This window comes from Podarcis erhardii (assembly GCF_964252035.2).
Source record: "Podarcis erhardii genome assembly, chromosome: 1".
Classification (NCBI taxonomy): Eukaryota; Metazoa; Chordata; class Lepidosauria; order Squamata; family Lacertidae; genus Podarcis; species Podarcis erhardii.
In genome coordinates this window covers 108,493,201-108,742,686 of record NC_138497.1, presented here as the reverse complement: position 1 = coordinate 108,742,686, position 249,486 = coordinate 108,493,201, and the positions used below count along the sequence as shown (strand labels likewise).

The 249,486-nt window shown below is 40.8% G+C and overlaps 5 protein-coding genes across 12 annotated transcripts; 4 read left to right on the top strand and 1 right to left on the bottom strand.

The window, feature by feature from the left end:
- The first annotated feature begins 9,882 nt into the window (after positions 1 to 9,882).
- ITGB6 (integrin subunit beta 6) lies at positions 9,883 to 77,039 on the top strand. The gene is made up of 18 exons (XM_081871551.1): positions 9,883 to 10,046; positions 11,971 to 12,109; positions 38,350 to 38,421; positions 38,901 to 38,977; positions 39,679 to 39,758; positions 45,042 to 45,246; positions 47,655 to 47,901; positions 50,574 to 50,739; positions 51,733 to 51,894; positions 52,615 to 52,710; positions 59,873 to 59,962; positions 64,017 to 64,151; positions 65,349 to 65,769; positions 66,647 to 66,869; positions 69,335 to 69,432; positions 72,578 to 72,697; positions 73,685 to 73,851; positions 75,437 to 77,039. Exons 4-18 carry the CDS (start codon positions 38,917 to 38,919, stop codon positions 75,533 to 75,535), a joined length of 2,370 nt encoding a protein of 789 aa, XP_081727677.1. The 5' UTR covers positions 9,883 to 10,046; positions 11,971 to 12,109; positions 38,350 to 38,421; positions 38,901 to 38,916; the 3' UTR covers positions 75,536 to 77,039.
- A 5,815-nt stretch (positions 77,040 to 82,854) lies between these two features.
- PLA2R1 (phospholipase A2 receptor 1) lies at positions 82,855 to 144,157 on the top strand. Its single transcript, XM_081874267.1, has 30 exons — positions 82,855 to 83,704; positions 86,345 to 86,728; positions 88,386 to 88,559; positions 90,114 to 90,287; positions 91,868 to 91,981; positions 92,898 to 93,041; positions 95,980 to 96,168; positions 97,789 to 97,946; positions 98,978 to 99,085; positions 105,379 to 105,488; positions 109,018 to 109,187; positions 111,203 to 111,420; positions 112,465 to 112,610; positions 113,381 to 113,465; positions 114,969 to 115,101; positions 116,099 to 116,134; positions 116,581 to 116,738; positions 118,490 to 118,554; positions 119,317 to 119,420; positions 121,856 to 121,998; positions 124,720 to 124,837; positions 130,585 to 130,709; positions 133,109 to 133,253; positions 136,105 to 136,343; positions 136,922 to 137,090; positions 137,692 to 137,832; positions 139,455 to 139,571; positions 142,186 to 142,362; positions 143,470 to 143,499; positions 143,633 to 144,157. Exons 1-30 carry the CDS (start codon positions 83,584 to 83,586, stop codon positions 143,851 to 143,853), a joined length of 4,416 nt encoding a protein of 1,471 aa, XP_081730393.1. The 5' UTR covers positions 82,855 to 83,583; the 3' UTR covers positions 143,854 to 144,157.
- An 11,372-nt stretch (positions 144,158 to 155,529) lies between these two features.
- On the top strand, positions 155,530 to 200,655 carry LY75 (lymphocyte antigen 75). 2 transcript variants are annotated; one of them, XM_081870532.1, is made up of 35 exons: positions 155,530 to 156,156; positions 163,544 to 163,915; positions 170,292 to 170,465; positions 170,783 to 170,947; positions 171,521 to 171,631; positions 171,860 to 172,003; positions 172,472 to 172,657; positions 173,280 to 173,437; positions 176,192 to 176,299; positions 176,602 to 176,687; positions 177,221 to 177,390; positions 177,503 to 177,699; positions 179,017 to 179,159; positions 179,904 to 179,985; positions 180,904 to 180,972; positions 181,890 to 182,013; positions 183,183 to 183,218; positions 184,414 to 184,589; positions 185,275 to 185,339; positions 185,706 to 185,782; positions 186,294 to 186,430; positions 186,721 to 186,826; positions 187,622 to 187,782; positions 188,341 to 188,470; positions 189,266 to 189,492; positions 190,240 to 190,408; positions 191,920 to 192,084; positions 194,190 to 194,312; positions 196,039 to 196,233; positions 196,356 to 196,576; positions 196,824 to 196,998; positions 197,546 to 197,710; positions 197,902 to 198,018; positions 199,041 to 199,208; positions 199,718 to 200,655. In XM_081870532.1, the coding sequence occupies exons 1-35, from the start codon at positions 156,036 to 156,038 to the stop codon at positions 199,900 to 199,902; spliced, it is 5,208 nt and encodes a 1,735-aa protein (XP_081726658.1). In that variant the 5' UTR covers positions 155,530 to 156,035; the 3' UTR covers positions 199,903 to 200,655. The 2 variants fall into 2 exon arrangements, with proteins under 2 accessions (XP_081726658.1, XP_081726657.1); XM_081870531.1 differs by having other exon boundaries at positions 172,469 to 172,657.
- Positions 200,656 to 207,142: 6,487 nt separating this feature from the next.
- Positions 207,143 to 218,659, top strand: CD302 (CD302 molecule). 2 transcript variants are annotated; one of them, XM_081873514.1, is made up of 7 exons: positions 207,514 to 207,582; positions 210,339 to 210,477; positions 213,690 to 213,797; positions 215,065 to 215,187; positions 216,095 to 216,268; positions 216,945 to 216,971; positions 217,696 to 218,659. In XM_081873514.1, exons 1-7 carry the CDS (start codon positions 207,529 to 207,531, stop codon positions 217,887 to 217,889), a joined length of 819 nt encoding a protein of 272 aa, XP_081729640.1. In that variant the 5' UTR covers positions 207,514 to 207,528; the 3' UTR covers positions 217,890 to 218,659. The 2 variants fall into 2 exon arrangements, with proteins under 2 accessions (XP_081729641.1, XP_081729640.1); XM_081873515.1 differs by lacking the exons at positions 207,514 to 207,582; positions 210,339 to 210,477 and adding an exon at positions 207,143 to 207,314.
- A 2,090-nt stretch (positions 218,660 to 220,749) lies between these two features.
- MARCHF7 (membrane associated ring-CH-type finger 7) lies at positions 220,750 to 246,778 on the bottom strand. 6 transcript variants are annotated; one of them, XM_081871659.1, is made up of 12 exons: positions 246,561 to 246,778; positions 245,837 to 245,916; positions 239,960 to 240,115; positions 235,790 to 235,948; positions 233,286 to 233,460; positions 232,664 to 232,828; positions 230,405 to 231,512; positions 229,724 to 229,893; positions 228,243 to 228,352; positions 226,467 to 226,580; positions 224,087 to 224,135; positions 220,750 to 221,620 (listed from the first exon to the last, which is right to left on the bottom strand). In XM_081871659.1, the coding sequence occupies exons 3-12, from the start codon at positions 240,110 to 240,112 to the stop codon at positions 221,559 to 221,561; spliced, it is 2,265 nt and encodes a 754-aa protein (XP_081727785.1). In that variant the 5' UTR covers positions 240,113 to 240,115; positions 245,837 to 245,916; positions 246,561 to 246,778; the 3' UTR covers positions 220,750 to 221,558. The 6 variants fall into 6 exon arrangements, 4 of the variants coding, with proteins under 4 accessions (XP_081727785.1, XP_081727786.1, XP_081727784.1 ...); XM_081871660.1 differs by having other exon boundaries at positions 245,837 to 245,890; XR_014158889.1 differs by lacking the exon at positions 245,837 to 245,916 and having other exon boundaries at positions 228,220 to 228,352.
- Between the last annotated feature and the right edge of the window lie 2,708 nt (positions 246,779 to 249,486).

Below are 249,486 nucleotides of genomic sequence, written 5' to 3'. Positions count from 1 at the left end.
CAACATCAGGATATCTAATATAATACAAAACTCGGCTGCCGCGTGAAGTGTGAGTTGTCCATTAGAGGGGAAGGGAATTTATTTTGTATATTCTCAGTGGCTCTCCCAACCGTTAAGTGTTCATATTTGTGCTTTGTTGAAATCTTTGACTCCAACACTGATTATTCACATTGCATTCTTAAGGGCAACGTTAGAAGTGAGGGATTTGCTGGTGGGAGGATATTGCTTCAGTCTGAAAGGGTGTGGGGGAAGGAGCTTCTGATCAGTTCCAGTCAATTCCCTTCCTGAAAATATTTTGCTGATGAAATAATCCACCAGTTATCTCTGGGAAAACAGTTCAGGACAAAAAGAACACACCACCGCCTGTATTTCAGCCAGTGAATGGGATCCTCATTGATTCCAGATGGCAGTCACATGACCAGCACTAGTTATGCACAAAGAGAAAGATCCTTTATGAAAGCTGCTCTGAATTCCTGAACGTAAAAATGGGGGAGTTGAGGGCAAATGTACAAATGCTCTGCTCTAAAGGTCCTCTTTGCCTTTAGGGCTGCTTATCCCAGAAGTGTCTTCATTTTAGTAGCAGCCACAGAATTTTCCTCTGAGCTATTTTGGGACCAGGGTTGGGGAGGGGGAAGGGGGAACAGACATGGAACAAATCCATTATCTTTCCCAGAAGGGAATGGGATTTCAATGGCTTTACTCTCATTAGCCACTAGAGGGCAACTTCATTTCGTTAATATGCAAACAATATGTTACTTGTCCATTTATATGTCTGGAATATATATTTCAAGACCTGTTGGGGAGGAGACTAAAATGTAGTTTTTATACAGAACATTGTTACCTTCCACTGCCTTCAGAAGCTTGAGGCATCCATCCTTAATTGGAGGGAAAAGGTTGCCTTGGTGACATATATTTAGAACAATTTTTGAAACAGCTTAACTAATTTAAAGGACATATTTTTTCTGACTTGATCCTGAAATAATAAATAACACAGGATTGTCATCAAATTATATCATATACTGCAAAGTGGACTGCTTCAATAAAAATAGTAATTAGATTATTACATTACATTATATCTCAAATGCCAAATAACTGAGGGTCTCTGGGCACCAAAGCAGAACAAAATAATGGTTCCCGTAAAACTAGCTTAACACCACAAGAAACTTCAGCAGAAATCACACTACAGCAGACCATAAAATTCTCCTAAAGGCAAAAAGCACCATCACAAAATGGAGATGTTAGGATGTTAGCAATAAAGCTGGTTTAAAGATTTAAATCTTTAAAAGGCCCAAGAAAATAAAAAGTATGAAGTATGTGCCAGGAAAAGCTTCCTGGGAAAGGCATTCTGCAACCAGGGGGCTGCCATTGAGAAGGCCCTTCTCTTTCTCCTACACAGCCTCTGTATCTTGGGCTTCAGCCCATTATCAACGCACACAAATGCTCTATTAATTTACCATTAAACATGATATTAATAAAATTGTTAATCCTTGCCCTTCCCTCGCTGAACCTGTGAAGAGATTACCGTATTTTTTGCCCCATAGGACGCACTGGCCCATAGGACGCACCAAGTTTTTTGGGGGGAAAATAAAGAAAATAAATTATTTCCCCCCCAGGCGCTTGTGGGGCCAGCAGCGGGGAGAAGCGCTCTTCTCCCCGCCGCCCGCCTGCAGACCAGGTCCGGGCGGCGTTCCGCCTCCCCGCTGTCCCCCGACCTTGTGGGGCTGGCACTGCAGCTCTCCTGAAGCCTGGAGAGTGAGAGGGTTCGGTGCGCACCGACCCCTCTCGCTCTCCAGGCTTCAGCGAAAGCCTGCGTTCACCCCATAGGACGCACACACATTTCCCCCTCATTTTTGGAGGGGAAAAAGTGCGTCCTATAGGGCGAAAAATATGGTACCTGAAATCTTCAAAATGTTTTGATTTATAATATTTTCATGTAGGTATGGAGGAATGGTATTTTACACCTGTTAAGGTCATATGTCCAGATGATGATATACAGGCTGTTAAAATCAATTATTTAATTCACTAGACTCACAATAGCATTCACAATATGAAAACCATTACAACACTTCTATGCAATAAAAGAACAACATACCCCACTGCTACCCAGGAATAATACCGGTATCTAGAAAATAAAAATCATCTTATAAAATAATGGAAATATATCAAATCTCTAAAAGTTGGCTTGTCTTATGTTTCTGCTATCATGACATCCCTTTGTACATATGGCTATCATTGTGGCTACATCCAGAGCAATATATAAAATTCCAGAATTGCACCCATAACTACCCAGAATGCTCAGATATAATATGAATCAAGCATCATTTTAAGTTGTTTTCTGGTTCAGAATGCATAAAGCAAGATTCCTCACACAAGCAATAGCATTTAAGGCTAAAGGCCAGGCTGCTCTGAATATTACCTCCCTCCTCACAAGGAAGCTCTCGCTGATTACTGTGATGCTCTGTAAACTACAAAGCCAACAGCAAGTTGGCTATGAAGTTCTTAACTGTTTAGTCCCTTACTTTCACAGTGATCAACCATCCACTCAAATAGCCTTTGCACAGTGAGTATCTCTGTTTTGAGCAACTCCTCCAATTACTTCTTTTAAAGAAATGTATGTGGTTGCTATGCCCCCACTCCAGATCTTTACACACACACACACACACACACACACACACACACACACACACACAGACTGTATTGCTCTCAGGATATTTGTTTTGGCAAAGGATACTGGTGAATTCCTAAGCAGTTCTCAACTCCGGCTGTTGCTGGGAACAACTCCCAGAGAACAATGTAATAAGGCACACATGCAAAGCGCCAGCAATCTGCATGCACCAAACCAGGAGAGAACTCTTAGAAATAGATGGGATGCTCAGAAGAACATAGGCTCTGATCCTAACCAGGGCTTCTTCCGTTCATGGATGGGACTAAGATCTGGTGGAGGAACTTGCTGGCAGAAGAAAGGCTAGGCATTTTTTGCCGGTAAGAGGAGGGGAGAATGCGTGAACATTGCCTCCTCCCTTTCTCCTGATAGGAATGTACCATGACTGAACATAAGGAGAGCCTGCTGAATCAGGCCAATACTGATTCTAGCATCCTGGTCTCACAGTGGCCAACCAGATGCCTACTGGAAGACCCAAAGCAGGACCTGAGCAAAATAGCACTCTGCCCACTTGCTATTCCCAGTAATTGGCATTCAGAGGCATGCTGCCACCAACAGTGGAGGTAGAACATAGCCATAATGGTCTGTAGCCACTGGTGTAAAACCTCATTCAGGGGATGGCCCCATCAGTAAAAGCCTAGTTGTAAGCCATGGGAAGAAACATAGCAAGCTACCTGTATACCAAATCAATCTAATTCACTATTGCCTACAGTAGGTTGGCAACCTAAGGCCCATGGACCTCCACCGCCCACTCGGGGACTGCCGTAGCCTGCTCGGTCGGCTCCCGTGCGCCGTGCTAAACCAGCGCAAAGCAGAGCGGAGGCCGCCTTCCGAGATGCTGGCCGGCTTTCCATTGGCTGCAGGAAGCTCCTGCAGCCAATGGGAAGCTGAACACTCCTACTCTGCACTGGAAAGAGCACCGGAAGTAGTGTTCGTGCATGCGTGTGTGCGTGCACACTCCTGCCTGCCACGGCGTCTGCAGGACCATGAACCAGCCCAAGCCACAAAAACTTTGCCAACCCCTGGCCTACACTGACTGGCAGAGCCTCTCCAGAATACTTTCCCAACACTTCCTGGAGATGCTAGCAACTCAACTTAGGACCTTTGGCATGTGCTTTAACCACTGAGCTACAGCCCATACTTCACAAGCTAGTAAATATCAAGCCAATTCTGAACTGACTCAAGGAGAGTCATCAGTATCCCAGGCTTTCTCTTAGCGGAAACATACACAAAAGCAACAGATATTGTGTTCTCTGATTCAGGATACTTTTGGAACACTCATACTAGATATTTTGCACTGATTTTGGAATACAGCAACCTTTAACAGTTCTGCATTTTGAAAGTCTAGCTTTCAGTGATATCTTTTAAAAAGCTGGTGAAACCTCTTGATGAATTTTCAGGCAATAGTGATAATTATCAACTCCTCAGAGTTAATAATTCTATTTCTTTTATAACTCGGAATATGGAGGAGAGGGTCACTTCTAATTAGATGTTCTCTTTGAATGGTTTTTTAAAACATTTTTAAACATCAGACTTTTTTTTACTGTATCTAAAACTTAGCTGGTTTTGTATTATGCTTGTAAATTGCTTTGACACATATGTAAAGGGTGATTAATTAATTGAGGAAGAGGAATTAGAACTGTAGTAAGGAAATGCAAATTTGGATAATGTTAGCAGCCCCCACTCCCCAAATCATTTCAGCTCTAGTGCATTGTGAGTGTAAAATTAAAACCAGGCAAGTTGGCAAGGTATTTTGTCCTTGTGTAACTTAAATCCCACACTTCTCAGACTGATAAAAATAAAAGGCAAAAATGGCCCTCTAGTGGTTATGATAAATAAGCTTTCACATTCTTCTCTTACTATTTAATGCTGGGCTGTCAAATGCAAATAGGTTGGAGAGCTGAATTAACTGATGCCCAAAAGTTACAAATATCCCACCCTCCCACCCCGCCACCACCAAAATATGTCAGCTCCGTATGACACCAAAGTATCAATTCCTTTCAAGGAGATGCTAAAAGTGGAGTGGAAATTAACATTTTTCCTGGAGCTTGGGTGATTTATCTGTTCTTAAACACTGATTACATGGATGGACTGACAAAAATGGTATTGTGTATGCATATGTAACACAATGCTGAGAGATGCAATAATGGCCACGCATGAATTAACATTTTTGACTGCAACTCTATACAGATATCCCTGGGAGTAATTCCTATTGAACTCAGCGGGGCTTACTTCTGAATGCACACGCAGAGAATTGGAGAGGACACCCATGCAGAGAAGAGTCTTTAGCTGGCACACACAAAAAATAACCAAAGTTAGGATCAGCTGAAATTTGGGGGAGATAGCTGAGAAGGACCCCTGGTGAGTTACCCATCTCCTAGGCTCCTGCAATGATGGCACTGCCAGGCCCTTCCCAAAAGACAACAACCCCAACCTACAAAGTTTAAAAAACACGAACCTTCATTATGAGCCAGCAAAACTGGATTTTCTTATTATGGTATTTATGCTGAGGTACACATACCAATTTGGCTTTGAGGATTATTATTCTGACCTCAGTTATGATACCCTCCCACAGTGCTTCATCATTTATCATTTAACATACTGTCTAGTATGACCCTTAGTATTGGCCTGCAAACAAATCCAAACCTTCATTAAAAGGCATACTTTTGAAACTGTCCTCTTGTCTTGTACAATCTCTTGCACCCATCAAGATCTGCACAGTATATTAGTCATATGATTCTTGAAACTGATCAATATATAATTCCTATGAAATGCAATATATAATTCCTATGAAATGCAATATATAATTCTAGATAAAATTGTAAATAATTTCCCAGCATTTCAATGCATTTATTTTCCATCAATTAAAAAAAAAGGACTGCTACCATTCTAAAGTCAGCTGCATCTGAAGAAAGCCACAAAAATAAAATATCTGTGGGATGGTTTTAAGCTTGACACCATTTAGATGTTTTGTAAAATAAAAACAAAACAAAACAAAACCACTGAGAACTTTCCTTTCTTGGTAACACTATATCCATTGGACTCAATAATGTGAAGCATTAAACTAACAAGAGTCATGTTTTGGGGTTTCTTCGGCCTCATATTTTTTAAGATCATAAAGCAACATATTGTTCCATTATATAAACAGTTAAAACCTTGCATAACAATGCAATGGTCATGATTGGGAATTACCTATGAGAATAAATTTCATAAAATTTGCAACCATAGAACATGCTGCTTATGCACCATAATGCACATCTACTACGTTTCACAACTTTGGGAGTTGGACAGACAAAACAGTTGCACAAAGGGCACGATTGCAGCAATGGTCTTTTCTTGCACTACACACACATTCACCGGTGGATGAAGGAGGGCTCCAAGTATGTTGCGTTGCCTGCTCTGCACCTTGGAGGCAGGAAAACGCCACAAACTTATATGCTTGCATTCAAATATTACTTATTGGTGTAGCCAAAGACATTACGAAAACAAGATAAGACAAGATAAGGCAAAATAAAGCACATTGCACCATTAAAACAAGTACAGTGGTACCTCGGGTTACATACGCTTCAGGTTACATACGCTTCAGGTTACAGACTCCGCTAACCCAGAAATAGTACCTCGGGTTAAGAACTTTGCTTCAGGATGAGAACAGAAATCGTGCTCCGGCGGCATGGCGGCAGCAGGAGGCCCCATTAGCTAAAGTGGTGCTTCAGGTTAAGAACAGTTTCAGGTTAAGAACGGACCTCCAGAATGAATTAAGTACTTAACCTGAGGTACCACTGTAAAGTTAAGCCACAAACTTCTCCAGAAGACTTTTCTGCTCTCTTCCTGTTGAGGCTCTGCCCGTTTCCTGTCTCATCTCATAGCAACATCCCATTTGGATTTTATCTCCTTCAATCTGCTCCCTACCCTACCTCAGGGCTTTTTTTCAGCCGGAACTTGCCAGAACCTTTCAGGTAGGCGCCATTGTCATTCTAAGAGATCAAGGGAGGCATTTGTAGTAAGATCCGGAACCTCTTTTTCTAGAAAAATAGCACTGCCCTACCAGTTGTTGTTTTTCTCCTTTTTTATTTCAAGTCTTTTGTCCTTATTTGTTGTCTCCAGTAGCTGTTTATCTGTTTTCTCTTACTGTGTTTTTTTTTAAAAAAAAAAAAACGCCCTCAGTTTTCCTCACACTTTCCTGCCTTTTTTATTCCTGTTCCTTTCTTACCTCTGTTCTGATCTGTGAAGTGAGGGTTTTTGACTGCCCCACTATGGGGAAGACAGACAAAGCCCTACAAGTCAGGGTTACTTCTTTGAAGAAGAAGAAACCCACAATTTGAACTTGGGGCAATGCTTGGCAGTAGCTGCAGTAAGCACCCAATGGACCCCCATTTCTGAAGATCCCAGAGAGGGCCCTTCTCTTGAAAGTGTGGCCTCTTCTTTTGAGTTTTACACAAGGGATATCACCCTCTGCCACCTCCTTAAGCCCCAAATTCTCTACCAATTTCATGGATGCCTCTCTCAATGTCCCAGGCGAGTTGGCCATGTCCCTAGACTCATCCCAAGGCTTGATCAACTTTATGCCTAGGTCTCCATAGAGGAAATACCTTTTAGGATGTTCACACCATTGTGAGTTGTTTAGTTTCCAAACAGGATGGGCAATTTAATAGGCAATAACCACTATATTGGTGTGTGTTTGTGAGAGATATTTTTTAATATTTACTATATGATTCTCAGATAACTTTCTCCTACAGGGCAGCATACAAATGTTAAATGATTTTAGAATTGCAGCTACGTATTCATTTAATAACATTTGTTTACCTCTTGATTGTATTTAAAAAACCCAACAACCGCCCTCCAAGTTACAAGTAGAGTGAAACAATAAAATCATCAGCTGGAACAGATAGTTAAAAACAGCTATTTAAAACATTAGTGATAAGTCAAACACAGATTAAAGCACATGTAAACTTTCTACATATCTGGATAGGCTTGTCTAAAGAAAAATGTTTTTAGCAGGCACAGAAAAGAGTGCAGTGAAGGCAACTGCCTGGTGCCAATAGGCAGGGAGTTCCAAAGTGTGTGTCGCCATACTAAAAGATTGACTTCTTATAAATGTGGATTGAGTATTATATACCACCTGTAAGAGTGCAAATTCCACTGACTGAAGTGGTCGAAAGAGCACATGTGAGGTAAGGTGATCTTGCAGGTAAACTGGTCCTAAGTTGTTAAGGGTTTCATATGCTAATCGTAACACCTTTAACTTGGTCCAGTAGCAAAGAAGCAATCAGGTCTAAGCACAGGTGTTATATAAGGTCACACACCTATCTGCAATCATGCTGCACCAACTGCAACTTCTGGATCAAGCACAAGGGAAGCCCCACTTGGAGTGCGCTGCAGGAATGCAGTCTTGAATTAACCAATGCATTAGCTATCATAGCCGGTCTTTCCAAGTCCAGGAATAGCCATCGCTGTCGTGTAAATTAAAGCTGCTAAATGCACTGCTAGCCACTGAAGCTATCTGGGCCTCCAGTGATGAAAGGTGGACCCAGAAGTGCACCCAACTGCAAACTTTCTCCTTCAAGGTGAGTGCAGCCTAACTCAGGGTAGACAACGGACCAAGTTCTCAGACAATTTTTTTATCTGCAGCCTCTGATTCAGCATACTGATGGCACCTTGCCCCAGCATTCCTAATGACTGCCTCCAACAGCTTTATGTAGATAGTAAATAGCACTAGAGATAAGATAGTGCCTCGTGGCACACCATAACGTAGCTGCCAGTGAAGCCAAAAGCACTCTCCTAATGCTGCTGTCTGAATTCGGTCCCAGAGGTAGAATTGGAATTGTTGTTGTTGTTGTTGTTTAGTTGTTTAGTCGTGTCCGACTCTTCGTGACCCCATGGACCAGAGCACGCCAGGCACTCCTGTCTTCCACTGCCTCCCGCAGTTTGGTCAGACTCATGTTTGTAGCTTCGAGAACACTGTCCAACCATCTCATCCTCTGTCGTCCCCTTCTCCTTGTGCCCTCCATTTTTCCCAACATCAGGGTCTTTTCCAGGGAGTCTTCTCTTCTCATGAGGTGGCCAAAGTATTGGAGCCTCAGCTTCACGATCTGTCCTTCCAGTGAGCACTCAGGGCTGATTTCCTTAAGAATGGATACGTTTGATCTTCTTGCAGTCCATGGGACTCTCAAGAGTCTCCTCCAGCACCATAATTCACTGTAACACAATTCCTATTACCCAGAGCAGGTCCAGGAAAAGGCCATGGTCAGTGGGAACAAAAGCAGGCAAGAGATCAAGAAGCAGGAGGAAGGCCATGCTCCACTTGTCCTGCTTTATGCAAAGGTCATCCATCAAGGTGACCAAGACCAACTCAGCCCCATGGCCAGGACTGCACCCTGATTGGTATGGATTTATATAATCTGTGGTATGAAAGTATCCAAAGTGCTAAGTTAATGTTCACAAGGGCTATAGAACTCTGTGATGTCATACAACTGAGGCAGTTATTTCAGTTAGTACAGTTATGGCAGTTATTAACAGTTAGAGCAGCCAGTACGTTCTGTTATGCTAGGGCTGCCATACGTTCAGAATTTCCTGGACATAGCCAGGATTCATCCATCAAAAATGGCGTCCAAGAGGAATTTTCAAGAACTGGCTAAAGACATCCGGGAAAACCTGGGCGTATGGCAGCCCATTTTGGAAGTGTTGGGGGGGGGAATAGTTTAAAAACTTAATTTTAAAAAAGATTTAAAGCTCAACAACTTTTGTATCTGGATTTTCACTTCTTAAAATATTGCAGCCCTATGTTATGCTGCTGTCTGCCTCAGAGTTAGTCCGTATTTATCTTAGATACAATTTATGTAAGATGTATTAGCAACATAAGTAACACCTATCTGCATCGTATATACAGTGGTACCTCAGATTACATATGCTTCAGGTTATATACGCTTCAGGTTACAGACTCTGCTAACCCAGAAATAGTGCTTCAGGTTAAGAACTTTGCTTCAGGATGAGAACAGAAATCATGCTCCGGTGGCGCAGTGGCAGCAGGAGGCCCCATTAGCTAAAGTGGTGCTTCAGGTTAAGAACAGTTTCAGGTTAAGAACAGACCTCCGGAATGAATTAAGTACTTAACCTGAGGTACCACTGTATTTTAATCGGCAAGTGCATGTACACTAAGCAAAAGTTATATGTTATTTAAACTTTAAAAGAGAGTGTCTTGTGTAGTTCTTACAGGAAGGGAAAGGGAAATAATTCAAGGGTCAAACGACCCAGGTTCTCTTCCAAATAGCTCTGTAATTGGGAACTAAAGTTTAATTCCAACATGATCTGTGTAAGAATGCTTGCAGCTGCCCCACCACAATGCTCTCCAGCATCTTCCCTAAAAAGGGGGTATGTGATGTATCTGGTGATTATCTGGCCACTGGTGCTTATGCCAACCTTCCCTATCCAGATGTTTTGGGCTGCCACTACCATCAGCCCTAGCCAAAAAATATAATAATCCATATCTTCTGGCCTGGATTTTGCATTCCAGGACAGCTATATTTTAATGCATTGAACAAAGAAGAATTCACTGTCCTTCCCAAGTGGGACTAGCAGCTTCAGGCTTTATTTTTTGGCAGGATTGTGGCACCTGAGGAAAGATTGAACCCAACACATCACACTCCTGATCAAGAGGAGGCATGGTGGCTGGTGTGTGTGTGTGAGAGAGAGGGGGGGTATTATGCATTCATTGTTGAAATATGACTTAGTTTGGCAGTTGTGAGTCACAACACTTCAAGAACGAAGCACTGTAAATCAATGGGTCTTACTGCATAAGCCAGCTCCTCGATTTATATCTGCTGTGTCAAGAGTGTTTGTGAATGGTGCCACAGCACAGTGTCATGGAAAGCAATAGTACTTTCACCTACATAGAAGGATAATGTCAGCCATTTATACCGGCATGTGGGACAGGAGAATTGCTTGGTGTTCAGGACATTACCAGGAATAATGGCATTGATTCTGCAGTGGTGAGTAACTAAGGCAGTTTAATGTTCTTGGGGGGGCGGGTGTCCAACTCTCCTTCTCTTCAAGGAGATGATTAACATGGTTGTTTGATCAGCCCTTCTGCTTTATAAGCACACCATAACCTATGCATTAAGCAGCACATTTTTAAACTATGGAATTTGTTCCTGCAAGCTGTAGTGATGGCCACCACCTTGGGTGACTTTAAAAATTCATAGAAGATAAGGCTATCAATGACCTTACTATATCTCTACTGTCAGAAGCAATATGCCTCTAAATACTAGTTGCTGAAGAGAAACGGTAGGAGTGCTGTTGCGCTATTGTGTTCATGTCCAGTTAATGGGCTTCCCATAGGCAACTGGTTAGCCACCATGAGAAAATGATGGTGGACTAGATGGGCCTTCAGCCTAAAGAAGCAAGGCTCTTCTGATTTTCTTTGGCACATAACTAAGAAGTGGGCTCTTACATTCTCACTCCTTCAGGGCAAAGATTGTGCCATTTCTATATTCTGGACACTTTCCTGGTGTGAAATAGTGATAGCAGGTAGCCTTGATCATGCAAACTGATTGAACTGCAAGTAGACCTACAGATTCTATTTAGTAAAATAGCACACAGAATATTCTGTGTTTGTTCTTATGTTGTTGTAGTAGTGTGTGTGTGTGTGTGTGTGTGTGTGTGTACACGCTGAAAGCACAAACACATGGAATATGCCAGACCCTGGTCAGTCTATATGTGTTCTGTGTCCCTTTAACCTGGGATTCTCTAAGGACTATTAATCAGCGGTTCAGTGGAAGTGGTTTATCTGCAAGCTGCTGGGAAATTCATCCAAGGAGAATTTTGCCATTGATAGGATAACAAAGCCATCCTTCTTCACTTGTCCACAAAACATGAGTAATCTTTCTGTCCAGTTCAACTCATCTAGTTACTCATTGCTGTTAAATAAAACCCAACAGAATACATCTCCAATAGACGTCTGTTGTGCCCGCCCAAACATTCTATGTTTACAGTGGGTTTGTATGCATTTGACTAATGCACCGATATGATCCTCCTGCATACTTCCGCTACATCTCTTGCATAAGTAATACATTGGCATAGCTCTGCCATTTGTCAGCCAGCAGTCTGCGAACACATTTGCTTGTCAATCTAATTTTAACCTTTTCTCACACAAGCACTTGTAAATCAACCAGGCATTCTGTCGTTCCCTACTCCCTGCTCTTTGTGGTAGTCTCCTTTATTTATTTTTATTTTTCATTTAATGTGCTTTATAAAACATTTTCCTTCTAGCCGGCAGGAAGAAAATTAAATGGGGCCTTTCTCTTTACTTCTAGAATGCTGATATGAGAATGCTGGGAACCTGTTCATTCCTAGGCCAAGGATAAATGATATGTCTGCTGAAAACGATTGATAATGGACCCGGCTAATGTAATTCGGCACTTTCCAAAATGAAAGACCTGCCCACCTTGAAAGGTAAGTCCTTTGATAAATGCATGGCTAATAAACTCACAGTACAGATGCCTAGATCCATTCTTGTCCTGTTGATCCCCCTCCCCTCCGGGGTCACTGGGGCTGAATCCATCAATGTATTTATAAATAATCCCTTTTTTGGTTTATTTTAGTCCAGAGCACATTCTTGGCATAACTGAAATGAAAGGGAACTTGGCTCATATATTTTGGTGAAACAAAAGTCTCTGTTAATATAGTTTTCTTCATGTGTGCTTTTAATGCCAGTTTCCCAAGAATGTTACAGTCTGGTATATGTAGAACTGCATTTGGCTTCTGTGAATGGTTTTCTTCAGCTGCTCCTGGTCTTGGATATTGGTATGCTTTTTAAATCAGAGAGTAGGGTGTTTGAAAGTTTAAAATACCAAAGTGGTGGTGTCTTGAGTCTATAATTCCATTCTGTTTTGTGGCACCTTAAAGACTAACAAATTTATTATGGCATACATTTTGTGAGCTAGAATCTGCTTCATCAGATTCTGTGTACCTGGTGAAGCATACTCTAGTAAAAAAAAAAAAAAAGCTTATACCTTTAAAAGGTGTTAGTCATTAATGTAACTCAATATTTTGTTGTTTTTCCTCTATCAAAAAAACAGAACTTTGACTCTGATAAATCATTTGATTTGTTTCTCCAAGATTGATGTAATCAAATTATTTTGTTTTGATTAATGAAATGTCAGGGGAAATTTGGGTACAATCCTAAAACATCTTAAATGCACCTAAGTCCTATAAAATTCAGTGCAAATTATGCACATAGTTAAAACACTTCATTCTCAGATTTCAGTGTACCAAACTTTCTCTAGATTTCACCGTTATAAAGCTACATTCAAACCAACTACATTCAAACCAATAATTTATTGCTTGAAAAGTATCTTAAAACAACACTCAAATTCTCAACAGATTCAGTCCCACTCAATATTTTCCTTTTCCTTTTAACCTGCACCTTTGGAGCACTCAGCACCAACTTACAATTCGTCAAAACAAAATGCTTACACTGACGTATTCAGATCCAACAAACAAGTTGAAAATTATGGTGCCTGACAAACCTTTAGTAAACATTTTAGTTAGCCTTACATAACAAAGAGCTCAAGCAGTACTCTTCTTAGAATATGGTCTTGTTTAAAATCACTGTTCCCAGCAAATGAGGTTGGGAAGTTTCCTCAACCAACCTAGTTCATCTTCTGCATCACTGACACAATCTAACCATACCAATAAGCATTCTAAACTCCATACATATGTACCTACACCATACACACACACGCAAACCCTTCAGAAGCAGCTTGTTGTTGTTTAGTCGTTTAGTCGTGTCCGACTCTTCGTGACCCCATGGACCAGAGCACGCCAGGCACTTCTTTCTTCCACTGTCTCTCGCAGTTTGGTCAGACTCATGTTTGTAGCTTCGAGAACACTAGCCAACCATCTCGTCCTCTGTCGTCCCCTTCTCCTTGTGCCCTCAATCTTTCCCAACATCAGGGTCTTTTCCAGGGAGTCTTCTCTTCTCATGAGGTGGCCAAAGTATTGGAGCCTCAGCTTCACGATCTGTCCTTCCAGTGAGCACTCAGGGCTAATATCCTTAAGAATGGATGCGTTTGATCTTCTTGCAGTCCATGGGACTCTCAAGAGTCTCCTCCAGCACCATAATTCAAATGCATCAATTCTTCGGCAATCAGCCTTCTTTATGGTCCAGCTCTCACTTCCATACATCACTACTGGGAAAACCATGGCTTTAACTATGCGGACCTTTGTTGGCAAGGTGATGTCTCTGCTTTTTAAGATGCTGTCTAGGTATGCCATCGCCTTTCTCCCAAGGAGCAGGCGTCTTTCAATTTCGTGACTGCTGTCACCATCTGCAGTGATCATGGTGCCCAAGAAAGTAAAATCTCTCACTGCCTCCATTTCTTCCCCTTCTATTTGCCAGGAGGGGATGGGCCCAGTGGCCATGATCTTCGTTTTTTTGATGTTGAGCTTCAGACCATATTTTGCACTCTCCTCTTTCACCCTCATTAAAAGGTTCTTTAATTCCTCCTCACTTTCTGCCATCAAGGTTGTGTCATCTGCATATCTGAGGTTGTTGATATTTCTTCTGGCAATCTTAATTCTGGCTTGGGATTCATCCAGCCCAGCCTTTCGCATGATGAATTCTGCATATAAGTTAAATAAGCAGGGAGACAATATACAGCCTTGCCGTACTCCTTTCCCAATTTTGAACCAATCAGTTGTTCCATATCCAGTTCTAACTGTAGCTTCTTGTCCCACATAGAGATTTCTCAGGAGACAGATGAGATGATCAGGCACTCCCATTTCTTTAAGAACTTGCCATAGTTTGCTGTGGTCGACACAGTCAAAGGCTTTTGCATAGTCAATGAAGCAAAAGTAGATGTCTTTCTGGAACTCTCTAGCTTTCTCTGTAATCCAGCACATGTTTGCAATTTGGTCTCTGGTTTCTCTGCCTCTTCTAAATCCAGCTTGCACTTCTGGGAGTTCTCGGTCCATATACTGCTTGAGCCTTCCTTGTAGAATTTTAAGCATAACCTTGCTAGCGTGTGAAATGAGTGCAATTGTGCGGTAGTTGGAGCATTCTTTGGCACTGCCCTTCTTTGGGACTGGGATGTAGACTGATCTTCTCCAATCCTCTGGCCACTGCTGAGTTTTCCAAACTTGTTGGCATATTGAGTGTAGCACCTTAACAGCATCATCTTTTAAAATTTTAAGTAGTTCAGCTGGAATACCATCACTTCCACTGGCCTTGTTATTTGCAGTGCTTTCTAAGGCCCATTTGACTTCACTCTCCAGGATGTCTGGCTCAACGTCAGCAACCTGGGGTGTACGAGCCATCCATATCTTTCTGGTATAATTCCTCTGTGTATTCTTGCCACCTCTTCTTGATGTCTTCTGCTTCTGTTAGGTCCTTTCCACTTTTGTCCTTTATTATGGTAGTCTTTGTACGAAATGTCCCTTTCATATCTCCAATTTTCTTAAACAGATCTCTGGTACTTCCCATTCTGTTGTTTTCCTCTATTTCTTTGCACTGCTCGTTTAAGAAGGCCTTCTTGTCTCTCCTTGCTATTTTTTGGAAATCTGCATTCAATTTCCTGTATCTTTCACTATCTCCCTCGCATTTTGCTTGCCTTCTCTCCTCCTCTATTTGTAAGGCCTCGTTGGACAGCCACTTTGCTTTCTTGCATTTCCTTTTCATTGGGATGGTTTTCGTTGCTGCCTCCTGTATAATGTTGCGAGCCTCCATCCATAGTTCTTCAGGCACTCTGTCCACCAAATCTAAATCCTTAAACCTGTTCCTCACTTCCACTGTGTATTCATAAGGGATTTGACTTAGATTGTATCTTACCGGCCCAGTGGTTTTTCCTACTTTCTTCAGTTTAAGCTTGAATTTTGCTATAAGAAGCTGATGGTCTGAGCCACAGTCCGCTCCAGGTCTTGTTTTTGCTGACTGTATAGAGCTTCTCCATCTTTGGCTGCAGAGAATATAATCAATCTGATTTCGATGCTGCCCATCTGGTGATGTCCATGTGTAGAGTCATCTCTTGTGTTGTTGGAAAAGAGTGTTTGTGATGACCAGCTTGTTCTCTTGGCAGAACTCTATTAGCCTTTGCCCTGCTTCATTTTGAACTCCAAGGCCAAACTTGCCAGTTGTTCCTTTTATCTCTTGACTCCCTACTTTAGCATTCCAATCCCCTATAATGAGAAGAACATCCTTCTTTGGTGTCAGTTCTATAAGGTGTTGTAAGTCTTCATAGAACTGGTCAATTTCAGTTTCTTCAGCACCAGTGGTTGGTGCATAAACTTGGATTACTGTGATATTAAAAGGTCTGCCTTGGATTCGTATCGAGATCATTCTATCATTTTTGAGATTGCACCCCAATACAGCTTTTGCCACTCTTTTGTTGACTATGAGGGCCACTCCATTTCTTTTACGGGATTCTTGCCCACAGTAGTAGATATGATGGTCATCCGAACTGAATTCGCCCATTCCCATCCATTTTAGTTCACCGATGCCCAGGATGTCAATATTTATTCTTGCCATCTCATTTTTGACCACCTCCAACTCACCCAGGTTCATGGTTCTTACATTCCAGGTTGCTATTCAATATTTTTCTTTACAGCATTGGACTTTCCTTTCGCTTCCATGCATATCCGCAACTGAGCGTCCTTTCGGCTTTGGCCCAGCCGCTTCATCAGCTCTGAATCTACTTGTACTTGTCCTCCGCTCTTCCTCAGTAGCATGTTGGACGCCTTCCAACCTGAGGGGCTCATCTTCCAGCGTCATAACTTTTATATGCCTGTTGTCTTTGTCCATGGAGTTTTCTTGGCAGGGATACTGGAGTGGCTTGCCAGTTCCTGCTCCAGGTGGATCACGTTTGGTCAAAACTCTCCACTATGACCTGTCCATCTTGGGTGGCCCTGCACAGCATAGCTCATAGCTTCTCCGACCCCTTCATGGATCACTGCCTTGCCGTGGCGAAGGGGCTTGAATAACTCAGAAGCAGCAGTCACACATTAAATCAATGTGAGAGCAGGGATGTCTCCCTAGCCTTGCCTGCTAAGTTGCTGGTTCTATCTTGCTCTGTCCCTGGAAATAAATTCAAGTGTGCCGCACAAATGCAGGCAGCAAGGAAGCCTTCATGCATGATTAAGATAAGGTTACCAGACGTCCCCGTTTCCCAGAGACAGTCCCTGGATTTACAAATCAGTCCCCTGACAAAATCCACCTACTTAGTAGGAACTTGAAAAGTGTCCCCGGCTTCATTGAAAAAAATCTGGTAACCTTAAGTTAAAATGCTTAAGATTTTAACATGTAGATCATAATGTGTAATGAGATCACATTTCCTTTTTTATGCATACACATGTCCACTCGCTACATGTGGTTATCTACATAGCATGTTACACATTTTCTCATGATAAAGTGCTTTCAGTCTAGGGAGATGTTGTCTAAGATGGTCCACAGACTCCAGAAAGAAATCCACACTCGAGAAACACAAGTTCTATACACAGATGTGCTACCTGAAAATATTCTTTGCCTCCACAAAATGTTACCTCTGCTGCTGCTTCCACACACATTGAAGTAGCACTTCATTCACACACACACACACACTACGCAAATTATCTCACTAAGATGGTTTTGATAATATATATGATAAGGAACTGGTCTCGCTACCCTGATCTTTTTATACAGAGTGTGATATAAATCTAAATAACCAAATAAGAATAATCTACTTGGTATGTGAACTTTCAGCTTGTGATATGGATGTATTTGAGGCCTATAGGATCCATGGCACTGGTCAGATTCAGCATCTGACAACAGCTGGACTAAAATGTTTTGGCCTGTATTTTGAATGACACTTATGAAATCCAGCCAACTTTGATAGCGTTTACTAGGCAATATGAATAGAACTGCCTAGTTTTCTGACTTCCACCTGGGGAGTTGAATATTTTGGTTCTGGCTTTTCTCTCTCTGATTCAAATTGCCCCATATAAGCCTCTAAGTAGAAAAGGGAAATGTTTGTATATAATTTAGGTTTTCCGATTTTGAAAATAATTACCTGTTATTTCCCCCCACCCCAATTACGACGTATGTCAGAAATCCTTAAACTTACACAATATGCTTGGAAGACTATACAAAGCTATACAATCATGAAGGGGAAACTTTGGCCCTCCATATGTTGATGGACTCCAACTCCCACCACCCCTGACCATTGACCATGCTGGCCAGGGCTGATGGGAGTTGAAATGACATCTGAAGAGCCAAAGGTTTCCCACCACTGCTATACCAAAATGAACTATTTTGTAGACTCGTTAGAATATTAGGCTTCAGCGTTGCATTAGGATCTATGAGGCCCGTGTATAGAACTGAAAGCAGTAGGCAATCATGTGCCCAGAAAGGAGCAATATTGGGAAAGGAAAATCACCCCCTTGTTTGTGTACTGCTTACATTTGCGTAATACTGAGATACTTCTCACAGCAGGGTGTTGAGGCTCAGTCAGGACAGCTTTCATTGCCTCTGAATGCTTGTTTGTCCACTGGCTTTTTGGATACTTTATACAAGGAAGGCACTAAGATACCCCTTTTTAAAAAAATTAAAATATACTAAATATATACTAAAATATAGTACATCTTTGTATTTCATAAGCATTCTTGAGCATACTCACTTGTCATTTTGTATTGCACACTAAGAAGAAATGGCTCTAGATTTATGTATTAAAAAACATAAGCATGGTCTCATGAGACCAGACTCTTATCTAGAAATAGTACTCCACTTCAATGTGTGATCAGCCCAGTGTCTCTGCACCAGACTTTACAAAACCCAAAAACAAATTCCATAAAACTTGGCAATATTTTCTTATGTACTCTATTGGCAATCACCATTAACAAATGGACTTTTATGGAAAAACACTGTGGGATGGCATGGCAAATGGATGGGATGGACATGATTTGCAATGCCATGCCCCATATGGATTTGATAATATAGTCCCATAATTCTGGTTTGTTATAACTGGGGAAAACTCTTGTGCATATTATGTTGTCCTCTTTCTTCTTTTTCTTCCTTCTCTCTTGATTAATGCATTGTACATAATTTTCTATAAAGGGAAAGTCCCACTGGATGTATGTACCTCCAAGCAAAGATTTTTTAGGAGTGGGCTGCACTGACAATAAATGCTTAATCTGAGAGACAGTGACATATACTACTTTCTTGAAGATACTTCCACTACAATTTCAGATTAGAATTTGCGTTAGGTAAAAGCCCACAAACACAATTTTGTTGTGTTCAGTATGTGCTCCTGCTTCACTGTATCTCAAGAGAGAACTTAAAGATATGAGGAAATCCTGCACTTTGCAAACTGCCTTGTATTTGAGATAGCAATGAGATTGTGAGTGGAGGGTGTGAGTTCCATTCCACAGATAATGGGAAAGGAGGCTCCTTTGAAACTATTTGGCTTGGAAATAGAAATGTGCCTAACTTCAATGCTGCTGTATTTATTATTTTTGCTGCTCCAGTTTTTCAAACCATTTAATCTGAGGATTATAGAAGATAACTGCAAGCTAAACTATCTGGGCAGGCCAAATAAACTGATTACATATTAACTCTTTTGTCCTACAATCATCCTAGCAGACCGATATAGAAGCACTGGTTTCATCATATAATATGTGTATGGGACAGGAAAACAGTTATGTTTAGACATTGAGGATATTTTTTTTTTTAATACTTGGCATTTTCAGTTGGAGGGCTGTGCCCCAGTAGCTCCAGAGGACCAGCCCAAATTGCTGATGAACAAACATGAAGGCCAAAGGCTTTTAAGCCATTTTCACAGGAGAGATTTAAGCACCCTCTTACTTCTTCCATTAAAATAAATGGGCTTCAGTGGGCTTAACTTTGATTTTCTTCTGAGGGTATATTCCCACCAATAGTGAGTTGCTTGATAAGGGGGAGATATAAGTATGTGTTTAACTGTTCCATCCTGCCTGGATTTTGCCTTGTGATTGATCGTATATGTATCAGCCAGTCCTTTCTGTTTAATTATAGTATACCTACAACCCCACTGACATTTGTACAACCTAAATATCATGGCATACTATCATGACATGAATATAATCTCATACACACAGCATGAGTCATGAAGTGAAACTGCCAAAAGCTTTTTCCTGGAGACGCTTGAGCCCTTGTCAGATTTCAATTTCAATTAATGGCATCACATGCCAAGCAGTGCTTCATTTCTAAAATAAGAGGTGCCAGGAGGATCTCTAATGCCAGGAAACCATCCCTGAACCTGGAAAAGTTCTGAGTCCTAGGTATGTGGGTGTTGGCTGTGGTTAGTCATACATGAGAAATGGGATCAGCGTCACACTCTTCAATTTTATTTCTTCCCATATTCCAGAGCTAAGTTATAGCATTAAAAAGCCTCCCCAGATATACAGGATGCAGGTGTGCCTTTAGTTTATTGCTGGTTTTATTTTTTTAAAAGCTTTGTTTTTATTAATAACTTTATTGTTTTATTCTTTTTGCAAACCGCTTTGCTTTTTTGGTTTTTACAATCAAGCGGTATATAAATTTTATGAAAATAAATCAATAGCTGAAACAAAGCCTAAAATCAACTTGAGCAACCATTTTGTCTCAGAAACGCCACTAGAATCACACAAGTAGAATGTTTACTGTCATGCCTAGCCCCACTGTTTCAGAACAGCTCAAAAACTTTGCTTTGCCCTGGCATTCCGCTGTTCGCCTGGCATTCCCTATAATAAGCTGTGTGTGGTCACACCCATAGCTTAACATCTATGCAGAAGCATCTCTTTAATGCTTCATCATGTTACAGGCTTCACCTTGGGTCAGCTTGATCTAGACTGAGGCAACTGCACTTAGCAATGGCTTCTGATGACTAAAAAGAGAGAGAATAAATAGGGTTCAGGCTGATGTACCCACTGTCACCCACCTACCCCATCAAGACCGTGCAGAGCTTGTCTGAGGCCCATGGCATGAATATTGTTACAATAAAGTTATAAACTCAACAGCGTAAGTCCAGCAGGCCCCTGGCAAGGCCCCCTGCCCAGCTTAGCCTCTGAGGCCCGGAGCAAGTGTACCCTGCTGCCTCATGGGCCTGCACACCATGACTTTTGGCAACAAGTGCATTCCAGCCCAGCATTCACCACCATAACATAGGTTGTGCATGTTGGCCTCTATTTTTGCATTACCATCAAAGTACTCAAGTTGCTGGGCAAGCACAATCAGACCTTTTAAACTTGTTTCTTCTCTTCTTTTTCTGTTCTTAAACTGCTTTGCATTTCTTTGCTCGCCTTTGCTTCTTTGTTGCATTTCCCTGGTCATTCATTTTTTTGCTTTGTTTTCCCACTCCTCAGTAGCCTGGGGGGGGGGAGTGCAATTTAATATGAAGCATGTCCAAAACAGGGTTCTTAACGCTTGCCACAGGAAAGGATCAGAGGTAGAGCATCTGCTTTGCTTGCAGAAAATCCCAGGTTCAATCCCCGACATCTCCAGGTATGAATGGGAATGTTCCCTATTCGAAACTCAGGAGAGTCACTGCCAGACAATGTGGAAAATACTGGGACAGATGAACAAATTATCTGACTTTGTATAAGGCAGCTTCCTATATTCCTAAAGCTCCCTACCTCCCAAAAAGAATTCCTCTTTGCTACCTCGATCAGCTGCCATGGCTATTACAAATATGTTCACCCCTTTCCCCAGCCTCCCTGGGCCCTGAACTAAGAGGTACAAAGAGCACATGGCAGCCTTTTGAACACATAAATAACATTGTCAGATCTGGCCTGCATGCTGTTTTGAACAATAACTATGCCCCTACAGATGGCGTAAGGGAAGGTCCAATAGACACAGGGACCTGAGAGTGAATATTAATGTGTGTGAGCACATCTGTGAAAACAGAGATGAAGGAACCCCTAGCATTGCACTGCACTCAGAGAATGTTGATGGAGTAGCCTGGGGATAGTCATAGAATGCACATCTGCATAAACTGCCCAAGCATAACATCCAATATTCAAAGGTTCATAACTTTAGAAAACTTAACAGATGCTCACGCATTTTCCCACCTCAACGATGTATTTGTTTTTCTATGCAATAACTTTCTTCCAACTGTTTCCTGTGTTGGAGAACAGGGAACAGGGTGCAGAAGAGATCATTTGTCTTTAATACAAGAGGAAGGAACTGTTATGGCACTCCCTTCTTATGTCTAATATATCAGAAAAAAATATCCCCAAATTTCTAGACAGCATGATAAGTTTGGGATGTGGAATGCCAACCATGTAAAGTCAGAACATTTTACTGCTACAAAAAATGGAGTTCAAGTTGAATTTATTGCCCTATGTTACAATAGAGGGCACTCCTCCAAACACACTAATGTAGATCTTCTAGCAGTTGTGTCACCTTTTGTTATCTCTTTGGGAAACCCATCATATAAAATAAATGTATGTTGATATAGACAAGAGTTAGTAAAGTTTAACAGGCTGTCTGTTGTATTATAGCTTGGCTAGCATTATAGCCAGAGGTGGTGAACCTGCTGCCTCCCAGATATTGATGGACTCCAGTTCCCATCAGCCACAGGTGGCAGTAGGAGGGTTATAGTCCACCAACACCTGGTGAGCTTGAGGTTCCCCAACCTGCCTTAGAAAATAATTAAAGGCAGTACCAAACATGTCCAATGTTTGGAAATTACCTGTTAACTAGAAAACATATGGCAAGTTATTTATCCAGGATACCTATCAGATTTCATTGGTAGGTACTTGAATTATTTCCAGTCTGTCAAACTATATTTTGGCCAACCTACAAATGGCAGCTATACCTCAACTTCATCCCCGTTCCATTTAAATGAGCTATGCATGCATGAAAAAGTTGGGATATTAGAATTTTCCACAATTTTATATCGTTTCATATAGATGGAGCGATATATTGGAAGCTGTTTCTCCAGCAGACGCTGGGCAGGAAGTGGAAGCATATCCCAAGCAGTATTAGAACCCATATTAGATACATAGAATTCCATCCATCCACTGCCGCTGTGCTGGTTGGCTTGCCCAAGTATGAGTGGAAGGTATTTAGGCCCATGATATCGGTAGTGATGAGTTACATAGCTTCTTGTGTATAGCCAAGCAACCCTCTGTGCCTTAGCTGTTAACTGTTATTCAAGGATGCATTGAGCATATCCTATCGTCCTTCCCGTAACTCTTTAGAAGCAGCAAATAGTAACAACATCGCCTCTCCCCATACCCAATCTCTTCCTAGATCTTTTCCTTTCCACTTTTATTTGATATTTGGATTATCTTTCCCCCCCTTCTTGATACAACAGTCTCCCAGGCATATAGAACAAGGCTTATCAGTTTCACCTTAGACAGAAGATGTGAACTGATAAAGCATCACAGCAAGGTATCTTTCCTCTGGCCTGTTTCTTGCTCCATGGAGATTTGATATGGTATTTTATGAGATGAAGACAGGAACACAAAGGAGCAAAAATGCAGCTCATGTATACTCTGTGGGATTGTGTGGATAAAGCCTTAGAAAAATTATTGCATTGTAAGTGGTATGTACTAGTCACAATCCAATGCAGAGGTGTGAAATCCAGTGAAATCCATTCTCAGAACAGCTTTTGATCAAATGGAAGCATCTGCAGACATTAGAGAAGAGGAACTGGTTTTCCCTGATTTTCCCTGCAAACCTTTCCACACAGTTCTGGATGGTGCTCCAGCCCTCTGGAGCAGTTTTTAAGTGGCTGTTATTTTTATGCTATGTATAAAGTATATTGGTGCTTAAAACACACTTTAAAAAAACTCTTTGTGCAATACATTGTTATCTGAATGCACCAATACATACAGCAGCAGAAAGTGCGAAATAAGAGAAAATCTCACCCCCTTCTCTTAAGTTAACAGACACATCTGCTGGATCAAAAGCCATTCCACAAGCAGAACAGCAGTGGTGGGTTTCACCCAGAGTCAAGCAAACTTATATCAACGTATTCCAATACAATATGTATGTTAACCTAGTTTTTAAAACATTAGACCATGAAATTAGCACTTTTAGCTGCTTGACCTCAGGGACCTAAAAGGTGCCTCTTCAGCACAGATATTATAGTAAATCATTAGTCCACAAAAGAATATTCTGAAAAATAGCAATTGCGGAGGGTACTGAAAACATCATGACAGTCATTTATGTATTTATAAAATGGTCTCATGTCTGAACCTTTTCTATGCAAACAAAAGTACAAAAATCACATTTGTCTTCCATAGAAACTGACTCAGATGTCTAATATTCTTTCCTGAACATAAATAAAAGGAAAACTCATTATATTTTATCTATGTTGGCTATTCAGACATTTATTTCCTATTAATCAGGCTGAACATTAACTCTAGTTGACTGACTCTTTTTATAACAGACAGAATGTTGTTAAGTAGGAATGATTCAGCAGCTATGTTGACGTAGGAAATCAGTGTAAGAAGCAAGACAGCATAACCCAGACTGCCTTCTAGTGCTGACAGCATTCAAAATGCCTGCAACCTGGCAGTCCATGAATTTGGCACATGGTGCCAGATCACTGAAGTGCCTAAGTAATGAAATTTTGCTGATGTGTGTGTAGCAAAAGGGGGGGGGGACTTCCACAATAGGTATTTCCATTTTTACTTTGCAAAAGCAATGAGTATCTTGGCATCAACATCTTCAAAATTTGGGGGCAGTGTGAGCTGCTCTGTCAGGTCTTGCTAGTCGCACTATGGGAATTCAACAGAATTACTGGTATGTAATATATGACATCAGGTGTACTCATCAAGTGTACATTTTGCTGGGCATGGCTTGGTCAAAATGGCCTCCTGGTCCAAATGGAAAGGCCTGGTTGGACTTATTAGCAGGGGGAGCTCTCCACCCCTGCTTTATGGCTACTAGCAACCACAGCCAGCCACCCCGAGACATCCAGGTACGTCCTCTACCACTGCAGCACCACCCAAGAATTTCAGGTGTAATCTGGAGTAAAAGTTCAGGATCCTGGAAAATCAGCCAAATGAACAGACAACGGCATGTGCAATAGTGCCTGTTGCCCCACCCCTCTGTAAACGACACAGAAAAGATTGATTTCTTTCTTTGAGAGTGAAAAAGAAACAAACGTTAAAAACTATGAAATATCTTGATGCCTGGAAGTATGCTGCTTCCCAAAGAAAGAATATCAGCTGACAGAGGGCGGGTACTCAAGTGGTCTTCACATATGCACTGAACATGTTAATGCAACTTAAGGTTTTTAAAAATATCTTCAACATTCCCAGGAGCAGTGGCGTAGCGTGGGGGGTGCAGGGGGGGCCGGCCGCACCGGGCGCAACATCTGGGGTTAGGGCAAATCCACAGGTTAGGGGGCGCAAATCCACGGGTTAGGGGGCGCAAATCCACAGGTTAGGGGGCGCAAATTACTTGCCTTGCCCCGGGTGCTGACAACCCACGCTACGCCACTGCCCAGGAGTGACCAAACTGCAGTTGGGACCTGAGCAGTTCCAGTGCAGCTTTGCAGCCTTTTCTCCCTGTCATCTCCTAGGGAATCATGGTCAAGTTGGTAGGAAATGAGAAACTGGATTATCCAGGTAGAAGTGACAGAGTTGGCTGAGTCCAATGAGGAGTATGGTTGTGGCAGTGAAGTGGCATAAGCCACAATGAGAATGCTGTGAGGTAGAAAAGGAAGCAATGGGAGCCAGAAAGCACCTGGGGTTTTATCAGATTCTATATATTTTAGATTATAAATGCAAACAAATGAGTTGCATGCAATTAAATTGTACAGTGGTACCTCAGGTTAAGTACTTAATTCATTCCGGAGGTCCGTTCTTAACCTGAAACTGTTCTTAACCTGAAGCACCACTTTAGCTAATGGGGCCTCCCGCTGCTGCTGCTGCTGCTGCTGCTGCTGCCGTGCCGCTGAAGCCCGATTTCTGTTCTTATCCTGAAGCAAAGTTCTTAACCTGAAGCACTATTTCTGGGTTAGCGGAGTGTGTAACCTGAAGCGTATGTAACCTGAAGCGTATGTAACCCGAGGTACCACTGTATGAGTCTAGGACAGCAACAACATCCCAAACCATTGCATCATATTTGTGAAATGTTAAACCAAAAGTTATGATTGACTCAACTGGCTGCCTTTATTCTATGTCTTATCTTAAAAACAACAGTGTGCTGGTTTTGTATTGATTTTGTATCGTATCAGCTAATCATTAACCAGAAGTGCCTTAAATACTTTCAACAATTGAACAATAATTGTTGAAAACAATTTCAATATTTGTTGAAAACAATCAAGTTGAAAAAGGACCATATTTTTACCATAGCTTTTCACTTGTTATTTTTTTCTATTGATACCTCTTCTGTTTAAAACTTGTTCCATGTAATAATAATAATAATAATAATAATAATAATAATAATAATAATTTATTATTCATACCCCACCCATCTGGCAGGGCTTCCCCAGCCACTCTGGGCGGCTTCCAACAAAATATTAAAATACTGTAATACATCAAACATTAAAGGCTCCCCTAAACAGGGCTTCAGATGTCTTCTAAAAGTCTGGTAGGTGTTGTTCTTTTTGACATCTGGTGGGAGGGCATTCCACAGGGAGGGCGCCACTACCGAGAAGGCCCTCTGCCTGGTTCCCTGTAACTTGGCTTCTCGCAGTGAGGGAACCGCCAGAAGGCCCTCGGCACTGGACCTCAGTGTCTGGGTAGAATGATGGGGGTGGAGACACTCCTTCAGATATACTGGACCGAGGTTATTATAAAATCCAAAGTCATTATCCTTATTTGTGTGTATAAATTAGCAGTCTTAGTGATCATTATAAAGGCGTATATCTTGAGACAGAAGCCTGGCCACAAAAATGCAACCATGTACTGTAAGTCAGTCAAGACTTCAAGTTCTTTATTCAGATTGTTATCATTTTGGTGATTAAGCCTATTATTGCTTTAAAAACAAATGAACACCAAAAACAGAATTATCTTCAGACTTGCAGAAAGTTCCAATGATAAAATTCCTGATCTCTTTTACATAGAAAACAGGTGGATAAAGGCTTTAGCTTTTTGTGCCTTGCTGAGTCAGAAACCTAGGAAAGAATTAATCGGTCAAAGGTTTTTGTTCTTGAAGAAACTGCAGCTGTTGTGGGGTGTAACTGTTCACCCACATAGTGGTTTGGGCTGAATTGCTTTCCATTGACTGAACTGGAAGTGCACTAGACCAGAACATCGGGGGCCAGAAATGATCAAACTAGACTATTTCACTCTTATGGCACTGACCCATCCTTTGAGCTCCTCTCTCCTTCCATTCCCACCCACCAGCCTCTACCCCATGCCATGCTTTGCATGTCTCCACTTTATCCCTTATGAATTCTGCAAAGTCAATTTGTACAATGTTGGTGTCACAGAGGAATTCACTTAAAAAGCTTCTCTGTGCCAGGGATGATAGGCAGCATTCCATACGGCATCTACCCAGGCCAGATCAGGAGGGTGGGGGCGGTAAAAGAGGGGCACATGCTGCAGGCAGGAGATCCTCCAAGTCTCCCTATTTTCCAGGGACAGTCATGGATTTACAGAAGCCATCCCAGTTTCTAATTTGATCCTGGAGTGTTTTCCTTAGGACGTCCCTATTTTCATTGGAGAAATACTGGAGGGTATGGTGGCAGCAAGTGAGGGGTGGCAGCAGACAGCAAACTACCTCCTCCCTTTTTCATACCTGTAGCAATGCAGAAGTGAGTCCTTTTGAAATGGGCTTCTTTAGAGGGTTTGTACTCTGCTCAGGGGTTGGGGAGGAAAGGAACAGCTAGCTAGGACAGGAAGGTGCGCAGGGAGGAGCAGAGTTGCCAAAGAAAGCAGCAGCAGGAAAAAAAATCAGCCAGCAAGGTGACACAGGTATTTATGGAAATCCCCAACTTGTGATTCCCAGCAACTAGTATACTGATGCATACTGCCGTCAACAGTGGAGATAGAATACAGTGGTCACTGAAGGTCTTAAACTCCCTGAATTTATCCAATTCTCTTTTGAAAGCCACATGGAAGCTTTTCCAGAGGCTTCCACTGGGCACCCTGAACATGCAAACAATACACTTATTATAGCCACTTTCCTGCTACCACACTGGATACTTCCGCTCTGTTTACAGGTAGGTAGCCGTGTTGGTCTACCATAGTCGAAACAAAATGAACAAATTCCTTCTAGTAGCAGCTTAGAGACCAACTAAGTTTGTTATTGGTATGAGCTTTCGTGTGCATGTATCTGAAGAAGTGTGCATGCACACGAAAGCTCATAACAATAAGAAACTTAGTTGGTCTCTAAGCTGCTACTAGAAGGAATTTGTTTATTTTGTTCTGCTCTGTGTTTGTGTACTTGCTGCAGCTCTCGTTTTTGGGAGCAGTGAACTACTACACTGTCAGCTACTTTCCAGTAGCTGACCAGTATTTCCCATCAAGTCTTATATCACTTCCTTCGGCCTCAGAGAGAAATAATCAGTTGTGCACTTTTTCTTATAACAACCAGCTTTCAACTTTTTTTTAGTGCAGCTAATTCTCAACAATTGAGAAAAGACAGCAGCCAAAAAGGGAGCAGCCAAATAGCATTATTTTAAGTACCAAACAATGCAAAACACAACGTTGTTACATTCTGGTATGGCAAAGGCCCTTTTTGTCAAGCCATTAATTTGTACTTGATCTTTGGACAAGCAGGGGAAGGCAGCTATTAAGGCAAGAATGATTTCAGCTACCTAAGGAATTTTTTAAAAGACAACAATAAACGAAACCTAGGAAATCCCCTGGCTAGACCTACCAGCTTTAGGAATGTTCGTCACATTGCCTGGAGCACACAAAGTAGCACGAAGAACATGCCAGACAAAGATAATATTGTCTGTGCTTTCCATTGCATTAAGAGATGTGTCATAAACACCCAGGTGACCTACCTAGCCATGTGCTTGAGCATATTTGTCCAAAGAGCAAACCAAAGAACTTTAAAAACAGCAACATTTTGCTTCATACAAGAGGAAAAGATATTGAGTTAATATGCTGTTGTTTATAACTGGAAGCTTTACAAAGCAAAGAAACCAGCACCTGTAGTGGTGGAGTAGCTGAAAATGAAATAAGAGGTTGAAAATAAAAGATCCGTCATAGTTTCTTCATGATAGACAACCCCAGCATGTAATGTAATGCTTTGCTGTGGTCCTGATTATATATATATATATACATATATATGAGAGAGAGAATAAATAACTTCACTGACAGCACATCAAGGACTTTCCTTTTAAAACTGGGACTTGCAAAAACAGGGGATCAGTCTTGGTGAGTTATAGTATTATTGTCACCCTACATGAATGTGGTTACCAGTGCTGATTCCTGATCATTGGTACCGGTTTGGACATCACCCTTGAAGAAAAGAGTTCTTTTCAGATGCTGTAGGGATGTGCTACAGGACACAATAGCCATCGTTTGGCACTGTGGGGACAACAAGACCCAAAGGGAATTGGTCCTCTTCCTACCTCCCTTCACATATTGTGATCCAAGAGTCAGCAGAAGCCTGGGGCTTCCTCCCTCTCCTCCCCACATATGACCTCTTCACACACACCCAAAATTTGGCCCTGAGTGGGTCAGGAACCCCCCCCCCTCCCGGGACAATGCATGGTGGTTTAGGGGGGTTGTAATATACAGTTACTGATTGCCATGATTGCCATGACAGCACAAAGGGGAGGAGAAAGAGGATCCCATTGAGGGGTGTAGCTGGGACAGGGACACACTGAGGCAAGGTGGGGATGGGGAAGGAGAGGTTGGTGTAGGAAGTACTCGTGATATGTTAATGTGTGTGTGTACAGAAATTCAGCACTCATGCTATCTATCTAACCAAATAATCAAGGCTCAAGAACTAATTTCTCCCTTCACCCCATTATTTTAGTCACTGTGCAAACCTAAAGAGTCTATCCTGACATTTACACATTGTATAATGAAGATAATATATTATTTCTTAAACCCTTTCCAATTTTTAGGATTCTTTCACTAACAAAAAATAAAAAATGAAAGCCCGCAGGAGAGAGTTTATTTGTACCCTTCTTTCTTTTAGAATTGGATTCACCATTCCTGTCTCCATTACTTCCTTTAGCAATGCTTGAAAAGCCATTCCAAGGTCGTGAAGTCTTAGTCAAGCATAATGTATAAAAGGTGCTTGAACATCACAAGATTGTGTAAGTCATGTCTGTAAAATCCAAAGTTTGAATTTCTAAAACTTCAAAGGCCACAGTGTAATATTTTTGCCTGCCAAATAGTTATGTTACCAGGAGATGGCAGCACTTTATATAAACACAACCTGTATATCAAGCTGTTTTCTAAAACAGCTAAGAAGGACTCTTCTCTGCCGTTCATCCAGCAGTGCTTCAGTGTCCCAGGTGTCCAGGATGGAGCAGTGTGTTGGGTGGCCAAAAGAAACAGTGCATCAGATCACTGGAAAAGACGACAGCAACTATAATTATAAGGGCAAACTCCCCAAGCTCTACACCAGGAGTGAGGAACTTTTTACTTAATCTAGCCTTGCTGGCCACCTGTCAATCACCTGGCATCACAATGACATCAGCAGAAAAGGGGGGGAAACAATGACATCAGCAGATAGGGCACTTTGATGTTCCAAAATTAACTGATGTGCTGTGGAGCCAAAGCCTGGTTTTTGCAGGCATCATTTGCATGAGCAGTTTAACCATGGAGAACTCACTAGCACAGCTGATCTAGTAGACTTTTGTTCTACTCTCCATCAGCACTTTAAGACTCCTGATTGTGCACCTCTCCCTGCTCCCCACATATGACCATCAGGTGTGGGGTGGGCATACATGGCTTGACAGAAATGGCCTTGTGGGCCAAATTTGGCCTGGAAGCCTGAGATTCACCACCCGTACCCTAAACTGCTGCTAAATATGAGTCTTTCTGCCACTTGGAGAAGTTGTACTGTCGGCAATCCTTTTCTTTAACAGTAAGCCCATGCATGGCAATTTAATCTCCTCATTTTCCCATGAAACAATTCTTGTACAAAAACCTGCCATTTACCACAATAGAGTAAATCCTTTAAAAATCTATCATTTATGTGGTAGGTACTGAGATTTCTGTATGATGACTGTTTCACACATGCAAATATATGTGAAATATAATTTTTATTTTATTAGAGTTGAAAGGCAGGATATAAATATTTTAAAATACATGATTCAGTTGCTTAAGTTCTTTACTAGCTTGAAATTCATATACTGTAATTCTTAGGTGTATGCACACATTAAGAAATAATAATAATACAATAGAAACAAACACTGGAACACAGTATTCTCACAGGCAGGAGAGTCATTTTCCTCTCTACCCTTTATGAGTGAGTCCCATGCCTTTCATATGTGGGCACAAATGGCCCCTGAAGGGTTAGGTGGAACTAACAGCACCCACAGGTCAGTGAAGTAGTCCTTGGGACTGCACATGACAAGCACATGTCTGCCTGTGGTTTAGTGAGTCTACACTTTGCACTGGCAGGTTTGCTATACGCTGATAACATTCAATAATTCCTCCCCTCTTTGTCTTTACCAAGCCTTGTAATCTCCTGTCCAGTGATCTAGCTACCCACAACTCATGCACTAATATGTGCTACTTGATTAAATCTGAATCCAACCAAAAGTGCTGGTGGCTTTCAGCTCTTGTCATGCTTAAGGAGTATTGCTGAATGGAATTGTATTACCTTTAAGCCCCAAGATGAACCTTAAGGAGCCACTTCCTAGTCCTGAAATCCTGTGAATTACATTGCCACTCTAGGGAGGCTTACTCAATAGGACTTATTTCTGAGTAAGCATGTATCTTATTACACTGCACATCATATGATACATACATTCAAACAGTCATTATTTTCTCATCCCTGACCCTGGTCACCCACTGCCCTGTTTCTCCTTATTTGTGCAATTGAAGAATGTCATATTCACATTTTAGGGCAAGTTGTCAGGAGTTGACATTATCCTAGGTATAAGCTCCCTCCCATCTAGAGAACCCAACTGGGATCTGGGAAGAGAATAACTGGCAGGTAATGGATGCCTCTCGCCTCCCTTGATGTATTTATTTATTTATCTAGCTCCCTTCCTCCCAAAGGAGCTCAAGATGATATACAACATAGTTCATTAACAAACATCAACAACACTTCCATGCTGACCCACAAACACCCACCTACAGTTCTTTGCTCTCCTATGGTTGCTCCTCTTTATTGTTAAGGGTGCATAGTAGTGTGTACGGGGTAAAGGGAAGTAAATTGGTACAGGCTTCTGATTTGGATTGGGGCACTATGACTTCCTTTTCTTCAGAACTGATGTGGACAGATTAAGCATGCATATAACATAAAATGTAAGTAGTGCACAGCCTGTCATTCCACACACCGTAGCTTCTGAGGAATATTTTTGAACTGTTGATAACCTGCTGCAGAACAGTTACCGGTATACACACACACACACACACACACACACACACACACACACACACAAAACACCCTAATATATTATTTCTCTAAGCAAAATAGCAAATACCCTTCTGACTTTTAAATCAGTAGAAGACAAGCTGGCATTTCCTGCCAAGGTCGTGGGTTTGATCGCCATTCAGGCCACCTGCATATTCCTGCATTGCAGAGGGTTCAACTTCAACTACAGAAACCTCTGGGTCCAACTCTATGATTCCATGATTTTGAAGCCATTGTACTGTGACTCATAAATGTAAACTAAAAACGCTCTTCAGTTTGCTTACTTTCTTGCTCCCCCCCCACCCCCTGCTTCTTTCCCCGTATGATTACTCGGCTTGTGTTTACCGAGGGTGAGGACGTGATTTTTCAATCTGAATATGGCATGTCACTGCACCTCACTACAAGCAGCCTAGGGAACCATTTGAGAGATGTTGTGAGTCATATTTCCTCCAATAGTCATCTTTAGGACTTGTGAAGTAAACTCCCTTGCATATAAAGCTATTAACTCTTGAAATCAAAACTATGTTGGTAACTGAACGGGGGCAGAGTTCAGAGGGAGCTGCAACTGGGGTCAACCTTAAGGGTAGGTGAATCCGTCAATGTGAGTTTCTCGTTTTTCCAGTCTTCCACATTTCCACATCAGTTTGTGATTTTATTTTTAGTCCTTATGGAAATTCAGCAACATTTTTGTTCACCATTTCAACATATAGGCACATTTTATCTTATTTTGGTACCCATTAGTTGGCTGGGAACCTGCACTTCAAAATTCAGAGAGATGCCAGTTTTGAAGGATGTATGTATTTCAGTTCTCTTATTGTTTTGGAATGTGCAAACTAGTTAAGTTTGCCTTTCACTTGTAAATGAATCAGATTTCTCTCTTCTCCCGAGTCAGCACCCAGTTGTCTGTGGTGGGTCTGTATTATAGCCAGCCTAAGACTCTTTGCTGCCTGAGGAGGAGTAAATAGCACTCCATCCCCTCCAGTCAAGGCACAGAGCACCAGAGCCTAACCAAGTCTGAACCAGTAAATTCCACATGCATCACTCCATCACCCTGGCAGCACAAAGACAACAATAATATATTAAATAACTAACTATCTTCTGCCCTTTCATGACATCCAGCTCAGGGCTGCCTTAGGTAGGCTTAGCTCTGTGCCACAACAGAAAAGTTGCCTCTACACATAATATATTCAGCTATTCAAAAATTAGCCACTTATTTACCTTCCTGGCCTGAAAGCTTTGCTGTTGTTTTTTAACAGACCATTTCTTTCTTTCTTTCTTTCTTTCTTTCTTTCTTTCTTTCTTTCTTTCTTTCTTTCCTGGTCAGATGTCAATCCCATTTGCATGTCTGGCTATTTTCTTTCACCAGTGAAGAGCGATGTGAAATTTGTCCCCCTTTCTGCTCCATTTCTTCTCTTCTATACTCCCTGCCACTTCATCTCAGGGAATCAAAAGAACCCATAGTATTCGCAGCAGTGGAACGTATTTATTTCTTCGTTTGATTATTTTTGAACTGTCCCTTCACCGAAAACATTCACAGGGCACTTAATTTTTTTTAAAAGCAAGAAAGTAATTGTAAAGATATAGCCCACATTTAAGAAAAACATTGAAGCAATTCTCATAAATTACACAAATGGCATAATTAAAAACACGGTGGCCAAGTAGATGCCTGAGGAAAAACCACAAGCATGACCCTGAGTACAAGAGCACTCTCCCCTCCTGTGGTTTCCAGCAAATGGTATTCAGAAACATTACTGCCTCCAACTGTGGAGGCAGAGCATAGCCATCATGACTAGTAGCCTTCAAAAGCTCTTTCCACCATGAATTTGTCTAATCCTCCTTTAACTCCATCTAGGTATATGGCCACCTCTGTTTCCTGTGAGTACAAATTCCATTGTTAAACAATGTGCTTCACGATGGAGAACTTTCCTTTATCTGTCTGGAATCTTCTGATATTCCGCTTCATTGGATGCCCATGAGTTCTAGTGTTGGGAGGGAGGGGGTTTCTCTATCCACGTTCTCCATGCCATGAATAATTTTAATTGCAAATTGGTTTGTTTGTTTTTTATGGTAAAGTGCATTGCGAGTCATTAGTTGGGTATAAATATAGCCAGTGATGAAAGCATGAGTGAGTGAATGAATGCTTAGCAGGAATACCATAGAAAGGAAATGGCTTGCAGTGAAAGGGGTTTTCCTCCCAAATGATCCACTGAGTGTCCTGACTTCACCATGACTCCTACTCATGCCTAATCAGATAAATTCAGGCTCTTAATGCAGGGAACAGTAGTTATCATCTGAAGGGCATAGCTCTCACCATTCAGGTAACAGGTGAGTCAAGGCCTCTAGCCTGGGAAAGGGTCATAAATAGCATTGTAATAAAGCAGCTGACTGGAGCTTAATGTTGGGCGGGGGTGAGCTAAAATAGCAGGGATATTGTTTCAGATGTCAATTGGGGATGAGACAAAAGTTTTCAGGAAGTTGTGCTTCAGCAAAATCTAAAATCCTGCTCTTTGATTCATTCAGGGATATATTTAAAGTGTGTGAGAGTGAAAGAGAGCACATTTTTCTTTCATATAGTCAGTGCTTTTTTTCTTAAAAAAAATGTTTAGGGGTACCCTCATTTTCTTACTCATATTGAAATCCTGCCCCTCAATGAGGCCAAACTTAAATTCACAAAATGTTTAGGGGTGTGCGTACCCCCAGGGGAAAAGCACTGCATATAGTTGGCTGGGACTTGTGCCTTTGATGTGCTTAGCACACCAAACAGGCCCCAAAATCCCCATAATGTGAGGAATATGCTAGTCTGCCACACACAAAAATATCTTGTGTGACCCAATAGTACTGCTCCCACAGAGGGTGCCTTGCCCTTTCCTCACCAGTGTATCTGCACGATGTACTGCTCAGGCCTTGCTCATCTGTTTGAGGGTAATTACATCTCTCTGCCAAGTATGAGGGGAGCATACGTAGCTCTTCTGAGGCATTACCTCACCTCAAAAGAGACCGTCTGCTGTGCATCTTCTAATTAACAGGGACAACCAGAATACCGACATGCAGAAACAGAAAAGGGTAGTCTCCTTTGAGGCAGGGCTGGCTCAACCATTAGACACAATGTTGTGCTTGCCTCAGGCAGCAGATGCTGTGGGGAGGGGCAGTGGCAAGGTGTTGGAGGACACAGCTGTGTGTGCCCCACAACTTGCCTTTCATACCCCTAAACTAGCCTGCCGTCCTCAGTTGCAGCAGAAGACACTGGCAGTGTATTAAAGTAAGATTTAAATGCTAGCTTCTGAACACAGTATGTAGGAGTGTCATCCTGTCCTTTGCCTCAGGCAGCAAAATGTCCTGGGCCAAGGAGGCGCTCTAAATGTGAATGTTTTCAGCTGTAAGAGTAAAGTGTGCCCTAGGTTTCCCATTTCTATTTCAGAAAATAGTGCCCCTCAGTTATCAGGAAAGTGGGGATTTTTTTTTTATTTATTAAAAAAATTGTATACCACTATTTCACAGAAAAATATAAAAGCGGTTTACAATATTGCATAAAATCATACCGTAAAAACCACATGAAAAAATGAAATCAGAATTGAAATCAAACATCAGTTAAGTATTGTGGAAAGATGTGTTCTTAATTCCTGCATAGACTTGGCAGAATAAAAATGTTTTCATAATAATATTAATAATAACAATTTATTATTTATACATCGCCCATCTGGCTGGGTTTCCCCAGCCACTCTGGTTGCCTCCCAACAGAATATAAAAAACATGATAAAACATCAAACATTAATGCAGGTGTTTAGAGGTTGAAATAGAAGGCGCTTGCTGAATCTCTCTTAGCAGAGTATTCCACAATACTGGGCCAATAACACTAAAGGCTTAGTTTCTTGTTGTCAAATGAGCCTCTCAAACAGGGGCAACCCTGTGATAACCCATGAATGACATGGAAAATTCAGAGATTTTAAATGCATAGTGACTGCTGCGGTCAAATGAACAGAAGGTCTAAACTATAAATGCAGAGAACCCTCCATTTGGTTGGTTATAACTTTATCCAAAGCAGAAAAGAGTAGATGCTCTGGCACAGCTCTAGCAACAGACACACAACACATGCTGTGTGGTTTATTGGAAAGCTTTTTTTAAAGCGTGAAAAATTGGAGATGGTAAGACGCTCCTTTGCTAGGAACTGCCACTCCTCTCTGTGGGTTGGATTACAAGATTGATTGAAACTATTTTGCAAACAGTATGCCACATATATTCAGCAATGATGCAAATGTTGCCCCCAAGTGATACTTTCAATTAATACGTTACATGGAATGTCAGGAGGGATAAAGTTTTATCAGTTGTGGAAAACTAAATGGAGATTTCCTGATAAATAATAGTTTTCCTAACAACGTGAAACTTGACATTTCTTGCTGCTTCCCTAAGTCAGAAGGGCATGGTACTAGGAGAAGCAGTACGTGAGAGTGGAGCAGGGGACATCAGTGAGCTTCTTGTATAAGCAGTACAGCAAAACTGAACTCAAAAGATCATTTCAAATCCATCCTTATATGCACAAAATATTTTGTCCAGGCCAAAATTGTGCAGTCAATTTCCAGATAAAAATCCATCAATCGACCACATGATCTTGGCCTATGCATGTAGGATGCCATGCATATAGGTCTCTTCAGAGATCTATGGACAGCAGAGATAAGTCTAGTGCACCTGCTCCATGCACAGAGCCAAATTAGGCCTTCCCAGTAGTGCATAATCCAGCCCTTTCATGTCTTAATCTGCATAAATTGAATCCACTGAGAGATGACTAAATTGGTATCTACTTATTCACTCTTACATTTGACCAAAGGTCTGTAAATGGTTCACATGGAAGGTCCTTTCACAGGTCAAGTAAAAGGTATGATTCCTCTCTTTCTCAGGGACACTGACAGAGGGCTACACTTATACCAGGCCCCAGACACTTAGCTTTCATTTAAATAAATAAAGAAAGTCAGTTGAACATTTCTAACAAAAGTTAGAAAGCAACTTGTGGAGGCAATTCTAAAGCTTCAGCATGTGGCAGGCAGCATCATAGCTAAGGAAACTTAATCACTGTTTTTAATCAATCAGAGGAAGAAATGCTGACTGTTCTGACACTGGACAGACTGGATTATGTTAGTTTAAGTACTTTCTTTCATGTCCACATTGTTTCATTCATTCCCAAAGTATGCTTTCTTTACAGAATAAAACCGGTGGGTGGGGGCACATGTCATTATGATACATGTTGGCTAGGTGGGCTGCCCCAACTACCTGTCAGAATCCATGCAAAACATTCTTTGAAGCAGCATCCCCTATCCTTTAAACATTGCTTGAGCAATGTTAAAAGGAGCGGTTGCTGCTTCAAAGAGCACTTTTGCAAAGAGCTTTAAGACAGCTCCCATGTTCCCATCTGGGCCTTCTCAATGCTTGAAAAACCTTTAAAGGGGAGGCTGTTTCAAAGAGTGATTTGCAAAGGGCTTTAATACAGCATCCCTCCTCTGTCTGTGATTCAAAAGGTCTGAGATTTCCACAACATCAATAGTAAAACATTTTTAAAAGCAATTTGTGAACAGCTAATACATTCTATGAACAGTGATCTCAGTGACTCAGGAACAGTGTCTTTCAGCCATCAAATGCCTGGGTTTTTAAACTATGCATGAAAGTCAATAATGAGAGGCAGCTGCACCTCACTAGGGAAGGCATTCCACAAACAGGGAACAGCCATTGAAAAGGCCCTGTCATGAGCCAATACCTACCATGCAGCCTCACCACCACCAAGGTGTCACCTGCCGATCAAAGGGTGTGAGATAGTTGATACTGGTGAGCATTCACACAAAATGGCACAAGAGTTGATTTCCCATGCTGCTTGTGTAAATATGTAAATCTCATAAATGTGTGAAAGAAGTCTTTCCCAGCCAAAAAAGGTCTGTCTCAGCCATGCAGAGAGAAACCTCCACACACACACAAAATCCCACTGAGGTAAAATAGCTCCTATGCTGCTCGATGTCCCTGACATCAAGGGCCTTAGCCAGCCAACATTTTAGTAAGCTTAGTGATTATATTTCAAAATGTATTCCAGCAAGCTGACATTCAGATGTGTCTCATAACAGTTTTTACTTTTTAGCCACACACATTTGCTTTTGCTCTTTTTATCCTTCTAATGCAAAGTTCAACATTCTCTGCAAATTTAATCACAACTTCCAACATTGCTGGTTAGGATTACACAGTGGTGACATATACTTTTTTCCCTTTTCAGAACTGGTTTTACAAGGTTCATATCCAACAAGGAAGTTGAGGAAAAAATGGGATTTATACACCTCCACTCCAGGTATTTTACCTAAATAATTCTACCATTCAGTTAACATAGGGAACATCTTTGAAAAACGATATTGGGCCTGTATATCAACTCTAAATGCACTATATTCCAACATTCATGGGTTCCGAATGAGCTCTGTAAGGCTAAGTCTGTGGATTAAAAACAGCAACCAGGAACTCAGGACTGTACCTGTATGAATTCCCCCACCTTCTTCTGACTATATACCTGTCTTCCTTATAAGGGAAACAAGGAAGTAAGATAAAGAATTCCATAACCATGCTGATAGCCCTTAGGCACAGCTTGCAGTTCACCTATCCAGGTGCACACTGTATTGTTGCCTTTTTTATGTTAATGTAGTGTTCTGGTAACTGAGAATATTTCTTCTAAAACCTGCCTGGACTGAAGTTCTCAATCGTCAAGTTCTCATAAAGTTTCTGCACTGGGCTCATTACGCTGGACATAATTAATTTTGATATGTTTTTTATGTGCAGCCAGATCTGAAAGCGAATGGGGATTGAATTGCTTTGCCTTTTTTTCCTATTCCTGCAAAGAATTAACTATGTACAAGGTAAGGCTCACAGGTGATGTATTAACTTTTGGGAAAATGTCCTATCCTGCTCTTTTAAAAACTTTTTTTAAACGAGTATATTAGTCCTGTTATGCATGCAGCTGTATCTTTCCACTTGACTATCGTGTAGCTGTTTTGAACTGAGTTTCGTTCCTGTTACCGAGGCTATGTATAGAATGTAATCCTAAGGACTGCTTAATTTTACAATTGAATAGTGTAAGAATTTACACTACATCTGTGATTCTGTTCTGTTTTATAGAACCTAATACATTTTTAACTTACAGCACAAATAAATTTCCAGAAAAGTAGCAGCAGTAGAAAATGTCTGGTGCACAAAGAACTGATGATCCAGCTGAATCAGAAATGATAGAGATCAAGTACATGGAACACAATGACTGATTCATACAAATTTTTTTTTTTTTTACAAATCTTTCTTTTTGCCAGTTGTCACCTTGGGAAAAGCTGGATATTCATTTCAGTCAAGACTATGCTTCAGCGTAATTTTGTTTCATAATGACTTCAATTTCAGGGCACTTTTTGGTCACCGTTTTGAATATCGACAGACATTCAGTTCAAAGGGTGGAAAGGGTACACTGGCAGGCTGTGTTTGGTCAAGTTGGAACAATACCCAGAACATTTTGTTATCTGCAATAATTATGCTGTGTTCTGATCTATTATATTTCCTTGATTTTTATATGCAGGGAATTGTAATCCAGGGAGTGCAGTGAATTGTAAAGAGTGTTTGCTTTCTGGACCGCATTGTGGATGGTGCTTTCAAGAGGTAAAGTGAATTATCTGAAATATTTTAAAGTAACACCAGTACTTGAAGTTGTTATGAAAAGAGTCTGTCCAACTCGCCGCTCTGATTCTAATCCTGCCCTGAGGGAAGAAATTCAGAAGCTGAATCAAAAGATTTATTTCAGAACCTAAGGGCTTGAGCACACCCAGTAAAATATTTGACTTCTTTTTAAGTAGCTGGTCCCCAGCCCTAAACCCTAATCTACCGCACAAACTAGGTTGTTTACATTCCTCTCCATTTCAAAAATACTGTAGTCTGATGTGTGGCATGGAGAGCTGCTGCTTGAGAAACACAAATCCAAAGCATTTATTAGATTTCTAGCAAAAAGAGGCCTTGCGTATTAATAGCATAGAAAAGTATTTTCCTAAGGATTGCTCAGTGTATACATTTTCTGAGATTTTGCAGAATTTGAAAGTTTTTGGCAAAAAAGAAATATGGTGACAGAAACAGAGAGATGGATAAATGACATGAAGCAAAGGCCCATTGGTAAGAAGATATAACACAAATCTATCTGGAAGGGAAAGGGAGCTATGTTTCAGAACCCTCCTAAAGAAAAAATGTGTAGAACTAGTAAGGGCAATCCATGGGCAGAAACAGGATCGACCCGAAACTCTTCGTTGACAGACAGGGGGAAAATGCCCTCTTAAGGCAAGGTGCTTAGTACTCATGGCTAGCCAAGTCATTTTGGTGCTTAAAGAAAAAAACCCAAAAAGTCCACTCCACCCTGCTCCTGGCAGTAAATAATAATAATAATAATAATAATAATAATAATAATAATAATAATAATAATAATATTGCTGCAGTTACTTAGAAACTGTCATTCAAGGCCAAAGGTGCTAATTTTCTGCAATTCTAAGCATGTACAATTCCGCATAGAACTCGATATGTGGCACAATATTTGCATTCCTCACAAACTCAGCTTTTGCTTCCAAGGAAAAGGAGTGCAATTATTATTAGTATTATTATTATTATTATTTAATTGAAAGAAAATGGTTGACCTTTCATGACCTTCCTCACTATGCCTAATGATAGGGCCGGTCAAGGCAGAAAATATGTTTTGAATTTGTTCTTGGAGCGAAAATTTTCACACACTGCAACAACTACATGAAAAGATCTATTGAGTGGCCCCTCTAGACTCTTAATGTACAGTCTGCATGTTTTCAAATGATTGTCCACAGTTAAGAGAACTTGAACCTCAGTCATGGACCAGCCACAGCTAAGAATTTTACAGTGTAATCCAATATGTATCAGCTCAAAAGTATATCCCGTTGAGTTCAGTGGAGCTTACTGCTTGGCAAATGGGTATAGAACTATAACCTTAAAGTGCTGTCTACTTTGATGGGGAGATTTGGCCATGTGGTTAACATTCAGGCATCAAAATCAAAAGGAACTGAATGTGCTTAACATAGACTGAATTGCACTCCTCCTTTTCTTTGGAAGCAAAAGCTGAGTTTGTGAGGAATGCAAATATTGTGCCACATATCGAGTTCTATGCGGAATTGTACATGCTCAGAATTGCAGAAAATTAGTACCTTTGGCCTTGAATGGCAGTTTCTAAGTAACTGCATCAGGCATTATTTTCACAACATATACAGTACTTAGAGAAAACAGTCTGTGAAACTATTTCTTGTATTCAGAAGTTTCCAATGAAGAAATTATGTTCTACTGTGCATCAATGTTCCATTGTTTGGATTTTCTTGGAATATCCCAAAGCTTTATATTTTTGTTTGTTCCTGAAAGTGAACTAAAATATTCACTTTCAGAATACTCCTTTTGTATGGCGTGGCATTCTGAGAAAGAACTAGAAATGTCATTGATTAAGCAAAGAGAGGGGAGAAGCAGCCTATCAATTCTTCAGTTCCTCGGTTTCTTCTATACAGCATTTCAAACTTTTAAATGTGCCAGGTTTTTTTATAAAAAAAAACCTGTACAACTATGTGTAAGCAAATGCTACAGGTACATGTGCATAAAATGCATATATTAGCATTTAAGCATACACAAATGCTGAATTTTCATGAAAATGCTTTTTAAAAGCAGATAATTGCAAATTGTTGTGGAGGGGTACAGAAGTGAATTTAAGATTGGGAAAATGAAAACTGAGGGAAACCAGAATTAACAGGTTCATCCATCTCTAATCCAACTAGACCAATGCTTTCCCCCCTCACAAAATGCATGTAAATTGTTAATGGTCTTGGCAGACCACTTAATTATTTTTCCGCCTGTTGTAGTTCACTGTGTTAGATGCTATTCGATTTTTAAGTGTATCTCAATGGCTTCTTTTATTTATTATACTGGAATTTAATAGATTACATTTTGCATTTCATAGAACTTGAATTGCCATGAAATATAAAAAGCAACAAAAATGTAAAATAAAATAAAATAAAAAGCCTGCTTGCTTTGGAAAAACATTGGAATCAGTCCAGTCAAGTGCAGATTCAGCGATGTTTGTAAAGGAGCCCCCCTGGATTCAACAAAGCTTTCCCAGGCACAACACAAGTGTAGGGAATGGAAGTCTCATTTGAAACCTTTGCTTTGTGTTGAATATCAAGCCTGAGGAATAGTTGTGTGAATAGCTGGTGACTTTTAGTTAATCCCCAAAAAGACACTAAACTATTGTTTTTGTTTGCATTTTTTTTCTTAGCATGTCCTTTGCCTTTCCTTTTCCTTTTCCTTTCTTTCCCCTACCTCTTTTTTTTTTTGTTTTGTTTTGTTTTGTTTTGTCTACAATCACCAGCACAGACTGTTGGCTAAAAATACTGAGTCTAAGCATCCTTAAAATATGGGCTGACGTGGTTATGCATCTTTCTTTTTTTGAAAAGTCAGCAGATTCAGAGTGTTTTTCTGGAGATTATCATATGCTGTTGTCTCTAAGCATTTCATAGCAGTAGGTGATTTTTATATATACTGCTTTGGCTGTGAAAGCTTGGTTGTCAAATTAAAAATAAGCCAATATCCCCTTTGAATATACATATTAATAAACTAAGTTTGGTTTTCATGGAAATATGAGGAATAGCAATCTTTCGAGAAATTATGTTGAAGACAGAAGCACTGAAAAGTCTGTGTTCATACTGTTATGGTATATTCTTGGGGAGGACTGCAAGGGCAGATCTTATATTTGTAGATTTAAAATAGCCATGCTCTAGTATTTGTTCAGTTGCACTATCTGAAATTACATAACTTGAGGGGGTAAATGTGCTTAAAACAGTTTTGGTTTTTTTAATGGTTGACAAATATATGGCAATCACAGAGACTTGTCCAATCCAGAACTTTCACATGATCCATTTGGGCAGTGGAACAAAAATGGCCCACTCAGAAGCCCTCTTTGTAAGTTACTTGAATAAAGAGGAAAAGTGAATATAGAGGGACTGTGGGCTGCACTTTTGACCCACCCTCTATGGCACATGATTCCGCAGCCCAGCCACCACCCAAGTGTTAGAATAGCTGTCTGAGGCAGGCAAACCTTCAGGCAGTTGCTCAAGATCCATGGAAACCTTTGCACAAAGGGGCAAAAGTCCAAAGGCATCCCTGCCACAGATGACCATGCTAACACATGGATGGCAGGGGTGAGACTTGATGGGGGGGGGAGTCTTATATCAGGGAACTGTGTCAGATGTGCAACCCCCACAATCGCACTCTACATGCTTTTCATTTTCACATCAGCAACTAGAAGAGTAAAAGCTAATGGAAGTTTAGAGATGGTAGTCTCTAGAAGCACCATCACCTCATCTAACATTAACACAGGAATGGCTCTATTTGCACTTAGCACACTATTTTTGTTGTTGTTATTATTATTATCTCTGAATTTTGAAACACTTACACAATTTACTATAAAAATTACAAGGATAAAAATATATTACAAAAAATGTATTTCTCCTTCTTTAGAATGATTCCTGAGAATATACGGTACCCCAACTCACCCTTCCCAACATGGAAGAGGTTATATCAGAATTGGTTTTTTTCCAGTGACTTTTCTAGAAAAGGCCTGTAAGTGGACTGCTGGGTCACACTAATGCTTGCTATCAGATCCTTCAAAAAATCCTAAACTGATGACATAACTGGACAAACTATTTTTGAAATGATTGCATGCTTATCATTTCAGATCTATTTCCAGCTTACTTAAATTATTATACGTCATGCGATATTTCACAAAAAAGGAAACCATAATATGTGAAAGTTATTAATTTTGTCAAATTATCTTTTTCTAATTATCACATCTTTTTTTCTCCTAATTTAGCCACAAGCTATTTATCCATTCTGAGATAGAGGGCATATAAGACACTTCCCAATTACCCAAAGTCTCGCTGTTAATAAGAAACAACAAATAATCAATAATGTTACCCAATTGATTTCATTTGTTTCCCTTTGTTCACCCAATAGAATTATTATTGAGTCTAATTGTAACTGGTCCCTTTGACATTTTGCATGTAACAAAGTAGTTGTTAAAAATATTTTTGTACTAGGATAACCCCATCATACTATGGGTGGCATTTGAAAGGGACTTGCAAGGTGGAAACGGCTTCTTTTGCCAGCTTCAGTTTATTTGCAAAAGACACCATTGTATGTCAAGGCTTTATAAGACAGCGAAGAAATACATTTTTAAATGATTTCAAAACTTCCCCCTTGGGTAAACAGCAGTTTTTGAATGCAAGTACTGTACAGGAAAGGCATTTGGAATGCTATACTGGCTCATATTTTCATCTATTCCAATATGCCTTCTTTAGTTATGATGCCTCAAAATGCACTCAACACACAATGTTTGTTCAATGACCCATCCTTAGTTTTGACTTGCAGTTTCTGGCAATCAGAATTTTTGCATATCTTGAGAACTAGATGCACATCATCATTTTGGGCAGAGACTCCCTGACCACAAATTCTATTCTCTGTAATGTGTATTAAATTATATACTGCTGAAAATATTGGTGATGGGTGTAATGGAATGTATGACTATGACATTATAAGCAATGACTCTACTGCATTGATTTTTTTCCCTATTTAATGAGTGCGCATCCTTGTTGCTGGAAGGGTAAGGTGCAGGAGAAAGAGACTAATCTATTGAAAAAGTCAATTATAAGTACACCCCTTTTGCACACAAAAGTTTCAAAGTAAGTCATAATTGCACTGTTCTCCTGCGTATCCCCACTTACAAATAGGGATTTGTGACATAACTTATATAAAAAATATTATGCTATGCCTTCAGTCATTTGCGGAATTGGTATCATATAGTGTTGCATTGCACTCTGTTCTTGCACTCTTTGTTTCTTATAGAATTTTACTGATCCATCTGAAATTCTTAGAAGGTGTGGCACTCCTGAAGAGCTTATTTCAAAAGGATGCCAATTGAATTTCATTGAATTTCCTACTTCTGAAGTGGTAATTCACAAAAACAAGCCTCTTAGTGAAGGGCCGCAGGAAAACAACTCAGATGTTACACAGATTTCTCCTCAAAAGCTAACTATCCTACTGCGGCCAGGTAAGTTGCATTGTTCATAAATGCTATTTTTTAAAAATCATTTTGTAGCTTTGTAGATAGCTTCCATTTGTTCATATTAAATGTGAGGATGTGAGATGTGACATATTTAGGTTGCAATCCTAAACTTGCTTACCAGAGTTGCGCTGAACTTAGAGGAATTTACTTCTGAGGAAACATATTTAGGCTTCTTAAAAATGGAAGTTATGAAAGAACACTTAGTAAAGATGTGTAAGGTTGATGAGCTTCTGGGAAGTCCCGCCCCACCCCCACCCCCACCACCGCCAAGCATCTGTGCAGGGGAAGATTTATTTCCTTGTATTTCTTCTATTGCAACATTCATATGGCACAAAAGCAGCATTTTTTTAAGGTCTCGCCCTATTTTTCTGATTGCAAATTATTTTAACTAATTTTTAAATTGTGCTTTTAAATTGCTGTAATCAGCCCTGGGAACTAACGATGAAGGATAGGTAAGAAATATAAAGAATTAAGAATTTCCACCGATATCACCTAAAATCATATCTCCCCAACATTTGTAAGATTGTTACAGATACAGGTCAATTGTTTGTTTGTTTCCTAAAGGCTTGGAAATGATCACAGCACATTTTATAAATAAATTTGGTAATTGTACTCCACAGCGGCAGTGGCAGTTGGTGAAAGCTGTAGCTGAGATCACATAAACCAACCTTCATATGTAACTGCCTCACACTATTCACAGGCTTCAGATGAATCTCCAGAATAATGATCGGTGGGATTCAACTAATGAGTCCCATCAGCAGAAAACACACATAGATTTTGGCTTGCTCAGTGGAGCTTTCCTCCCATGAGCCCCCTGAAATTTGCTTGAATTCCTCCCATTGAGAAATTAGCATAACCAACATGCTACTTTTTGTTGGCTTTTGCCTACTCAGACAGTTTTCCTATCTATGCTTTTCACACGTGGCTCTTATACTGCTTTGTCAACTTTCTTAAATTACCATAAATATGGAATCAGGGCCAGATCTCAATATTATCTTTTATAATTCATATAGCACTATCAGTGTGCATGGCACCACACTCCATCCCCGCTGAAGCTTCACTTACTGGGGTCGTGTGGCTGTGGCTTCTGACAAGATCGCAAGAGAGCCTAGGAAGATCACACAAAGGGCTCTTGTGAGATCTTGCCAGACCCAGAAGCCACCACAACCACTTCTCCTCACTTGTCTGGCACTAGGGGGGGCATGCCTGCTGAGGTGCCCTTTGGATTCTGCCACCTGAGGCGCTCCCCCAGTCTGCCTCATTGACAGGCCAACCCTGCAGCTAACACAAGAGGAGCCAACACATTTTTTATTCTTTGTGAGAGCTACAATCAGGTGGGGGTGATGTGGCCGGGGTTGGCGCAAGGGGGCGTCAATCCCTTGCCCCCAAGCCAGATCACCGCAAGGGCCTGGATGCCCGGCTGCAACACCACCCACCACGAAAGGTGAGTGGTCCTACTACTGTATAAGAAGATAATATTTTGAAATGGAATTTAAAGTTTTACATCAGAAAGAAGAAAAACTGGATTCTAATTCAGTTAAAATCTTGATGTGGCAGTGAGAACCGTCTTTCTGACACAGCTTCCCATTTACAAAGTAATCAGAAACTGAAATGTGTTGGGTAAATGTAATGCACATATGATGAATCAACACATCTGCTTGCATTTTTGGAGTCTTCTTAGGGGGGTTGGTAAGAACTCTGCTTGGAAGTGTGGCTATAGAGGCTCATTATGAGCTTCTGAATTTCAGAATGTAAAACTCCTCCGCTCATCCAAGATAGTGTCTAGAGATAGAAAGGGTACAGAAACTGATGAGTAGGAGGTTCTACATGAGGGCGATGTCAGGAATGCATCCCGTCAAATTATTTTTCCAAATTTCCCAAGGCTATTCCCCCATGTTTTATTAAGAAGTTTACATGAATGCTGATAATTTAACAATCGGCTTTCTACACTTCCAACATAAAATGTTTTTCTTATGACATGGTTGCCACAGCGAACCCAAAGTACATTGACTTCTTCTGTGTTTGTGGCTTGTATAAAGCAGCACCCATGTTGCTTGAGATGATTTTATCCATGCCCAGGAACATCCTATACAACAAGCATAATGTGTGAAGGAGGACTTAGGCTGCAATCTCCACTTACCTGGGAGTAGACCCGTTGAATTCTATGGGCTTACTCTTGTGTAGACACCATTAGAATCACACTGTAAGTATGTCTTTTAGCGCATTGTGATGGCTAGTAATACTGCTGGGAACACTTTTTGTTACAAAGGACCAGAAAAAGAATACTGTGAGGCAACAAGAATAAACAGTTCCAGTCAATATTGCATTTCCCTTTTCACTCTCTAACGACAGCTGTGTTAATTTCTTTTCTGTTTCCCCTGTGGTTTCACAAGGAAATGAAGAAACAATACAAATCAATGTTCGTCAGACTGAAGATTATCCAGTTGACCTCTACTACCTCATGGATCTTTCAGCTTCCATGCATGATGATCTGGAAACCATTAAGGAACTGGGCTCTACCTTGTCAAAAGAAATGTCTAAACTGACAAGTAACTTTCAGCTGGGTTTTGGGTCTTTTGTAGAAAAACCAGTTTCACCATTCATTAACACCGTGCCAGAAGAAATCAAGAATCCTTGCCAGTGAGTAGCAAAAACATCTAGTTCAAATACATTTTGGATCAGATTTCTGTCCTTTTCAGGGGTAGAAGTTAATTTGGGACTAGGGGGCAGGGTAACCAGTTACCTTCATTTTCAAGGGGGCTCCAGTCTCTTTAGTTGCTATTTTCTTGGGGTATCAGTATTTCACCTTTTACTTGTGTTACATGAATTGAAAACAATAGAAATGTGGGCAGAGCAATCTAAAAGTGTGGGAGGAAGGAGAACCAAAGGCAGATGAACCATCTTTTCCTATACCCTTAGCTCAGTAAAGCAAAGGCTGCCGAGGTTTCCATGGTGGTGAGCAATGTCTCCACAGGTAAGTCTCTGTCTCTAACCTTGGAGAGACAGTCTCTGAAACATCCTGTAGTTTCTTGGAGGCCTTCCCAAGGACCTTTGGATTGGCACCTGAAAAAATTATCTTTCAGATTACTTTTTATTTTTTAATTTTAATCAAACAATTATACATGAATGTGTATTTGTGTGTAGACAGACAGACAGACAGACAGACAGAACAAAAGTAGATGTTGTGAGCCCTTATGTTTGCCAATAGACTTATACTTCAATCCTAGAAGGATAAATACCCACTGTCCATTGCATAGTGATTTGAGGACCTTACCACCTTTGTTACATTTGAACATATTTTTATGAATGCCAATTTCATGTGGATACCTATTTGGGCATCTGGAGGACTTTTATCATACTGTTTGTTTAATTTTAGAAGGAAGAACTAGTGGCTATTTTGTTCTCAATGTGAGGTGACAGTGTGCATATTTTTTCAGCCATTTTCTAATCTATCTTTTTATTTGTTAAATATGACACTTAAAAGAATAAAATAAAAATAAAACTAGACAGACAGACAGACAGACAGACAGACAGATTAGGATATAGGAAGGCACAATTTTGCCGTCCTCCCTGTATTCATCACATGCAGCACTGTTTCCATTACCCTGTAGATCAGCTTCTGCCAAAAATCTTGTTATTTGTCTTGCTGTCCGCTGTAGCAAAATTTTGTAACTTAGGTATTTATTTATTTAATTGATGATGGTTTGTGTTCAACATACCGCTAAGGAGATTGTTCCATCAGCACAAAAATTTCTGCTAGCCTGATAGAACTATCTTCTCTCTCCTCCCCACCCCCTACACTATTTTGAGTGTTCTCATGATCCTCTAGAACAGATTTGGGAAGGGCATGGGGGCTCATAGGAAGAGCAGAGGTGTGGGGAAGTCCCGTTACACTCGCAAGAATTAGGACCGTAATACCTCAAGGACCACCTCTCCCCCATATAAACTGACTCAAACTCTGCATTCATCATCTGAGGCCCTTCTTGGTGTGTCTCCTCCACATGAGGCCCAGAGGGTGACAACATGAGAACAGGCCTTCTCTGTTGTGGCTCCCTGGTTGTGGAATGCTCTCCCTAGGGAGGTTTGCCTGGTGCCTTTAGTGTCTATTTTTAGGTGCCAGATGGAAACATTCTTCTTCAACTAATATTCTAGAGCCTTTTAAATGTGTCTGTGGGAAGGGTGGGTATTGTTTAGCTGTTTTGTTTTTAATTATTTGCTTGTTTTTATCTTGTATTTTATTCTGTGAACCACCCTGAAATCTTATGATGAAGGGAGGTATATAAATCTAATAAATCATCATCATCATCTTTATACTGGCTTCTGCTTGTGCAGTGCCTTAAATGAATATGGCCAAATGTAACTATTATGTTATTCCACCCCATTCATTTTAGTGCAGAGCAAAAGCAATGAAAAAAAACAATCTTATATGTATTATTCACAGCCTGAAAGTAACAACAGGAATACTAATCATATTCACTGCATTAATCTCCGTTCCAGACATGGGATGAATAAGTGAAGGCCTGCAATTTCTGCAGCCATTTCCATTTTTGTTGGGAATCTGGGTGATTTGATGCAATGTGTTGGTTGCCTCACATCATCTATGTGTTGCCTCCTTCTTCTTGAGTTAGACTTTTACCCCTTGTCTCTCTAGAAGCAATTCCACTGACACCAACTACATTTTCTGCTTTTAACATAACCTGAGTAGATTTGTTTCACTGCTTTAATAGTTTTGACCCCTTTCTCGCTGTTTGGAATCTGTCCTTACCTGGATTTGGTACAATCTGGTTTGGATGTTAATTCTTGAACATTTTTGAGTATATTTTGCCTCAGTTGGAGGTAGTGATCATTTTTATAGCATTAGTTGTGAATTATGAGAGCTTTAACAAATTATAAGGCTAGGGGGGATGTTTTGGGCTGATGGATAATTGATGTGTTGGTCTGGAACAGATGAATTTAAATCCCACCGCAGTTGTAGAATACTGAGACTCTGTAACAGTCAAGTCTTGTGAAGTCTCTGTAGCACCCTGCTTTATGGGATCATTATGCGTTTCACTTCTGATCAAATAAACACCATAAGAAAATTTAAAAGATCCGTTTTTGTCACATAGCTAGGGTGTAGAAGCTGAAAGCATCTTTACAAAGACTACAGGACTTCTTTAAGCTGTTACTGAGTGTATGCTAATCTATAAGCATTCGTGGGCAAATAAAGTTGCACAGTAGAACATTGTAAATAGCAAAGTGCCATGCTGTATGTTTCATTAATAAGAATTTTCATGTGATCTGCTGCATTAATTGTGTGTCTGTATCTACAGAAGTGTCCCACATGACTGCTCTCCAACATTTGGATACAAGCACATTCTGTCATTGACAAATGATGCTGAAAGGTTCAATGAAATTGTGAAAGAACAGAAAATCAGTGCTAATATAGATACTCCAGAGGGAGGATTTGATGCAATTATGCAGGCAGCTGTGTGTAAGGTAAGGAAATCTAAATCAAAACTCGTTAGGTAAGTTCTGTTTCTGTGTTCACCATAGTAAACCACTTCCCACAGAGTCCAAGTTTAACTAACATGAGCTGGACTGAAATCTTAACTTCCACTTTATAAACGCTGATGAATTCAAGGTGCCAAGAAAGTCCTCTCAGCAGCATCTGGTAGCAGGTGGTACCATCAAGAGGACCTCTGATGCTGACTGTACTGTAAGGCCTGAGATGGTTAGTATTAGGGAGAAGACCTTTTGGGTATTTGGGTCCCACGCTGTTTAGGATTCCACATGCTAGTACTAGGGATGGAGAAGAAATTTGATTCAGTTTGCATTTAAAGGAGAAACTGCAAATTTTGTACTTTCCGAAACAATATGTGAACTGAAACACAGCCATCCTTTGAAATTTCCACTTCTCTGAATTTTGCAGTTCTCCACTCAAGTAATGTGTACAAAAATGCCAATACTAGGGTAAAGTGTGCATATAAGTGCATATATTAATGCAGATAGCATTCAAAATGCATTATATTAGGCAAGACTGATTTGCAAAAATGTGTGTATTAGAAGAAATTCGCACTATGATTCCAGTGAATTTTCATGAGGACATTAAGCCAACACCACCACAGTTTCTGTAGAAGGCTTACTAGGAAAAAAAGAAACAAAATTGACAGATTTGCCCATCCCAGCTAGTACTAACACTCTGAAATGGGCCTGATAGCTTGCCAGCAGCCCACACAGTACATTCAGGACTGGTCATACATTATCCCATTGGGCTGCCCCACACCACTCACTTATCTGGCAGCTGCATTCTGCACTAGCTGCAGCTTAAGGGCAGCCCCACATAGTCCATTGGCATAGTCCAGATGGAAGGACACTAGAGCATGGATTGTTATGGTGTTTATCACTGAAGCAAGACAATGATATAGAAGTACTGTACTCATACATTACCCATGTATCTGCTACCATAATCTGTTTACATTTTTGTTGTAGGAAAAAATTGGGTGGAGGAACGACTCATTGCATCTGTTGGTCTTTGTGAGTGATGCCGATTCCCATTTCGGGATGGATAGCAAACTGGCAGGAATTGTAATTCCAAATGATGGAGAATGCCACTTGGATCATAATAATGAGTATTCCATGTCAACTGTTTTGGTAATATGCTTCAAGTTTTACACTTCACTCTTCTAGAAATTAATTGTATGTGCAATGTGCACATTCACAGAAAACAAATGAAAGGACTATTGGGGCCATTCCCAACTGAATTTGAATAACACTATCAGAGATACTTAGATCGTAGAATGCCGGGGGGAGGGGCAGGAATCCATCTAAGAACTAAAACATTTATTATTTTATTTTATTTTATTTGCCTGCCTGCCTGCCTGCCTGCCTGCCTGTCTACCTAATTATATTTCTATCCCACCTCTCTACTGTTGTGGAATCTAAGGCAGCATGCATGTGATCACCCATCCAGACACTGACCAGACCCAGTCCTACTTCACTTCAGGAAGGTGGTGGTCTCACCTGACTTCAGACTATACCACGGAACACACATTCCTTTTCAGGAGTGTGGAAAGCAAATGCCTGGAGATACGTGTTCAGCAACACATCACTGGATAAATTAGCATGCGTTGGCCTGGTGTTGAAGAGCCATGTGCAGGACTGTAAAATAAAACAAATGCAACTTTTCACCAGAGGCATGTATTAAGGATATACATAGGTCCAACTAATCCAGAGATGAGCACACAGAGGCCCCAGTTTCTAGACTCTTCTGTGCTACCATCTTCTTTTGATAAGCCAAAAGACAGCAAAGCCATGTTTTTGATTTAAAGTTTAACTTTTGCTTGATTTATTTTTCTTTATGTTTGTCTTCAGGAATATCCAAGTTTGGGACAATTGATAGACAAGATTGTGCAAAACAACATTTTATTAATTTTTGCAGTGACAAAGGAACAGGTTCCTTTGTATAAGGTAAGAGACATATTTCTTACTTGATCCTCCTTTTCATGTGTGTTAAGATGGCACATCAGTACAAAAAGCACTGTAAAGCTTCCAACATTCTCTAATTAAGGATCCTAATCTCTTTTATAGTAGCATAGATTCAGCACACATAGGCACTTAGTCTAATTCGACAGTAAAAATATGGAACCAAGACTTATTTAGCAGAAGAACTGCATGCTCTACAAGACACAAAAAATAGAGGTAGTGTTTTTAAGAAGAGGGGAACAAAAATGCCATAGAAAGTATAACAATAGAATAGGGGTTCATACATTATAAAACTTGGTATAATGTTCCCAATGAACAGAGGAAGTCACTTGAGAACTCTGATACAAGGATAAAACTGATGAAGAGATTCTGAAACGTGATGCTTTTTATAACAAGAGTGGTAGCCCACTCAGATAGTGAGGGATGTAGCATTCCAAAGGAAAATGGAATTTTGCAGTCATTGAGAGGTGGTTAGTGTTTCAGGATGAAATAATACTGCAAAGACTGAACGGAAGCCAGAGACTCCTTATCTAAAAACATATCCACTCAATATTTTCCTTTCAGTTCTGAAAGTCCTGTGTTCCCCTGGATATAATGCTCAGCCCATGCAATGAATGCCTTCTGAACAACACAGTCCAGACCACATTTCTGTTCCATAATAATGTCATGTGTGGCTTAGAAGGCTTCCCCTTGTCTCACAGCACTAATATCCCTGTACCAAAGACATTATACCTCCTGTTGCAGATTATGTACCATATTTTATTTTATCCCTCCCTCCCACAAACACATTTAAAAGACTGTAAAATATTAATCAGCCAAAGGCCTGGTTGAAGAGGAATGTTGTCGCCTGGTGCCTAAAAATATATAATGAAGGCACCAGGCAAACCTCCCTGGGGGGAGAGCATTCCACAAATGGGGAGCCACTACAGAAAAGGCCCATTCTCATGTTGCCACCCTCTGGACCTCACGTGGAGGAGGCACAAGAAGATACATTTATATTATTTATATAATGACATTTTAATGTGTGTGAGAGAGGGAGAATATGTGTGTGCATGCCAGTGGTGGGTGTGCACACACTTGTGTACACACAGCCCCTTTTCTCAGTTAACCTGTGCAGATCACCTGAGGAGAGGCATTCTGAATGATCTGATGACTGAGGAGGGGAGGGAAGAAGAGCAGAGGCCAGGTCTGTCCCTCAAACCGGGTGCAAGTCTCTCCTGCCTTAGAGGAAATAGGCTGCTGAAACTTTGAGCTTGAATGCTCCTCGCTTCTGTGCAACCTGGAGAAGGAGATTGTAAGTACAGTGGTACCTCAGGTTAAGTACTTAATTCGTTCCGGAGGTCTGTACTTAACCTGAAACTGTTCTTAACCTGAAGCACCACTTTAGCTAATTGGGCCTCCTGCTGCCGCCGCACCGCCAGAGCACAATTTCTGTTCTCATCCTGAAGCAAAGTTCTTAACCCGAGGTACTATTTCTGGGTTAGAGGAGTCTGTAACCTGAAACGTATGTAACCTGAAGCGTATGTAACCCGAGGTACCACTGTATCTGCTTCTTGATTCAAACTATGAGATGTTGTTTCCAAATCACAAACTGTAGTTAAACTATGGATTACTGGAGTCACAAGATCAAACCATGGTTTCTGATCCTGGCTTGTTTCAATAAACCATAAGCATAATGACAAACTTGTTACTTTAAACCAGGAGACAAATGACTCCAGTCGCCTCAAAGTTGCAGGTTATTGAGCCTGAGCTTGTGCAGCTGAGAGGCTTCAGGAAGTAGTGCTAAGTGCTGCTCCACCAACAGAGACAGATGTGCACTGTGGAGAGCCAACACTTTCTTACCTGGAAGCCCCCAGACACACTGAAGGAAAGCTCCACTAGTGGGGTGGGTGAAAATGAGATGTGTTGTGGGCAGGCATAAAGATGCCGTATCCAAAGCATCGTAATTTCCCCAGCACACCTGCATTAATGGTAGGATTCTTATGTCAATCCAAGGGCTGGTGTAGAATCATAGAACTGTAGAGTTGGAAGGGACCTCAAGAGTCATCTGGGCCAACGCCCTGCAATGTAGGAATCTTTTTGCCCAGTATGGGGCTCAAACACATGATCCTGAGATTAAGAGTCCTATACTCTACTGACTGAGCTATCCCAGTGGGTAATTAAAGCGGCCCCCAAAACCTCCTCTGCCCACAGTGAAACGACATAGCAATAGCTTTGGTGGTTGTTCCACCATCAAATCTCACCTGGCACCCCATGCCCACTGCTAGTGCCCCTATGCCCATGCCTATTCTTTGTCCCAGCAACCCATATATGAATAGTAGGGTTGCCCTGTAAGAAACTGAACTCTGCAATTCGTGTATCATTAGAATTAAGATTTCTTGCTGAACAAGGGACTCATTATTTAGTTAGACACAATCGCCGGTGCAGTTTGACCCTAGATGTCACTCCATATGTGGAGATACACAATGGAAGCCCTCACTGTATCTATGTGAACAGATTTGGACCACCATGTATGAATACAAACAGGAATGTCTACCTCCAAAAGCTCAGTTTCCAGCAAGTGTCAGTCAATTAGTATAGCACACAGTCAAGATTTCCATACATATAAAGAAGGGCATCTTTAGAGAGAATGCTGGTGTAAGCTGCAGCCCTCTTCTCATACAAATCTCCTGTAGAAATAGACTGGAATACAAGTAAAAGCCCCCAAGATTAGATCTAACAGCTTGAAATAAATGGCATCACAAATAGAGGGTTATGTTTTCTGTGGAATGACTGAGAGTGGTGTTATGCTACAGTTAACAGAAATCCTTTTCATTTGTTTGCATTAAAATATATACTATTTAGATAGGTAGATAGATGTTATAAAATTAGTATTTTTAAAATATGTATATGAAAACTATAAACATGTTCTCAGAGGGGCTTATAGCTATATGGTAAAAACAAATCAGAAATGCAAATATAAATCCATAAAACCACCAAGAACATTTTTAAAATGCACAGCCCAGGAAAAATTATTTTAAAGTAGGAACAGATTTAAAGGTCTAGGACAGTTATTAAAAAGAAAAAGAATGAAGTATTTTAAAAGTGCCAAAATTGCATCAAGGTAGGCACCAGACAAGCCTTTCTGGAGAGAATGTTACATAACCAAGGAGCCACCACTAAAAAGATCCTTTGTCCAATAGCACCTCACCTGAAGAAGCAGCCTCAGAAGCAGATCTTAAGGTCTGGATATGTGCATATGGAAACAAGTGATCCTAGAAGTACCCTGTTCCCAAGTCGTGAATACAGTCATACCTCGGGTTGAATGTGCTTCGGGTTGAGCGCGTTCGGGTTGCGCTCCGCGGCAACCTGGAAGTAATGGAGCACGTTACTTCCAGGTTTCGCCGCTTGCGCATGAGCAGACGCTCAAAATGACGTCACGCGCATGCACAGAAGCAGCAAAAAGTGACACGCATGTGCGCAGACGTGCCATCGCTAGTTACGTTTGCTTCTGGATGCGAACAGGGCTCCGGAATGGATCCCGTTCGTATCCAAAGGTACCACTGTAGCCTTAAAGGTCAAAACCCTGAGCCTGAATTGATCTGGAAACACAGTGAGCCAGTGAGCTGGCAAACAGCGATTAATATGCTCATATCCCCCTTCCCTCCCCAAGCCCAATTAGTAATCTTGTAGCTATGTTCTGAATGAAATGAAGTTTCTGGACCACCCTCAAAAGCAGTCCCATCTAACCCACATTGCAGTAGTCCACATATAATTATTACAACTTCCACTTATCCAACATAACAGGGCTTGAATCTATCATTAATTCATCCTGGAAGTTCTGTTCTGTCATTTAAATCAAAAGCATTGCATTCCAGGCATGTTACAAACTTGTTCAAATCAGCTCTATTTATTTATACACTTAGATTCAGTTATCCTGTTTCACTGTTCTCCAGTTGTGTATTGGGGTGTGCTAGTTTAAAAATCTACTGGTAATTACAGCTTCCTGAATTCACTGTGCTTGCTCACACTCTAATTATTTACCTGCTCATTGCTTCAGTTGTGTGAGTGGCATGATTCCTCCCCCCGCCCGCTTTCTTTCTGCTCTATGTAGGTTGGTTATTCAAGTTGTACTGTATCCTCTTACTGTTACTTAGTTGCTTTTAGACATTATGTTCTTTGTTGTGTTTTAGTTGAAAATGTCATTCAGCAACAATGTGTACTCTGTTTTAAAGAGAAATAACAAATACCAGCGGTATATTCTGAGACTGGTAATTATCTGGAGTGACATATACCTATATTGGCCAAGATGTAAAGAGATACAGTCTGATCCTATGTATGCTTATTCAGAAATAATTTCATTTAGAGCTGAGATTGCAGTTTTAGATATGTCCAAGGGGATGCATGTTCCAAAAGACACTTTGTGTTTTACTCCTTAAACCCTGGGTCTGTCTAATATATCGTGCTCTGCTTTTGAAGTTCCCCTCAATTTCAAAAGTGAATTTCCAGATGCAACTAGTGGGGCCCCTGTTCAAAGAAAAAAAATTACCATCTCCTAGGCAGGTGAAATTAGTTGTGCATTTCTTTGGATCCTGGACACTAGAGTCACACATAATAGCTGTGTTTGAACATAAGGCTAAGCCATGGTTTCTTTAAAATGTGGTTTGTTCTATTAATCACAGGTGGTCTCACAGAAAAGCAAATAAGCCATTACAGTCATATATCGGAAGTTGAACGGAATCCATTCTGGAAGTCCGTTCGACTTCCAAAACATTCAGAAACCAAGGCTAGGCTTCCAATTGGCTGCAGGAAGCACCTGCATCCAATTGGAAGCCATGGAAGCTGTGTTGGACGTTCGGGTTCAAAAGAATGTTCGCAAACTGGAACATTCACTTCCGGGTTTGCAGCATTCAGGAGCCAAAATGTTCGACTTGCAAGGCGTTCGACTTCCGAGGTACGACTGTATTTGTTTCTCCAAAGCTTGGTTTGTGCTCTTAGTGCTGCTGCCTTATTTATGCCTCTGTAGTTTGGCAAGTGGCCAAGGTGGGGTGGCCAAACCGTGGTTAAACAAGTTTATAGAGTTTGGATACAATAGCAAAAGATTGTCTTTAAAAGACATGATTCATATGGTGATTAGTTGCCATAAAGCAAACCACATTTAATCAGCTGGGTTCAGTTTGGACATCCAAACAAGCCACACTTTGGCTAAACAAATCATGGTTTTGTGTTATGGGTGAACCAGGATGTAGCAACACAAAATATTAAAAACAGGCCTATTACAAAATGATTCTTTTTCCACTTGTCCCATTTTCTTAAATAGCTTTGACTATATTCCAATATTATTTCTTCCAGTAATGGATTTCTATTCAGTGAGATTGCACTGATGGAAATAAAGTGATCCCTAATGAGTTATGTCATGCTGTAGTTTGGCAATGTGCCAGGAAAAGACTGCACTATTTCAGAGTCTGACTTCACAATTTCTCACTTACAATCTATGAACTGTCTTTTTTTCTGAAATGCAATGCCAATATACTCTAAGAATCATCTTCCAGAGTACTTGGGCTGCATCAATAGGAGTATAGCATCTAGATCAAGGGAAGTAATAGTGCCACTGTATTCTGCTCTGGTCAGACCTCACCTGGAGTACTGTGTCCAGTTCTGGGCACCACAGTTCAAGAAGGACACTGACAAACTGGAACGTGTCCAGAGGAGGGCAACCAAAATGGTCAAAGGCCTGGAAACGATGCCTTATGAGGAACGGCTAAGGGAGCTGGGCATGTTTAGCCTGGAGAAGAGGAGGTTAAGGGGTGATATGATAGCCATGTTCAAATATATAAAAGGATGTCACATAGAGGAGGGAGAAAGGTTGTTTTCTGCTGCTCCAGAGAAGCGGACACGGAGCAATGGTTCCAAACTACAAGAAAGAAGATTCCACCTAAACATTAGGAAGAACTTCCTGACAGTAAGAGCTGTTCGACAGTGGAATTTGCTGCCAAGGAGTGTGGTGGAGTCTCCTTCTTTGGAGGTCTTTAAGCAGAGGCTTGACAACCATATGTCAGGAGTGCTCTGATGGTGTTTCCTGCTTGGCAGGGGGTTGGACTCGATGGCCCTTGTGGTCTCTTCCAACTCTATGATTCTATGATTCTATGATTCTATAAGTATTTGTCATGTGCAACTGCCTGCTAGAATGTGAAATACAGTTAATCCTGCTGACTTTTCACTGTAAACGTAAGGCATGAGATATTTCCATTGCATTGCTAAAATGTTATGGTACGTCAGCAGGATCATAATGCTGTCAGCAGTAGAGAGCACAAGAGAAGTATGAAGAAATCAAATGGTCAGAGTTTATAGATACATTTAGGGCAGCTTTACACATGACACTACACAGATGCTTTCTGCATTTCCTGTCCAGTGGTACCTCAGGTTACATACACTTCAGGTTACATATGCTTCAGGTTACAGACTCCGCTAACCCAGAAATAGTACCTCGGGTTAAGAACTTTGCTTCAGGATGAGAACAGAAATCATGCTCCGCTGGCGTGGAGCAGCGGGAGGCCCCATTAGCTATAGTGGTGCTTCAGGTTAAGAACAGTTTCAGGTTAAGAACGGACCTCCGGAACGAATTAAGTACTTAACCCGAGGTACCACTGTATTTGTAATGTGCAGATATACAGTAAATCCTATAATGGCCAACATACACTCTGGACTTTAAAAAGAAAAAGCTCTTCTCCTTATTTTGTCTCACTTCCTTGCAACGCCAAGCACTTTCTCCAGCATCAGCACCCAACTAAGGAGAGAAGGATGGTGGCGGTGGGGTGGAGAGAAAATACTGCAGAGTGGTAACCCATGGATGGAGAATCCTACATTATACTTGCCTTTTGCTTTAACCTGTAAATTGATAATCCTATTGAAACATATAAGACAATATCCCACTTATGCTCACACAACACAGCTTCCTCTCCTCCCCATCCAGTTTTCTGCAGACATACACACTAACACCAATCTGCTCCTGAAAGTTTGGAGCAGATTCTGGGGTTTTACAGGAAGCTGGAGGGAGGAAAGGGGAAGTCAAAAGGGGTTTCATGAAAAGCATTCAAGAAACATGTTTGTTTTCACCAATTATAGATTACCTTATTATAATTTTTGTGGTCATAATTGTGTTTTGCAGAACTATGCTAATCTTATTCCTGGAGCTACTGTTGGAAAACTCCAGGTGGATTCTGGAAATGTTCTCCAGTTGATCATTGATGCATATAAGGTATGAATATATATGAATGCATATCAGGAATAATAATAATGGTGGTAGTAGTAGTAGTAGTAGTAGTTCTGAATGCCTGTGGAAACTTAGTGATTTGGTGCAAATAAAAATTTGGTCACACACTTTTGTGGTGTGTGAAACTCAAAGCAGTGTACAATAAAGTAATTAAAACACAGTAATAGTGTTTTTAGGGTGTGTGTTTTAATGGTGTAGCTTTCTCTATGTTTCTGTCCACATTTAGCCAGTGAGAATGATAAAACTGGAAAAATGTATATTGCAAACAGTCAGAGTCATTTGCTTAGATTATAGGCACAGTTCATAGCTCCATCTATAAGCATGTGCTTTCGCTTACTATTCTTTATTCGGCTGCTTGCAACTTTGAATAATCTTATTTCATTTCATATTCCATACTTTCCTGGGAAATGGAAAGTTCCAGGCATGAGATCACTTTCCTTTGGAGCAGAAAGTACTTGTGGTGTTTTTCGTAATACCCCTTATGTACAGATGTATAACAAAACAAGTAGAGGTGTGCATGGCAACCGATATGAGTGACAGGAATGTAGGAATCCGCCTTATACCAAGTCAAACCATTGTTTCATCTAGCTCAGTATTGTTGACACTTACTGTCAGTGGCTCTTGAAAGGTTCAGGCAAGAATCTCCCCTAGCCCTATCCTACCTGCACATGCCAGGAAATGGACCTAATACAAATTATGAGCTTCATTCCTTCCCCTAAAATACAGCCTTAAAACTTAATTCCTACCAAGTAAGAAACCCATGTATCTCCAACCAAAAAGCCTTTAAAATAAGAAACAAGTATTTTTTATCTTTTCTCCATCCCTGTCAGAAGAGTGTAACAATTTTTAGAAGCCTAGGCAGGGGTCAGCAAACTGTTTCAGTAGGGGGCCGGTCCATTGTCCCTCAGACCTTGTGTGGGGCCGGACTGTATTTTGAAAAACAACAACAAAAAACAAATTCCTATACCTCACAAATAACCCAGAGATGCTACTCGTGTAAAAACACCAGGCAAGCCCCACAAATAACCCAGAGATGCATTTTAAATAACATGGCACATTCTGCTCATGTAAAAACACGCTGATTCCCGGACCATCCACAGGCCAGATTTAGAAGATGATTGGGCCGGATCCGGCCCCCGGGCCTTAGTTTGCCATCCCATGGCCTAGAGTATGTAAATGTGACTTTAGGAATCACTACTTTGAATGATCAGGCCACACCAACTCTGCTGTGAGAAAATACTTACATAGGATTCTGTTCATAAAGGTATATAAACCATTATTTCTATACCAGATCTGTTTTATAAAACTAAAATAAAGTAGAAAATTTGCAACTGTGGTTAGAAGTGGGTTTGCAAACTGTATTTTGGTTTAACTATAGTTAGTGAAAATGCTGATGCTGGTGTAATACCAAATATCAGGGATGGCAACCTGAATTAAATGTTATGGGGCAGGTAAGCCCCACCCACATAACTGATCACATGACATGGCACACACACACAATTTAGGGTGGCCGTAGGGAACTCGGTCCCTAGGAGTTGGCTCCTATGCCAATCATAGTGTTAATGGAAAAGGCAATGGTACCATAAGAAGGAAGGAGGACGATACTGTGTGAACCCATGGGGTGCTTGCTCTTGATTGCCTGACTGTGCGGTGCTTCCATCACAACAGGATAATATATTTAATTTCACTTCACTGCCAAATGTAATTCTTACTACAAAAATATTGGCGCTCTTTCCCCTGCCCCCATTCTGCCACCCCATGTCACCAGCAGTACTATGTAATTCAGTAATATATTTGTCCCAAGAAAAATAACTTCACCATTCTGCCTCAGTGTGCTCATAAGGGTGGGGGGGAAGGAATCATAATTGTCATTTGCCCTCAGAAGGATAATCATGCTGAAGTTTCTTGAGTCCTTGGATTTCTGCCATAATTTTAAAGTGGAAAGCTCTAAGTTATTATTATTCACAGATGTGTTGGCTTTTAAATTCTTCAGAGGAAGTAAGCATATGAGAGAGCTGTCAAAATATTTGTTGTAAGACGTTCTCCTATTCCCTTCCAACGTAAGTCACAGCCTCCAGCGAGCGTGTCACTACGTGCCTTGAGAGGTTAAAAACTGCAAAAAAAAAAAAAAAATCTGAAGTGATGTTTTGTGTCTTCAAAGCAGACATTTTAGTCAAAGTCTATGTGAAGTAAAGACTGGCTCTGGAACACAAAGTTATTAAATAAGACCACACGGAAACCTCTTTACCAGCAGTTGACTCTCTTTAGCAGTTAATATATATAAGACTGAAGAGAAGTAAGTTAAACTGCAAACACAGGTTTTGCATATTTCAGCTATAAAATGAAATGTTGCAAGACTCGCTGAGCAACATTTTCCTATTGCATGCTTGCTCATGTATCTTAGAAACCTTCAAGGCTTTCACTTGAGGGTCACTAAGATCATTCAGGCATAATTCATTTAAATTCAACCTAGTGTTCATCCATTGTCTTTTCTCACTGTAACACCAAATAAATTACATTTGGAAGTTAACTTTGCCCACTCTGAATGTTTGCAATGTGACCAGGGCTAGAAGAAAATTCTTTATAAAGATAAAGGCATAACAGATCAGCCTGCGATTAGAATCACCCAAATTTCAGACACTGAAAAAATTGTATTATCAATCTTTATTTCAGAGAATCAGAGAATTGCTGAGTTGGAAGGGACCCTAAGGGTCATCTACTCCAGCCCCCTGCAATGCAGGAATCTCACTCTGCTAAAGCACCCATGACAGATGGTCATTCAACCTCTGCTTAAAAACCTCCAAGGAAGAGAGTCCACAACCTCCCAGAGAGACTGTTCTACTGTCGAACAACTCTTATTGTCAGAACGTTTTTCCTAACATTTAGTCAGAGTCTCCTTTCTTGTAACTTGAAGCCATTGGTTTGAGTCCTACCTTCCAGAGCATTTCTCAAGCGGAAGATGCCATTGCACACCTCAAGCTATTTTCACAATCAGTTACTCTTTCAGACTAAATTAATAGATATCCTCCTACCTAATCCAAAGCTCTTTTCAGTCATTCATTTATACAGAAGCAATAGACAAGGGATTCATCACCTGCAACCTACCCATTTTCCTGCAAATGTCTGTAAGGGGATGAGGGTACCAATCAGAAAATTTGGTTCAGACTTTGATTTTGTACTTCTGAAAATAGCCCAGCCTCAAGCACTTTGAGGCTGCCCAATTTGGTACAGGCCCAAATTTGAACCCCATTAAGAAAAATAAAACTTCATGCCTACCCCATTCACTAATGATTTTTACAAGGCAACTTAAAACATCTCTTTTTACAGGCATTTGGGTGAGCACTGCAGGCTGCTTGAATTTATTTTAAATTGCAGCTGAAATATCTTAGTGGCAAAGTTGTTTTTATTGGCATTTTGAATTTTGATGTTTTTTAGACGTGTTGTGCACTGCCCTGAGATCCTTTGGGACAAAAGGCAGTCTATAGGGAAAAAATGGTACATAAATAATTAAAAACATAATACAGCAAAAAATGTGAGTGAGAGAGATTAAAACCATCTTAAAACTTAAATGGGTTTTAATTCATTTCTGAAGTTTTTTAAATTAAATTTTCCAAAATTTCACACATAAATTTCAATACATAACAAAACCTTTTTTTTTACTTCCCACCCCTTTTTTTCATTGTGTTTCTGTTTCTCTCCCTCTGCTGCACACTGTCTTCTATCTCTTAAACCTTAACAAAACTACTATAATCTTCAATACCTTCTGTTGCTCATAGTTCAAATCCTGCTTGCTAAAAACTTAAATGGGTTTTTTAAGTCCTGGGAAAATAAAAAAAAGATATTCAGTGGGTACTGAAATGATGTCAAATGAAGTTCCATGTGACCCCCTCTCTGTGGAAGGCATTCCACATACTGAGAAGACCCTCTCTTCCACAACCACCTGCTGAACTTCACTTGGCAGGGCAACTTGGAAAAGGGCCTCCCAAGATGTTAGTTTCCCAAATGAAATGACATTGTTCCAATCATTATGTCCTTTAAGGCACTCCGGTCAGAAATCGAGCTGGAGGTGTTGGGAGACACAGATGGGGTAAACCTTGCTTTCACTGCCATTTGTAACAACAACACTGCTTTTCCACACCAAAGGAAATGCTCTCACATTCAAGTGGGAGAGGTGGTAAGTAGGTTCTGATTTCATAAATCATGTTTCTCATTGTAAATCTGATTATAACCTGATTCTAAGGAACAGTCAAGGTGTGTAGCAGCCTTCCCCAACCTGGTGCCTTCCAGATGTTGTGGGCTACAACTCATATCAGCTGAGAGTTGTTATGAAGCCCCTATTCCCCTCACAGAGCTGCAATTCACAGAGTTCCCTGTGAAGTTCCTGCATGCAGAATGTTTTGCACAGTCCTCGGAGCTCAGTGTCAGAGAATTCCGACATTGGACTGAGCTGGAATTGACTTAATGCTGTAACAGAATTTTCTTTTCTTTGCCTCCAATTATAGTTTTCTTCTTTTTAAAAAAGAAAAAGAAAAAAGAGTTCTCCTACTGGATATTATGTTAAATTGATTTTAAAATTGCATAAAAGTGAATGCTTCCTTCTTGTGTTTTCCATTGTGTGCAGTGCAATGTTTATGCATGTTTGCTCAGATGTAAGTCCCCAAGCAATTGCTTATTCCCTGCAAAAAATGTACTTATGATTGTGTTGTATGGGGCTTACTTCGAAGTAGACATGCCAAAGTTTGTACTGTTGTTGTTATTATTTAAATTTATATACTGCTTAATACTTAAGCCAGCCTCTAAGCAGTTTACAAAATAACAAATACAACATGTATATAATAACAAACAATAAAACCAAAGAAACTACATTACAATGCAATAAAACAATGAATTTTCCCCAAGCCAAAGACAGCATCACATGGTAAAACATCTTTAGTCAGGGATTTCATTCTCTTTCTGCTTCCCATCAGCTGCATTGGGGGGGGGGGGAATGGATTCTAATCTGTGTAAGCTCGTGCTCTAATAAAATGTTTGGGTGATATCCAATAAAATAGTTCTGTTAGTTCAAAGATGTTTGACTGCACAATACAACTTCCCCTCTCTCCACTTACCGCCCCCCATCCCCTAAATCCGTTCTGGGATTCCCGAAAACCCTCCAAAGCAGATTTAGGTAGGGCATGGGAACACATAGGGAAAGGAGAGGGAAGGGAAGTTCTGTTACATGAACAGAAATCCTTGCACTAATGGAACTACTCTCTTGAATACTTAGACTTTGCTGATTTTGTTAGCTTATATTTTTAATATTTGTTCTTTTGCGTTTTTGTACACTGCAGCAATGAATGGTTAAATACAGATGCCCCTCCTCCTTTCCTAGGTCAGTTTCAATGTGACTTTAAGCCTATCTGCTTGTGGGAAAAGTCCAAAGAACGTCATAATAAAGCCGGTGGGCTTGAATGAAGCTCTGGAAATTGAGATCCAGTCAGAATGCAGCTGCAATTGTCAGAAAGAAGCTGAAATGAACAGCTTCAAGTGCAATGGCGGACATGGTTATTTTGAATGTGGGGTGTGCACCTGCAACCCAGGCTACATGGGTCCTCACTGTGAATGTGGTGAAAAAGACTCACTGAGTACAGGTTCCTGCAAAAGTTCTCCAGAGGAAACCTCTTGTAGTGGAAGAGGTGACTGCTTTTGTGGACAGTGCATTTGCCACCCATCGGCATATGGACATATTTATGGGTCATTTTGTGAATGTGACAGTTTCTCTTGTGGGAGATTTAGAGGACTGCTATGTGCAGGTAAGTCCACTGCAAACTGCCATTTTTTTTAATTATAAATAATAGAATAGAAGTTGGCAACTGAATATATGCTCTATTTCAAAAACAGTATTCAAGTATAAGCAGTATTCAAGTTTAAAACAGTATCCATTTAAAAATTCACATTGATTGTTCTTAACATGGTGGTTCAAGGAGCTCTTGCAGACTACTGTTGCAGTCCTAAACTAGGGTTGCCATGTGTCCTCTTTTTCCAGGACACATCCTCTTTTTCAGGGGTAACATTTCTGTCCAGGTAGTTTTTTAAAAAAAATTGCCAAAATGTCTCTGACTATACTTTCTGGTTGAGACAGAGACATAACTGCTGGTTGAAGACTTGCTTTCCTCTTCTCTTCTCCTGCCCCCCACCCCAGCTGCTATAGCCACCCTATAGTAGGGGTATTTAAAATGAGAGTCATCATAGCATCCTCTTTTTTGCTCTTCAGAATATCGCAACCCTATGACCTAAACACATTTACTAAGATGTAAGCCCCATGTGACATACTTCTGAATAAACACACTTAGGATTGGCATTGTCAGGGAGTTTGTCTATGAAACATCAACCCTTCGAACCTAAAAATCTAGCTCAGTACTTTGCCATTTTAGCTGGTCCCAATGAAAGTGCTACAATACTATAGCAGCTATCTGAATTTCTTCAAATTATATTAATTCTTGGATTTATCATCCCCAAACTCCACGGTCAACATTTGAGGCAGCTTTGTGGGGATTAAGAGGGAAAGGTTGCAAATGACAGAGATATTTGAGGGGCATAATGATTGATCGAATTATTCTGGGCTTTGAGACCTTGGCTTGGGGGAGAACAGAAATCAAAACAAGAACTAACCTCCATGACTTTCCTTAGGCAACGGCTACTGTGACTGTGGTCAGTGTAGATGCCACAGTGGCTGGACGGGTGAATACTGTAACTGCACCACTGACACCAATAGCTGTGCTTCTGCTGACGGCACAATCTGCAGTGGGAGAGGTGAATGCATGTGTGGAAAATGTGTGTGCACAAATCCCGGGGTTTCAGGAAGCACGTGTGAAAAATACTCACCCTATGCCGACCCTTGCACTTCTAAACGGTAAATTATACGCCTTTAAATGTCTGGAAATGTCTGTTTCTGTCGCATGTCCAAAAGTATAGCAATATTTCAAGGGTGTTGAGTTTGTGTCTGGTGTATTTACTGTATTTCCTGATATAAAAGGAGCGGGTGGCGCTGTGGTCTAAACCACTAAGTCTCTTGGGCTTGCTGATCGGAGGGTTGGCAGTTCGAATCGGCACGATGGGGTGAGCTCCTGTTGCTTTGTCCCAGCTTCTGCCAACCTAGCAGTTCAAAAGCACGCCTGTGCAAGTAGATAAATAGGCACCACTGTGGCGGGAAGGTAAACAGCATTTCCCTGCACTCTGGCTTCTGTCACAGTGTTCCGTCACGCCAGAAGTGGTTTAGTTATGCTGGCCACATGACCCGGAAACCTGTCTGTGGACAAACGACGGCTCAATCGGCCTGAAGCGAGATGAGAGCCGCACCCCATAGTTGCCTTTGACTGGACTTAACTGTTTGGGGTCCTTTACCTTTACCTGTTACCTTTTATTTCCTGATATATTTTTCTTACTTTCAATGTCCTGTTATTGTTATTATTGTTGTTGTTGTTGCTGTTGCTGCTGCTGCTGCTGCTGCTTTTTATGCTGGTATTCACTGGTAAAGAGTACCAGCACTTCTCTCTTTTTACTCTCCTTTTATTCAATTTCTATCCCACCAGTCCTCCCAAAGGAGCCTAGGGTGGCAAACACCACAGTGGGGGAAACAACTATTAAAATAAAAATTAGTCACTACTGTTGCTGTGCCATGGTTTGGATTGCAAGTTCAAGGCAATGCCCCATATAATGGCTTTTGCAAGCAGAGTGGTCATTGTGACCTGTGTGAAACATGTATTTGCTGGCAGAATTACTCATAGGATCAAGTTGCACTCCTTGAACTCCAGTTCAAGTTATCGTTAGATTAGTCATTTTTCTGGTAGGTTGTATGAAAATACATGTAAATTTCTTTCATGAATGTCATTCATTACGTTCTTTAACTAGGAAGCTCAGACCTGGCTTCAGTTGCAGATGAATAATGAACAACCTTTCCACTAACTTGTGTGGGTGTTAGAGCAATTCAGATATGTTTTTTCTTTGTGCATAATTCTTCAATGAATTTAATTATGCCATTTCTAGCCATCAGTTAAATCAACAAACACATTTAATTTTAACTAATATTTTCATTTGTACCTTTTAAGATATGTGACTTAATATGCTAGCGACTTCCGTTAAGAGAAGAAACAGGGTTTCTTTTTCTTTCTTCCCTTTTATCATGATGCTACACTTGGGGAGGGTCTATTAGGAACCCAGTTTTGATTATGACTAAAGGCTAAAGTCATAGGCCATACCCGACCCAAAGTCAGGCACACTTTAGTCCCTTGGATTTTAATGAGGTTTAAGTAGTTAAAATTATACATTGCACCTGCAGCCTTTATCTATATGTCAAGTCGAAATTATATATCCCATTCTAGAGCAAATTTCTGTTCTACAACAATAGTCTGCGTAAACAAGCAAAAAAACAAAAAAAACCATAATCAAAACCAAGGCATTTTTTAGTAACTATTTATTTCTTGGGTGCCATGGTCTCAAGTTGTTAAGGGCATACCTAGGCCCCCTTGCACCCTTGGCAAGGAGCTGTATTGATGCCCTTCCCACCACTTGCACCCTTGGAGTCCTGCTGTGGAGGTGCCCAGAAGAGACTACATGCCTCACCCTTCCGCCCAGAGCAGCAGAAGAGCAGCGAGGAAGCATGTGGATGGGCAGGTGGGCTCCTAGTCACTCCAGGTCGGAGTGGAGAGGCATGATTTTTGCAGCCCCCGAGTCTGTGCCCTTGGCAGATGACAGTCTGGGTATGCTCTTGGGCTTTATAGACCAATAGCTACAACTGGCCTCATAGCGGCCAGTGCAGATCCTGTAACACAACTGTTATGTGCTGGCAATCAATCACTCCAGTTAGCAATCTTGCCACCACATTCAGCTGCAGCCTCTGGACTAAGCCTAAGGAAAGCCCTGTAGAGAGCACATAATGCTAATCAAGCCTCAGGTTTACTCAAGGTTTTCATTGATGTTGTACATCAGAGCTCTTCATATTAAGCTAACCCTTTTCCAGCCCTGGGAGGAGTGTGGGGAGTGCTTGCATGACACATCTACACACTGCAGCCAACACACTAATGTGTCGCAACACACAGTTTGAAAGCTGCTGTACCTGGATAATGTTGCCCTCTTGTGTTTTATATCCAATGAGAGCTTGAAGAAGGAAGGGGGAAGTGCAGGAAAAGACTTAACTGCAGGATATTTCTTCAGAGTTTTTAAATGCAATACACATAACACTGCTAAGTACTACTTATTGACCCATGTAGATCTTTTGTAAGTTACTTTTGAAAATGAACACTACATATGTATTCCCTTTTGTTCCTGGTGCCTTGTAACTGACAGAGATTGATGAGCTGTTGAATCATTTTTTCTCAGGAGCTGCGTAGAATGCTATTTAGCTTCTAATGATCAGTCTCAGGAAGAGTGCGCTGAGAAATGTAAATTGGTTGATGCGACCGTCAGTAGTGGAGAAGGTATGTAGTACATTTATTTATTTAAATGTATTGCTTAGGCACCGTTGGTTGTAGGCTTATTTATCCCCAGTAGTATTTATTACATGCTGCTGCTCGTATTTTTCAAGTCATTCTGTTATTTTATTGTAGAAGTGAAGAATCTCTGTGACCCTCCACATGTTGTGGGACTTCAGCTTCCATCAGCCTTAGCCAGCATGGCCAGTGGGCAGGAGTGATGGGAGTTATAGTCCAGCAACTTCTGGAGGACCTCAGGTTGCTCATCCCTGATCTAAGGTCTTCCTTCAGGAAGTAGGGGTAGCTTATTCAATATATTATTCAATATAAAGTATAGATTGGACTGTATGTTTTTAACTGTTAATGTGTATTTGGTTATTTTATTTTATTCTATTGCATCTTGCTCTAAGAATTCATGTCAAAATCTTAGCATTAAATATGTAATATTTTAGACGTATACATAGGATAAATACATCAGGCATATGACTTATATGTCTACCTGATTTAGTGTGCAGAGAGTAAATTCTGGTGTTCAAGGTCAAATGTTTACGCAACTAAATGTATGCAACAAATTCATTATGATGACAACAGAACTGATTATCTCAGTTTACAGCAATGTGATCCAATGTGAAGGAAGATGAAAAGAGTAGATGTTTATGGGCTTTGTTTGCAAAATAAAGAAATGCTGAGAATAGATGAGCTCCCTGACACTAGCACTAGTCAAACAGAAAAAAGCTACAACAATTTCAGGTTCAGGGCTGGCAATGTTTTAGCAGGTACTCCTGTGCCTTTCTTTTAACTGCAACTTGATGCAGGGAAATGAACCATATGAAGCTTTTAAAATTTACTTTGCTCTGAGGCAGGCACTGCCCCTTATCCAGAACTGTTTAGCAGCAGAAGGTGCCTACAGACAATATTCTGAGACTTCTTTATCTCACACAATGATTTCTGTGCTACAAAAAGTTCCACCTGCTAAATTTGTTAAAGGTACAGGAGAAGGGCCCTTCTTGAAAGAATTTTCACCTTTCATCCTCAAACTTGGATAGGAATTGTTAAATTCTTTAAAGCAGGAAGAGAGGCAATTTCTCTTTCCGGTTTACAAACCAGACTCATTGCTGACCCCAGCGGCAGAACTGATGTCAAATAGCTGACCAAGAAGTAGAGCTTCTCTAAAAGCGGGGTGGGGGGGTGGGGGGGATGAGACTCATTCTTTTTATCTATTACATGAAGTCATTTGTCAACTCAATTCCCACCCACAACAAATATGAATAACAGACAAAACTGTAGTTCTTGAGATCAAGTAAGATCATCTGGGGTGCTGTAAACACTTCACAGACACGACCTCACAGATATAATAATTAGGTCAAACACCTAAATGAGGTGTTTTTAGTAGATCAGCATCTTGACGATGGTTGCCCCAAATTGCTAGGAACAAATGAAAGGCTTTTCAGATAGAAACAATAAACTGATGTTTACATTCTGTACCAACATCATTATTATATATATTTTTTTTAAAAAATGCAACAGTATATTTCTTGGTAGCAGAGAATTGGGTGAAGGGAAGCAAAGCACTGTAAAAGGATCCCTATGCATGTGAGAATTTGTGCAGATGATTTCTTTTACATACATTGAAGGCACATGGCTTCCTCTAAAGAATCCTGAAAACTGTAGCTTAAGTGTGCACCCTTACACTACAGTTCAAAGATTCTTTAGGGGAAGCCATGTGCTTTCAGTGTGTGCTGAGTATGCACCCTTAGTGGAACACAAACTCTGCTTACTTTCCACGAATCCACCACAATTTCAGCAAGACTAATAGCTAACATGCTATTCCAGTGCTATGATGAGGGAAGTGCATATGCGCAACCTAACTCATGACGCTTGTGGGGAGAAGCATTCTCCTGCCATTTTTCTGCATTGGTATGGGAAAAGCCTGTCTTCACCTAGGCGTCATTTAGGCCCAGAGAATGGTCATACATGGGCATTCAACTTTTTCAAAGTTGTAGTGTTTTCAGTTACAATTATACCCACCTTGTTATCTTTGCCTTGTCCTTCCCTCCTTCTATCCTCTGCCCCACTGTCAAGATATGCACAGTAATTATATGCATTTTACTTGGAAGCAAACCCATTGAAGTTCAATGGAAGTTACTACAAAATAAGTACATATAGATAAGGTTGTTTGGAGGGCAAGCGGAATCTTTCAGCAAACTGTTTGTTTCTGCCAATTACACCAATATGGTACTTTACATGGTTTGGCTATAGATTTCAGAGGAACTTCCATGAGGACCATTATTACTGTTTTTTTAAAAAAATAGTTTGTGGATTGTAGACTTGACATTTAGCACCTGTAGGTACATTAAAGTGAACTGATTCATATTCCATTGTTCTTCCTTTTCGTGGTCAGTCACAGTTCTTCCATGCCTTCTAGACTCTTGAAGGGGCATAAACTTTTTCCTTTTTAGGTGAAAACATTTTTTGCAGAATCATATTAAATGCACAGAGGCAAATAAAAATAGGAAAATCTTAGGTTAATCTTAGATTCATTTTTATCTATTTTTCAGTGAGCAACATTAGAATTCTCCAAAAGCTTCAGTTCTTTTCATAATATTTTGATTTAATCACTATTGAAATGCACTTTACCTTAATCTTTATAACAACATTCTGGAAGCAATATGCGGCAGCTCCTTTGAAAAGGATCAGTATCCTTCCTTTCTTTTTCTGAGAAGTGAACATGCTATGCATTGAAACACAGTCTAGACATACTACCAGTAGCAAAAAAACAAAGAGAACATATTATTTACTTTGTACTATAATCAGGGCTATTATATTCCCTAAATAGCTGTGACATCTCTCTTGGAAGTATTTCCAATTCATTGAATTTCAAATTACAGCAGACTTAGTGGGTGCTCTTGATGGTCAATGCAGATTGACAACACCTGGACCTTCTCAACTGAAACCTAAGTGCAAAGTGTAACAAAAACGGGGAGGGGGGAACCCTTTTAGTGGTAGAAGTATTGTGTGAAATTCTTTTAAGTATTTTAGCTTCCTTCCTTAGTGCCTGTTGAAAACAGCCTTGTGATATAAACACTTTAATCTGCATGCTTACTGCATGATGAATGGTTTTTGACCTGAAAAAAAGTGTTTCCCCCCACAGATATCATGGAAGATAAATTTGTTCCTTGTTTGTTACTTGGAGAAAATGAATGTGCTATCACATTTCAAATGGCAGCTGATGAACAGGGGAAAACAACCATTCGTAGCATAAATCAAAAAGGTAGGCGGCTTGGGTTTGGTAAATAATTTCTTACATACACAACTAACAAGTATATATATTTTTAAAAGATTGGATCCTGAGAACTACAAGGAGGAGGACACTCTTAGAAGGGGTTTTTACCATTTTCCATTCCTATCCTTTCTACTATCTGCCTGAAAATCCTCTCCAGAGCATCTAGGGGCACTCTTGAATAGCATACACACACACACACACACACACACACACACACACTTTCCTATGCTGAGGTTGGGGGCAGTGGAGAGCAAATTGGCCAAAATCAAACAGTTGCATCATGTGCAAGTGGAGCTCAACCATATTTTGGGTAACACTCCCTGGAAATGCTCCATTCCACCAGTGGAAGACTTTGGGCTCTCAGATTTCAGTGGCACCTTGTGCAACACAAAAAATAATAATTGGTGCATCCCACCTCTCATGTTCTGTTGTAGTAGTGTCACCTAAAACCGCCTCTGAAATTTCCGCAGTGTTCAGGAGAATCCACTGACCCCCAACCAGAGAAGCTTTTCAGAGGTACAGGGAGCTGAAGAGGAGGTCCAGTTTTCAGTCTCAAAGCCAATAAGTTATAGCGAGACTGTTCTTCAATGAGCTAAGAAAGTTCACCTAAGATATTTGTTTCTTACACAACCATTGATAAGAAGCAATGTGGAAAAGAAATCAGCCTGGCTGACAATGCTAAATTTATTTTCAGCTATGTATCATCTGATTTACTGTGGATGCTCCCAAAGTTTGTCCTATTCATTCGAATGATGGGTGGAGCTCCACATGTGCATTCCTTCATGCATGCAGAATTTCCTCATGAAATGTAGTGAATGAGGCAGCCAGCATAACATCCCTTGTTGTTTCACTGGGATCTGGGTTAGGATGCCAATCTTTACATGAAAAGCATACAGAACTAAACCACTCAGAGCCTCTTTCAAATGTGTAGCCTAATTTGTAACCATATGTGTGGGGTTTCCTTTCTTTTTACAGCCTGTCCACAACCTCCAAATATTACAATGATTGTGTTGGGTCTTTCGATTGCTATCTCCCTCACTGGGGTTGTCTTGCTTTGCATATGGAAACTGTTTGTTTCATTTCATGACCGCAAAGAAGTTGCTAATTTTGAAGCAGAGAGATCGAAGGCCAAATGGCAAACAGTACGTAAAATTTCATAGTTCTTTACTTTATTCAGTTGCGAAATGGCAGCTGCCACATGTTTTGGGTAGATTTTGTGTTTCAAGAAAAACTGAATGTTCTGCAGTGCACTCCACTGACTCACTAAGACATACCTGAACATAGTGGCATTGAAATTGTTAAAATGTGTAAAATAAGGATATTTCAGAATACGCAAGGAAACATCATAGTTCTTTCCTGAAAGTGTCTAAAGTAAGGAGTAAATATATTCACATCTGAAGATCAATCTGGCCCAGGCAGAACTTATTAACATCTATATAGAAGGCAGCATGAAACAAAGGCATGTGCTGCTTTCAACCCAGTAGATGTCTGACTCCTCATGAAATGTCACCCCCTGGGTTTACTTCCCAATGGAAGTGTACCACCATATCTGAGTTTCTCTAGCTCTGTGTTTCAGCTTACTGGCAAACTTCCCTGCCCATTTCTTGAGTGTGTAGAGGCAGGCTCTCCCTGGCCAAACTGCTAAGGGCAAGTGGCAATGGCATTATGGCTGAGGAGATTCAGCCCTCACCCCAAACCCCAGCAGCTTCATATGGAGAATCTGTGTTCCACCCCTCTGCCTCCACTTCTCCAGATGTTGTTGCCCTCTCACCATCCCTGACCATTGGCCATGCTGACTGGGGCTGATGGAGGTTCCCTATCACTGCTTAATGGCGTCCTCCTCATGCAAGAAATTCCAGTGTGTGCATCTTACTAATTGGCTTTGAGGTAACAATTAAATTTTAAAGCCCAGTATCACACTGGATAGCCAACAACCTTTGCTGCGCTTTTCTCTACCTAAGCCCTACAATCTATAAGAGAGGCTATGTCTTGTGATGCTAGAAGCTAGATAGGCTTTCTGAGTTAAAAGGAACAATGGACGTATAGAACATAGTGAAGTATGACATGTGAAAAGCCTTTTCCACCAGGAAGAACAATGCTTGTAGCAATATCAAATTAAATTGCCATTAATAGGAAAAGCTTGTAATTTGTTTTATCCTTGATGCTCCATGAACAAGCAATTAAGAGCAGGAGGAATGAATTGCTTGACACCACAATCCCATTCAGTGGAGTTACAGATAGGTAGCCGTGTTGGTCTGCCATAGTCAAAACAAAACAAATTCCTTCCAGTAGCACCTTAAAGACCAACTAAGTCAGTTCTTGGTATGAGCTTTCGTGTGCATGCACACTTCTTCAGATACACCATTCAGTGGAGTTACTTGATTATATACAAGCACAAATTTAGTTAGAGATTGCATTTTTTAACACAGGACAACTAATATAGTATACTACTAATTCTATGTGAAATAGACTAACTTGTTTCTGTTATACTTCTGCAGAAATAGAAAATAAATAGGATCATCATGACCCTTCGATGGCCTAAGTTATTTCTTGGGAAATATACAAAATATTTTACTTCAGTTGTTTGCATTTTTCATTTAACATCAGATTTAAGTACAGATCTATTTATTAACTGTTTTTGTTAAAAAACCAAATGCAGTAAAAAAAAATGCCACAGAATCAAATATGAAGTAGTTTATTGAATACAATTTTCCCGCTCTTTTCTAGGGAATAAACCCATTGTACAGAGGCTCAACAACAACATTTAAAAATGTAACATACAGGCAAAAGGAAAGACAACCCGGATCTGCTGCGGATATATTTTAGCACCCTGACTGATTTTGGGGGGTGGGAGGGGAATAGTTTGAAAAAATGTTACATTTACTAAATTTGTTCAAAATTTATTATTAATATGCTGTAGTGGTACAATAGTTTAGGGTGACAGAATATGTGTTTTTCATGGTTGGAAGACCTGTAGTCATAGCTTAATTTGATCCATGAGAACTCATTTTCTGTATCAGAATTCAGAACTGGATGTGAAGTAACCAAAATGCTGAAGAGGCTGCAGTTCCACAGGCACATACTTCCACATGTGGTGGGAATGTTCCAAAATCCAACCCTTCTGGACAACAGTCCTACAAGAAATAAGCAAAGTAACTAAACAGTTATTAGAAGTCATCCCAGAACTGGCCCTACTAAACATCTTCCAGGATAATAATGCCCATGCACATTATAAACTCACCTACTCTTAGCAGCCAGAAACATCATAGCCAGACGCTGGAGAGACCTGTCAAGAGTAAATTGGTGTCACTGCCTGAAGCCAAACCTCTCTTAGGATGCACTATGTTCTGAGGTGTACACACAGAGATTGTGCATATAGAAACTTCCTACTCATCTCAACAAAGGTGGCAGCTATGTGCATTCCTTTGCAAATCACCTCACAAAGCAGGTCATTATAAAAAATACACGTGAGCCATCTCAATAAAATGCTGCATGTTCATTAATCATTGCATTTGTGTCCAAATGACAAAACAGAATGTAGCTTTACTCATAAGCAGTAATAGTCATGGAAGATGTTAGCTGCCACTTTTTTGAGGCATGATTCCTATGCTGTTAATAGCCACATGACATAAACTCAAGATTTTAACACTACTGCTTTCAAAACCTGTTGAATTTATTTCTCTGATATGGAAGTTAAAGCCCTGACATGGTGAAAGATTCCAGTACTAAAAGTAATCAAACTTAGGAAAGGTTTCTGTGTTTGGCTAATAAAATTCCCCACAACTAAGGCTGCAATTTTAAATAGACTTACAGTGCAATCCTATATATCTCTACTCAGAAGGAAGCTTCACTTACTGCATATAAATATGTATAGGATTGCCCTGCTACTAGGATGTAAATCCTGTTGCACAAAATAGAACTTACATTTGCTTTAAAATGTGGTTTTGTATATGTAGTTATACAAAAAAGAAGTCTTTTTGCAGAGTGCCTCTTGCATTTTAGAAGGTGAGAGAAAAGATGGAGGGTTTAGCTGGCATGTAAGCGGGGTGTCTTTTTTTTTTTTCCACCATGAAGTGGTATTTGGTTTTTTTTCCCTCCCAGAGCAAACTTTCACTATGTTATTCATAGTATGAATGTACTTGGTGAAGACACTGGAAATGTCTGAACAGTTATGTTTCCTGAAATAGTTTTGACCCAAGGCTGGACCTTAAATGAGGCCAAAACTACATTTTATTCATTGGATTCCCTTGGGCATTTTGTTACGCGGTTTTTTTAATATGTAAATATTGTGTGAATGGCATGCATTAAATAAAAAAAAATTAAAACCTGACATTTTAAGTAGTTTTTCTTTCCTTTTTAAAATGTTAATATGTAAGTAGAATTCTTCTAATCAAGCACTTTTGCACAGGTTTTCAGATTCTATAACAAGTCAAATATCCTGGGCATGGTTATGACCCATAAAGATTATAATTTGTGTGCACCATGTGCCACAACATTTGGTACTGATTCTTGCTGTTTTGTAAGTAACTCGGGTGGGTGGGTGTCACAATTTCACAATGTTTATCTCAGGGCCACCACATATCACACTGACTTTCGAGAAAGGGCTTTGGATCCCTATGCAGTATCTAACATATATATTTAATTACATGTGTGTATCGCCACCATCACTTGAATTCACATGGCCACCTGGATTTTCCTGAAGCATGGAAAAGCATATCATAATTTCCACAACACATAATATAAGGGATTCTTCACCATAGGATGTGGTGATGGCCAATGGTCTAAAAGGATGGGGATTAGACAGATTCACAGAAGGCAAGTCTGTCAGTGGCATTTAGTCATGAACTACACCACAGAACACCTGAATTAAGCTAGTCCATGGACCACAGATTTGGAACCTCTGACTTAATCAGATATAAATCAAAATGACTTGTGTCACCTCTACAGAAGAGTGGGCATGTACCCATACACTCTGCAATGCAAATGCTCAAGGTGCCCAATGCTGAGCCTTGTACATGGGGCAAACAGGTCTGCATTATTCTTTTCCCTCAAACGTGGATAAAAAGATTGCGCAAGTCAGGATTTCAGGCATATAGTTCTCTACAAGGGACAGCCATATTACATGACCATTCTGGATGCATATTCTGGTATCCCATCACACATAGAATATCACAGCTCAGGCTATCTGGTTCAGACCAGATATTTTGCCACATAAGCATAATATTAAGAAGTTTATATGAGATACTAATTACCCCTCTACTCCCTTTCAAGTAAAGTCACTCCATCTGGTTCCCCTGCAGATGCAAGTTTCTTAAACATTTTGTGAAGAGGGAAGAAGAAGAGTTTGGATTTGATATCCCGCCTTTCACTCCCCTTCAGGAGTCTCAAAGCGGCTAACATTCTCATTTCCCTTCCTCCCCCACAGCAAACACTCTGTGAGGTGAGTGGGGCTGAGAGACTTCAAAGCAGTGTGACTGGCCCAAGGTCACCCAGCAGCTGCAGGCGGAGGAGCAGGGAATTGAACCCAGTTCCCCGGATTACGAGACTCTTAACCACTACACCACACTGGCTCTCAAGAGGGAAGATTACATTGTTGTACAATGCTTAGATTTTCTACAAATATTGCTAATTCTGGAAGTTCTCAAATTGCTTTAAAGAGTTCAATTATCCCCAGCAATCCCCGTACACCTCCATTTACTTTCTTACAGTGTTTTTGTTTTTCTTTTCTCCCCCAGCCTATTTTGTCCAAGAGCTTACATTATTGATTACCTTGGGTAATATCAATAGTGATACCTATATAACCCCAGGTCAAATTCTGGACATAGATGTTGTTGTTGCAACTTCCTAAAATTTTGCTCTAACTCGAGCATTGCTGCTCATTTTTGCATCTGCTTTATGAAGAACTTTCAAATAAATGTAGTCTTCGGTAGTCAACTTGCTTTTCCAGGTTATTACACTATTATGTGTAATTGTTGGATAGAGAAGACATATGCATTATAATTATTTTTTCTTCTACACCGTTGTAAAATATTGGAGAAATTGCAGGGTTTTTCTCTGTTGGTTCTCATTTTTCTTCCCTAATATAAATTCATATATATATTTATCCTTCTTGCTAATATCCTGCTGTGATGAAGAGCACATTCCTTCTCTGTCTTTGACAGGGACTATATTGCCACTCTATCATACTTCTCAAGCACACCATGGGAATGTCTGCTTATATTTCACAGTGGGGTATGAAAGCTGGAATTGATTTAGCTCTATAGTGGCTATCCGTGGTCTGTAATTTATAGCAGTACCTACCTACAATCAACCTCTCTCTAAATCTTCATTTTCTATATTTCCAGAAAATGGTCCATACTTTGAAATCTTTCCACTGTCTTAACATTTTGTCACCAATTGGCAAAGATGGATAGATACCTTTAAAAGAACCATGATTATACACACCAGGCATAATAAAAAAGCAAAAGCTTGCCAACGACTTTCACAAATTTGGAAGTTTTTCTAACTATGACTATACTGAACGGTAAGGGAAGAATTCTTGATCTGTGTGGGTTTGTTTCACCCTTACAGATTTTTTAAAAAAATGTATTGGAGTGTGCTTCTAAGCTATGAAGCATACTCAGATACATTTTTTTATCTGCAAGGATGGAGCATAACCCACATGGATCAAGGAGTCTTCCTTTATTGCACAGTATAGTCGGAGTCAGAAAAAATGTGCATTGTTTTGGATTACTTACATAGGGTGGTAGCCAATGTTTATCATACTTAGAGTAAACCAATTGAAACTGATAAAATTAAATCCACATTCAAAAGGTCTACTTTGATAAGGCCTAACATTGGATATCGTCACTGGGTTGTTTCCCACAGAGTCAATGCACAAGTGGAACAACTCTCTCATCTCCTCTCCCTCTCCTTCCTCAACTCCCCCCCCCACAAAAAAACAAACCCTACTCTGGGAGTCCCCCGAAATCTGGGAGAGGTGCACTGGGGAGGAAAGAGGGGGAGGGGAAGTTCCATTGCCCAACCCCACACAGTGACCACACAGCCTCACTACTGGCTTACATGTGTTGTTCAAGCACTTGTCATGGGAATCCCTGGTCCCTCTTTTAGCACGTTCCATTGAGCTGCAAGCCTAGCAGCAAGCTTTAACTATGGCACTCCTTTAGCGCTGAAGGAGGGATTAAAAACTTCTCCTTTTTTTGTAAGAGCTGAAGCCTTAAGGTTGACAAGCAAATCAAAGGCTTTTCCCATTGGAGAAGGCTGTCAAGAAAGTTTTCCAGAGGCTCAAAGTTCCTGGTTTTAAAAGTTGCAACTTTGGCTGGCTCTCTTATTTCCTCCCACAACAATCTTCTCCCACCCTCCCTCCCTCTCTCTTTAAAAAAACCACTTTAAAATATTTTACTGCAAGAGTTACACAGGTAAGCACTTGGCCGGCTTTGAAAGGGAGGCAGGAGGACTCTATCTGAACCCCCACACCATCTTCCAGAAGCTGGGCAAGTGCTTATTAGGCTTTGCATGCCCAGTGCAACACTCACACTCACACTGCCCTCTGGTTGCTGGATGCATCTCTCACAAAGCTTTATGGAAAGTTCAAAAGGTTCTGGGTGGGCTTCTAAAACCTGGCATTTTAGATGTCTCAGAGTAGGGATTTGGTTGCTTCTGTCTCCACAGATGTAACCTCTAAATTGTAGCAAGCTCCCTTAGGCAAAAGTCTATTTTTAGTTTTGTGGTTTTCCTTGTTGGAATTCCAAGCACTTCTGTGTATTGTGTTTATTATATCTTTCTTTTTATGAGACCCCACTGGTCAAATGACATTGATAGTAATCAATTATTATGAACACAGAAAGCTCCTGCTGTGCTATGCAAGTTCCCGGCTTTGGCTGGGAAGAGTGGGATATAAATAAAATTATTATTATTATTATTATTATTATTATTATTATTATTATTATTATTATTATTATTATTTTGTTCTATTATTTAGAACACTACTTTTCAGAATGTTGCCTTTTTTAAAAATGATATCTATGGACTAGAACTAGTTCTTCACGGTGACTTGTGGTCAGCAAATATATGCAGTTTCCTTTCCAACAATGTGGTCCATTTTGCTGGGGTGAGGGTGAAATACCCTTCTTTTCTTAGCTGCAATGATCAGTGGAAGCAGATGGGTCTGGTATGTGAGTCAAATTAAATCTATCCCTGCACAACCTGCCAAGTAATGAATGTGCTTTAACTGTTGTGGCACAAAACATTTAGGGCTGTGATCCTAAGCATACCTGTGAGAAATGCTAATACACATCTTTTATAATTTTTGCTTTTCAATAATCAATTCTGGGTAGCTCTCAAATATCATTTGGACTAAACATAGAAGCAGTAATTTCCTGTAATTTCCCTAACCGTTGAATAATCCACTTACACCTTGCTGCCCATTCATCCATGTACAGTAAGCCCTGTTAAAGTCAGTGTAAATGTGTCTCAAACCCTACTGTCAGTGGTTGTTCCACGCTGCAAGTCTAACCCCACTTATCTGTGAGAAAGCTTCACTGAAATCAATGACATGGTCTGGGTTGTTCTGTAAATCTGGCATCTGTAGGGGAACCAGACTAGCATGGCAGTCCACTTGCTACATGTTCTATAACCTTATGCATGCCCAACCTTCCAACCATCAGAGTCAACCATAAGTCAACAGTTAAGGTCAGTCTCAGTTATCTGTCTGTGTGAGTAGGTGAGAGAGAGAATGGAAGGAGCATATGAAAGAAGCAAGGGGTTAATTGTAGTCCTTCTTGCCTGGAAGACCCATAAAAAACCAAGAGCTTCATCTATATGTATTTGCACAGCAGCTTAGGGTTGCTTTGGGTTAAACCACAGAGCCTAGGACTTGCCGATCAGAAGGTCGGTGGTTCAAATCCCCGTGACGGGATAAGCTCCTGTTGCTCGGTCCCTGCTCCTGCCAACCTAGCAGTTCGAAAGAACGTCAAAGTGCAAGTAGATAAATAGGTACCGCTCCGGCAGGAAGGTAAACGACGTTTCCATGCGCTGCTCAGATTCACCAGAAGCAGCTTAGTCATGCTGGCCACATGACCCGGAAGCTGTATGCCGGCTCCCTCGGCCAATAAAGCGAGATGAGCACCACAACCCCAGAGTCGGTCACTACTGGACCGAATGGTCAGGGGTCCCTTTAACTTTACCTTTACCACACTGCTCTGGTTTGCCAGAAGTGGCTTAGTCATGCTGGCCACATGACCCGGAAGCTGTCTACGGACAAACACCGGCTCCCTCGGCCAGTAAAGCAAGATGAGCACCACAACCCCAGAGTCGTCTGCAACTGGACTTAATGGTCAGAGGTCCCTTTACCTTTACTTTTACCACTTTACAGCCCAAACCTATACATGTTTATTAGTGCTGCAGTTTTAATTTATTGATACTGAGATGTATATATAAACATTAATATATTTGGGAAAGTTATTTGCAGAAACTTGCTTATAATGCCATTAGTATATAAATTTATAAATAATAATAAGTGAAAGCCACCCATGACAAGAGACCTCCAGGTTTATAGGACTCCAGTTCCCATCAGTCAACATGACCTACACTGAATGTAACCCAAAGACTATACAATCTGAACAGAAAAAAGTGAGATTGCATGTTCTTTTGTATTTCATGAAAATCTTTAATAATTTTTATTTTATTTTTAAAATGACCAATGTTCAGGGATGCGGTTGAATCCCACCCAAAAAATACAAATCTGGAAGTGCCCATAGAATGCACATCAGTATTCGAGAACAGTAGATGGAAACTCCTGACTCCACCTAGTTACTAAGTCCAGTGCCACCTAGCAATTTACCTGGCTGCAATCCTAGAGGCTTGTCTTGACAGTAAGCCCCATGGAATTCGATAGGATTTAATTTTGTTACGATTCTGCTACAAACTATACAAAGTACCACTAGCCAGAGACATGGATAGGAAGAGCCATGGCATGGGCCAGTTATACGGCAGCTTCCCACATTTCTAGGAAACACAATTATCCGCCTTGAAATGAGGAATCTATAAATCTGCCAAATAAATAAATAAAACGGCCCCTGAATGTGGCACCAGGAATACATGTGATCTGGTAGCTTTTAAAGTAGGAGCGGGTTCCTAGTTAATGTCACTAGTTGGCGCCAGTGATACTAAAGCTGTATAAGAAGAGCCAAAGAAAGTTGCCCTTTGTTTACGCAGCAATCTCCGCCTATGGAGCTGGAATTTCGCCGGAGATGGTTGTGGGGCAGGATTCTTGCTCAGATGCTTGTCTCTTGCTCCCTGGGCTAGTTTTGCAGATGACAAGCTTGCTGAGCCTACGTTCCATTACGTCACCAGCCCGCTGTGGGTTCAGCAAACTCCCGTTGCTACTTGCATGCCAAACTCTTGCGCGCGCCAGCAGCGCCAAAGCCGCAATGAACTGCGGCGCGCAAGCGTCCGAGTGCAACCTCCCCACAACCCAACCAGGAGGAGCACGTCGTCTGGAAAACACCGCCACCCAGAGTGGCCTGTCCCCCATTTTTCTAGCTACTTCTGCCAACGTAAAGGTGGCTTATTTATTTAGCGCCCCGCAGGGCCTGCCTGTTTCTTTCTGCCGTGGTCACGGCCTGGTTCCTTGACATCCGCCTCCCCTCAGGAGGGGAGGGAGGAACTTGCAGCAACGAGAGAGAAGAAATTGCGGCGTTTTTTCTCCCTCGGGCGGAAAGGGCGGGAAGCGTCTCCCGCCTTGCTCAGCTCACCCCCACAGAAGCAGCTGCTCTCCCTCCCCTCGCTCCCCATTCATGCTCTCCCGGACGAGGGCTGTCCTCCTCCTGCCAACTCCGCGGGAAGGTTTTCCCCTCTCTTAAAACGCGGCGGAAATGTCCCGTGCCAAGTCTCTGCTGCAGCTCGTCTGGGCTTGCTCCATGCTGATAGTTCGCTCCAGCTTGGCTGAAGAGGAGCTCGGCGCTTTGACGCGCGACCAAGTGCCCTACTTTTGGAGTAAGTCAGCTGGACGGAGCGGGCGGGGTTTTGTTGGGAAAGTGCAGTTGCCTTGGACGGCGCTGAATGGAAAGCGGCGGCTCTTTTCTGCGCGTCTCCTCTCTCTCTCTCTCTCTCTCTCTCTCTCTCTCTCTCTCCCCTTTGATTCCCTTCCAGCTTTTATCACAGTGAGTCAGCCGTCAAGTTCCCCCGCCGTTAATCTTCCAGTCCAGGGGGGCCTCTGCACGCTTGGCATCGTGCTTAAGTGGCACTTTCACTCCAAATAACTTGGGTTGCACTGCAGCCCAGTCTAGGAGTTAACCCACTGAATTCGACAGGGCTTACTTCTGAGTAGGGATGGCTAGGGTTGTGCTGTTGGCCTGCAGTCCTGAACAGGCTTAGGCTCCTCCAAGCAACATTCATTCATCCTGACTTGTTTGTGCACTGATGATTATAGTATATCTAGTTTCCAGTGAGCATTAAGTCCGATTTGTTTGTGGGGTGACTGAAGCACCTGTCCCGCTAATCGTTCGTTAAACCCACACTTTTTAATGCATTTCTCCACATCACTTCCCGAAACGCAAAAAGTTCTTTGTCTTTTTAAGTGGGTTTGCTGTGTTTAAAAAAGGTAAAGGTAAAGGACCCCTGACAGTTAAGTCCAGTCGCAAACGACTCTGGGGTTGCGGCGCTCATCTCGCTTTACTGGCCGAGGGAGCCGACATTTATCCGCAGACAGTTTTTCCGGGTCATGTGGCCAGCATGACTAAGCCGCTTCTGGCGAAACCAGAGCAGCACGCGGAAACACTGTTTTTGAAGTGCTTTCGAACTGCTAGGTTGGCAGGAGCTGGGACCAAGCAACGGGAGCTCACCCTGTCGTAGGGGTTCGAACCGCCGACCTTCCAGTCGGCAAGCCCTGGGCTCTGTGGTTTAGACCACAGCGCCACATTAGCTGTGTTTAATTTACTTTAATTGCACAAATCCAAAGTTCTGATATGTGTTTGAATCCCTCCTGCAAAATAGTGATAGCCTGGAGGCATTCCTAACTAGACAGGAAGCACCATTGAGTCTCCTATTTAATAGCTGTATAGTTGTAATTGTTTTGTTACGTTGTGTATTTAAATTATGGCTGTTTAGATTTTTACTTTCCATTCGCTCCTATGGTTTTGCCAGAAGCGGCTTAGTCATGTTGGCCACATGACTCGGAAAAACTGTCTGCGGACAAACGCCTGCTCCCTCGACCTGTAAAGTGAGATACTGTAAGTACAGCAACCCCAGAGTCATTCGCGACTGGACTTAAGTAACAGGGGTCCTTTACCTTTACCTTTTAGATTTTTACACTTGTGTAGTGGTTCTTAGCCTTTGTAAATTGGTTAGAAGATTATTTTTGCATTAAGTGTTATGATAAGAAGAAGAAAGCCTCTATAGAACTGATTTCAGAATAAGCCAGCTTAGGAATGCATAGTATGGGTGATTCCAGACTGATGTGGTTTTCAGGTGGGATCCAGTCATATACTATCAAAGTTAGGTTGTGCTGTTAAAATTGATTGGGAGGCCTTGTGCTTCAAACCTGCTTCCTTAAAAGGTCAGACTTTTTGCAATAAGGAAAGTGACAGGAAAAATGCAGTGGAAAGTGTGGGATAGCACTTGCTTTGATGCTCTGTCACCTAACCTCCCTGCAAACAAAACAGGATGAATATTCAATTAACAGGTCAACTAGAAGCACCCTTAGCCATTCACTAGAGGGCCTCACTAATCAATCATTTCATTATGTGGTTTATGCACTGTTTTTAGCTTACGGAGAGCTAGTAATCCTAATATTTCCCCCTCAGGTAAAATGACTGTTGTGATGAAATAGCATTTTCCATGTCTTGTTCTGAGACAGAGGAGGACAGCGTAGCCGAGACATGCCACACTTTCACTTTAGTGGGCATCCAAGTTCTGACAAATATGTGCACTCTCGTTGCACATGAATCATAGGTGCCTATTGGCTAGCACCTGTGTCATTGTAGTGGTAAGGACTTGCGTACTTCCCCAACACATCTTTAACAACTGGAACACCTTTTTTAAAGTTTTAAATTTTAAAGTTATAGTTCTGAGGTGACTTCTCTGGCAGGAGCACTTGCCTAGATGTTTTTAAATGCTACAAAACTTACAAATATTGACAAGCCTGATTCTTGTCCTGCGGCAATCCCTGCTCCTACCATTTGCCACAGAGAGGTAACCTGGGAACCAGGGGAAAACATAGTCTCAGAGGTTGGGACATTCCTCCTGGAATATTGAGGTAATAAATGTATGACATAGTTTACTTTGCAGTACTTAATAATAAATTCATTAATAACCTTGACTATCAATTTGTAGGAAAATTAATTAATTTTATTTTCAAATGAATGGGTAACCAGATTCAAACCCAAGGTTATCTGAAAACTCAGTAGGCTTGGGAAAGCCATTCCTGGGCAAGTTTGGTTGTAAGTTTGAATGAGTAAAGGATTTTCATGCATTCATTCAATCTATATATAATTAACTGGGAGTAAGACCCATTGCACTCCTGTGCTGCTTACTACTGAGTAGAGATTCATTGGATTGCATTGTGAATGTCTTATCACTGTTATTGATAATAATCCAGTCATTGTAATGAACTGAAATGGAGTATTTTTGTTCTAGAAAAAGGGATATTTATTATCCAAAGTGATTCCCTCAACACATGTGTTAAAGCTGAGACATCGAAGCTCATCCTTGAAGACTGCACTCAGCTTTCGAAATACATGTTATGGAAATGGGGTTCTAAACAGCATCTTTTCAACATCGGCCGAAGCACTTGTCTAGGACTCAATATCAGCAACCAAGAGCAGCCATTGGTCATGGCTGAATGCAATTCAGCTCAGCACTCACTGTGGTGGAGCTGCCTTGGAAAAGGGTTGATTGGTGCATCGCAGTACAAATTAGCACTTGAGAGTGGCAAATTTGTTGTGGCAAAAAGAAATTCAACATATGGATGGAAACAATTCCTGTCTCTTGATGGGGATCTTTGTGAACATGCATTCAAAGGTAAAATAAATATTTGCTTTCTTTCCATGCTTCCATTAATATTACTGGTAATAGGTTTTTTTTTCCAAAACAGCATTTTACAAGTGACTAAAACAAACAGAAACAGGATCCAATCACATGGGTTAAGGAAAGCCATTTGTTGTGTGTGGCTTGCAAGCAAACACACCTTGAGCCAACTATTCCCACATTATGTGGAGAAGCACTCCAAAGACTGTTTCTTGTGTGTTATGCATGCCATGAGTTTGATTTGCCGCAAAGGGCTTTGATCTCTCTCTAGGCTATCAGTGTGATACCTTTCTCAAATATTAATTCAGTTCAAAAAAGTGGCTGTGCTCTAAAAAATATTGTTTAGCTTGCTAATTTCAAAGTACTCCCACAGTCACCATTTTCTATGTGCTTATGCTCCTAATTTTCAATCTATTTCACATGGCTAAGCCCAACAGTTACTGGGCTTACGTGATACTTGTTCCAGTCGTGCTCTTGTGTGAAGCCTGCAATTCTGCATTCACAATTACAAACCTATTTATGAATCAATGATCTGCACAGTTTTGTGCTCGATATACACCACGTGTTCTGATGTTGCAGAAAGACCACCTGTGAATATAAGTTTTACAATAAATATATACTGTTTGTCTTGGGGTGCAGCCATTAGCTATTTGCAATGCATTATAACTAGATGAATGGCCAAATAAAAATACTGTAATATCATGGCTCGGTGGTGAAGCATTTGGTTTGTGTCCATAAGCTCTTCAGTTCTCCAGGTAGGGATTGGGTTAGACCCCTGTCTGAAACCTTAGAGAGGTACTGCTGATCAGTGTAGACAGTACTTATGGTCTGAGACTGTGTAAGGCTGCCTCCTATGTTCTGTTGCAAATCAAGTTGTTACTATCAAGACATAATCCATACCAAAAGTTTGAGGGCGGAGGGGAGAAGTATGAATTTGATAGGGAAACAATGTAAATATATGGCCCTTATTTTTTAATGTTAAAATACATTAAATTTGGAGGCTGTATGAATTTACACTGGTATAAGTACTGTATATGACATCCTGACACAATTGCATCATTTGGATTTGATGTCTTGTGGAGTAATTTCTAATCCTTAGTTATCCTATGATGGTTGTAGTAATGCGTTTTAAAAGGCCAAGTCTACTGCTACCAAATAAAAATATGAGTGGGTGTCCTGGTTTAGTAAGCTAACTCTGGCATTCTTTGTCCATGACACCTACATAATAATTATTCTGCAATTATGTCTTGCTATTATTAAAAATTAAAAACCATGAAACTAAAATAATGACAGCAGTTGAAAATCTTTTCTTATTGTAAATGGATGCATTTTTGAAGCAGTTCATTGTCACTTCTGCTATTCTGCTACATTATAATATCAAGAAGAATGGAAAAACAAATATAGTTACAGTAACTCACAGCCTTGGTGTTGAAAATCTTGCATTATTGACATTCGATCCTAATCCCAAATGCATTTATTCTGAAGTACTACTGATTTCAAAGGAACTTCCTTTCATGTAAGTATGATTACTATTCCAAATCAAAGGACCGTTGTGATACCAGATTTGGGGGAGTACAAATTAGAGGGTTTCCTATTGTTTCCTATATATTTTTTTCTAAGTGATTTATCCTCGGTATTTTATTTCATGCAGAGACATATACCCTGTTGGGAAATTCCCATGGCTCGCCTTGTGTTTTTCCATTTAAATACAACAATCAATGGCACTATGAGTGCATCAGAGATTCCAGAGAAGATGACTATCCCTGGTGTGCCACAACAAGTCAGTATGAGCAAGATGAAAAATGGGGACTTTGCCCAGATTCTGGTATGTGCTTGTGTTCTTCAACAGTTAATGAATAACCAGATAGTCACATCTTACATGCTACATTCAGTATGTCCCATACCTTATAGCAGGGATTGCCAACTTGGTGCCTTCCAGATCTTTTTGGACTCCAGTTCCTATTATTCATGACCAATGGCTTTGTTGGCTAGGATGAACAACTGAAGGGCACCAGGTTAGTAAAAGCTGCCTTGTACTATCATAAAACCAAGTGAGAAATTTCGCCAGCATTCATCAGCTTTCTTTCTCTCCCTCTCTCTAGTTGGCCACTTTCAAAGAAAGTATTGGAGTACACTATGCTTGCAAGAACAACATTCGCACATGATCCAGCCAAAGTTAAACACTTGCACATCCCATTGATTTCACTGGAAGAAAACAAAAGTGCACACTTCCCCCACTGAAATCAGTAAGATTTTCAAGTGTCAATGTGTACTTTTTCCTTTTGCTGATACAATATTTTCAATTGTTATCGTAGCAAGGGAGATGGACTTCCGATGCAACACTACATGCTCATTTCATTAAACGTTTTCCATAACTCTACATAAAAATATAAACTTTTGACTCCATCAGATCAGATTCTATTCCTCTTCCTCCCCCCAATAATTCATTAAAGTCTTCCTGACATCATGGAGAGAAGTTGTTGTTATCTTTGTATGAGATTTGTTATTTTCTCAACCAGTTCCATCAATATGCAATCATAAGAGCGATTCCTTACATCTTAGGTTCAAGTATTTAGCAGCTCCATAACCACCTAGCAAGAAAGATACAACTTTTGAAAAGGAATTCCCACTTGTTGTTTTTAAAGAACCAACCATGTTTTCCTTATGTGCAAATACAGCAGGAATCCTGTCTCTTTCCTGTCTTAATCTAGAAGATAGAAGAAAGGGGAGGATTTTTAAGAAGTGAAGAAGCTTTAAAGTGCACCTCGGATATAAATGCCCTAGGAAAACAAATGTTGCCTTTGAACAGTGTCCCCCACTAAAGTACTTGAAATTTTTATCAATTTATTTATTGTTGCAGTTCTTACTAATCTGAGGGTTTAATTGTCCATAGCTGCAGTTGCCGCATGATGTAGCAATTCACTTATAAACAAAAGAAATGTTACTTAATATGCACCTCTGTCTACTAACTCTATTTATGTGTCTGTTGGTCAGTGGAGATCAGACCAATAAATGGACAGTGAGAAAGGAAAGATGGGGAAGTAAATGTTTCATTAGATGCTGCTCACCAATTCAAGTGACTGTTTCCTTAATTGTCAAAACTTGTATTACTCACTGACATTATCAAGACAGGAGGAATTCAGTCCTATGTGTGAAGTTGATTTTCCTTTTCCTTTTAAATTTCAGAGTGCATCCTACTTCCTGATATAGTTTTGACACCAGAACATTGAAAGCGAATTTGTAATAATAACGTCCTAGCAGTTCCATTTGTTCATTTGGTGTTAATTAAGCTAGATTGTTATCTCAGAGTGTTATCTTTCTTAATTGCTTTGTAATATCATGCTGTTTTTAACTGATTTCTTTCTCTTTTTTCACACAGAGACTGGCTGTGACATTTTTTGGGAGATGAACACAGACACTCAGATCTGTTACCAATTCAATCTTCTTTCTGTTCTCTCTTGGAATGAGGCACGTGTTGCATGTCAGAGACAAGGAGCAGATTTGCTAAGCATCACAGATATGGCAGAACAGAAGTATATTAGTGGTCCACGTGGTAGGTTTGAAACCATGTTTGTGAGTGAAACCTTTCATTTGACTCTGTCAGTGGCTAGAATAGGAGAGCTGTCCATTTCACATTTCATCCTAGTTGCTCTAGCCCCATTTGTGCAAAATTCATTGGTCCAGTTCACATGTAATGTGAAACCATAGTTTAACACTACATGAAAGAGCAGCAACAAACCTTGGGCTCACATACTCCTTCCCCTCTCTTCCATGTTCAACCATTGCACAACCCTTCCTCTTCCTGTTTTCATGTAACTGGAGTTTCTGTTATGTCTTAACTGAGAATTCTGATTAATTTAACATGGTTTATTGAATCAAGCCAGCGTCATAAATCACAACTTGATCCTGTTTTGTTTCAACAGTGCATAGTTTAAAGTAGCCACAGTTTGTCCTTTTCAGCCATAAAGAAAAACCACAATTAGCTTGTGACAGAAAACAGATGCTTTCAATCTCTTGTTAGGGGATGAGGGAGTACACAAGCTTGAAAATCACTGTTGTTCATTTACATAGCACTAAACTATGGTTTAGCATTATGTGTGCAACGTGTCATTGTAATCCTGAATGACAGGTGATTCACAAAGAGGCATAGCTGTGCTTCTCAAACTTTTTCAACCATCCTACCGCCTCCCCAAACACCCTAAATTGCACCTACCTTCCAGATTCCCTTCTCCTACAACCTTTTTCAGCAGGTAAACCCACGGGGAACTTTGTGCTCATCCATGTGGGTGGCTATCATAGGACATAGGGATCATCTTGCTCCTTGTCTACTGCACTGGATGTGTCCTGGCCTTCCTATATGTTGGGGGCATGGTAATAGGAATGAGCCCATGCACTTGGCGGAAGACATTCATTAGTGTGCAAGAGGATCTATAGTTTGTGATGAAATAATATTAAAAGTTTCAATATGACTGCTCCTACTTCCCCTTCCACGGTTAATCTCCCCACCCTCACCCTGCGCACTCTTTTCCTTTCCTTGGTTGGGAGAGGCTAAGGGGGAAAGGCTGACAGCAGCTAAACTTACTAATACCAGGAGAGAGGTTAGCAGTGCATGTTCAACTGGAGTGGTGAGAGGAAGAAGGAACTACACTTGTCCCACGTAGGCAAGGCGGCAGTGCCATATTAGCAAACAGGCAGAGCAGGCACGAGCCTATTGGCACCACACCTTTTAGGAGCCCCAGGACAATGAATCAAAATAATATTGATTTGATCTTGAAAAAAAATTGCAAAAACATAATAGGAGATAATTTGCGAGGGGGGCCTAGGGATTTCAACTTCAAGCAGGCACTGCAAGGAGGCTCCATCCAAGTGTTTAAAATCAATGGGCTCATCCCTGTTACACTGCTTGGCATCTTGGGGTACCTGGGCATGTCCAAAGGAGTTTAAAGTGATTCTTGTTTCCTCTGGCAGTAATGAATGCAGAATGCTGTTACCTGTACCTCCTGCTGATGTCTCATTCTCCCTAGTGGAAGGTGGAGAAAGTAACCTACCAGCTTGGAGATGCAATTCCTGTGTAAATTGGGCAATACTGAACTGGTACCTGAATGTCAAGCTAGATCTCTTGTTACACTGCAGAACAGGTGGGCACAAAGGAAGTTCTGATGTGGACAGGTTTAAATCAGCTGGATGGAGCCGCTGGCTGGCAATGGTCAGATGGAGCACCCTTGGCATTTGTGAACTGGCGATCAGGTACACAGATCCTCATCCTTGGCTCTGTTATAACACCAGGATTCTACGGCTATTGCTATTGCTATTGAACTCAAAATACGAGCTGGCAATAGTATGTTCCAATATAAACATTAGAAAGACCAGGTTCTGAGTTTTCTGTTCCCCTGATTACTGGTAGATGCAAGAAGTTAATACACATGCAATAAATTACTGTTTTAGAATGCTGTTTTAACTGTTTTAGAATGCTTAAATTCTATCCATCTATTCACCCATCTATCCAGTAGTTTGGCAATGGACAAACTACGGGATAGATGGATGAATAGATGGATTGAATTTATATCCTGTCCTTTCTCTCGAAGGAGCCCAGAGTGGCAAACACATCCACAATTTTTTTAAAAAGCTTTTTAAAACAGTTACAGTTAAAAATGTTATTTAATCCACTGACCTCAGAGTTGCCAAGAACAGAATTTTTCAGCCACCAAACTGAAAAGAGCCATTGTCAGACTAGGACCTGGGAGAGTCCAGGGTTCAAATCCACACTTGGCCATGAAGCCTCGCAGGGTTGTTATGGGGATTAAATAAGATGGGGAAGAACCACCTTGAGCTCCTTGGAGGAAAACAGTTGGATGTAAATTCTATTTTAAAAAATAAAACAATACAATTAAAAATAAAATATGGGATAAAGTAAGTGGTGCACTTCAGGACACCATTTGGATGGAAGGCTAAACTTGCCTGATAGCTTCTAAACGAAAGAAATTGAGAATCATGCCTGCCCAGATGTGGTTCTGTTCCTTAGTCATCATTCTGGACTTGGAGAATCTTGCTGATTGGGGCAGAATGTCAGGTTTTTAGATACAGAGATATATATAAAATACCCACTGCATATTGTATTGTATTGTACTGTACACATAGTGCTAAAATAATATTCTGTTTGCAGATCCTTCTGACAGCTCTCTTGGGCAACATCGCTGCAAAGTGTTTAACTCAAAAATACAGCAGGACTGGCAAAGTTACCCATGTGAATCTGGATTACCATATGTATGCAAAAAATATTTAAATGCTACTGAACACGAAGCATTTGGTGAGTCTCTAACCAGCAATGTAATTTGATCTGTGAGGCTTTTTATATCTCTTTCTACTTTTAATAAGGGGGACATATGTACATTCCACATCTTGGGCTTCAGGCAGTTTGAGTGTTTGGGAATTACAAGATGTGCTAAGTATGCCAATTGAATTCAGGAGAAAGGTAGTTTCAAGTATAAATCATTGTTCAGGGTCCCTTTGTTTGTAAATTGGCATATAAGCTTTGAAGGCAATCAAACACTTAACAATCCCACTTTTACCATTCTGAGGGCAAAAAGCGTACCTATTTCATTAGATTTTAAAGAGGAGAAATTAGCTCTTCAGAAGAACATTTTCTGCATGTAGTGGAGAATAGAATCCCATTTATTCATTTTTTTATCATTTCATTGTGCAGGAGTGGGAAACCTCCAGTCTGCAGGCCTAAGTTAGTCGTCGTCATCGTCCCCCGGCCTTCTCCTTTCACCTACACCTGATAAAATAATACATAATACAACTGATCAGCAATGTTGGCAAAGGTCCCTCCACTGGGCTTCTCAAGCACCGACAATCAACTGAGTGGCACTTGGGAAGCACATTGTGCCGATGTTGGGCTTCACAAGTGCTGATAAATCAATTGATCTTCTGTGCTTTGCAGACTGTTTTGCTCACAGTTTGACTTCGAACTGTACAGGCTGAATCGGGTCACATTGCAACAGCATTGTGATGTCACGTGATTGACGGGGGGGGGCAGTTTTGCCTACCTGTCAGATTTGGCCTGCAGGGGAAGATTTGGCAATAAGGATGCGGCCAGTTGGCCAGATGCAGTTCCCCAGCCCTGTCAAGGTGGTGTTATTATAGATTATAGTCCAAGGATCGCCAGGCTTTTTGGACTAGTAGGTACAGTTAGACTTTTGAGAGAGTACTGCATCCACCACAAGTCACCAAATGGCTGGAGTGGGGAGCATGGCAGAACACAAAATTAGAGGGGATATACTCATTGCAGTTTCTCTTCCCTGCCCAGCCCTAATGGAAGCCAACTACAGTAGTACCTCGGGTTACAGACGCTTCAGGTTACAGACTCCTAACCCAGAAGTAGTACCTCGGGTTAAGAACTTTACCTCAGGATGAGAACAGAAATTGTGTGGCGGCAGCTGGAGGCCCCATTAGCTAAAGTGTGGGTGGCGCTGTGGGTTAAACCACAGAGCCTAGAACTTGCCGATCGGAAAGTCGGCGGTTCGAATCCTCGCGACGGGGTGAGCTCCCATAGCTTGGTCCCTGCTCCTAGCAGTTCGAAAGCACGTCAAAGTGCTAGTAGATAAATAGGTATCGCTCCAGCGGGAAGGTAAACGGCATTTCCGTGCGCTGCTCTGGTTCGCCTGAAGCGGCTTAGTCATGCTAGCCAGTAAAGCGAGATGAGCGCCGCAACCCCACAGTTGGTCACGACTGGACCTAATGGTCAGGGGTCCCTTTACCTTTACTTTACCTCAGGTTAAGAACAGTTTCAGGTTAAGAACGGACCTCCAGAACAAATAAAATTCTTAATCCGAGGTACCACTGTATGTCTTATTGGTGCAGATTCCGGAGAAGGTTGTTTTTGTATGCAAACAAGCAAACATATTTTTTTTTCTCCCCTTCTGAAAGAATTTGTGAGCCTTTACAATGGTTTAAGCTTTCTAAAACTAACAAAGCTTTCCCTGGAGTTTTAATGGAACCCAAAATGTGGAAGCATACATAGGTTCATAATTTTAGAACAGATGTTAATTTCAGCAACATTTTCTTTATTCTGTTAGGGCAGAGGTGGGCAACCTGTGGCCCTCCAAATGTGGCTGAATTATAACTCACATCACCCCTGACCACTGGACGTTTTGGCTGGGGCTGGCGGGAGTTGGAGTCAGCAGCATTTGGAGGTCCAAACGTCCTCCACCCTTCTTGCTCCAGAATATAGACAAATACAGCTGAGACCTGTATGTTGTTAGTAATGCATTGGTTGTTAATGAACACTATTTACACAAAGTACTCAGAAGTATGCCCTATTACAGTGGTACCTTGGCTTAAGTACTTAATTCGTTCCGGAGGTCCGTTCTTAACCTGAAACTGTTCTTAACCTGAATACCACTTTAGCTAATGGGGCCTCCTGCTGCTGCCGCGCCGCTGGAGCACGATTTATGTTCTCATCCTCAAGCAAAGTTCTTAACCTGAGGTAATATTTCTGGGTTAGTGGAGTCTGTAACCTGAAGCGTATGTAACTTGAAGCATATGTAACCCGAGGTACTACTGTACATTCAGTGAAAGGTAACAGTATAGGTAAATCAGTCTGTTTCTGTTCTGTTTGACCCATAAGTCTACATCAACCTGAAGTTTTAAAAAATCTGTATGAAAATCCAATTTATTTTTTTAACTCATGAATTTTTTAATCATTTTGATACTTTTATTGAGTGAGAACTGCATTGGAATGTTCAGGAAGCTCAAAGCTTGATGGGTAACTGTGGTGGCAGTCTTTATTTATTTATGTATTCATAAAATTTAGATGCCACTTGACTGTAAAAGAACCTCAAAGTGGTTTGCAAAAAAAGTCTTTACTATGTCTACTTGGAAATAAATGGAGTTAGGATTGTAGCGTATGTTCCAATCTCCGTATTAGGCTGGAAGGTGTGGTTTAGGTCAGATTATGTCAGAATTCACAAAGACTGAACTTCTCGAACATTCTTAGGGCAATTTTATTTTCTTTCTTTGTGTGTGGGGGGGGTGCTTATGCATGCATAAACATATTCATATGACACATTTTTGCACTGTAGCTAGTTCTTGCTAGGCAAATGTGTTCTCTTTTCTTAAAAAAAAGAAATAGTGAAAAGAGCTATTATATATGTGCATGTATATTGCATAAATAGATTTATGAGGACTAGGAAAGAATTCATTTGGTTAATATAGCCTTGTTTCTGTACATTTTAATTGAAAAGATTCGTGGAAATTTTATCCTACCGACTGTGACTATAATTGGTATCCATATAATCGTTACTGCTATAAACTTTATAAAGAAGGAAAAAACTGGAATGAAGCTTTGCTTTCCTGCCAGGATGATAACAGCACACTCATTAGCATAACCTCTTTGGCTGATACAGAGATGCTCATTAATCTTCTTGAATATGGTGAGTTCTCATAGTTAATGTGCACTAAACATTGGTTTAAGGTACAGACAATTTTCCTTTTAAAGGCAGCCACTCTGAATTCCTGTCTGTCAAGTGTGACAATCCAACCCAAAGTCGATAGAAAAACCCCATTGGGGGCCAGTGTCAGAAGTTGGCATCACCAGGAATTTGCTAAAGGCTTAGGGCACCAAGAGGGCGTACCTGCGCTAACCCCTAACCTGCAGCTCAGGAGCAATATCAGTGTAAGGAAGAATAGCAGCGTAAAATGTTCAAATATGCTGAAGAGGCTGATCTGACGAACAGGATAAGTGAAAATGGAGATAAGGAATATAAGGAAGAATGGACAATGTTTATTGACAGTTACAGATAGGTAGCCGTGTTGGTCTGCCATGGTCAAAACAAAATAAAAAAATTCCTTCCAGTAGCACCTTAAAGACCAACTGAGTTAGTTCTAGGTATGAGCTTTCGTGTGCATGCAAGTGTATCTGAAGAAGTGTGCATGCACACGAAAGCTCATACCTAGAACTAACTCAGTTGGTCTTTAAGGTGCTACTGGAAGGAATGTTTATTGAATATTTTAACAACTAGTATAGATGAATACATAGCTTAGCAGGTCTTGAGTAAATCCAACAGAGTTGAAATAGATAGAGTATTTAATAGATAACAAATTGGACGGTTAAAAAGATGTGGATTACATGGAGTTGTAGAAAAGCAAAGGAACCAGGAAAGTGTGGAAGGGAAGTCATATGATATATGTATACATGCTGTATTTGGTATGAAGCTGTTAGTGGCACAGGGGAAGGGGAGGAGGGATAAATATGCTCTCTGTTTGCATGTTTTTGAAAATGCAAAAAAAAATTGAAAAGAAGAAGAAGATAGACAAAGAGAAAGGGAAGGGACATTTATTATTTATTTATTTTTATTTGTGCTCTCTCTCTAGATATATTTTAAAATATTATATCAGTAAACTGCATAATATAATCCATTTAAATTTCATTCACAAAACAAGCACAAAATAAATCACAGAGCAATACATCAGCAAAACTGAATTACCCCTTAGGGAAATCCTGGTATGTATGTGTGTGACTTTGATCCCGCCTCCTTTACCTTTGCCCACGCCCACTGCTGGCAGGTGAGCCTTGGAAGGTTACTCAGGTGTGAATGTGGCCCTCAGGCTGAGATGTTCCCCTGCCCTTGTTCCAGGCTGATGTGCTGAGTTCAAAGCAGGATGAGGAATTTCCAGTGCCTATGAACACCAGTTGTTGGGGAGCAACAATGGCAGAGTGGCATTGCCCTCGTATTCCCAAAGGCCATCCCCACTGACCTCTGTGGCAAACAGGATGCTACACTAGATTGGCCTGATCAGCGATTTCTACCCAGGCACTGTTTCTGACTGCCATATTCCAGCTGTGTCTGGGAAATTCCAGACGTACGGTAGCCCTCAAAACAGTAGTTCACCTGCATGTTAGGACAGGGCATCAAATTAGGGGCCTGTCTAGGTTGCAAAAGAGTAGTCTGACTAAAATGTGGAGACAACTTTGTGTGTGTTTTTTATTGTGCTGTCGAAAATGACCTGGTGTGTCCAAATCATCTTAAAATGCACTTAATTGTATACTACAGAAAATGTGACAGAAACTTGGCTTGGACTGAGCAGTCATAAGACCCCAGTTGAGTTTGAATGGTCTGATGGATCTCCGGTAACCTTCACTTACTGGCACAAACAAGAGCCAAATGTCCATCAGGGGGGAAATCAACTTTGTGTTTCAGCTGAGCAATATGTATGTTTTATTTATTTTCTCTTTTTTATATATAAAAATAATAATATTTTGTAAATGTTTCTGTCCTAGAAGTGGTGGTTTTTGTTTGTGTGTGTTTTGTTTTGCTGCATTATGTGTGCAATGCCTCAGAAGTAGAATATTCTGAGAGCTCTATTTGCTTGATGATTCTCAAGTAATATAATGACTGCTCTCATGCACACAGCAAATCATAATGGAACGATATGCGTCCACAATTACCTTGTCTTTCCAGTCCAAATGTGTGTTAATAAGGCACAGCTCTCCTCTCCTTAGGCTGTTTGCTAAACCTTCTTCCCCTGTAGGCCCACTGGTTTTTCAGTTCCATTCTTTCCCCCTCCTGCACTATCTCAGGGCTTTGAGTGCTCTACCTATTCTTTTTTTCAGAATCATTATTCCTATTTCACATTTCCTGTCCTTTAGGTTTCTACTCTCCTCTCCTAGTCTCATAACCTTACACTTGGCCACTCAGTTTTTCCCTATCCTCAGGCTGTAGATGAAATGTCCTCCAAGATAAACATTTTGCAAAAACACAATTCTTCACTGTTTGGCTTTGACCCGTTACAATATCGGGAAATACTCTGACACTTCAGAGTAGCTCATCAAGCCTTTGAGACAATTCCAGAGGCAAATAGGTAGAATAAACAAGCAGTGAAAGCTAAAATACGAATGCCTTGACATGAATTTATCGTATTTTATTTAATACATTTATTATTAATGTGTGTGTGTGTGCATACACACACATACAGATTAAGGTCACATCTAACGAACATTTGCTTAGTCAAGTAGAGACTACTTATGCACTTAACAGTATGAAACTCTATGGGGGATCTAAAAACGCTAGCAGAATGCACAACTTCTACTTGTAATCGAAGTATTTTAATATTCAAAAACAAAAACAAACCACCACCACCAGTTTTCCTTCCCATGTTATGAATAAGCCCATTGAGCTAATTCCCCCCCCCCCCTGAAATAATGACATATTAAGCTTCATTAATTTTTCCTGTTTTGTTTAGGAGGGACGCTGGAAAGTTAAAAGTTGTAAAGACATATATTTTTATATTTGTAAAAGAGCAGGAACTGTTGGAAATCTCATTTCAGAGGAAGAATCAGGCTGCCCAGAAGTAAGTCTAAACCAAACAGTTATGCCTCATTTAAAATAGTAAATATTGGAAGTGTTTGAATATATCTGGATAGGAATTCAAGCATATTTAGAATTCCACACCTTTTCCCAATTTGCAGTCTAATCTTATGTATGTTTGTTCAGAAACAAATCCTACGGAGACCAATGGGATTTACTTTCAGGTAAATATGCATAGCACTGCTTCATTAACAAAATTCCAGTTTCAAAAACAAGTTGTGTTGCTATAGATCAGGGGTGGGCAGCCTCTGGTTTGCCTCCCCGTTTGGCCAAGCCATGGCCACCTGCCCTAAATCGTCATATATGACATCATCCTATATGACGTCAGGTGGAGGGCAGGTAAAGTCATGTCTGAGTCAAAAACAGGTTTGCAGGCACCACTGATCACCTGATTGGCAGGCTTTTCCATGCACTTTGAAGCAGAATCTCTGTAAGCATGTTGGAGCGCTTATGGATTGAGGTCATGAAGTTTTCCTTTTGTGGGTCACTTGCTCTGTCAGCGATTTTGAATGCAGTTCTTCTAACTTTCTACATCAAAAGGCACGGCACTTTGGTCGACCATCTGTACAAATAACAACTGCTCTATGATGTTTCATCTTGCCTGTGGCTTTTATACTGTTTCTAGAGGAATGACAGGATTGAAAACAACTATTTCTTTAACACAGAAGGTTGTGTTAACCTTCTATCCATACATGGGCACTAGGATTAATTGGCTATTAAATTTCCTCTTTCGAAAATTATTAGTTTATATCATTTGCTTTCTCTACTTTGGGGTGTGTATGTGAAAGTTGTCTATAAATATATCAGTGTTGTTATTCAGTGACCATTTAATATATTGAAATATTGAAATTCAAGACAACTGAGGCTCTTTGAAGTACCCAGTGAAACACAGGTAGCCCTCATAGAGGTATAAATAGTTGATTTCTCACCTTCATTTTCATATATGCTGATATGCCCTCTGCCTAGTCTTTGAATATAAAGTTAATGTAAAGGGTCACATATATTTTTGAATGGGATGATAAAGTTTAACATTCTGGAAGTTAGCTGCTAACTTTGTGAGACCGTTTGGAGCAACACCCCATTCATTTTCCTGCTTGCGGGTGGTCTGCCATGCACACATGTCTGCCAGCATGCATGTGCTTTCTAATTTGCTGCAATATTTGGACAGCTCTGTGTGCATAATGAGGATGTGGGCCTTTCCCTGACACTTCATTGAATGGGAGAAGCCATTCATTGCCATGAACTCCCATTTGAGTACCAGAACTCCTGCATTCACAAGCAGCCTTTGGGCTGAAGGTCTTATTGAAAACTCTGCCTCCATTTGTCATTCATAATACTGAATGTCGCCATTCCAATCTGAAACTACTTCTTCAATTCTAATGTCGATGCACAGCTAGCCAGGAGTTTAGTTGACATTTTAGAGTAAAAATTAGAGGATCCAGATCCAGATCCATTTTGTTTTCATTTGTGACTATGAGATACATGTCAGTATCTCTAAGTTCGTAACCCATCGGTGCCATCATTTGTTCTTGGCTTCAGGCATATGTGCTTGGAAGACTATCTTGCTTATTTGCTTTGGTTGGTTTATTTTTAAATCATTTTGATATTTCTGACAAATTGATGATTCTATATCTTTCTTAGACACTGCAGCAAAGTGCTCATTGCTCAGTTGGCCATATGCCATGTGATTTTATTACTAATTCAACAAACTGTTCCCCCCTTCTCCTAATCTATAAACTGCTAACAGAGGGCAAATGTTTTGTTACTGAGGTCAAATTCCTTAAGCTAGCTGTCTAAACACTAAAGCAGTGATTATCTAGGCACTTTCCCTAAGCCAGCTTTTGGAATGGCATCATGGAGCTGTCAGATGCTTGACAAGGAAGAAAGGAAGAAATGTTGCTTTTTGAAGCTGACAACATTTGGGTTAAACTAGGGTCACAATACTTACAATTTGAAATGTCAGAATTTTATGTAAGTAGCCAATGCTGTAACCAATTAATCCAGTTTGGTCCATTGAATTCCAGGGAAAGGAATTAGTTGATTGAACTGAGCTGAAAAACTTATAACTTGGTGATGATTCACACAATTAGTTGTTGTACAACCATCATGTGTCTCTATTCTGTGACTTGGAATATTCAGAATCGTAAATGGCTCTTAAACAGATCAGTTTCTTATAAGGTCCACCAGTACTTCACTGGTGGGTAATCGTCAGCCCACCAGACCTTGGAGGTTGGTTTACTAGTCTGTTTGGGGCAAACCACACCCAACTTTCCCTGGTCTGACATATATAATGTCAGGCGCAGGAAAGTTCAAGCTGTGGCTTGGAACTTCATGCTGCTGCTAAATGTAAGAAGAATTGAGAGCACACTCAAACTTGCACTCCAAATTTTTCCTTTGCATTCCTGGCTTGAAGTCAAGCTGGGCTGGAAGAGAAAAAATATTCATTTGCAGGTGTGGCTGGAAAGTAACCCGCACCTGAAAATAAAGAATCATTAGTTCTTGTAATAACAAATACCGGTATATGCCTTTATCTTTTGTGGATCAAATATTTTGTGAAAAATGTAGGACTCACAGGCACAAAGCTTTTAGATGTGGTTTCATGATAACAGTATGACTGAGATAAAGGTTCTACATAATCCCCAATACATATGTTGTTGTTGTTAAAATTTATATGCCACCCTTCATCCATAGATCTCAGGGCAGTTCACAACATAAAATCACAATATAAAAAACACAAAATATATAATAAAAACAAGAACAAGAAAACCACAAACCAATAAATCCCCTCCCCACACCTCCTCCCACAAACACATTTAAAAGGGGTATAAGATGTTAATCAGCCAAAGCTCTGGTTGCAGGGGAACATTTTTGCCTGGCACCTAAAGGTGTATAATGAAGGCTCCAGATGGACCTCCTGGGGAGACCATTCCACAGAGAGGGGAGCCACTGAAGAAAAGCCATTCTCATGTTGCCATCGTCTGGAGCTCTCATAAAGGAGGTGCACAATAAGGGCCTCAGATGATTAACTCGAGGCAGGGTCTGGATAGGTTCCTAAGGAGAGAGGTGGTCCTTGAAATATTGCAGCCCTGAGCCATTTAAGGCTGTAGGTCAAAACCAGCACTTTGAATTGGGCCTGGAAACTAATTGGCAGTCAGTGTAGTTGGGCCAGGATCGGTATAATATGCTCAAACCATCTTGCCCCTGGCTGCCAAATTCTGTACCAGCTGAAGTTTCTGAAACGTCTTCAGAGGCAGCCCTACGTATAACACATTGCAGTAATCTAACCTAGAGGTTACCAGAGCAAAGACAACAGTAGATATAGCCCCATACTTAGTTAAAGAAAGATTCTTTCCTTAAGTCAAAAAATATTGATATTATTTGCAAACAAAAATTGGAATTACCCTTGAAGTTCATCTAAAAGAAGTAACCTGAAATAAATAATTGATAGACAGTTTTGTCTCACCAGAACTTAAATAAAATACCAGTCCCTTCTAACGTGATTCCTCAGCCAAGTTTAGTTAAGCTGCTTTAATATTACTATACCGAACATATTACTGGAAGCAAGCTCCAGTGACTTAACAGTTCATTGGCTCCAGACATGTGGACTACCACTTGGGCATTGCTTTATCATTCTCTTTCACAACAGGGAAGCATTCACTGCAGTCACTGGGAAGCAATGATTTAGGCCTTTCAACTTCTATAAGAGACTGGGGTCCTGATTCTTAGTATTGAAGAGCCTTCTAGGCAACACATAAACTAACAATTTCCTGCCAGAGTCATTGAAGAAATGGGGTACCTATTTTGAAGTTTGATAAGAAACGTAAAAGAATAGCATGGATAAAAGCCTTACAAATCATCAAAGGAAGGTAAGTATTCAAAACATAATTTAATTTAAGGATTGGAGAAGGAGGTTTAGTAACATTAAATTAAGTTAATATGGAACTACTCTTTGATGAGTTAAGGTAAATTTGTGCAATGAATAATAACAGTTTGACGGTATTACAATCCACATAAAAAATGACCTTTATCTGCAAGTTTATCTCTAATTGGACAGAGGTACCAGAATTATTGGGAAATTACGGTATAATATTACATTGGCAATTCTAGTTGTTTCAGTTTAAAATACTCAGAGAAATAGTTCAGCCAGATGTAAATTCTACCTTCCTTAATTTAAAATATCTCAAAATATACAAAGGCTAGTATTTAATTCAATAATAGTTTTCTTGTTATTTCAGTGTGAGGTTGACAGCCTACTGCACTGAACACAGTTCCCATGTAAAGTCTACCCTAATTCACCAAGTTTCTATAACATTTCAGTATGCATTTGATAGAATTAATAATGCTTAAGTGTTTGGCTGTAGGCTGTTTCAAATTATAGGGCTTGTTAGTGAATGAGGTCATGACATTGACAGGATATGCTGGGATGGCAATCTTCCCGGGATGCTTATTTATTTATTTAAACTAATTTAGAGGCTTATCTTTATGAGCAAGAACGCTCTCCAGCTGGCTTACACACAAATAAAAACACAACTTTAAACAGCGATAATATTTTTTTAAAATACAGAACATCCCATATATCCACAACATTAATAAATCCAGCAATAATTCCATGTCCAGCTGAGAATTAAAATGCAGGACTTGGGGCCTTCAACGCCACACTGAAAACCACTCCCATCAGCTCAGGTAGAGAGCCTATTAGGCAGTGAGTTAGTCAGTACACTTACATCTCAGGAATATAGGAAACAGTCCACTGGTCCAGAGGCTGTCCAGGGATTTAGGAGATGCTATGGACTCAGACTTTCTGTGTGCAAAGCAGATGCTGTAACATTGAGCCACAGTCTTCACCAAACTAAATCCTTATTCTGTCTTGGAAGCCCAGCACACTCAAAGTTAGCCATAGGCTGTGTTGCTAATCAGAGAGGTGGTACACTGACTCCACCCTCCTTGCTTCTTTAGTTGAGCCTGATTCTGAACCTGAAAACCTAGAGAGCTCATTTGGGTTAGGTTCACACCAATCCTTGATTGGGATAGGTTTCCGTAATAACAGACTGAGCCAGCATGATGTTCAGTAAGCAGGTTCAATATATTTCTGTATAGAGAAGATTTTAATGTTTGATGTTTTACTGCGCTTAATGTTTTAATTTGTTAGAAACTGCCCAGAGTGGCTGGGGCAACCCAGGCAGGTGGGTAGCATATTTTGTTGTTTCTGCTGCTGCTGCTGCTGCTGCTGCTGCTGTTATTCACCATTTAGAAACTATTGTAGTTAAGTGGTATATAAATTGTTTAAATGAGTGATTAAATAAAATAATGAAACACTTACCCCCTGACCTGACATTCATCAGCAGCTCTCAATGCTTTAAGCAGCCAAACTTCTTTAAATATTTAACAAAATAACTCTCAATTTTCTACCTTTCTCACACACTCTTTATACCCATCTTTATCATCCTTATATTTGCATTGAATCTTGACACTTTCTTCTCAAGGTGCAGTGTGGTCACAATCCTGTCAATGTTAAACACTTCAGTGCAATCCTATGTACATTTTCCCGAGAGCATGCCGCATTGAACTGTCAGTCTTATTACTGATTAAATGCGTATATCATTTCTCCACTAGGCTCTGCTTAACTCTCCCCTTGAAATTACTGTGTCCTGAATAGATTTCACTATGCATGGATTCTGTTCTCTCTCTCTCTCTCTCTCTCTCTCTCTGTGTGTGTGTGTGAGAGAGAGAGAGAGAATTATATTTGCATGATGAGTGGGTAAAATGCATGTATAGAAAGGGAACAAAAGAAGCCGATTTTGCCAGCTCAAACTTTTTAGCCATCTAGGCTAGCATCGCCTACTCTAGGGATCGCCAACATGATGCACTCCAGATGTTGTAAACTCCCTATCAGTCCTAGTACAACATGTCTAATAGTCAGGGATAGTTAGAGTTGTAGTCATAGAATCATAGAATTGTAGATTTGGAAGGGACCATGAGTGTCATCTAGTCCAACCTCTGCAATGAAGGAATCTTTTCTCGAACATGAGGCTCGAACCCATGACCTTGAGATTAAGAGTCTCATGCTCTGCCAGCTGAGGTATTTTCCAATGACATCGCGAGGGCATGGTGTTGACTATTCTTGCCTACTCTGACTGTCATTGGTTCTCCAATGTTCCTTCCCTTCCTCAGGAGTCTCTTTGGTACCTACTTGGGTGGCATCCCAGAATTATGTATAGATAAATTTCAAGTATATAATATGCCATATGTTACAATAACCAATGTTTGTTTTTGAAGGGATGGGAAAGGCATGGTGGATATTGCTACCATGTGGACAAAACCCTTCGAAGCTTTGAACACTCCTCCAGTGGCTATTACTGTCCTTCACTTGCAACAATATTGAACAGGTACCTAATTCTACCATACAATTTAAAACAACAACAGTATTTTAACTCTCTTATGACACTGGAGAAGAAAATGGAAGAACCATGCTGGATCAATAGCTAAAACTGACGGAAATAAAATGTTCTGATTGTTACTGCTCGAGTCAAAATGAAAACCAGATAGAATTAATCAGTTACTTGCTAGATTGAAATGTTCAGTGACATGCAATTATTCATTCATGCAAGAATTCTGACATTTTAATTCCTTCAGGGTTGATTTACACCATCTTCATTACAGGAAGCTGGGGAGTGTTTGCTAACAATCCTGACAAATATATACTCATTTGCTCACATGCAGCTATTTGATGCAAACTATTCACATTGTTCGCTTCGTTTTAATAACCCAGTTTTGCCATATGGAAACAATAAGGAAAAAAAAATGTATAACACCAGTAACAGGTTTTCTCTGGTTACTTAGATGATGCGATTTACTCTTCTTCGTTACTCTTTATTCTCAAATTGAAGTAAACCCCAGGCAATGAGAGATATTCAATTAAATGCTTACACTATTGCAGGGTTTAGCGCTGGCACAGTGGATTTGCCCCCACTGCATGCCCTCCTCCCCCACATGCCCTGTGCTGTCCTGAAATCTGCTCCAGAACAGATCTAGAAGGTACATGGATGGAACGGGGGGGGGGGAATGTACTGGTGTGCAATGAGAAATCCTTGCACAGACTTAGTGTTTGCCTTAGTACTACATTGAAGGCAACTCAATTTAATCTGTCTTCTCAGAAGTGAGTCCTATGAAGTTCATTTGGACTTACTCCCTGGAAAGTGTGTATAAGATTGCAGCCTTAGTTATATTTGTGGCTTTGACAAATTTATGGACAGGATATTTTCAGTGCGTGTTCCCCATTGTAGCTAAATTGAGCCTCTAGGAACAGAGGTGTTCATTTGAATACCAGTTGGGGGAGGGCTGGGGTGCAGAACATCAGGGGAGGGATTCTGGCTTCATGCCCTGCTTGGGAAGGATAATGTCCCAACTCCCTTTATCTCCCTGTTAGGATTCCATTTTGCTTGTGAAAACTCCGTATTTGACATTAGCAGTGCTGCTTAGCAATCCATGTATGAATTCTCAGCAACCTCTCCTAGTAGAAATGCACGCACACACCCCAGTACATTTCAAGCATATCATGCATTCTGATGTGAAAACATATTGTATTCCAACGTAAAAGAATGCAAAGTTGAGAATACATGAAAGGTGATCGGCTAGGCGGGACTGTATCATTGAATTTAGGTTAATGTAGAGAATGGATGTATTAATTATGGGTTATTAAGAATAGACGTTTGTAGACAGGTAAAGAATAGCATAATTAATCAGTAATTAATTAAATCAAACATTGAAGGATGGCACTGTATGATTACATATTATTATAACGACAAGGTTGGAGTGGGCTAGTCAAAAGAGCATAAGGATCTCAGCTTGGTTTAGAATGAAGATTATGCATTGGAATCTCTATGGGAAAGGAAATGTATAAGAAACATTGCTTTGGATGTGGTTCTTTGCAGCCTCTCTTAGAGTTTTCAGGAGGCTGACCCTACGTACGTTTGTATTCAATTAAAACTCTGTATTTTCACTTGCAGTCTGCATCTTTTCCTTTTGGGTCTCTGGGAGGGATACTTCCAGTCAGTGGCAGAGCTTCATGCTCTGGCACCGGGGGTGGAGAGCAGATGGGGGCATGGCTGGCGCGCATCCTGGGGGCATGGCACCCAGCATGGGGGGCAGCCACGATGGCTCCCCCACCGGGATCGTGGTGCCAGGGGCGGTGCGCTTCCCCTGCCCCCCTCTTTCTCCACCTGTGCCTCCAGTCTTTAAAATTTCTCCAACAGTTGCAACTTTTCTGGAGGCATCTGGCTGGTCATTGTTTGTCCATCTGAATCAACACTATGTTGATTATGATAACTCATTTTTATTCATTATAAACTCTGTGCTTTTAATGTGCATAGGTTTACATTGGTACCTCTGCTTACATACTTAATTCATTCCGGAGGTCCGTTCTTAACCTGAAACTGTTCTTAACCTGAGACACCACTTTAGCTAATGGGGCCTCCCACTGCTGTCGCGCTGCCACCACGTGATTTCTGTTCTCATCCTGAAGCAAAGTTCTTAACCCGAAGTACTATTTCTGGGTTAGCGGACTCTGTAACCTGAAGCGTATGTAACCTGAAGCGTATGTAACCTGAAGCGTATGTAACCTGAAGCGTATGTAACCCAAGGTACCACTGTAATTCATAGCAGGTGGGGAGGGAGAGTTTAACCCTCCCCTCCCCTGCTGCTGTCCTGATTTTTTTTAATTAAAAAAACCAACAACTCTACTTTGAAGCTATTATTTGCACCGGAAGAAACCTGCTTCCCCCATTGGTCTCAACTGAGAATTTCTTCCCAGCACAAATGCCAGCTTTGAAGGAATGCTTTTCATCAGGAATGCAGCCAGGGGAAGAAAGAGTTCTATCCTTTCCCCCTCCCTGCCCCTGTCTGCTGAGATCCCAATAATTATCAGCTCCCACAACAGGTGCAAATGTAAGGATGTAAGGATTTAACATTGTGTCTAGTTCAGGCCTCAACTTGCTACCTAAGTGCACAAAGTACAGAGGCTTCCTTGACCTCCCCGGGTGGTGAATTCCATAGTAGTAATGTAGGCAGTACTACGGAGAAGGGCCGATCTTACATTTCTGTTTTCCATACCTCACAAGGTCGCAGGACAAGATCTCTTTTTAAAAAATAGTCTTGCACTGTTTCTGGTAGATGTTCCACACATGGGGGTTTACAAACCTATGTAGGAAGCATGTTACAGAGATGTAGAACAACCACCAGGGATGGCTTTCTGCAGAGTCTTATTTGAATGATGCATCAATCATGCCAACTGAAAGAACCCTCTTCTGTACCTTTAAAAGAATAACTGTAGTTGGGGAAAGAGATGCCCTCTTAATGTGTGTTGCCCAAGTCATGGATAGCTCAGTTGGTTACAGCATGGTGCTGATGACACCAAGGTTGCAGATTCTATCCCCATATGGGACAGCTGCATATTCCTACATTGCAGGGGGTTGGACTAGATGATCCTTGGGATCCCTTCCAATTCTATGATTCTGTGATTCCATGTAGAACTGTAGAGCTGAAAGCCGGCATGCTCATGGCATGAGCAGGATGCCAGTTAGAAGAGGCATGTCCTGAGCAAGCGGCCGTTTGAACTTATGGTACATTCCAAGAGATCTAAGCCGGTGAGATCTGGCATATTGTTTTTCTTGAAGTAACTTACAAGTTTCCTCTAGCAGGGCTTGCCTCTGTATCACAGCCCACCATTTGCCCCCAGTGAAGTATTAAAAACCAGACTCCTAATGTGCTTCACCTGCTGTTCTTATGTACGGTAATTTGTTCAGTTTCAACAGGATTCTACACTTCTTTCTGTATTGCTCAAAAGGATGACTAGGGGGTGCCTCTTGAACTGTGATGTAAGGAATCTAATACCTTGTTTTTATTTCATATTTTTTCAAGGTTTGAACAGGGTTTTCTCAACAGTATGATTCACAACATGGTGAAAACGGATAACCTTTATTTTTGGATAGCACTGCAAGACCTCAACAATACAGGAGAATACACTTGGCTAAATAGAGATGGGAAGCCTCATCGTCTGACCTATACAAACTGGGGAAAATATCAACCTAGTGAGTTATAACTTTTATAGCTATTGTTAATATTTGATTCTTGAAGCAAACGTGCCACTTTTCCTCACTTTCTGCTTTCCGCTTATTACCAGGCTGTCTTAATTTGGGCCAGAGTATAACATTAAAATTTACCTCAAGATAATGGAACCTGCAAGTACAACAAACTAAGTGTTTGATAGCCTGATAGATACCAGGGATGGCCTTCATGGTATCTTCCAGCTGCTGTACTACAGTCCCCATAATGGAGGACAGCATCTGGAAGACAATGTCCTAGCCGACATTTAAAACACATGGCTCGAAAGTGTGTTTAGAATTGCAGCCTTAATTTCCAGATTCCATTCTTACAGTTAGCTGCTCATACACTTAACCTGATTAGCAATCTCTTGTGGGCAAATAGTCTGCTAGCAGCTTCACCATTAAAATTGACTTGTAAGTACTTGCAGAACTAAAAGGCTTGAAAACTATATTTTGTGCTGGTAGGCTTTTGAAGTTATCTGCCAAGCTTCTATTTATCCACTTGAGACAGACCTTCGAACATCTCTCTCTTTGTACTCAGTCCCCATTTAGTAATGCACAGTGATTTGAAGTTGCATCATTCTGTAGTTTCATTTACTTACTCATTTCTTATAGCCGGAAGGACAAGCATTGCCTGGTTTATTATGGAGGATTCTTCTTCTTGTCCTTCAACAGTGACCTCTACTGGTTGACTATAGGGAAATATATTCAGAGACTTCAAAAGCCTAGTTATTTGGTGTTTCTTATATCCTTTCCCCCAGATAACTAAAGCTGCTGTCTATATTATGGTTTCTCAAGAGGGAATTGCTTTGGGGGCAAGTTGTTATGTCTGAGTTTCATGCACACCTTGCAGAACCTCCAAACAATATATCTAAAACACTGTTTCAGACATCAATCTTGAATCCAGTGGAAAACAGGATCAGGTCTGTAGCAGACAGGTGGAGATAGCAGAGGGAAGGGCAACGGAGGGCAGAAAGGCACACTGCCTTGATAATGGCCAGGTACTGAGTTATTTGGATGAGTTGGCATATTTTTGTAGCATAAGAACTTAAACCATCTGGTTCTAGTGGTGACTACTTCAGTTCCCAGATGTTGTTTTCAGTGTATGTACTATAGATGAAACTGTTGAATAAGGTTGCAGTTGTGACTCCATTACTCTGGGAGTAAGCCACATTTAATGCAACAGGACTTATTTCTGCATAGGCATTGTGTAGATTGTGTTGTAAATTAGTTTACTGCTGACATTCAGTGTAATTCTGTAAGTTTATCTAAAAAGAGTTCCATTGTATAAAGTAATTCTCTGTCTGTCTCTCATATTAAGCATGCACAGGATTGCAGCCTTAAATTATAGTAGTTATGCAGACACACCCTCAAAGCATAACAAGGTTAGATACTTTCCCAAGCATAGGGGAGGAAAGTATTGATCCTTATCCTCTAGGACTCCTAAAACAATTTTTGTTCCCTTTTGTGAAACTATGGTATTTAGATATTATTTTGGGAATCATAAGTTAATGGCTACAATTAGGGATTAGTAATAATTTTCTTTCCCTGCCCACCACAATTTTTGTTTTTACTTAATAGGTAATAAAGCTCAAAAATGGACATTATAAACGCAGAGCAGTAACAGCATGAAGAATGCCTGCAATGTTTTGAACAGTATTTTTGTTTTAGTAAAAGTAATAATTTATTTAGGTAGCACTGAATGTTTGATGTAATGAAATAAGCCTTAGGTATCACTCAGAACCGGTGTAACAAAAAGCAAAATTTATGTATTTATTTTATGGCTATTAAAATTAAAAGTGGTCATACTATGTAAACATCACATTTGGTAACAGTAAAAGCATGGCATTTGAAATTGGTTTCCTTCTGCTTCTGTCTTTTGGAAGGGAAAAACCTACCATCCAACAAAAAAAATTCCACATTTGGAAAGAAAAAAATGATAGTCAACGCTAAAATGTCTTTCTCTCCCCACCCCCACCCCCACCCCCACCCCACCATAGGGCATTCTGGAGGGTGTGTTGTTATGCAACGACAGAAGGGACCTCTTGGTGTTTGGGAAGTGAAAAACTGTACAAGCTTCAAAGCTATGTCACTATGTAAGCAAAAAGCTAAATACCAAAGAGAAAATGACCCTAATGAAGAATCACATTCTGAGAAGACTTTTAATTCTTGCATGTTTGGATGGGAATCGGACCACAATCTGCTCAGCTGTTATAAGGTGAAAAGGGAGACAAATTTCTCACTGAAAACTCAAATGAAATGAACTTAGGAATCCATGATGGGGTAATAAATAGTATAATATATGCCAGACACAAAGTTCAAGTGGCCCTACTTAGTATGGACAGTTCTGGTTTTCCTGGGAAAACAACATCCACACATTGTTCCTATTTTTTACTTCTGAGATGCCTTATTAAACTGCTGTAAGTTTGAATTGCTCAAGTTGCCATTCTCCAGGAACAAATTACCCCTCCAGGGCTTCAGTTGGGAAGGGTGCAACTTGTCTCATGTGCATTTAAATACCTGGGTATAAATGCTAAAGCATTATGCAGTGGAGAGTCTGCTGTTACACATGCTGCAGAAGCTGAGATATATATTTGAAGTTTGATAGAATATTGCCAGGCAGTTTGGGTTTTTTTAATACTGTATCTTTTACCAAAAATAACAAATAACACCTAAGCTTTTAGACAAAACTATTGCAGAGTGGGTAAATGAATACAACATGCAGCAAGCAAAGTAGACCCTTTAGCCATATATAATAGTTGGGGCAAGCTCAGGCAGTGACACTTGACAGGAGATTTTATACACACATCTCTTTTTTTAGTTGTGGAATGTTGGAAAGCATGGAGTGATATGTTTGTAGATAACAAAAGAAGAGAAATTTATTTATTCTAGAACAGGCTTGTAGTTTTTTTTAGTATACGTTGTATACAGTGGTACCTCGGGATGCGAACGGGGTCCGTTCCAGAGCCCCATTCGCATCCCGAACGGAACATAAGACGCGACAGCCCGCCTGCGCATGCACGGGTCACATTTCGCCGCTTCCGCGCATGCGCATGATGTCATTTTGACCATCTGCGCATGCACGAGCGGTGAAACCTGGAAGTACCGCGCTCAGTTACTTTTGGGTCGCCGCAGAGCACAACCCAAAAGCGCTCAACCTGAAGCGTATTTATCCTGAGGTATCACTGTATTCTCTTCCCTCCATAGTATTTTGACAATGTGCAAATTAAACTATTTGGGGGGTATTTGTTTTATTGCACAGGTATTTCACAGTGAAAAAGTACTGATGAAAAGGGCTTGGGATGAAGCCGAAGCATTGTGTCAAGATTTTGGAGCACATCTTGCTAGTTTTACACATGCCTTTGAAGAGGATTTCTTGAGCAAACTTTTGAACACCATGTTTCATGTGTAAGTCTTCCGTTTACTATCAAAGAGACTTCTGCAGAAGAGAGGGGAAATCAGATGAGTGTTTGTTCCTTCGATTTCTTTTCATATACAGATGTCTTGAACTTGGAATTTAATCTAAGAATAGACTAGAATATTTCTGCTGTAATCATACAGTGTGTGTAAGTTGTAGAAAATAACGTTCACCCGGGAGACTTTACCTTCTTCATTTTGTGGTCTTTTGGCACACTGAGTGAGGATGACACCACATGCATCTGAGAAAATCGACTTCAGCCCACAAATAATGCCAAGAAAAGCTGATTGGGTGTAATATGTAGAGCAAAGATGGGAAAACCTTTGGCCCTCCAGATAGATGTTACTGAACTACAACTCCTATCAGCCTCTGCTAGCATGGCCTAAGGCTGATGGAAACTGTAGTCCAACAACATTTGGAGGGCCAAAATTTCCCACTCCTGATTTATAGTAAAAATATTAGGAAGCGAATGTGTTAAGCACTGCCTATCTTTACTCACAAGCTCCTCTAATAAAATTTGCAACTTCTTTTCCTTAAAACCAATTAAGGCTTCTCTATGTGCTTGTAGCATGCTGTTTGCTTCCTGTTTTCAAAAGGTCAGGAATTGGGTCACCCTTTCAGAAAACTCAGGAGTGAATCAAACAATTCAGTCAATTTTCCTCAGCTCCATGCACACATCCTATTCTGATGTGTGCAAAGGTACAATAGTGGCTAACAGTGTTCATCTGTCTTCTGGGGTTTGTTTGTTTTTTAATCATAGTGATGAAGAAAGACAGTTCTGGATTGGACTCAACAAAAGGAACCCATTAGCTGGAGGATCCTGGGAGTGGTCTGATGGAACGCCTGTAAATATTTTTTCCCCTCATTACATTGAAATGGGCTCTAAATAGTAGAAAACAAATTAGATTGTTTCCAGTGGTGACTTTGCTGTATGAAAAAGCATTCCTGCTCATGCAAGGCAGGGAAACCAATTTTCATTAACCCATCCTACCAATTCAACCTCTAAAAAACCCTGTTCTAAAGGTTCTAGTATCCAATGGAACAGAATCGGAGAAAAGCTATAGAAGGTAGGTGGGATCAGTGAAAAGTGGATGGCCTGAGTTGCATGAGGGGAAAAGTTTTCCACTAAGTCAAAATTACCATTAGATACAACTTGTTTTTCCTGCACACCTGCCTGCTTCACCAATTGATAAACTTCCTGACCATTCAAAACAAGATTCAGTCTGTGGTTTGGGTCACACATCACAGTAAGTCAAGCCACAGTTTATATGGTCCATGCAAATTTGCTGATTCCCAGAGAGGAGCTCACACTCACTTTGCCCCTCCCTGGTCCTTTTAGCTCAGAATGGCAGCTAAGCCAAGGTTTAGCTTACTGTGTCATCCAAACATGAGGTTGTGGTTAAGCTGCCTCCTCACCACAAACTGTAACGGTAGGGCAAACCTTGGCTAACTGCCATGGCCTGCTGAGCTTAAAGGATTGGCAGAAAGCAAAGCAACTGTTCTCTTCCAGGGGAGCCAGCATGTTCATGCATTTGAACTTAGTGTTGCACGCAAATGCAGCCTATATCTTTTAGTACACTTTAAACATTGACAATCAAAGGGATATTAAAACAGCAGAGTCAGAATAAAAGTGATAGTGGGAAACTCTCGTAGGGCCACTAAGATGACTGGACTACTATAAAATAATAAACATAAGGGTCATGGTGTATCATTGGGGACATAAATGCTTCAGCATCTTGGGTACATACCTGCCCCTCTGGTTTGTTTGTTTGGTTGTTGTTTTTTAAGAAAAGAGATTTTTGGTATTTGGTTGAGATGGCTGCCTTTTGATGGGGTTTGTGTTTTGTTTGGGGAATGGGGATGTTTTTTCCTGTTTCGGGGGTTGTTTCTGAGCATCTTCAGTACCCCCTCCCAATTTTTCTTCTTTTAAAGGGATATTTTGTTATACCACAACCATTTCCCACTTGTCCAAATGTTTCCCTGGGCCCAAAAAAGTTGTGGACCCCTTGCTCTATATGCCAACGATGAATTACAAGCCACCCAGCTTTTGTTGCTGTTCATATTTAGGGATCACACAGGTGGGAAACGCATCTCTACCTGCTTGCTGCTTCCATGTAGTTTAAAGATAGTGTTATTATACACACATGCTCATCATATCTGACACAATCCATGTGTCTGTGGCCAAGTGTACAGTGCACTTTGAGAAGTGTCCTTTAGGGTGACCATAAACAAATACGGTCCATACATAAAAAAAAGGAGCATAACCTGTCAAAAAGTCTTTTCCTTACTAATTGTATTCATCTTTGTCTGTGTATCATAACTCAGGTTAATGCACTGTTCTGTGGCAGGTTGCATCTGCTTTTTTAGAAAACAATTACATTGAAGATAATGTGAGGAGCTGTGCTGCGTATACAGTTAATGGAACAGTCTTGCCACTACACTGCAATTCTGAGTGTGAATGGATATGCAAAATACCGAAAGGTAAAAAAACCTAGCTTAATAATTATATTTCACTATATGTGGCTATGACTATTTTATAAAGAAGAGGGGTGATGGCTCAGTATAGAGTGCATACCTTGCAAGCGGAATACGTTTGAGCTGCTCCCCTGGCTTCCCAGTGTCATGCACTATGGGCGGCAAGTCAGTGGGGATCCAATCCAGAGTGTGACACCAGGAACGCAGGTGAACAGACCTGCCTCACCAGTTCCTACCGGCAGAAGGACCTGGGTTCAGTCCCCAGAATCTCTAGATACAAAAGGGTGAGGTAGCAAGGTATAAGAAAAGACATGCCTGCGAGCCTGGAAAGACACTGCTTGTCAGAGTAGAGAATACTGGGTTAGATGAGCTAAGGGATGCGGGTGGCGCTAAGCCTCTTGGGCCTGCCAATCAGAAGGTCAGCAGTTCGAATCCGCATGACGGGGTGAGCTCCCATTGCTGTGTCCCAGCTTCTGCCAACCTAGCAGTTTGAAAGCATACCACTGTGAGTAGATAAATAGGTGCCACTGCAGTGCGAAAGTAAATGGCGTTTCTGTGCACTCTGGCTCACGGTGTTCCGTTGCGCCAGCAGCAGTTTAGTCCTGCTGGCGACATGACCCAGAAAGCTGTCTGTGGACAAACGCCGGCTCCCTCGGCCTGAAAAGCGAGATGAGCGCCGCAGTCCCATAACCATCTTCGACTGGACTTAACCATCCGGGGTCCTTTACCTTTTCCCCTTTACCTTAATCTTGTCCTCAGGCAGGATACATACTCACTCATAGCACCAGCAGAACATAAGCACAGTTACCAGGATTTGAAGATTACAAGGCAGTATTTTTAGGTCGCTTGTATTGTTCATTAGTTTGGAAGTTTTCTTTGTTAATGAGACTTTGGTAATGAAATCCTAGCAAAAGATACTTAAGAAAGGGAGGGTTATAGTTAAATCATTTATGTGAAAGCCCATTGCATGAGTGGCACAAATTGTTAATTGTTTCTGTTACAGGTGTGAAACCAAGGATTCCGCAGTGGTATATACATGGTATGAGGTGGGGAGGGGAGGGTTTGTTTGTTTCTTTTATTTCACACATGCTGCAACAGTATCATTTTATGAAATACTGTATACATATTAATGAACATAATTTTAAAAAGGTTTCTCTGTGTTTCCTTAAAAACATAAATAAAATCAGTCAGTTGTAATAACTTAAATTTTACTTGGATTACCAAATGCCTTCAAAAAACAAAACAAAAACAAGTCTTGTATGTTATCTGAAAATGTACTTGCAGCAGCATCTCCCAAATAAAACAGTTTTAGCAACATCTTACCACTAGGGGTGCATCTTTATCCAAACATGCTGCAAGTTCTGATCTAGAAGGATTTTGCTCCTTTTGTGGCACATCAGCTGCACGGCAATTAAACTGAATTAACTATAAAATATGTACCTCACGTACATATTCAAATAGATAATATGTAACTTGATTTTTTAGAGCCATCGTGGTTTTATTATCAAGGAGCAGAGTACCTTTTTTATGACAGCGCCTCAGACTGGTCCACTTTTCAGTTTGTTTGTGGCTGGCTCCGTGGTAATATAGCAACAATACATTCTTCCAACGAACAGGAATTTATCCACAGCAGAATAAAAAAGGTAACATAACCAGTTATTTTTCTACATTTTCAGGGAACAGCATTTATCCCTGTCTCCTCCGTCTTACCAAAAAAACCAACCTGGGGATTAGACACTTTAAAATATTTGAAAGACATTTATAGTTCAACTCTTATAGTAGCCATCTCTACATAATAGTGACAAATGTAAATATATAGTAACTCCAAACTAGTGAAATGCAGTGTCTTTTCTCTTCAGAGACTGAGGCAAGTTAATGGTGTAGGTGCTCTCTGAAAAAGACAGCTGTAATGCTGTTGTTGTGTATCTTCTCTTGACAAATGGCTGGGTAGGTGGTGTGGCTGGGCTGCATCAAATGGGAAGACTGACAAGCCTAACTTGGCCCACAGGCCAAAGGTTCTTACTACCGCTATGTAAAGGTAAAAGGTAAAGGGTCCCTGGACGGTTAAGTCAAGCCAGAGGCGACTGTGAGGTGGTGCTGTTGTTGTTGTTTAGTCATTTAGTCGTGTCCGACTCTTCGTGACCCCATGGACCAGAGCACGCCAAGCACTCCTGTCTTCCACTGCCTCCCGCAGCTTGGTCAAACTCATGTTCGTAGCTTCAAGAACACTATCCAACAATCTCGTCCTCTGTCGTCACCTTCTCCTTGTGCCCTCCATCTTTCCCAACATCAGGGTCTTTTCCAAGCAGTCTTCTCTTCTCATGAGGTGGCCAAAGTATTGGAGCCTCAACTTCAGGATCTGTCCTTCCAGTGAGCACTCAGGGGTGATTTCCTTAAGAATGGATAGGTTTGATCTTCTTGCAGTCCATGGGACTCTCAAGAGTCTCCTCCAGCACCATAATTCAAAAGCATAAATTCTTCAGCAATCAGCCTTCTTTATGGTCCAGCTCTCATTTCCATACATCACTACTGGGAAAACCATAGCTTTAACTATACAGACCTTTGTCAGCAAGGTGATGTCTCTGCTTTTTAAGATGCTGTCTAGGTTTGTCATTGCTTTTCTCCCAAGAAGCAGGCATCTTTTAATTTCGTGACTGCTGTCACCATCTGCAGTGATCATGGAGCCCAAGATTCTTTAATTCCTCCTCACTTTCTGCCATCAAGGTTGTGTCATCTGCATATCTGAGGTTGTTGATATTTCTTCCGGCAATCTTAATTCCAGTTTGGGATCAGCCCAGCCTTTTGCATGATGAATTCTGCATATGTTAAATAAACAGGGAGACAATATACAGCCATGTTGTACTCCTTTCCCAATTTTGAACCAATCAGTTGTTCCATCTCCAGTTCTAACATAGAGATTTCTCAGGAGACAGATGAGGTGATCAGGCACTCCCATTTCTTTAAGAATTTGCCATAGTTTGCTGTGGTCGACACAGTCAAAGGCTTTTGCATAGTCAATGAAGCAGAAGTAGATGTTTTTCTGGAACTCTCTAGCTTTCTCCATAATCCAGCGCATGTTTGCAGTTTGGTCTCTGGTTCCTCTGCCCCGTCGAAATCCAGCTTGCACTTCTGGGAGTTCTCGGTCCACATACTGCTTAAGCCTGCCTGTAGAATTTTAAACATAACCTTGCTAGTGTGTGAAATGAGTGCAACTGTGCGGTAGTTGGAGCTGATACATGATTTCTGCCGTTCATTTTAATGTTTCCCATATTTTCATTTTAATGGACTGGTATAACATAAATAACGTAAGACGGAGTTGGATAAATCTGTATACCAGCAAGCAAGAAATTCATCTAACATTTGTTTTTGTTTTGTTTTTTAAAAAAAATTACAGGTATCAAAAATGAATAATGATTGGTGGATTGCATTACATTCAGAAATAGCTACTGGAGGATTTCGGTAAGACTGAATTATTATGTCCAATTTTACAAAATACGCTTAGATTTGACACCAAGGGAGAGAGATCTGGACTTCAAGACATTTCCCTTACAATAATATCTTCTGGATTATAAATATAAGTGTAATATGGTTTTTTCATATGACTTCTTGAGGGAGATGGGAAGGAAACCCACCCCCCGCAAAAAAGCCTAAACAAATTATTTCTGTCTTCTTATAGTTGGCTTCTGGTGAAAGGGTTCTTTTTCTGTCATCTGTTCTATTTTGAATTTACAGAACTCCTGTTTTAGATTAGATCTTTGTTACAGATTCGGGGGGGTGGGAATATTTGTACTGTAGAATATGCTGGTAATCTGTTACTGTATCTTGAAGTGCTGCAGCTTCTTTGACAGTTACAGAGTTGGATTCCTCTGGTCCTGTCCCTCATTTTTACACTTGTATTGAATAATCATTCAGTCATGGATTTTTATTATTTTTAAAAAAATGATATATTTAATTACATCTTAATCCACTAATTGATAAGCAAATCAATGAATTCAAAGTCATTGTTCTAGAAAATGCATTATATTTTCCAGTCATTTCTCCCCTTTCTTCAGTGGAATTCCAGGGTGGTTTCCCATCCAGTACTGCCAAGATGCAGATATGCTTAGCTTCTCAAGATTGATTCAACTTGCCTTCAGACTCCCTATGCCCTAGATTTAGAATAAAGGGTTTTTTGACAGTCATTTGCAGTGAAAGAACTAAATACTTAAAATGTCTACACAGATGGGCAGACGGCTCACCATTATTATACGAAAACTGGGGAGGAGGTGAAGAAAGACCTATGAATGCGGAAGGAGAGAAATGTGGTTTTATTTCTTCCCAAACAGGTACAATATATATATAGTGGCTCACTGCTATAAAATTCTGGCTCCGCCTACATTTCATGTCCAATCTGTCTTCTTTAACTTTCCTCATGCTGGCAGAATCCCACCACTCCAAATGGCTAGCTTGCATTTAGAGCAAAATCAGAACGTGTGGCCTATCACTTGAGTCACTGCTTATGCTCCCACAGTTGTAAGCACTCCAGACAATCAAGTGCAGAATTCCAAACCCTTTGCAGTGCAGCCAACAAAATCTGTTCCCCATTGAGGTTGGGAATTCCACCCTCATTTGGCCAGGACACTCTATATTTATACCAGCTTTACAATTCCCAACTATGCAGAGCTCTTTCCCTCGCAAGTTTTAACGTCTTACCATCTGCAGTTTTGCAAGATAGATTCTCGAAAATCCCATACTCTGAAAGATACTGCCTTTGTGGCACAAAACAGCTTGAATCCATCATACACATTTTATTTTATACAAAAATATATGATAAGTATTTGACCTCCTTATTGAAGGAGGCGATTTATTGCACAGACTCTCCCAGGGTGCCTTATCTTCAATTGTAGTAATTACATTGTGGAGAATGTGGCAAGATTTTCAAGTGACGCTATGAAATTACATCACCATAGGTCCTAAGAGCCATTTTCGTACATCACGATGTCTGGACAGTTTTATCCTAAAGTATCTCCTACTATGTTTCGTTAACTGTGTTGTGTTCTGATCCATGTATACGATGCACTTTATCCTATGTCAATAAAGGAGATGGATTGATTGTATTTCATGTATTTCTAATATTTAATGAAACTTTTCTTTGAAGTAGCTTTCATTCTGTTCCAAAATATCTGTTCCTGTTAAAGCTGGTGATAATTATAATTTTATAATTTATAATTTACAATTTTATAATTTGAACAACGTTTTGCTGTTTCCCATGTCCCAGGGTTTGTATGCCCCATGCTTGGCCTTTAAATGTTGACAACCTGTCTTAAGTTTTGGGCTTCTAGTCATCAGTGAGTCATTGAAATGAGATTGCACTGAAGGAGATTTGCTCATGGAAGCAGGCTTCTGTATGCATATCAACTGTTTGTTCAATAATGCATAAATTAGGTGCATATGCAAATTCTGATATTGTGTATTACTTTATACTAGGTGTGAATTCTCATCTACGTTTTAGTGCAACCAGTCATATGCAACTGCACATGACTTAAGCTGGGTTGGGAGTTCAAGGCTAAGCTACTGAATAACATACAAAACCAAACTGAGTGGTTAGAGAAAAAAGAACTCTTTTATACAACACACATTTCAAAGTAACTTGCAAAGAAAAATGGGGTGTGTATTATCTTTTGATCACTGGTATCCCAAAACAAATCCTAAAACACATCATTTTGAAGCAAGTCTCGTTGAAAACACTAGGACTTGCCTCCTATTTCCTGCAAATGAAATATTTAGGAAGCTATTTCTGTTACATAATTTATTGTAGGGGAATAGGAATGCAGTCTAATTTAGGTTGGATCCAGCCCAATATATTCTCAGATAACACAGTAGATATTTATATCATTTCTGCCAGGTTTTTCCTCCATGATAAATTATGCATATGCATTTCATAACAAAAAATATATAAAAATCTGTTTTTCTGGCCAGAGCTGTGTTGAGGATGTGTTTCTGGCCACAGGTGCTGTGTTTGTCATCCAGACTGCAAATCCTCGAGAAGCCATATGCTTTTGTTTTGTTTCTCCCTTTTCTCTTTGTATACCTGTTCTTTTAATCTTTTCCTGTATGGAATCAGTTGCTCTGCAGCCCAATTTAAGTGAGCAAGCAAGCAAAACATTGGCATTTTACTAACAGATGAAACACCCTATTAGCAAAAGTTACTTAGCATGGCACTTATGTGAATGATAGTAAGTGCTGCCACAGTGCCTCTTTCTGTGCTCAATAGGACTTATCCACACTTGCTCTTGTATCACTTCGTTTCCCTGGTGGAAGCTGCTCTTTACTGCTCAGTCAGAACAAACAGCAATTTGGGTTTTACCTGGATTGCCCTTTGTTCCTATCTATTTGTTCCTTTCCCTTGGAAAGGAGTGGGGCAAGGAGAAAACCACTCGGACCCATGCTGTCTAGGCGCAGTACAAGCAGAAGTGTGGATGAGCCCTAAGGCTCAAGAAAATGCGCGTAGTTTCTTACACTGAGTTTTCAACAAAAACAGAAGTACATAAATACTATTCATGTGTTTTTAGTGTTGCATCAGCAGCTGTTTATGGCAATATAGTTTGATTAAATAAGTTGGGTTTAAATAAGTGTTCTTCTGGAAGGGACATAAGTCTCAATAACCATTGCCCATAAATCATAACGTATAAAACAAATTTATAACCAGTGTTTTTATATCTGTATTTACATAGTAAGTTTAGTATTAATAAGTATTCTGATTTTTTTATTATTATCTTAGGGTTGTGGGGATTTGCAAGCTGTACCAATTCTCTACCTTGTATCTGCAAACGTGAAAAGATATGGACTATTGAGAGAGAAATACAAAAAGAGCAGCCTTATCAAGGAGTCTGCCCCAAAGGATGGCTTTATTTTGCATTCAAGGTACTTTCTTGCTTTGTTTGAATCAACAAAAACCAGAGCATATTAACATACACTTTTAAAAATAAATGCGCATTCGGATGCTGCTAGTGTTTAAGGGGAAAGTTTTTCATATATAATTTGTTCCCATTGATTTATAGCAGAGTTCACCAACTTGTCAGCCGCAGAAGCATACGTGCTTTGCCTGATACTCACTGGTTCTCCCTCCCCTTCCCCACTGAAATTAGGCTTGAAATAAGCATTCTTTTGCAGCCAATAGAAGTACAGTTTCTACAGTTTGTCCCTAAAGATTGATGACTACTGATTTATTGGGAAATCTGACCATTTCGTCAGAAGGAAGACAAATGTTGAGAGCAGATGAAACAACTGGGAGGCCTTGATATCATACGTTACAGCTATAGCTAATAATGGACACCTTCCTGAAGGTGGCAAGCACCCCTGTCAACATAGTACAGTGGTACCTCGGGTTAAGTACTGAATTCGTTCTGGAGGTTCGTACTTAACCTGAAACTGTTCTTAACCTGAAGCACCACTTTAGCTAATGGGGCCTCCCACTGCCACCACGCTGCCAGAGCACAATTTCTGTTCTCATCCTGAAGCAAAGTTCTTAACCTGAAGCACTATTTCTGGGTTAGCGGAGTCTGTAACCTGAAGCGTATGTAACCTGAAGCGTATGTAACCTGAGATACCACTGTAGTGCAAAACTAACTAGTTAATTCAGCAGAACCTGGAAATTGGATTTACACTGTGCCTGTGAATCTGGACAGCCTCCATAGCAAAAAGACATGCATTTTCAAAATGGAAGGATACTGTAAACCCAGCTATAGAATCACTGTTAAACTCAGATTCTGCTTATGGGCTTCCCATAGAACATCTGGCTGGCCATTGTGAGAACAGAATGCTAGACTAGATTGGCCTTTGGCCTGATCCAGAAAGGCTGTTCTTATGTGCCTGAGTTACCTCAGGCAGAACCATGGAAAATCAGCAGCTCATACCTGGAGCAACCATTCAGGCTGCAACTATGCACTTGGCTGAGTTTTTTTGGCTGAGATTTCTCTTGCCTCTAACACTTCCTCCCAGCACCCAAAAGTAATAGTGGGAATTTCCACACAGACACACACTTTAATTCTCCTTTGTCTTGACCTAATCTTCACACAGTCACCGTCAGCAGTTTCCCTTGGCAAGCTGCCTCACTAGCCAGTGTTGCTCATCACTTCACTTTTTTTTCCTGTCAGATTTCTCTCCCTTGTGGCTTTCTGTTTCCAAGTACACTTAATTCTTCCTTATTCATCTATTTTCCTAATCTGGGGTTTCTTTTGTATTTCCTCCCCCACCTTAACACGCTCAAGAGTATGTACTTGTTTTCAGAAGTGGCCAGCATTGTGGGGGTCCTGCCAGTGTGCCTGCTTAGCCCTAAAACTTGCCCCATCCTGGTAAGTGGAACAGCACAACATTTGGAAGGGTGGTCTCTGCGTGCGCACACACACACACATACGTCAGCCACTCCTGTTCATTTTCCTTTCTTCAACTTACTTCTTCATTCTTTCCAAACTTCCTCTTGTCTAGGCCATGCAACTCAAATCCGATATGGGTTATTCAGGGCCAAAACACATGTGATCTGTCTTTGTCTTTAATGGTGCAAGTTTACTTTTGGGGGTGGGGTTAATGGACAGTTTATTACGGTTCCCCCACTTTTCCCATAGCATAGTTTGGTCTTTCCCTCCCCACCCTCCATTTGACTCCTTAATCTCTTCAATCATGTCGTGGTTAAATGTGTTCTGGGCAGTGAATTAAATAAAGATCAAAATCAATACGCAACAACCTTTCGTTGCGTTATCAGTGAAGCAGATGGCAGATTGGTAAGGCTGCTGTTTCTATGCTAAGCCTCCTGCTTTTCGTGGCAAGATGTGAGCTACTTGGTGAAGAGCTGCAGAAAGTCACTCCAAATCTCTTGAAAGAATGGGTTTTTATGTTGTTTGCAAAACAAGATTTTCTCATGAGCCGCTAATTGTAAAAAAAAAACTCCTGCATCCAGCCATCCATAACTGGTGTGACTCAGGATTTCCAGTGATGATGAATTTTTCGTTTGGCTGCCAGAGAAGCATTTGTCTGTGGGCAAAATGCCCAGGCGTTGAAAGCGTGCTGGTGTCCAGTAGGCTCGATGCAGTGTTTTTGTTGTGGTTGTTGTTGAATTAGTCTCAGTCTAATATCGCAGGTGGCTGCCTTAACGCTGCACAAAGCTTTTTGTCCATTGTGTTGTTGCTAGGCAAGTCTCCAGTTATGTGTTCCAGTTTGGTCTGGTTCAGTTCACTACTGGGCTTAGTGCATTACATACTAAGGAACAGAAGCATTTGTTAAGTTTTCTGCAGAGTGCCAAGGAATGTGCCATGAGTAATAGGTCTGGTGTATCCCTGCACTTAGTGCATCTGATCCAAATTTTCCCTTTCTACTGTGTTGCGGAAATTGCCAAGTTCCTACCAAGAGCAGAGGGGACCTTAAACGCCTCCTGGAATGTAGCCAAGGTTTAAAATGTGCTGTTCTGTGTTGGGAGCTGTGTGATCCCTCTTTCTACCCACTGTTTCCACAGCACTGAGTTGTTGGCTATTATTATGTATGGGTTGCCCTAGAGAGTAAGGTCTAGGTGAGAAAGTAGGTCAAAATATACCCTTCCCCTCCATTAAGAGTTACTGCTCCATTTAAATAGCTATTTCCTTTTTTGAGCAGTGCTTTCTGGTGCAGATTCCAAAGGACCCAGGCCTCCTGAGGAGCTGGAATTCTGCACAAACATTCTGCAGTCACTATGACGGATCGCTTGCTTCAATTGAAAATGAAGTTGAACAAGGTATAATAGTGAACCATTTCATAACAGCACTATAAAGATTTTTTGTTTGTTTGTTTTATGTTTTATGTTTATGTTTTATGTTTGTTTTATGTTGGCCTAACCAACAGATAACCTGTGTACCTTAAATAAAACCACAAGTGAATTGTATCAGCTTCAGTAGCTATTTTTAAGTATTGGTACTGAGAGGATCCAAATACAATTCCTTCAACACTAAAAATAATATGACCTGAGTGAGTTTTCTGTGCTAGATTCAAATATTTGTTGTTTTCTACTATGGCTGTAAAATACTACTGCACATCATTTAGTTACCACTACAGATCTTCTCTTCCAGCTGTACACCCTACCTGGGTGGATGGAGCAGCCAAGTAATTTCGTTGTCCCTGAGAGGGGGCAATGACAATAAAGATATTATTATTATTATTATTATTATTATTATTATTATTATTATTATTATTGAAGTCTGTAGTTAAAAGAGGAGAAATGTATTTTCAGGGGGGGGGCGAGTAATGATGTCAAAAGATATTCTCATTTCATACATTGGAAGTCATTCCATTCTGGGAAAGGTCCCATCTCTTGGGAAAAGAAAGCAGGGCTAAAACTGTTTTCTGGCATTTGGGACGGACACGGACATACTTGATGTCTATTTGTCTTCCTGCCTCAGACAGCAAAACAAGATTTCTGCTGAGCTCTTTAAGAACTGCAAAAATCAAAAGGCAATGTCAAAACAATATCAGAAAGACAATCTGCAGACACCCAACGGCTTCAGCACTTCCTCCCTTTAAGCCAGATAGGAAGGGAAGGTTTGGGAGTATGTGGCTTAGGGTAGTATCTGAAAATGTACTTACCTAACACTGCACAGACTGGCAGACACTTCACTCTCTCCACCTGGGAACAGCCAGGGGCCGAGAGAATAAATATGTCATTAAGAAATAGATATACGTAGCTCTCAGAGGTGTTTTGGAGGAAAGCATACCAGCCTCTTCTGATTTGATTGAAATCTGTCCCATATATTCTCCAAAGACCATATGACTTCCCTAAAAACATGTCCTGTAGCTAAAGTTATCCTGTCCATGGGTTCTGATGACTTGCTGTCACCTCTCACACTAAAAGAAGTGAAACAGACCACTGCATAGATTTTGTATGGCCTTGTGGACTTCATCCATGTGGGCAAATGGGCTTTCCTCCATCTCAGACATCTTCAGATGCCTAAAACATGGCCTTAAGAGGATGTCATTTGTTGCTGCCCTCGTAACCTCCAGAATTAAAGGTTGATTACTTGAGGATCAAGGATTCCTGCCTCACGCAGGAAATGGCCTTACACCTGCCTTCTGTAAAGAGCAAAAATAGCACCGAGTAAAAACTTCCCATTTCAAAATACTGATAACTAACTAGTGCCAGTGCTTGCTAGGGTAAGGTGCCAGATCTAAACACTATCACTATCACCCAGTCTTGTATTGTGTTTGCATTAGTAAAGTATTGTACTGCATTCAGCCTTTGCAAATAAACTTGGAAACTGACAGTACGAAGGAGACAGAGGTACAGAGAGCTATATAGGGAGGTTACTTGAAAGTAAGCCTGAGTTATTCCCATGTAACTGCCTGGCATGACAACCTTTTTGCCATTTCACACTTTCTCTGGGAGGAAAAAGGAGAAGAAGCTGCTGTTGTCTGTGTCTGTCGCATATTGGGCCCTCATTTCTTGTTCTATTGTTTTGACTGCATTTATTGTTCTGGCTTCCGCCAGAGCAAATGACCTTTTTGGAAAGATAGTGGAACAACTGAGGACTAGACTGCGGTGAAGCTACTTCTTCATTTCCCTTCCAAAGAAAGCTTCAAGTGGGTGGTCACAATTGTGGGAACAGTTACCTAGAATTAAGGCTCAATTAATTTACCAGGAATTAGAATTAAGGCTCAATTAATTCATCCCCTTTCATGGATCACTGCCTTGCCGTGGCAAAGGGGCTTGAAAAACTCAGAGAAGCTATGAACTATGCCAAGCAGGGCACCCAAGATGAACAGGATGAACAGGTCATAGTGGAGAGTTTTGACCAAACGTGATCCACCTGGAGGAGGAACCGGCAAGCCACTCTAGTATCCCTGCCAAGAAAACTCCATGGATAAAGACAACAGGCATATAAAAGTTATGACGCTGGAAGATGAGCCTCTCAGGTCGGATAGCATCCAACATGCTACTGGGGAAGAGCGGAGGGCAAGTACAAGTAGATCCAGAGCTGATGAAGCGGCTGGGCCAAAGCCGAAAGGACGCTCAGTTGCGGATATGCCTGGAAGCAAAAGGAAAGTCCAATGCTGTAAAGAAAAATATTGCATAGGAACCTGGAATGTAAGAACCATGAACCTGGGTAAGTTGGAGGTGGTCAAAAATAAGGTGACAAGGGAGACGTGAGGGAGTCCAAAGAATTGATGAAACTACGTTGTGTTGGAAGTAAGATTGTTTATTATTTGTGTATATGTATTCAAAAACTTTAATAAATATTTATTAAAAAAAAAAAGGTGACAAGAATAAATATTGACATCCTGGGCATCAGTGAACTAAAATGGACGGGAATGGGCGAATTCAGTTAGGATGACCATCATATCTACTACTGTGGGCAAGAAACCCGTAAAAGAAATGGAGTGGCCTTCATAGTCAACAAAAGAGTGGCGAAAGCTGTACTGGGATGCAATCTCAAAAATGATAGAATGATCTCGATACGAATCCAAGGCAGACCTTTTAACATCACAGTAATCCAAGTTTATGCACCAACTACTGGTGCTGAAGAAACTGAAATTGACCAATTCTATGAAGACTTACAACACCTTATAGAAGTGACACCAAAGAAGGATAAACAAAACAAATTCCTTCCAGTAGCACCTTAAAGACCAACTAAGTCAGTTCTTGGTATGAGCTTTCGTGTGCATGCACACTTCTTCAGATACACTGAAACAGAAGTTTCCAGACCCTTCTATATACCAAAGAAGGATGTTCTTCTCATTATAGGGGATTGGAATGCTAAAGTAGGGAGTCAAGAGATAAAAGGAACAACTGGCAAGTTTGGCCTTGGAGATCAAAACGAAGCAGGGCAAAGGCTAATAGAGTTCTGTCAAGAGAACAAGCTGGTCATCACAAACACGCTTTTCCAACAACACAAGAGACGACTCTACACATGGACATCACCAGATGGGCAGCATCGAAATCAGATTGATTATATTCTCTGCAGCCAAAGATGGAGAAGCTCTATACAGTCAGCAAAAACAAGACCTGGAGCTGACTGTGGCTCAGATCATCAGCTTCTTATAGCAAAATTCAAGCTTAAACTGAAGAAAGTAGGAAAAACCACTGGGCCGGTAACATACAATCTAAGTCAAATCCCTTATGAATACACAGTGGAAGTGAGGAACAGGTTTAAGGATTTAGATTTGCTGGACAGAGTGCCTGAAGAACTATGGATAGAGGCTCGCAACATTATACAGGAGGCAGCAACGAAAACCATCCCAATGAAAAGGAAATGCAAGAAAGCAAAGTGGCTGTCCAATGAGGCCTTACAAATAGCAGGGGAGAGAAGGCAAGCAAAATGCGAGGGAGATAGTGAAAGATACAGGAAATTGAATGCAGATTTCCAAAGAATAGCAAGGAGAGACAAGAAGGCCTTCTTAAACGAGCAGTGCAAAGAAATAGAGGAAAGCAATAGAATGGGAAGAACCAGAGATCTGTTCAAGAAAATTGGAGATATGAAAGGAACATTTCGTACAAAGATTACCATAATAAAGGACAAAAGTGGAAAGGACCTAACAGAAGCAGAAGACATCAAGAAGAGGTGGCAAGAATACACAGAGGAATTATACCAGAAAGATATAGATGTCTCGTATACCCCAGGTAGTGTGGTTGCTGACGTTGAGCCAGACATCCTGGAGAGTGAAGTCAAATGGGCCTTAGAAAGCACTGCAAATAACAAGGCCAGTGGAAGTGATGGTATTCCAGCTGAACTATTTAAAATTTTAAAAGATGATGCTGTTAAGGTGCTACACTCAATATGCTAGCAAGTTTGGAAAACTCAGCAGTGGCCAGAAGATTGGAGAAGATCAGTCTACATCCCAATCCCAAAGAAGGGCAGTGCCAAAGAATGCTCCAACTACCGCACAATTGCACTCATTTCACACACTAGCAAGGTTATGCTTAAAATTCTACAAGGAAGGCTCAAGCAGTATGTGGACCAAGAACTCCCAGAAGTGCAAACTGGATTTAAAAGAGGCAGAGGAACCAGAGACCAAATTGCAAACATGCGCTGGATTATGGAGAAAGCTAGAGAGTTCCAGAAAAACATCTACTTCTGCTTCATTGACTATTCAAAAGCCTTTGACTGTGTCGACCACAGCAAACTATGGCAAGATCTTAAAGAAATGGGAGTGCCTGATCACCTCATCTGTCTCCTGAGAAATTTCTATGTGGGACAAGAAGCTACAGTTAGAACTGAATATGGAACAACTGATTGGTTCAAAATTGGGAAAGGAGTACGGCAAGGCTATATATTGTCTCCCTGCTTATTTAACCTATATGCAGAATTCATCATGCGAAAGGCTGGGCTGGATGAATCCCAAGCCGGAATTAAGATTGCTGGAAGAAATATCAACAACCTCAGATATGCAGATGACACAACCTTGATGGCAGAAAGTGAGGAGGAATTAAAGAACCTTTTAATGAGGGTGAAAGAGGAGAGCACAAAATATGGTCTGAAGCTCAACATCAAAAAAACGAAGATCATGGCCACTGGTCCCATCACCTCCTGGCAAATAGAAGGGGAAGAAATGGAGGCAGTGAGAGATTTTACTTTCTTGGGCTCCATGATCACTGCAGATGGTGAGAGCAGCCACGAAATTAAAAGACGCCCGCTTCTTGGGAGAAAAGCAATGACAAACCTAGACAGCATCTTAAAAAGTAGAGACATCACCTTGCCAACAAAGGTCCGTATAGTTAAATCTATGGTTTTCCCAGTAATGATGTATGGAAGTGAGAGCTGGACCATACAGAAGGCTGATCGCCGAAGAATTGATGCTTTTGAATTATGGTGCTGGAGGAGACTCTTGAGAGTCCCATGGACTGCAAGAAGATCAAACCTATCCATTCTTAAGGAAATCAGCCCTGAGTGCTCACTGGAAGGACAGATCGTGAAGCTGAGGCTCCAGTACTTTGGCCACCTCATGAGAAGAGAAGACTCCCTGGAGAAGACCCTGATGTTGGGAAAGATGGAGGGCACAAGGAGAAGGGGACGACAGAGGATGAGATGGTTGGATAGTGTTTTCGAGGTTACCAGCATGAGTTTGACCAAACTGCGGGAGGCAGTGGAGGACAGAGGTGCCTGGTGTGCTCTGGTCCATGGGGTCACGAAGAGTCGGGCACGACTAAACGACTAAACAACAACAACAACAATTCACCAGGACTTATTTTCGAGTAAATAGGCATAGATCAAGCTGTGTTAGCCTCTGTTGTAGCACGCACAAGAGGCAAAATACACCACAGAGTAGGTGGGGAAAGAAAACAGCATTACATCAGGTCATTTCCCACTGACTTAATCAGTAGTTTTTTTCGTTTCTCACTGCCATGTGACTTCAGCCTCTGTAAAGTGCCACTGAGTAGAGACTAACTTAATTGTTTTGCTTCTGTTCTTAATGAGTTAAAAAAAGTCTGTCATCTTCAATTGCTTGATTTATACCTACAGGTGATTCATTTCTAACTGTGATTTCCTTGTCTAGCTTTCATAACAATGAATCTTTTGGGGCATAAATCAAATGTCTGGATTGGTCTGCAGAGTACTGATTACGAAAGATGGGCCAATGGGAAAGAGGTGGAATATTCCAACTGGTATCCAGCAGAAGCAGTGCAGGCAAGTGTTAAAAGTAGCTTTGTGTGGAGTTTTTGTTTGTGCGTTTTTTGACATTGGCTTTTTCTTGTATCCTCCTTTTCAGTCCTTTCTAATAAACATTGTCATAATGATAATAATAATTTATTACTTATAGCCTGCCCATCTGGCTGGGTTTCCCCAGTCACTCTGGGAGGCTTCCAGCAGAATATTAAAAGCACAATAAAAGATGAAACTTCCCTAAACAGGGCTGCCTTCAGATGTCTTCTAAAAGTCAGATCGTTGTTTATTTCCTTGACATCTGATGGGAGGGCGTTCCACAAGGCGGGCGCCACTACCGAGAAGGCCCTCTGCCTGGTTCCCTGTAACCTCACTTTTCATAGTGAGGGAACTGCCAGAAGACCCTTGGAGCTGGACTTCAGTGTCTGGGCTGAACAGTGGGGGTGGAGACGCTCCTTCAGGTATACTGGGCCGAGGCTGTTTAGAGCTTTAAAGGGCAGCACCAAAACTTTGAATTGTGCTCGGAAATGTACTGGGAGCCAATGTTGGTCTTTCAGGACCCGTGTTATATGGTCTCGGCGGCCACTCCCACTCACCAGTCTGACTGCTGTGTTCTAGATTAGTTGAAGTTTCCAGGTTACCTTCAGAGGTAGCCCCATGTAAAGTTCATTGTTGTAGTCCAAGTGGGAGATAACTAGAGCAGTGTTTCCCAACCTTGGGCCTCCAGCTGTTTTTGGACTACAATTCCCATCATCCCTTGCCACTGGTCTTGCTAGTCAGGGATGATGGGAGTTGTAGTTCAAAAACAGCTGGAGGCCCAAGGTTGGGAAACACTGAACTAGAGCATGCATCACTCTGGCAAGGCAGTCTACGGGCAGGTAGGGTCTCAGCCTGCATACCAGATGGAGCTGGTAGACAGCTGGTAGACAGGATTGCACAGGGGGATTAAGGCTATTAATGGCTACTAGCCATAGTGGTTATGCTCTACCTGCACTATCAAAGTCAGCCTGCCTCTGAATGCCCGTTGCTGGGAATCAAAAGTGAGAAGAGTGCTGTTGCTCTTGGATACTGCTTGCTGGCTTCCCATGGGCCAATGATAGAATAAGTTGCCTTTGGCCTGATTCAGCATGGCCTTCATATATTCACTATTACTCTGCATTTTCATTAAACTTTTTTTAAAAAAATTTTTTATTGATTTTCTTTTTTCTCATTACAAATATACTTATAACATACAATTTACATAGCACCTCTCCCTTCCCCCCTTTGGACTTCCCTCAACTTCCATTCCTGACTTATTATCCTCATTATTATATTCTGCTATTTTCTACAAATATATTTTCCCTTTATTTACATTATTTGTTCCCTATCCATAAAGTTGTTGGTGTTTTTTAAATTCTACCATCAGGTCAATATTCTTTATTTGCTTCTGCAAATATAATATAAAAGGTTCCCACTCTTTTTCAAAATCCCTATTGCCCTTTTCCCGAAGTCTGTCTGTCAGCTTCGCCAACTCCGCATAATTCATCAGTTTTTCTTGCCATTGTTCTTTTGTTGGAATTTCTCCAGTCTTCCAGTTCTGTGCTATCAATATTCTTGCCGCTGTCGTAGCATACATAGTGTTCTTTTCTCTTTCGGCAGATCTTGTCCTAAAATACCCAACAGGAAGGCTTCTGGCTGCTTAACGAATGTTATTTTAAACATTTTTTTTAATTCATTATATATCATTTCCCTATATACCTTAACACTTTTACAATCCCACCACATATGGTAAAAGGTCCCTTCAACCTTTTTATACCTCCAACACTCCCTCTGTTCATTTTAATATATTTTAATTTTTTTTTATGTTTTGGCCAATTTCACCAGTGAGATATACCATCTATACATCATCATCTTCATCTTTCTTTTAACAATATACAATCCGTAAATTTCAAATTTACTTTCCAAAGTTTTATCCAATCTTCGAATTGTATATTGTGGCATATATCTTGCACCCATTTGATCATAACTGATTTTACTTCCTCATCTTTCGTTTCCCATTCCAAGAGAATATTGTACATCTTATTTAGTAATTTTGAGTTCTCTTCTATTACTTCCTTTTGGAATTTAGAAACCGTGTAAAGAAAGCCTTTCTTATTGTCCTCTTTGAAGATACCTTTTAGCTGCCTATCACGTAACCAACTTTGCAAAAGTTGGTTGGTTAAACTTTTTATTTTTTAAGTACCAGGAAATCTATTGCTCTTTCATAAAAGGTTCAGGGTCTTTCCATTACTGTATCTACTGAGTAATCTTCTCTATTTTTTCTGATGATCATTTTGTTAATATGGCACATATATGTGTGTGTGTGTGTGTGTGTGTGTGTATGTATATGTGTGTGTATTGTTCTCACAGTGATTTCCATCATAACATATTGTTTACAGAATCACCATGATCACAGTACTGAAATCCAAGAAAAAGCTCCGCTATGTGCTTCCATATTAAATAAACCTAGCTTCAGTTTAATGGGAAAATGGCACCTAGAAAACTGTGGAAAAAGTAATGGGTTTATCTGCCAAAAGGCTCAAGGTAAAAAAATATTTTTTTCCTACTTACCCACCCCTAAAAAGGCACTTATATATGTCTACTCCAAATTAAGTCTTACTGAATTTACAGGGGTTACTCTCAGATAAGTAAATAAAGGATTGAAAAACTATTGTGTGTGTTGAATGAGTATATGCACATCTGTTGAGCGAGCGTGTGTTTGTGTTTGTGGAGGGGGGCAGGTCCTGAGCACACACCCATTGCTGCACATGTGGTCCTCAGAGGCAAAAAAAAGAAGTACCATAAATCATGTAACATTTGTTTTTGTAAGCATGTATGTTCTGTTCGTTTTCTGTGTAAGAAAATTTCCAAGACATATTAGCACTTCAGGAGGTATAATAGTCATAGTATGGGATTTAGCTTACTATTTAACATTTAACATTATTTTGCTCCAACAGTGTTCCTGGCATTGTGCAAAACACAGAAAGCATTTTCCCTACCCTCAGTGCTTACTGCTACAATTAGTAATTGGATTTTAGAAGGGTGAGAAGCAGGAAGAGAATGGGCCAGCACCCTCCCCATTCTGCAATGTGTAAACTGCTAGTTGGTGCTGCTCTTTCCACACATCTCTCTTGGCTCTGTTGACTCCTGGAGTGGAGCTACTTTTCAGGGGGTGCAGTTTTTGGCATGGGACTGATCTTTTTCTCAGTGGCAGAGCTTCATGCTCCGGCACTGGGGGCGGGGGTGGAGAGCAGGCGGGGGCAGGGCTAGCACACGTCCTGGGGGCGTGGCACGCTGCCCATAGGGGCGTGGCACACATCCTAGGAGCGTGGTGTGCCGCCCATAGGGGTGTGGCGCCCAGTGCGGGAGGGGGGCAGCCGCGATGGCACCTCGCCAGGATCACGATGCCAGGGTTGGTGTGCTCCCCCGACGCCTCTTCCTCCGCCAGTGCTTTATCTTACAATCAAGAGAGAATGTACAGGGTTTGGTTTTAAACAAATGGCATAGTGGGGTTTTAAAGGTCTGCCAAAAAAATAGAACCTCTTCTTTTTCCTTTCTGTGCCTTTTTTCTCCCAGTTCTGTCAATCCCCAGTGAGTTATCTTAAAGAAAATACAAGCAAATGATATTTTAAGATACCATATGAGTCATAAATTGCTCTGAGTTAATTTTAGTAAGCAATTTAAGAAATAGTAGACACAACAGTATTATGAGACAAAAATGGCCTATGATCATCCAGCTGCAATAATGGTACATTTGTATCTCTGCTCTCTTCTTTGGAAATGAAACATGAAATGTTTTCTCTCTAGTGAATGTTTGGGCATGTTACAGTCCTACTGGCTAAGATTAGTGGTTGAGCTTTTCACTCTTCCCCTTTCCCAAGACTGCTTCAAGCTTCATCATATGATTTTGTTTTATTTTTTACTAGTAGCAGATGTCACCCTAGACCAAAGGAGAACTCTTCTCCTTACAGTGGCACCTTGGTTTTCGAACATAATCCATTCCAGAAGACTGTTCGAGTTCCAAAACGTTTGAAAACCAAAAACTCAATACGGAAGCTGCATGGCATGTTCGACTTCCAAGGCGTGTTCGAAAACCAAAGCATTTACTTCCAAGTTTACGGTGTTCGAAAACCAAAACATTCGTCAACGGACACATTCGAAAACCGAGGTACCACTGTATTTGGATACTAGTAGTAGCACCCCATAAGCAAGAGTGATTCATAATGTTCCATTCAACTAAATCCTGCTCAGAATCTATTTCCATTGGATAGGATTCAACATGGTGGGGCTTATGCACATGGGAATGCAGTCCACGCATGCAGTGGGACCTTACCCCCTTCTCCTTCCTACCACGCTCCCCCCACCACCTGTTCTGGGGGTTCCTCCAACCTTCCAGAGCAAATTTAGGGGGCAAAGAGGGAAGAGAGGGGATGTCCCATTGTGTGTGCAGACCCCAATCTGTGCATGCAACAACTTAGTTGAAACTGCTTGGAGAATTGTCATATTCACTCTCTTTTTTATGGTAATGTACTTTATAATTCAGCATAAACTTAAATTCTCAAAGTACTTACAGCTTGAACTGTGATGTGCTACTATGGGGCTTATGCCTTTTAATTATGCTTACAAGGATCTGTCCTTCCAGTGAGCACTCAGTGCTAGTGTCAGTGAAAAGGCACAACTGGTTCCTTTATGCTACTACAGTGGTGCCCCGCAAGACGAACGCCTCGCAAGACGGAAAACCCGCTAGACGAAAGGGTTTTCCGTTTTGGAGGCGCTTCACAAAACGAATTTCCCTATGGGCTTGCTTCGCAAGATGAAATGTCTTGCGAGTTCCTGCGGGTTTTTCCCCCCTTTTCCCCCCTTTTCCTAAGCTGCTAAACCGCTTATCAGCTGATCCGCTGATAAGCCGCTTATCAGCTGATCCGCTAAAAGCCGCTAAACCGCTAATAGCGCTAATCCGCTAAGCTGTCAATGGGCTTGCTTCGCAAGACGAAAAAACCGCTATACGAAGAGCCTCACGGAACGGATTAATTTCGTCTTGCGAGGCACCACTGTATTCAGTTCTGGTCCAAGTCTGTGCAGTGATTGGTGCTTTCAAGGTTTTCAAATACTGAGCCAACGAAAAATGTTATTTTATTATTTACTCCTCCATTGGCTGAATTTTAAACAAGTTCTGGTAATAGTATTATGTACCATAATATCCTCTAATATATATTTTGTTTGGGTTTTTTCCTTGCTGCTTTTAATAGATTAATTTAGTTGTTACTTATATTACTTTCACACATGGCTATATCCTGTTTGAAAATGTAAATTTCTTAATAGCATACATTAAACTGAAAAGGTTTCCTACGGCGTTCCAGGTAACTCTTGATTTTTCATTTTATTCTTGTCACAGATATGTCTAGAAATGTCATACAGTCTTCCGTGATGTACCCAGTACCAAATACTTTAGAGTATGCAAACAAGACATATACATTAATCCGTGGGAATATGACTTGGTACATGGCTTTAAAAACCTGCAAGGAAAATGGGGCTGAATTGGTCAGCATTTCAGACCACTATCACCAAGCCTTCCTCACTGTAATTGTAAATCGACTGGGCTTTGCCCATTGGATTGGATTATTCACTTCAGATGTAGGTATTTAAAATATTTGCTCATTTGCTGTGATTTAGCAAGTACATTCAAATTTACCCTTTCAGTGGCTGAACATGTTAAGTGAGTTTGTAAATAAAACTCTGTGTGTCTTTATTACCATTTGCCTCTAAAAGTACCTTTTTAAAAAATACTGGGAGAGGCTGCAGTTCAGTGGTAGAACACCTGCATTGAATGAGGGTCCGAGGGTCCATCCTCAGACTGAGAGCCAGCGTGGTGTAGTGGTTAAGAGCGGTGGACTCGTAATCTGGTGAACTGGGTTCGCATCTCCGCTCCTCCACATGCAGCTGCTGGGTGACCTTGGGCCAGTCACACTTCTCTGAAGGGGAGGAAGGGAAAGGAGAATGTTAGCCGCTTTGAGACTCCTTAAAGGGAGTGAAAGTCGGGATATCAAATCCAAACTCTTCTTCTTCTTCCATCCCTGGCATCTCTAGTTGGGACTGGGAGAGACGTCTGTCTGAGAGAGGATGGGCTGCAATTTTGTAAGAAAGAGTTAAAAAATAAAAATCAGTTTGTGAACTGCCAGAGGTAATCAAACATTCCCCCCCCCCCACCCCAGAACGGCCTTAATTTTGAATGGTCAGATGGTACCAAGCCTCCGCATACTTTCTGGAGAGATGAGGAATCACAGACCTCTGGAAGCTGTGTCTACATTGATATTGACGGACGCTGGAGGAGCACTGACTGTGAGAGACTTCTGAATGGGGCAGTTTGCCATATTCCACCCCGTAAGCTGGTTCTCTCTCACATTAAACACTGAAACCCTCTCAGCAAAGAGCCCATTCTGGCCTCTGGGCATCGTCTTAAGGAAGTTAAAATGAGGAAAGGGCCTTGTTTAAAATGCTCCATGTAGAGATGTATTTCGCTTGTGTTGTAAATAGTCAGACTTTGTAATAACATGTCTGCCTAAGGAAAGAAGACAGCTTTCCCCAAATACGACGAGAAGTGCAACCAGTTTGCTCAGTTGAGCTGGTTCTTTGTGATGGGGATGATTCGGCTGCCTGGGGCTAAGCTGATAAAAAAAATAAGAGAGTACAGTGAAGGAGTAGAAAATATTATGTCATGAGCCCACAGCATGCTTCATGGTTCTTGGGGGAAGTTCCTTAAAAAAAAGCAAAAGATTACTTAAAAGCAGAGAGTTGCCCCATTTCCTTCCAGTTTTTGGTAACATACGTACCCTAGGCATAAGGTACACAAGTACTCTTGTACAGACAAAGGACTGGTGCTGATGTAATATATTTGTCTCAATAGGCTATTGCAGAATTTGTTAGATCTCTGGAGAGCAAATTCTGCCTTTCTGTTGTGGCTAAACTATTCCTTCTGTCACAGAGGAGAAGCCAACTGAATATAAGGGACTGTGTGATGAAAAACCTGTCCCTTGGATAAAATTTGAAAGGAGCTGCTACAGCTTTTCCACAGTTTTAGAGAACTCAGACTTTGATGAAGCATTTGAATTCTGCAAAAAGCAAGGTAATCTGTTGGTGGAAAAATTGGCAGAGGATTTATGGCCTTGCATCGCCTAATCGTCAGTGTTCTTTTCAAAGTTTCAGAGAAGTTATTTCAAAGACTATTGATCTGTTTTGATGTTGTTCAGCATAGCGAATGCAGTCCAGAAAAAGCTGGATAAATCTCTGGTACTGCCAAAGCAGTGAGTCCATGGCCACTTCACACATTAATGTATGTTATTAATTCATTGTACTCTGAATCTTTTTTAAATAAAAATTAACTAGGCAATTTACATGCAACAGCACATTGGGCACTTCCATACCGTACCAGCAAATTTATGGGGTTTTGCAGTGTCTCAGCACTCTTTTTTGAGGTGGGCGGGGGGGGGGAGCCATCCACAGCATCATGTTTGAGTTGAATGCATCCAAAATTCTGCACCCCACCCCCTGCTTTTTACTGCAGATTTCCTCTTACTAGGGGGGGGGGGGATCTGGTTAGTATTGTTATGACTAGTATAGACACAAAAACTATTCCGTTTCTGGAGCTGGTTTGTTTCTGAGATTAGGGGGGAATAGTCTACTGCTATACCTCCCCAGTTCCAGTTTGGCCTAGCGGGGCACACCTGAACCATTGTATTTATGGAAACAGCTATGGAAAGGTTATTGGTGCTGCTTTGGAATGAGGAAATATGTAATCTGTGCATGTAATTTTGTGTTTTTTTTTCCGTACCAGAGTACATCATCAGAAGGCCTAGCTTGGAATTTTTTTGCTAGGCTTTTTGTTGGTGCGCGGGTCCCAAAGCTACTAAGGAGGGGAAAATTCCTGATAATTTCACATGCCAGCAAGAGAAAATTGCAATGAAACAGACCCATGCAACTTTCTCTTTGGATTATTGTGCAGCCTTGCTCATCTCTACTCTACAGCCTTGCTCATCTTAAATTAATATGACATTGTTTCTTGATCTAAGGATGCACCCATGATATTGAGTAATGATTCCGAGTATCATGGAAGGTAGCTGAGGATTTATTGGGGGGGGGTATTTATGTACTGCTGTTCATATTTGAGTATTAATGCCCTACCATTCAGTGACTTATCAGGGCAGTTTACGTAGTCAAGAAATACAAAAACAAAACAATAAAACAGAAATATGTGTTAACTTGCTTGCGCGCACGCAGAAACAAAACATAGATTTGAAGCTAAAACATGGAAAGTTTTAAAAGAAAGTCTTTGCCTGCTGCTGGACTGACATTAAGATAGGGAAACCTCCATAAGGTGAGCATCACACAGGGAGTCTGTCCTCAGTGGATGAAGGGCTGCTTACTAGTAACCTCCCATTGTACTTCACTTGGTGGGGACAATCGGAGAAGGTCTCTGGTTAAGATCTTAGGTTCCAAGGAGGCACATGTGAGGGCAAGCATTCCTTTAGGCACTCAGGTCTTAACTTTAAAAGTAAAAACTAGCACTTCAAAGAATTGAGCCTGGAAACAAACTAGAAACTATTGCAACTGGCAATGTACTGGCATGGTCTGCTCATTGCATTTGATAGCAATGCGTAGAGTTCAGATAGCATTGTGAGAGAGTGTTGGTTTTTAAGCAAACCATGCGTAAATCTGAATCTCTCTCTTTCTCTCGGCTTTCATCCTCAGGTTCTAATCTTCTAACTATTGAAGATGATCATGAAAATGCTTTTCTTCTGGAAGAACTGCATTCTTCTGGGCCTTCAGTTGAAACGATTTGGCTGAATATCCAGTTTGCTACTGAGAGTAAGTAAAGGGAATTGATCAGATACAGATACAGATACATCCATCCGTTTCTGTATAGCTGTCTTTACAGGGCAAGTTGCTTGGCTCATTAGTTAACATACCGTATTTTTCACACCATAGGACGCACTTTTTCTCTCCTAAAAAGCAAGGGAAAATGTATGTGCGTCCTATGGAGCGAATGCAGGGGGGAGGCAGTCGGGAAAAGCCCCCAAGAGCCGCACACAAGCTCCGTGCGCTCTTGCGGGCTTTTCCCCAGGAGGGAGAAGGGACTGACTGGCCGCATCAGTTGCTTCTCCCACCTCCCAGGAAAGGCAGAAGAAGCCGTGCAGCCCTTTTAAAGTGTGCGCGGCTTCTGCCGGTTTTGCGAAAGGTGAGGGAATCCCCCCACCTCCCAGAAAAGCAAGGAAAGCCCTGCGCAGCGTCTCCCGGCAAGGAGAGGCTGCACGGGGCTATGGATTCTTTAGCCCCATGCAGCCTCTCCCGGGAGAGAGAGGATGCACGGGGCTAAAGGGGAAGCCAAAACAGCAAGCGGGATCCATCCCGCCCCCTGCCTTGGCTTGCTCCATAGCTGCGCGCAACCCCTCTGGCAGGGAGAGGCTGCACGGGGCTATGGATTCTTTAGCCCCATGCAGCCTCTCCCGGGAGAGAGAGGATGCACGGGGCTAAAGGGGAAGCCAAAACAGCAAGCGGGATCCATCCCGCCCCCTGCCTTGGCTTGCTCCATAGCTGCGCGCAACCCCTCCGGCAGGGAGAGGCTGCACGGGGCTATGGATTCTTTAGCCCTCCGCAGCGTCTCCTGGCAAGGAGAGGATGCACGGGGCTAAAGGGGAAGCCAAAACAGCTAGCGGGATCCATCCTGCTCGCTGCCTTGGCTTGTGCCATAGCTGCGCACAACCCCTCCGGCAGGGAGAGGTTGTGCGCAGCCTGTACGCTGCTCTTTGGGGCTGGGGGGGAAATATTTTTTTTCTTGATTTCCCCCCCCAAAAAAACTGGGTGCGCCCTATGGTCCGGTGCGCCCTATGGTGCGAAAAATACGGTATACGCCGTAGTCGGTAAGATACTCTGCCACATTCTGGCTACATGATCACTTTGCTTCTGTTGCATTTCTTCTTCTGTAATGAGCTAATTCCTCAGTCTGAATACCTACTAATAAGTATGTCTCTGTGTTTGAAATACGGATGGTCTGGCAGGAAAACCAGTTGTTGTTTCCTCCAGGGGTTTTCCCCACACACACCCTGCCACACCTCTTGGTCAATGCTGTTCCTTCCATCTTGGGCTTTTTCTTGCCATATCTGAAGGAGCATCTCCACCCACATTGTTCAGACCGGGCACTGAGGTCTAGCCCCAAGGGCCTTCTCGGCAGTAGCGCTCTCCCTGTGGAACACCCTCCCATCAGATGTCAAGGAGATGTCTTTTAGAAGACATCAGAAGGTAGCTCTGTATCGGGAGGTCTTTGGTGTTTTATTATGTTTTTATATGTGTTGGAAGCCGCCCAGAGTTATTATTATTACATCTTATCCAGAAGTGACTAGGAAGCACATCCTGCTATAAGCTATTCTGATCAACCCTTCTTCCCAGTACTAAAAAGGGAAGGAAATACAAGTCAAGGCATATTTGTTTATTTATTTATTTATTTATTTATTTATTTATTTATTTATTTATTTATTTAAAATCAACACTCCATTGTGACTAATCTGGGAGGAAGTTACAATGTCATAAAATTTACAAATTTGAAAGAGTAATAATCAATACATACAATTTTAAGGGTCTTGTGGGGTCAGTGTCCCTATGCCGAAGTTCTTAAATGTTCCTAACATGAACTGGAATTCTTATAGGTACCATTACCATAGAGCCCAGAAACATTTCTGTTTTGCACACTGACAAATCTTATTTAGAGATTTCTTTCTGCTGAACTGCTCTTATAGGCTTGTTAAAGGTTTGTGGGATGATTCCAAAATAGTTTTGGAAGAATACACAGTAATGGCACTGCAGCTGAATTAAACATGCATTTGGACTTAGAGGAAACACTTCATTTTGTTTATTATTTCAAGTACAGTTGTGAACTTTTTTTGGTTTTACTCGTTTGTAAATTGCTTTGAGGGTTTTTTTTGTATTTTTACAATCAAGTGATGTATGAAGTTTATGAAATAAGCAAATAACTTTATTTTTTTGGGTTGTAAGCCACTCCATCCCAAAGGCTGTAAGCAGCAGACAGTTAAAAACCAATATTTTTTAAAAAAAATAAACAAACAACATATTGCATTTTAAAAAATGAGGGTAGATCCCCAAAGAAATGGAATTTTCATAAATATTCCATGAACACCTCCAAAATAGCTTAACTTCTATGGCAAGGAGGACACCTTCTTATTCTTGCTTGGAGGCGGCTAAAGCTAGATGGAACTTACCCTCACCACTGCAGACCCCAAAAAACTGCTTAGTTTTTATACAGGAAGCAACAGAAATATGGAATTCTGCTCACAGATGCTCTTAGAAAACCCCCCCAAAAAATCAGTTCTGATGTAAGCAAATATTTGGGAAGGAATGTGACAATTAGAATTGCATTCTGCTCTGCACAGCTGTATAATGATTTCCACAATTTTTTTTTTGCCCATAGACAATACAATAACGTGGTTTAATGGTTCCCCCATTCAATATTCAAACTGGGGCATCCAAGAACCTGATCTAGGTCAGCTGACAGGAAAATTTTGTGTTGCCTTAAGGACCACAGATGGAGTCTGGCAATCATCAACCTGCCAAGATAAAAAAGGATTTGTATGCAAAAGAAGCACAGGTATGACTCCACATTGAAAACAACATATGCGGGTCCCCAATCTTTTTGGGCCTGGGGGAATGCACCTGAAATCTGCAAAGCTGTCAAGGCCCATTTTGCAGAAGAAAAACAGGTGATGCTCAGACCATTCCCCCCCACCCCCGCAAGCCAAGCCAACTGTACACACATACAAAAAAAGCAAACAAATCAAGTAACACATCTATCTAAACCAGGAGTAGTCAACCCTTTTTATACCTACCACCCACTAATGCATCTTACTTGATGGTAAAATTTCCTTACCGCCCACCAGTGCTTGATGGAAAGAGGATTCAGCTTGTGCCTACCGCCCACCTAGAATCCTGAAATGCTCACTAGTGGGTGGTAGGGACCAGGTTGACAACCCCTGATCTAAACAAAAATTTCAAAATACAAAATTGAGAGAGCTGGAGGCGGGGTTGCCAAAGGAGATGTTTGAGGGCACTGTCAGTTCCTCTTCGAATTCTAGCCTTCCAACTTACGCTTTGTCAGTTATCAGATTATTGGCGCTAGTAAAAATCCCACCTCCTGTCAGCAGGGCTCTATGGAGTGGCAGATCCGCCGCTACATCAGCAGCCCGGCTTCCCACAGCATCAGTTTTGTTGATCCCATCACATACCTTGAGTGGGGGGGGGGGGTCTGTCACTTGGTTGGATACTGAAAATTGATTCCCGTTAGTGAGCAAGAAACGTACTACTTCATCACTTTCCTGTGGGATTCCCTTTCAATTACTTCCACTGAATCAGTTGTGATTACTTCTATTCTAAGTAAATATTAGGACTGCATTGCTAGTTGGTTAAACCCTTTATGTACAGGTGAATAAAAATCAAAAGCATTTTTGTTGCTAGAAGAATGAATGGTTAATTGTTGATAAAATGTTCTTTAGCTGGACCATTTTTAGTTAAGGTATTGATGTTATTGCCTGGCCAGATTTGTTCCTTGGTTCTCAAATTCTTTTTTCATGTAGATGAATTTATTAAATGTGAGACTTGACTTGATGACTACAGACTAATATCTTCTGTGTATAACTAAGCAGTTAATTGTGCAAGCCCACTCTTGTACACTGTTCAATTCTGGGTTATTATTTTTCAGCTAATGAAATTTCAGTACAGCCCATTAAAGGTACGTTTGTAATAACTTTGCTATTAGAGAAATTAGAGTCAGAAATTTTAGAGTCAGAGAAATTGAAGCTAAAACAAAACATAGTGTTATTTCACTTGATGTTTTCTCCTCTTTCCTTCTTCACCTTTCCCAGTACCGTACCGTAGAATTGTGGTCTTGGTGGTATTATTGACATTTGTGATAGCTGCCAGTGCTATATTTGCATGTTGGTGGTGCTTGAACAAACCCACCCATCTCTTTAGAAGCATGCTGCAGCTGAGAAGTGCTTGTCCAGAAGAAGCGAACTCTGACACTCCAGCCATTGAAGAAAGCATCCTCATTTGCAATCTTGAGAAAAATGATGAAATTCAATGATACAGCAGTAAGGACCAAGAACACATTCATTTAATACAAAATATTATATATTCAGCCTGTACAATTAAAATCAATTTCGTGTTCTTAACACAATGTAAGATCAGATCATTGTGTGCCTATACCCTTTTGTAATCAGCTTTTGACTGATCAAGAATGGAAGAGACCTGCTACAGCCTACACCATGTTATATGTTCATTGCTATATATGGGCTGAAAACTCTGGAAGTAGTGCACAGACTTGAAGCAGATACAATGCTATTGATATTTATCGTCCAGTAAACCCACTGGAAGAGTCGAGATCAAGCACAAGTGACGTCTAAAGATGATATCTTGAAGAACATGACCTTCTGTGATGCTGCTGGAATCAAAATCCTTAGAAGGATTCAAAATACCAGCACCCCATGTCTTATTATTCTCCTCTTCCATGGACTAGAATTCTCTTATTTCACTGTGTGAAAGGGTCTGTGAAAGGTGCATCATAACAACTCTCCACTGTTGTGGTTTGGAGTGGGCTGAGTTTGTTTCTCCTCAGTGCTCATCAGCTATGGTTTCTACATACCCTTCATGTGCCTTCTTTCATAAAGCTTCTAATAATAATGTGTGTGAAAACATGTCTGAGCTAAAGAAACCAATACAAAAGCAAGTTATCTTTTTGGTTTTAGGGAAGTGAGGCACTTTCTTCCAAGGAAAGAAAGAGGAGAAGGTTAGCCCATTTCAACAGAAATTGTAAAAACTGATTAGTTCTGAAACTGCAAAGCGACTACTGTAACAAGAGAGTTGGGTTGCTAAAGCTTGTTCTCATATAATACAGTTCCTCATTCCCACCCCGAAAAATAACACCGCTGGGGTTAAAGGGCTCCATTCTTATTTGCTCTCCTCAGAGAACTATACATTCCCAAGTTAAGGAAGATGTGTCACAGACAGAGCCTTCCAAGTCAGAATAATAATTGTTCTAGCCAGATGGGAAATGAGAACACTTAAGCAGCATGAAATTAATGTCCTGTGCTTAGTGGTAAAATACTAATGAAGTGGGTCCTCCAGGCAGAAAAGTTTGCATCAAGAGGGAAGAGGGGGAAGAGAAAAAGAAAAAGAAAGAAACCACTGCAGACCAAGCTGTTCTTCTGGTCAACTTAAGTGTGGCTATTTCATCAGATAAGAAGTATAGTAAATATTGGATAAGCTGCTTCTAAAGCATGTTGCTTGACTACCACTTCCTCTGTGGAGAGACTGACTAATTTGTTTGGCAGGAGAAGGAATCATTTCAAGACCACATTGATTACACATAAGTCAGTTTCACAAATGCTAAAATCTCAGGACACAGTGACATCAAATAGGACCCACAGATATGTGTCATTCAGTGTTTTCACAAGGAAGCAGATGTTGTTATGAAGTGTGTATTCACAGCTGGATGACTTCATTTAAAAAGTATTAATTAAATCTCACAAGAGTGTTACATGCATGCCCAGATCTTCAATCTCTGTTCGCACAGCCTTCCATATGTTTTGGACTATAAATACAGATGGTTGGGACTACAAACCTTGGCTAGGGCTGATGGGAGTTGAAGTCTAAAATATCTGTAGAGCACCAGGTTGGCAAAGACTTCTTTAGCATCTACTAAGTGGTCTTTTGGGGCTCTTTGGAGGAAGAAAGTGAGTAAGGCGGGGCTCATGATAGACATATATAACTTTGAGTGGTATGGGAAAAGTGGATAAGCCTTTCTCATAATACTAGAACTTGGGACCATCTAATGAAGCTAAAGAAGTCTTCATCCGGAGGCAGCAGAGCTGAAACTGGTTGGTGTACCTTTGTCTTGCTCATCATTCCATTATTATTGTCCCAGTCAGAGTGTCCAGCTGATTATTATGTGACTTTTCTCACTGGAAATCAAAACAAGCCCAACAGCAAAAACTTCAAAATTCTTTAGAAACCCCAACTAAAATAAGGGCCACAACAATGCATTGAGTTTTAAATTGTATAGTTCTTAAATTTTAATTGAGGTTGGTGATTTCACCTGCTTAGTTGTTTATACATGTTTGTATTGTACTCAAATTGCAAAGGCCGTTGGAAGTTTAAGGGCAGAGAAGATAACTATGAGTTATGTGAAGAAGTACCGTACTTTAACTCTCCCCAAGATGTACTGAAGGCTATCCATGTAGATGGCTTCAAATGCAGATTAGACAAATTCATGGAGGAGGATGCTTCTACTGCTAGAGGCAGTATGCCTCTGTATAATAAGTACTAATTATGTCACACATGGGACGTGGGTGGCGCTGTGGTCTAAACCACAGAGCCTGGGGCTTGCCGATCGGAAGGTCGGCAGTTCAAATCCCCGCGACGGGGTGAGCTCCTGTTGCTCGGTCCCTGCTCCTGCCAACCTAGCAGTTCGAAAGCACGTCAAAGTGTAAGTAGATAAATAGGTACCACTCGGTTGGGAAGGTAAACGTTTCCGTGTGCTGCTCTGGTTCACCAGAAGCATCTTAGTCATGCTGGCCACATGACCCAGAAGCTGTACGCCGGCTCCCTCGGCCAATAAAGCGAGATGAGCGCCGCAGCCCCACAGTCAGTCACGACTGGACCTAACGGTCAGGGGTCCCTTTACCTTTACTTTTTATGTCACACATCCAACTTATGGACTTCTGGCCACTGTGGGAACAGGATGCTGGACTAGATGGGACTTTAGCCTGATCTAGCAGAGCTCTTTTAATGCTTTTTGTCTACGTGCAAAACTGAGGGTTTTAGAAAGCATTGTAAAGCTAAGCATTTCCTCTTGAACGACAACAAATCTTCTCTTCCCCTTGCTCTCACCCGAATTGCACAGTAGCATCTTCTCTTTTTACTGAGATGCCTGCCAAAACCATTTTTATGTCAGACTTGTACCAATGATGTATTTGTATGCAAGTTGTTTAATTTGAAAAATAAAGACTGCTACACTATATACTACACTTTACAAGATTTCATCATCTCTCTTTCAGGCTTCTTTGATTGTTTTATTTATTATATGTTTTGACAGTTTGGGGCACTTTACGCTGCAGCGTATAAGGAGTTATGTGTTACGCCTTTTCAGCCCATGTTATCTCCTTTTTGCATTGACTTTTGGTGGGCAGGTTTGGAGTATTTTCCACCCCAAAGTGGCAGGGCAAACTGCTTGGATTATATTCAGGCCTTCAGTGTACTGACTTGTTGATATTTTGCTCACATGTTGTGTTGCAAAAAGTGCAGTTACTCGCACTGTGTGCAACTGGGTGGTTGAACAGAGGCAGAAGACTTATTAGGGAGTGAAACCTTCAACACTCCATGTACTTTTATTAAAAGTGGAGTCTCAGGCTTTCAGTAAAGCTTAATTTCTATTAAAGACAGAATAGAAATGCAAATACGTTATTGAGTAATGACAAAAGACTATATCGGAAGCTACTTATGGCTGGTCCAAATTGATGCTTAACAGTTGGCCAAAAATGAAGTAGTTGTCTACTTATTGTTGCAGACCAAATAGGCTAAAAAATAAACCACTCTCCTAGAGCCCTTGGTTTTTATAATATAGCACAGGGGCAGTGTACTATTGCCCCCCTGAAAATTTACCAATTAATGAGGGCCCTCTCTGCTGCCTCATACAGGGCCCATGATTTTCATAATATAGCACTGGTTTTGATGATGATGATGATGAAAGGCTAAGTGTAATTTTATTTTTCTTCATATTTAGTCCAGAAGACTATGGTTATTAAAATTCTAGTTACGGGATGCTTTGATTTGTAGAACAGAAGTTTAAGTGCCCAGCAGTTGTCAATTGGTACACACACAACCAGTGCCCCAAGGCAAAAGTCAACACGTTTTCTTCCTTTTATTCTCCTAGCTGGGAACCTGATCATTCTTCATAGGTTAAAGTTGGGAGATTCTAACAGAACTGAGATTCAGAAAACTAGGATGTTATGGTACGTCATTGAGCTTCAGATGCAATGAGAGTCCCCCACAAATGCTGACTTCGTGAACTAAAGAAAAGATGCATTCTGTAATCAGCGTCGCTTCACATATAGATTTCAATGATGTTTTTTCTGCTCTTCGTTTTGAATGGCTTGATGCTGTCATGCTTGACTGAGCATCAAACACACTACCAAGCTGAAGGCTCCACAACTAACACTGACATGTGATGGAACATGAATTTCTTAAACACTTAGGTTAGAAATGCCTGCCTATTTCCACAGTCACATCACAGGTTTGTTCAAGAGTCATAATTAGTCATAATTTCCATAGCAGTTTCAATACACGAAAGGCATTACATCCCATCCTTGTGCAGCGTTGATGGCAAAGCTTCAGGTCTTCAAAATCATGGTTGAGTTAAACATACGACTGAGTATATAGAAACAAATGTTCATAGGAAAAACTGCATACTAAAAGAACAATTTATTATTATTATTATTATTATTATTATTATTATTATTATTATTATTTTCCCCAGCCACTCTGGGTGGCTTCCAACAAAGATTAAAAATACTCTAAAATATCACACATTAAAAACTTCCCTGAACAGGCTGCCTTCAGATGTCTTCTAAATGTCAGGTAGTTGTTTATCTCTTTCACATCTGATGGGAGGGTGTTCCACAGGGCGGGCGCCACTACCGAGAAGGCCCTCTGCCTGGATCCCTGTAGCTTTGCTTCTCGCAGTGAGGGAACCGCCAGAAGGCCCTCGGCGCTGGACCTCAGCGTCCGGGCAGAATGATGGGGGTGGAGACGTTCCTTCAGGTATACTGGGCTGAGGCCGTTTAGGGCTTTAAAGGTCAACACCAACACTTTGAATTGTGCTCAGAAACGTGCTGGGAGCCAATGTAGGTCTTTCAAGATGGGTCTTTTTTTTTTTAAAAAAATTAATTTTTATTCAAATTTCCAATAACCAATTCATTTATAATTTAACATCCAATTTAACTTATACATTCTTTTTGACTTCCATCAGCCTATCTGACAATTTTCATATTTATCACAACTTCTCACATTTCATACATTTTTGTTGCACTTTGACATTCCCTATTTTATCATCTCTTTTAAGCGACATTCCAGTTTATTTTTTCACAAAGCTTCTTGAAATCCAACAAGCGTTATTTCCTGATTACACACAGTTTTCATATACTCTGTAAATTTGTTCCAGTCCTCGGTGAATCTCTGATCGCGTTGGTTTCGAATTTTCCCAGTTAATTTGTCCATTTCTGCATACTCCATCAATTTCATTCTCCATTCTTCCCTCGTTGGCATTTCTTCCTGTTTCCACCTTTGGGCCAACAAAATTCTGGCTGCTGTTACTGCATATCTAAATAACTTCACATCTTTCTTTCCAACATCATTCCCTACTATACCAAGTAAAAATGCTTCTGGTTTCTTTACAAAAGTGTATCTCAACATTTTTTTCATCTCATTATAAATCATTTCCCAAAAGCATTTCACTTTCTTACATTCCCACCACATGTGATAAAATGTCCCTTCTTTCTCTTGACACTTCCAACATTTATTACTAACTTTAAACATCTTTCCAAGTTTCACAGGAGTTATATACCATCTGTATATCATTTTCATAACGTTTTCCTTTATCGTAGTACATGCGGTGAATTTCATTCCCTCTTTCCAAAGTTTAATCCACTCCTCTAATTGTATATTGTAACCAAAATCTTTGGCCCATTGAATCATAACCGTTTTTACTCCTTCATCTTTTGTGTGCCATTCAAGATCGGTCTTATGTGGTCTCGGCGGCCGCCCCCAGTCACCAGTCTACCGACCGCATTCTGGATCAGTTGTAGTTTCCAGGTCACCTTCAAAAGTAGCCCCACGTTGAGCACATTGCAGTAGTCCAAGTGGGAGATAACTAGAGCATGCACCACTCTGGCGAGACAGTCTACAGGCAGGTAGGGTCTCAGCCTGCATACCAGATGGAGCTGGTAGACAGCTGCCCTGGATACAGAATTGACCTGTGCCTCCATGGACAGCTGTCAGTCCAAAATGACTCCCAGGCTGCACACCTCGTCCTTCAGGGGCACAACTACCCATTCAGGACCACACCACACCAGCCCACCCCCTGTCCCCCAAGAACAGTACTTCTGTCTTGTCAGGATTCAACCTCAATCCATTAGCCGCCATCCATCCTCCAACTGCCTCCAGGCACTCGCACAGGACCTTCACCGCCTTCACTGGTTCTGATTTAAAAGAGGTTGAGCTGGGTATCATCTGCATATTGATGGACACCCATCCAAACCCCCTGATGATCTATCCCAGCAGCTTCATATAGATGTTAAAAAGCATGGGGGAGAGGACGGAACACTGAGGCACCCCACAAGTGAGGGCCCAGGGGTCTGAACACTCATCCCCCCCCCACTTTCTGGACACAACCAGGAGGAAGGAGCGGAACCACTGTATAACAGTGCCCCCAGCTCCCAGCCCCTCTAGACGGTCCAGAAGGATGTTATGGTCGATGGTGTCAAAGGCCTCTGAGAGATCATCAACCAGCATGACCAAGGCAGATAAATGAAATGTTAAGATGCCATTGCCAGAAACCTCAAATGGGAGAATGTGAGTACTTGGTACTAAAAGTATAGATATGAATATATATATATTTACACTGGGGGCAGGGGTTCCTTCCCCTGCTTGCTCCACTCGGCAACAGTGGTGGATTTAGGACAGTGTGACTATTTCTGCCACACTGGGCATAACATAAAAACCAGTAAAACACATAAACCAGGCACCTTTAATAGGCCAGATCTTTTGCATTTTGGAAGATGTCATGGAAATTAATTGAAAAGTATGGGTTGGAATGAATGATTAAGAAGAACATGTATGCTCAATAAAGCCCGGATATAATCTAACATCACTGTAAACTTTGTGCAAGCAAATCAGGATTATACAGTTGGCTTCTATTAATTTTTATCAAAAGGTTTTCTGTGTGTGCAAAGGTCCTGACCATTCCCATAAAAACTCTTCACTGCAGCAGCAACAAAATGCATGTCCAAGGGCAAATAGCAAAGCCTGGTTGTAGCGTTGCATACACAAGGGTGCCTCTTCTCAAGAGCCTCCCTGCAGATGAAATCATTTGTTTAAAGCCTTTGTTTCAGAAAGCCTTGATGAAATTCAAGAGGGTGAGGACATTTAGTCTCTAAAGATGCAGGCTCTGATTTGTTTAGCTCTGTCTGTCTGTGAGTCTATGGGGTGGGTGTGGGTGTGGGGGAGAGAGAGAGAGAGAGAGAGAGAGAGAGAATGTAATTGTGAAACAGGTATAATAATACTGTAAGCTACAATAAATGGTTCAGTTCTTTTCAGCACTGTCTGCCTTGTTTAAAACAAAGGGAATAGGAAAAACATAGTCCTGTCCTTCAGCTGTGAAGTTTTATTGCTTTACTTTGGGGGGGAAATAAAATTTTGAATTGCCCTTTCAAAACTTCACATATCACTTATGTTCAAAATTATATGCAAATTACAGATAATCTGGAAAGCCTAATTTTCTTGATATGTTTTCCAGGGATTAAAATGAATGTTAAAACAAAAAAGAGAGAGGTGACTATGTATCTTGTTGTATTGGTGGACATGTATTTTCTTATCTGTAGGTTTTATGGGCGGGGTATGAATAAATAAATATATTATTATTATTATTATTATTATTATTATTATTAAATGAAAATAAAATTCCATGGAAAATCAAGAATGCATTTTTAATTAAATTACTACTGAAATTTGCTTATTTATTTATTTATTTATTTATTATTTTCAACCAACTGAGTCACCAGCTGCAAAAGAGAGATACCTGTTCATGCAAACCACATAGCAGCAGTAATTTAAATAAGCACAGTTTTTTAAGCAAATGAATAAATTTGAGATTGGTTATTGTGTTCTGTAATTTAATGGTCTCTAGGAAATCACATAATTTATTTTTTGCACAGTATCCGAATAGGAGTTGATTGCTTGTAAAATGAATAATGGCATTTTGCCCAGTTTTTTTTTATGAATTTAGTAGATGCTAGATTAAATTCCATATCTTATTTTATTTTTGCTTACGTCCAATAGCTCAAATAAATAAAACTGAACTGAATGCCATAAGAAAAAAAAAAGTCTCCATCTGTGTGTGTATATATCTTAGTAAGGTTAAGACTTGCTGGAAAATGTTGCAGAAACTCCCCACGATCACTCCAAAAGAGAGAGTGTCTCCTTTATTCCTGAGTTCCTTGCACGTTCATGCTTGATATTTTGAATGTCATCTCATTTTCATCCTTTCCTTTCTTCGGGCATAAGTTCTCCCTCCTTACCCCTGTTGTGCTCCTCTGTAGCGTCTGACAACAGCAATTAGGGATGATGGACTGGAGCAATTACATCTAAGTCATCTCAGTAATACAAAAATGGTTCTTTTTCCTTCTTTGATTTGATGAGACATACTGTAAACCATACCAATACTACAGTGAGCTTTAATAATACTGTTGACACTGATGAACTGAGGTTAAATGAGGCCAAGCAGAACACAGAGGTAAAAGACAAGGCGTAATGTGAGCCAGGGCTCACCCAAGCAACCTAATTTTCGGTGCCAAGCATCAACTTTAGAGCTTGGAAAGTAATAACAAAAAGAGTTACACTGAGCATGTAAAGGGGGCCCAGTCCCCCCACTGCGTAACTACAACCAGGTTTTGCGTAGATTGGATTATGCAGCAGGGCTTCCATTTAAGAAAAAATGACCAGCTTCAGCACCAGTACTCCCACGTTTGCTAATTAAGCCCTAATGATAGGCTTTTCCAATAGTATATATAGGGAAATCGAACCTGTTTAGGATGGTATGCTTTACTCCAAAGCGTATTTAAGAAGCCACAGTCAAACCAGAAGATCTAGTATGTTGCAGCCAGCTGTGTATTCCAAGAATCCACAGGAAAAGTTCTAGGGGGCTGCAGGAGGTAAGTAATAGAAAGTCCTGTTGCATCTGCTGGAATGATGTTGCGTATTGCTCTATATATCACATATATGAGCTGCTAATTACATTCAGTTTGATTGTTTGCCCTGCTGTTCAACAATAGTTGTTCATTACAGCTCTGTTTTCCTAGGAAATGGTCATTGAGTTCCTTGCAGAGATATTTAATATTATCCCCTGCATGCTGTAAACAAGCCTTCTGCTCCACAGTCCCTCCTAATTCAATTTTACAGCACTGCAACTAGCTGTTTCCAGGGCTTTATCTTATTATGAGCTCCACACAGAGGAGAATGTTTGTCCTATTAGATACAAAGATATAATGACTGGGTTCTTCTTTTCCGTCTCGCTATCAACCCCTAATTATGAGACATAAAAGGGACATTTTATCCAAAATATTATTACCCAACATATTCTAAAGTCCTGGCACATTTAGACTTGCCTCTTAAGGTGCATGGCTTCCAGTTAGGGCTTCAACCTGTTACAGAAATCATGGTTGATTTTATTGTTTTGATCAATAAAACAATTAATCAATCCATTTAATAAATTAACCGACTAATGCTATACAAATATGAACATGAAAAAATCAATAGCTTTAAATACATGTCTATTCAGAAGTCCCACAGAGTTCAGTAAGGTTTACTCTCGGGTAAGTGGGTAAAGAAACTTAAAATGGCAATACAATGTCCTGGGAGTAAGCTCCACTGTTCAATGCAATTTCGGCTTTGTACACACCCCTTTTGGCTTTGCACCCAGTGCGCTCCATCCATGGTTTTGGGAAGCAGTAGTGTGTACACATAGCAGCTGCATACACAGTCCTGTTTACTGTACATCCATTGTATTCCCACCACTGTTTTGGATGGCAGTTGTACACATGGCATTAACTACAATCCATATATAGACTGTATCTACCCTGTATTTTCTTATGAAATACTGTGTTTTGATGCACTTCCCCCAAAACCAGCTTTGATCCAAATTGAACGGCCTAGCTGTATTTTAAGCTGGTAAATGTTATATAGCCTTACTTTTGAGTGGACATGTAAAATATTGCGCTTTTTTGTTTTTAGATGATTAATGAATGTGCTACATCTTGGAAGAGCAAAGCCCTTCTCTGTACAAGAGTTTTTTTTTTTTTCCAAAATGACACCTGTCACCTGGCATTTATCTAAGCATATACTTATATTATCCCCCTCTCAAAAAAAGTACACACCCACACACATATGCAAGTTACCCAAATAATCAGGAGCATCTTTATAAGTTGCTCAAAAGGTTAATCTTTGATCAAACAAGTTACTCAGTTGCAGTCATACTATTTTAATGCAATCCTATGCATGCTTACTCAGAAGGTCCCACTGTGGTGTGCTCAAGGAGGCATACACCCAGGTAACATCTTTACTCTCCAAACTGAGTGAATGTTTCATAAAATGGCAAATGATACTCAGTGTAAGCAAGTGTAAAGTGATTCATGGGATATAAACTGGTGGTGACTGACCAGGAACAAGACCTTGGGGTTGTAGTCGATAGCTCACTGAATATATTGACCCACTGTGGACTCAGTTTGTGGCAGCTGTGGAAAAGGCCAACCCCATGCTAGGGGTCATTAAAACAGTAAAAAGACCAGAATGCTGTCACCACATTCTGAACTATTGGTAGGTCAGCCATAATAGCCCACTTTGGCATTACCACTGAGGGTGTGTGAGGAATTTCAGTTTCCGGAAGGTGTGTTACAAATGTGAGGATGAACTATTGGTTGGGTTTCTCCCATGTGGTCTGTGGCTTCTGACTATCCAAACAACAAGGGGCAACCCTTATGCTTCACTCTTGACCATGCTACCTGGCTATGCATGGGAAGAATCTGATGTGGAGGAATAATCAAAGAAGAAATTATCCCTCTGTAATGGTACTTTCGTAGGAAACCCATACCTTGGCCTGAAAATTAGACAAAAGCTGCACTAGGTTTCCTCCCTGCTGTTTTTAAGTTTAGTATCTGCTGAATACTGAACCTGCCCTTGAAATAGGGAAATGGATGGAAAGCTTGAACTGTGCATGCTGCAATTCTGTAATTAATTTTGGAAATTATCCTAGTTAGGTTCCACTTCCTTGGAAGCAAGCCCCACTGAATTCAGCAGCACTTACCTCTGATTATACAGTGGTACCTCAGGTTAAGTACTTAATTTGTTCCAGAGGTCCGTACTTCACCTGAAACTGTTCTTAACCTGAAGCACCACTTTAGCTAATGGGGCCTCCCGCTGCTTCCGCGCCGCCGGAGCACAATTTCTATTCTTATCCTGAAGCACTATTTCTGGGTTAGCAGAGTCTGTAACTTTTAGTGTAGGTAACCTGAGGTACCACTGTACAGTTAAGATTGATCCATTAAACCAGAATACAAAAGTGACCCCACAGAATAAAGGAATGGTTTGGGGGGGATTCTCCTCCCTATAACTATTTAAAATGGGGCTGTAACTGCCATTATAAAGAAACAGATCTGTTACTGCAACTCTCTGCTGGAGGATAGCCTAGGAGCCTCAACCTTGCAAAAACACACACAGTGCTTTTTTTCTTAAAAAATGTTTAGGGGTACTCTCATTTTGACTCAAGAAAATCACCATTTTATAGTTAAAATCAGGGAAAATAAATGCAGTAAATGGACAAAAGTACTGTACAAAGATTCACAAAATGTTTAGGGTGCATACCCCTGCGTCCCTCCAGAAAAAAGCACCGTTTATATACAGTATATACCACCCTCCCCAAGCACCCCAGCAACGATATTCTGCCAGCCCTATTGCCTCGCTGCTAAACCGTTAAAACTCCGACGTATTGGGGTTCATCTCTCTTGCAGAGCAATACTCTCTTCTGCTGCACCTTGTTTACTTTCGGCATCTTAACTTCTCATCGCGGGACCTCGCCTTATCTACAGCCGTAGGCCCCTTTAAGGCGAAGGCGTGGGTGTGAGAGAGAGATACAAGCGCTTATATAGCAACTCCTCGCCATCCGCGCGCACTGCTCGGCCTATCTTCTCCTGGCAACAACTTGCGCCTTAACACCAGGGCAAGGCGAAAAAAAACCCTGATTGGCCTGGACGTCCGCCAATAGGTTGCGCCCGTTGTCATTGGCGCTGCGGCGGCGACGGGGACCGAGCGCCTGGGAAGCGCCCAGAGGAGGAGGAGGAGGAGGAGGCGGAGGAGAGGGGCAGCATTTCTCTGGGAAAGCGGCGGTCGCGCCCGCCCGTCTCCGCACTTGCCGCTGCCACTTTGCCGTCCGCTGCGGGGAGGATGAGGAGGGGGGCGCGCCGGCATTTCCTGCCCACCACCTGCCGGGAAGCTGGGCTGCAGCTGTTGCTGCCGCCCCTGCTGCTCGCCACCTTGCTGTGCTGCGGCGCGCGCTGCTCCCCAGGTAAAGAACCGCAGCCTGGCGGGTAACTTGGCCGCGCACTTCTGCGCCCGGGCTGGGGACCGAGGAACCTGGTGCCGGCCAACGTGGGCGCAACCCCGCAAGGCGGGAAAAAATAAAAAACCCCGCGCAAAGTTCTCGAGGGTTGGTGGGGAGAAGATCCTCCTTGTGGCGCGGTGCAAGTTTCTTAGAGGGGTGGGGGTTTTTTTGGAAGAGACGCACCTTGGCGCAGTTAGATTCCATCGACTTAACAGATGCTTTTTGCTAAAGGGGGGCGGGCGGCCCTTTAGCTGCTAATGTGCGCGCGCGCGTTATTTCGGTTACTTCAAAATGGGGGGGGGGCGCCAGCTCTGCACCGCATTGGGACGCCCCCTTCGCTCCTTGCGCCGAGCGGGGGCCCCGGACGTCAGCCCTGACAGCCCCGCCGAAGCGAAGCCTTGCGAAACTGAAAGTGTGCCTCGCTTGTTCCCCATTTTCTGAAGTAATCGAAATGCCCCGAGTGGGGTTTCCCCCCCCCCCGTGGTGGGTGGGTGGGTTTCCCCTGCTGAACTACGTGGGGGTGGGGGGTGGGAAAGCACATTTGTCTTCCCAGATGCGTAGGACGGATGTCTTCTTTTCTCCTGCGTTGGACAGAAAGAGCTACGTTTGAAAGGAAGCGTGACTAGACAGAAATCCGTGTTTTATTTTTAGCTCGGCAACCTGCACATTTCGTCCAAGGGCTCCGGCCTGGAACCCCGGGAAGTACGGATATAAAACGCGAGCGCGTTTGCAGAGCACCTTTCTCCTGTCAACTGAGAAGCGTAGCTTCTCGAGATCCGAGCCAGTAGGAGTTCGAGCCCTACTTTCCACCAATAGGGTGGAGGCGATTTCCTCTAGCAGCTACTGCAGTAGAAGGTGCTTTAATCCTGCAAGCTGGAGTGGGCGGGGCAAGAAAGACTTTCGTTTTTCCTCTTCTGATTGCCAAGTGCATTTTTCACCTCCGTTTTTCAACGGCTTCCCCACACACCCTTTTTGCTCTTTCTCCAGGAGTTGTTTATATGCTCCGGGAAGCCTCTGTAATAGAATCCTTCCGCAGCATGACTCAGGGGCTCAAAGGTTGGCCTGACTCCAATTGCCACCCAGTTCACAGTAAAGAAAGGACAATTCGTGGGTGGGTGAAGGGGAATTCCACAAACCGGTTGGAACTACCTTGAGGAGCTCGGTGGCTACAGTCAGGAGGAAGGTTGATTGTTTCTTTCCCCTCCAGGCAACAGAGCAAATTCTCCTAAGGGAGGTGAGGCACTTCCTCCACCTCTGGCAATGTCTGCTTTAAAAGAAGATTGCAAAAGTTTAGCAGGCACAATTTTTCATTTCACTGCATTTCCATAGTGCAAAAATAGTACCTGCACCTGTTTAATCTTTACCTGTTATGCAGTGGTAGTTGTTTAGGCATCTTGATTTAGCTCATGTGATATCCTTGGACCAGTCAGGCACTATGCCTGGTTCTCATACTTAGCTTGAGGACTGGTAGTATTGGCACCAGTGATATGGATTTTCTAGAATTTTTGAACTGGACAGTTTTCTTAAACTAATTTGAGATTTGAAGTTTAAAAAGTATGCCATGTTAATTTTACTTGATGTACCGTATTGGCCCAAATATAAGCTGCACTCGAATGTAAGCCGCACCTTTAAAATTGGAGGGGGGGGGGGAGGAAAAAAAGAAAAAATACCCGAATATAAGCTGCTCCCTTCCTCACTGTTCCTGGCTGCATGGGGAAGTGGGGAGCTGCGCTGCATTGCCAATGGTTTTCCCCTTCCATGTTCTTTTCCTTCCCAGCCTTGGAGGAGATGACAGGGGACTATGCACAGGGCGGACGCCGCTTTCCTACGCTCCTGATGCTGTTTGCCCGTGTAAGGTTGTGAATATAAGCTGCACTTTTCACAGTTGGAATTTGGGGGGAAAGTGAGGCTTGTATTCAGGCCAATATGGTATAAACATCCCAGTTTTTCTCCCAATGGCTAAAGTAAATGTTTGAAGTAGACGGAAAGCTTCCTTATAGTGCAATCCTATGCATGTCTACTCAGAAGTAAGCCCCATTGACTTTCAGGTCAGTGTGTATAGGATTGCAGCCTTAATGTCGTTTGAATGTTATTTTCAAATACACTCAAAAGCTTTCAGTGAAGCTTATATTTTTAATTTAATACTTGCAAATAATTCAAGGCATGATGGTTAGAACCCAACTTGACACCACACTGTGAAAAGGGCAGAATATACATTTCCCTTATTAATGAAATAACTAAATAAAAGCCTACAAAAGTACATGGAGAAACTTGCCAAGCTAGTTATTAAATTGGCTCATGCTACAATGCGAGAGTCCTTAATATAGCATGATAGCAGGGATTGTTTCTTCAATTTACCATAGGTTCCAACACAAGGTCTGGGGATCTTTAGCAATTTTCAGGCACCTCACCGCTTAAGGGGTGAGAAATACTTGTTTAGGCTGTTTTCAATGACCGCTCTGGGTAAATAAGAACTTACTGCCTCAGTTTTTTTCAGCGTGCTTCCTTTCTATAACTCTAATCTTCAGATGTTTACAGGTGGCAGGCTTGCATCCTGATATGACAAGACTTTTGGCTGTTTTTTCTTCTAGACAGAAGTTACTGGTTTTGTCTGATAGAACAGGAAGGAAGTAAAGGAACTAGTAGTAAAGGAAGAGTGGTAAGGGAAAGAAGAGAACAAAGGGAGTAAAGCTGCAATGTTGACAACTATTGCACTACAAAGAGGTGATGTGATGTCTCTGTATACTTAGGTCTTAGGAACATAAGGCTCTAAGTTATAACTAAATAAATATTGCCTATAGACAATATTTGTGATTGCTGGAACTGATTTCCGCTTTTGCAGAGGAGCTTGCCCATCTTAAGATACATATCTTACAATTCTCATGTTTGAAGAACCTGTATCTATGACAGGTATTTCCCCATGGAATTAAGGGAATTGGCACACAGATGTAGATGCAGGGCAGGGTGTGTGTGGGTTAATAACATGCTTGCTTTGCTCTCGTTCTCATCTACCCTGTGCTGATGGTGCTGTCAGAGTGCCGACCGGTCCCACTGCTGCTGGAAATACAGTCCTCAGGTGACTCTCCTGGCTCAAGGCTGGCAACAAGGCTGCTATAGCAGCCAGGTACATTACACAGCACAGTGCTGGGCAACTGTGGGTGAGACTCTCTTCTGATCTTGAAAAGGAGGGAAACAAGTATGAGAGACTGGCGCATGTACAGTGGTACCTCGGGTTAAGAACTTAATTCGTGCTGGAGGTCCGTTCTTAACCTGAAACTGTTCTTAACGTGAGGTACCACTTTAGCTAATGGGGCCTCCCACTGCTGGCGCCACACAATTTCTGTTCTCATCCTGAAGCAAAGTTCTTAACTCAAGGTACTATTTCTGGGTTAGCGGAGTCTGTAACCTGAAGCGTCTGTAACCCAAGGTACCACTGTATATAGCATTTGCAGCACCCCAGAGTTCTACTCAATGGCCAGCCAGGTGATGCTGATACATTAGAATTACAGTGGTACCTCAGGTTACAGACGCTTCAGGTTACATATGCTTCAGGTTACAGACTCCGCTAACCCAGAAATAGTGCTTCAGGTTAAGAACTTTGCTTCAGGATGAGAACAGAAATAGGGCTCCGGCGGCAGCGGGAGGCCCCATTAGCTAAAGTGGTGCTTCAGGTTAAGAACAGTTTCAGGTTAAGTACGGACCTCCGGAACGAATTAAGTACTTAACCTAAGGTACCACTGTACATTGCATCTCCTCTGATTCATTAGCGCAGTTGCAACAGCCCTGTGGAATAGACCCGTCTTTTATTATTTCCATATTGCAGAAAGCTGAGTGAGGATGACATAACCTAATGTTCGTGGCTGAGGTTTAAGTGGGGACTTCAGGCTGAAACCTCACAGTTCTTCAGTAACCAGAAAAGCTTGCAAGTGGGACGTGACAGAAAGAGACACCCCATGATGTTTTCTCCGCACAGCCAGTGATCAGAAACATGCTGTCTCTGATTATAGGCAGTCTATTCTTTGTTGGCATGACTTAACTGCTATTGCTGTCCTTGTGCTTGTGTGTTTGCTAGCTTTTCCAAGGTAACATAAATTCTGCACACAAAAGAGGAGTCCATGTTTATACATCAACTTGTACAAATTATACATGCATAATAATTTATCTTATGTTGAATAGTTTATTCTGCTTCTGCCCCTCAAGGTGTTGCAGTCCCATTTCCAAATGACTTGTTGCCTTTCTGGGTTTAACTTTTCTGTGAATTTAGGCATTGTATCTGTAACATTTGCTTTAGCTTAGTTAAATGCATCAATCTGCATCTCCAGGTAGCAATGGTAATGCCCCCTTGTCTGAAACACTGGAGATCCACTGCCAGTCAGGGTAGACAGTAGAGAGCTCAATGGACCAATTCAGTATCCCATGTCTACAATTCTCAATACCTTTTACAATAATTATTTTCTTATCATTGTTTGCACCATTGGAAGGACTCTCATAATGCTCCATCATTATATTCCAAGATGTAATGTTTGCTTCCATATGTAGTTTATTCTTTAAAAAAATCCTTTGTGTGTCTTAACGTTTTCCTTGCAACTCTCTGTTAAGTGGGGTTAGTTTTAACTGCTGTGACATAAACAACTCAGGCTGTCCTATATTGGACTGCCCTGAGTCATCTCTCTGCAGAAAATCTTGAGAACTCCAAAACATTTTAAGGTAGAGGCTCTTTCCAGCTACCTTAGCTGACATTGTTAATCATAGGAAACCCCTACACACATGTAGGAGAATCATAGAATTGTAGAGTTGGAAGAGACCCCGAGGATCATCTAGTCCAGGCTTCCTTAAACTCGGCCCTCCAGATGTTTTTGGCCTACAACTCCCATGATCCCTAGCTAGCAGGACCAGTGGTCAGGGATGATGGGAATTGTAGTCTCAAAACATCTGGAGGGCTGAGTTTGAGGAAGCCTGATCCAGTCCAACCCCCTGCAATGCCGGAAAATACACAGGAATCGAACCTGCAATCTTGGCGTCATCAGCATCACACTCTGGATTAGTTCCTCTCTGTTTACTGGGTTTTCTTCAGCTGCAGGAGAAATATTGCCTATGTAAAAGAAGGTGAACTCAGCCTTTCTTGATCCTCTTCTTTATCTATTTAGAAATTTGGTTGTTTAGCATTTACATTTTGTGAGTGCTGATGTGTGGTTTAAAATGGTGTTGAGGTGTGGATTAGCTTGCTGAGCCTGCAGAGATGATAAACAATAAATACTTATGTGACAGGATTGAACCTCATGGGATCGATGTGCTCACTTCTAATGCTGGATGAGGGGTGATTATAGCTAGGAGTGGATTCCTCTTGAGATTCAAATCTCATGGGTCAGATTTCTGATGATCAAGTAAGCTTGAGTCTCAGCAGTTTCAGGAAACATGAAGAGTAAAGAGATTGTTGTGTGCCAGAGGAAATAGTGCACTACATAAAATATATCTTCTGGTGCTATTTTGTTTTTCATAAATGACATTTTAGAATGTGTTGCCAGCCGTAAGATGGCAGCTCTTAAATCTGCCTACCCCTTTATTTAATGAAGCAAGCTATTACACTATACACCATGTCAGCGATAAGGTTTTAGTTAATTTCTGGCTGTTTAAAAAACAAAAGTTAGGGAAAGTTGATTATAAATCAATGTCATAATCAGTTGCAAATTAGGAACTACAGTACTAAGACTTTATTATTGTATTGTCTAACTACAGAACACACACACACACTCCAAAGGCTGCAAACTATAAATCAAATCAAATAAAGAGAATATTGCACTCCCAATAAGACTGAATGCCAGGCCAATCTATTATTCCTGTGCCCATGTCTTAATGCCAAGTTAAGAGATTGAATACTGACTATTCTTATGCTGCCCCCCCCCTCCTTTCCATAGAATTATCCATGAGGGGTTGGGTTGGGTATTGTTTGTTTATTTTCTTGAGTATTCAGCAGCCTGCTCCAGCACTGGGTGACATTTTAGAAATGAAATAGAACTTGCATAGCGCATTTCAGCTGAAGGCATAAAACACAGCACAATTGTTTTCTTCCAGCAAATTGCTGGAGGCATGACTCCAAGGAATAGGCCCTGAGTGGGCTGTGAGTGCACAAACATACTTCTCTCCAGCTAGAAGCTTTTGTATATAAAATTCCAGCATTCAGACTAATGAATTCTGAATAAATATTTTATGTCCCAGTTAACTTGCTATTTTCCATAGCTTTATTTAACAGAGCAGTTATTACTTTGACACTATGATCTTTAAAAAAAAGTACCAGTAATTTAATAGACACACACACATATACATGATGTAAACAAACACACATTTTCCTACATGACAAAATAGGTTTAACCATCTCCATACATGGCTGTCCCCTGGGATTGTTTGCTCCAGTGTAAATTAGACAAAAACCACACAATTTAGCTTGTGCTTTTATATAAGATTTGCTCATCACAAAATTAACTTCCATTTCAGTCAAGGTGCCTAGGGTTATCTGGGATAAATTTCATGATGAGTTGCAACTACTTTGGACTTCAAAATACTTCTAGAGCAGGGTTTCCCATCATCCCTACCTAGCAGGGCCAGTGGTCAGGGATAATGGGAATTGTAGTCCAAAAACAGCAAGATACCCAAGTTTGGGAAAGGTCGTATCTAGAGACTAATAAAAGTCAGGGTCAGGAAAGATGAACCTGTGGCCATCAAGATGATATTGGACTCCAACTTCCACCATCCTAGTCCATTGGTTATGCTGCTTGGGCCTAATGGGAGCTATATTCCAGAAATATCTGAATGCCACGGGTTCCTTGATCCAGGTAAAAGTGAGCTGTGTTCTGTTGCCCCTTAGGTGTGATAAATGATTTAAGCTCTAGGACCTTTGGTTTACAGAACTTGGTTAACTTATCACTTCATGCTAAATTAAAAAGTGTTCCATTTTTATAAGTTACAGATAAGACTTTTTTAAAAAATCAAAATTCTAATGAACATATTCCTATTGTTTCTAAACAATACATTTGATTCTAATAAACCTAGAATTACACACACACCAAACAAACCTTATTAATTCCTTTTGCCCATTTATTTGATGAGTTACCCTGATCAGTTCATCCTTGATCAGGCTTAACAAATTTATAGTTGGAGTACATTTTACATAGCAGTAAATTTACAGAGCAGCAACTTTCTGTATTGGGAATTACATGTTTAGAATCACACATTTAGTTGGTGGTAGTACTTTCCAGGAAGCATGTTCTTAATGTACCACCAGTATAGTATTGTTTCCCCACTGTAAATCACAGAGGAAAAACTAACCAAAGCATATGCCTCTTTTCTAACGCAGATAACAATGTCTTCACCATCCGCCATGAAAAAACCAACAAGTGCATCCAAGTTAAAAACCAGCAGATAACAACAGGAGACTGCCAAGGAGCAGAAGAGACCTTATGGACATGGGTCTCCCAGCATCGCCTTTTTAACTTGGGGTCCCAAAAGTGCCTTGGACTAGAAACTGCCAAATCCCAGAATCCCTTGAAAGCGGTGGCTTGTGACTCGGATCTTTCACTGTGGTGGCGCTGTGACGATGCCTCTATATCATCTGCCTCTGAGAACAAGCTGACTTTACAGAATGGAATTGTGACAGCAAGCATAAACTCTTCTGATACCTGGAGAAGAAGCAATTCCAGTGATACTATTTGCAAACTCCCTTATCGCAGTATGTATTTTCCTTCTCATTTGTTTTATCTGGAGAAAGGAGAGGTTTGCACATGAGTTTCAGTTAAGTAAATATGTAGGTAAATGCTGATTTTGAAAAGAGTAGACAGTCAAGAGTGGTTCTGTCTAATGTGTACGGACTTGGACTTAGGAAATCTCGGATCTAAATCTTCACAAAGCCATGGAAGCTCATTAGGTACTAATGGCTAGTACACCTCCCTGAGCTCCTGGGAATGGCAGGATAAAAGTGTGAAAAAGTGATTAATTGCAGTCTTTTCTAAAGTTAATGGATCAGGTCCAGTTTAAGTTCTGACTGCCAGTGCAATCCTGTACTTGTATACTGAGAAGTAAGCCCCTTTGAGTTCAGTTGGGACTTAATCCCCGTTAAGTGAGTTTAGGATAGGCATGACTAATGTAAATTTCATTGATTTTAATGAGATTAAAGACAACTTAATCTAGCTCAAACTCAGTATTGTTTTACAGTAAAGGTAAAGGGAGCCCTGACCATTGGGTCCAGTCGTGGCCGACTCCGGGGTTGCAGCACTTATCTCGCTTTATTGGCCGAGGGAGCCGGCGTACAGCTTCTGGGTCATGTGGCCAGCATGACTAAGCCACTTCTGGCAAACCAGAGCAGTGCACGGAAACGCCGTTTATCTACTTGCACTTTGACGTGCTTTCGAACTGCTAGGTTGGCAGGAGCAGGGACCGAGCAACGGGAGCTCACCCAGTCACGGGGATTCGAACCGCCGACCTTCTGATCGGCAAGTCCTAGGCTCTGTGGTTTAACCCACAGCGCCACCAGCGTCCCTTTGTTTTACAGCAAGGGTTATCTAACATTAAAAAAAAAAAAAAAATAGCTGGCCTGAGTGTTGTATTTGTGGATGATTACAGTTATTATGATATCAGAACATGAATGCTTTAAAAATAATAGATTATTGAACCAATTGGCCAAATCTTTTTGTACCTATCAAACTCTGAACCCTAATCGTAGGTCGTATCAGTTTTACAGATTAGGAAATAGCAGATTTAGAAATAATGACTTAGACAACATTGTGCATGGCTGAGCTGGGTTTTCAACTCAAGTTTCCCAGGTCTAAATGTAACACACTGCTCTGCACCACTATTATGGGACTTGCTTTTGGTAGAAGGTCCCAGGGATAATAGCCCTTTTAAATAAGAATCTAATGAAGGCTGTAACCATATATTCCTTTACCTGGGAGAAAGTCTCACTGAACTCGGCAGGCTTTACTTCTGTGTAGACACATACAGATGCTGTAAAAAAGGCAGACTGAAAATATTTAATCATGCTATTACAATCTATTCTTATTACAGATAGGTAGCCGTGTTGGTCTGCCATAGTCAAAACAAAACAAATTCCTTCCAGTAGCACCTTAAAGACCAACTAAGTCAGTTCTTGGTATGAGCTTTCGTGTGCATGCACACTTCTTATGTGCAAGCATTGCAGCTTGCCAGCTATACCTCCTTTCCTCCCCCCTCATGCTTTTCTGATGGTTCCTGCACCCCCAAGGCCAATTTCTAGGAGTGGGTGGGTGTGAGTGAAGAGCCCTGCTGAGCAAGCAGAATTCCTCGTGCAGGTTTGTGCAGACAGGGGTGGTTAGGTAAATCCTGCCCGCGGTTAACAGATCCTCAAGCATGCCAGAAATGGCATGGGAGAAAGAAAACTAAAACAACAGGCATACCTTCATTTTTCAACTACTAGCTGTTGTTTATTATTATTATTATGGACCATGTTTAGTTCAAACAAAATGTGAAACACTATGCTGTAAAACTAGAATGACGAGTAGTGAGAACACATGTGGTTTAGCCTAGTTAATGAAGACGGTCTACAAATAATAATGTGAATAATCTCGTTTTGCTGCCAGCTGCTTTGCCAGTAGGCCAGATCTGGCTCCCAGGACCATTTTACCTAGACCCTTGTAGTCCTCCCAAGTTTAATCAAGTTGTTATTTAAAAAAAAATATCAAGTTTTACTCATAAGGAATAAAAAACATATTTTCAAGTTGTAAACTATAAAGATATCCCATATTTTACTTTATTCTATTTGCTTTAAAACAAATTCCTATGTGTTTCCACTATAAAAATCCTCAATATAGCCTACAGTTAAAATTATAACAATATGCATGATTTAAATGAAATTTAAGTGCTGCACTGAGCAGTTTGGCCCTCAAGACTCTGGGTGACATAAGTCCATGGCTGGATTTACCACTAACAGTAACATTATTATTATTATGAAGAGAATTTAAGCAGGGGCGGTCACAAACTAACATGATGAGAGGACCAGTGTGTGCTGAATACAGCTCAAAAACTAGAGAAACACGAACAATGTATACAGTATAAAGTGTAACAGTGAGAAGTGGGAGAACTTGCAAATGGTGCCATAATAATTAGGCTTTATGCCCTGGACACGGTTGCTGCCTCAACCCCCACTTAAGTGCCCAGGAAACAGTCTCTCTGTGGGTGCGTGTCTGTTGTGAGGATTGTCAGTGTATTTCAACCTGTGTCTTCTAATTGGCTGCATAGTAAGCACCCCTAGTTTACAAACACAGTGGTTGTCGCTGAGGAAAATGTTCTGACGTGCCCAAGCACGTGAAAATTTACCTCAAGGCAGGTAATTTTGTCTTTCTCTGTTGCTGGGGAGAAACCTGGTTTGGATACACACTATACCTTTAAAGCACATTCAAAACACATTTCCCCCCTCAAAGATTTCTGGGTACTGTAGTTTATTAAAGGTGTTGGGAATTATAATGTTGTGAGGGGTAAACGACAGTGCCCAGAATACTTCGAGGAGTGGTGGGAATGTGAAATCTGCTTCAAATGTGCTTTACAGTGTGCCGCACTGCAATTTCTAGGCATGATTTTCTTTCTGTGTTTATGTAACTATGAAGCATTAATGCTTGGATCTGCTTTCTCTTCCTTCCCCTCCCCCTCCCCTTCCGATTCTTTTTTCATTTTTGGTTTTGTCAAATAGCTTATAAGGCCATCGATACATACTGTGGTGTTCAATCCCTCAGTACAGTGCATAGGAAAAAAAACCATAGGTACTTTATATATTACTGTATATAATAACTCCTACTGAGTTTGAAAGGGCTGCCACGTCCATAGAGTTGGCAGAGGCTGCAGCCACCAGACTATTTTGGGGTGTTTGCATCTACCATAGTTTGAGCCACACTGATTGCAGCGAAACAGGTGACAATTTTAGGTGGACCTTAAAGATCCACTTTGATTGCAGTGAGTAAGAATCTGCAAATTTGTTAGGTTAAACCGGAGTAGAAATGCATAGTTGTCATACAATAGTAGCCTTTTTTTCTACAAAGCGGTCAAGACCAGCTCTGCCAGTTGAAGCAGGTAGTATACGTAGGCTGGCTAGTTTTGCACTTCTGCTGAGCTGCCTGCCTATCACTTCCAATCCACTTGACTGTTTTTCCTTATCGGCTCCACTGACTTTGAGGCATTGGTTTCTGGAGTGGGGGCAAAGTCCTCTATTTGAGCTGTAGAACCCCAACTGTCGTTAATAAAAAATAAAAGCAAGTCTCTAGGTCTTGTAGGTCTCAAGATATAAGGCAAAATGTGCAGGCATTATTCTGCCTGCTGGTTTTGTGAGAAATAACCCTCATACTGCCGTTCAGGGTCTTTAGCCAATGAATGAAGTCATAGGTGCAGTTGACATTTAAGAAAGCAGAGCTAGCCATATAGAGTGACACGGTCACTGCCTGGAGACAGAGTTTTCAGTTTCATTTTTTAAGCTAGTTTTTAGTTCTCCTGGTTGAGTTGAGGTTGCTGCCCACGGAAAACAGTTCAAAAATCCAGGAGTTTAGTGCTTAGGCCCTGCTTAGGCAGTAGTGTGCCTATCAAAACACAACAGGTAGCAGTAAAGGCAAGAGTCGATAGTTCAGGTCTCACTTTATTATTGAAAAATGTGACATACGCACACCCGGTTTGTAAACATTTAAAAGTTGCTCCATGATGCAAACGCAGATAAAGCCCCAATGTTATTGTATTCACATTGCAGGGTGTGGGGCTATTTTGCTGAGAGAGTGTTGACCTGTTGAAAGAATTTATGACGGACCCATAAAGTATCCCAGAAGTGTTTCTGAGTGGGATAGGGAGGCAACAACCCTGCAGTCAAGTCTCCTGAGGTGTTGGTTTTTTGAAAGGGAAACTGGGACTGTGAAGTTCATAGTAGCAGCCATGTTGAGGAGAGGGTGTGATTATTATTTTTTCTCACCCATGGGAGAAAAAAGGACCCTTGAAGCTGGTGGATTTTGCTGCAAAAACAACTTAAAGGGAAAGTAATCACCCATACATTCCTATTTGCCACTGCTGGGATAAACTCCACAGCCCCCTGTACACATTTCAAAAAATAATAACCCTCAAACACACCTGAGAAGTTACTAGCACCTCTTACTCATCTGATTATTTTGTCATTGACTGGTTTGGGTTTTTAGTCAAACATGTACATACTTCCTCCCTCTTGGGTCACAACAACCTCAAGACTATTTCAGTTGCTCCCTTCCAGAGCAGCAAAGCAGTTTGAAAGTCAAGAAAATGTTTTGTTTTCCCCCAATACAAAATGCTTGTTTTATGTCTTTAGATTTATATTTATGTATTTTGTATGTATACTTTGCCAGAATCTACCGTGGGAGGGATTCCTGCAGGTGTCCATGCTTTTTCAGTTATTACTTTCATACTCCTGGCAAGACATATTTTCTGTTTCACTTTTCAAATTCATACATTGTTTGCTTGATTGAATGCTTCCTACCACCAATATTGCTGTAAGTATTAAAAAAAAAACTTGGAAGAAACTAAGATTGAAATCCTTCCCTACCCTCCTCAATATTGATAGCTCAATAGATGGGTTAGGATAGAGGATGAACCCCTTTCTGCCTGTGGTGTGGAGTCCTGCTGTTGAGGGTTTTGCTGTGATGTAGGCCCAGTCCTCACCTAAGCAGGTGGTAGCCAGTGGAGACATGAAAATGGACCATTTGGGGGCAGGGGCTACAGAATCCATTGGATCCTATGTCAGGCCAGCCCCCAGAGAGGGGCCTGGATTCTGGTACAGTGGTGAGGGGAGCACAAAATAACTCCTAACCCCCCCTCCTCCTTCCCTGATCTGCAGTAGTTCTTTAATGACTCCCTGGGCAGGGACAGGATTGTTCTGCCCTAAGGCAAATTTTTAAAATGAGACATGCATGAATGGCATGCAAGAACTGCAGCTCTGTTGCCAGCCATCTCTCAGAATTTCCAGTAATTGCGAAAGAATGCATTAGTTATTACCTTGATGAGGTTGAAAGCTTGATATGTCAATAAGTAGATGAAACTGCTACAGGGAAGAAGGTCATGTGAATTGTGAAGCCCTAGAAACAGTATTGGTGTCTGCCTTGAGGCTTATTCTCCCTTTTTAAAAAAAAGTGTTTGGAGAATGGCTTGCACTACTAACACAGTTAAATCTACTCCTTTTTCCCAGCAAAGCAGGGCAGATCCTTACTAAGGAGGAGCTCATGAGTATTTGCTGTTATAAGTGTCTTCTGTGGGATTGTGGCAACATTCCATTAATGCTAGCAACCCCAAATGTTGGTTGTGAGGCTGCAGAGTGCAGCACACCATCAGGAGTGAAGTGTATCAGTGTAGCTGGTTCTGAACTGACATATCCCAGGAATAGCTTTGCTGGTTGAGATGCACTAGTTGTGCCTTTCGCAAAGCACTGAACCCAAAACATGGGCGTACACAAGATTTATTTTAGGGGACGCAGGCTTTATGTTGCAGTGGGGGAGAACCGAGTTACCTGCAATACAATTGGTCAGTTAAGTATTTTTATTTACTTGATTTAGAGGGGCCAGTTGCCTCACCACCACCTCCCGGACTATGCCCATGCCCCGAAAGCTGCTCAGTATGGAACCATAAGTTTGGGCCATGAGACATTTTTAATTTCAAGAGTTCACTGTTGAGTGATTTTTGGCTTCTACAGATCTTATCATATTAATTTGTTTTATATATCCATATTTATGCCCTCGCATCAAGTACGGTGAAAACAACACAAAAAACCATTTTGTTTAATTGAGAAAATAATAATAATAATAATGAATTATTATTGCATGAAGTGCATATGGCTGAAATGTTAAGCATTTTCCTATAGCATTATATTAAGATGCACTGCAACTGCGTTGTATATACCTGTAAATAATAGCTTGCGTGTGCCAATAATCTTTACTTCTGAATGACGTAAATAATAGCTTGCGTGTGCCAATAATCTTTACTTCTGAATTTACTTCTGAATGGTCTTAATATTGGTTCACTTTACCATGCATTCATATCCATTCCCCCCCCCTCAAATGTCAAAACCATTTCCCCCCCTACAGAGGTTTATACGAAGGATGGAAATTCCTATGGGAAGCCTTGTGAATTCCCTTTCCTATTTAATGGAACATGGCATCATGACTGCACCCGCAATGAAATGTTTACAGATGGTGAATGGTGTTCTACAACCTACAGTTTTGATCAAGATAAAGAATGGGGTGTCTGCTTAAAGCCAGGCAAGTAGCATTGCTAAAATGCTATATACTGTGCTACACTGAAATGTTTAAATGTTTCTTTGATTGTCCTTGAATCTTTCTGCTGCAGTTGCTACCCTCCTGCAACACCAATGTAGTGCAGCACATAGATATGGGCGGTGCAGGCAGACTTTGTGTTCATCGCAATGCCTCGTTCTAACTATGCGTGACCATGCTCTTCGTTTGAAGGGTGGGGAAAACATCTATACTGCCCCCTTCTTTAATTCTCAGCACATGGTTACTGTGCTTGTATGGGACCCAGATGGTTGCTTTTTAATTATTTATTTCTCTTGCATCAGAGGATGGTTGTCAGAATGCATGGGAACATGATACAGATTCTGGAAATTGCTACCAGTTAAACACACAGGCTGCCCTTACTTGGAAAGAAGCATATGTCTCATGCCAGAGTCAAGGTGGAGATTTGCTGAGCATTGCCAGTGCATCCGAGTTAAGCCGTATTCAAGGTACGTACAAGGTATAGTGAATTTCTGGCACTACCAAATTGGGGAGTCGGGATGGAACCTTAGCAAGAGGATTAGTGTCAAGGTAGATTCTTAGCTATCACCTCATATCTCTTGAAGGAGTTGTCTCCGCATAATTCTCTAGAATTATCAAAATTCCATTCTACACAAACTTACTTCCTACTACCAAAATAACCACAAGAAATTCTGGACCCAGAATGTGCCCTTGGTTTTTTTTCTCCCCCTTCCTTTTGCTTTCTCCTCCTTTTTCATCTACCTGCCACTCCCTCTGATACTTGGGCTCCTTCTTAAGCCATGGATTTGCTGAACATGATGTACAAACTAAGCCACTATCTAATAAATTCATATAATGCTTGTGCAACCACATCACATACTGTGCTCCATAAGCTGGTGCCCAAATATTTCTGTTTGACCTTAAATATGTATATTACTTTAGCAACCGAAAGCTACCTGGAAAGACGATACCTAGGTTCAGTACAGCTAAATGGGAACTATGAATTTACAGCGTGGAAACCAATCAGTATTATTCATCTCTTAATATTTTTAACTCTTTAGCAAAAGAAGGCATCGCAGAGAGATTCTGGATTGGATTAAACCAGCTGGATATTTCTGGAGGCTGGCAGTGGTCGGATCATACACCGTTGAATTTTGTCAGCTGGAGTCAAGGTGAGCACATTTCACTGATCAGTTGCCCAGTCAAATTCTGTGCATGTCTACTCAGAAAAAGTCTCACGGTGTTCAGTGGATTACTCTCAGGAAGGTGTGAACAGGATTGCAGCTTTATTTTTTAAAAAATGATTCCTGGTGCTAAATGTTTGGAACTCTTCCTTTCCAGCCCTATAATTATGTGATACTATAACTTTAAAGTTCTAAATACTTGTTGTTTTTCTATAGAGATTCAGAATTCATCTCCACTAGATGGATCTGGCTGTGTAGCTATGGAAGCCAATGAAGGTACCTGGATGAGTTATCCTTGTGAGAATAAACTTCCGTATCTTTGCAAGAAGCCATTCAACAATACCCAGTCAGAGTTTGCAGGTAAATTTGAATTAAATTGTGGATTTGGTTTTTGTTAGGCAGTTACGTAGTTAACTTGACTCATATTTACAGCTGCAGCAGCATCTGTCGCACACTGCTCCATAACTACTTTTTTCTTCAAGAACAACTTAGTTATGGAAGCCTGCTTGCAAGAAAAACAGCATACCAAAAAGTATATTCGTTGCAATGCCTATTGGTCTCAAACCTTCAGAGTAGACAATAAAGAGGTGCAAAGGGTGAGAGGAGAGTTTCAGCCAGGTGTGACTGTTTTGTTTTGCAGAAATAGTTAATAGTTACAAAATCAGGGGAAACATTTGGGAATTTTTACCATTGTAAAACTGCTACTGTATAGTGTCATGCTATAGTTGCCTTTCCTTTTTTTAAAAAAAAAGTTGTGTGTTTTTTCTGCGCATCACCCGGTGTATATTTCCTGCTGAATGGTTCACATGTTTTATTTATTCTCAGCAGTTGAGCAGTATGTGGAGACCCAGTGTGAACCTAATTGGCATTCCCACAATGGATTTTGCTATATGCTAATGAGCGGCACTGCTTCCTGGGAAGACGCACATCAGCTTTGCAATGCAAGCAATAGCAACCTTATCAGCATACACTCCATAGCAGATGTTGAGATAGTGGTTACAAAACTTCATAATGGTAAGTTTGGCTAAGCATAGGCATGAATTTCTTCTGCCTTTTTCATGCTAATCACCCCATCTCAACTTAAGGCTGAAATGACTGGAAATTTGGTTTAGAAGGTTGCTTGCCTGGCATCAACCTTATATATCTTTAGGTGCCAGGCAAAAACATTCCTCTTCTCCCAGGCCTTTGACTACTTAAACAATCTATGACCTCTTAAACTATGTGAGTTTGGGTGTGTTCGTTCTTATGGTCTTATGTGGGTTCTTATATCGTAAACCTCCCTGTGATCGTCAAATGAAGGATGGTATAGAAATTTAATCAACAACAACAACAACAGCTGCTGCTACTATTATTACTACTACTACTACTGGTACTGCTTCATCTGTGGCCAGAGTTTTTGTCACTCTAGATCACAGACTCAATAATAAAAATAAATATATATTTTTTCAACTTGTATAAAATGCATTGTGCTGGCCCTATCTCTATATGTCTTGCCTTAGTCATAGGGCATCTGTTGTATAATTCCATGCATTTTGAAAAAAGTGAGCTTGTTTGAGTTATATGGCTGTGCTCCTGGTGTCTTGTTTGATTAGATATATTGCTTTTTGAATTGCTTATTTTTTGCTATTGAATATAGACACCGCGGACAGAGTGTGGACTGGCTTCATAAACGAGGATGTTCCAGCCTTGTTTAAATGGTCTGACGGTTCCAAAGTAGTATTTACTTACTGGGATCAGGATGAGCCGAAACTTCTCTCCAACAACACTCCCAACTGTGTAGCTTACTCAGGAAAAGTAAGTCGCTTATGTGTTACTCTGGTTCAAGTGCCTCTTTTAAGTTTCTGGGAAAGAAAGAAAAAAAGCATGTGGATTTATGTACATAGCCTATTCCCTCCTATGGAAGTGGAAAAGATGATACCTTAGCAGTGCAACCTTTAACAGACTTCCACAGAATTAACGTCATGGTATTTCAGTGGAACTCGCATGCTCAGGATTATACCCTTGAATTCTAGCAAACTTCCAGCCCAGAAGTCCGCTCCCGCCAGCTGCAGCTGGGAGCATTGTTGCAGCTGGCTAGGGAGGCAGGTGATGCAATGCTGCTTTGTGTGCATACAGACACCAGCACATGTGTCTGGCGATGTATCTATAGACTCTTCTTCTTTAGCAATCACTCGTAGTCACGTAAGATTATCTTCCCTAAACGCGGTTTAAAAGCAAGTCCGCAAGTGACTGTGGAGGCCAATTTTGGATCCACACATCCTTCCACAGTGGGGACATAGGTTTCTGGGCGGGAGTTGATCAAGGTGAGGGTTTGCCAAGCGTGCCTTCCTCTTAGCACATTTCTCCCTTTTTGAGTTTGAGCGTCTTCAAAGCCCATGACACCTTTGGTAAAGGCTTTTCTGCAATTGGAGCACTCTCAGGCCAGTGTTTCCCAGTTGTCGGTGTTCATACATTTTTTAAAATTTGTCTTGAGAGAGTCTGTGTCTGGCGATGTATCTATAGACTATATGGTCCTTGGCTGTGCCTCTATGTGGCCTCTGGTCATTTCCCCCCACACCCACCAAGCCCACACTCAGTTCCAGAATGGGATTTCCAGTCACTTTGGGGCACAGTCGGAATATTTTGCCTGCCTACAAACTGGCCGGTATGGGCAGGGTTTTTTTCACCTGCTCTGTACTGGGTTCACGGAACAGTGAGGTTTAGGGATGGGTATACAGTGGTACCTTGGGTTACATACGCTTCAGGTTACAGACTCCACTAACCCAGAAATAGTGCTTCAGGTTATGAACTTTGCTTCAGGATGAGAACAGAGATCGTGCTCCGGAAGCACAGCAGCAGCGGGAGGCCCCATTAGCTAAAGTGGTGTCTCAGGTTAAGGACAGTTTCAGGTTAAGAATGGACCTCTGGAATGAATTAAGTACTTAACCCGAGGTACCACTGTAGTTAAATCAGTTAACTGGGAAAGGTTAAGGTAAGATAAGGAAACGTTTCTGGATGCCATCTTCTCCAGGCTATGGGGCTCTTAACCTGGATGAGGAATGTTCTTGAGGCTCACATGCCACACCTGTGGGGCCCTGGGAGGAAATGGGGGCAAGAAGGCTGCCCTACTCATCATAATGTGGGGCCCCAACCTTGAGACTGTGCTTTGTCATGCCCTTTGGAAAGGGTAGGGTTTGGTTCATGCAGAGCTGAAGTGAATGTTAGCTTCCCGCAATTCTCATTTCCCCTTGCAGTTGTTGATAATAAAATGTGGCCCTAGTTCAACCCATCACTTGTGTCTCTCCTCTTTATTCTTGGGTCCAGTCATAACAGAAGAATAGAAGGCAATTCACTGTGCTAACAGAGAAACCCTTAAGCCTTAGAACAGGAACACAGGGCCTATTGTGAGCTCTCCCTGTTTCTTCACAGCTTTCTATGAGAAAAATCTCAAAGCAGCTGCTTGCCAGTGTTGGTGGGTTAATAGTTTTTCTGTATGTGATATTCGTAGCCTGTGATATACAGCAGAGGTGCATGAGCAACCATTGCCCCGTTAACAGATAACTCTTAACGGTGGCGGAGACCAGGTGAGGGCGGGGCTGGCACACGTCTTGAGGGGCGGGGTGGGCCATCTGCGGGGGCATGGGCGGGGGGGGCAGCCGCGATGGCACGCTGCCGGGGGCAGGGCACTCTCCCCGCACGCCTCTTCCTCCGCCAGTGACTCTTAAGCAATGGTGTAGCACTATGTGAATGCGCCAGAGCAAAGAATCAGGCTCCTCTGCTCCTCCAGTCTCTCTTTTTCCGCTGCCTGTGTTCTCTTCTTTTTCCCAATTGCGGGACTCACAAGAGTTGGCCACTGTGAGAACAGAATGTTGGGCTGATTTAGCAGGGTGCTTTTTAAGTTCTTAAAATCCTCTTTCAGATTGGGATGCAGGGCAGGCTTGTTACATTTTAAGACTCCCATCCAGGAAAAAATTAGGGAGGGAGAGAGAGACTAGCAAGGAAGCTAAGCACTCTCGAAATCTGTTTCTTTCTGTATTGTAATATAGACAATGTGGTTTAAAATGAGACTTCAATTACAGTGGTAACTCGAGTTACAAACACCTTAGGTTACAAACACTTCAGGTTACAAACTCCGCTAAGTAGTTACCTCGAGTTGAGAACTTTGCCCCAGGATGAGAACGGAAATCGTATGCCAGTGGCGCAGCAGCAGCAAGAGGCCCCATTAGCGAAAGCACGCCTCTAGTTAAGAACAGTTTCAGGTTAAGAACAGACCTCCAGAACAAATTACATTCATAACTAAAGGTACCACTGTACTTAAAAAAAATGTTATTAGGGACCCCTTTTGGAAAGACTAATTAGCACTCATGCATTTGTTTATTATATTTATCGAACTACTTTCTTAGAACTTTATGCATAGATACAGTGGACTTTTTGCTTTGTTTGTGCCGCCCCATTTTTTCCCTTGTATGTTTACTCTGGCTGTTTGCTTTCATTGAAAATCAATAAACAATGGAGAGAATAATATTGGGAATGTTCTAAAAAAAATCTCCCCCCTCCTCTTGCTGATAGCTGGGTCGATGGAATGTCCTGCCTTGTGACAATAAACTTAAATACGTCTGCATGAAAAACGGAAAGATTTTGAATGACTCAAAAGCAGATAAAAATTGTACTGGTGAGGTAAGGTTATATCAATAATTACATTTTAAACCAATCTTGGACATTGTATTAAAAGTATTTTGCTTACTGTCTGCCTGACATTTTGAATTTCAGATTCATTATTAATAATAGAATGGAGTGGAATATTTAGAATTCTTACATATTAAATAAATATTAAGCATCTGTCATTTATCTAGTGTTCTAGTGTATCCCCAATTTCAAAGTAGTAGCAATTCTTAAATTTCACCATTCTGCCTTTGCAAAAATGTAACGTGGACCATAATGCATACTTTTGAGTAAAAGAATATTATTCTCTAAACTAGGAATGGAGGCATGGAGACTTTTGTTACAAGGTTCAGAAAAGTGAAGAATTGTTTGGGAAACTGTGCAACCTCACTATAACAAACAGGTATTCTTTAGTGTTTGTCTTTGTCTAGATAAAACAAATGTGTGTTGTGCAACAAGAGATGAGTATGCAGTACAGTGGTGCCCCGCAAGACGAACGCCTCGCAAGACAGAAAACCCGCTAGACGAAAGGGTTTTCCGTTTTGGAGGCGCTTCGCAAAACGAATTTCCCTATGGGCTTGCTTCGCAAGACGAAATGTCTTGCGAGTTCCTGCGGGGTTTTTTCCCTTTTTTCCCCCTTTTCCTAAGCCCTAAGCCGCTTATCAGCTGATACGCTATAAGCCGCTAAACTGCTAATAGCGCTAATCCGCTAAGCTGTCAATGGTCTTGCTTCGCAAGATGAAAAAAACGCTATACGAAGAGCCTCACGGAACGGATTAATTTCGTCTTGCGAGGCACCACTGTACTGTTGAAACATGAATGTAGAATGAACTCTGCAATATGCTAGTGAAGTATTTACATTTATGACTAGTAGATTTATTCATGTATTTGATCATGATAGTTGCATCCTTCGTTTTTGAAACTTGACTCTTACAGATTCGAACAAGAATTCATAAACAATTTGATTAGAAAGCATAGCAGAGTGGAAGAAAAGTACTTCTGGACTGGCTTGCACGATATCGGCTCTTCAGGGGAGTATAGCTGGGGAACAGTAGATGGGAAGAATGAAATGCTCACGTACACAAACTGGGGTCATTTCCAACCAGGTACAATACCTTCTCGAGATCAGTGAAGTGCTACTATTTGTTCTTTGTTAAATCTTGAACAATACTAAATTTCTTGGTTACAATTTTGATTTGATTTTAATCTACATTCTAGCATTGCGTGGAGGATGCGTGGCTATGTCAGCAGGAAAATACCTTGGAAAGTGGGAGGTCAAGAATTGCAAAACAACGAAAGCTTACTCTATTTGCAAGAAGTACATTGGACCAAAAGTAGAACCAGAAGTAGTTCCTAAAATTACTGACCCTTGCCCTCCAGGCTGGCACAGCGGATCAGGTCTTGCTTGTTATAAGGTAGCATATATCCTTCCAATTAAATCACCTAAAGGATCTAGTTTAGCCTTCACTATCCTGATGCCCTCTAGATATTACGAATTTGAAGGAACTGAGCTAACACTTTTTTTAAAAAACCATGTATATTATCTTAATGAAGCACTACAAAATGTTGAACTAGATATTTCCACCATATGGGAAGAGATATTTTCTGATGTTCATTCTGATCACACCTTACAAAAACAAGTGCACAAATGCCATTGTAGGCATGCTTGTTTCGGCAAGCCTAGCCAGATACATAGAATGTTGCCATATGTTTTAATCTAGTTTTTAGCGTGTTGTTGATTTTAATCTAGTTTATAGCCTGTGAAGATTTTAATGACTTTTGTGAAATTTTGTTTGGACGCTGGATGAGGACCCAGAAGCTGAGAGGGAGGGTGTGTCAGAAGGAAGATATTCTCTCTCTCTCTCTCTCTCTCTCTCTGTGTGTGTGTGTGTGTAACTTTGTATTAATGTAACATTTTATATGTAACTCTATCGTAATATTTTAAGTCTGTTGTTTATTCAGTTTTTTGTACACTGCTTATGATATCTGTAATATTTTAAATGATATTTAATATATTAAGTGGTATAGAAATGAAATAATTGAATAGTCAACTATAGCTCCCATCAGCTCCAAGCAGCTGGAACTGATGGGAATTGTAGTCCAAAACATCTTGAGGTAGGAGGTTGGCTAAGGCTAATCTAGTTCTCTCTCTCTCTCTCTCTCTCTCTCTCTCTCTCTCACACACACACACACACACACACACACACACACACACAGTATTCATATTCTTGAATTACTTTGGACTTGTATCTAAAACTCACAGAACACCCTTGCATAATCCTTCCTTTCCCACAGTCAACTGTTTCTTTGCATTACATTTCTTTGTATTAGCTGATTAGATTATCTTCATTTGGTTTTGTTTCCCTGTCTGATCAGCCTCTGTGCATCAGAACAAGAGCACCGCTTGGCTCCTGAGATGCCCTTTAAGGGTGCTGGGAGTTGTAGCTTTGTGCTGGGGGTAAAACCACAGTTCCCAGGATTCCTTGAAGGAAGCTATATATGGGGGGGGAGGTGTACAGCACAAGAAAGATAAATTTGTGATTCTTTCTTAGGGCAGTTTTTGTTAACAAGACAGGGAGAACAGAATGCAATGTGTGTGTGTATAAAACCAGATTGGGTAGGTTTATACAGCAGCCAAGTAGCTTTGAAGTATTAGGTACGGTATATCTTTGGCTCCTTTCTTTTCATTGATAAAGGGTTGAATTGGATTTTCTTTTTTTTTCTTTGCGAAGTTATTTCATAAGGAAAGAGTGCTGAGAACCAGAACCTGGGAAGAAGCGGAGAGATTCTGTGAGGCTCTTGGAGGACACCTCCCTAGTTTTAGCCACTTAACAGAAATCAAGGAGCTCCATGACATTCTGAGAGAGACCATAAGGTAACGTTCTTGGAAAGCTAGTTATCTGGTCAAACCCAGTTGGTAATGTGGCATTTAATAGTCATGTATTTTAAAAAGAAACACTTCTGGATGGCGTTAATGCAACATGAACTAAAACCGCTATTGTTGATATGCAAAGAACAATCGGCAAATTTGTTCTTTCAATTATTTTGTTTTAAACATTATTTTCAGTAGCATGTGGTGACAAGTCTGTTTCCTCCTCTTCCTCCTTGCTTTGATTATTGTTTCCTAATGAACACATTAGTTAAATGATTAAGCAGTATACTGTTGCATGCATACATACATACATACATACATACATTTCAAGGTTTTTAGTACAGATTGTGGTGTGTGTTTTAGGATTCTGCAGGAAGGCTTCCTGCAGCCAATCGGAAGCCGTGCCTTGGTTTCCAAACGTTTTGGAAGTCAAATGGACTTTCAGAACGGATTCTGTTTGACTTCCAAGGTACCACTGTAGCTAAGTATTTATTAATTAACATACATGCATTGTGAAATCTACATGTAAATCGGAATGTACAAATGGCAGGCATAATCGGAATTTTGGCAGACGGTAAAATGATTCTCTCTCTCTCTCTCTCTCTCTCACACACACACACACACACACACACACACACTGTGCTTTCAGTTTGGAAGTCTGCACAGGGCTCTTGTCTTGCGTGATTATAGTGATGAATAATTTGTGCTTAAAGCTGCACTTGGACTGAAATGGTATTTCATTTACAGCGATAGCCGTTGGGTCTGGATTGGGCTAAATAAGAGGAATCCTGACTCTCTAGGATCCTGGCAGTGGAGTGACAATAAGCCTGTAAGTTAAACTGATGGCAATAGCATATCATCGTACCTTAGTTGGGAGAACGTAGGTGGGTCTGAAAGAAATTAAAACAACAACAAAAAACCCCAACTATTTCAGACATGAAGAATGAAAGCGATTTTGAAGAATGCAATTCTGAACATATTTTGTCAGTGGAAGACTTTTTAAGAATCTAAAGATCTAGCCATTTTTACTGTTGCTTTGTATTAGAAGTATGCGCATATACAACAAAAAAGATATAGCTATTTCTTAACACGTGCAGGGGCTCTGAGAAGCATAGGGATGTTTCCTATCACAGGCACTGTGTTCCATCCATTTCATTGGAAGAATCATGTTTTCATGCAGATTCTTTTGGGCTCACTGAAATAAAATGACAGCCCATATGTAAGAGCCTTGTGTGATCATAGAAGCGCACATGAAACTCTGAGTCACGTTTGGTGACTTTTTTTGAACTATGTATCAGATTGTGATCTTGCACTTCAGCCCCTATTCAGGCATTGCTTTATCTTACATGATTAAAGCCTTCACATGAGGGAGTGCTCTGCTTCTTCCAGTGCATCAGAGTCCCATCTGTTTATTTACAGCCCTGCACGGGTTGAAAGGCATTCTTCTTAAGCAGGGAGCCACCTCTGCTTGTGGAGACTCTCTCTAGGATTTTGGAACCCTAATTTCGCACATGAGGGAAATGAATGCCGCAATACAGCTGTAATTCTGTGCAGAAGACCACATTCTTACATACATTCACCAACCATGAGGCCTAAGTATGGGCTCTCTTTTTACTTCACTCAGCAGAGCGGAATGTGTGTGTAGCCCTGTTTCCTCCAATGAAACAAATGGAGGAGTGCCAGTGGTGAAAAACTACAATGTGGTCATTGCCAATTCAGTTCAATTCTGTATCTTCTCTTTCTGTAGGTATCTACTGTTGTTATGCACCCTGAGTTTAAAGATGAATACGATACTAGAGACTGCGCAGCTGTGAAGGTGCGGTGTAACACGCTTGATAACTAAGTGGGAATACTTTGGGGGGTTTTTTATAAATTAGTTCAATTGATAGATTAAATTTAGAATCATTTGCTGCAACTTTGCCAATGTGAAGTTGTCATTGAGTTAGTGCAACGAAAATGCTACAGCACGCTTACTGTGACGTAACTTAAGAATGAAATAGAAATATTGCATTGGACCAATAAAAAAATTAGTAAATAATTTTGTGTCCCTTGCTGTCTTCTCTGAGAAATGTAGTAACAAATGCTGTCCAAATTCTTCTTTTTGTAGTTGAAAAACAGTTCCTCTTTAATTAGTTTCAAAAATATATAATAAAATAATGCAGTTTTTTATAACCAGTACTGGTGATAAACATGTGTGTGTGTATCTGTTACAGCAAATTAAATAAGGCTGCATTCACCTTTTTACTAGGAGTAAATAACATTGAATACAGTGGAGTCCACATGCTAAGGCTTTCACTGTAACAGAGTTAACCCTGAGCAGGATTTCAAATCTATGCAACAATTACAAGTGCAGTAGGGTCCATATCTATTTCACCTGGCCAACCTTGGCTTAAGTGCATGCGTCCTTGTAGTTTAGTTTTTGAGCTACAATCCTCTGTAAGCATACTTGGAAGGAAATTTGATTAGACAGACATACTTCTGTGTGAGATTGCCTTAGATCTGGCTGCACGAAAGCAAGTAGCTGTGCTTTTTTATCCATAGAAAAGCCCATTTTTAAAAAAAAAAAAAAAGAATAAAATATAATTTCTGTTTATTAACAGTTCACTTAGGCTGCATTACACTCACCTGATAGTAAGTCCCACTTAAAACAGTGGAACTTAGTTGCATGTAAATATTACACTGCACATGCAGGAATCAGTTTCATTGGTTTTTTTATCTTAATAATGTGTGCAGTTTCTAAGACTAACACGGCGAACAATGTGGACTCTTTACTATTCTGAAGACAGACAAGAAGATTTCTACTTAAAGCCTTTCTACTGTGGTTCACAACTTGAATGGGTGTGCCAGATCGCTAAAGGTAAACTTCATTCACAGCTCAGTTGTATACATGTTTACTTAGAAGTGAGCGTCACCATATTCAGTATGGCTGCCTCCCAGGTCAGTGTGCATAGGAAGGCAGCATTAGGCTTAGAAATGTCTTTACTTTCATTTTATTCACATTTGTCAGCATGAACTGTTTGCCCAAATTCCTGTGAATTTGAGGCAAAGAGCACTGAAAAAAGTTTTATTTCACATGGTGTGTGTTTTTTACAAGAACAATAAGAGCTTGTTGGATTAGGCCACAGGCCTAACAAATTAAGGATCCTGTTCTCAGTGGTCATCAATATGTCCTTGGGAACCCTCAAGCTGGATCTGAGGCTTTAAAAAAAGAAAGGTGATCCTTGAATCAACATTTGATTTTCTGTGTCTAGTTTACATTGACTATAAAGAATCTACATGATAACATTAGAATTACTCTCATGTTTTTATTCCACATAATCAAGCAGGCCTTGCACTCCACAATTATTGGGCATGACTTGTTCTGCTTCCAATAATTGAATGCCATTTTAAAATTTTCTGATGATGCCCAAGTATAGAAGGAATGTCTGGCTTTCACAGGTTCTTGTTACAGTGGTACCTCTGGTTACGTACTTAATTCGTTCCAGAGGTCCGTTCTTAACCTGAAACTGTTCTTAACCTGAAGCACCACTTTAGCTAATGGGGTCTCCCACTGCTGCCACACAAAAATCCCCATGCCTCTTCTATTCATACTTTAGAGAACAATGCTTCTTTACTCAAAAGTAAAATCAGTATGCATTATATACAAAGGACTACTTCCCCTGCTCATTCTGCTTGCCTCACCACAACCCCCCCCATCCTGCCCTGCCCCACCTTCTACACTTCACCAACCTTTGCCTGCCCCCCCCACAGCTTTTCCAAACCTCCCCTCCCGTCACCTGAGCCCCTCCCAAACAAACATAATAAGCAAGCTACATGGTTGGTTGGTTGGTTGGTTTTTCCAAATTGCAGTTGTGTTCAAGTTTGTAAGCTGTAATAAAACTTTACTGCTTGCACCTTTCGGGTAAAAAGAAAAAAACAACACAATTTCACTCTTTGTTTAATGGTGCTCCTGAAGATTCCAGCTCTCCTTTTCTTCTGATAAAAGGGAAATTGGCATGCCCTAATTTTCCTTAATCTCATCAACAGGTCGTACTCCAAAGACACCAGAGTGGTACAAACCAGGTAAGCGAACAAGTTAGGCTTCATACACATCATTGATAAAGGTGCTAGCCACATATAGGTCTCCAAAAGTGATAGTGATCTTGAACACAGCCTCTAGCAACTTGGACCCCCAGCTATCTTATTTTCATTACCTTTAATGCAGCCTGGAAGTAGAGAGAGTTGTTAGCCTGCTCTCTGCTGTTCTGCAGTACCACTCTTCAGTTGGCCTGAGGGTGTACTGTGGCCCCCAGCCCAGCAGTGGTCAGATGATGGAAAGAATCCAATGAATCCCATCTCATCTTACATAACTGCTGACTCTGGCTTGGCTTCGCACTCTGAACAACTTACTCAAACACAATGGAACATAAAAGCACAGTGCTGTCTCAAATACGTTGAACTGAGGCTGTTCTGTAGGCCACAACTATCTTATTAGCCATTGACATACAATCTCCAAAGTGTATCGCTCATAAAATTGCTGTTCTTGATCATTTGCTCATCAACTTAAGGCAGGGATAGGGAACCTACAGCCTTCCACATGTTATAGGATTCCTGCTTCCATCAGCATGGTCAGGAAAGAAGGGAATTGTGACTCCCAACATCATCTTGAATGTCAGATGTTCCCAATTGCTGATTTAAAGGTATCTTCATTTGACTTTCGTGGAGATCATACATACTCCTTTGGTCTATTCCTCCCCACAAGATGAATGTGCTCCTTCTGTTTGCCTTGAGGCCTCCACAGACAATGCTGTCCTCATATCATACTTACTTTTGGGGACAATGTGTCTCAGAGCACAACATCAGAAACTGGAGAAACTTTTAGAGGGACTCTTTTGTTACTTTGCTTAGTTTCGTGTTGGGTCAGCAATGACTCAGCTTTGCTGCAGTGAATGTCTTGGAGCATTGCCCATGGGGAAGCATATGCTCATATTTACTGGGGTTTTTTGGTTTTTTATGTTGGCTTTTATCTATGGTTGCTTGCTGCCCTACAATTGCCAGATGAAGGGTGATCTAGAAATATAATAATTATGTTGCAGAGTTTCCTGCATTAATGCACAGTATTTTTTAGATAACTGTTAATTCACTTCATTGTTACAATAGTTCATCTACCACTACTAGATAACATTGTGAAATTGGAGGTGGGGTTGTGTGTGCATGCAGTGTTTCATTTAGTTTAAGCTTAGGTGTATGGCATTCTTTTTCTTTCTTTCTTTTGTAGATGGAGATGGACTTCAGGGACCAGTACTGAATATTGATGGGTCTGAATTTTGGTTTGTGCCAAATAAGCACTTGAGCTTTCAAGAAGCTGCTCTGTACTGTTCTAATAATGGAAGTGATTTAGCGTCTGTGGCCTCTTTCACTGCACTAACGGGAATTCTAAACAGGATTGCAAATGTAATTTATTTCTTTGTCTCTTGGATATATTTTGTTGTGAAAATGTTCGTGCCAAAATAGGGGTTTTAAAAAAACAAAAACCACCTTCTCTTGTTGTTGCTATAAGCTGTTCAGGAAATGCCTGTGAGAAGTAGGATACCTTTGTCTGACAGCATATATAGCAAAAGTGTTTTTCCTGCATCCAATGAAAAAATGTTCTTCTCTTATCCTTCTTCCCCAGCTTTTCCTCTAGTACTAGGAAGGGTACAGAGTAAAGGGTAATCCAGAGCATGCCTAATTCTCATTGATGATATGAAATTTCAGAGTAAAAAGTGGGAGCAATCCTTCTCCCAGACTGCAGGCAAAACAGGGCTTGACTTGAAAACATTAGTTTCTGAAATGCAGGAGAAAGCTCTATTTAAAAAACTGCACCAAGAAACCTGCCTGTACGTCTCACACTTGCTTTTATTACTATGGCTTTGGAAATGCTCTTGGGACTGTTTAATTAAAAACTAGGATCTACTGAATACCTGAGGGAGAAGGCTTAAAAATTATCTGCCTTGAGTTTGCATGGTAACACTTTTTTGTGTATTTAGGGTATATAGACTTTATATGGAATTTATGCCAGATTCTACATTTTTCTGTTACTTAGGTTGAGATGTAACATGGCATTTAATGCTAATGCATCTCCTTTTTGTTTTTGCAGTTATCGGACGAAAGACAAAGTTGGTGGCTGAAATACACTGCTCCTGCAAGTCGCTACCATTCACTGTATGTAGAACTATCAGAGTCTATATATGTCTGAAATACTTTTGCCATTCACTTGATGAATATGATCTAGTAATGATGAACGCATTATGGTCATAGGTCAAGATACTTGAGCTTTGAGGCTCAGGATTTCTTACATATAATAAACACGTAAACGCTGCAGCAGAAATTTCAGAATTTGGCAGCTGTGCTCTGTAGCTGCAAAAATTAAGATGCCAGCTCCATTTTGGTCCTTTCTCCAGTGAGTCAACAAATCTTTTGTGCAGTAGGACACATGAAAAAGAAATGAGCAAGCTAATCAATGATGATAAATATTTACATGCACCAAGAGGGCAAATCTGAAATAATTCAGTTCTTCATTGTGCCTAGGTTTTCAGTATTTTCATACTATCATGAACGATACTACAGGAATTGTTGGCATATTTCTTATCAAAGTTGGTACAGAGGTAAGCTGTTTAATTTTTTATTTTAAACAATGCTAAGATACTATTCTCTCCCCAAACTTTCATTCTTAGAGAAAAAGTTCTCTTTTAGACTTTTTATTAGAAGCTGCACTACTTCTAATAAAGTAGTTTTATGGAGTTGGAGTGCTGTTCTGGATGTTAAAAGCAACAAAATAATCAGCTGGCGGGGCCTGTTTGTGGATGTCTTGGGGGTGGCCAGCTGCAAAAGAGGGCAGGGCTTCTAATAGCTGTGTAGAAGAGGGAATTTCAGCAGTTCAGCTTGCACGACAGTCTCCCATCTACACAGCTATTAAAGTTGAAGAAATCCTTTCCTCTTTTGCAGATGACCACCCTACAGTATGGCATTCAGAGTTTATAGTTGTATCCGGACCCTACTTTGATGTCCAGTCGTTTGCCTTTCAGAATTTGTGGAAATAATACACAGTAAATGCAGTATGAATATAAGCATAGATAAATATTAATACATACATATATGTGTCTGTGATTCCTGCAGACAGCACGATAAGCTGCAGTACAAAACTCCCCTTCATCTGTGAGAAATACAATGCATCGCTATTGGAGAAGCACGACCCTGGTTATAAACCAACTCGCAGGAAGTGTCGCGAAAATTGGCTTGTTTTTATGGATAAGGTAATATTTATTAGAAAGTACCTTGTAAGAATCTCCAAAACTTGATGAGTATTTGCAAAACGGTAGTTTTCTTGTGAACCACCCGGAGATCTTTTGATGAAGGGTGGTATAGAAATCTAATAAATAAAAAGTAAATAAATAAATAATAAATCACCTGCAATTAAAATATTTTTGTAAGGTGTTTTACCCCTTTGATTTTGTTCTGCTCTGTAAATTTCCTCTTAATCATAAAAGCTAATGTGAAATCCAGGTACTTTAGACAGAGTGTTTATAATAAAATCTTCTTACAGTGTTACCGCATGGTACCCCCTAAGGATTTTAAGTTTCAGGAGGCAGACGAACATTGTCACAGTTTGGGAGGTTCTCTTCCATCAATCACAAGCCAAGCTGAACAAGGTAAAGTGATAACATTTGATACTTCTTATAAAGTGTAGTTCTCTTCTATAAAACACTGTGCATTGATAATTTTTTTGTTTCTGGGGATATGGTAGGTACCAGTTTTCTTACAGATTTGCTAAAAACTGTTGTGGAAATGCAAGTGAATACTTCCCACTCCTTGAATCTGCCACCTATCTTCATGATATATTAGGGAGGTGGGTAGGAATCCATTCAGCTCGCATTTTAATGTGATCGTGCCTAATTTACACTTCCTAAAACCAAAATTTTCATAAAATTGGCAAAGGAAGACCACCACCCTTGGGAATTATGTATCATTGGCATGATACGGCAGCTCTCCATGACTTAGAAGCATGGCGAAGAGAAGAGGTGAATGTTATCCGAGGAAGAAGAAATTGAGAGTGATCTAGTCTGCCCTTACCTATTACTACAGATTTGCAAAATCAGGCCCCAAAATGTTGGATATGTTCTTTGGATGCAACTTCTTAGCTTCAGAAGGAACTTGAGTCTCATATAAATGCAAATCAAGTATTGCCCAAAATGATCTTAAGGGATGGAAGTGGAGGAGGAAAGCCATCAAAGCAAACTGAAGATTGCTTCCATTTATAGCTGCCAAATTGCCGATATTGCGCCAATTAGCCTTTGGGGTGTATTGTCTAAATAAGATTATTTACAGTCCACAAAATGCTGTAAATTTAACAGAAGTAGAAGTTGCATTACCTTATGCAGTCAAGTTTGGGATATTTACCCTGTCTACCCAATCCAATGTGCAAATACTTATTTTTTTGCCAACAGATTTTATAACGTCCTTGCTTCCTGGTATGCCCCCAAATATTTGGATTGGTTTGCACTTTGAGTTCCGTACACGTGAAAACAGGTGGACAGATGGCAGTGAGTTGGTATATTCCAACTTCCATCCATTGCTGCATGGAAGACTAAGGAAAATTGAGCATGATGTGAGTCATTGGAGGGTTTTTTCTCCATTGTAGGCTTTTCATTATAAGTGAATTAAGCACTGCTAAAATGGGGAATACTCCCATTTTCAACAGCAGTTTCAATATAAACTGTTTCATGCTACTGTAGGCACTCTGCCACTGCCAATCAGCTCTAGCAAAGGAACAGTCGGGATCTCATGGTAAGCTCCCAGTTGTTCCTTTCTAACCATGTTGTTTCCTTCCCCACACCTGGCCTCACATCCAACCCAGGCGGGTCAAATTGGGACCCCTGTTGGGCCAAATTTGGCCCATGGATCAGAGGTTCAGTGGTACAGTGGTACCTCAGATCAAGAACTTAATTCGTTCCGGAGGTCCGTTCTTAACCTGAGGTACCACTTTAGCTAATGGGGCCTCCTCCTGCTGCTGCTGCTGCCACCCCACCACCCCGCGATTTCCGTTCTCAATCTGAGGTACTACTTCCGGGTTAGCGGAATCTGTAACCTGAAGTGTCTTTAACCCAAGGTACCACTGTATGCTAATCTACTATTACTCGGCCTTCTTGGTTTGTTTGCTTTTCAGTTTTTTGATGATGAGGTGAATAACCAGTGTGGTGTTTTGCTCAACAATCCGAAATCACCGTATGCTGGAACTTGGAATTTCACTTCCTGTGCCAGTATTCAAACTCTGGCCATATGTCAGATGAAGTCAGGTAAGTCTGAGAATAGTAAATTTGCATATGAGACAAAATATTATTAAAACTTAATGCACAGTAGTTTCATTATTAAATGATGCATGGAATGTGTCACAGGAGGTTTCATTTTAGGAGAGGTCGCTTTATTTTCACACACAGTAAGGAATACTACTTAAAATGGTGCCTGTGTCAGCTGCAGTTTTTATAATATTCCCTTTTTTAAATAAAACAAAACATTGATCAATCAAGGGCATTGATTGTTTGACCTCTTAAGTGATTGCTCAACTAATTGTTGCAGTTCTAATCTTACCACCTCACTTGAGAATATTATGAACAACATGGGTTAAAAGAACGGTAAAGTACCCCTGACAGTTAAGTCCAGTTGCAGACGACTCTGGGGTTGCGGCACTCATCTCACTTTACAGGTCGAGGGAGCCGGCTTTTGTCCACAGACAGTTTTTCTGGGTCATGGGGCCAGCATGACTAAGCCGCTTCTGGCGAAACCAGAGTAGCGCACAGAAACGCCATTTACCTTCCCGCCGGAGCGGTACCTATTTATCTACTTGCACTTTTTGGCGTGCTTTCGAACTGCGAGGTTGGCAGGAGTTGGGAGTGAGCAGTGGATTCGAACCGCCGACCTTTTGATGGCCAAGCCCAAGGCTCAGTGGTTTAGACCATGGGTATAATACCTTTTAACAGTTTAAAACAAAATCTGCCCAAGACCTAGGTGATGTGTTTTTTCTTCTTCTAAAAATCAGACAGTTAGATGAATGATACCATTTCTCTTGCTCAACTATTTTGTTCTTTCATTAGATGAGGCAGAAAACCAGACACAGCAAGTGCTTAATGTCACCGTGAACTATCTAAATGTCACATACACTATAATTCTGAAGAACTTGACATGGCATGATGCACAACAGGAGTGCCTGCAGAATAATATGCAGCTGGTTAGCATCACAGGACAATACCATCAGGCTTTTCTTGCTATGCAGGCTGCCCGTTATAATTACCCACTGTGGATTGGACTCTCCAGCGAAGATGTAAGGCTTGTTTCTGAACCAATTCAAAATATGTCACTCGAATAAGAGGATTTGGGGAAAACCTACTGAGCTATATAAAACAATGGGGTAAAATGACAGACCTTTGCTGCCGCTTTTGTCGGTGGCAGCAACACGTCTTGTGAATATATGTTTAAAAAGGCTAATATACAAATAAATAGCTGTGTTATGCAGAATGAGCACAGCACATTAATTAGAAAGTAAAGTCCCTTCAGTCCCACTGAAATCATTGTTGTGGGGGGAGGGTTGGCAAAGCACGCCCAACTTTCTTGAGAATCACTAGAGTTAACCTGCAAAAGTAACAACACACACAAATTACAAGCGGATATATCTCCCTGGGTGGGTCAACAAATATACTCAGATTCTGGTATTGCTTTGTTCTGCTTTAAGCAGACCTTAAACAAAACTGGTACATGAAATGCATTTAGGATTTGAACTTGGAGTTCTTGTATTGAAGATTAGCAGTACCCATTGAATCATATTGAACACGAGAAGCTATGTTATATTGAGTCAGACCATTGGCCCATCTGACACTGTACTGTTCACACTGACAGGCAGTGGCACTCCAGGGCTTTAGGCAGGGGTCTCCCCAACCCTTAAGTGAAGATACTGGGAATTGGACCTTAGACCTTCTGAATGCCAAGCAGATGTTTTACCATCAAGGAATTGCTCTTACTTGTCTTTGATCTTCATAATGTGAGCCTTTTTTCTTTACGGTTATGCCACCAGGATGGAATTCATTATCACTGGGCTGACAGAACTCACATTAGCTTTAGTCAGTGGTCCAAAGAAGACGAAGATTTACTTGATGAATGCGTATATTTGGACAGAGATGGACTTTGGAAAACATCTGACTGCTATACGCAAAAGCCAGGAGCAATTTGCTACCTTCCAGCAAGTAGGTTTGAATGAATAAATCTTTTATTTGCGTCAGAAATGAAACAACAATACTATATACAAATAATAGAAATAAAAAGTCAATTATATAAAATACATTTTAGGGTTTTGAATCAATAGTCAAGTAGTGGATCTTATTTTGATTGCCCCAGCTAAAAACCCTGCAACCTTTGCTGTCACCTGCTTTTATAGTTACTACATAAAATATATGCTACTGCTTTGAGAATGCTTTTAGATACATTGAAATAAACCAATGAAAACATTTTATTATATTTTTTTTAATAACCATTTTTTTTAATAACCATTAAAATCCAGCAGTACATCTAATGGTGTTTGTTATATCCATTGTCTCTAGACATACACTTACACGTTCAACATGCAAAATATTACTTAACGTAACTCCTCCACTGACAATATTGAGTGGTTGGTATCAGAAGATCTTGATTTTGGTCATTAACATAGTTAAAGAAAGGGGCCCGTGTGTCTTGGAAAGTGTCTCTGTTCATTATGCCTTTACTTGCCCTTGTGTGTCTGGTGAGACGCTCAAACATTGCTACATCCCAGATATTATTTTCCCATATGTTATGGGGTATTTCAGTCTGGTTCTTCCATTGCTGAGCCATCACTAATCGTGCTGCGGTCAGTAAGAAGCCTACTAGTTCTCTGTGGCACAGGGTGGAGTCTCTAAGACTATGTCCAAAGAAGGCAGGATTTGGAGAAAGGGATTGTCCTGTAATTGAGGGTATAATGGAGAACACTCTACTCCAAAAGTTTTTAACGTTGGGACATTCCCACCAAACATGAACCAGGTTTTTCACAGCCCTTGCCAGCCTGACTGGCATCCAGTGCCATCGGAAGATGGTCTTGAACGAGGCCTCCTGTAAGCAAGCAGAAATTTTTTTGAGCAGGGGGTGGCCCAGATTCCCTCCCATTTGTGATCTTCAGTTGGGTGGCCCAAATCTGATTCCCATACATTCTGGAGGCCTATAGCAACCCCTGCCTCATGATCTAATAGATTGCTGTATATTTGGGAAGCAGCATCCTTCAAGTCATATGCCTGGCCTGCCACATAATGATTCAAACAAGGTAAGTGTATGTAGGCTGTCTCCCCTGCGCACCAAATGGAAGTGCAAAAGAATGAGCCTGAGCTACCTGAAACCAGGTAGTATGAGTGCCTTTAAATTTTAATTTAATTTGCAGGTCCTCTTTGGAAATTGCTTTCCCTCTGGGAAGCAGGTCATGGGTTGTGTAAATGCCTACGTTCCCCCAATCCTTGAACTGTTGCTATTTATATTTGCGTCTGAAAGCTGTCGTGATCCAAGAACAGGACCAGTGGTGAATGGTCAGGGGCCAGAGTTTTGCTCCATGTTCTCCACACCATCAGTGCTGATCTAGTAAATGGATTGTCTATATTTTCCTTACCTCCTTCAAGTTGCTTTCTAGGCCAACTAATTTTGATTTGAGTAAATATGAAGTGCCTTTAAAAAATGTACCTTTTTCTTTCTTTTTTAGTTGAAACTGAAAAACCTGAGGTATTTGACTTTATTAAATGTCCACACAAGATTAAAAATACACCATGGATGCCATTTCGAAACAGTTGTTATTCATTCATGATAGCAAAAGACAGATGGAAAGGATTGAAGTCAGATGAAGCCCACCATTTATGCAGGATGATGAGTAAGAAGTTTCTGTTTAAAGTTTGTTTTGTATTTCTGTGTTCATAACTTTTGAATCATTTTTTTTCCAGATCTGAGAGGACTCTGCTTGTTTCCTCCATAAGAGTACATGAGTAGCAATTTCCACTAAAACAGCCTCTTCCCCCTCACCCCCTTACAACTGCAGTCTTGGGAACGCTGCAGTTGCTTCCATGTTACCACTGTTTCTTCACATAGTTGTACAGTGGTACCTTGGGTTAAGTACTTAATTTGTTCCGGAGGTCTGTTCTTAACCTGAAGCACCACTTTAGCTAATGGGGCCTCCTGCTGCTGCCACGCCGCCGGAGCACAATTTCTGTTCTCATCCTGAAGCAAAGTTCTTAACTTGAGGTACTATTTCTGGGTTAGCGGAATCTGTAACCTGAAGCGTATGTAACCCGAGGTACCACTGTACTTTATTAGTCAAAGGAAATAAGCAGGGATCATATCTGTGAACAGGCACAGAATTATCTACATAGCTGTGCAGGTTTTACAATGCAATCCTGTATGTTTGCTCCGAAAGAAGCCTCATTGAGTTCATTGGGCTTACTCCAAGGTAAGGATTGTATGTCACTGGAGACTTTTATTATATATGTGGTTCTCTCTGGCCTTGCTTGCACTCTGCTCACCGCAGACTTAGAAAAACATTGCAATAAAAACATCTGTTGGCTATCTAGATTTACAGTGTGTTAATGTGAACTATGTTGGACCTCTTTCGTATCTAGATTAAGTTTAAGAGAAATGATGCCTTTTAAAAGAAGCTTCTCTTGACCTGCTAGAAGGGCACCCAGGGGGAAAAAAGATTCCAGTGTGTAGGCTTCTTACAAAAAAAGCATTTAAAAAGTGAATGCAGTTTTGTATAGTTTTTTTTTAAAAAAAGCATTTTGAGTTCTGCTGGACCATGAATATTCCCTGCTGTTGCCATTAGCAATTGGTATTGAAAGCTATACCACCTTCTGAGCTTAGATGTTCTGTTTACCTACTGTAGATAAGTATCTCTCAGCTGCTACTGCCATCTTAAATTAATTTGTCTAATGCTGTTTTAAAGCCATATAATCAAGCAGCCATTATACTACATCTTATGGCCGTCAATGCCATATGTTAATTGTGTGAAGATTTGCTTTCTCTTAGTTTTTCCTGAATCTACTACTAGTTTAGTTTCATTGTATGACCCTGAAAGTATGGGAGTGGAAGAAAAATTATCTCCACTACACATCATGTATCATTTTATAAACCTCTGTCATATTTCCCCTCACTCATCTTTCCCCTCCTTTACTGAAAAGCTCCAAATGCTTTACCTTCACTGTATATGGAAAGTGTTCTGCTCTGTGTGGTGTGTGTGTGTGTGTGTGTGTGTGTGTGTGTGTGTGTGTGTGTATAATGTGTCAACCAGATCACTAGACAACCTCTCATTTATAGGAAAGAGTATTACAGTCCATTTCCTAATGATGCCCAATATGGAGTTCCCATTTCACACACTGCAGAGCCTTCATGAGAGAGAGCCATTGTGGTGCCCTCCAGATGTTGGACTACAATTCCTATTAGACCCAACCAGCCATGGCCAATGGATGGGGATGAACCAAGAGCAGTTCATCAGTGGGGTGGAGCCATAGCAACAACCTCCTGCAAACAGGGTCAATGCCGCTTACCAGGAAAAGTGAGACATTGACTACTTTCTGGGTGTATTGAAGAGAGCACTGGGTTGGTTCTGCCGTGCATCCAGACAACCCTGCTTCACCACCACTTCACCCTTCCCAGGAAGCAGCAACAACCCTACTGCAGAGAGGCTATTGCTGCTGCTCTACTATAGCCACCAGGCTTTTCTCCCTTGAGCCCAACAGCACCTAGTGGGCCAAAGGTTCCTCACCCCTCTCTACGCTTTTCCATAATTTATGTACCATGACCTCTGTACATCCAGACCTAAGAAAGAACAGCTGACTTCTGTCACTAATCATTCAAGATTATTATTTTTTTGTTTTGGTTTAAAAACTAAAGTTAACAGCTAAACCTTGAATTCATTTCATAAATTGTCTATAAAATCCTGCCAAATCCATTAAGTGATTTGACTTTTAAAAATTGCTTCAACAGATACGAATGCCTCCCTCTTGACTATCAGGGATGAAGATGAAAATAGTTTTGTTGTTGAGCAGCTCCATTCTTTCAGTGGCCTTGCTCGCTGGCTGTGGTTGGGTCTGATTTATGACGCTGAGGGTAAGTTGTAAGTTCTGTAAAGCCCTCTGGCTAGGATGAATGCCTTTCTTAAACACACAAAGAGACCAAAGCTTATAACATTGTCTACAGCCATTGATGAGGATTTAAAAAACAAAACAAAAATATTATATTTGATTAGAGTTCAAATTGTCAGGTTGATGAGTGAGAGTCTTAAAGCTTACTCAAGAGCATTTTGGGTAATTTGTTCCTTATTCAAGCTTATTTTTATTGTAGAATTTAATGTGAACCCGAAGAAGATGTATGCTGGATGCAGATTTGGAGGCTCAGAAGTCATTAATCATGCCTCTCATTTTTAATCTGATAAGAAATACTAAATGCCTAATGTTCCTGGTGCGTCTGCTTTTGAGCGTTATTTGATTATTGCTCAAATATGGCAGTTAAGGTTGCCATACTTCCTCTTTTTCCAGGACAGGTCCTCTTTTTCAGGGGTAACATTTCTGTATGGGGGTGCATGGGCTACTTTTTATGTTGTACATGCAGTACTAGACAACCAAGTGCAAAACATATACATACTGTGTGAGTTTTGCATGGTGCAGGAAAGGACCAGGTCCTTGTTTTTGTGTATTTTGAAAGGACGTTGTAGAATGTGCCCGCTCCCACACCCCAAGCGCCAGCCAGCAAGTGTGTCCTCTTTTTCGCTCTTCAAAATATGGCAACCCTACAGGTAGTTTCCTTTCTTGGGCCCTTCATTGCACAACTTCAGCCCACTCATTTCACTTGCAACTCTGGTTCTGCAGAAGGCAGTTTCTGTGCTGCTTTCATGTAAACAAAAAATGTTTCTAACAAATTAATGCAGTGGGAATACTGCAGATGTTGGGACAAAGTGGTATTCACCTGTTTTATAGATTTTATTTTACCATGTTTCACAGTATCTTCAAAGATTCCCCTGATAAGAAGGAATAATTTAGATGGAACAAACATTGGGCTCATCTAGACTTATGCTTCTCCCCACTGCTTTCCTCCAGGAAAATCTGACCTTTAGCGCTGAATCGGAGCAAACGTCAACTGGCTTTTCCATGGATTGACATTTGCTTTGATTCAACACTAAACAGCAAATTTTCTGAGGAAATACCTTTATGAAAATTCCCCGCCAAATACATTTTTTTCACCTGAAGGTAGATTTTAAAATACTGATTTATTTTTCCCTCTTGGCATAGTTAACGGTTCTAATAAAACTATTACAATGTTAACCTAAAACAAGGAAGAGTTAACATGGAATAGTAACAGAAACTAGATACGTCAGGTTAGGTATAGTGATAAAAGTGTAGAATTGTATATTTCACCATCTGCAGAGAGAAAATCCGGATGTTAGCATTAATACTGTTGCCCAATTCCATGTTTGTTACGAATGCTTATGTGAGTATTTAGATGCATTGGGGTGTGTGAGTGTATTAATATACAGTAGTTTCTCTGGATTTAATTTTGATTATAAGAAACAATTCTAAAGTGGGAAAACATTTTTTTAAAAAAATTGTTGATACCGTCAACAAACCAGGCCACATCCAAATAGCATATACAAAAGGTAAAGGGACCCCTGACCATATGCAAAGGGTACCTCCTTTTATTCCTAAGCCAAGTGTTGGTTATTACTGACCTTCCAGTAATGTTAACATTAGCCATTGTGGGATAATTTCAGCACACTCCTCTTTTCTAAATAAAATCTGTACCACTCATTGTGGAAACTTCTTTTGTTTGTTTTCTGCAGATGGTAATCTGAAGTGGGATGACAATACATACCTCTCATACAATAACTGGAGACTGGGGAGACCTTATGTAAAGAATAATAATTTTGTTGCTGGTATTGGTCTCGATGGTGTCTGGGATATGTACAATTACAGTGGCAACTGGTTACCTCAGCAATTTAGCCTACACAGCATCCTTGTCTGTAAAATAGAAATGGGTAAGCAATGTCTGCAATTTCGATTGAATTTCCAAAGGCCTATGGTATTATTATGATTTTTTTTTACATATGCCTAAAACTAAAAAAACTAAACTTCTGTCCTTTTTGTAATATTGAAATAGGACCCAAAGAATACAAACCACCGCTGCCTGAGAAACTACCCCATGGAAATAACACGTACTGGATCCTTCAAAAACAGCTCAGTTGGTATGACGCATGGAGAGAATGCAAACGAAATGGCAGCGATTTAGCCAGCGTACACAGCGAATCGCAGCAAGTGTTTCTGGAAAATATTGTAAAAAGAGATGGATATCCACTTTGGATTGGTTTATCCAATCATAATGTGAGTTTGAACTGTTTCATGTGCTTTTGCAACCATATCCCCATGCTATTATCTTTAAAGGTTTTGAGCCAGCTTTTCGTTTCTGTTAGCAATATTTTAACTTGTCTCATACATTAAACACATTGTAGGGACACGGGTGGTGCTGTGCTCCAATAATTAGCCGTGATGCCTGTTTTTCCCAATGTTTGCTAAAACAAAAAGTGACATCTGCACTTGTTCAACTGGAATCGAATTGCTCTCTTTCTAGGAAAGTGATTCTGATTTTGAGTGGTCTGATGGAAGCACATTTGACTACAAGCCCTGGGAATATGAGCATTCACATTCTCCTGGAAATTGTTTCTTACTGGACACTAAAGGATTTTGGAATCGCTTGGATTGCTCACATGGTGCTGATGGTGCTATTTGCTACTACCCTTCAAACAGTAAGTCTGCATTCATGTCTCCAGTGTGGAGAATGATGAGGGCAGATCCCACCCCACCCTGGCCCTATACTTAAAAGCAAGTCCTACTGGTTTTGAGACCTTCTAAGTAACCTGCCGAGGATTGTTGGCCACCAAAACCTTAAGATTATAAGAATAGCCGTGCTGAATCAGGCCAGTGGCTCATCTGGTCCAGCATCCCATGCTCACAGTGGCCAACCAGATACCTATGGGAAACATCGAAGCAGGATCTGAGTGCAACAGCATTCTCCCAGAAACTGGCATTCAGAGGTAGACTCTGGAATTCCATCTCAGGCATCAGAGGGAAAGGTCTGTATTCCCTGGGATGCCCTCCAATGGATCATAGTCCTGTACCTTTACAGTAAATTAAATTGCTCCAATACAGCAGCAGATATATATGTGTGTGTGTGCCAACAATCAGTTTGTGTTTATGTGGCAATGGCTTATCGAGGCTCCATTGAACCACCTGAATGGATGATAGGAGTACCTTAAGATGTTTGGATGATGATGATGATTTATATTTTCACAGAAGTACAGTCAAAGCAAGCAGAAAATCCCACATACTGCCCAAAAACTACTGGTAGTGCTTCACAGTGGATACAGTATAAACAGCATTGCTATGCATTTGATTTGGCATTTTACAATTTCTCTATATACAATTGGAAAGAAGCTAAAGAAGTCTGCAAGAAGCTTGGTACGTCCAAATTATGCATCATGTTACGTCTTAAAAAAGAGACAATAATATAATTAAGAATATTTTGGATAGAGAGCTGATTTTTTTTTGTTACTACTTTAAATGTTGCCATAAATTATTTCCATAAATGTTAATAAAGAGAACTTTCAAGAAGTTATTTTCACTTTTGACCACTAACATTATCCGCTTAGATCCTTCTGCAACACTTTTGACTATAGAAAATGAGGAAGAAAATAAGTTTGTGAGCGCACACTTACGAGAACATTATTTTGTCACTGGAAGAGTATGGCTTGGAATGCAAGAAAATGGTAAGCAGTGAATAACTATGAAGCACTTGTGACTTATAACTGTTAAGGCTGGAATCCTAACCGTGCCTGTTCAGAAGTAAGCTCCATTGAATTCAGTGGGACTTGCTCCTAGGGAGTGGGATTAGGATTGCAACCTAATACAGTGGTACCTCGGGTTAAGTACTTAATTTGTTCTGGAGGTCTGTTCTTGACCTGAAACTGTTCTTAACCTGAGGTACCACCTTAGCTAATGGGGCCTCCCGCTGCCACCATGCCGCCGCCGCACGATTTCTGTTCTCATCCTGAAGCAAAGTTTTTAACCCAAGGTACTATTTCTGGGTTAGCGGAGTCTGTAAACTGAAGCATCTGTAACCTGAAGTGCCTGTAACCCGAGGTACCACTGTACTGTGCAAGGCATAATAAGCAAGGCAGGTGAAGTCAGGCATCTCTCTTCAAAGAGAGTTAGCTGCATTCCGTATTTCCATTGATTTTAGCGAAACTGAAGTTTTATTTGTATTATGCTCCTGAAATTTACTGTGCACTACAAGTACATTATTAAAATTTTAATGAATAGAAATCAAATAAAGAACGTGCATTGCAACTTGGCATATTTTCCATGCTGTAAATAAAAGCACAGAGAAAGAGAATTAGCCAGGCTAGAGGGCATTAGCCAAGGATGTATGTACCTGGTTATTTCAAATCATTTCATCTATGTCTAGCTCTGCAACTCGCAGCCATATGCAGGCATAGAGAGATTGTTCGTTTTACCAGTTTTTATTCTGGCCTAATGGTTTTCTATCTATTCCTCTATACCTACCATAGACCTTCTTTCTTAGGCTTCCCTGCTTCTCAGTTCTCTGCATCCTTCTGCCAGCACTAAAGCTTTTAGAAGCTGAATAGACTCTTGACTATTGGTGCTTTGTAGACTTTTCTGGCTCTGAACATTATATAATTAAATTGCTGCTTGTACACACTGTAATAATTGCAGCACATTTTTGCTGTTAAGGAATAACTTTGTGTGTGGTTTTTCCCCTAATATACAGCTGAATCCATGAAGTGGCTTGATGGCTCAGAAATTAAATATGTCAACTGGGAAAAGGGAAAAGAAAAAGCCAATGGTAAATGTAGCATTGTGTTTTCAACAAATGGTACATGGTCCAAAACTGACTGCAGAAATCTCCAAAGCAGAGTTGTTTGCAAAGCTCCTCAAGGTATGTATGATTTTGATTTTAAAATAATGTAGCTTTTTAAACTGGCCTGTGATTGTGTCAGCAGGGGGGTCCAGTCTCTCATCAGGAGCAACTGTATATGATGTTGTGATATCGGTAAGATGCAGATGATGATCATCATCATGACACTAATAATACTATAGGTAATACCACACATAATAAATACAGAGATCTATGGAGGAGGAGAAAACCCATCTCCCTACAAAAACCTTCCTTTCCTGCAAATGTGTAGGGGCTCCCTGTGCTTCTGCAAACATGGACAGAGGTAATAGAGAATGCCCAAATTTCCTCAATGCAAAGAGCACATCAAATCAATAAAGGGCTTTTCTTGCTGAAAATGAGAGGAGCAAGGGCAGGGAAATGCTTTGTATTCTAGCTGGCATGAAGTAGCCTCACACAACTTTTGTATAATATATATGATTTTTCAGCCAAGTTGCTTCTGGATTAATAGTTACGGATGGATGACGTTGGGGTGTTTTTTTCCCTTACAGTCTCTAATCATGTAGGAGGAGCAATAGCTGTCGCTATTCTAATTATTGTCGCACTTGTTGCTGGATTGATATGCTTCCTTTATAAGAAGAAACGACTGAATTGGGGCGGATTCTCTTCGGTACGCTATGAACGGGGGTTGTACGAAGATGAAACGGACACTATGTTTTCCAGAGATGGTGACTGAGGAACAGTTTGTGCTGGATTGGGCTGTTTAAGCATAATTTTATAGGTTTTGGTTTGGCAAACCTATACCAAATGTATTCAGTAGCAGGTAAATGCTGACCTCTGGGTTCAGTATCTATTTTTTGTTCAGGGTGTGACAGCAACCTTTCCCCCACATTTGAAAGGAGGAGGGAAAGTCAACTGTTTTTCACCAACTGATTTAAACTCCAATCAGACTTTGCACTTTCCATGGTCTTTAAGATTTGCACATGCATTGAGATACGACCCTGAAACTGATTTTTGGACATGCTTTGATTTTTGGACATGCTCTCCTATATGAAGTATGATTGATGCCTAGAGAATCTTTTGGAATCGACTCACTGGACGCAAAATAACATAATGTAATAACTTGTATCAACCATACTCTTTTACAGTGGTACCTCAGGTTACATACACTTCAGGTTACAGACTCCGCTAACCCAGAAATAGTGCTTCAGGTTAAGAACTTTGCTTCAGGATGAGAACAGAAATCATGCTCCGGCAGTGCGGCAGCAGTGGGAGGCCCCATTAGCTAAAGTGGTGCTTCAGGTTAAGAACAGTTTCAGGTTAAGAACAGACCTCCAGAGTGAATTAAGTACTTAACCCGAGGTACCACTGTACTTAAAACCTATTGGGGTACAGAAGGGTTGTTTTAAAGAAAGAAAGAAACTTGAAATGCTTTTAATACAAACTTGAAATGTTGACCTTTTTCAATAAAAGTTCCAAAGATCCCTCCTATCTTTGGTTCAGTTCTTTAGTTAGCTTTTTAGTTACAACAGTTAAAAGAATAACAACAATTTGTCAGCCTGCATTTTGAAAACATTTTTAACTTTAATAAGCCATACCGTCCCCACACATACAAATGTAAGAGGCCAAATGGAAACCAAGGGCTAAATGAAAGATTCAGACCCCTAGTGTGTACTAACTAGCCTATAAAGAGTGGAACCTGGAGAAAGATTGTGGTTCCTGTTGATAATGTTTGACATTTGTCATTATTACCTCTGTCATATTTTGCTACTTCTAAAGGGGTACTCATTTTGTTCTGTACTAATACAGAAAACACATTGAGCTGTATGTATTGTTAGCCCCACTTAGGTCCATTAATTTCTGTGGGTGTCCTCTAAGTTGGTCTTCGTTGAATGCAACCCATTGATTAGCATCTAAAAGACATGCAGACGTAAGGGGTCAAAGCACTACCATGGTTAAATGGGGTCGTCCACATTTTCTTCTTCTGACTATAGCTCCTACTGTATAGCTCCTACTTCTAGGTGGTATTTCCTCCCCTCATGTCACCAAAGACTCTTTTTCTTGGTTCTATGTTATGACATGGTAGGAACACCTGGCTTCATGTGATAAGCTTCTGCACATAACCGGCTCACCATGTGGTGACAGTTGTCACATAGAGCAAATCAAAGTGGCCTCAACACAGCAGCCAACCCCTAACTGAGCTTTAGAAGAAGAGGGGTAATTATAAGACACATATCATTTAATATGTAGCATAATATTTGTCTCTTAGCCAAAATAAAGGAACAGCTTCTATTAGTATAACTCCATTAATTTAATAAAAATGTACCATGGAAATATTTAACTAATTGTTCAGATAATACTACTGACTTAAGGAATGCTGTCAAAGATAATAATAAAAAATAATTGGCTTACTACTCAATTTATTTTTATGCTAGGGGGGTTTTTGGCCAAAAAAGCCCCCCAAGAATCCCACATAGGTAGAGGATTCCCATCTAATAAACGAGACAAAAGCACTCCAAATGCAAATAGAAATGAGGTGCCTTAACAGATACATGAAGAAAATCTTCATGTACGAGAGCAGGAAATCATTGGATTCCTAGGGCTCTGGACTGTTTTTCCTTGGCCCAACGTCCATTGTTCTGCATACTATGCATAGAGATAGGAGCATATAGCTACTCAATCTTGTTCTAATTAGCAAAATGAAAGCCAGTCTATTAGCTTTCCTTTGGAAGCGTGTGTGCGTGCATGTGAGTCCCTTTTTTCAAGATTGTGTAACATCACCTATGGTGTGTCTCTGTGTGTGTGTGTGTACACATATACATATAGACACACACACACACACACACACACACACACGTAGGCCTTTGTCCAACTTCACAGTTAGCTCTTGTGAACTGCTACTAGTCTCTTCCTGCTATAGATCTCTTCAAGTGGGGTATTTCTGCAGGATCATTTAAACTGTGCTACTCATGCATTTCTGCCCACAAGTGTCTTTTCAGTGACAGCAGTATAATAATCTTATCAGTACATAATAAGGGAGGGTGATAGTGTGATGTATAAGGAGGGCCACGTATGTGGCTCTGCACACCTTCTAAAAAAAAACATTAAGCGTTTTGGAGAGGAGATATTTAACTGGACACACACTGTCTCAATCTCCAACAAGTGCCCTCAGCAATATAGCAGTCCCAATAACAATGAATGTGCTAGCTTGGGTAGTCTGTGATCTCCAAGACACAAAATGCTCCTCTTTTAATATCTGGAAATTGTGATAACACAACTGCTGCTGTTGTACAACGAACGGGCAAAAAATTGGACATTTGTTGCACACAAACTGTTTGTGCAGAAAGGTCTTTAATATAGTGCCTATAATAACCTATGAGGGACTGGGGAATGATAGTGGTGTGTGTGTGCGTGCATGTACACACACACACACACAGGAGAAAAAATGCACTTTGCCTTTTTTTTTTTTTTTTTTTTTTTTGGAAGCATGATTTAGAATATTTAGATAAATAAAATGCCCATAACCAAGTCCTAAATTAGTAATGGTGAAGAAGCTTGTTCACCATTTAATAAAATTTGCATCACAACCTGTTTCTAATGTACGCCCTGACACACAGGTACTTGTGCCAAACAGATGACTGGTGTAGTTATCTTTGACAGCGCCAGTCACCTGCTGGGTGGCAGAGAAAAGAACTGGGGGCTACATTCAACATACACACCACACACCAGGGAACTGAAACTGGAAAGACAAACGGATGACCGTATGTTAAAAGATTTTATATTGCAAAGATTGAGACGTATGTATCTCCCAGCACAGGGCATACTCCATTAAGTACTCTTTTGCATGTGCAGTAGTAACCAGGGTTTGGGGCAATTTCCACTAAATAAGTGTGCTCAGCATTACTGAATTTATGACTATTTGCACTTGTGGGCTTCTTTATTGATGTGAATCTAAAAATGGAAAGTTTATTTTAAATATATTATCAGGGCTATTCAGTGATGCAAGATGTAGATAAATATGCACAAAAGATTCCAGTGTTTCTACAAAGTGTTTATTTGTATAATATTCTGATAGAATTTTTTTTAATTATGTTTTTAATTGTGTGTGCCGGGTTTTTTTCTGGAATATCCATTCTGCGATATTGTGGGAAATGTCATGATGTGAATGAATGCAAATGCCTTAATATATCTGTATTGAGAGTTCGCAACAAAACCTACCTGTGGGTCATGGCCTTAGAAATACTGTAGTAGATTTAGTAGAAAGCTTCAATGGTGATTAGATTTGTACTTGTGAGATAATTTAAGCTGATTTCAGTGCTTTTCACCTGATTAAAAATGTTTTTGTACTCTTCAGTATTTAAAAAAACACCCACAAACATCAAAGTTAATAAAGATTTAAAAAGTAATCTTGTTCTCAGGTGTCTTCTGTCCCTTTTTTTTTTTTCCAAGAAGGGAAAATGGCATTAGCAGGTGAATACAGTCAAAACAATTACTTGACTTGCAAGGAAGTTGTGTGCCTGTTTAGTCTTCCTCTTCTCCCATACAGTCGTACCTTGGAAGTCGAATGGAATCCATTCGACTTCCAAAACGTTCGGAAACCAAAGTGCGGCTTCTGATTGGCTGCAGTAAGCTCCTGCAACCAATCGGAAGCCCTGTCAGACGTTCAGCTTCCAAAAATAGTTTTCAAACCAGAAGAGTCACTTCCAGGTTTGCAGCAGTTGGGAGCCAAAATGTTCAAGGACTAAGCTGTTCAAAAAACCAAGGTACGACTGAATACTAATTGCCAAGTGAGATGAGACACCTGGACGGAGCCCAGGACTTGCTCCCTCCTCTTCTGCTTAATAAGTAAACTGCTTCATAGAACTGTAGAATTGGAAGGGACCACAAGGAGGTTGGACTAGGTGACCCTCGTAGTCCCTTCCAGTTCTATGATGCAGTCAGAGCTAATGGTGCTATGCTTTCACTCAGGGGTAGAGCACCTGCTTTGAACTCTTCCAGGTAGGGCTGGGAATGTCTGCTGCCTGAAACTCCAAAGAGCCACTACCAGCTTATACTATAGTCAACACTGAGCTAAATGGACCACAATGGTCTGACTTGGTCTAAAGCTGTGCCGTTCTTGTATCTTCAGTCATCAGCTAGACCATCCTGCACACTGCCTCTCCAGGTTCATGATGCTAGCCTTCCAGCATGTCATCAGCGCATGCATTAGGGAGCTTAAGAGAGAGAGAGAGATTCTATGTTTAACTTACTATGTTGAGGAAATTGATTCCTTTGCAGACATAGAAAACAACAGGAGGATGATACCCTGTCTGTGAATGGATGCAAGTTAGAAGTTTGTGAGTATTAAAGCTATCCTCCAGGATACTGTGGTCAGTGGTACCAAAAGTCATGAGAGATCAAGGACAAGCAAGATTACACTACTGCTCTCCAGGCCAATGTCATTTACCAGGGCAACCAAGGCAGTTTTAGTTGAAGCCAGACTTAAATGGGTCCAGATAATCTTGTTTCCTCTAAGCACACCTGAAGCTTGGCCATTGCCATTCCTCATGAGCACCTTGCCCCAAAGGGGAATATTTGCCACTGGGCAACTGTTTAAAAAGATCACTAGTTTCATTTATATCCTGGCTTTCTTCCATCACAGAACTTAGGGGGTCTCCTGATAGCCTACCATCTAGGCATTAAACTAGATCCAGACCTGCTTTGCTTCCTGGACTTTTTTTTATTATCTTGGACTTTCAGATTATGCCCTTGAAGGAACCGCATGTGCAATGTGCATACCATATTACAGTACATGACACTTAATCCAATTTTAGTTGCATATTCAAACTAATTGCAAAAAAAACCACAACAGATCAGAGACATGTTGCCTCTTTGATATGCAGTTAGGCTACAATGTAACACACACTTTAAAAACTGAAAACCAATGGGAGTTCCTGATAAATGTGGGTAGGATGAGTTCTGTGGATGAAGGGTAGTATACAAATTGTAATAACAACAACATAGGAGTCGGCAAGGCATTGAGTTTAAGATTTTATCTGAAAATAATAATCAATCTGAATTTTTGAACTTCCTATTCTGTTTCTCCATAGCTGGTTTTTAAAATTGCTGTGCAAAGAACTCATAGCCTGAAAAGTTAACTTGCTCTTTGAGGTGCCAAGGGCAACATTGTAGAAGTTGAGGTTAAAATTTTGGAGATGTGTTGTTTCCCCCCGCACTTTTATTGTAAATGAAACAGACAACGCCGCTGCAAAACGGTAACTTTCATGTTGCAAAGCCTGTCAACCTAACCATTGCATGTTTACTTGTAAGTAACTGTGTTCACTGCAGCTTCCTCAAAAGGGCACAATGACACTTGATGCTGGCAGCAGCACAGAACTAGAGCGTCTGCTTTGCTAATTCCTGCCATCTCCAAGATAGGGCTAGAAAAGTCTCCTGTCTGAAACCCTGGAGAACTGCTGCCAATCAGTGTAAAAGCTGAACTAGTGGCCTGAATCAGTGTAAGGCAGCTTCTCATATTATTTATTCTGTCCTTTCTCTCTCATTCTCTCATATCGACACACGCCATTTAATATTTTTTTCATCCAGCTGAACTTTTTCCTTGTCTCAAACAGCAGCTGAGGAAAAAACTGACTGGAGGGAGGGAATTGAAGGGTTCTGCACCACTCACAAGGACTTTCCCACTTGAACTCATTCCATACTTTGCTTTACAGGGTGTTTGGCAGAAACCCACATTTTAAGACCTGGGTGTGCTGCCATCGCATAGTTCTGCTCTAAGGTTCCTAAGGGATTGCAGCTGTTAAAAAGTACCACCATGCCAAATTTCAACAGGTGATGGTGGTGAGGTCTTTGCAGCTTTACAGAGAGTCTTGCACAAAATGAAATTTGACACTGGATTAGATGCGGAACCAGTAAGAAAAACGTGTTGTTGAAACATTTATTAGAACTGGAACAGGGCCAATGGGAAATCCTAATCCTGTCAATATTAAACAAGTTCCATCAATTTCAAAGGTATAATTACTATCACTGAAATTAATGATAATGCAAAGCAGTTTACTTTGATAGTTTTCTGTATATTCTTATTAAAAAAAGCATAGCATTCCCATATTGCTGGTGTACTAAGGAAACAACACTGATACCCTCTACTGGTCAGTTCGCACATAACTTAACTGAAGAAGTATTTTGTAGTTCCCACTTTCCAAACACCTACTCAAGCCAAGTCTCTACCATCCAGGGAAAATACTTTTAAGGTAATTTAAATTTTAGGTTAAAAAGAACAGATAACTAACCTAACTTGCAATTGTTATTATGTCTTGGGTAGAAAGGTGAAAGGGCATTACCAATATTACACACAAAACAAGACCTCATTATAACTAGTACTGTGACATTTAATGTTCCTATATTTTGCATCCGTGTGCAAAATTCAATTGATCCGTCAGTAGTGGATTAGTACTGACTGCGAGCATGGAAAAAAAGGAGTTATGCTGAAATAATTAGCACAGCGTACAAAAAGGAGATTTTGCATTTCTGACAGAAGCACCAATAGCTAAAAGATTCCTCGAGAGGAAAGGAGTCAAGCGCATCTGAATAACCTTCCAAATAGTTTAAGTATTTCCATTAAGTGCCGTTTTAACTTTACACACGGAAACTTAAGCAGGGAGGTTCCAATTGCTTCCGACAGCCTTTTCCCAGCTGGGTGGGACGCGGGGTGTTCGAGAGGAGCGTCCCTTGATGACGGAAAGCTTTGCCAGTTGAATTTCTGCCTTCACTTAAAGATGCAAAAGCTCTGTCGGGATCACAAGACCCCAGAGGCAAGATTGGATAAATTCAGCTGTGCATTGGAGGGCTTTTCTTCGTGACCAGCCCCTTCCGCCAACTGAGGAGGGGGAGAGAGAAGTTTGCCGGACGGGCTGCTCTCCTCCCTCCCGCTTCCGAAGCCGGAGCACGAGCCAGGGCTCGCCCACCCGACCCCCGGCTACCCCTCGAGCGGCAGGGAGTGGGTGGCGTCGTCGCCGAGCCCCGAGTGGGCCGGGCTCGGACGGAGCTTGCTTGTCTGCGCCATGGGCGCCCCCTCCAGCGCGCGCTCCTGCCTCCTGAGCGGCCTCCTCCTGGCCGCCGCGCTGCCTTTCCTAGGAGCAGCAGCAGCAGACGGTAAGGCAGCGGGCTCGTCCTCCCTCTCTTCTCGCCGCTAGTCCCGGCCGAGCGCGCCAAGTGAGGGCGGGGCTGGCAGCGGGGCGAGGGGGTTCCTCTTCTTCGCGGCCTCCGGGTTGCGCCTCCCCGGCTCGCCCGCACGCCCTCCTCTCCCGCCTGCAGCGCCGTCGCCCAGGGAAGCTCTCCCCGCGCGGGCTCGTGGCGAGAAACGTGGATGTCCCTCACGCGCAGGGCTCGCAGCTTGACCTCGCTGGGAGAGGGTGGCGCAGTGGGGAAAGCGGCAAGGACTTGGTGGGGAAATCTGGCTTCAGATTCGGAACTCGCCCATAGACCTTCTTAGGTTTCCCTGAAGCACTTTTTCCATATCATTTAGCTTCGGTGGTGGTGGTGGTGGGGAGTTATTGGGAGACCAGTATGGTGCCCCTAAGCCCATCGGGGCTACAAATAAATAAGGTAAACAAACGCTGTTTAGTTAGAGGAATTTGAATAAATAAAATGCTTATTCCCAATTGTGCATTCAAATGCGGCTTTGCTCTCTCAAGTGAACATTTGTAGGGTTGTCGCCTGAATCTGAGGCAGTGCAACGTGACTCACTTTCACATTTGGTTTTTACTTCATACTGGTAATGCATATTACAAATGGCAATTTACAGAGCAATTTGCTTAGGGTTACCTTAGTTAGCCTTCCTACCATGGGCAAAGCCAAGGGAGCGTAGCAATAGAAACACCAAACTTAAGTTCTCCCCCCTCAAAAAAACAAAAGCCTGCCTCCAAAACAGAACCCTGGCCCCCATGTCCTATTGGGGGTATCCTTATTTAAAAAAAAAATCAAAGGAAATGTCAACAATTTTTTGTGTGATCTAAAAAAAGCTCAACAACTTTTGGGGGGCCCCTATCAAAAATCCTGGCTAGGCCTATGCTTTCTACTAAATTAAAACCATCAGAAAAATGCAGAAAAGTTCTCCTTTTGAGCAGTCCTAGCTGGAGTCCAACATAGTAGCAACTGCTTTGCTGCAGCCCACCTGGTGTGGGTCCCGACCCATGGGATTATACCTATGGTATAATACTGAGCTAGAGGAACCAGTGGCCTGGCAGTTTACTGGCTTAAACTATGGCTTATTGTGATTGTGCAAAATTGAAAGCTCCTAGAGAGGAACTCCTCTCTGCCCCCACCACCCCTGCTTTTTTGCACCTGCATCGCACTGAGCTATGTCTAGGTTGGACTTATCATGTCTTCCAAACCTGGGCTCCTAGTTCATCTCACTTACCAGGAGCTGCGGCCAGAATTTGGCTCATATTTTAAAGGGATTTCCCAATGGAGAACCATTACTTTCCTGAAGGCTTGGGAACTAGGGTTTCTCATTAAAAAACAACGTATAAAGTATGTATAGCATATAAAATGTCAAGTTATAATACAAGAGATGAAGTTGTTGGATCAAAATCTCACATACACTACACAATTTCTGCCCTTGGCAGCATGATTTCTTGGCAGCATGGACCCTGAAGGATGTAAACTGGACCAAAGGTCCCACAGTCTAGGCCAGGGGTCAGCAAAGATTTGTGGCTTGGGCCGGTTCACGGTCCCGCAGATGCCACGGTGGGCCGGAGTGCACACGCATGCACAAACGCTGTTTCCAGCGCTCCTTCCGGCACAGAGGCGTGCGCAGCTTCCCATTGGCTGCAGAAGCTTCCTGCAGCCAATGGGAAGGCGGACAGCGTTACGGAAGGCGGCACACAGGAGCTGACCGAGTGAGCGGCAGGGATCCAAGGGCCAGTTATATGACCCCCATGGGCCGCTTGTGGCCCATGGGCCTTAGGTTGCCAACCCCTGGTCTAGGCAATGGTTTCTGCCTTTGTGGGGTATAGCCCCCTGTAAAAAGAGGGGAGGGTGTCCAGCCATCAAATGTACTAAAATATATTTGTAAGTGTGTTCTAGTTCTACATTTTGCTTTACATTTTAGTATGAGCATGATTTGGAGAACCTGTATTTTAATATAATACATTTTAATTCAGAAAACTGTTTCAAAACCTATTTTAGAGACCTGTTCTCTTTAGGACAGATTCCCCCAACAACTCTGTATTGTTGGTTGGTCAGGATGAGGGAGGGATTGTATTTGGTTCATCTGTCCAGAGCTGAATGAAGGGGGGGGTGGAAGAGGGAAGAGGTTTTGCCAGGATGAGATAATACATACCAAGATATATCAATGTGACCCACAAGCTTTTAAGGCTTCATCATCACAGGAAATAAATCGGACAATGGGCAAATTAATTTCCTGTTTTCTCCATAAGGAGATTAAAAAGACTTGCACTACTCTGGGTAGTTGTTTGTTTGAAGTCCATTTGGCTAGTGCACAGATGTTGAGAAAACATGAGTCAAAGTAAACAAAACCTCCAGTCTCATGCCCTGAAAATAAACACTTTCTTCTTCTGTTTCTCCCTGTTTTGGTTGTTGAGAGTTATTTCAAGAATCGTATAGACGTTAATTCCTATATCCACTGCTAAAATTATTTGTATGTGTAGGTGCGAGGGTGTGTGTGATCCTGGTTACATTGTGAGGCCATCTAAGATATACTGTGACTCTTTTCAGGATCAGAGCTTAATTGTTGAAATGCTTAGCAACAAGGGAGAATTCATTGACCACAGGCGTGGGCCAAAAAAAAGGCCACAGGATGAGATGCAGTAGATCTGTCACTGTTTTCAACTGTTATTTTCTGAAGTGAGGTGTTAAGACTCCCTGGCTTGTAGCAACTGGGATGCAGATTGGTCAGCTAAGGCTGCTAGCCTTACTTACCCAGGAAGCGATTTGATAGGACTTGCTTCTGAGTACACATGGTTGGGATCAAACTCTGAAGTCTGTTGCGCAAATACTGCAGCTGGTAATTGGCTCTACCTTCTGAGAAGACAACACTTTGTCCCTGGCTCTGCACCACTCTATCCCAGAAAAAAAAATGTTCCAGGAAAAAGAAAAAAAAGCTAGCAGATTCTGCAAGATCCTCATCCCTGAATTAGGGCATTTTTTGTTTAGCTTTTTGAAGTGGGAAGACCATGGCTAAAAGGAGAACAATGCATCCACCGGCAGCTGCACCCATCTAATATATATGTAGCCTTGCTAAGCAGTGGAGAGAGTCACTCTCATTTGAAAAAAAGAAGTGTGTCGAATACAAGTGCTTACTATTATATGTGGACAGTTATTTGAAATAATAGTTAATTTTTTCAAACTTAAAGAATGGATTTCTCATTCCCCAGCACTGTAATGTATACCTTTCACTTGTTTTGTCTTTTTCGGCATCCTTAAGGGATAAACGAAAAACAGCTGGAGCATAGGGCTGGAGAACGTAGATCTCTTGCATTATGCTGACTCCCTCAAGTTTTGCAGGAGAAGCAGCAGGCTAGCATATTCCATGCACGTTCTGGACTTTCTCTGCTTGGAAGAGCTTTATGAAATTGAGCTTAGATGTACAGGGAAGAGCTGAAAAGTCCCAGATTCAGGCCTTGGAATCTCCAGAAGCGGCTGGTCAAGAGTCTTGTCTAAAGCCTTGGAAAGTTGCTGCCAGTAGTCTTCCTGTACCAGAGACTTTTGTACCATCAAAACGTTCAACCAACAGCTATTGTTTTTCTGACCCTTGGGTAGTTTCCCTTATCTCATGTGTGTTATTCCATCCATCCTCCTAGGGTCTTGTACAGGGACCACATAACCCAGTCTCAGCCCACCTACCTTCACACATTACTACGCATCCAATGGAAAGGAGCCTTGGAAAGGAGCACTCACTATACAGTGGTGCCTCGCAAGACGAAAAGAATCCGTTCCGCGATTCTCTTCGTCTAGCGGTTTTTTCGTCTTGCGAAGCAAGCCCATTGACAGCTTAGCGGATTAGCGCTATTAGCGGCTTATCGGCTTATTGGATCAGCTGATAAGCGGCTTAGCGGCTTCGAAAAGGGGGGGGGAGGGAAAAAACCCGCAGGAACTCACAAGACATTTTCGTCTTGCGAAGCAAGCCCATAGGGAAATTTGTTTTGCGAATCACCTCCAAAACGGAAAACCCTTTCGTCTAGCGGGTTTTCCGTCTTGCGAGGCGTTCATCTTGCGGGGCACCACTGTATTTTAGGACATTGCAGAAAGCCAGTCTCCGCAGTCTTTAGGAAGCAGGATGAGCGCTGACATAAAGGAAGCATTTCTTGTCGTGGCAAGGAACGGTTTAAAAAAAACAAGCCCAAGACAAAAGCTACAAAGTTTTATTTCCAGAATACATACTGCATTTTTAACATTTTAACATGGTTACATGAAATCAAAGGAGTGTTGGCGGTTTGGCTGCATCTTGCCATATGTAACTGGACATGTTATTTTTAAAATCATTGTGGTATTTCCAGTTCTTTCTTTCAAAATGAAAGTATATAAAGTATGCCATCTGTTTGTTGCCCTAGACATATGGTACCCATATTTGTTTCCCCCCCCCCGGAAGGGGTGAAGTAGATTCTTTGGTCAGTGAGTATTTCTGTAACTATAAATAAACAATGTTTTATAGTTGAAAACAGGGCTTTGGTGTTAGCCTACACTTTAAATGAATATCTGTTATAACTTCTGCTAGATGGCTGTCTGTTTTCTTGATTGTAGGCAAAACAACAAAGATTTTAAACTGCTGCTTCTGTCTTCAATTATTTTGATGGAGAGAGAGAACTCTGTAGTGCTGACAGTATTAACTCCTTTTTTTTTGGCCGTGTTATCCAATTTCTCCATACAGGTAGGCCCATTATAATCAATAGGTTTAAGTCTATTGATTTCTATGAGTCTACTCTAAATATGACTTAGTTGTATATCACCCACATATAAAAGTTATAGACAGAGGTTTTTAGTGGAGATTAATGGAAACTTGATTCAACCATGGGTTTTGTACTCTTCTCAACCTATGGAAATCACTGGAAAATCCAGCCTAGGGTGACACAGCGACCATAGCTTATATCCATAAAGTTGTGAAAGAGTTTTTCCACACATGGTGTTTGGGTTTCAGCAAGCCAGTGGTAACCCACATATATGAGATGTGCAGGCTGCCAGTAGTTAGGAACGATAGTAAGAAATGTTACATTGGATCTGTTGCATTCTTACTTGCTTTACCATCTATAAAACAGAAATAAGGTGAACAATGCATATAGTTATGGGTCTATACGTTGCTAGTCTGTTGTATAGAAAAATCTGTTCAGATCAAGACTAATTGACACTAATTGTTCTCTTGCAGAGCTGAACTGATTTTAGGATCCTCCCCCCCCCCTTTTGTACTTATTTCCCCTTGCAAAATGTTCCAAAAGCAAATTTTATTTGTGCCCTTGGAAGAGAAGGAAAAACACACAAACACAAACTGTACTTAGTTCCTTTTAAACTGTTCTTTGTGGTTTTGAACACGGACAAGCAATTTTTCATCTTAAACAGAGCTGAAAGTGCCTCTGCAGCACAAACCCGCCAATGTTTTTTTGCAAGGCAACAGTTTCTGTAAATCTTCTGCGCCAAACCTTTTTAGGCATTACAAATATAGGCCATCATAAAGCATCCATATATAAAATTTTAAAATAATATACAAATATACAGCCATGTAAAACATGTAATAATAAGGATTTTCATTGGAGTTTCTTCCCGCTAAATAGTGCCATTCACCACTCTTAAGAAAAACAAAAACTCAGCCACCCTTGCAGTTACTTCCAAGTTAATGACAGACAGATAAAAAAGTTTAGTGAAGTGCCCAGGACACCGTGTTGTTGGGAGTAGCAGTTCAGAAATAGAACTGTTATAGCAGAAATGGAGTGTGTAGTAGCAGTTCTACTGTATGGCACAGCACAGATGAAATGGGGGTGGGAAGTGTAGGCTGGAAGATAAGGCTCTAAGATGAGTTTTCTGCCATCTACAGCCCAGGTGTCATCCTTCCTGCATTATTGCACTCAGTGGTTTGCTAAACTGCTTGAGTTGTCCCCAACAAGCCTTCTCCAATTATGAATCATGGTGCACATTAAGATCTTCCTTGGAACTCCTGTTCCATGTGCTCTCATCATCTGAATGGTGGGTGGTCACTAGAGATCCAGCCTATTCCACACTAACACCCAAACCCTGGAACTCCCTCTCTGGGGAGATTCCCCTTGTCCCTTCCTGGTTAACTATCAGGTGTTTTGCAAAGGTGGTATTTTCTGAGAGGGCCTCTGGGATCTTCTGGTGCCTTAAGTCTTTTTACTGCCATGGATAGTTTTCCGCTCGGAAGCTTCTTTTGATTACCAAGTTTGTTTAAACAATTTTGTTACAGTTTTAAGTATATTTATCAGGTGCCTTATGAATTTTTCTATCAAAAGGCAGGATGCAAATATACAGGAAACTAATTGTGACCATTGTCTTCCCTAGTTGCATGTCCCTCTGCTGCTTGGCTTTCTTTTGGAAGGAGCTGCTATGCTTTACTTGAAGGAACGTTGGAGACACTTGATGATACCAGGGAAGTCTGCAAGGGAAATGGTAATACAACTAATCCCTCTCCAGTCCTTTTTTGAGTCACTAATGAGATACGTAGGCTGTGGCTATGCTTCAGGGCTGCGTTGTTTTGGGTACATTAATTATCTTTTGTAATTATTATAGCTGTGACAATAAGGGTAATTGTAGAGCAAGGGAGACTAGCCTAAGGCCCTTCAGATGCTGTTGGGAGTGTTCAAAGCATTTCACACATTTTATCCTCCCAATAGCTGTGTGAAGGGTTATTGGGCTGTTGTTTTAATTTTGATTATGTATGTTGTGGTTTTATATTTTGATTTTATTCTGTGAACCACCCTGAGACCTGAAGGTATAGGGTGGCACATAAATTCAATAAATAAATAAATGGCCACCTCATGAGAAGAGAAGACTCCCTGGAAAAGACCCTGATGTTGGGAAAGATGAAGGGCAAAAGGAGAAGGGGACGACAGAGGACGAGATGGTTGGATAGTGTTCTCAAAGCTAGCAGCATCAGTTTGACCAAGCTGCAGGAGGCAGTGGAAGACAGAAGTGCCTGGCGTGCTCTGGTCCATGGGGTCACGAAGAGTCGGACACGACTAAATGACTAAACAACAAAATAAATAAGGCCGGGATGGGAAACCTGTGGCCCAACAGTATAACCAGTAGTCAGGGATGCTCGGGGTTGTAGTGCAGCAACCTCTAGAGGCCCATAGTTAGTCGGCCATCGGAGATAGAATGTTATTCTGATCAGAGCAGCAGCTTTTCTTGCAGTACAGTGTTATCAGTATTTCATCCTGTTTGATGCTTCAGTGGCTGCTCTGATTTAATTTGCCTAGTCCGGAGTTTCTAGTAATCTATCAGGTCCAGACTCCCGCAAATTTACTTCAACAGGCTTTAAATTGTGCTCTTGACCATATCCGGGGAAAAGGAGGGGAGCAGTTTGCTATTTCATTGTTAGCCCAGTCTTTTTAAAGCTTTCTTTTTTACATTCTGGGAATGCTTTCCACTTGGGATTGTGTGCCACATGCTCCTGTATGTCGCAGCAGACACTCTGGCATATTTGGGGCCACAGACACAATTAACTAGGGTTGTTGGGCTGGGTGGTTGGGCCTGTTTGTCTTTCATGAACTGGGGGTTGAGGGGGAGATACACAAAATCTAATAGTACTTGGGCATAAGAAAAGGTCACACATGAGCACTATTTCTGTTCAGTCTATTTTAGACGAAGATCTGACAAAGTGCTGGGATTTGATTTTTGGTATTTGTTTGTTTCCCACCCACCCCTTCAAATGCAGCATCTGGAGCTGACATTATAAGCATAAATAACAAAGAGGAGAATAGCTTTATTCGGAGTACATTCTGCACCCATTGGCATGGTCCGGAATACGTATCATTGGGCATGTTTTTTGATACAGATGGTAAGTGAATGCAAACCCCAAAAGACATAGAGAGTCTGACCTTGGTTTAATTTTGATGGTATAATCAAGCACAGGGGTCGGCAAGGTTTATCGTGCCTGGGCCAGATTGGTGTATGTGCGTGAGCATACACACGTGCCCGTGATTTCCAGCATCTGCATACACACAATTTCCGGTGCTGCAGAAGCGAGTCCCCGTGCTGCGTTGCACCGGTTTAACGCAGCACGCAGGTGGCTCAGTTTGGGGGCAGCGCATGGGCCGGTCAAACGACCTCCGTGGGCTGCTTCCAGCCCATGGGCCTTAGCTTGCTGACCCCTGATCAAGCAGCTAAAAAATCCTAAGTAAGTTCCAGTGATCTCAATAGAGCTTCCCTTTGAGGTGGCAGAGGACACTTTGTGGTAGTGGAGAGTTTGTGCTTGTGTTTGTTTTATTGCAAGATGTTGTTACTATTAGACCATGTTCAGATGTTACCAGTCAACCACGTATTACCTTTAGCAGTACAAAGTCAATGTGAGGCTTGCTCTTCCCCCTCCTCCTGCAGGACAAGGACTGTAGCAGATTTTCATTTCACTTTCCAGAAGGCCTGGCTTGTTTGTTACCCATGAAACTAAGATCATGGCATAAAACAAACTCTGGTTAATTATAAAAGTTAGCTTCATAACTCCTGCTTTTGAAGCTAACTTTAGAAACTGACTAGTTTGTTTTAAACCAGGATCATTGCTTCTGGAAAGTGAAATTAAACTTCCACCCACACAGGAGGTGCACACAAGGCAGAGACTTCTTCCTACACACACAAACCAGCCTTAATGTTATAGGACTTTAAATCCCAGCATTCAAGTTTTAAATATCATCCCTTGTGAACAACTACTACAGTAGTATCCATGGTTTTGCCATTTTATTTTGTTGCAGAGAACGTTTTCAAATGGTACGATCAATCCAAAGTGAATTTTACAAACTGGATAGAGGAAGAAAGTAATGAGGAGCTAATAAACACCTGTGCTGTTATGCAGACATCATCAGGCCGATGGAAAAAAGCAGCCTGTGAGCACCTCCCACTGACTGAAGTCCTTTGTGAAACCTCCAGTATGTAATGCCCACACTATTTGTTATACTATAAATGGTTTCTTCTTAGTGGTAGAGTTCAGAGGTTTGCAGGGAATTGTCTTGGGAGCAATTAGCACTGCTACAGGTAAGAATTTTACTTTAAGAGCATCTTCTAAACATCTTCCCTTTAGTCTTAAGAGATCAGCTACACAAAATTTTGCAAGATTGCTCAAGGAGGGTTAACTTTTGGGAGACTGTTTTTGTGAATACCCCTATAAAAAGCATACCAGTACTAGCATTGCTTTTGACTAGTTATGGAAGATTCTTGGAAAGGCAATGGTGTTGGTTTGGTTCCTGCTTCCAGCTTTTATCACATTGGAACTGAAGGACAAGACTTCATTTCTTAATTAACTGGAGCAGTCATTTCTGCACAATAAAGGATTCTGCTCATTTTCTGTCCCTTCCACATCAACATGAAGATCTGGTGTTTCAGCACCTTATACAGAAATGAGCTTCTCATATGCATACAGTGCACAACATTCTTTAATGCAAGTGAATAGGAAAGGTTACTGGGATTGGGGCCTGAAGAGCATAGAATGCTGTGTTCAAGTTTCAGGATGTTAGGACTGTCAGTTATTACAGTGAAAGCAAATTGCTGCTTTTAAGATAAACACATATTAACACCTTTCATTTTCTTTTGCATGTATGCTTGCAGTTCCTTATGAAAAGAAGTATTTACCGGGTGAGTTATCTTTTGGTCGTCCCCCCCAAAAAATTCAGTTAGTTGAGCTTTGAAAAGAGAGCATTTTCTCTTGGTTATTCAGAGCTATTGAGCTTTGTAATTGAATAAGGAAACTACAGCATTCACAATTATCCTGTGATCTGTGTACATATTCAAGTGGTTAAAGTTAATGTCATGGTTGTTATTCGTTATTACTATATCAGTATTTCAGGCCCATTTAATTTGGTTACAAACAAGTAGCAAATGACACCCAGAGTTCTGCATTGTTACCCAGTAGTTTTATCCTGATTTGGTGTCACATAAGCTTTTTTAAAAAGGGGATTGTGTATAGACATGCTTGTCACTAGTGGATACTACTCTATACAACACCAGCAGCTTTGGGAATAAAGTGCCATATAGAACAAGACTACGTGAAAGCAAAGAGGTGACGAAGTTTGTCTCGTGGGTATGCTATGATAAATTAAACATTCATATACTATCTGATGTTGTGTATAGGGGGAAAATGTGAGAATGTTGTCCACCGAGCTACCTTTGTCTTCCATGGTAGCTTGTAGAAAAGGAACTATTTTCTAAATAGTTGCAAACTGGTAATTAGATCCAAGCAAAGAGGCAATCACTACTTTCAGTGTGCCAAGTGTGATAGCAGATAAACATTAGCTGTAGTGTAGAAAGAATGTACATAATTTGACTACATCCCATTGACGGAATCCCTGTATTGTTTCAGATGAAACCGCTTGGACAACTACCTTAGTCATAACTTCAACAGTAATTGTGGCAGTGTCTGCAGCATTTCTCTGGTACCTATATCAAAGGAGGGTTTCTTCTGGAACAGGATGTACAGCATACAGTTCCACCACTCAAGTGCCAAGCAGTGATGAAGTGGTTCTTGTAGAAGAAGAAAATGAATATACTGCCTAAACTGTATTTATTTATAACATAATTACAGAAACAACAACAGTGGCTCCCAAGAAATATACCTCAAGGAAAAGACAGTCTGACATTATTCCACATGAAGATGAACAACCTTCAATGGTAAATTAAATTGCTCTTACGCACAGGAAGTAAATTTCCATCCATGCAACTGTTGTACCATTTTCACAAGCTGCACTTTCATTCTATTGTGTTTTTCACTATGCAAAAAGGCCTTGGCACAAATTGAACTACCAGTTTGGTTTCGGGAGAGGTTAAGGCTGGGCTAGAGGAGAAACAGCAGCAGATACCTTTAAAAGCCCACACCTGAAGCCCTTATTTACATTAACAAATGGCATCAAGAAACAAATGACAAACCACAATTATACATTTTTCAATTGTTTCTGAAATCAGAATTCCAGTTGTAGATTGGAACCATCTGCAGAAAAGGTAGGTTTTGTTATTATAAGTTTCACCATAATACTAGGGGTGGTCCTGTTAAGTTTAAGATGTTATTTCACAAAACCTCCACAAAAGTTTCTTGGAGCATGTAGTAACTCCATCCTTCATACCTTTAATCATGAGGCCATTCCAAATGTTTTTTAAAAATTGGTCTTCCAAGCTGAACTGTTGCATACTATAGCTGTCTGACAAAACTCCATACCCGAATGCCAACTCCTCCTATATTAACACAGTGGTGGGGGAAATCATGCATGTGTACATGTCTCTATATTTTTATGTGTATAATTCTGATATAAATAAATATCTAGTTATATGAATTCTTTTTGAGAATGACAGATGGAAGGCAGAACCCTCTTACACCATTTGTTTTAACACTATCAATTTGCCATTGGTCCCAAAGGAATCCTTCAAAATACTAGCAAAGAAACCCAAACAAAAATTTGATTTTAAATTACTCCAGGATGAAATAAACATGTATTTTCTTGGTGCCATATTCCAAAAAGTGTTATTGGGGTCGTTGTTGTTTTTCTTCAAGTGTTAAACAAAACCTGACATTAATTAGGAGAATTTCACTGTGCTATCAGGAAGCCCTGGAAAAACAAAACAAAGATGCCTAGCAGGAATATGGTGCTTATAGTAAATAAAAGAGAATTTGTTTTTTCAAAAGAGCATTGCAAATAATAAATCAGTATTGCAGGTTTGAGTACTTTAAGCATCTTAATTCAAGTGCTGAAGTAAAACCACCATGGAGAAGCATTAATCCCTAGAGGGGGAAATCTATGGGGTCCAACATGCTCCACTGCATTCTGTAACGGTTATTTTTGGAGAGAGGGTACCTGCAGAAATATAGTCATGCTTTCTTTTGCAAAATCAAACAATGCATTCTAGTGTTAAAGTGTATACCCATATAAACAAAATTATACAGGCAAAATGCTGTTATTCCTCTCGACCCTATTTTGAGATGTTGGTGAGGATAACCCAAAGTGGCTTAGGAGTTTGAGACACCATTTCTCATTCATTTGAATAGAGGCATATGGTATCATCTGTGGCTAGTAAATGTAACTTTAAAAAGGAAATGGAGGGAGAGAAATAACATACTGCAGGACAACTGAACCCATTGTCATTCAGAAGTATATGGCTCATGAAATATTCCTAATCTGCAAAAACCAGTTTGCAAATACATCAAATAGCTGCTGGGGTCCACAGCAATCAAACGGAGAGGGGGGGAACTAAAGGTGATTAGGCCTTCCTAGCATTATACACATTAAGTAGTTCAATAAAGCAGTTTATAGTAAAACAATAACAAAGTACTGAAAGATGTGTGTTTGAGAGAGTAAGCACCATCAATTCCTGAAATGATTGAGCAGGGGACAATACTATGCAGGAAGTTTACCATATGTTAAATTGCAACTAGTAGCTCAACTGAACTAGCACTTAAACAGATTGCACATCTCTGTGGGTTTAAGTGCACAATTACACTTAATAAGCTATCAGTCATTTGAATACTTTACCATAGACATCACATCCTAACTGATCTAACACTAGTAAGTCTTCAAATAACTGCATGCCAGTCACCGGAAAAAGCAATCCAATTTTGGTTAGAAAGGTGGCACTAAATACATATTACTTAAAAATGAATTTAATCCTGAACATGTCATAAGGGGAGTTTTATATAGCTCATCAACATCAGTGTAAAATCATTTCAGGTTTTATCCTGTTGACTTGTGTTTTTTTTTAAACTGGGTTTACTAACCTTCTGTGTTCATAGTAGGGCCATCTAGATTTCGCTGCCAACTGCTCTCTATGCTACTACAGAAATTCTCCCTGGAATCAGAACGGCTACAGCAATTGCCAAGGTTGGAGGGGGGGGGGGAGAGAGATAATGGTTACAGTTCTTAGATCATTAAATAGCTTTCAAAACTTAAACCATACTATAGAACATCTGCAAAGGATTAGAAATAGCAGCCTCTCCTTCCTTGCTGAAAGGTTTCAGAAGGTGATCTTAGGTCTGTATTCAGATATGGGGAATTAATTCATTTTCTTGATTTTAATTCTGGCACTTCAATCCTGTCTTCCAAATGTTCCTTTCATACTGCAATACCTGCTGCATTATGGAACTGTGGCTTTTTGGCCTGCATATTATGCTAAATTTCATTCACACCAGTGGCCATGGTGTGTGACATAATGAGCAGCAGCCTACAATGTCACTACTCCCAATCCTTTCTTCCTGAAGGCGCGGAGGATGTTCTGTCTTGACAAGCTGAAAGATCTGTGTAGACAGAACTATCAACTATCAGAAGAACACAAGGCTGAATTCTCCCCAGAATTTTAAAGAACTTAAATGCAGATTGCAGTTTAGAAGACAAGTTGTACACTATTATCTACTGTATTTTAAGAAGGCAGGCAATTCGTATGCATTGTAATTTTTATTTAACAAACAAGTGACAACACTAGAAAACACATTGATAACCAGTGCTTCAGCAGTGAATGTGGGTTCTAAAAAAGGTTCATTAAGATAAATAGCTTGGTTAAGATTCTAAACCATAAGTTTTATTCCTTCCAGGAATGCTGAAATGCAAGTGTTTACAGCTGCAATTCCTTACCGGAACTTCTACACAATATTATTATCAAATATAATCAGCAGTTTCAAAATCAATACCTATAAAAGCCATAATTAACGCTTATTAGTAGCCCCTTGCAAATTTATTGCTTTGAGTTAAACATTCCTCAAGAAAAACTTAGAAACTTAACACTAACTTCACAGAACCCATTCATTCCCTCACTCAACCTTGGTTAACACTGGAAGCAAAATAAAAGAGACTTCCCAGAGGTGTTTTAAAATGGAAAGCTAACACAGAACTATCTCCTCCCCATGACTTGCAAACACACTTTAATGTTACCACTTAGAGCCAGTAGAAGAGCAAAAGTTGAGAAACATTTTCCAGAAGTTTAACTGATTACTTGTAAGAAGTTTATACAAAAGGAGATCATTTGCCTTACACGTAAAAATCTGTTATTTTAGAAGAAGGCATACATGTCATAATCTCAAAGGAGAAACAACACACTTGCAGGTCTCTCGATACCAATGTGCAACAGCAAATTTTTGAATTCAGCAATGCGTCAGAAATCTAATAGCATTCAGTGTGTTTTACAAAACATATGCATACTGATGGTACTTGTGCCAGTTGAGTATCCACCCGGTCCTTCCATTCACATTTATGCAACATCAAGTGTTCTGTCGAGTTCACCATCTTCAGAATCATCATCATCAGAAGCTGCTGAAGGTACACAACCCAATCAAAAACCTTTCTACAACTCTAAGGTACAGGAAGCAATTTTTAATTTGAACACAAACATGTTTAACATAGCATATATGTAATTTTAATTGTTTCCAAATAGAATGCTTCCTAAATTGAAAACCACAGTCATGCTTCACAACACACACACAAATTTTATCTCTTGAACTGAAAATGGAAAAACACCTACATATGCTTATGCTAAAATGAAATCAATATTTAATGAGCATCATGAAGTAAATGGAAGCAAATGTATTTTAAACCCAATGCGTGGGTGGGGGTAAAGCTTTCAATTTTATTGACGAAAAAATTGAAAATTATCAGAGAAGTCAGGTATTTCTGAAATGTCCTAAGGTAACCTATTTTTTTAATTGTTAAAATAAGACCATCATACTTTTTTTGTACCCATTAATTGTATCCTTTAAGCAACATTTAAGAGGAAATTCCCAATCACCACAATAGCCTAGTTTCTATTTTAACCATTTCAGTCCAAAGTTTTCTAGGAAGTCTATGAGTTCTATCCAACTAAGTCATACTCAGAGCAGACTCACTAAGATCAATACACTCTAATTTAATTCAATTATTACTGTGGATTTATTCAAAGTATGCTTATGCTGGATATAACTCTTTGTACGATGCACTGTGTGATTTTGCTTTCATTTGATGTACAAATACATGTACATGGAAGGCACTATATTAACAATAAATGACATTTTGAAACACTTTCAGCAGAAGCAAAGGTTAAATCCACGTCCCTCAGAAAGGAAAAGTTGCTAAACTATTATTATTCTTCATTAAATTTCTATACTGTCCTTCAAAGATTACAGGGTAGTTTAAAATATAAAAAAACCACAAAAATACATACCATAGTAACACACAAAAACAATACCCCCCCCCCAGTTTAAAAGGCCATAGATTGTTTAATTAGCCAAAAGCCTGGGAGAAGAAGAAGGTTTTTACCTGGCGCCTACAGATATGTAACGAAGGTGCCAGGTGAGCTTCCCTGGGGAGAGCATTCCACAAGTGGGGAGCCACTGCAGAAAAGGCCTGTTCTCGTGTTTCACCCTCCAGAACTCCAGTGGAGGTGGCACACGCAGCAGAAGGGCCCCTGATTACGATTGCAGGGTCCAGGGCAGTTCATATGGGAAGAGTCTGACTGAATCACTTGTGTTTAAAGTATAATACATTTTCTAAATAGCTACCAAACCAGTTGCTCCCACCCAAAGTGTGTCAGTGGCCTACACATTCCCAAAATTCATTGAAAAGGAAGCAAAAAATCCATTAAGTAGAATAAATTATACCAAACAGCTATAGCTGTAGGAGCAGCAAACTAGAAAATGGTATTTAAAGAGGGCAGCAAAATGATTTGCAACTATCGGAAACTGATTAAAGGAGGGTAGATAGTGTTGCTCCATAAGAGCAGCACGGCTGAAATAAGAACATATGAGAGAGCTTCAAGGAAGAGAAAAATAAAGGCAGCTGGTTCCTGGCAATACTATATTTCTCCTCTCTACAAATACAAGCATTTCTGCACAAACACTGAAGAAGACATTCTGCTCTACGAGCCAGCTCACAAATTCCTGGCTTCTGCTGTAATCAGGGTTTCATCAGCTCAAGCAGAACCAAAAGAAGCACACAGCTTGGACTAATTCAACTTCAGTTGGTATCAAAGACTATTGAGATTCCTACTCATTGGGAAGAGAAAAGGGGGCATGGGAATGTACAGCTGTAGGGTTTACAGGGAACAAGAAACTACTAATAACTTCAAGTTTAACAACTGTAAATGCTCACCTTTTTTCCCTCTTGCTGATCCACTAACGGGTTCACCACAGACTGTATGGCAAAGCAACTATAGATCTCAGGCCCTCCTCACTAACACTTCAGCATAGATACATACTAGAGACTGATTACTACGAACATGCAATGTAAGTTACAGCTATTCTACTGGTGCTATAATTGGCTAATGCATATTCTGTCCAAAATGCAAGCAGAAAGTCAGGTGGTTTATACTAGACATGACCAAGTTAGTCATCACCTACAAAGCAGCAGCCCTTCCCAAAAACGTAATTACCTCTAAAGGACACCTCTCTACAAGTTACTTAAGATTTCATTATAGAAGTACACACTCCTGAGAAGTTGATTACGTTATTCGGAGGCAGACATTAGGAGACAGCTAGACAAATTCCTAATGTCCACCTGAAAGTCAGATTGAGACAGTAAGAGGTTTCTCTTCATTCAGAATGGTCTTGCTAAAGGGAACAATCCAGTCAAGAATGAGTGCTTTTAATGGACTCTTTTCCCTTTCAGTTTTATTAGGTATACCAGTCACAGCTGCGTGAAAATTGCACATCAGCCAAGTACTCAGCATTATACATCGCAAGATACGAAGCAAGAATAAACTTCATCTTTGACTTTTAAATGAAACTAAAACAAGCAGAAGCCACCTACTTTCAATATCATCCATGTGTGCCTGAAGAGTCCTTGCAAGATTAATAAACTAGAAATAATACAGAAATAAGGTAGTTTTAAAAGTTGTAAATCACCGCAGGCCTGTAAAACAATTCATAAACCCCAAAGCATATATATGCCATGGAAGAATTTAAGTTTTCCCAATAAGAACAGTCTGCTACATCAGGCCAATAGCTTATGTAGTTCAGCACTCTGTTCTCACAGTAGCCAACCAGATACCCATGGGATTTCCAGCAACTGGTAGTAGGAGGCATGCAGCCTCCAATAGTGGAGGTAGGACACAGCCTTGTCCATCCAAGCAGTTGGCCATCCTGACCTGTTGTGGAAGCAGATTCCACAGAATGACTATGTGCTGTATATAATACTTTCTTTTGTCTATCTTGCTAATGAAGAGTCCCAATTATCCCCATGAATGCACACCTATAGAAAAACATGTGAGCTGGGCCAAGGGGGTGAAGGGATACTGATAATCGCAGAGGCTTTAAAAAGGCCCAGGAAACACCATCTGTATCTGTGAGCCAGAAATTCACACATGTAAGTTTCTCCACAAAAATGTGGGAATGTGCATGGCTAAAACTGACCCAACAATTCACATGTTAAGTTTCTTAATGCAGAAGTTATTAACTGCATGTAGAAAAGTACTGTATGAGCTAGGCCTTAGAAATGGACATATGTTGACTGTGAACCTACTTGCAAGTTTCAGTCTAGTTTACTATATAGTTCACGGAAATACATGCAGATCTTCAGATCCAAAACTAGAACAATGATTTAGAATGACTGGATTTGGGGTTTTTTGAATATCTGTCAAGGACACCCTTTGAGCAAGCAAGAGTGTAAGAAAATCTTGCTTAAGTACTATAATTGTAACAGAATGAAATCTATCATTAGATGAAACTCCTTGTTCAGGAAGGAGTGGGTTTTGAGAAAAACTTGCATAGATAGTTGTCATTAACTCCTGCATATTTTAGTCAATCTTGATAGCACCAGCCATCCAGGGGACTTTGCTAGAGGATAAAATAAAATCCTTTCTCAAACAGGCACATTTCTAGGGATCTTTATTGGTCAATCAAGAAAAAATATAACAAAGTCTGCTCAAAAAAGGTATCAAGTAGTGGAAAGTGGATAGAACAGGCAGTGGGTCAATTTATCTACAAGCAGAGGCTGCATGGGACTTCATAGTTTGGAAAAAGGGCAACTACAATGATGCTCATGAGCCCAAATAGGCATATGAGACTTTTTAGAATAGAAAAATTAATGCATGTTCATGGAGGTTATGCTTATCCTCCACTTTCCTTTACCAGTAATGTACCAGTACAGGTGGCCAACCTGCAATGTAGGGACTGCATGCAGCCCCCAGCCTCATTTTATATGGCCCCCAATGCTCCTGAAGCTGCCCCATTCTTCCACCCCATTACTTCCTCCTTTTTTCTCTTTCGATGCAATTTCAGAATAACTTGGAGTAGTGTTTTATTTGGTGAAAATAAATCGGTGAGTGCTGGTAGTATTTTTATTCCCAGATGTTCAAGAACATCTTTTCCATAAATGTGTGTCTAGCATAGTAAAGTAAGGAAGTTATTACTTGCATGACCAGTAGTTGTATGTGTTTGTTGCACTGAAAAAACCCCCCCTCTATATACCAATTTGAATGTAACCATATAAAACCCAGTGGGTTTTACTTCAGGTAGACCTGTATTAATTGAGAATTCTTATCTGAGATAGTCATGGATGCAGGACAGCCTTTTTTCCAGATTAGTTTGTGGCTCCACCCATCAGCTCTGGCCCCACCTACTCTCTGCATGTGACACACAAACGCAGAGACATTGCTCCAAAGGAAATGTAGCCCACTCCTGCTATATGCTTTTTCTTGTCCTTGGATCCCAAGATGTTGCTAGACTACAACTTTCATCATCCCAAACAAGTAGTAGTGCTCGCTGGAGAAGAACGGAGTCCAGTTGAGGATCCAAAGCTGGGAAATGCTGCCTTAACGTACTCTTAATCAACTTTAAAATTACATTCAGATGCTACCCAATGCCTATTTAATCTCCCCAATGTGTGTGGCTTTGTTTGTTAAGCAGTACTTTAGGAAATAACTAGAACCCCGTATGCAAGCAGGAAGGACTTGTGCCAACAGAACATGTGTACATGGCTGCATTTCCTATATAACATCTCCAGAGGGTCTTCAGACTTTTGTGAGCAACTTTGGGGCATGAGAGACTGCAGCAGGAATGAGCAGAAAGCCCCAGCTGGGAGTGTGGCTTTTGATTCTGACCAGTACAAAATTCGAGAAAATATCAAAACATGCTTTAACAAGTGTCACAATCTGCTTCTGCCACAGAAGCTGTTTGCACCACTTACTTACCCGGACACGTGTGTTGGCCTCACTTGTAGTTCCCAGCATATCTGAAAAGCGCTGTTCACACAAGTGCAACAATACTACAAGGTAAAGCCCAGAACTGATAAATTCATAGTCTGCCTGGAGAAAGAGGGTATCATCAAGTCAAACATTTAAGTTGTCTTAAATGCACAATGAGTGCTGTTTTACACTGATTATTTTATCCCAGCACATGCAGGAGCATTATTGCTTAATATCCATCAAAGATTTCAATCTTAACATGATTGCACTTTTAAAGAAACTGCTTTGTAAAGACCGTTCTTCCAAGTAAATGAACACCTCACTAAAATGACTAATTCTATACTTAAGTAGACATCTTGAGAAAATTGAAAATGAGAGCCACACTAAATAATGGGAAGTCTTCTGGGCTCCTTTCTGCAAAACAAAGGGTGCCCTTGATAAATATTCAAAACTCAAACTCTAAATTAAATGTAATGATTCAAATAAGCATAAAGTATTAAAAAACAGAAGCAAAATACATTATACATTTATAAAACTTATATTGAAGCTTAATACAACTTGGTGTTTATATAGCAATGAATATGAGACACAAAAAGGTTTCATCTGCATATTGGTTAGAAAGATGCACAAGTATATTATACCTGTTTGACAGGGAGGATTCTGTCAAAGACACTAGCAATTTCATTTGTTGGCAGGTAGGTTTGCACATGTATGCCTTTCAACACGCCACGCCCCCCCAAAATGTTCTCAGACCTACCCCTCGTCTTTAAAAATTCTCCTAGCACCTCTTGCTAAGCCTATTTTGTAAAACTGTAGAAGGGAAATATATTCAGCATCAGCACACACACTGCTTATGACTAATGCCCCATTGATATCTACTTACTTATCAATGGAAACTAGCGCTGCCCTTTCCAAGTGCGTCTAAAGCCTACTCTATTCATTAATGGTGTCTGGTCCTATCACCTCCCATGACCTTCCGCATAGTGCATGGGAAATGGAACTGCAAGTACGTAACACTTTTTACTTCAGACTGAAAATCCTCCCCGTTATTAGAAAGCTACACAATCTCTCACTGAGCAGGGAGGATTGTGACAGCATTCAGGTGAACTACACTCTCCCTTCAGACTCCATGAGGGAAGGTCAGCGTGGAGGAAGGAGGACGCTTCCACAGACATATTATTAAGAGTTCATCCTATAGACATCTTTTGAGATAAAACTGCACTGTCACTGTCAGAAGAGTTTGTTTCTGCTATTCCATAATCCCAACTTTTATCTTGGACCACACAGCAAGTGAGGTCACTTTATCAATGATCATTCTGGCTTCCCATTTATTTTGTTTTGCATTGTGTCTTAGGAACGTAGGATGCTGCCTCATACTGTATCAGACCACAGGATCCATCTAGCTCAGCATTGTCTACATGGGCCTGGCAACAGCACTCCCAAGGTTTCAGGCAGGGGTCTCTTCCATTCCTACTTAGAGATGTTGGGGATTGAAGTCAGAACTGCCTGCATGCAAGGCAGATGCTCACTGAGTTACCGCCCCCCAAAATTAAAAAATTAGAACACAAACACACAGACACAAAGCCCAAGATATACACACATATGACAGAATGTTATTCTAAACGGGCATTGTAGATATCAAATGTAGTTTGTGATTTATTTAGGACAATTAAAAATTCAGTATCAAATTTGACCTGAACTGATATTTTCTTCTAGGAAAAAAAAGGGTCCCGAATCACAGCACAAAACTGACACTTACCAAATTAGCCAAAATATACTAACTTGTTCATTTGCATGTGCTCTATGAAGCTCATGGATATCAAAATTGTCAAGATTGAGATGCAGCTTCTCTTTGCACAGCTCACAAGTAGTTACTGCTACCAGTGAAGAACCTGAGGGAACAAGGGAGTTACACTTTTTGTTTCAGAGTGAAGGCATTCTTGAGTCAACTGGGCATATGAAAGCACACTAAGAAACAGAAAGATAGGTTTATCTTTGTTTATATAGCTGAGCCATTAATAAAAAATAAACATGCAAGGCAGAATACACTGGTGCCAGTGATCAAACAGCCATAAGTTTCAGCTGCATGACTTATGTTTCGCAGTTCACTTACTAGCAACATCATATTCTCCTTCATTGAAGCGTATAAATTTATGTACAGATTCATATAAGGGGGAGGGGGCAGGTTGCTAACGCAGTGCTAGCAAAGTCCTTCACTGGTCAAAGAGCCCCGGCCTCTTTGAGCCTTCTCTTTTTAAAAAAGTGCATCTCTAGCCCTTCCAGGAAAATGTTACAAAACAGAGCACAGGCACTCTTCCAAGCCAATTTCTGTGAAATGACTCAGCCTGGCTGCTCCCACCTGTCAGTGGTTTTAGCCAATGAATGAAGTCAGAGTTGTGATTGGTAAATGAATAGAAATCCTTCAGGTCCTAAATAATTGCAAATCTTCCCCTCCCCTTTAATGCAATTTCCCCGCTTCTGTCTTAAGTTCTAGTCCCTTGAATCGCCATAAATTGCCCTTTCTTTTTCCTCTAGCAACCAGGATCCATCTTTCCTGTGAGGGGTTCATCTGAGATTAAATAGATCCTATAAATTATTTTCTGCAAAATTCCTCTCCCCGCTAAAGACAAATGTGAAAACTCTTCAAAGAAATTTAGGCATGTCTTCTGCTGTGCAGGAACTAAGGAATAGGCATTCATGAAGAATTCATTATATAGTTCAATGCAGTACAACTGTATACATAATCTACTCAGAAGCAAGCATTTTTCTTTAATGGGGCTTACTTCCAGGTAAGTGGGTACAGGATGGCAGCCTAGACTTTGGATGGGTTGGCAAGGGGAAGGGGGGGCAGGGTTCTTGTGCCTTTAACAGTTGTATAGCAGTAACAAATTAAACAGATTAAGCATTGTATAGTCTGAAAATACAACTATGTAAAAAGCGTCAATATGACTATTATCTAACATTATGCTAAGGCATGTCCCAATGGCGGCCATCTTGTGTTATGCCCCGCCCCTATGGAGGCCATTTTGTTACTGGTCCCACAACACTCTCAAAATTTGAAATATGCCCCCTTATCCAAAAAGGTTGGTGACGCCCTAGCATAAAAAGTGTGGTATGTCTCTCTATGGTCATATATACACACAAAAACAGAAACAGAAACATAAGTAGGTATTTGAAGTCCCCATTGCATCAAGCCTTCAGTCAATGGAAGAGCAACTCGGGAGCAAAGAAAAAAATCTTGTCCTAAAAAGGAGTTGCCTTACCTGAGTTAATCTTGGATTGTAGCCACTTTTTCATACACTCCTGGTGAACATAGCGCAGACTTCCAGTGCATTTACATGGCTCTATTAAGAGGTTAGTAGCAGAAGTAGACGACATCTGACAAATTCTACATAAGTCTCCCTCCTCCTCTTCAGAGTCCTCGGAAAGGAGGCTAAGTAAGAGGAAACAATTATTATGCAGAAAAAACTTGGAATACACTTTTCACATGTTAACGCATTAATCTGAATCACATTCACATGTGAGACAATCACGAAGCTTTTCCCAACCCAAGTTATTAATGGCACTGAAGAGAGACCATTAACTAGGGGGTGTATACCATCTCTAGGAACATTGCCTTGGATCCTAACATTCCTTGCATGAACAAAAGAGGTGATATTCACCAAATGAGACTTGCTGCCCTCTCTTCCATCTACAGCCCCCTGCACATCCCCTAAGTCTGCTCCTGGGGATTGGGGAGCATTAAGAATGGTGTGCAGGGCTGCAGATAAAGGCAAGTTGGCAGAAAACCCCACCCCCACCTCAGTTAAAACAGAGGAGCAATTTTTTGGAAAACCAACATTTCCCCCCCCCCCAAAAAAAGTTGAAGATTTCTTGGTACATGGTATCAGTTTTATAATTGATTTAAAACTCCATTTAAAAAGCTATAGAAATAGTGCTTTTACCTCTCTTTAATTTTTTGAAGCCTTTCAGGGTCTCTTGAGGATAGTATTTTTGACTTGTCATTATCTTGTCCATCAGGTTGATTCCAGCTTGAAGGAATAATATCGACAGTTATCATAACATTGTCAGACAAATTACTCCCCAGGGTTGGGGGCACTGCAAACCGGAAGAGAGAACCAGGAAACATTCCTGATATTCCTGAATTTCTTCTACCATGCGCTGAATCTGGCCCAGAGGCAACAGACATAGCACCATTAGGTACTGCAGGTGTTGGTGGCCTGGCAGCAGGCCTGAGGGATTCACTTTGTGCTTCAAGAGATACCTCCCCACCAGGTTCTCTTCTTCTGAAAAGATGCAGTGATCTAGCTGGAGTTTCAGAGGTAGAGGTTCTTGCAGTTTCATCTCTTCCTTCTCTTCGTCTTCTGGAAAACAAAGGTGTGCACCTGTTCCTCAGGGAAGATGATAGCCAAGAACCTGAATTTCTACTTTCAGAATCGGGTCTGTAACTTTCAGCTTCCGAATCAGAACTAGGATTTGATGAAACACCCGACAGGCCCCATCGTCTTCTAAGAAAGCTAAATCCCTGAGAAACATCAGGAGTCTGCCCTTCTGTGCCTTCAGAAGTTGTAACTGTGTTAGTAGCACTAGCTTGGGTAGAAGAATGAGCTCTTGGAACAGTTGAATCTTCAGAACCTAATGGTCTTGAAGTCAATGAGTCCTGGCTAGACCTTCTTGAGAAAAATGTTGATGACATACTAGAAGCTAAACGAGACAACAGTTGTCTTGTTGTACGCCTTCCTTCAGTATCTGCAGGAGGCTCACTCAGTGACCTTTGGGATGGCATAACTCTTTCGGAACTGTTTGAGGAACCGCTTCCACTTCTCATGGCACCAAGGGTAAACTCTGGTTGTATATTCCTTTCAGAAGATTCTACTTCTCTTGGGACATAGTTAGATCTTGAATTCCAGCTATGCTCTCGAGAGAGTAATGATGACTGATGTTCAGAAGGCAACTGGCGGTTCATGGATGTGTTCAGCCTCAAAGAGCTCAGCGAGTTCTCTTTTGGTCTTGCTCCCTGTGCATACGAAGCAGAAGATCTTTCCTGAAGATCTACAATAATAAGAATCACAAAAGGTCAACTGTAAAATACTGCTATGTAGATAAGACTAACCAAATATGATTATTATTAACTAGAGCCCAAGAAGTGCATTTTTAACGAGACCCCAATTATATGCATTTTTGCTCAGAAATAAGTCCACTGAATTTAGTGGAGCTTATTGGCATGTAAGTATGCTAGAGCTACAACCCTTGGTCTTGCTTAGAACATGGTTGATTATATTGATATAGGGCATTTTTAGCACGCCCTTCTTCCAAGAAATTCACGACAGCATACTTGGTTCAGCCTTCCCCCTCCCCATTTTATTCTCACAACCAACATTTGAGAAATTAGACAGTGTGCAGTAGCAACTGGCCCTACTACTCTGGTAAGTTTATTTATTTTCTGTGTATTTCTATTCTTTTCTATTCCATAAAGATAATATTACAACAACAACAACAACAACAACAACAACAACAACAACAACAACAACAACAACAACAACAACTGCCAGCCAGCATTAACTATGTCTTTTTATTTGTGACTATACACATGTATGGCTGGCTGTAGCAATTCAAAATTACTCCTGGGTTCAGTTATATTTTATTTTCTCTATAGTGACACACCAGCAGAAGACAAGAGAAGCAACAAGAATTAACATTTCTAAGTTTTTGAAACTGTTTTGACCAAATTTGAACCATTCCCACCCCCCCATCTCTTTTCTTATTCTACTTTTTTGGATGTGACAGCTATTTTGTGTTAAATAGGCCACACCCTTAACAGCAGCCATTTTAGGACTGGCACCCTCAGCACTTTCTCAAAATTCCAAATGTGGCCCCAAACCTAGGATGAGCATACCTTCCTCCCACAAATGCATCCCTGGAGACAGTGCACAATTAGGAAGCCATATCCTTAGTACTGTTCAATAATGCTATTTTATTAGCTTAAACTAGTAACGGGACTAGAAGTTAAGTTTTTTTAAAAAAACTGGCCCAATACATTCAACCCGTAAGGATTCTTTAAGTAAAACTTTGCCGTTCACAATTAGCAACATTCTAAACCCCCTGAAATTTCTATCCTGCCATGTGAGCCAAGAACAGTGTCTTCATCTAAGCAAAAACAGATAATAGACTGAACCTCATAAATAGAATGAAACAATACATACATGATGAAGATGAAAAGTCACCATTTCTGCGACTACAGTCCACAAGACTGCTAATAGATGGTTCTGTTCTTTCCAGCTCTCTCCTCTCTCTTGCAAGTTCAGTTCCTAATGATCCAAGTACCATGGATGAAGATCTGGGTACATTGCTGTATCTCCATGGGGAATCTAAAATCAAAAAGTGAAAAAGATATGTATTCTTGCTTCCTTGATAAAAGTCTTAAACACACAATATTTACTGCTGTGTTTTTAGGCCTGATTGGAATACACTTCTCTCTTCTGAAAATTATGCACAACAATATAGTTATTGTTATTGTAATGGCAATATTGCCATTACTTGTCGATCAGTCAAAGCCACTCTATACTAGAAACTCTGGTTGTGGAATAAAAGCTTTATATGTATTTCATTGCCCCAAATAGATATTTTAGGAGCATAATAATAGTATGTGATGCTATATGCATCTGATGAAATAGACTCAACCCCACAAAAAGCCATAACATTTGTTAATTTTTAAGTTTCCACAAGACAACTGTGCTTGTCTAAGAGCATGGATAGCAAGAAGCTAGCTTCAGTATAAAACAAAATAAATACACATCATTTTATACCTTTTAGCACATCACTTACCTGAAACTGTGTTTAAACCATTATTTCTCACACTAGAGGTAGATGTATAAGAAAGTTTAGGTCTCTTAGAATCAGTATCCTGTTGCTGGCTATGCAGTCTTGAAGAATATGATCCCTGAGTTCTTTCAGATTCGCCAAACCAAGAAGATGTAAGAGGTGAAGATGAAGATGTAGACTACAAACAATGTTTTGAAAGGTTACTACTTTTCTGCAAAATACTGGGCCTTAAAAAAATAAGCTAGCAGAATATTAAATCAAATCAAAGTGAAAATGCTTGGGTTATATAATGAAAAGGGCTTGTATGAATGAGGTTGAAAAAGAGCAGGCTTACCCTTAAAAGTATTAAAAATAAGTCTAATATCTATTGGTGATCTTCCCTCCCTCTTTTTAAAGACTTGGGAGCAAGCTTCAGAATCAGAGATAGTGCAAAGGGCTCCAAGTCCAACAACCAGAAACACAGGATTTGATATTTCTACAGTGGTACCTCTAGATACGAACAGGATCCGTTCCGGAGCCCCGTTCACATCTAGAAGTAAATGTAAGTAGCGGTGGCACGTCTGCGCACACGCGCGTCGCTTTTCGCCGCGTCTGCGCATGCGGAGAAACCCGGAAGTAACGCGCTCCGTTACTTCCGGGTTGCCGAGGAGCGCAACTCGAACGCGCTCAACCCAAAGCGCATTCAACCTGAGGTATGACTGTATTCACTGTTAAGTAATACTAGTTAAAAGGTTTTTTCTTACTATTTAGACAACATGGTTAGATCCATTCTCAAGGATATACACAATCCCTTTAGCACAGTTCAACAGGTTTTAAAGAAAACAGTTCAATTAGCACAGTTTCTCTTAAAACTGTTTTTAAACTATCATTCATTTTCACATTCAGAAGCTAATGTCTTACATGCTCTGAAATCTTCTCGGATTTTAATTTATGCATTCATGTGGCTGCCCCTTAAAATGTCATCAGACACAGAAAGCCATAGTGCAGCTCCTGGTTGGAACCAGATGTGACATTTGTTAACACCTGCTCTTTTTATCTGCATTAGCTGCTGGTTTGATTCTAGGCTGAATCTGCGTCAAATTTTCAAGTCTTAATAGTACTATCCTAAGCATGTCTCCTCATGTAAAAGTCTCACAGAGTTCAGTGAGGCTTCTCCTGGCAAGTATGTACAGCAGCAGGGGGTGAAGAACCTGTGGAAATTCAAATGTTGTTAGACTCCAGCTTTCTTCAACCCCAATGGTTAGGAATGATGGAAGTTAATAGTGTAAGATCAGAAGGGCCATATGATCCCCACCCTTGGTGTACAGGACTGCAACCTAAATGACTGCAACCTAGACCCTGATTATAGTAGGAGTGCCTTTCCCCAGGTTACCACCTTCACCCACCTCCCATTTTAAAATAATCTGAAGAATTATAAGGTACCATCACTAAGGGAAAGGTTTTCATCTACTAGCAACAAAGCATTTGCAGCAGTAGCATTGCTTTGTCAAAGCTGTGCAGAGCTTTTAGGATGCCTCTCTGCTGGTGTTAAGCGTTTTTCCATGTATTCTATTTTGTTGTAATAGCTATGTGGTTTCATATTTTATCTTTTGGAAGCCACTTTGTGATAGTTAAAGCAGAATATACATCTAAATTAATAGTTAATTTGGGGTCTTAGTGTGGGAAATAATGCCAACTCTTTAAATTAAATTTAGCACTATTTATATAAAATATAAATATGCTTGTGAATTTATAATTGTGTGCTTATTTTTTATTAAATTTCTCTATGTTAGAATTGTTGTTGTTGTTCTTTCTGTTATATCCCACCTTTTTCCCTGACAAGGACTCAAGGCGGCTGCAGACACATGTCTCCATCCTTAATTTCCCTTCATTTCTTCCACCCCATTGCCTTACACAGAAATGTAACTCACAGAGCAAAAGTTAGAAACTTCCAGACTGAATGCAGATACTGAAAAAGTGAAGTTTGCACTGTTTGTTACAATGTAAAAAGTGTTGTTGTTGTTGTTTGAGGGGGGGGAAATAAAACAACAACATTTCCTGAACAAAAACAAGAAAAAACATATAAAATGCTGTACTTAATCTCCATATTTGGAGGCCACCCCAAGAATGCCTTCTCTCATGTCTGCCAATCTAACTGCTTCTTCAGATGAGAACAAAAGTGGAGCTTCCGTACCCAATGAGTATGGGCAAAATATTACAGGGAAAGAGTTGTTAGGCAAAAACTAAGTAATTTGTGGGTAATGTTCGCAAAACAGGATTCTACAAAGTCCATAATGGCTAAGCACAGATACTTACAGATGCTTGGATTTTTCTAATACAATTCTAGGCATCTTAGTTTCCTAAGAGAAAGCTACATTTCTGCAATTCAACTGCAGTCTAACACAAAACTAGACAACTGATAACATTTGCATGTTTCTTTGAAACTTACTTACAAGAAATTAAATTAATGCGACTGCAAACTTGGAAAACATTTTAAAATAAATATTTAGGATACAAACAGCTCTTACCAGTCTGTTTCTGCTTCCCAACAATCTTCCAGACCATGGACGATCAAGTGTTCCTGAGTAGCGAGTTGGAGATGAAGCTGGAAGCTTCCATGGGCTTTCATATGCTTCTCTTTCTCCAATTGCCCAGTCTCTACTGGAACTATGCAACCGACTAGAATCCTACAAAGTAATATGGTCACATTTCTGCTCAAGACATCAAGTTGAGTTCCATCTATGGCTACCATCCTTACCATCCTTACGATTTTAATAAGTACATAAAAGCTATGTTTGTACCCAGAGTATTACACTTTGGATAATGTGAAGCAACTCCTGTACTTTTTTGGAGGAAGGACGATTACTTTTATAGATTTGTGATATACCACAACTATATATACACAAATGAATGTGTCCCAGTAGGATTTGTACTTTAGTCCAAGAATGGAAATCTTTAAAAATGAACTCAAGCTATCAATTTAAAAGCTGCAAATGTTGGGTGTCAGTTCGGTGTACTTACTTACCTGACAGTTAAGTACTGTTACTCTACTAGATTTCTTTAGAAGAGAAGAAGAGTTTGGATTTGATATCCCGCCTTTCACTCCCTTTAAGGAGCCTCAAAGCGGCTAACATTCTCCTTTCCCTTCCTCCCCCACAAGAAACACTCTGTGAGGTGAGTGGGGCTGAGAGACTTCAGAGAAGTGTGACTGGCCCAAGGTCACCCAGGAGCTGCATGTGGAGGAGTGGAGACGCGAACCCGGTTCCCCAGATTACGAGTCCACCGCTCTTAACCACTACACCACACTGGCTGTCTTTAGAATAAGAGGAATGAATATCTTGCTAACAGTGTATCACCATGGTGACTACTGCCTGAGGCTGGTTTGAACATTGCACCAGGCAGGATAAAAGAAAATATGCAAAGCATATCTATCATCACAAATAAATGGAATTGCAATTAACTGCAAGATTAGCCTGCCAGGGACCTGTGGCTGGGAGTACAGCAGTGCTGGTGTGCTTAACACTGATATACTGGCAACCAAGACCTAATTTGGAGCAGAGTTTTACAGTACAGTCAATGGCATCCTGCTGTAATGCATTTTTTAAAATATTGATTTTACACTGGATTTATTATTGTTCTGTGTTGATTGTATTTGTATAGCAAGCTCCTTCAGAAGGATGGGTGGGATAAATGAATAAATAGTAACATAAATAAATAAAATTTATATGCCACACCAGGAACATGGTACCTGTACATATAAGGTCAACATTCCCAACACAATATTCGAAATGTGTTACAGTACGCTGGGTAAGGAACAATCCAGGAAAATTCCCTTGTGAGGAAGAGCTATCTAGTATGACAGCATTTATTCACTTCCTTCTTCACGTTTGCCTTTCCAGAAGCCCATAAGTGGAAGATGGTTTAAGCCAGGCAAAGTTTGTTCATCTTACATTTCATTTGGGCCACATTTTGACATTTCTGATACTCTGAATATTCATTTTCAATTATCCCATTGAAATTATCCAAACACCCATTAGGTGTTTCATTGAAGGCCTAATAATCACTATCGTTCATGGATCACTCTCTCAAAAAATTCCAATAGAATATTACTTGTAGAATGTCTTGTAGAATATTACAAGACATGCAGCTGAACTTGCTACCCTGATACAGGCTTTTATAATTTCTAGGCTTTACTTCTGCAATGAACTTTAAATAGGCTGTCCATGAAAATGACTTCAAAACTTCATCTGCTACAATAACCAGAACCATCTTTTGACAGGTATTACAAGGAACACTTATTTAAACCCTGCGCTGTTGCAGCAGCAGTAACTGCCTATATACTATCAAACCAAATTCAAAATGCTTTGACTTTAGTGTCTGGGTCCAATATACCCAAATGACCATTTCTTTCAATATGCATATACCAGTACGAACCACAGGCTTGTACTGTTTGAATATGATTCAAGCCACACAGCTATCTAGATATTACCTTTGTAGCTCTGGAATGCTCTGCCTACCACAGTGCGGAAATTGTGTTTTTTTGCCCACCCTCTGTGAGGACTGCATATGTTTTCTATTGGCTGATTTCTCTGATTATTTTTTATTTCACATAAGCAGCTTAAAATGCTTTGAGAAAATGGCCTTAAAGCATTTTAAATGTTCTATTCTGGGCTAAGAAAATATGACTATGAGCCCCTTCCTACCCATGTTTACTTAAAATCAAATCACACTGAATTCAATAAAGCATCCTTTCAACTGAAGGATGGTAGTTAAATCGCCTACTTACAGGAAGCACCAACTAAGTTTCTAAAGTGTTGCAGGAATGCAACTCATTTTTTTACAAGTGGTCATACCTGTAAGACAGTCTTAAGAACATTCCCGCAGGAGAATTCCTGCTTATATAATCTACTGGAAACAAACTGAGAAAGAGCTATATCCCTGCCCAAGTCCTTGTTTTGTAAGTTACTCTTAACAGAGAAATGCTAAAGCTTAAAATAGCCACAAGCATTTCTATATTTAGAGGCTTAATTCTTCAAAAAAGATAGCTAAAAGCACCTACAAAATAAACTATTTCCCAATACCACTTTTCAGTTGAAGCCAAACCCTGTTTTAGGATAATGCTTTAAAATAGCAATACTGCACTATGTAGTCTAGCATTCTACACATACAGAATACAAAAAAGTAAACTTGGAAGAGAAATTCCAAGGCCACATATATATATTCTAATTATGGACAGTATATTGACAATATAGACAGTATGTTGGCAATTGAGGAAAAAAGAAGTGTTTTTTTTCCAGCAGTGCAGCAGTTGCTTGCTTGTAAGTTATGGAAACAAGCCAATCTTCTTTACTAAGAACTTATCGCCAAATACCTAGCATGCACTACTAGTGCTGCATTTGCCCTGTAGGAAGTCCGCCCATCAGGTGGGGAAGGAATATAAGTGGCAGAAAGAATGTTTATATGTTGAACTGGAAAGTGCGGGTCACAGAATGAACTCAGTGAGCTTTGCACTCAGAGATGGTCATGTGGTCTCTCAATGGACCACCCAATAACAGGGACAGGGATAGCATTATATTGTTTAAGGCTAAATGGCATGTACTAATATGGAAAATAATAAAAGGTGTTATTTGTATATCATTATCATGGGGCTAGGCTAAGTCTGCCACAAAGCACAGGTCATCTCAGTTTTTGAGTTGGCAAAGAAGTTTTATCTCTGCCCTAATACCCCTTGGGATTATAGCCCAACCTACCTTACCCCACATTAATGCACCCATCCTGTGAGGGAGAAGATATATATGGTTTGCATGCCTACCACAGTTATTGCTATATAAAAATTAAGCTTATCCCTATAAAGTAGCCACTAAAGAGTAGAATGTAGCCCTTATGCTTTGTTCAATTTAAAAAATATATATTTAGAAAATGCATAGCCTGTCCTTCCACTGCAGTTATAATACTCGGGGAGATTAGACTAATTTAACCAAATTTACCGTCCTAATAAAGGTGTGCAGGATTTGTGCTTGTTTCCACAAAACCTTAATTTCAGAACTCTGATGTGACAATCAAGCTAACAACACTTTTTTATTTATTTCCTTGAGATATGCGTAATACCCCAAACCAATAAGCATACTTTTTATAAGCTTAATAGCTGTAAACTTCATTCCCCTTTTTCTTTTATTCTTTTACACTTTTTGTCACTCAGGCTCCTTTGTCCAAGACAAAGGATTTGTGCATTTGAGAATGCACTTTTAGTTGGGTTTCCAGCTGTTGTTGGACTACAACTCCCATCATCCCTAGCTAAGCAGGGCCAGTGGTATGGGATGATAGGATTTGTAGTCCAACAGTAGCTAGGGAACCCACACTTGAGAAACACTGTTCTAATATATAAAGGTTACCATTAATATCTGTATAAAAGACTAATACATACACCTAAGGTTTAATCAGTATGAAGAGATCTGTGTCATTCACAAACTGCCAAGTGACAGAATTTCTGGTATTAAATAAATCTATCAAGGCTTCAGAAGATGTTTTTGGACATCTTATCATGATCATATCTTAACATGTTAAACAGATTAATTAAAGTTCTTTTTCCTAGCAAGGTATCCCCTTTTCATGCAACTTAAGTCCACTCATTTGTTCCTGAGCAGAAACTCAGAAGCGGAAGCTGAATGAAGCATGTATCACCATCAAATACTACTTACTTGGCATCCAGGTTCCAATCTAAGTGAAGATTCTCTTGTAAGATATGAGTCAGTTAAACTGGTTCCTCCATTTCCTGCTCCTGTCCCAGCACTTTGAGAACTGGATGGCTGAGTGGATACCCTTCTTGGAATTCTTGGTGGCTTTGATTCCATATTCTATGCAATATGAAAAAAATATTTATATTTCCAATTAAATAATGGAGCATATTCTTTGTAGTAATACAACAATACAAGTTATAAATTTAGCATTCATATGGCTTGTAACATTAAGCTTTGCACAAATGTTTATACACTAACCTGAGGATCAACAAATTAAGGTTAAATCTAAGTACAAAGCAAATATATACATTTCAGAAACTTGGAAATAAACTGCAGCCTCTTAATTATTTGGTCTACTGTAATGGATAATGTCTTCTTACAGTCGCTAAACAGCAACAAAATCAAAGTCTGGACAATGCTATAACACTTGCTGAACTTTTTTGAAGGGACACAACACAAGTAGAAGTTTGGGGGCTTTAAGAACAACACCCCAAATTGCACAAGTGGCTATCCAATTAATGTCACAACAGTGGTTTCAGTTTGGGACAAAGAGGTTCCAGTTTACTATACAGTTTTACCTGCTGATCAGAAAAATGACAGCCATTCCCCTCAGATGACATTATTCATAGAACTGGAGTAACAAATACATACCTAGTCAAAGCTTGACAAGTCACAGCTAAAAACTACAAGGAAGCACTTACTAGAAGTAAACCTAAAGAAGCTGGCATTTCTGAAATGTATGATATGCAAGAGTAGAAAAGTCATACATGTTGAGGTATCATAATAAAGTTTCAGGAAGGTCAACACTGAGCACCTGCTACCTTCTAATAAAGTTATTAACCTGGTTATCTAGAAGAAGCTCATAAAACCTTAGTAATAAATAAACTACAGTGGTGCCTCGCAAGACGAAAAGAATCCGTTCCGCGATTCTCTTCGTCTAGCGGTTTTTTCATCTTGCGAAGTAAGCCCATTGACGGCTTAGCGGCTTAGCGCTATTAGCGGCTTTTAGCAGCTTAGCGGATCAGCTGATAAGCGGCTTAGCAGCTTAGAAAAAGGGGGGGGGAGGGAAAAAACCCCGCAGGAACTCGCAAGACATTTTCGTCTTGCGAAGCAAGCCCATAGGGAAATTCGTTTTGTGAAGCGCCTCCAAAACGGAAAACCCTTTCGTCTAGCGGTTTTTCCGTCTTGCGAGGCGTTCGTCTTGCGGGGCACCACTGTATTTCAAAAGCTGTTCACAAGATATACAGCCCTGAAAGTAAATACCCTGTGTGTAACCTAGTGGAAATGTAGCTTACTTCATAATAAAAAACAAGAAAAAGCAAGCACACAGAGCTGTTTCCGCACTCCATCAACTCACAAATGTGCACAGACAAGTTCACCTGGCTTTGGGGGAATGAGCTTTTTGTGATTTTCTAAGTCACGTACAGTTATTACTGTACATTCAGACTGTAAGAACTTCCTGGGTATCATTGCACATGCTTAGTGTCTTGCTTAAATGCAACCCATGGCCACTATACATGGAACATTAGTACGCCAACACAATCATAGAATCATAGAGTTGGAAGAGACCACAAGGGCCATCAAGTCCAACCCCCTGCCAAGCAGGAAACACCATCAGAGCACTCCTGACATATGGTTGTCAAGCCTCTGCTTAAAGACCTCCAAAGAAGGAGACTCCAAGACACTCCTTGGCAGCAAATTCCACTGTCGAACAGCTCTTACTGTCAGGAAGTTCTTCCTAATGTTTAGGTGTAATCTTCTTTCTTGTAGTTTGGAACCATTGCTCCGTGTCCGCTTCTCTGGAGCAGCAGAAAACAACCTTTCTCCCTCCTCTATGTGACATCCTTTTATATATTTGAACATGGCTATCATATCACCCCTTAACCTCCTCTTCTCCAGGCTAAACATGCCCAGCTCCCTTAGCCGTTCTTCATAAGGCATCATTTCCAGGCCTTTGACCATTTTGGTTGCCCTCCTCTGGACACGTTCCAGTTTGTCAGTGTCCTTCTTGAACTGTGGTGCCCAGAACTGGACACAGTACTCCAAGTGAGGTCTGACCAGAGCAGAATACAGTGGCACTATTACTTCCCTTGATCTAGATGCAATACTCCTATTGATGCAGCCCAGAATTGCATTGGCTTTTTTAGCTGCCGCGTCACACTGTTGGCTCATGGCTCATTACTCTTCCCTCAACTTCTGAGAAGTCACTACTGACGGTTTTGTGTGCAGACGCAAAAAGTGTAAGTTTCATCAAGCAGTACCTTCTGGTTTGAGCACATTCAGTTGCATCTAACCAGTTCCTTCCTTTTTCTGGCCTCAGTACCTTCCTCATTCTTATTTTTTGGTTATGTTAAGAATACACATATAACCTTCCACTCTAAAGTTTAAGGCATAACATGCATGTTTGTCTGAGGTAATGAAGCCTCATGCTGTATTCACACGATAATGTTTTGTGAATAATGTTTTGTTTAGGACTCAAGCCAGATCAGGTACTCAGTTATCCCAAGACTGCTTCCATGCGCCCATCCAGACTAGATGAGGACTAGATGGGCAGAAATTCAAAAAGACGCAGTGTGCTCAAAACTGGGGTTCGGTCTACACGTTTATGATTATTTTCTGCATATTGTATTTTACTCTAAGGAACTGTATTTTTTCTTATGTTTGTTTCTGCAATGACTACATTTAAATATTTTTCCTCTGCTGAACTGCTATTTTATTGCTGCCATTTAAAAGTTACGATGTCTTTGGAAGTTTTGCTCATGTCCTGCCAACAATATCCTGTACACTTCAGAACTGAGTCACTTAAAGAATATTTACTGTATCATCTACCCAATTGACTGAAGTTAATAGTCATGTAGTTTTGGGACTGCATTACTTTTTCCAAGTTTATGGGCAGAGCAATCTTATGAAGGGTCCTTGAAAGAGGTACCACCCCTACCCACTGGTTCCAATGGAGAGGGGAATTACACATTCTTTAAAATTGACATAGCTTTCTCCCAGTTCTGCAGTACAAGAGGATTTGGATTCAATGGATCTAAAGTGTCACTACATGCTCCTAGAATTACCCCTCTTCCCCATCACCAGCAGGGCAGTCACAGCAGTGAATCTCCTTTTCCCTGCATCTGTACAGTGGTACCTCAGGTTACAGATGCTTCAGGTTACAGATACTGCTAACCAAGAAACAGTACCTCGGGTTAAGAACTTTGCTTCAGGATGAGAACAGAAATCGTGCAGCGGCAGCAGCAGAAGGCCCCATTAGCTAAAGTGGCGCTTCAGGTTAAGAACAGTTTCAGGTTAAGAATGGACCTCCAGAACGAATTAAGTTCTTAACCCGAGGTACCACTGTACTTTGAAATGCACTGCATCTCTGCATGGCTCACTGGTTTGACCAATTACTGTTAGAAATCAGCTAAGAAGCCCTGATTCCCAACATAGTTCCCTAAGAGACTCCACTATTTCTTTCTCTCCCTGATTAAGTCTGTTGCTGTATTTTTATCACTGCCTCTTCTTTAACCATTATCTTATCTCTCACATTACCCATCAGCTGCTAAAGTTTTCGAAGGCACTTTTGATGAGAGGCCTTAAAAGGAGGCATTTGAGAGTTCAAATCTACCAGATCAATCCAATTACACATTTGTTTGATTAAGTACAGATACTTTGCCAATGTCATTCAAATAGTTCAAGGAACAGCTTATAAATTTGACTGAATAACTGTACAAAAAAGTCTTTTGAATGGTGCCTGAAGCTAAAAGTAGGTTTTAATGAAGTAGCAATGTAAAAGTCATGAGTACACAATGTTGAAAACAATACAAACTGTTTATCACTTGTCTTTTCTCTGTATCCAAGAAAGAGATCATTTTAGGTAATGGGTTTGGCTGAAGTTCTTAGGAGAAAACAGAGATGCTCAGTGCAATATATAGTAAAAGTTATCAAATGTCAGCTGAAAATTACCCTTGCTGACAGTGGACACATAGTGGACACACCACTGCGCTTCACCAAACTGCTTCGTCCTTATGTTTTCATCCCAGTTGTCTCCAAAACAGAATGTAAGCCCAACTGGGATAAAAATATCTAGGTAAAAAGAGTTCTGAAGAAGACTACTGTATTGCTTTTCTTTCCCACCCCACCCACACTCATGCTGCCATAATGTTTAACTTGGCCCCAGACAAGTAAAAACTGGAGGAAGAAGGAAACAAAACTGTCTCTAAATAAGCAAGACTATATCCAGCTAAAGAAGCCATCTTCCTTCCCTGTTTACAATGGCAGGAAAAGAACATGGCAAACAGATTCTGAAGATGGTAAAGTGAAGTTGCAGCAAAGAAAGTTGCAGCTTACCAACAAAACTCTGCTATTGATGCTGGCTCTAAGAACTTCCCTAACTTCCTCCCTGCAATATTGCTTCCAAAAAAACTCTTGCAACACTGACAGTGATGATTTAGACCTACTTGCAACACACATTGTTCCATACAGAACACATCTAATTAAGCAATGTTTCTCCTGAGGGGCAAATTTTTACATCTGCATTCTCCCTTCTAATGCAGTTTCGCAATTATCTCATCCTGAGACAAAGAAGGCCGTCTTGGGGAAAACATCACAGAGTATAAATTATTAGGGAGCAAATATCATGAACTACTTCATGTTCAATGTTTCTCCAACAGGAGTCTGAACATAAAGCTAGGGCACTAATTTAGCTAAACTAATATAACAACACTTCCATTAAGTCACTGCAGCCCTCTTGGGGCAATGTAAGGATTCTTCTCATCCTCATGGCAAATTCTAACATACTCACATACGATAAACATCATTACTTGAGCAAACTTAGTCAAAGCAGTTACTGAAAACAGATCTAGTTCCCTGCAGATTAAACTAGCTGTTTACCGGTAAGATAGCACTACTCCAAATTTTAGCACTAATTCAGGATTGGCTGCAGGAAACAAAACTTACTGTTCTCTCGGGCCACTTTTAAAGTGTGAGCTGGATGTCCTAAACAAGGGAGTAGTGTTACATTACATAACTGTAGTAAATGCAGAACGAATTATACATTCATGTTCATCACTGTAACATCAAGATTTTCATATACAGTGGTACCTCGGGTTATGGACGTTTCAGGTTACAGACTCCGCTAACCCAGAAATAGTACCTCGGGTTAAGAACAGGATGAGAACAGAAATTGCAGAATGGTGGCGTGACGGCCCCATTAGCTAAAGTGGTACCTCTGGTTAAGAACAGTTTCAGGTTAAGAACGGACCTCTGGAACAAATTAAGTTCTTAACCAAAGGTACCACTGTATTAAAAGCCACTTCTGAGTAAAGACCACAACCCAAGGTTTATCAGCTTATGCCACCTTAAACACAATACTTTTTCAATGGTGACACAGTACTCATCTGTGGGCAACTTCACCAAGTGATGCAGAGGCATGCAAAAATTGCAGCCCTGTGAGGCTGCTGACAATTGTATGCCAATGGTCTCTGTAACCCCCTTGCAGAAGAGGAAACAAGTCTGTAAGGAGCAAAGTGTCACACAATGGGACATGAGAAAAGGGAAATGGAGAAACTAGAACAAGGATCTTTCTATTAGCTTCTTGGGGGGGGGGGCGGAGAGAATCAGAGCGGCCCCAGAATCTGTGTCAAGCTGCCCCATGGGACATAGCTGAGGAAGAGAAAGGCAATGCCGTAAAGGCTAGACGAGTCAAAGCTTGTTCCAAAGCATTTATTAGACATAAATAATCAAAGACGTGTAAATGCTGCTGAGAAACTAAGGGATGCTCTGGATGCACAACTGGAAATGGGCTAGGGAGACCTGGGCCTCAATTCCAACGCCCATTGCTCTCAGCCTTACCTATGTCACAGAGTTGACACGTGGATAACATAGGGAATAACACCAGGTACACACCTTGGGAGGAAGGGCAAGACATAAACCTGATGAAGACGACAAATGGAAAGAAGTACAGCATGTCGTAACAACAGGGTAAGGGGGGGGGGAGGTATTAGAGGCTGCATAGTTATTGCCAACCCCGTAACACATGTATCTCTATGGAGAGGACTAATTAAATCAACGAACCTAGTTGCATATCTGTCCCTACTGTTACTTTTTGAAACAGGCAATGCAAATTAATATGTATTCCGTGTGTTGTTGTTATGTTATGTTTACAGTCGGTTGAAAACCAGTAATACGAGTCCCTTCCCTTTTTTTTTTCTTGGCACACTTATGGGGCGAAAGCCAGTGAGAATTTCCAGTTCCACCTCCTCGACTGCATGGTTGGGAAGCATTTGAAAAGGAAAAAAGGTACGCCTGCCTGAGAGGAATTATTTTTATTTTCTGCTCACGTAGCCATCAGGACTGCTGGATAAGGGGGGTCAGGCCAGTCCCTCAGAGCCTTACAAGGGAAAACGAGAACTGGGCCAAGGGCTCCTGCCGACTCACTCTCACACAAGATGGAGCCTCCAGCTTCAAAACGGTGGCCCTCGCCTCCAGCCCCGACACGGAGCAGCGCCCCCACTTCGCCCCATGTGCCCCCCACCCCACCAGACGAGACACGGAACACGAGACACAAGCTGCTCACCGCCGCTTGCCGCTCTCCGACTCTGCTTCCTCCTCCTCCAGCTGCTGGCTGATCCGACAATGGCGGCCGCTTCAACGCCGAGTCGAGCGAGGGGAGGGAGCCACCCAGCGCCGCCTGCCAATCACCGCCGAGCCAACGGCCCCGACTCGCCGCGAGCTTCTCCCCAAACTGCTCTCGCGAGAGCAGGAGCCGCAACCAGCGTCGACGCACATACAACACCCTCCCCCCCCCCCTTATCTCATGACTATCTCCGGTGAGGTCGATGTGTGCCGAGGAGGCGCCCGGAGGCTGCCGGGAAAGCGGAAGAGCTGGTGCTTTTGTGGTTTTGTGGGTGGGGCCACACTTACCCTTGGGGCGTGTGACGTATGATACACGTCACTTGCTGGAATGACGCCCGGGGTGCGCGCGTGTGTGCGCGCGCGGTTCTATCTGTACAGGTCGCTGAGACTCGTTGAATTAAATGGTGCAAGGTCCACGCGGCGGTTTTAGAGGTGTCAGAATACTACTACACTGCATCTCCCACCCCACCCTACAAAACACAAACACAAACACACACACACGAGTTTTAATTTGTATTTATACCAATTTAAATACCTCAGTGACCCGTTCGCAAATTAAGTCCCCGCCTGGAATTAAATCTCATGTAAAAGGTAAAGGGACCCCGGACCGTTAGGTCCAGTCGTGGCCGACTCTGGGGTTGCGGCGCTCATCTCGCTTTACTGGCCAAGGGAGCCGGCATACAGCTTCCAGGTTGAAACGCCGTTTACCTTCCCACCGGAGTGGTACCTATTTATCTACTTGCACTTTGACGTGCTTTTGAACTGCTAGGTTGGCAGGAGCACGGACCGAGCAACAGGAGCTCACCCCATCATGGGGATTTGAACCATGGACCTTCTGATCGGCAAGTCCTGGGCTCTGTGGTTTAACCCACAGTGCCACCCGCGTCCCTAAATCTCATGTAGGTGATGTTAAAGTTTGTTGAGTCCTCTACCTTGTAGGATTGCAACCCAACAGTGCAATCCTGTGCCCATCTCAGAAGCAAGCTGCGTGGAGTTCAATACAGCTGACTTTACGGGACTGCAGCCCTACTGAACTAGAGAAGTTCTTACGTGTGGAGAAAGGGCAACAGTGTGTGGTTGTTGTTTTTTGGCAGGTTATAAGCAAAACAGTGTTACGCAGAGAAGATTGGCACCCAGACAGATATTAGGGAAGATTGCGCAACACCAAATTCACTTCTCTTCCCCGATCTTCCACACCTGGCCAAACTTCTAATCTACACCTTTCTCCCTCCTTAATTAGTCAGCTGAAATGAAGAAAGCTTGGATAAAAGCTAGGCATGGATTCTCATAGGAAATGGCTGTTGAGCTCAGTTCCAGTAGTAAGAACATTCCTGGGGGCTCAGAAGCACTTATTCCTAATAATTGTATGCCTGCCTCTCTAAATTACTCTTTTGCCCCTGCCTCCAGTTTATGTACCACAGAGGTCTATTTAAAAAATGAGGTAGATCTGTAGTCTGTATTAACCATAGATTTTGTTAACAGCATCATTATATTGGCAATTTTAGGATGCAGGCTCAATTCATCTGGCTGTTTACTTTAGAACAAGCTCAGAATCTTCTAGTATGCTTAGATGTTTACAGCAGATGCCCATACGTTTTTCAACAAATAAGTCAATATAGAAAAGATTCCTCAGCGTAAAAAGACTGAAAGGCACTGCTCTATGATCCCAAATTTCCTTTCTGATAAGTAGGAATAGTTCACCTTATGTGGTCAGACAGAAACCCATCAGAGCTGGAAGGAGAAGCATTGCTGCTATATCCTAAATCTACTGCTCAAGTACTGTACATGTAGGATTTTTTCAGATGCACTTCTAAGCTATAGTTTAGAGTTAGACCTCTGTGAGTAAACCTGAATGAGCCTCAGAGTCACACATTTCCCTTTACCAGCTCTGGTGCAGCCACAAATAGAAGATCAGAAGCTTTTGCTTCTGCTTTTAAATTAACCACAGCTTCCCATTATATCCAAACTCAGGGGAACGGTGGTTAGTTTAAACAAGCCAGGATCAAGCCATGGTTTATGACCTGGGCTTGTTCATTAATCACAGTTATAATGAATATATTATAGTCATCAGAATTAGGGAAGCTAAAGTCAATGCCTTTCTCACTTTTGAAAAACTGTTTCACAAATAACAAGAAAATGAACACAGAATATTTCCCAGCTAATCTGACACTCTCCTTCCTTAACTATAGTCCCACTAAACCTGTTTCTCCAGAACCAAAGTCCTGAAGGAAGAGACATTCTGACAATTCTGAATCAATGCAAATTAGTGCCAAAGTTCATAATAAGGACAACATTACATGCAGGATGAAAAGAATTCTATCACAAGCTAGATACCAGTTTTTGTTTGAAGCTCAGCCTTCATCTCTTTAGGAAACTGGTTGGGTAAGTTTGTCCCATGATTCAAAATCCACCCCATTAGATCATCAACCACCTACTTTTTAGCACAACAACAACGTAGCCTAATATTAAGCACCAAGATTATAAACAAGCATAAAAACTGTAAAACTCCATGCATTAACATTTCAACATGCTATTTATTTCATTGGTTATGATTTAAAATTCAAATTTGTAAACAATCTCTCAATGCCATTCAATAAATACTATGTTTGTCCTAAATACAATCAGAGGAGAGGGAAATGCTGTTATGTTTATAAGTAGCTAGTTGCTAACTCAAGGTCACTCCCTTGACTCATAGTCCTTGGGTTTTTTTATCATATTTATAAAGATGACATCAAATGTCTGACTCATTAATTACTGGCCCCAGTCCTGTTTTGCTAACATCCAATTTGCACACAGAAATTTAGCAGATACATCTCCAACCAAGGAGCAGCTTGACGCGGTAGATTTCTGTGCGTCAGATTGTTGTT

What these genes read in the sequence shown, in the direction of transcription:
- ITGB6 (XM_081871551.1), top strand. Translation starts at nt 38,917, where the DNA reads ATGGGGATTGAATTGCTTTGCCTTTTTTTCCTATTCCTGCAAAGAATT. An exon ending in ATTCCATGTCAACTGTTTTG is followed by an intron (nt 51,895 to 52,614) that starts GTAATATGCTTC and finishes GTTTGTCTTCAG; the next exon opens with GAATATCCAAGTTTGGGACA. An exon ending in GACCCTTGCACTTCTAAACG is followed by an intron (nt 66,870 to 69,334) that starts GTAAATTATACG and finishes ATTTTTTCTCAG; the next exon opens with GAGCTGCGTAGAATGCTATT.
- LY75 (XM_081870531.1), top strand. Translation starts at nt 156,036, where the DNA reads ATGAGGAGGGGGGCGCGCCGGCATTTCCTGCCCACCACCTGCCGGGAA. An exon ending in CACAAGCCAAGCTGAACAAG is followed by an intron (nt 186,827 to 187,621) that starts GTAAAGTGATAA and finishes TTTTGCCAACAG; the next exon opens with ATTTTATAACGTCCTTGCTT. An exon ending in CCATTTATGCAGGATGATGA is followed by an intron (nt 192,085 to 194,189) that starts GTAAGAAGTTTC and finishes TTGCTTCAACAG; the next exon opens with ATACGAATGCCTCCCTCTTG.
- CD302 (XM_081873514.1), top strand. Translation starts at nt 207,529, where the DNA reads ATGTCCCTCACGCGCAGGGCTCGCAGCTTGACCTCGCTGGGAGAGGGT. An exon ending in CGCTGGGAGAGGGTGGCGCA is followed by an intron (nt 207,583 to 210,338) that starts GTGGGGAAAGCG and finishes TTTTTTGTTTAG; the next exon opens with CTTTTTGAAGTGGGAAGACC. An exon ending in CATGTTTTTTGATACAGATG is followed by an intron (nt 215,188 to 216,094) that starts GTAAGTGAATGC and finishes ATTTTGTTGCAG; the next exon opens with AGAACGTTTTCAAATGGTAC.
- MARCHF7 (XM_081871659.1), bottom strand. Translation starts at nt 240,112, where the DNA reads ATGGAATCAAAGCCACCAAGAATTCCAAGAAGGGTATCCACTCAGCCA. An exon ending in TGGGAAGCAGAAACAGACTG is followed by an intron (nt 233,461 to 235,789) that starts GTAAGAGCTGTT and finishes CATTGTTTGTAG; the next exon opens with TCTACATCTTCATCTTCACC. An exon ending in ACAATCCAAGATTAACTCAG is followed by an intron (nt 228,353 to 229,723) that starts GTAAGGCAACTC and finishes TTGTTCCCTCAG; the next exon opens with GTTCTTCACTGGTAGCAGTA.
- PLA2R1 (XM_081874267.1), top strand. Translation starts at nt 83,584, where the DNA reads ATGTCCCGTGCCAAGTCTCTGCTGCAGCTCGTCTGGGCTTGCTCCATG. An exon ending in CATTAATCTTCTTGAATATG is followed by an intron (nt 96,169 to 97,788) that starts GTGAGTTCTCAT and finishes TGTATACTACAG; the next exon opens with AAAATGTGACAGAAACTTGG. An exon ending in TGTATGCAAAAGAAGCACAG is followed by an intron (nt 142,363 to 143,469) that starts GTATGACTCCAC and finishes ATTATTTTTCAG; the next exon opens with CTAATGAAATTTCAGTACAG.